The sequence below is a fragment of the Xenopus laevis genome, chromosome 1L (assembly GCF_017654675.1).
Source record: "Xenopus laevis strain J_2021 chromosome 1L, Xenopus_laevis_v10.1, whole genome shotgun sequence".
Taxonomy (NCBI): Eukaryota; Metazoa; Chordata; class Amphibia; order Anura; family Pipidae; genus Xenopus; species Xenopus laevis.
Genome location: NC_054371.1, coordinates 218,209,008 through 218,497,365, shown reverse-complemented (window position 1 = coordinate 218,497,365; position 288,358 = coordinate 218,209,008). Strand labels below are relative to the sequence as shown.

The 288,358-nt window shown below is 41.1% G+C and overlaps 2 protein-coding genes and 1 long non-coding RNA gene across 6 annotated transcripts; 1 reads left to right on the top strand and 2 right to left on the bottom strand.

The window, feature by feature from the left end:
- Positions 1-48,741: 48,741 nt before the first annotated feature.
- On the bottom strand, positions 48,742-54,499 carry fut11.L (fucosyltransferase 11 (alpha (1,3) fucosyltransferase) L homeolog). Its single transcript, XM_018266601.2, has 3 exons — positions 53,406-54,499; positions 51,022-51,647; positions 48,742-49,014 (listed from the first exon to the last, which is right to left on the bottom strand). Exons 1-3 carry the CDS (start codon positions 54,279-54,281, stop codon positions 48,867-48,869), a joined length of 1,650 nt encoding a protein of 549 aa, XP_018122090.1. The 5' UTR covers positions 54,282-54,499; the 3' UTR covers positions 48,742-48,866.
- A 92-nt stretch (positions 54,500-54,591) lies between these two features.
- LOC108718425 lies at positions 54,592-58,388 on the top strand. Its single transcript, XR_001936031.2, has 2 exons — positions 54,592-54,913; positions 56,824-58,388. It is a non-coding gene; the product is annotated as an uncharacterized LOC108718425 (long non-coding RNA).
- A 22,487-nt stretch (positions 58,389-80,875) lies between these two features.
- pdzd2.L (PDZ domain containing 2 L homeolog) lies at positions 80,876-287,126 on the bottom strand. 4 transcript variants are annotated; one of them, XM_018266584.2, is made up of 25 exons: positions 286,671-287,126; positions 239,635-240,355; positions 158,658-159,090; positions 153,914-154,056; positions 153,430-153,562; positions 151,478-151,645; positions 134,875-134,986; positions 133,531-133,679; positions 132,305-132,424; positions 130,035-130,149; positions 124,153-124,226; positions 119,901-120,126; positions 118,978-119,095; positions 115,167-115,299; positions 114,637-114,712; positions 112,612-112,715; positions 111,616-111,784; positions 103,949-104,760; positions 101,522-101,666; positions 95,862-99,039; positions 94,045-94,162; positions 91,386-91,487; positions 89,824-90,091; positions 85,211-85,345; positions 80,876-83,153 (listed from the first exon to the last, which is right to left on the bottom strand). In XM_018266584.2, the coding sequence occupies exons 2-25, from the start codon at positions 240,105-240,107 to the stop codon at positions 82,987-82,989; spliced, it is 7,671 nt and encodes a 2,556-aa protein (XP_018122073.1). In that variant the 5' UTR covers positions 240,108-240,355; positions 286,671-287,126; the 3' UTR covers positions 80,876-82,986. The 4 variants fall into 4 exon arrangements, with proteins under 4 accessions (XP_018122073.1, XP_018122068.1, XP_041425709.1 ...); XM_018266579.2 differs by having other exon boundaries at positions 111,616-111,787; positions 286,671-287,125; XM_041569775.1 differs by lacking the exons at positions 239,635-240,355; positions 286,671-287,126 and adding an exon at positions 215,663-216,301 and having other exon boundaries at positions 80,877-83,153; positions 111,616-111,787.
- Positions 287,127-288,358: the final 1,232 nt, after the last annotated feature.

Below are 288,358 nucleotides of genomic sequence, written 5' to 3'. Positions count from 1 at the left end.
TCAAGTGACCGTGCCCAACTGTAACCTTGAGGAAAGACCGGAACACAGGATCTGGTGAGATCGGTCCATTATTGGGGGGCACATGAAACTGGAAAGAGAGGGGGTGTGGGGGACGCCCCAATTAACCCCTTCTGTAACCTTCTCTACATATATATCCACATAATAAGTTTGACAACCCATTTGGGAAAACTACCTCTTACTTGATTATCAAATTGGAGAACTATAACTCACACCGTAATACTCCCAAGTTGGAGAACTGTAACGCACACCAATTTTGCTCTACATAATTGTGGTTGCAAGACTGGGGGAATCATTCAGTACAACCTAGGAGATTTGGAAAATTCCTATTACTGTGATTTTAAGTGAGCACCTACCTAATCATTTAAAAAAATCTTTTTATGTATTTATATTGTTATATGTTGGGTTCCTGGCCAGCCAGCTTTTAAATGAAAAAATTTTTTTAAAGTAAAATAAAATTCTTATTAATTTAGATTAATTTGGTCTCCAAATACACCTTTTAATTAATTTATTACCGTTTTGTTATCCTCAAAAGGACCTTGGGGATTAAAGGTGTGTTCCAGACCAATTAAAGAGACTTCTCTTCTCCTTAATGCCACATCACCTCTATTCATTCTTAAGCATAAGAAATCCAACAGAATTTTTGTGCCATCCATATGGAATCGTTTGTTTACCAGGACTTTATGGGGATATTGCCAGATATTAGATCTAGATCTTCATCATCATCATCATCATCATTTATTTATATAGCGCTGTCAAGATACGCAGTGCTTTACTGCAGTTATAGCAAACAGGGAATAAATGGTGGATAACAGACAAGGATTACAGAGTACAATAGGGTTTACAAACTAAAAGTTTAGGGTAAAATTGAGACATTAGGATTATATAAACACTTTGTCATTTTTGATACAGCAATGATTAATTAAGGTACATCGAATAAGCCTCTTTAAACAGATGGGTCTTTAAGGAGCGCTTGAAAGTTTGGAAAGAAGGAGAAAGTCTGACAGCTTGTGGCAGAGAGTTCCAGAGAAAAGCAGAGGCCCGAGAGAAGTCTTGTAGATGAGAATGGGCAGAAGTGACCAGAGGAGAAGTGAGGCGAAGATCAGAAGCAGAGCGTAGGTTTCGTGAAGGAGAGTATTTGGAGATTAGAGATGAAATATAGGGAGGGGTTTCATTATTAAGGGCCTTGAATGTGAGTGTAAGTAATTTGAATTTGATTCTAGAAGAGATTGGGAGCCAGTGAACAGTGGGACATACATATGGGAGCAGCTGATGTTGAGCGGTGAGATAGATGAATGAGTCTAGCGGCCGCGTTTAGAAAAGATTGCAGTTGTGAAAGGTGACTTGTTGGAATACCTGTGAGGAGTAAGTTGCAGTAATCAAGGCGGGAGATGATTAGAGACTGAATCAGTGTTTTAGTTGATTCTGAACTGAGATAGGGTCGTATTCGGCAATGTTGCGCAGTTGAATACGGCAAGATTTTGCAAGTGTTTGAATGTGTGGTGAAAAAGACAGATGAGAGTCTAAGATAACTCCTAGGCAGCGTGCCTGTGTGGTGGAATGAAAGGTGTTGTTGTTTACGGTGAGTGATATCTGAGGGACAGGGGAAGATCTTGGAGGAAATATAATGAGTTCTGTTTTAGAAAGGTTCAGTTTCAGGTGGCGCTGTGACATCCAGGAGGAGACAGCAGAGAGACAGTCTGTGACTTGGGAAAGGACGGAATTAGAAAGATCAGGAGTAGACAAGTAGAGTTGTGTGTCATCAGCATAAAGGTGATACTGAAGTCCAAATGACTGAATAAGTTTTCCTAGGGAAGTTGTATAGAGCGAGAACAGCAGGGGGCCAAGAACAGAGCCTTGAGGAACTCCAACAGAGAGTGGGAAAGTAGTAGAAGTAGAGTTAGAGAAGGAAACTTTAAAGGAACGGTCAGACAGATAAGATGTAAACCATGAAAGAGCAGTGTCCCAAATGCCAGATGAGTGTAGAATGTCAAGGAGGAGTGTGTGGTCAACTGTGTCAAAGGCTGCAGAGAGATCTAGAAGGATTAGAATGGAATAATGGTTAGATAAGATCTTCGTAGAGAATACTAAGGACCCAAGCGCACTGTACCAGTTAATCTGCGCTATTCATTATCTTTCTAGTCTGATATTTCAACAGGAATGTTAACAATATAAAATAGCTGGCACACGCGTTTCTACCCGGAATCCAAGCCCAGTACCTGCCTCCTGCTTTGCCTCACTCAATTCCGCGGCATTCATCCGTCGGTGCATTTGTCATGATTCATTGCAAACAGGGATGTCTCCGCTGGATGAACCAGCCAACAAACACAACATGGAATGAACGTTTCAAAAAAAAAAAAAAAAAGTTCATGTCAAACATGTCTACAATTTCTATATATATTTCTTTTCCTATTAACTAAAAGTAAATCAAATGCAGAAGTGAGCGCCATTTTTATACCAACATTCTGTCAGCACAGCGCGCCTAGCGGGATTGTTAGAGACCTTGAAATGGGAGGAACGATTACCACAAACTTGTCTGCATGAACCGTAAAAATAATTGTCAATTTTTGGTTTCCTTACAAGTCTCTGTAACAATGTCACGGGGGGGGGGGGTTGATGTAGGGTGGGGTGAACTGTGATAAGAATTTTCCAGCCTTTCCTCCTTACATGGATTTGTGTTTTCTAGGTTTTCTTTAGGTTTTGCAGAATTTTAGCATTTTTAAGAACTTTATAAACTTTATATGGTGTTATAAGTATTAGGGATGCACTGAATCCAGGATTCGGAACGGGATTCGAACTTTTTCAGCAGGATTCAGATTTGGTCGAATCCTTCTGCCGGCCAAACCGAATCCGGATTCTAATTTGCATACGCAAATTAAGGACGGGGAGGTAAATTGCGTGACTTTTTGTCCCAAAACAAGGAAGTAAAAAATGTTTTCCCCTTCCCACCACGAATTTGCATATTGAAATTAGGATTTGGGGGTTCGGTATTCAGCCGAATCTTTCACAAAGGATTCGGGGTTTTCGGCAGAATCCAAAATAGTGGATTCAGTGCATCCTAAAAAAGTATACTGCTCTATATTTTCCCTGACAAAATCCATTTAGTACCTGAACAAACAATGATTATGCCCATAAGAGAAGTGATCATGCCTCGCTGTGCTTTGCACCTCTTCCATAAGAGGCAGATCAAGACTAGCTGAAGCCTAGAATGGGACACAACAGATGGGTGCCCACTAGTTTGAAGGTCAGGAAAAATTCAACCCACACTAACCCTAACCCATGAAACCTTAACCAACACCCGACCCAAGCCAGCAAAATGTTGCCATTGAAGGAGCCTTACCCAACTTGTACCCACATTTTTTTTGCTACTTCTGTGCGCACCTCTGTTTTCCAAGACCCCATCTTTGGAAGCAGTGGAGGAATGCACTTCCCCAGTCTGACCCACACCCAACCCCAACCTGCAAGGGTTGCCCAAATTCCACTCAAACCCCCCCCAACTGATTGTCAACCTGCTGATCACCTCAGGTATGGGGTTGACCCACACATCACTAGTGCCCACCACTCTGTCACACATTTAAGGCAGCCACAAGGGGTTACCTTTCCTGCAAAGACCACAAATGATCTGAATAGCAGGAAGTGAATATGAAGCTTCTCTTGCTTCCTCATGCACCATGCCTGGCTGATATGGTACATCAGCAGAGGACATTTTTAAACCTTGCTTCCTTAAAGAATAAGTAAACCTTAAAAATAAGTGAATATACAATTGATGAGGGCCCTATTCTAAGCACTTTTGCAATGTACATTCATTATTTATTTATTTTAATTCCAAGATATTAAAAGATACATGTACTGTTAACATGAATGAATTTTGTTACAACAGCGCCACCTGCTGGTCATTTTCCCACCAGTCTGACCACCAAGTAGTCAAGGAAATTGTCAGGAGAAAGAAATAAAATTAGAAAACTTGTTCAAATCTTTCCTAAGCAGAACATCAGAGTAGCCCTAAACTCACATATTCTGAATGACCTTACACTTATGTTGAAGGGGTAGGAAATCACACTAACCATCCCCTTTAAGACAGTATTCTTAGTACACTAGTAGGGACCCAAAAATTTCACAGTTTTCATACACACCAAACCAGTAGAAAGAAAAACTTGTTTCCATAACAGTGTGTCAGGGATAGGGTAGAGAGATTTAGATGTGGCACACATTTTGGGGGAAGATCACAAATGTTAAACCCCTTGACAGCTCTGCTGAATGGGTGATCCTATGAGTATCTTCCATTGGCTAAGATAGTATCTAGGTACTTAAGCAAATGTTGTGTTGACGTGATTCAACTTGATGGTAAGGGACCTTTGTGATTTTCATGTATCACAGGAACCAACTGAAAAACAAGAATTTGTACCTGTAGCTACTGGAGCATCTTTGGAGGCAACGATCTTCACTACTAAATAACTGTGGTGACCTTGGGCTGGTACCGGAAGATCAAAACATATAGTTCAACATTTTCAGTCTAATTCATTGTTGAGTTTTAATCCTCCTCTAGAGGGGACTTCTAAGGAAAGAGTGCCATCTCTATAAGGATTGTACAAAAACACTGTCAAATGAATCAACCAAAAATGCATTGTACAGTTACAGTATATGCCAAAAATATCCCAATAACCCCACAACACATACATTTACAGACCCCACCCTATAGGATTGAAAACACAAGGGCATGCCTTTCAAGATAAAATTGTGAAGTAAGAATTTTTCATGAAATTGGTTTGGTTTTGGACAATTTTCAAAAAATTTTAATGAAAACCATCATCCAAAGCACAAAATCACACCATTGCACACTTCTGCGCAATAAAGCCATGATTAAATATGAATGGAGCCATTCTCTTGGGCATAATGATGGCAAACACATGTACTAGTGTGGCTAGCCAGGTCCCTAGACTGGCAACAGAGAATTACATTACAGTCATCTTTTCCAGATAAGATAAGAAAGTCGATATAATCACATTGTATAGCTGAGGTTTGAGATACGTTTTAACTCTGGAATGTTGGGCTGTGAAGCGATGCACTTTTATGAGATCTCAAAGGGACAATATCACCCTCCCAAAAAGACAGTAATCAGTGAGCTGGCATTATGGTTGGCACTTGGGTCAAGTCACAAGTTTGTTAGAACTTTGAGTGGCCAGATGGCACTGGTTACAGAATTGGTGCTAGAACCACTTCTAGGTTGGCTTCAATCTTGTTGCAGAAGATCATTGTCAAGTCACTAAGTTTGCCCAGGTAGAGTAACCCATAGCAACCATTAAGGTGATTGCTTTTAAACAGATGACCAGTGAATTCTAGCTATTGATTGGTTGCACCTGGGAAAACGTAGCACCTTTAATTATATAAGGCTCATCCAACATGGTGCAACAGTTTGGGCCTTGAGTTGAAATATCTATAAGACTGGCTCCTTGCCATGTCACATGATTCCCATGGCGTTTTCCACAGCTTGCGGACAAGCTTGGCATCTTTCTTAGGTCTCAGGTGGAACAATGGCAGTAAAAACACTACCTATAGTATACTTTTGCAGTAAAAGCATGACAAGACTAACAGTAATGACAATCTTGTCATGAGGTGCCCACCTGTCACCACCATTGTCTGTCATAGGAGGAGGGTTTCCAATTCTTTTAAAGGTGAATTAACACTTAAAGGATAACTAAACCTAAAAATAAGTTAATGTAAAATTGACAAGGGTGATATTTTAAGAGCTTTTGCAATGTACCTTCATTATTTATTTATTTTTAATCCCAAGATATCCCACCAGTCTGACCACCAAGTAGTCAAGGAAGTTAGTCAGGAGAAAGAAAGAGGCTGCTCTGATGTTCTTCTGCTTAGGAAAGATTTGAGAAAGGTTTCTAATTGTTTTCCTAATCAGAAGAACATCAGAGCAGCCTCTTTCTTTCTCCTGACAACTTCCTTGACTACTTGGTGGTCAGACTGGTGGGAAAATGACCAGTAGGTGGTGCTGTTGTAACAAAATTCATTCATATTAACAGTACATGTATCCGTTAATATTTTGGAATTAAAAGAAAACAAATAATAAATGTACATTGCAAAAATGCTTAGAACATCAGCCTTGTCAATTTTACATTCACTTATTTTTAAGGTTTACTTATCCTTTAACAAATGCTGCGATTTATGTGTTGGGTGCTGCAAAAGCTCCTCTTCCATCTTCTGCTGATTGACAGAGCTGGATTGGGCTGAAGGGACGGTGGGCCCTGACCTTCATGGGCTCTGCCGACCCAGGTCTGATCCATGGCACTAGAGACGTTCTCTTGCCACTAGCTCTTGCCCAGTCCTAGCTGTGAGCGAGTTGACAAACGTGGTAAAACTTACCGATGCAGTGATGGTGGAGGTGGTGGAAGGGGTTCATCAAGAGAGGGGGTCCTTGATGTCTTAATGGGGGGTCTTCTGGTTACAGCTCTGGTTGGCACTAGACAGCCCAGTTTGATGCTTCTGATTCATAAATGTCAACAACCCCTAAGCTTATCTTCTCACTGAGCACGTGCAGTGCCACCAGCACTCAGAAGATGGCCTAAGGAGGCTACAAGCTGCGGTGTACAACTATGAAGGCAAGTAATAGGGCTGCTAGACCTCTGGTTGATCTAGTAAATTCTGTACATAAAATACAGCACTTGAAAGGCAATCAGTTAGGTTATAAGTTCCTATATATTGAAAGTAACTGCAATATGTCAAACTCATTGTTATCTTTTATATAGCGTTGATCTCTCCCCTAGCGCTATATTCTTCTTTCACTTCATTGTGATTTAGTGTATGGCCTCCATGGAAAAATAATTAAAACCAATATTGTCAATTTCAGTCCAACTGAACTACAACTGAATTACAGTCAATCTGATTTCCTAGCAGCGTTCTTGTGACACCGGCCAGAGGGATGATGGTTATGGTGCAAGCAGCTTGGAACAGATCAGATTCTTTCAGAGCTCATCACCATAGAGTGTCAGAGCCACATCTGGAAATGGTTGCATACGTGTTATTTCAGATATTTTCTAATGCAAATGCAGTTTTGTTTTTTCCACTATTCCTTGTTATTATGAGCTGTTTCCCCATTGTCCCACTCAGGACTATGTGAATCCCCCTGGCATGGAGCAGCGGGTCAGAATTCTGCATTCCTTTTCTTCTACAGAGTCGGACTTGCAGCTGCAGACCAATGGAAAGGTGGAATCGGCTCCCTTCACTTGGGGGCATACAAGCAATTCCCATATTCCTCAATCACAACCACCTGCAGCCTCCTGGCTATAGGGTTAGGGGTTGTAGTTCTGCACAGCATCTGGACCACTGCAGGCTAATCGGAGATTATAGATGCAAAACCCTGAAAGTTAATGATACTATGAATGGGTCTGATATTTCAGGTTGTTAGCAAATTGTGCCCCTGGTGAGGGCAGAGCTATCTCCATTATTGATATCAAATAGAACTGCCTGACATACGGATCTGCAGGGTTAATTTACTATATAGAAAACACAAATGCTGGATTGCTAAGGGGTGCAAAATATTGATGTGTCAACAAAAAGTCAACCCACACCCAATGCAACTTGAAATGAAAGTGGGCACTGTAACAAGGCCAGGTCAAGGCAACAGGGCGCCCTAGGCAACCGAACGGCTACCCCCACCGAATGCACGACTGCGCATGCGCCATGAGAAGGGAAGTAACGAAGGGGAAGGGAAGGGCAGGGTATGTAGTGACGGAGGGAAGGGAGAGTGAGCAGCAGGGGAGCCCAGCACCCGGACTAGGGGTAAGCAGAAGACTTTTGAACAGATACCTGCCCAGCGCCCCCACTTCTTTGCACCCTAGGCAGGTGCCTCTTCTGCCTACCCCTAGTTCCGGCCCTGCGCTATAAGGTCATGGATGGGATGGCTGCAAGGTATGGTCAGCCTGAACCTGCTCATCCCCCGAATATTGTGTGTAATTTGGCCAGAACTCGACTGACCCGCAGATTCCGTGGGTTTTGGGCCGGCCCGTACATCACTAGTGCGAAATTGTACCTGTTAGGCACAAGTGCAATCAAAATGGTGCCCTGTCTGATACATAGCAAAAAGTTCCACCAGGTGATACATTCGGCTCACGGGAGATACATGTACAGTATGTGCACCAAAAATGACAAGGTCAAAAAAAAGGGGGGAACATGTGTCTGCCCATGCCCCACCCACCTGCATATTGTGCACCTCACTACCAGATGGAAACACTCCATTCTGAAAGTGCAAAGAGTTGCATCTATGGTTGACATTGCACTTATTAAATCTACCCATGTATCTGTTCCTTTATGTGTATGGCCCTGGGCACCCTAAGTACAACTGTGCACATGGAACAGGTCCAGCTATGGGAATCCCTGACTGACAATAAAGCAAAAAATTTAGTGAACAATAAATGTGTCTCTCACCAATATCACTCTATAGCAGGGATCCCCAACCTTATAAAACCCGTGAGCAACATTCAGAAGTAAAAGGAGTTGGGGAGCAACACATTCATGAAAAATGTTCTTGGGCTGCCAAAAAAGTTCTGTGATTGCCCATTTGGTAGCCCCTATGTGGATTATAAACCTACATTGAGGCTCTGTTTGGCAGTGCATCTGTTTTTTATGCAACCAAAATTTGCCTCCAAACCAGGAATTCAAAAATAAGCACCTGCTTTGAGGCCACTGGGAGCAAAATCTAAGGGATTCGAGAGCAACATGTTACTCATGAGCTACTGGTAGGGGATCACTGCTCTATAGGGCCTGCTTCTCCCATTGATAAAATACTAAAGCAAAGTCACGAAACACCTTGCACCAATGTTTGTACAGGAAATACTAATGGAAGCATTAAGGAAATACTAATGGAAGCATTAAGGAAATACTAATGGAAGCATTACTGCGGGGAAACCAGACATCACCCTGGAACTCAAACAGCCCCAATCACTCGGAGGTTCTCTTACACATTTTATTTTATTACAGAGATGCACAAGTTATGGCATTTTGGTTATTACAGAACCAGTTTCCAACTATTAAGAGTAAGTTGAGTATTGAATACTCGGTCCCTATTGATTTCTAATGATAAATGTATACAATTTAATAATATAAAAACACTAAGAAATTAAGTTACTAAAAAAGTAGTAGTCTAACGGAACAGTTTGTGATGATCTCTGCAGGGCCTCTATTGCTTCCCTCTCACACATCTTGTATCAATTGTCTTCCTCACCTATTGCGTTACTAAGTTAATCGCGTCCTAGTTAAACCAAGAATGCGAGTTTTTCTGGCGCAGGTTTCTGGATTACTGCTCCCTGCACCCAAGAGCCTTTGCATTTTGTACATTTATTGTATTTATCACTTTATAAGTGAAATACCTTTTATGGATCTGGTGTTTGCCAATAATATATAATTAGCTCAACATAAAACTACGGTTGTTATACAAGGAAGAAGATGAGGAACAACTTTCCCATAATAAAAGAAGGTCTTGGTGACCTTGGCTGGTAACATTTTATATTAACATTTATTAACAAGCACGTGAGATAACAGAGATAGTGAGGTTGGTATTTCTTCAAGGGTTTTAAATGTATCAATGCCTGAACCTGTGGCACGCAGTTTTGGACTGGGTACCCATAAGCCCAATGGAAGACCTGAGCTCAAGGGCCCCAACTACCACTGACCAGCCAAACCTCCATTAAAATTTTCACAATTTATTGATATCTGCCCCACATCTCTGTCTGCAAACCTTCCCAACACACCCTTGTCAACTTCTGAAGTCCACTAGGGCATCCCATCTACAAATGCCCATCTGCATTTTTCCCGGTTTCCCAGTGGACAACTCTCTAGTGCATCCAAATCCATAGAGTTGATCATCATCCCTTGGATGTCAGTCTATATTGGGGATATCAATAGCAAATAGTAGCCTTTATTTGCCCCACCCCCTAGGATCGTTTTGTATGCTTGTGTTGCTCCCCAACTCTTTTTACATTTGAATGTGGATCATGGGGAAAAAAAGGTTGGGGATCCCTGCTCCAGTGGAAAGACCTTGGATTAAATTTCAGATGTCACCCCATTGTAAAATATAAAAATATAAGAAATGTTCCATCTTAAACCAACAAAGCCACAACCCTGATTTCTTTTTACAGGATATTGGATGCCAAGGTGAACCCCAATGAATGGCTTTGGACATCTGAAGATTCTGGGAGCTATGGTCTAATACCACTTTGTAGTCTACAGAGAGAACCCTAGAAGTAGCTAAAGCAGTGCTCTTTGGTAGGATCCAGAACACTTATACTGTAAGAAAAGCTCATGTATTCCCACATTATTCAATGAAATTATTTGGATACAAGCATCAGAAACCCATTTTGCTTTTCACAATAAGAGGCATTAGATAGCTACACCCCAGGAACTTTATATATAGCTTGAGGCAGTAATTACTGGTACCCCAGGGACATGTATATATATATATATATATCTATATATATATAGATATATATAGATATGTATAGATATATATAGATATAGATAGATAGATAGATAGATAGATAGATAGATAGATAGATAGATACTGTATTTATATATATTCATTTTTTTCATATCTTTTTTCTTTTCTTCTTGATCCTTTCTGCTTTCCTATTATTTCCCAATAGTTTCCCTTTTTGTTTAATCTTAAAAATTATTTTCTGTTTTCTACTTTTTGAATCTCCCTCTCTCTTGCACCATTGTTATCTTCTTTACCCACATGCCCTCTCCCAGAGTCTAAAATTTCACCTGTTTGATCAGCTCTGAACACAAACATTCCATTTATTACCCGCCGAGCCTGCCCTGAACATGTTGGTAATAGAAAACCCATTAGCCCCAGCCAAGTGATTCACCTGCCCTACTATCAGATACAGAGCAGGTGATCACTTGACTGGGACTAACGGGTTAAGGGAAATGGGCAGTGACGTTTATTGGGGAGAGTTAACCCCAGAGATCAAGGTCCTGAAGCTGGGCCTGTCCCTGGGAAACTGGGACAGAAGGAAACACTACATCAGTGATCCTCAACCAGTAGCTCACAGGCTGTGAGCTACATGTTCCTCACCAATCCCTTGGATGTTGCTCCTAGTGATCTCAAAGCAGGAGCTTATTTTTGAATTCCAGGCTTGGAGGCAAGTTCTGGTTGCATAAAAACTAGGTGTATTGCCAAACAGAACTTCCTGTAGGCTACCAGTCCATATAGGGACTACCATACAGCCAGTAACAGCCCTTATTTTACATTTTTTACTTTACTTTTTCATGCTTGTGTTGCTCTCCAGCTCTTTTTTACATTTAAATGTGGCTCACGAGTAAAAAAAGATTGGGGACGCTTGCCGTTCATTATAATTCCTGGCTATAATTCTATGGGTACTTTGGAACATTGATGGAAACATTCTTTTGACTCCTTATTCATCAACTGAATCTTTAGGTTTTCACTTTGTGGGTGCCATTCACAATACAACATTGTTAAAGATATTGAATTATTTAGCACCTTGCTGAATAGGGTTCCATGAAGATACATCAATATGTACAATGGTTGGGAAAGTCAATGCTTTATAGTAGTTTTAATAGAAGAAAGAGGGCAGTTATATTGCTACAGGTCTCTTTGAATATCTATTTTCAAGGCTCGATCCATTGAAATAAATTGTTAGAGTGTCCAGACAATGGCAACCACGATGGTTCATGTTCTGCATAACTTCAGCCAAGTATCAAGGTCTGCAAGACCTTCACATGTAAAGCTTAGAAGAGAGAAGGGACAGAGCAGATAAGATAGAAACATCTAAAGTGAGGGAATTGGAAGCTATAGACCCAGGCGACAAAATGTGACTTTAAAAGGACAAAAATTAAAAAGGAAACATAAGGAAACAGTTCTTTACATAAAGGGAATAAAACAGACAGAACAGCCTTCCAGCAGATGTGGTAAGGGGATCAAACACATGGGACAGATCTAAAGCAATTATGAAATTATAGGGCTTAGGACAAAAGAGAAAGTATTTAATGGGGGAGAAGCTGGAACAGTTGGTTCTCCTCTACCATCAAATTCTGGGTTTCTGTAAAACTTAAAGGGATACTGTCATGGGAAAAAAGTTTTTTTTTCAAAACTCATCAGTTAATAGTGCTGCTCCAGCAGGATTCTGCACTGAAATCCATTTCTCAAAACAGATTTTTTTTATATTAAATTTTGAAATCTGACATGGGGCTAGACATATTGTCAGTTTCCCAGCTGCCCAGAGTCATGTGACTTGTGCTTTGATAAACTTTACTCACTCTTTACTGCTGTACTGCAAGTTGGAGTGATATCACCCCTTCCCTTTCCCCCCAGCAGCCAAACAAAAGAACAATGGGAAGGTAACCAGATAACAGCTCCCTAACACAAGATAACAGCTTCTTGGCAGATGAACAGCACTTAGTATTAAAATTCCTTGTCCCACTGCCTACACACCAATATTACAACTAAACAAAATACACTTGCTGGTTCAGGAATTAAATTTTACATATTTAATAAATTTTTATATACCTGTATATATGCAGTGTAAACAGTGTAATTTAGAAATAAAAACGACATCATAAAAATCATGGCAGAATCCCTTTAAGTCTCCAACTGAAGACCTTGGGAGAGCCAAGAGAAGAAGGTGCAGCCAAGTGAATGGCTCCTGTAGATATTGGATCCACCTGAACACAAGAACAATGACTGACTGCCTGGAGCTTTGGGATGACATATATCTGTATATATCACACCCCTAGAGATATCCCCTAAACCCCGAAGTGTGCCCCCAAATCAATAGGGAGATCGGGAGTGTCAAAGGAGCTTACACTCTGGCACATTTACTCAATGCTTTGAATCATTCTGGCTGTCCCTGGTCACAGATATAAAGTGGTGATGTTCACCTGGATATTAAACACAAGCTGAATGACTAACATATGTAACCCACAGATCACATAATCACCAGCAGAATTAATTTCCATACAGAAATGTCTATACAAATATCACAGACAGATCGATAAGGCAGAACAAATGGAGAGAAAACATAACTCTGAAGATTTAATAACGGTAATGAATATGTTTCATTATGAACACTGGGGCTGGTTGGACTCAGAAATAACTCCCATTCCCACATTAATCTGTCAGCTGCTTTTTCTTATAGGGAAGATTGACGGCTCTCCATGTACAGAATATGGAATAAATGGATCATAAGGGAACTTGGGTCACCCAGGGACCTGTTGATGCGATTCCTAAATCGTTTATGGGAGACAATGCACTTCGTTTTCTCTAGGCCAGTGTCACCATATTTAACACCATATTTAAAATCCAGTTGTCTTCATTCAGAATTATATATGTATATATTCTAATAAAAAAAGGTTCAGTGAGTCATGTGACATCACTAAACACCTTTTATAACTGGTGACATCACTAAGAGCCATGTACAGGGTTATAAATGGCAGTGCTCTGAGTTCTATGACCTGTACAGGTATAGGGTCTGTTATCTGGAAACCCTGTTAAAAAAAGGCTCCGAATTAGGGAAAGGACGTCTCCAATAGATTCCATTTTATCCAATTAATCCAAATTTGTAAAAACAATTTTCTTTTTCTCTGTAATAATAAAACAGTACCTTGTACTTGATCCCAACTAAAATAAAATTAATTCTTATTGGAAGCAAAACCAGCCTAATGGGTTTATTTAATGTTTATATTATTTTCTAGTAGACTTAAGGTATTAAGATCCAAATTATGGATCTGTAATACGGAAAACCCCAGGTCCTGAGCATTCTGGATAACAGGTCCCATACCTGTATAACCCACAAGTATGGACCTGTTATCCAGGGTCGGACTGGCGCAATTGGGGCCCACCTAGTTCCGAAGCTGGGGGGCCCCGCGTGCATGGATTTGGATCTTCATTATTTAAGTCTACTAGAAAATAATGTAAACATTAAATAAATGGTTTTGCTCCCAATAAGGATTAATTATATCTTAGTTGGGATCAAGTACAGGTTCTGTTTTATTATTACAGAGAAAAAGAAAAATAATTTTTGAAAATTTGGATTATTTGGATAAAATGTCTATAGTCTATAGAAGATTCTGAGCTTTCTGGACAACGGGTTTCCAGATAATGGATCCTATACCTATAACCCATGTTCGACTTAAAGCAGGACTTGCTATGGGTAACTAGCCCTGGTTCAAACTTGATTTAGATTATTCTATATTTTATTTCTTCTGGTTTTCACCCTTTAAAGTTGTTTCTGCCCAGCCCCAAATAATTAGCTCTGCCTCTGAGCTTTTCCCTAATACCCATGTGTTTGTATCAGCGCATATGGCGAGATTTACTTTATCTTGAAACCACTTCAGTGGGGATTAAATTTGAGTTTAAGATGTTGGTATCAGTCATCAATCACCCGGGCGCAGCATGTGAAATGATCCCAGTCATTAGCCCAGCCTGGTGCTTGGTGTAAGTGCACTTTATAACAAGAAAGGAATTATGGAAATGCAATATATGGGCCGTTTCCTATCTGTCAGGCCTGGAATCCACCCCCGCCCGTATGGAATGCATTTGCTCTTGCGTCTGTATTCTATAATTCAGGGCATCCTACGGAGAGATTTCACAACATTCCAGCACAGGCATCTGTAAAGAATGCATAAAACAACACCAGATTGCCTGAGGGACAGCATTCCACTTTCCTGCCAGACTGTCCCAATGCCACCATTCCATCAGGCATCATTGCCTACGTTTCCTAAATGTTCATTATAATGAGTAACAATGGATTTAGGAGTCAGTACATGTTTTACAATGGTTCCTCCTTATCTGATGGAGTAGGGTTCAGAGATCTCAAGCTATTCCTACACTAAAAGAACTACCTGTTGGTGCTGTTTTTGGATTGGAATTGATGCAATTCCCACTCCCAGTTGCACTAGTACTCGCACATTGGGTGCAATTGTGGCGGCAACAACTGAATAGGACAATACATTGGGCACTGTTTTCAGGTTAAGTAGGACAGCATAGTTTAAGGAGGTCACTTTTTAATCCAGTGTCGGACTGGCCCCCCGGGATACCAGGAAAAGTCCCGGTGGGCCAAGGTGTCAGTGGGCCCTCATGCTGATAAACATTTGGCCTATTTCATGGGCATTCTCTATTTTTATGAGAACAAAGTGGCTAAATAGATAGAATAACAGATTATAGCATGTAAAGAAAAGAGACTAGGAGAATAGCGGTGGAGTTAGGAGAGGAAGAATAATAGTACTTAGAGTGGGCCCCTCAGGACCGTCATCAGAAATCGTAGGGCCCCATACGACAAAATTTCCTGGGCCCCCTGGGCTGGACCCACCGCAAGCCCCACCTACAGGTCCGCCCTCCCCACCCCACAGGTCCGCCCCCCACCACACAGTAAAAAAACAAAGAAAATATTGGTGGCTTGGGTTCCCACATGTTAATAAAAAATAAAAAGATATTGGTGGTCAGGGCCCCCCATAAAAAAAACATTTGTGGCCAGGGCCCCCCATTATAAAATATTGGTGGCTAGGACCCCACATGAGAAAAAAAAATTGGTGGCCAAGCCCCCCCCCCCACATTATGAGAAAATTGGTGGCCAGGGCCCCTTAAACGTCCATGCCTTCCCGAAGTCAGCAGCTCTCAGAAAGATGGGGGGCCCTGCTAATCAAGTAAGTGTGTCGTGGCCAGACCCCCCTTACCCTCGGGCCCTCTACAACTCTCCCCCCTGTCCCCCCCTGGGTGGGCCCCTAGTCAAAGGTTTTTGGTGGGCCCCTGGTGTCCCAGTCCGACACTGACAAGTCCGACAAATTTTGGTCAGCCCCACCTCAGTTTTTAAAGGTGTGTTTGGTGTATCGGCCATATTTCTAGTGTCCATGATAGTAAATAAATGCTCATCCCAAACCTCACCCTTACTGACCTTCAGAGTAGTCTGGTGTATGTCAGCCTTCTATTCTTTAGCAGTAGTGATGGGCAAATTTGCCCCATTTTGCTTTGCTGTATAATTCACGAATATCCCACGAAATTCTCCTATCACTATTCAGCAGATCAGTGGTTTGTGTGCCATCATCAGGGTTATTATGGTTAGGAGTATTAACGATTGGCTGGTGTGTCCAACAAATCAGGAGTTTAGGTGCTCTTAATACATGCTGAGGAAGGAATTAAATGATTGTGGAACGTTCTAAAGCTGGCCATACATGGGCCAAAAAAAGCTGCCGACAGACAATGGCCAAATCAGGCAGATGTCAATCAGGCAGGCTTAAAATTCCCGTCAGATACAGTACCGTATAGGTTAATTGATGTGGCCAGGGCCGCTTCTGCCATGAGGCAAGGTGAAACCCTTGCCTCAGGCGGCAGCGAGCGACCAGTTACAAGGGGCGGCAAAAAGCTGCCTCTTGTAACTTTAAGAGCCGAACTTCCGGGTTTTAACCCGGAAATTCGGCTCTGCTAGTGCAAAGAGCGCTTTGCGCTCAATGCACTAGCGATACTGCCCCCTGAAACCCGCTCCGACGCTAATTATTAAGCGCGGAGCAGGAGAGGAGGGGGCGGCATCTGGGCTGCTGCCTCAGGCGGCAGCAGCCCCAGAATCGGCGCTTGATGTGGCCCTTGGTCCAACCACCTGCATCACCAGCGTTGAGATCCGATCGTTGGGCTTTGGGACACATGATCAGATCCGCCCGATTTCACCTGCCTAAAGGTGGACATATCAGGGAGAGATCTGCTCGTTTGGCGACCTGGCCATATGAGCTGATCTTTTTGTGTATGGGCCCTTTAAGTCGGTGGGACTTCAAAGACTGGTTTTGCAAGTTACTATATCAACATATGACGTATGGGCTCAAGTCTAAGCAAGACTTCAAAGACTGGTTTGACAAGTTTTCAGCATTGATAGGGATAAGGTCATTTGCTCCTATTCAAATAATTATTCAATTTAACGAAATAACAGTATCCCCTTAAAAAACCATACCCAGTTGAAGACAGTAACCCTTAAATTTTAAACACTTATAGGCTTATGATCGTTCTAAGTATAACCCCTTCCCCTGACTTTTATCCTCCTTCAGTATGGGAATCAAACATCTTATTTTATCTTTTGAACCGAAGCCTTATCTTGTGTAAGAGTCTTTACTGATTCCCAGTGATTGATTGTGAGGATTAAAGGCAATCGCAGTTTCGGTTTACATCGAGGATTATGACTGATGATATTCAGAGCAGTTAAGCGGTTGTTACCGGTGCAGTTCGATGAGCTCATGGGAGTTTCTTCTCTGACTGACCATAAAAAGCTTCATGAGGTCTTCCAATAAGTGATATTTTAGGTCATTCACCATTCATATCAGAAGCCATTCAAGGCCAAGTTAATTTTGTTAAATCCATGAGTAGGAGAGAGGTTTCAGCCTATGATTAAGTGTCCTAGTCACACGAAACGCGTCAGTTGAGAGATGATTATATAAATGAAGCATTTACTTTTTATCCATGAACTTCGGTCTGATCAATACGTGAGTTACCAGTGTGCCTTGCACCAACATTTTTTGCTTCAATATAGGAGAGAGGTTTCAGCCATACTCCGGCACTAGTAGGGTTCAGAGGTGGGACGCCTCACCTTCCTTGGTTTAACGCCGCTTCTCAATAGAGTGTAGAGGAAGAGTATAAAGCTTCGGAATGTGTGTCTTTAATATTCTCCCATTTGAAGTTGTCATTAAGGCAACGTACAGTGTAAATAAATGATCTATCCAAGACATGTGTTGTTTATTTTCAGTGATTTAGCCTGCTCGAGCGCAGAGAGACAAGTTTGATGTATTTACTGATGTAAAACAAATTTTGAGCAGTCAGCTCTAATTGAGCCAAGCATCTTTAAAAGAATACATGTGATGTTACTCTCTTGCCGTACAGAGGCCCGGCATGTTTCCCGGCTCACTTGATGGACACGCTGTATACAGGTTTCTAAATAGGCTTAATTGCAAGTTCTTTGTAACAGGGAAAGCATCTCCTGCGATGATTAATGAGCTGTGTCTTCTAATTTTCTAAAGTTATGGATACGTTGCGGGTAAATTTTAATAAACAATAGCCTTCCAAGCGAATCATTAATAATGGAAAATAAACAGATTATGCTGAACGTAACTGAGTTTAATGTTCCTAAAGTTCCTTTCTGCTTTTTAGTTTGAAGGACAGGTAATAAACAGAGAGCTTCTCACTGTTTCTGTATAGGACAGTACTTTGGGCACTTGTTCTATAGTATGTTTCCACATTAAGAGGGACAGCATTATTTCAAGAAATTGCTCTTAGCGCAGTGGTTGGGGGACTTTTATCAGTTTAGACTTCACTTGAAGGTCCAGCATTTGATCAGGAACCTTGGTGTATCAACCACTCTGTCATTGTTTTATTATCCAGCAGAGTTAACGTTCACCCAAATCTCCCCATAAGGTTAATTCCACACTGAACCCCTCCACTCATATCTTCAGTCTCTTGTGTCAAACACAAGGAGTGGATTTTGACACCAAAATGCATACTCAAGTGTTTCAGCCCAATGTGGCATTAGCCTAATCGACCTTCAAGCTAGGCTTTCAGATGTATCTAGCAGAGTAATTAATCTTTCTCCCCAAATTTTGCCAAATTAGACTTCAGAGTGAGCCACCCTGCCAGCTCCACAATTTGGGAACCACTGCTTTGGAGGAACACTATATATAACTTTCCTTATCCAAAGTCTCTTGTGAAAGCCTATGATCACTCAAGCTTGGTTCCTGCAGGAACAAGCATAGAATGCATGGATGGTCAGAACCTTCTGAACATTGTTTATAAAGTAGGATACAGAGAATTAAACTTGGTCTTTCAATGTAGGTCATTTATTAATAAAAGAAAAAGAGCTAGGATTTGATTTTCCAGGTATCTTAGGGCAGGGGCAGCGTACAAGTGCAAGATAAGGTAAGAAACTTGAATCACTGTTGAAGTCATCCCCAACCAGTGGGATGTTTCTCACCAACCCATTGTTGCTCCCAGTGGCCTCAAAGCAGGTGCTTATTTTTGAATTCCAGACTTGGACTCAAGTTTTAGTTGTATAAAAAACAGATGTACTGTCAAACAGAGTCTCCTGTAGGCTGCCAGTCCACACAGAGGTAACAAATAGCCAATCACAGCCCTTATTTGACACCCCAGGAACTTTTTGCATGCTTGTGTTGCTCCCAAACTCTTTTTACAATTACATGTGGCTCATGGGTAAAAAAAAAGTTGGGGAACCCAGTACTAGGGGATGCCTGGTGATTCTACCTTTCCTTCTCCCACTACTTTAAAGGGATACTGTCGTGGGGAAACCTTTTTTTTTTTCAAAATGAATCAGTTAATAGTGCTGCTCCAGCAGAATTCTGCACTGAAATCCAATTTTCAAAAGAGCAAACTGATTTTTTTATATTTAATTTTGAAATCTGACATGGGGCTAGACCTAATGTCAGTTTCCCAGGTGCCCCCGGTCATGTGACTTGTGCTCTGATAAACTTCAGATAACAGCTCCCTGGTACATATTAGAACAGCACTCAATAGTAAAAATCCAGGTCCCACTGCGACTGAGTAGGAGAAACAACAGCCTGTCAGAAAGCAGTTCCATAGTGCAGCACTGGCTCTTTCTGAAAGCACATGACCAGGCAAAGTGACCTGAGATGCACCTACACACCAATATTACAATTTAAAAATACAATTGTTGGATTAGGAATTAAATTGTATATGGTAGAGAGAATTATTTGCAGTATAAACAGTGTAATTTAGGAATAGAAAATACAGCACAAAAATCATTACAGAATCCCATTAAGTTAAGGACTGTCTTGAAAATATGCTGTAGACATAGAATATAAGCTGGAGCCCTTGGGCTTGATGTGGCATCTAATGCAGTGCTGTGGGCATTATAATCAGTCCATATGTTGGATAGTACTAGTACACACAATGCAACATCAGTTTCAATACACACATATTGATTGAGATGTTAGAGGGGTGGTTTACCTTTAAGTTAACTTTTAGTATGTTATAGAATGCCCTATTCTCCTAGCAACATTACAATCAGGTTTCATTATTTGTTTTCTATATCATTTTAGAATTATTTGCCTTCTACTTATCACTCTTTCCATCTTTCAAAGGGGTGGGGGGGGGTCACTGACCTTGTCAGACATAAAATTACTTGTTTTTATATATAGGCCTCTCCTATTCATATTCCCTCTCTCATTAAAAACCACTGCCTGGTATCTAGGGTACATAAGACCCAGGCAACCGCACAGCTGCTAAAATACCAGACTAAAAAAGCTGCTAAACAAAAAGTTAAATAAATGAAAAAAAACAAAAAAATGAAGACCAATTGCAAATTGTCTCAGAATATCAATGTCTATATCTTACTAAAAGTTCATTTAAAGGTGAACTACTCCTTTAATAACTGGGGCTTACTGTTGCAGATAGAGTGCCCTAGTCTTGTACCTACTGTCTGTCCCCACAGCGCCCCCTGGTGTTGCCAGTACTACTGAGAGGCTTGGCTGCAAGCATAAAGTCATTCCAAGTATTGTATTAAATGATTATTATATAACTATGTTACCCTTTGAAGGCATTGTTTTTTCACCTTACTGGTCTGGGGTACTTCTTTATTAAATCGAGTCCATTCGACATCTGTGGTTTTGATTAGAGCACTTTATGTTTTTCTCTCCAGGAATAAAATCCCTAATCGTCAGACTAATAAGATAGAAAACCAATGTTTATAATGATTTACCTGTTGTCCTCACAAACACATGCACAGAATTAGTGTAAAGAGGCGTGCGCTGCACCAAAGCAAATGAGCCACCGGCCAAAAAAATAAGCGGGCTACCCATTTCCATATGTCCTTCTGCGTTTCTGGCCGCGGATTTAATTGCGGTTATAGAGGTAAAGCGTATAATATATATCCATGAATAATATATATACACTGAGGAACGCAGTATGTATTTAATAACAAACACACAGATGGGTGGAATTACAGTGATAACGAGCACAGCGCAACAGTCAAATTTTCAGCCCCCCCAAAAAAATGGATTCATTAACCCTTTGTTCCAGATTAAAGGAGAACTAAACCCTAAAAATGAATAGGGTTAAAAATGCAATATTATATAAACTGAACTTATTGCACGAGGCTAAAGTTTGAGCTTGTCAATAGCAGCAATGATCCAGGACTTCAAACTTGTCACAGGGGGTCACCATCTTGGAAAGTGTCTGTGACACTCACATGCTCAGTGGGCTCTGATTGGCTGTTGAGAAGCTAAGCTTAGGGCTCGTCACTAATTATCCAGCAGAAAATGAGCTTCCCTGGCTGTAATATAAACTGATGCTACAGGTTTGCTGATTATTAAATTCTGATGCTAATTGCACTGGTTTCTGTGCTGTCATGTAGTAATTATCTGTATTAATTACTAATCAGCCTTATATTGTGACATTTCTATTCTATGTGTACTGTATATTGTGAGTGGGTCCCTAAGCTCAGTAAGTGACAGCAGCACAGAGCATGTGCAGTGAATCAGCAGAAAAGAAGATGGGGAGCTACTGGGGCATCTTTGGAGACACAGATCTTTACTGCTAAAGGGCTGTGGTTGCCTTGGGCTGGTACAGAAGCCCAAAACATAATGTACAACATTTCTAGCTACTTCTTTAGTTAAGCTTTAGTTCTCCTTTAAGAAGCACGGATGGAAAGCCTTATGCTGGAATTCTTGTAAAGGAGTTGCATTTTTAGTACAAAAACACCGGCAAATTGTATCTAAAAGATAAACATGTTCCCTAATGCCTTGAACCCGTTGGTTGTTTGGAGTTACTGGCCCTTTAACTCCATGCAGTAATACATTTGCCCAGGAGCAGAGACAGAGCAGAACAAATGGGCAGACTGCTGCGCTGCATGAGCCGCTGCCTCCAGAATTCTGCCTCAACTTTCGACCACGGATATAATTACGGCACCTTGTACAGATGGAGAGATGTGGCCGATGGCCAACGAGTGATATGGGGATTTTTAGTTGGTCTCCTCTTACAGAAGCAAAGTGCTGCCTCCCTCCCACTGCTGGACACAAATATTGTATTATTATAGCAGTTATACTCAGTCCAACAGAGCCCACGGGGGAGATTCCCAGACTATGGGGACCCCAGGGAATGAGGGGGGGGGCAGGATAAGATTTGGGATGAATGCTGATTGGCAGATTTGGAATTCCATTGCAGGGCAAGTTTTATGTAGTGTGAGCCTGATTGTCAGCTCACGGGGCCAGTGGCGTAACGCGATGTTACTGGGCCCCACAGCAAATTAATTTTAGGTCCGCCAACATATCCAGAGTTTGACCTGTTTTATAAATAGATTTTGAAATTGACCATTATTTGAGCCTCATGAGGCCCCCTTTACTATACCTCCTGGGACCCCTGCAGCCGCATGGCCTGCTTCCTCGTTAAGCCCATGCAGGGGGCTCTGACCAAGTAATAAAGGGGTGGTTCAGGCCCTCTCCTATTCCTGTCCCAGTCTTTTGTTCAAATCAATACATGGATGCTAGAGTTATTTGAACCCTAGCAACCAGATTGCTGAAACTGCAAACTGGAGAGCTACTGCATAAAAATATCTAACTAACTCAAAAACCACAGTCATTGTATTATTATAAGGGGTTGTTCATCTTTAAATTAAATGTAAGCACTGAAATACTGAGACAATTTGCAATTGGTCTTCATTTTTGATTGTTTGAGTTTTTTCTGTCATTTAGCTTTCTGTTCAGAAGTTCTCAAGTTTGCAATTTCAGCAACTGTCACCCTAAAAACCAAGCTCTGGCTTGAGGAGGGGAACTGAATAGGAAATTAGGTAATAAAAAGTACGGGTGGCCATACACAGGGAGATCCACTCATTTGGTCATGTCACCAAACGAGCGGATTTCTCCCCGATATGCCCACATTGAGGTGGGCGATATCTGGCTGATCCGATTGTGGGCCGTAAAGCCCAACGATGAGATCAGAATGGAGGTCATGCGGGCGGTTGGATCACGGGACTGCATCAATCCGATGGGATTTATTACCCTGCCCGTTCGACATCTGGCCGACTTTCGCTCGTATATCAATTGGGGAAACCCGTCGGAGGGCTCCACACACGGGCCAATAAGCTGCCGACTCAGTCTGACAGCAGCTTTTATTGGCCCGTGTATGGGAGCTTTAAGAATAACAATAAAACTGTAGCCTCACAATAAATGGTTAATTGACTGCTGGGGTCAATGACCCTCATTTGAAAGCTGGAAAGAGGAAGAAGAAAACAACAAATAATTCAAAACTATTAGGAATAAATATAATGATGACCAACTGCAATATTGCTGGGAATAGGACTCGAGCATTCTGGATAGCAAGTCCCATACATGTACACAGTGTTACACCAGGCCGGATACAGGGAAATAACTCTGCGGACCCCAACACTCTTGGTCCCCACCACCAGACCCGACCCAGAACTGATCACCTCTGACCTCCCCTCCTGATCGAGGCTATAAAGGACATAAGGTACGAGTTGTGGCATGTGGCATGGGGGGAAGACCCCCCCCCAGTCCAAAACTGCTGTACAGAGTATTCTATGACTTGGCACCAACTGCTGTTGCTTAGCAACCAAGGACAACATGCAGTTACACAGGTTACAGATCAGGGACACATCTAAAGAATCCAGGTGGCAGGGCTGCACTAAGTGAATATAAATGTGATCAGTTGCCATCAGCGCAGCACTGCAACTTGGATTTATTACACCTGATTTATCAAATCATCCAGATCAAGGCAATAATGAAGTTGGTTGAGGGCATGGCCAGGTGGGTGTAGAGGTTTCCATGGTTCATTACAGTAACCCCTGTAACCCTGTTCTTAATGGGCTCTCAATTCCTCTTGGAGACACCTGCTGATATTTACCATTTAGATGGGGGCAGTGTGCCTCAGTGTTAAAAGGATAAGTAAACCTTGAAAATAAATGAATGTAAAATTGACGAGGCTGATATTCTAAGCACTTTTGCAATGTACATTCATTATTTATTTATTTCTAATTCCAAGATATTAAAGGATACATGTACTGTTAACATGAATGAATTGTGTTACAACAGCACCACCTGCTGGTCATTTTCCCACCAGTCTGACCACCAAGTAGTCAAGGAAGTTGTCAGGAGAAAGAAAGAGGCTGCTCTGATGTTCTGCTTAGGAAAGATTTCCCCAAACCCAAACCAGCAATAGTGTGATGCAGAAGAGGGACCAAGCCCAGATATTTCAGGGACCTGTATAAATAGTGTTACACAAAGATAAGCAGGTATGCCTGGGCTACTTGCACCCCTATAAGCACTTTACCTGTTAGTAACTGATGAATAAAACTCCTGATATGATTAACAGTACTTTCATATTACCCATTGATACAGCTGCCTTGAATAGAAGTCTGCATTCACCAAGCTGTCAGGGCAAGAGCGCCCTCTGGTGATCAAACAAGCTCCCTGACGCAAGATTCTAATTCTAGCCAGTTATATACACTCTTATACTGCTTGCTTGGAACACAAGACATCTAGCCTGGCAAACAAAGATGGTATTATAAAGAGGGTAACTTTTAAATGATGTTTAAAATTCAATATAGAGATATATATATATATATATATATATATATATATATATATATATATATATATATATATAAATAGCATATATATATATACATAATACATCGCAAGATGCCCCAGCACTCTTATTAGCACAACAAATTAAAGTCTCGGCGCATGGTGACCTCGTCTCTACTTGATAATCATAAAAAGAAAGAATGAAGTGGCACTCGAATCATGCGAAATTCTGTGTATTAAAAGTTCCACACATCCCCATAGCATGATTCGAGTGGTACACACACAGCTTCTATGGAACTTCACATTAACCCAACAACCGAGGCATCACATATAGGTATTAAATCACATGAAGGGCAAAGGGTGAACAAATTTCAATGTAACTGTTATATATAGAATGTTGTAATAGAGATTACTATAGATAAAGAAATCAGCTAATAAAAACCCAGGGAACGGGCCAAACTGACACAGCTACAAACAAAATTGATTCAAATGCAACTATCAGTGTCATGGGAAACCCAACTATATGGATTCCCCAAGAGTTTTGGAACTACTGCGCTTAAAGAATTTCTTGGTGTTGGAATCACATAGTCAAATACTCACTACTCATACACTAAAGGATCTGCTTGTTTGGAAATAAATGGCTGATTGTCCTGGGCCAGATTGGGCTGATGTGAGTGTTTGACCCCCAGGCTAACAATTAGATCATAACAGGGGCACTGTCCTCCAAAAGTTGCCCTACAGTTATCAAGCTAATCAGATTTATTTTAGTTTTTTTTACACATTGGTTTAATGAAGCTCTAGTGTAATGAAGATATTTTACCACTAGATGGCGCACATAAATCAGTTATAAAAGCTGCCTGTTCCCAGTGTAATCATCCCTCAAACACATTTCATTGAACTTTTTACTTGTTTTCTGTAGTTACAGTTTCCGCTTTTGTTTGTCGGTAATTGTTTGCCACACTTAGGTAAGAGACATACGTGGAGATTCAGTCGCCTGGCGACAAATCACCTTTTCCCGCCGGCTAGAATCTAAATCGCCGACAGGATGGCACTCGGAGCGTTTCGTTTTCCGAAGTCGCCCGAAGTTGCCTCACCTTGGAAAACGAAGAGCTCAGAGGGCCATCGGTTTAGATTCTAGACGGCGGATATGCATTGCAGGGAGATTAGTCGCCCGAAGAAGAGGCGATTTGTCGCTGGGCGACTAATCTCCCCGAATCTCCACGTGTGTCTCTGCCCTAAAAGTGGAACTAGAAGATGAAGGTCTCTTTTCTACTAGTCTATTCCGATCAAAACATCAGATCAAACAGCTTAGATCCCTCCAAACCGTCTTCTGGAGAATCCAGCAACTCCTCCAACTGACCATTACTGGGAGCTATTTTTTATCTGATTTTATCTGCTTGATCCAGCATCCTGTTTCTTAAAGGAACTGTAACACCAAAAAATGAAAGCTTATTAAAGTAATGAAAATACTTTAATCCCTAAACAACGGAAATCAGTTGACCCACCAACATTTAGAGAATGGCTGAGAAAAACAGAAGAAATTGGACAGATGGAGGAGATTACATGGTTAATACATAGCCAAAGTGAAATATATTGGGAAATATGGTCACCTTGGGTGAATTATATCAAAACATTAAATCTGTAAGCAACATTAACAAGCGGCTCAGAGTGTTTGTTTATAGAAGAACATTGTGTTCCTAATGATGTTTCAAATTCGAGGTTATTAGTTGTTTTATGTGGATCATATGCTCAATTTCCCAATTTACCCTCTCCCTTCCCCTTCTTACTTTCTGTATCCTATTCCCAAAAAATTTATAAATAAAGAATTGGAAAAAAAAAAGTAATGAAAATATCATGTAGTGTTGCCCTGCACTGGTAAAACTGATGCCACCTTTTCTGGAAAAAAATACCGGCCTTCCTATATATTTATCTTTTTCCCTATTAATAACATTGGGATCAACCATCATTTTAACCAGCCAGGCTGCTAAAATACCAGCTAGGTGGCAACCCTAACTATAGTTCATATAAACAAGCTGCTGTTAAATAGTTAAATAGTGGATAACAGATAACACCATCATGTTCTACAGAGCTTATCTGTTATCTGCTGTGTAACCTGAGCCTTTTCTCCTTTGAATGGCTGCTCCCATGGCTACACAGCAGCTTATTTATATAAACAATAGTAGTGTTTCTGAAGCAAATACACCAGTTTTACCGGTTCAGTGTCAGGAGAAAAAAAGAGGCTGCTCTGAAACCTTTCTCAAATCTTTCCTAAGCTGAAGAACATCAGAGCAGCCTCTTTCTTTCTCCTGACAACTTCCTTGACTACTTGGTGGTCAGACTGGTGGGAAAATGACCAGCAGGTGGCGCTGTTGTAACAAAATACATTTATGTAAACGGTACATGTATCCTTTAATATCTTGGAATTAATAAATAATAATAATAACTTTTGCAATGTACATTGCAAAATAGCAGCCTCATCAATGTTACATTCAATTATTTTTAAAGGAAAACTATACCCCCAAAATGAATACTTAAGCAACAGATAGTTTATATCAAATTGAATGACATATTAAAGAATCTTACCAAACTGGAATATATATTTACAAAAATATTGCCCTTTTACATCTCTTGCCTTGAACCACCATTTCGTGACTCTATCTGTGCTGCCTCAGAGATCACCTGACCAGAAATACTACAACACTAACTGTAACAGGAAGAAGTGAGGAAGCAAAAGGCAGAACTCTGTCTGTTAATTGGCTCATGTGACCTTACATGTGGTTTGAATGTGTGCACAGTGAATCTTACGATCTCAGGGGGCGGCCCTTATTTTTTAAAATGGCAATTTTCTATTTATGATTACCCAATGGCACATACTACTAAAAAAGTATATTATTATGATAATGGTTCATTTACATGAAGCAGGGTTTTACACATGAGCTGTTTTACTCAGTATCTTTTAATAGAGACCTACATTGTTTGGGTATAGTTTTCCTTTAAGGTTTACTTATCCTTTAGTCTGCACTGTATATTGTGCTTTGATCGGGGTCGGAGAAGCCCAGTTTAGGGTAATCCCCAGCCTTTTCTTATTTCCAGTGTAAGTCTATACAAATATCAGAGAAAAAGAAGGCTGCAGTCTAGATTAAAAGGATATTGGTTTATTGCAACAGATCATAGACTGTCACCTGACGTTTCTGGAGCAACTTCCTTAATATAGGCTTACAGGTTATACAAATATCAAAATTACTTAGCATTTACTAAGTCAACAATTCAATGAGAGTGCGGACTTCTGTATCAGTTTCTGGGTCCTATCGAGCCCAGTCCAACACTATTCTAAAATATACTGATAAAAATGACTCCAACTTTCCTTGTCTTTGAGACAAAATCCATCATATCCATGTGCACAACGTTCCAATGTGATAAACCCCCTTGGCATACACAGCTTTGTCGTTCTGCTGATCTAATACTTCCGGATAATCGGACTCCAGAAAGAACATACGAAAAGTCGATTTTTGGGAGAAATTAGAACTTCCAGATGCAGACCGTCTGCAAACACAGATGTGGGAGAACGTGTTGGCTTCAGGAATCCTGAGACTGAATTAATTATCCTACATTCCTGTTATGCAAGGAACACTAATCAGCACTGATGATACTTCCCCATTTATCGCATGTCGTAACTCAATACAGAAGGCCTCTCAATACAAGGTATTCCTGACCCAGTTCTTCATGTTCAGGACATGTCCTCTCTATATCTCAGGGAAACGAGTGACTGGTACTGGTTCAGGCAGATGTCACATTGATTCACCCACCTACCTGGGCTCACGTGAGCAGCTCCTACTGTGATTTGTCACTTGTTTGTTTTTAATCTGATTATGAAATCAGCAGCAACTGTAAACAAATTATTTTAGTTGTTTTGTTTGTCTTTAAAGGGCATGTAAATGCAAAAGAATAAAATCCCATTTTTATTTTCTTTAATGAAAAAGAAACCTATCGTCAATATACTTTCATTAAAAAATGTGTACTGTATAAGAAACTGACTGTATGCAGTAAAATTCTCCCTTCATTTACTGCTGTGGATAGGAATTGTCAGACGGTCCCTAACTGCTGAGCAGGGAAACAATCATACTTATGAACAGCAGGGGGAGCCCACGTCTTACTTCTGAGCCATGCAGAACTCAAGCAGCTTTGTTTGTTTCCCTGTAGAGCAGTCGGCGACTGTGTAGAGATTTGTATTGGATTTTATTTCTGCCTTTACATCCCCTTTACTGTTTCCAACTCCAGCTGCAGGGACAAAGATCATGGAGCCAGATTTAAACAGATAAACTGGGATTCTTGTTGAAGGATTATTTTGCTGTAGCCAGTGGTTCTTGAGAGTTGGAGAAAGTTTTTATTAAACAATATAAAAACTATGAAATCCACATTAGATTACATGACAACACAGGACCCAGTGCAGTCTGTATATTCTGATTATTAATCAGTCTTGCTGTATCGGCTTCTGCCAGATATTGTTTGACTTTTGCAGTTTTGATAATTTATGACGATCCCTAAGCAGCCCAGACCACACTGAGCATGTGCACAGTCTTGGTCTTGCAAAGATGTTTAACAAAGTTACAAGATGGTGACCCCCTGTGGCCAACTTTAAAAGCATAAATCAATTGTTTGATTAGGCTTGTTGTGCAGTAAGTTCATGTTTATGTTTAGTATACAAAATACAGCATTTCTAGCCATATTCTATTTTAGACTTTACTTCCCCTTTAAATGCACCTTTGGCATGAGGCATACAGTTATACTTTGTAATTGGTCTTTTTTTTCTTTGTTTGTGGATTTTGAATTATTTTGTTTTAGTGCAGCACCGGAAACTGGAAATCTGGAAGTTCAGCAACTGTCTGGTTGCTAGGATCAAAGTAAGCCTAGTGATAAGCAGTGATTTAAATGACAGACGATGAAGGGTAATAAAAAGTAATATCCATAAAATTGTAGCCTCAGAGAGCAATAGCTTTTTGGCTGCCGGGGTCACTGACTGCCTATTTGAAAGCTGGAAAGAGGCACAAGAGGAAGGCAAATAATTTAAGAAGTTGCTAAGGAATGGACACTCCATAACATACTAGCAGGTTTCTAATTTATATCCTAAGCAGAAGAACATCAGAGCGGCCGTTTCCTTTCTCCTGACAATTTCCTTGACTACTTGGTGGTCAGACTGGTCGGAAAATGACCAGCAGGTGGCGCTGTTGTAACAAAATTCATTCATGTTAACAGTACATGTATCTTTAATATCTTGGAATTAAATAAACTAAATAATGAATGTACATTGCAAAAGTGCTTAGAATAGCACCCTCATCAATTTTATATTCACTTATTTTTAAGGTTTACTTATCCTTTAAAGGGAAAATGGCCCTCCAAGTGCCCTGGCTTCCCAGGGTGCAAAGGGATTCCCTCGTCATACCCACATGCCAAGTGCTACTGATTCCAGGGGCAGGTTCATAGTGGGAAAAAAACATGGTGCTTTGGTTCTGGGGTTTCCCTTGCACTTTGCTTTTTCCATGACAAATGAGACTTAATGACAATTTCCTGTTTTTGGCACCGGTCTACCTTAAAACAGCTTAAAGAATCTGTGCCTGGGGCTAATTGAGCAGGTCTCTATGACTCAGGTAAGAACTAAGATTCAACTTGTCCAGTTTACAGTAAGGAAGTAAATAGAGTTTAATCCAGGAAACTCACCTACACTTACCTTACACGCTATATCACATGCTGTGTGTCTGGCCTGATCATGTCCAGTGGAAAGTCTTACAAAGCAAAACCTGTTAGCCAGAAAGCTCCGAAGTACAGAAAGGTCATCTCCCATAGACTTCATTTTATCCATATAATACTGATTTTTAAAAAGTATTTCCTTTTTCTCTGTAATAATAAAACAGTAGCTTGTACTTGATCCCAACTAAGATATAATTAATCCTTATTGGAAGCAAAACCAGCCTATTGGGTTTATTTAATATTTAAATAATTGTTTAGGCATGTAGATCCAGATTACCGAAAAATACATTAGCAAACTCCAATCGGGATAATAGGTCCCATACCTGCACCAAGATGTCGCATCACTGTATCTCACAGGTTTGTCTCCTGCATGTTCATTCTCAACAGATACCAGGTGTTATATAGTTCCTTAAACAGCTTCATCTCACAGGTCTCATCTTAAAGGAAAACTACAGCCTAAAAATGAATAGGGCTAAAAATGGCATATTTTATATACTGAACTTATTGCACCAACCTAACGTTTCAGCTTGTCAATAGCAGCAATGATCCAGGACTTCAAACTTGTCACAGGGGGTCACCATCTTGGAAAGTGTCTGTGACACTCACATGCTCAGTGGGCTCTGAGCAGCTGTTGAGAAGCTAAGCTTAGGGCTCGTCACTAATTATCCAGCAGAAAATGAGGTTCCCCTGTAATATAAGCTGATGCTACAGGTTTGCTGATTATTAAATTCTGATGCTAGTTGCACTGGTTTCTGTGCTGCCATGTAGTAATTATCTGTAGTAATTACTAATCAGCCTTATATTGTGACATTTCTATTCTATGTGTACTGTATATTGTGAGTGGGTCCCTAAGCTCAGTAAGTGACAGCAGCACAGAGCTTGTGCAGTGAATCTGCAGAAAGAAGATGGGGAGCTACTGGGGCATCTTTGGAGACACAGATCTCCAAAAATGTTATGTATAATCATCCCTTGCAACACATAGAGGAAATATTTTCAGAACTCTGAGGAGCAAAATTCTTTTCTTCTCTGGATCTTCAGAGTGCTTATCATCAAGTATAACTGCATGAGGAAAGCAGAGACCTCACTGCATTTATCACCCATGATGGTTTGTTTCGGTTCAATCATGTACCTTATGGACTGACTTCAGCACCGAGTTGTTTTCAAAGACTGATGTCTTCTATACTCCATGGCATACCTGGTGTAGAATGTTACTTGGATGATATAATTGTCTACACTCCAACTATGGATCTTTATGACAAGTACCTAGAAAAGTTTCTGAAATGCATTCATTCTGCAGGACTGAAACTGAACCTTTCCAAATGCCACTTCAGACAAACTCAGCTGTCATTTCTGGGCCATATAATCTCACAAGATGGATTACTGCCTGACCCTGACCATGTCAACGCTGTTACACAAGCACCTCCTCCATCTGATTTCCAGACCTTACGAGCTTTCTTAGGTCTTACTTCATGGTATTCTAAGTTTATTCCCAACTAGGCTTCAGTTGTAGAGCCAATTAGAGCACTACTACGTGGAACTTTAAGTCTGGTGTGGTCAGAGTCTGCTCAACATAGCTTTGAAATAGTGAAACAGCTAATTGTGAACAGTCCAGCACTAGCTTAATTTGATCCTGCACTGCCCACTATGGTTACTACAGATGCTTCAGACTATGGCGTTGGTGCAGTTCTCACACAGATTCATGCTGATCATACAGAGAAAACTGTTGTATTTGCATCCAGAACACTTACAGAGACAGAGCGTAAGTATTCCACTGCTGAAAAAAACGCTACAGAGTGTGTTTGGGCAACAGAATAATGGAGAACCTACCTATGGGATAGAGAATTTACCTTATGCATTGATCATAGCCCTTTAACTACACTGCTTACAACAAAGGGACTAGGAAGAGCTGGAATGCGTATAGCTAGATGGTCAGTAAGGCTACTGAATTTCAACTACAAAATAGAATACAAACCAGGTTTGAAAAATGTTACTGCAGCTTCTGATACACCGGATGAGGACATAGAAGTTGTAGCATTGACTGATTTACTATCATCTACATTTACAGCTGCTGATTTTAAGCAAACTTGCCTCACATGTCCAATTCAAGTAAAACTACGGGACATCTTACAAAGCAAATGGCCAAATGCTGAGAAGAAACTCAGTCCTGATCTTCAAACTTACTACAGGATTAGACACGAACTGTCCTTAGTAGATGGCTATGTTGTCCATGGAGCTCATTGTTTACTGGTACCAGAGACCTTGCGAGAAAAGCTCATAGAACTTGCACATGAGAGTCATCAAGGAATTGTACATACAAAACAAAGACTATAAGAACTATACTGGTGGCCAGCAATGGATGCTGATGGGGTAACTGCCATTCATTCTTGTGTTACTTGTCAGAATCATGACAAAACAGCTATCACACATACACCACCACTTCAGCCAGTACCATTCCCTGATTCAGCATTGGAAAAACTTGTTATTGATATTGTAGGTCCTTTTACAGATGCTCCTATAGACTGGAGATTTGCTATAACCTTGATAGACTATTACAGTAAATGGACAGAAATTGCGTTTGTTTCTCATATAACATCAGCTACAGTAATAACATTTCTGTCTACAGTCTTCAGCAGAGAAGGTAATCCAAAGGAGTTAATATCAGACAACGGACCATAGTTTGTCTCATATGAGTTTGAATCCTTTCTGAGAGAGAGGAATGTTGTGCATAGAAAATCTTCAGTGTATTACCCACAAGCAAATGGAGAAATCGAGCAAAGTCTGAAAGAAGCACTACAGACAGCAAATCTTACTGGGAAATCTTGGAAAGTATTTACAACAGAGTTCCTACATAACTACAGAGCAACGCTCCATGCAACAACCCAATCATCTCCAGCTGAATTATTTCATGGCAGACAGATGCGCACTAAGTTACAAACTTCCACAAAATACTGTGCCTACAAAATCGTCTACTGCTGACGTTGTGAAACATCACCAAGCCAAATGCACGACTTATACTGACAGAAAACGTGGTGCAAGAGAAGTACACTTTCAGCCTGGATCTTTAGTCAGAATTAAGAAACCAGGAATACTGAAACAAGGACAATCTAAAGTTACTACACCACTTGAAGTGAGATGCCAGTGAGGACCATACAAATATGAACTGTCTGATGGACACATATGAAATGCAAGTCGTCTTGCTCCTGTTAGATATGACTTTGGAGAAGCTCCATTTGATGAAGGACATTTTTCTACTCCTGATGTCAACTGCAATAGACCTAAAGAAAGTGAACCTGTAAGGCGTACTGAGAGAATCAGAAAACTACCTGCATGGACCAAGGACTTTGTGATGTGAAGAATGTATAATATTGTTTTTTTTCCATGGATAGTAGATATGTCATGTAACTGCAGCTACATCCTATCAAGTTATTCTTATCTCCTCCTGTGTATCCGCTGCTTCTGAGTCTCTCCCTCTCAGGGACAATACCCGATTGCCTCAGATGAAAGGGAGTAGGAAGTGAACGGAGCAAAGTCACCAAAAGAGAAACTGCATGGCCAGCAAATTAAATAAAACTGCCCACGATTGTTCCTTGTGTGAATCTGTTGAGTCATTGAATCATCATCCTTTCATCTGGATAACATGTTGGCCAGATTGATGAGGGGGCCCTGGCAATGTAGGAAGGTTGTGGAAAGGGGATGGGGTTCAGCTCAGCTCTTAAAGGGGAACTAAACCCTAAAAATGAATGTGGCTAAAAATGTCATATTTTATATACTGAATTTATTGCACAGTTTTAGCTTCTCAATAGCAGCAATGATCCAGGACTTGCTCAGTGAGCTCTGAGCAGCTGTTGAGAAGCTAAGCTTAGGGGTCGTCACTAATTATCCAGCAGAAAATGAGGTTGGTCTGTAATATAAGCTGATGCTACAGGGCTGATTATTAAATTCTGATGCTAATTGCACTGGTTTCTTTGCTGCCATGTAGTAATTATCTGTATTAATTACTAATCAGCCTTATATTGTGACATTTCTATTCTATGTGTACTGTATATTGTGAGTGGGTCCCTAAGCTCAGTAAGTGACAGCAGCACAGAGCATGTGCAGTGAATCAGCAGAAAAGAAGATGGGGAGCTACTGGGGCATCTTTGGAGACACATATCTTTACTGCTAAAGGGCTGTGGTTGCCTTGGGCTGGTACAGAAGCAAAAAACATAATGTACAACCTGTCTAGCTACTTCTTTAGTTAAGCTTTAGTTCTCCTTTAAAGTCACATGTTTTTTATAGGAACACTGGCAGCTAAGGTACTCTGGGCAAATACTCTGGTACTAAGTACTCAATGGGGTACCACGACTCTCAAGGGCCTCAATGCAGAGATTTAACAATGGGGCTCCTTGAGTAGGGAGTAACTAGAGGAGGGGCAAATAATCTTGGCACAAACTATTAGATCCTCTCCCCACACACACTGAAGTCTGTCTGGAACAGCAAATCTTTTTGTTACAAACTCGGGGAGGGCCACAAATTATAAATATCAACCCTACAGAAGTAGAGAAGCCGTTGGCCCATAATGATCACTTTGCACTATAGACCTTGTGGACTTGTTCATCACTCAACGGTTCTCTTGTGCGGGTTCCATTTGACTGATGTGTGTACCATTTAACTGCGTGCTTAAAGCTGTCACATTGCCAGTTTGCTTCAAATACTGACTTTTCAGACCTATTGAGAGGACCCATCGCATGAATTCAAACCTTTGTCAGGCTAATCTTTTTTCTTCTCTCTCTTCATAAAGGCTGTTTATGAAATGACTTCATTCTTACGCAACTGATTCTCTCTCATGCAAGTAGTTTCACTGTCAGGAATCCAAAATAAACAGAGAAGTTATTATGCTAATGCTAAATGCACGACATTGCCCAAGTGGATGGGCCAAGTACTCCTGGCAGACTACTAACCTTTGGCCAGTCAGAGATGCAGCCTTCTCTGTCCTGCTATAGACCTTCAACTCAGCTCAAGTCCAAAAGAGACAGGCAGAGAAAGAGAGATGTCATATTCTCACCCAAGGTACTGGCACTGTAACTGGCAAATGCACGGTGGCACCCCCATACCCCACCCTTCGGCACCAGCTGGTGCTCTGACAATGCTCAACGGCTCAGTGTCAGGAGTTTAGTTGGACTTCATAGGGTCCACCAATGATCAGCAGAGCTGAATTTTGCCCTGACATATGATTCCTTTGACAAATATAAAGGGCATGAATGTACACCCCTTTAATTGAGTGCAACTAGGGTGCAGCTCTTTCCACTTGCTCTCTAGGCCAGTGGTCCCCAACTAGCGGCTTTTCAGCAACATGTTGTTCTCCAACCCCTTGGATGTTGCTCCAGTGGCCTGGTGCTTATTTTTGAATTCCAGGCTTGGTAACAAGTTTTTGTTGTATAAAACCAAGTGTACTGCCAAACAGAGACTCCTGTAGGTTACCAGTCCTTATAGAGGCTACCAACAGCCAATCACAGCCCTTAGTTGGCACCTCAAGGAACTTTTTTCATGCTTGTGTTGCTCCCCAACTCTTTTGACAGTTTAATATGGCTCACAGGTAAAAAAAAAAAAAAAAAGTTAGGGAACCCTACTCTAGGTCAGTGGATTTTGGTATGAAGAAAACTACTGTAATGTTTGACTTCATCCTTTCCCCTAGTTATTATCACAATTGCTTTCAGATCTGTATTTGTTTTTCTTTCCATGCAGTTCCTTATCACGCAGTATCTGCCCTTATAGGGAACTGAACTTTGCTCTGTCACCACAGGAGCTGTTTTTGTTTTCAGCTTGGGGAGTCACTGAGACACGGAAATTCCGTTTGCTTAAGTTTTTAACCGCCAAACAAACGGCTATCCTGGAAATGTGGTATTATGGATAATACTGTACTGTAATACCGGAGACCCCCTCACGGAACACATCACCCACAGATAATGAGCTATAACATAACCTATAACTGGAAATGCAGGTGTCTGGAATCCCCACAAAATAGGAGAAGATTATTGGCTGCATTGTGAGCACATTTGCATTAGGAGAAGGCTTACTAGGGCACAATTACTGGAGCAAGCGCGAGTGCCAAGCACTAGAATGGATGCTAAGTTGAATGTACATTGCCTATTCAGAAAAAAACTAGAGCTTACTATATGTTTCTGGCAACTTGGGGTGAATGAAAATGCACCCCTTTAGCATACTTAGTGCAAATGGATACAAGGGAACCCCTGAACTACTTACAGTCTGGACCTGGTGGTGATTCCATTGTTCTCAACCACAAAAATATAGATTTAGGCAAACCACAGGGGTCACCAAAAAACAACTTTGTTTATTTGCCTACGCATTTCATAGGCTCATAGAGCATGAAGCGTGTAAGGCAATAGAGATGTTGTTCAAATAAAGGGGTTCTTTTTGGATGACCTCTGTGCCTAAATCTATATTTTTGTGGTAGAGATATAAATGGTTTTTCCGCAGCCTTTGCTGATGTTCCTAAGTCGGTGCGCCTGGACCATGTTGCATACTTGGAGAGTCATAGTTTATATTAATTATTTTTACTTTAGTACAGGTATGGGATCCGTTATCCGGAAACCCATTATCCAGAAAGTTCTGATTTACAGAAAGGCCATCTCCCATAGACTCCATTTTAATCACATAATTCAGATTTTTAAAATGAATTTCCTTTCTCTCTGTAATAATAAAACAGTAGCTTGTACTTGATCCCAACTAAGATATAATTATCCCTTCTTGGAAGCAAAATAATCCTGTTGGGTTTATTTAATATTTAAATTAATTTTAAGTAGACTTATTGTATGAAGATCCAAATTAAAGAAAGATCCTTTATCTGGAAACCCCCAAGTCTCAAGCAATCTGGATAATAGATCCCATACCTGTACTGTTTTACACCCAATATATATTTTCAGTGATCCCAGGGTTCCCTTAGCTGGTGGCATCCATGGACCAACTGACTATAATGCAATTATACCTTATTATTGTAATTAAACCGTTTCACATGCTCTGTGATTGTGTAATGTGTAGCCTTTTTTGTAATATTTAAAGGGATATCCCATCACAGTGTAAGAAATAGCCATTTTGGATATGCCATTATGTTATGTTACATATATGCTCACATTGAGCTGGGCGATATCAGGCTGATCCGATCGTGGGCCTCAGAATGGAGGCAATACGGGTAGTGATGGGCGTATTAATTCGCCTGGCACGAATTTGCGGCGAATTCCCGCATTTCACCACCGGAAAATTTTTCGTGAAAACTTTTGAATTGCTCAAATTTTTTGGGGAAAACGTTCGAACTGCTCTATTTTTTCGTGAACTTTCCGAGTTCGCGATTTTTCGTGACTTTGTTGCCGATTCACGAATTTTTCATCGAAGCGAAACGGGAGAGATTCACCCATCACTAAATACAGGCGGTCGGATAGCAGAAACACATCAACGAACAGATGCAGCCGTGATCCGTCTGGATTTTTTACCCTGCCCGATCGTCATATGACGTTTGGGCAGATATTGATCAGGGGCACCCGTCGGATGGCCCCACACACGGGCCAATAAGCTGCCGACTTGGTCTGTCTACAGCTTTTATCGGCCCGTGTATGGAGGCCTTTACCCAAATTTACATTAAAGGGTTGTGTTGGAATTGTAGCTGGTTTCTACAGGAGCTATACAACTGATTTTGTATGAAAAAAACTTGCTCAACAGGATCTAGGCAAGTTGTGAGTTTATCTCGGCATCTTATCAGTTGGGAGATGAGCTGTGGGGGCAGATGCTGACAACGAGGATAAATCAAATCAAATGAGCTTTATTGGTAAAAAGGACACTGGAGAGTGCTGGGGGAGTCTGGAGAAGGAATCAGCCTGGGAGAAGAGACAGAAGAGCCTGTGACAAGACAGTATGTGAGGACTGCAGACCAGAGAGAAGCCATAATGAAGCGGACCTCATTTGCATGGCTTTTACTGTACGCTTATTGGTGTGGATTATTTGTCTGCTTGCTCAAAAGAACCAAAACCCTAGTAAGAGGAGTGGGGTAATAGATTAATATTATTAAGATATTAGAATCTTACAACAGGTGCCCCATATATTACCTTATACCATTTCTAGCAAATGCAGGGGTGTAACTACAAAGGAAGCAGATCACAGGAGGTATCGGGGCCCCATGAGGACCTAATTCAAATACAGTTCCAATAAACATTTATAAAGCAGGTCAACCTTTAGACATTTTAGGGGCCTGAAAATATTCAAATCAGTTCATGGTTGCTAGGGTAATTTGGATCCTAGCAACCAAATTACTGAAATGGTAAACTGGAGATCTGCTGAATAAGAACCTAAATAACTCAAAACCCAAAAGAAAAAAAGAAAAACAATTGCAAATTGTCTGCCTGTCTTATTGAGCAGAGTATGGCCCACACAGGGAGCATAGGGAAGGCAGAGTATGGCAAACACAGGGAGCATAGGACAGACATAGTATGGCACACACACAGGGAGCATAGGGCAGGCAGAGTATGGCACACACAGGGAGCATAGGGAACGCAGAGTATGAAACACACAGGGAACATTGGGCAGGCAGAGTATGGCACACACAGGGAGCATAGGACAGACATAGTATGGCACACACACAGGGAGCATTGGGCAGACAGAGTATGAAACACACAGGGAGCATAGGGCAAGCAGAGTATGGCACACACACACAGGGAGCATAGGGCAAGCAGAGTATGGCACACACACACAGGGAGCATAGGGCAAGCAGAGTATGGCACACACAGGGAGCATAGGGCAGGCAGAGTATGGCACACACACACAGGGAGCATAGTGCAGGCAGAGTATGAAACACACAGGGAACATTGGGCAGGCAGAGTATGGCACACACAGGGAGCTTAGGGCAGCCAGAGTATGGCACACACAGGAAGCATAGGACAGACATAGTATGGCACACACACAGGGAGCATTGGGCAGACAGAGTATTAAACACACAGGGAGCATAGGGCAAGCAGAGTATGGCACACACACACAGGGAGCATAGGGCAAGCAGAGTATGGCACACACACACAGGGAGCATAGGGCAGGCAGAGTATGGCACACACACACACAGGGAGCATAGGGCAGGCAGAGTATGGCACACACAGGGAGCATAGGGAAGGCAGAGTATGGCACACAGGGAGCATAGGGCAGGCAGAGTATGGCACACACACACAGGGAGCATAGGGCAAGCAGAGTATGGCACACACACACAGGGAGCATAGGGCAGGCAGAGTATGATGCATACAGGGAGCATAGGGCAGGCAGAGTATGGCACACACACACAGGGAGCATAGGGCAGGCAGAGTATGGCACACACAGGGAGCATAGGGAAGGCAGAGTATGGCACACAGGTAGCATAGGGCAGGCAGAGTATGGCACACACAGGGAGCATAGGGCAGGCAGAGTATGGCACACAGGGAGCATAGGGCAGGCAGAGTATGGCACACACAGGGAGCATAGGGACGGCAGAGTATGAAATACACAGGGAGCATTGGGCAGGCAGAGCATGGCACACAGGGAGCATAGGGCAGGCAGAGTATGAAACACACAGGGAGCATAGGGCAGGCAGAGTATGGCACAAACAGGGAGCATAGGGCAGGCAGAGTATGGCACACACACAGGGAGCATAGGGCAGGCAGAGTATGACACACACACACACAGGGAGCATAGGGAAGGCAGAGTATGACACACACAGGGAGCATAGGGCAAGCGGAGCATAGGGCAGGCAGAGTATGACGCACACAGGGAGCATAGGGCATACAGAATACAGTAGGGGACAGGGAAACCTATCAGGACTCTTAAGAAAAACAGCTCATACGGTGCTACATACAGTGACACAATGCTGATGCCCCTCCAGCAGTTTGTATGAGGGTGAACAGGTGGACAATGTGGGCTTTAGGGGTGTGAACAATAGAGGTGTTACAGGTGTGAACAATACAGGGGATTACAGTCTGAATTTGAGATGTAAACAATGTAGGGACCAGTTAATCTCAGTACTGATACCTTATAAATTTTACACAAGACTAGCGGTCACAGCAGGCAGACTTTCATGTGGGGGCCACATAAAGGGGGGACTTGGGCCCGATGCGGCCCGCAGGCCACCAGTAAGTCAGCACTTCTCTACATCATGCTAAAAGTTCATTTAAAGGTGAACAACCCCTTTAACAGAACAGTGAAGAAACATGCAATTGTCAAATCTCCTTGACCCAGTTCTGTAACCTTACGATTAACTAAGCTGTTTTGTAGTGGTAGCCAGACTGAGACTCTTCCGCTGAATTAAGATTCCCAACTGTTAGCAGGCTGAGCATGCTGGGAGATTCATACAGACTAATGAGATGATGGCTACCCCTGGTCTGTGTCATTAACAACACATTAGGGATGCAAAATCCTGAATCTGTTGCATTCAACTATACCGTTCATGCTAAAGGAGTTCTGCCTCTGTACAATGAGCATTACCCTGGCAGCACAGTGAGACTGGATATGGAGTGGAGATAATAAATACATAAGCTATATATAAGTATAGTAATTGCTAGCCCAGTTGCATAATTCACATATGTATGTGCATAGTAATCATATATAGGTCAGCTCCAATACATACGACACAACCTGAACAGACTGGGTTACAATAGACAATATAAAACAGTATAGAGAATAACACCCTACATTTAGCCTTAGACTGGAACATGCACTGATAATTATACTAAAAGTTAACTTAAAGGAGAACTAAACATGCCATATAAGGATAAAAATGCCATATTTTACATACTGAACTTACTGCACCAGCCTAAAGTTTCAGCTTGTCAATAGCAGCAATGATCCAGGACTTCAAACTTGTCACAGGGGGTCACCATCTTGGAAAGTGTCTGTGACACTCACACATACCTCCCAACATTTTGGAAGTAAAAAGAGGGACAAAAAAATTTTTCCGCATGTAGCGCAGCAATTTTTTTGACCACACCCCTTTCTGTGGATACACCCCTTAATTACCATGTTTGTTTTACAACATTTGGCAGGTTATGAAAGTTTTGAAATAATTCTCCTTATCTAAACTGTTTTATTGTGTCTCAAAATTGTTACAAAGTATCTTATTTGCACCTGTTAGCTGTTCTGGGCTCTCTGCTAAAAGCCAATTAAGTGAGAAACTTTGTTTCTTTTTCTGGCTGTTCAGTGCAGAGAAAAGAGGGACTTTCCAGTACAAATGAGGGACTGCGGGTTGAGCTGTCAAAAGAGGGACTGTCCCTCCGAAAAAGGGACAGTTGGGAGGTATGCACTCACATGCTCAGTGGGCTCTGAGCAGCTGTTGAGAAGCTAAGCTTAGGGCTCGTCACTAATTATCCAGCAGAAAATGAGCTTCCCCTGTAATATAAGCTGATGCTACAGGTTTGCTGATTATTAAATTCTGATGCTAATTGCACTGGTTTCTGTGCTGCCATGTAGTAATTATCTGTATTAATTACTAATCAGCCTTATATTGTGACATTTCTATTCTATGTGTACTGTATATTGTGAGTGGGTCCCTAAGCTCAGTAAGTGACAGCAGCACAGAGCATGTGCAGTGAATCAGCAGAAAAGAAGATGGGGAGCTACTGGGGCATCTTTGGAGACACAGATCTTTACTGCTAAAGGGATGTGGTTGCCTTGGGCTGGTACAGAAACCCAAAACATAATGTACATTTCTACCCTACTTTGTTAGTTAAGCTCTAAAGCTGTCCTTTAAAAGTGAAGCACCCCTTTAAGCAGAATTTAAAGAGAACCCAAAATGATTTCTAGAAGATACAGTATTCTAGCTAATGGAATGGCCTTGTACGGGGGCTGAGGCAGATACAGAGAGTGATGAGAAGAGGAAACTGAATGTGACGAGTCACCAGATAAAGATTACACAACACCTTGGCTTCAGTCCCAGGCCTGGCGTGTGAACATTGCAGCACCGTTTATAAGAAATCACCTGTCCCAGCGAGAGATCCCATTTGTCATTAGAATGACACTTCTTACATTTTCCTATGATGCAGAAGGAGAAAAATGGTGGAGGTAAACCCAAAAATAAAATTTTGTAAAAATGGAATTCTCTGGATTTGAGTCGTGTAATAATGTAATATATCATCTTCCAGTTCTTCTGCCGGTGTATGTGACCATAAAGCACCTGCTGGCTATTTGCTTTACAGCTGTGTTTTACCTTTAACTTAACTTTCAGTATGTTACAGAATGGCTCATTCTAAGAGACTTTTCAATTGGTCTTCATTATTTATTTATTTATTTCAGTTTTTTAAATATTTACTTTTTTTATTTTTTACTCTTTCCAGCTTTCATATGGGGTTCAATGAACCCATCTAACAAAAAAATGCTCTGTAAGGCTACACATTTAGGGGGTTAATTATCAAAGTCAGAATTTATCTCAATATTTTCTTCTACAAACTCCGCTCGGAGTTTTTAACGCTTATTTATTTTTACATTTTCCTGAAAATGTGCTTTTCCCCCTTATTGTTATTGCTACTTTTTTATCACTCATCTTTCTATCCGGGCCCTCTCCTAATTGTATTCCAGTCTCTTATTCAAATCAATGCATGGTTGCTAGGGTAATTTGGACCCTAGCAATCAGGTTGCAATCAGGTTGCAATCAGCCTATGATTAAGTGTCCTGTGGGGACACGAAACGTGTCAGGCTTTTATTTTTTATATAAGATGTAAATAAAGCTATTTGTACTACTTTAATAATATTTTGAGACTCCTGGACTTCACTTGATTTGATCATTTTTTGGGGTGTCGGAATAGCGCCAGCTCTATTTTTCAGGTTTTGTATTCAGGTTGTGCAAACTGGAGAGCTACTGAATAAAAAGCTAAATAGCTCAAATAACTACAAATTAAAAAACAATTATGAAAATCAATTGCAAATAGTCTCAAAATATCACTCTATAACATATTAAAAGATAATTTAAAGATAAACAAACCTATTGAAGTGACTTAAGTGCCTATTTGGTTTATATAGGGGTTATTTATCAAAGGTTGAGTTGTATTTTACCTAAAGAAATTCAAGTATATATATAGGGTATATTTAGTAAAAAAAATTGAGTTTTTCGGGTTAAAAAAAAACTTGCATTTTTCAAGATTTATAATAGTTCAAATTTGAAAATAAACCATCTAAAATCTGTTGAGATCATACAGAAGTCAATAGCCGAGGTCCCTTGGTCCCTTGAGTGTTTTTGGGTTTCTCATCCCGAATTCACAGGATATTTATCAGATAATAGATAAGCTTAACTACTGTGTATTCTGTGATTGAATGGCTGCCTCATGACTACACAGCAGCTTGTTTATATAAACTATAGTAGTACTTATCTGTTATCTTCTGTGTACCCTGTGCTTGAATGGCTGCCCCCATGGCTACACAGCAGCTTGTTTATATAAACTATAGTAGTACTTATTTGTTATCTACTGTGTATCCTGTGCTTGAATGGCTGCCCCCATGGGTACACAGCAGCTTGTTTATATAAACTATAGTAGTACTTATCTGTTATCCACTGTGTATCTTGTGCTTGAATGGCTGCCCCCATGGCTACACAGCAGCTTGTTTATATAAACTATAGTAGTACTTATCTGTTATCCACTGTGTATCCTGTGCTTGAATGGCTGCCCCCATGGCTACACAGCAGCTTGTTTATATAAACTATAGTAGTACTTATCTGTTATCCACTGTGTATCCTGTGCTTGAATGGCTGCCCCCATGGGTACACAGCAGCTTGTTTATATAAACTATAGTAGTACTTATCTGTTATCTACTGTGTATCCTGTGCTTGAATGGCTGCCCCCATGGCTACACAGCAGCTTGTTTATATAAACTATAGTAGTACTTATCTGTTATCTACTGTGTATCCTGTGCTTGAATGGCTGCCCCCATGGCTACACAGCAGCTTGTTTATATAAACTATAGTAGTACTTATCTGTTATCTACTGTGTATCCTGTGCTTGAATGGCTGCCCCCATGGCTACACAGCAGCTTGTTTATATAAACTATAGTAGTACTTATCTGTTATCTACTGTGTATCCTGTGCTTGAATGGCTGCCCCCAGGACTACACAGCAACTTGTTTATATAAATCATAGTTTATTTGTTCCATTAGTTGTTACCATACTTTCATTTTTTGGTGTTACTGTTCCTTTAAGCGACTCCTGGTGCAAAACGTAATTTTGGATGCAAATCGTCTTTTTTGCCCACAATGGATCATTTTAGCCAGAATTCCATACATAATAATATAATTAATACTTACTGGAAGCAATACCAGCCTATCGGGTTTATGGTTATTTATCAAAGGTTGAGTTGTATTTTAGCCGGAAAATTTCATTTTTCAAGGATAGCTTTTTAGTCAAAAATAGATTTTTCAGGGGGAAAAAACTGAATTTTTCGAGATTTATTATGCCCTGAACCTGGAAATAGCTTGAATGAAAAAATACACCATCTACGTAAAACCTTTCGAGGTCATGTAGGAGTCAATGTCAGATGTCCCTTGAACCATTTGAAGATGTTTGCAACCTTCATGATGTTCGAGTTTTTTTCGGTGGGTTCCACTTGAAAACTCGATCAATTTGAGCGATTCAAGTTTTTTTCCGCCGAAAACTCAATCAATTTGAGTTGTTGTGTTTCTTACCCCGAATTCGCCGTTTCGAGTCAAAAACCATAAGAAACCATTCTAGTTATGAGTTAATTCAAGGTCTAAAAAAGCTCACAAACCTCTACATATTTACATGATACTCTAGTAGACTTAAAAGGGAACTGTCACCCTAAGAAATAATTCCAAATTATTTTTAATCATGGTAGTTGAGCAAAATAAAACCTACTTCCACTACATTTATTATTTAAATTTTGTTCCCTTCAGTCTTAGAATAACACAATCACAGCACACAGGTAGGAGCCATTTTGTGAAAGATGTTATTAAGAAAAGTTGTGTATCACCCCAAAATCTTGTGTATGCGCCCGAATGGGGGATCTAATGCCCATACACATTGCCCTACACAATTATAGAATGTGAGGAGGGAAAGGAAATGTGAGGAGAGCACTGATATGTAGGAAGTGCTGAATGGAAAGTGAAAGCAATTGACTGACTGCCCAACCTCTATGGCTCAGGCATGGAGGCGGGGCAGGTAATATTTGATTGACAGCTCAGATATTTAAACGCCTTTATAACAGGTATGTTGCATAGTTACATAGTTACATAGTTAAATTGGGTTGAAAAAAGACAAAGTCCATCAAGTTCAACCCCTCCAAATGAAAACCCAGCATCCATATACACACCCCTCCCTACTTTTAATTAAATTCTATATACCCATACCTATACTAACTATAGAGCTTAGTATCACATTAGCCTTTGATATTATGTCTGTCCAAAAAATCATCCAAGTCCCTCTTTTAGTCATTAACTGAATCAGTATCACAACATCACCCGGCAGTGCATTCCACAACCTCACTGTCCTGACTGTGAAGAACCCCCTACGTTGCTTCAAATGAAAGTTCTTTTCTTCTAGTCTGAAGGGGAGGCCTCTGGTACGGTGATCCACTTTATGGGTAAAAAGGTCCCCTGCTATTTGTCTATAATGTCCTCTAATGTACTTGTAAAGTCTAATCATGTCCCCTCGCATTTTTTCCAGAGAAAACAACCCCAACCTTGACAGTCTCCCCTCATAATTTAAGTCTCCCCTCCCTCTAACCAGTTTAGTTGCACTTAGTCTCTGCACTCTCTCCAGCTCATTTATATCCCTCTTAAGGACTGGAGTCCAAAACTGAACTGCATACTCCAGATGAGGCCTCACCAGGGACCTATAAAGAGACATAATTATGTTTTCATCCCTTGAGTTAATGCCCTTTTTTATGCAAGACAGAACTTTATTTGCTTTAGTAGCCACAGAATGACACTGCCCAGAATTAGACAACGTGTTATCTACAAAGTATGTATGCTTTAATGAAATGGGTCCATGTTTAATTTGCTAACAACTTTTGTTATACAGCTTTTTATGTGTAGCTGAAAGGTCCACTTTAAGGTATGAAGAACCAAATTATGGAGAGATCCGTTAACCCCGGAAAACCCCAGGTCCTGAGCATTCTGGATAACAGGTCCCATACCTGTATAACTAACATAACTATAAAGACCAACTAATAAAAAAGAACATCCTTGGAAAATAAATGTGAGACATGAGACTGGAATCAGAAGGTTTGTTTGGTGACGTTGATTTAAAAGGAGCTGAAACAAAGGAAAGAAGAAGTTGTAAATTTGATGATGAAATGAGTGTGGTAGAAGTGCCTGGAGTGTGATGTGAAGTTGTTTCCTTGCTTGAAGGATGACAAATGGCCACTGAAATATCACATAGCGTGTATGACTCAGCTGGAGGGCGACAAGTTTTTTTTTTATTTTCAATTTTGTTCTCGTTTTACTGTGTTTGTGGCTGCCTTTCTCCTGACTTTGGGCTTGTCTGAATGTGTATAGCTCATCTGAACAGCTAGAAGCTAAAGGCCCACATACACGGCAGATATAAACTGCCGACAGATTAAGTGTCCAGTGTTTGCCCAGGGCCAGATTTAGAAAGACATTGGAGCTGCCAGTCCCTTGCTCTCTTGCGGGGGATCACCGAATAGGAGCAAGCCAATATTTTTCTGTGCATGTTGCTGGTTGGCATTTGCTGGCAGAGACTACTTTGTTTTACCAGAGTTGCTGTATTTCTAGTGTCACGAGCGCCCAATGGCGCATCTCCTTTCTTCGGCGCCAGTTCCAAGATGATGGCTCCCATAACCTCCACGTTGATAACAGTGGCGCAGCGACACCAGCGTCAGGACGCTGGTGCGATGACGTCACGCTAACCGGCGCCAAATTCAAAATAAAAGGACGCCCAGGAGGCTGGTTCAATGACCCATCCTAGGTTTTGTTTGGAACATTCCTGGGTGCGTTATAATTCTTAATGAACTGATTTCTGGACTTTCACCCTGCCTGAACTTTGACCTTGATATTATTCTGCCTGCCTTTTGGACTATTTGCCTGGACTTCGATTACGATTACTCCTGATCCTATTTGTACCGCAAACTTGGACTTGAACCCTTAAAGCTTCCTCCTTGGTCCTGACTACTCCCGCTGGGAGCCGATAGGCCCCTGTCATGTAGGGACTAATGGGGTACAGATTCATGGGAGAGGCTCATTCTTCCCCTTTACAAAGTACTGGCAAAGGCCCATCTACAATATGCATCGCAGTGAAAAAGTAGAAGATTTGAAGTTGAGTTGAAAGATATATTTACCCTTTTGAATTGTCATTTCCAGAAAATATTATTATTAACTGGTTCTCCTGTGGTATTTCTCAACCCCAGGCCAAGTCAGCTGGAAGTCCTAGGTAAATTGTCCAGCCACCTCGCCCCCCCCCCCCCCACACACTGGTATGAGCAAACATGAAAATGAGTTGTTTGCACATTGACTACAACGGACTACCAACGAGGGGCAGTGAGTGGACAATGGTCTGGACTAGGGGTGGGCAACAAAGGTACATGCTCAGCACCACCACCACCGTTGCACCCTAAGCATGCGTTTCTTTTGCCTACCCCTAGTTCCGGCCCTAAATTACTGCATGTAAAATGAATATAATACAGGCCACAGAGTGTTCCAATATTTAATGTATATTATAGTTTCCCCAACTAATGCCAGGCATACCGCAAAGTAACTGAATAGGCAATATGAAAGCAGCATACACAGGGCTCAAGTACTCCAAATTTACTTACTGTAACTAAGATAATGCTGTACAAACCATAGTATAAATAATCCACTGTCCCACATTAGTATTGACTACTACAAAGACTATGTTCCAGTGTTCCAAATTCTGGATACAGTGGAAGAGAGCATTCCAGCATCACAAACTAATACTGGACACACAGGAGATAAGTGTCCCAAAATCCAAATAATTCTCCTTTGGGAAGACTGGCTGATAACACATTAAAGGAGAACTAAAGCTTAACCAAAGAAGTAGCTAGAAACGTTGTACATTATGTTTTGGACTAGCAGTAAAGATCTGTGTCTGTGTATATATATATTTAAAATATATACATTTTGCATCTACTTGTTTTATGTATATTATATATGGGTGTCTCTATTATATGTATATACATCATCAACTTGCTTCTTGAATAAAAGATGCAACAACATTAGCAAAGTGCCTGGGGGGCTCCGGGACAGTTTTACAGCTTGGAAGGCAATAGACACGGCCGCCATATTGCGCAGCCTGTATGCAGTCGAACATACACACAGACTTGGTTAACTAGGCCATGTTCATGTGCCCTGTTTTAGAAGTTTTTTAAAATGTAATTTGAGTTCTTGATTGCAGAATTTTTTTAAATGACACAAATATTTCATTCTTATTCTTGTCAAATAAAAGATTTATTTTTCTCTTTTAATCCGTCCTCTTCATTTAAATATTTTGGCATAAAAACTTTGGCAAAGAAATAGTAAAAAAAAAAAACATATAAAAATACATATTTATATATTAATACTGGTCAGTGATTCATACTTCGTTTTATATACATTTCATGCATATAATCCCAAAATTTATCTTGATTGGTTTCATTTCGTTGAATCATTGCAGTGAGAGCGTCGCCCTGGTCACAGCTCTGCCAGTAATCCTGCAACCACATCTGCTTCCAGCTGAAAAACACACAGGAAAAACCAACAGAAATTTACAAATTTGGTTTTAAATTATATGTTTTAGGAGATAAAATACTTTATAAAATAAACTCTGTTGGATACTTGAGAAAATTAACATAATAATAAAAAGGGATGGGAAGTTCCAGTCTAGAGATAACATTTCAGTGATGAAGACACCCAAGGTGGTCATACATGGGCTTGACCAATGAGGCACACCACTGACTAGCCTGTGGGCTGAACGCATGGGTATCATGGTCACACATACACACACACACACACACGTATGGCCACCTTTAACTGTCCTGTATGGTAAAGCCAACCACTAAATATACTGAAACAGCAGGTAATTAAGGGAAGCTGCAAAGATTCACCTCCTCGTCACTTCCTTTCCATCTAGGTCGATAATCCTCGATACTTCAGAATTATCAGCCCTACTACTGGCCATACAATTCCAGATGGTCAGGCAGTCTGATGAAAAGCGGCCAAACTGCCATCTTGGCATGCATGGCCAGCTCCAATGTCACAATCAGTACAATTATTTTGATTAGAATTACACATATATACAGGTATGGAACATATTATCCAGAATGCTTGAGACTTGGGGTTTTCTGGATAATGGATCTTTCTGTAATTTGGACCTTTATACCTTAAGTCTACTAGAAAGTCATGTAAACATTAAATAATCCTGATAGGATTGTTTTGCCTACAATAAGGATTAATTATATCCAAGTTGGGATCAAGTACAAGCTACTATTTTATTAGTACAGAGTAAAAAAAAAATTTTTTTTGATTATTTGTATAAAATGGAGTCTGTGAGACAGCCTTTTCGGTAATTCTGAGCATTCTGGATAATGGGTTTCCGGACAATGGATCCCATACCTATACAAAGATTAGCATCAGAATAATGGTAATTATAAGCGTACTGAGAGGGAGCGATTAGCAGCTCTGGAAACAGGAGCAAAACACTCTAAATCTCCCCACTACTTTTAGAGTAATTGCTTGTAATGCAAATGTTGCTTGGCAACATAAAGGCGAGAGAGAAAAATCCAAAAGTTGCTTTAAATTTATATGTGGAGAATTAACTCATCTAATTGTTCCAGACTTTACATGCAGTTGGAACAGCCTCATTCTTGCAAAGGCTAATAGTTTATGATTTTGCTACTACAGTCCCCAGCTATGCGGTTTCTGACCATTGTGACGTGTAATTCAATAAAGAATTGAGGTACAACACTAAAGAGGATCTTCAGCTCCAATTCTCTTACTGCAACTCGGATCCTTCAGGATGTTGGCCTGGACAATAGACAGACAGCCCCTATTACACTCTCCATCCCTTAGGCCTGTGCCAACTTAAAGGCGAACGAAACCCGCTACAAGTAAAAGCCCCCATTTGCCACCCTCCCCTGGCTTCCTTCCTGTTTGCTCCACGCATAATGTTCTACTAGAATAAGTGTCCCGTCCAGCAACACCGACCTATATGCAGAGCAGTACAGTGGAGCTCAGGGGCGACATGTTCGGTAACTTCAGGATCTTCATAAAGGGAGTGCCGACACTTCAGCTTTAGGCTCATGCCCAGTTGGAGCCAGAAAGCGCCGTAAATTACCAAAAAGAAGAGGATCCAGAAGATACTGAAGCTACCAAACATGACACCCCTGAGCTCGGCTGGGCTACTCATATATAGGTCAGTGTTGCTGGATGGGACATTTATTCGAGTTGACGATTATGCGGGGAGGAAACAGGGGAAGGGTAGCAAATGGGGGCTTTTACCTGTAGGGGGTTTACTTCTCCTTTAAAACGTTATAACAAAGGAATATATGCAGTCAAGATTTCTAAGACAGGCAATAACATGTGCCGAGCACTCCTGAGGGCAGGAGAAAGCCAAATACTGTACTTGCTTGTGGCCAATAAATGTAAACTGCTGGGGAAGTGTCAGATATGCCTCTCTGTATGTTCCTGGAGGACACAAGGGGTGTATTTTTAAAATGTCCCTATAGCAGAAATACAAATTACCTGTCACTTTCAGGGATTTCCTGAGCACTACCAAATCCAGGTGTTGGCATTGGGCAGTCCATATGGTTGTAATCTGCAATATGAGGCTCTGGTGCAGAACGTCCTTGTTGGGATTTTTTATACATCTTCTCTGCTTTGATTCTGGAATTCTCCTTATCACAGACAAAGCACTCAAATCCATTCAAATAATTGGGTGCTGTCATGTCGTTCACACCCCATTCTCGCTTTTCCATGCTGGACAACAAAAACGAATTTGTGGTTCCACCGGGCTTTTTGTATTCCAGATATTTCATGTATAGCTCATCATCACTGTCCAAAGTCATTATAAACTCTGCCAGTTCTTTTGGAGACGCAAAGTCATTAATCATTATAATAGAATGGTTGTTGGGCATCCAGTCCCTCACAGAAGGTGACCCTCGATAAATTGGAATAGCTCCTAAATGCATTGGCCGCCACAGCTTCTCAGTCATGTAATCTGCGCAAATGGCATTCTCCATGGCCAAGTGAAATTTATATCTAGCTGTAAACGCCATGAATTCTGGATCTTCGGTAGTAGCTGTTGATGTGTCTTCAAGTCTCTTGCTTGGATGCTCTCGGTTTTTCAGACACTGCCCGTATGAATCAATCTAATATGCAGTAAAAACGGTTACTGTACAAGCATCTCGCTTAACATTCAGTCGATTACCGATTTGTTTAAAAACCAAATATAAACTTGAATTTTTTTAGGTAACTCTATTGTAGTATGTCTTACTCTGAAATACAATCACATAAGCTTTCAGTAAATACAATAAACTTGAAGATTTAATGACTATATAACAATATTCATTAGGAAGTTACGTTAAGAACTGAGCCATCCTGCAAAACAGAGGTCTATGCAATTAGGCTAAGGCCACATGGGGGTTGAAATAAGCTAGCCAAATTCCACTCAGTCCTACTGTGGAGTAGTAGGTTCCTCTCTCTTCCGCATTGAATAAGCTGGGTGCGAACAGACTTGGCAGGTTTCGGCGAAGAACCAAATCCGCCAAAGTCAGTTTGTGACAAACTGGTTTAATGCGGGAAATGCAAGAGAGAGGAGGCTACTGCCCGCAGTAGAGCTGAAATCATCCAGTGGATTTTGGCTAGCTGATTTCAGCCCTAAGTGGCCCTAGCCTTATGTCCGACAAAGCTGGAGACAGTCTCCCACTGAAAATAGTCCAATCACCACTACATGCAGAGAAATTATCGGCAGCCGACAGAAATCTTTTAACCTGGCCGATCTACCGATCTCCGTGGGACGAAAAATGTCGGGACTCTCCACACACGGTCCGAAAATCCTACAAATCGATCGGATCTTTGAGTCTATGGCCAGCATTAGGGTAAGGATATTGAACAAATGAGAAGTCACCTCAGAGTTCCATGACCTGTAGCCATGTAGTGTGCCTTCTGTATTCTCTGGGCAAAACCTTAATAATAATGATAGTAGTTCTACTTCCCAAGAGGATGACAAAGTAATTAAAGAGGGAAAATCCCTCCTTTCTGACATAATCTAACTCAGTTGGCCTCGTGAAAAAGGTGCATAAATACAAAAAAATACCAAATATATATTTTTTAGTTTACTTTTTTTTTTTTTTATACAGACATACATGATTCCTCAGACTCAAAGGAACTCCTCTCCTTAGGCTGGCACAGTTTTTCAATACAATCCCTCACCTGGTTACATCTTAAAGTGGTGGATTCTGGAACTTTTCATGGTGGGTGGTTACCAGATTCCCAGGAAAGCAGAGGAACGTCAGGTCCCAGAATCCATCACTTCAACACAGAACAAAGTAAAGAAGGGGCTGAATGACTCTGCCAGCCTAGAGGGGCCCATACACAAAAAGATCCACTCGTATGGCAAAGTCACAAAACGCGCGGATCTCTTCCTGATATTCCCATCTTGAGGCAGGCATTATTGACTTGATCCGATTTCAATCTCGGAACCCATTGGAGGGCCTCATACATCGGGGAATAAGCTGCCGATTTTTTCAGTACACAGCTTTCCTTGACCGGTGTATGGCCACCTTAAGGGGAGGGGGATAGTCTGTCTTTGACTAGCATGGAACATTATGGTTTCCTCTCAATCTAAAGAATTGTGTATATCCGTGTAAAAAAAACATATATTTAGTTCTCACCGTGTTTATGCTCCAATTCAGGGGTCCCCAACCGCCAGCCCGGTCCTGAACTTGGCTGCCCCCCTCCGGAAACTAGCCCCCACCCCCAGTGCTTGCAATAACAACAAAAAATTTTGCATCTTCTTTGGTCCCTGGGTCAAAAATGTACAATGTATGACAATGTAAAACAAAGGGGTATATTTCAAGTTCTTGCTGCTCTGAAAGCCATACAGTTTGTACTATATATTTGCTTACCTCCACGTATTTCATTAACTCTTTCACATAGCGGTCCCTGTCGGAGGGTACGTCACAGTGAGACTGCATATACAAGACAGGAGCGTATCCGTTTTTCCTCCATCGGTTTTTTTCAGCCATAGACATGGCCGGGTTGTGCAGGTAGTCTATTGTGGGCAGCCACTGCAAGGTCAGAGGGTAGTCGGACTCCCTTCTAAAAGTGGCAGTATAATTAAAGAGCCTAATGCCGGGCAAATGGGAAAGTACATAGTTGTTCATCGGCGACTCCTCGTGAAACAAAGCCCACGTCTGATGGGCCAACCTGGGCAGTGGAGCTTCGTAGGCTCGGAAATCCGTCCCATAGAAAATGATGGATTTGGTTCTCTTGTGGAGTTTGACGTTCTTGTTCTTGGTGACCATACAGGAGCTGAGGGGGCAGTCTATTCGCTCCGTCTCTCCCGGAAAGTGGGGAAATAAGTTCTCGCTCCACCAGAGGAGTATGGGCAGCTCTTTGTTGCTTCTCCGGTCGCTGTTCCCGGGGCCTCTGTAGGAGTCGGCCGCCATTGTGCCCAGATCTGTGACAGAGAAGGAGCTGGAGGGCTGAAAGGAGGAGGAGGGCTCCCACTGATCTGACAGGATTGCCACATTGTCCTCTGAGGGAACTCTCAAGTCACTACCTGGGCTGTATGGCCCCCTGCTCTGGTACAGACCAGCCTCCTCCTCATGGGGCTCCTCCAGCTCCTCCTCATGGGGCCCCTCTCCCCCTGGTACATTAACACTCTCAGTCACAGCTGGAAGCAATACACAGACAGCACACAGTGCAACCAAACACCTCAGAAAGTGGAAGGTACCACGGTGTAAGTTACCACAGACAAGCTCAGTGCAACCAGTAGACATCCTTCCTCCAAATCCCAACACCAGACACGCCCTCCTCCTTTCAACCGCTCCGTTAGACACAGTTCACCCTCCCTCCCTCATATACTTTAATCTGAGACCCCCGTACAGACCCCTCTCCCGGTGGCAGTATCAGAACTTAACCCTGTGTCGCCGCCCCCATCCCAATCCTCCACACCAGCCCCTCCCCCCTACAGTAATAGCGCTCTATCAGGAGCTCGGTACCCATCATTCCCTCTTTCTCCACAGGGATTGGCCAGCTTCCAAATGAAAGGAGGGAGGGGCGCCGGGAGGCACACGTGACTTTGTTGCTTTCCACGTTTAAAGTGTTACGCGAGCCTTTGTATGGCGGAGCGAAAGGCACTCTGGGTCTACGTCACTGCCAGGGAATTCCCTGTAGGAGGAGCCAATGGGATAAAAGTGACGCGCTCCAGCTGAACCGGCATTGTGATCTCTGAGTTGCGAAGGCGCCGCTGAGGAAATAACCGGCTCCCGCGGATCCACAATCATAGGTCGCGATTTCCAGGAGTCCGAGATGAAGCCCCGCACTGCATCGTGTAGGAAACCTGTTCCTCGGGCTCCTGCCCCTCGGCGTCCTTCTACTGTCACTTCTCCTACTGTCACTTCTGCTGCAGGTGAGATTGTTCTGGCTGGTTTTCGCCTAGAATTCCCAGCAGCCTCTCTCCGCAGATTACAAGTTGTGCTGTTACTGTCTGATACTGTCACAAAGCCTGCGGGGAGGAATTGGCTTGTCTGTCTGTAACAACATTTTCTGATCAGTGTCCCCCAGTCACAGTGTTGGGGGTGGAGGGCAGTTATTTACTAAACCAGGGATACACCATATCCAGGACTCTGTTTGGGATTCGGCCTTTTTCAGCAGGATTCGACCGATTCTCCCAGGCTGAACCAAATCCTCATTTGCAGAATTTGGGAGGGAAATTGTGTGAATTTTTGACCCAAAATTTAAAAAATTAGGATTTGGTTTGGTATTTGGCCGAATCTTTCGCAAAGGATTTGGGGGGGTTCGGCTGAATCCAAAATAGTGGATTCCGTGCATCCCTACACTAAATATTCAGTCTAGGCTTAAATTTTGGATTGTCTCTAACTTGCCATAAGCATTGCACTTATAACCCAGCAGAGCTCTGAACTACCTGGCCTAATGAGTGCAGCTGCCTGTGTGTGTCTGGCTTGGCCCCTTCTGCTTCCTGTACCCTTGCACTGGGACCCTCTTCTACTTTAGTGCAGTAAAGCAGCACTGTTCTATGCTTTCCATCCAGTGCTAAGAGTTGGCTGACTTAAATATTCACAGCCTATGGACCCTCGGTTTGTACAGCACTGCTGTAAAGAAAGAAGTCAACAAGAGGAAGAGCGCTAAAGGAATGTTCTCTCTAGCAGAGTGCCAGTGAAGAGGTAGTGCAGATAGGGAGCTGCGCATCAGAAGGGTCCCTTGTGACGGGGCAGGGGATGAGGCTATAGGTATAAATATAGTGTCTAACCCTGCTGCTTGTCTAGAGCCCCAGCACTCTCATTAAACAATAAGGTCTTTTGTTGTTATGTTTAGATACTTTGACGTTTGAGTCCTTTTTAGGAGTGGGTGAATTTTTTTTTGCCGCAGAAATGACGCCCATAGACTTGTATGGTGTCATGCGACAAATTCCGCCGCGTGTCAAATTTTTTTGACGCCTATAGGCGTTGGCGACTTTTTAACGCTCCTATTTACTGGTTTTTGCTCCTTGACTGTGTGTGTATGTATGTATGTATGAATAAATATATGTACAATATATCATACCTACATACACGTGTGTGTATATATAGACACACACATACGCATTACACAATAAACTAGGTAGATGGTTCGGATTGGTTGAGCAAGGCAGTGGCTCCTCCCATTGTAGAGTCTAAAATTAGATCTGTGACTCACTTGTTTTTGTCGAGCAGGTATTGTCTGTACAATGAGTCGACCCATCCCATATACCAGAGTAGAACTCTTCCTATTTGTATATGGCCGTGTTGTTTATGAGGGGACAGACTCCAGGCGCCTTATGTTATTTTTCCGAGAAAATTAAATGAGTCTCTCTGTCCGAAAAGATGATAAATTATAACTTCATCCCTTCCTTTACTGATTGGTCAAACTGTCAAGTCTCCTGGCATGGTACCCGCCTAAGCTTTTGTGGGTTGGAAATGGAGATTGTGGAAGGTAACGGGTCTGCTCCTTTGTCAAATATTGGCAATATGCTGGATTGATTCAAAATTAATTTGTTCCCCCCCTTGGATCCCCAAAAAACACATATTAGGCGACGTTTATTCCAGTAGAAGGAAATTAACTACTTAAACCCTTTCTGATTTAGAGCAAGTTGTTTTCATGCATCCAAATTCTTATTCGATAGTTCTTTATTTGTCGGAATAAACTGCAATGTTCCTGATCGATCTGTAATGGTTATTGACAAAATCCATCCTTTACTTTGCCCTCGTAGTATATCGTGCAGCAGCTTTATGTTCACATGGAATAAAACTTAACTTTATACCCATTTCTGTTTTTTTTCAGAGGAGGATGCCATTCACATGTTGGTCATGCAGCTCCGGCTCATTGGAGATAAATGTGACCTCAAGCAAAGTGTGCAGAACCTGCTGGCCAGACTCTCTTCCGGAACTTGATAACGAGCCGCGTGAAACGGGCAGAAAAAAGAAAAGCTGAAAAAATGGAATTTGTATTCTAATATACCTGAGACTGTGGCACAACAGTCTCTTCATAAACCGGTTTACTGGTCAAGTTTGTCGTTCAAGAGGAATAATGGAGAAGTCTGTGTGGAAATATTCGAGTCGTCGGCTGCTCTGAGCTCGGTTCATCTACAGAACTGAACCTCTCCCGTGACCCGTTAGGCCGAGAGGGTGATCGCAAACTTTTGCCATGGGGAAACCATACACTGGATGAATTGCAGACTGATTTATTTATAATATATTCTAATCTACCAACTTGAAAAATGAAATATTTGCTGCTTTCAGATCAACGTCTGTTCTGTGTCTTCGCTCAGCTGGACTGTTGGACATTTATATTATCAATGGCAGATTTTAGTTTAGTAAATTGTTGTGATTCAGTGTGTTGTAGTAATTAGATTATCAACGCTGTCGCTTTGGAAGCTTTTTAGCCATCAAAGGGTATTTTATGACCTCCTGAACAATTGTATATTAATATTTGGCCTACTATGTAGCACTTTTTCCTATTTATTTAATATTTATTTAAATTTACAATGCTTTTAGTATAACTTTGTTTTAACTCTTTTTGCACTGTAGATAATGGATTCTCCGGCACTTGTTATACCGTGCCAACACTATAGACTTTGGCAGTGCGGGCCGACCCGATACCCGCGGGTCGGGCAGGTTCGGGTCGACCACACGCTGCTCCTCGCGGGTGCAGGTTGAGCTCTTCTCCTACTCTCTCTCCGCCCGCCACCTTCAAATGCCAACTTCCGGGGTACGGTTTTATAGTCTCGCGTCTGCTTGCCCCGCCCCTTTTGTGGTGTCGTGGGTCTATAAAAGGACCCCGGAAGCACCGGTGCGGGCGTGGGTTGGGGCGGGTCAGGAAAACCCTGACCCGCACATCACTATTTTGGGTTATATTTATTAAAGAGTGAAGTTAGAGATCACCACAGTCCATTAGCATGAAATTCCGCCTCTCTCCATTCATTTCTATGGGATTTTTAAAGGCGTTTTTATCGAAGGGTGAAAGTTCATCCTTTGATAAATACGACTTTAAAAATCCCATAGAAATGAATGGAGAGAGGCGATATTTCACTCTAGCGGCCTGTGGTGATCTCTCAACGTCCCTCTTTGATAAATTTACCCCTATGTTTCTGGGTTACAAGTCCAATGTAGTATTGCAAATTGACTGGCAACCTGCGCAAGAAAAGAATTGAAATCAAATTGTTTTGACTTTCTCTGAAGCACTGCAGAGCTTTCTAAAACCGCAAATTATGCATTTCTATTGCAAATGATTTTCACCTTTTCATGTATTATACAAAAAAAGTGAATTGTAACAAAAAAAGACGAAATGTAATCTGTGCCCTATACAAAGTACATTTTTTTCACATTTATGTCTAAACTGATTGCTCTCTTGTGAAAACAAAAAAAAAAGGACCCATTATACAAAAACTACTGTGTGTGTATTTTATTTTCTGTTTGGATGTTCTTTCAAAGGGCAAAGCTACGATAAAGGGTCACCAATATTGGTAATTCAGGCATATTTTCAAGAATATCTAGAACCCTAATTGCAACATTCATGACCCTTAAAGAACAAGGAAAGTTAAACTAAAGAAGTAACTAGAAATGTTGTACATTATGTTTTGTGCTTCTGTACCAGCCCAAGGCAGTTACAGCCCTTTAGCAGTAAAGATCTGTGTCTCCAAAGATGCCCCAGTAGCTCCCCATCTTCTTTTCTGCTGATGCTCTGTGCTGCTGTCACTTACTGAGCTTAGGGACCCACTCACAATATACAGTACACATAGAATAGAAATGTCACAATATAAGGCTGATTAGTAATTAATACAGATAATTACTACATGGCAGCACAGAAACCAGTTCAATTAGCATCAGGATTTAATAATCAGCCCTGTAGCATCATCTTATATTACAGACCAACCTCATTTTCTGCTGGATAATTAGTGACGAGCCCTAAGTTTAGCTTCTCAACAGCTGCTCAGAGCCCACTGAGCATGTGAGTGTCACAGACACTTTCCAAGTTGGTGACCGCCTAGACTAGCCTCTTTAGGAACCTGTCCTTTATGGTTTACATGTGCTACTGATTTGCACAAATTAAATTAAACCATTTCTGTTCGACACAGTTGTCCAAATTCCTTCCTCTTTAGATATAAAGTGTATGTGCTGGACATCCATATTTTTTTTTTTTTTTTTTAAAGTATCTTTTTATTTGAATTTTCAATAAAGAAGGAGGGAAAACAGAAAGAAAAAGGGGAGAAAACATACAGACAAAACAACCAAATAAACATTCAAATTAGTCTGCATTAATTACACTGTGCATTAGCATTACAGCAATGAGTGGGTACGGAAGTCTACCCCATGAATCAGTAGTAGGGATGGTGGGGGATAGGGGATTCTGAAATGTGAGGGTCATGTTCTGGATGCACATCAAGCCATGGGGACCACACTTTCTCAAACTTGGTAGGGCAGCCTCAAGCTTCGTAGGTTAGCTTGATATAGGGTAGCCCTTTATTAACCAATGATAACCAATGTTGCATGGTGGGGGGTTGGGGAGAAATCCATTGCATCACTACAGATTTCTTAGCATAGTACAAGGCAGTTTTAATGAGAATTCTAGATCTGGTTAGTGGGAGTAGGTCCTCTACTATTCCCAACAGACACACCTTGGGTGTAGCAGTCCCGGGAAAGGACAGATGTTTCTTTAAGTGTCCAATCACCTTAGTCCAGAACCGAGAGGCAGCAGAAGATGGTTTTGACAGGGATGGCCAGGACAAAGGGCAAATGTGCCGCGCGCAAAAAAAATTGGCCACGCCCCTTTTTGGTCACTCCTTTTGGACTCCACTCCCTTTCCTGTGTGCTTTCACTGAATTTTCAGGAAAATCAAACCATAGCAGTGGGGGCAAAATTTGCTTAAAGTCTGGCACTGCAGGAAGGGGGTAATAACACCACATGTACAATTTTAACTGAGAGCTGTGAATGCTGCACTACAAGCACATTATGGGGTAAAGGGGGGGAAAAAGATTCTGGCACCTAAAGTACATTACATGCAGAGACTACGGGGTACTAAAAAGACATAAAGGAGCAGTAGGTACTGATCTCCCAAGAACATAATATAGAGAAGGCACCACAAGCACTATAAAGAACATTATATAGTAAGAAGCTGAGGCACTGGCACACCAAATACATACATATAGAACAATGGACAACGGCCACACAAGCAGTAAGATATAGAGAATACTGACAGGCCAAGCATAATAAAAAAGTACAAGAATGCATTATATAGTAAGAATCAGTGAGCACAGGCACTCTGCCAAGTTCTAGCACCTCCCCATGCACTGCCTCACTCTATTGCTCTGCCAAAATGCAAGGTATGAGGAACTGTAGGCCTGGAGCAGTGTGTAACCTGTAGTAGGGAAAGCCATGAAGTGACTGCATTAGTAATGTGAAAAATCTCTCACTACATGGATACCTTTTCTGCTAGTCAGACAGCAATGTTATATTATTATGGGGCAGTTGTACAAATTTTCCAATCCCACAGCATCAGCATAATAATTATAAACATAGTAATTTAGGTTGAAAAAAGACACGTCTAGCCTTTTTAAAACCTGTCTAACTTCTAGCTGATACAAAGGAAGGAGAACAGCCCCTTCTAAAGCTTATCCAATTTGCTTCAAAAAATGTCTTCCTGACTCCAAGATGCAATTAGACCATTTTCTGGATTAACTTTGTACTAAGATCTTTAACCCTGTATTTTCTGTATACCCCCCACCCCACCCAGAAAGCAGGATGGCACAGTAGAAATTCCATGTATAAATACCCCTAGATCTCATAGCAGAATGGCAACTTAATTTATAAATCCCCCAGAATTCACAGCATAATTGCAACTTCATTTTTAAATAACCCCAGAATTCATAGTAGAATGGCAATTCCATGTATAAATACCCCCAGCATTTATATCAAGTTGGGACAGTGGCAATTCCAAATATAAATAACCCCAGAATTTATATCAAGATGTCACAGTGGCAATTCCATGTATAAATGCCCCCAGAATTCATGGCAGGATAGCACCATGGCAATTCCATGTATAAAACCCCCAGAATTCATAGGATGGCAAATGGGCAATTCCATGTATAAATACCCCCAGAATTCATAGTAGGATGGCATAGTGCAATTCCATGTATAAATACCCCCAGAATTCATGACAGGATGGTACCATGGCAATTCCATGTATAAAACTCCCCAGAACCCATAGCAGGATGGCAAAGGGGCAACTCTATGTATAAATACCCCACAGAACCCATAGAAGGAGAAGAGAAAAGTAGATGAGCACATTGACAAATTGGCAATGATCAGCCACTCACCCTCACCAATGGGTGTTAAAGGGGTTGTTCACTTTTGAGAATACTTTTAGTATGATGTACAGAATAGTATTCTGAGACAATTTGCAATTAGTTTACATCTTTTATTATTTATGTTTTTTGAGTTATTTAGCTTTTTATTCAGCAGCTCTCCAGTTTGCAAATTCAATCTGGTCGCTAGGGTTCAAATTAACCTAGCAACAATGCATTGATTTGAATAATAGACTAGAATATGAATAAGAGAGAATAGAAAATGTAGTACTTAAAAAGTAGTATCAATACATTTGTAGCCTTACAGAGCATTTGCTTTTTAAATGGGGTCAGTGACCCCCCTTTGGAAGTTGGAAAGAGACAGAAGAAAAAGGCAAATAATTAAAAAACTATAAAAAATAAATTAGGAAGACCAATTGAAAAGTTGCTTAGAATTGGCCATTCTATAACAAACTGAAAGTGAACTTGAAGGTGAACCACACCATTAAGAAATGCATAAAGCAATTAAAATAGATTTTCTATAGATTCCTTGACATAGATTTGCCTGGGGTAAACACGGTTCTAGTTGTCTGCTGTTCCTTTTATTCCTGTCGCCTGCGATTACATTATAATACATTTATAATAAGTTAGGGCCAGGGATTGAGACCTTAGCACAGTATTTCCATTTAAATTGTGCCAATACGTGTATATCAGAGTCCAGGTATAAGATATATCTGTTACAATGGAAGATGCATGCATCTTCATGTTTCACAAATATATAAGGGATTTTTCTTTAGATAGCATTACTTACCATTAAAATAATCACATGCAATGACGAGTATTGTACTGTTAGATGCATGAGAGGGATGAGAGGTGAAGCTGCATTTTGCCGATTTGCGATGCACAGAGACAACTTTGGATACTGCGCTCTATTTGCACTGTATGGAACGCATGTGCAGGCCTATCCGTGCATTCCTATGTACTCCTTACTCCTGACAGGCGCTAACACGATGCTCGCTTCTCTTCCGGACTGCAACTGTGCGGCAGGCGGAGCTTACTTTCATTCGCTGGCCACTTCAACTTTACCTGCTTGGAGGGGGTGGTGCAAAATGAAAGTGGACTGGCTGGGTAAGGGAGCCAGCCCAGATATGCACCAGCTTACTCACAGGCGCCAACGCGATGCTCGCTTCTCTTCCGGACAGTAGCCGTGCAAAAGACGGGGCTTCCTTTCCGTCACTGGCCACTTCCACTACCGGTTTCTAGGGGGTGGTGCAGGTAAGGGAGACAGCCCAGACACGCACCGGCTTAAAAGAAAAAAGGCAAAAAAAAAACTGTAAAAAAAAACAAATTACATTTTTTTTAATTTAAAAAATGGTTTCAAACTGGAGGAGGAAAATTCTGGGGGGCCACGGCCCCTGTGGCCCCCCCGGTTCTGAAGCCTATGCGAGAAACCAAGCTATATTCCCAGACCAAATTATGGAAAGTAGCATTAGGTTGCCGACACTTAGGGCATCTGGCCTCTGGCCTCTACCAATTCTTTGTAATTTGACAGGTGTAATATAAAGCTGATAGGTAAATTTAAATTGAATAAAGGTGGCCATACACGGGCCGATAAAAGCTGCCGACAGACCGTGTCGGCAGCTTATTGGCCCGTGTATGGGGGCCCCCGACGGGCTTCCCCGATCGAGATCTCGATCGGATGGGATTAAAAATCCCGTCGGATCGCGGCCGCATCTGTTCGTTGATGCGGTCCCGCGATCCGACCGCCCGTTTGGTGAACGCTAGGATCCGATCGTTGGGCCCTAGGGCCCACGATCGGATCAGCCCGATATTGCCCACCTCAAGGTGGGCATATCGGAGGGAGATCCGCTCGTTTGGCGACATCGCCAAACGAGCGGATCTATCCGTGTATGGCCACCTTAAGACGGTCTTTGGTTGATATCAGGAAACTATATAGCCCCTCAGTGGCCTGATCCCAGTCATCTGAGCTTAGTGAGGGGAGTTATATTTGCCATTTCTGGCAGGCTTTAATAAACGGGTCTGGAGCACAGAGTAATAACGATCTGTAGAGCCTAGAGACCAATTCGTTTTTGTTATCATCCCAGAGGATATTTTCAAAACCAGGGGAGGTATATACAAGCTCAAGGGAGGAGAATTGCGCCCTGTAGGCCTCTCTAAGTTGTAGATATCTAAACCATCAAATCCCTTGTTGGCCTGTTTTCTCTTTATGCTGTGCCATCGTGGGGAATTTAGAATCAACCAACAGGTCGTCTTGGAATCTAACCCGTAGTTGGGGCCAATACTGAAAGTACTGCAGCTCCTGCAAGTGGGGAGATTAGCATTTGTCCAGAGGGGTAGATGTGGAGACTTTAGAGGGGCTGACACCTTAGAGATCTTGCAGGCCAGGCCCCATACTTGGTGAGGGGTCATGACCGTCATAGGTAACTTACAGTGATCACCCAATTTTCTATAGGGTATGCTACGAAGTGCCTCAAGGGAGCCCAGCAATGTGCCCAACAACATACAATTAGGGTTGTCCTCATCAGGATGAAACCAGGAGTGGACATGGTACAGTTGAACAGCAATATAATATAAGTACAGATGAGGGAGCCCCGACCCGCCTCTATCAATGGGAGCCGCCAGAGTCCTCCAGGAGAGTCTGGGCGGTTTGTTGGCCCACAAAAAGGGGATGAGCAGAGAGGTGACTTTCTGGAAGAAAAGGGGCGGAACCTTCACCGGTGAGTTTAGTAGCACATAGAGAAATTTAGGTAGATTTATCATCTTGTAGATGTTTACTCGCCCCCAGAGTGTAATGGGTATCATAGACCATGTCGTGAGGGCTTGCTTAAAGCAGGTCAGAATTGGGTCTAGGTTGTAAACTCTAAAAAAGTCCAGGTCTTTAGTAACAGTAATGCCAAGATATTTGAATTGGGAAACACAGCGCAGTCCCTGGATAGTGGCAGTTTGGGCTGGGAGAGGGTCTAGCGGCATAATCACAGATTTTTCCTTATTAATAGTTAGACCAGAGAAGTCACTAAAGTCGTCTAATATCTGTATGACTGCAGATAGGGATTGATTGGGGTCTGCCAGAAATAAAAGGAGGTCGTTAGCATATAGGGCCAATTTTTCCTCTAGGGCACCCAGCGAAAGCCCTGCACCATAGCTTATTGACGCAATTTAAGGGCAAGGGGCTCTATAGCTAAGGCAAAGAGCCTATATCATTCACCCAGTCCCGAAAAACTGTGGAGTGTTCAGTGGAATGACCCAATCTATCCTTTTCCCCATCTAGTGTGGCAATAAAGTCACCAAATAAGCAAAGGGGTAGGAGCGGGAATGAGGCTAGTGTCGAAAAGATATGCTCCATCAGGGGTAAAGAGAAGGGGGGCGGCATATAAACATTTACCAAAAACATTTCCTGGTACAATATTTTACAATGCATAATGATATACCTTCCATAATAATCAGAGTGTATTGATAGCAATTCAAAGGGGACGTTTTTACGAATTAAAATAGAGACCTCTCTAGTATAAACGTAATACGTTTCATGGTAGGTATGAGCCACCCAGTGCTTTTTAAGAACCATCAGTTTTTGGCCCACTGTCTATCCCCCAAACTTGGGTAGACCTGTACCCCAAACATGAGAAAAACAAAACCATTAAACTTTTATCAGGGTGAGGTAGTGGAGGTTTGAAATAGTTCTGACGCCCGCGAAGGTAGCCTCCCCGCTTCACTTGGAAGGCCGGGGAATCAAGGACAAAGCCACTTAGTAGAATCGAGATCGGGCCAGGCCTGGTGGGGCGGACCCCGCTAAGGTGGGATGTTATAAGGAGGCCAGTCCTGTGCATCTCCAGTTTGTCCCAGTCTAGTGCCAGTGTTAATAGTGGCCAGCGCAGTAGTGGCTAGTGTTGCAAGGGATAGGAAATCCATTATGGGTTTGAACAACAACAGGGAGATTGTTCCTTCGCTCTGCCGATGCTAGAATAAGTTTGCTGGTGTTTCCCACTTGAGAAAGGGCCATGCCCAAAACATGTTGTGTGATTTTTAGTCAATAATAAAATGTTTTAGAAGTATCTGCTTCTATGAGTGCTCTCCTTTAACTACTATTTTATGGACCATTATGGGTTAGCTGACCTTTACCCCTCGCAGCCGAGAGTGCAGCATCTTGATACTTATAGTTCAGGAACCGCATTATAAGCGGTCTAGGGGATTCCCTGGGTGGCAGTGACCTGGTAGGGACCCTATGGGCATGTTCGATAGTTAGAAGTGGCGAGAAGGAGTCAGGGCCCAGCATGGCTTTCAGCCACTCCTCTATTTTTTTGCCTTCCGACCCTTCCGGCAGCCCAATCAACCGCACATTGTTACGATGTAGGCCATGGTTTTTCGGCAAAAACTCTAAAAAGCAGAGCGTTTCGTGGGAAAAAGCATGAAAAATTCAAGCGATTCTGGTTTTCCGTGATCTGATTAATTTTGTTTTTTTAATAATAAATAAGGTCAAATTGAACATGGGAGCTTGGTCGTGATTTTTTGGATATAACTGTTAATGAATATCTGACACCCAAATGCTGCATGAAGAGAGAATGAAGAGAAACAGATGCTGAGCGAGGGATAATGAAGATGAATTTGATTATTTCAGAAATCTTGCAGAATAGTTAATTGATTGTATTTAAAAGTTTCTTATTTCAGTATGATGAAGCTTATATAAAATTTTCATTTTTGCGATACTTCCCCTTTAAGTTGAAGTTGTATGTAAGTTGAAACATACATTTACTTATTAAATGCAACTTAGACAGATATCTGTCTTAACATAGTATTTATTTCCATGCATATTTATTCTTTTCCTTTCTAAATGAGGTATAATTAGGCACAATTAATTGCACATTATAGTGAGTCTGGTAGAAGATTGTGATTGAACAAATAAATAGATTGATAATCTCTTGTGTCGCAATGAAGGAGTCGAAGCTGGAAAAATGGTCGTCTTTCTTTTGTATCATATTTATTTTTTTGCTCCAACTGTACATTGAAGTATGTCTTTTGTATAAACTTGTCTTGTGAGTGTGTTTAATATGTATTACTGTGTATGGTTTGGGGCAGGAAAAGGACTTAGGCAATTTCGTCTCATTATGTTTGCTTTCTTTTGTATGCAGAAGAGATGACAATAAATGTGATTTGACTTGACTTGACTTAGTCACCTGTTTTCTAGTAAACCTTCACTGTGTCTTCCACTTCAATGGTATTTGTGCTAAACCTGCTAAACTGCTACAGTGTAATATGTGCAACATTCTCCCCAAATAGATCGTCTCACCATTTCCTTCTATCCAGTTAAAGGGGTTTTTCACCTTAAAATAACTTCCAGTTTGATGTAGATTATTTTTTTTAAAAAAAAGCTAAATAATTAAAAAAAAATTACATTTAAATTAGAAAAAAAGGAAATCAATTGCAAATTATCTTAGAATATCACTATAATGAAGACCAATTGAAAAGTTGCTTAGAACTGGCCATTCTAAAACATATTAGAAGTTAACTTGCCTGTTTGTTAAGCACGGCCTTGGAGACACAAGTCACTAACTTTAAATCCTTGGCCATTACTGAACTACTTTAAATAACACACTGGGTGCGGGTCTTAAGAGATGCAGTGATGCCACTGCATGCTGCATGAAGAGAGAATGAAGAGAAACAGATGTTGAGAGAGGGATAGTGAAGATGAATTTGATTATTTCAGAAATGATGCAAAATAGTTAATTGATTGTATTTAAAAGTTTCTTATTTCAGTATGATGAAGCTTACATAAAATTTTCATTTTTGCGATACTTTCCCTTTAAGTTGAAGTTGTATGTAAGTTGAAACATACATTTACTTATTAAATGCAACTTAGACAGATATCTAGTATTTATTTCCATGCATATTTATTTTTTCCTTTCTAAATGAGGTATAATTAGGCACAATTAATTGCACATTATATTGAGTCTGGTAGAAGATTTTTAGACAAGGTTGTGATTGAACAAATAAATAGATTGATAATCTCTTGTGTCGCAATGAAGGAGCGGAAGCTGGAAAAATGGTCGTCTTTCTTTTGTATCATATTTATTTTTTTGCTCCAACTGTACATTGAAGTATGTCTTTTGTATAAACTTGTCTTGTGAGTGTGTTTAATATGTATTACTGTGTATGGTTTGGGGCAGGAAAAGGACTTAGGCAATTTCGTCTCATTATGTTTGCTTTCTTTTGTATGCAGAAGAGATGACAATAAATGTGATTTGACTTGACTTGACTAAGGGCTCTTACTCACTGGCGTTCTGACCTGCGCTCCCCTGCGTTCCGTTTTTTGGCGTTCAGCCGCAGGGGAGCGCAGGAATAGACGCATGTCATTATTTCAAATGGGGCTGTACTCACTCAGGCGCGTGTAGGCGCCGAACGCAGGTTCAGACGCAACATGCTGCATTTTTCCTGCGTTCGGCGCCTACACGCGCCTGAGTGAGTACAGCCCCATTTGAAAAAACGGAACGCAGGGGAGCGCAGGTCAGAACGCAAGTGAGTAAGAGCCCTTAATCCTAGTAAACCTTCAGTGTCTTCCACTTGAATGGTATTTGTGCTAAAACTGCTACAGTGTAATATGTGCTACATTCTCCCCAAACAGATCGTCTCACCATTTCCTTCTATCCAGTTAAAGGGGTTTTTCACCTTAAAATAACTTCCAGTTCGATGTAGAGAGTGATATTCTAAGATAATTTGCAATTGATTTCCTTTTTTCTTTTTTTTTTTTCTTTTAATTTTATGGTTTTTTAATTATTTAGCTTTTTTAAAAAAAATAATAATGAAGACTAATTGAAAAGTTGCTTAGAACTGGCCATTCTAAAACATATTAAAAGTTAACTTTAAGGTAAACTGCCCTTTTAAAGGACAAAAAAAATGGCAACTGCCCTGGGGGTTGCCTGTTTAAGCACGGCCTTGGAGACACAAGTCACTAACTTTAAATCCTTGGCCATTCCTGAACTACTTTAAATAACACACTGGGTGCGGGTCTTTAGAGATGCAGTGGTGCCACCTTGCCTGCTCTTTCAGGGAGTCTTGCTTATTGGCATAGGCCACTTACAAACTGGCAATACTCAGGTCTTTGGTCTTTCATTGCCCTGTAATTTCTGTTTGCTGTATTTTGTATTTGTGTCTCTGTAGTATTTATACAGAGCTTTGGAGAATGCAATAGAAGCAGATAGTTTGTAAGCAGTACAGAGAAGGGATCCTCAGCTTTTTTCAACCCATAAGCAATATTCAGATGCAGGGTTGGCAGTTTGTTTTGGACTGGGATGCCAGGGGCCCACCAGAAAACCTTAGACCGTGGGCCCACTTTCCAAACTATTATTTCTCCTCTCGTCACTCAACCTCTTTATTCTCCTAATCTTTTATATTTACTAAATCTATTCTTCCATTAATAAACATTTTTTCCCATAAAAAAATAAGGAATGACCATGAAATTGGCCACATAGAAGCAAAAGGGCCCACTAACACATGTGCCCATCGGGAGTTTTCCTGGTATTCCAGTGAGCCAGTCTGACATTGAGGGGCACATTTACTTAGGGTCGAATATTGAGGGTTAATTAACCCTCAATATTCTACTGTCGAAGTATAATCCTTCGTCTTCCAATATCAAAGTCGAAGGATTTACCGCAATTCGTTCGATCGAAGGAAAAATCGTTCGATCGTTCGAAGGATTTTAATCCATCGATCAAACGATTTTCCTTCGACCAAAAATTCGTTAGAAAGCCTATGGGGACCTTCCCCATAGGCTAACATTGAGGTTCGGTAGGTTTAACTTGGCGAAGTAGGAGGTCGAAGTTTTTTTTAAAGAGATAGTACTTTGACTATCGAATGGTCAAATAGTCGAACGATTTTTAGTTCGAATCGTTCGATTCAAAGTCGAAGTCGTAGTCGAAGGTAGAAGTAGCCAAAAAAAATAATTTGAAATTTGACGTTTTTTTTATTCTATTCCTTCACTCGAACTAAGTAAATGTGCCCCTGAGGGTCGGACTGGGCTGGCAGGAGAACGGGGAAAACCGCGGTGGCTCCCCTACCGGTCCAGACCCGCTCCCCGATCTGCTGGACCCCCCAAAAAAAACAATATGTGGCCTGGAGCACCAACGTTCGTGCATGCAGGGGGCCCCCGGAATAGGGTTGCCACCTTCCTATATTTTTCTGTGCATTTTCCCTATTAATAACTTTGGGATCAAGATTAATTTTTACCGGCCAGGCTGGTAAAATACTAGGCAGGTAACCCTAGCCCCCAATGGTCAAGTCCGACCCTGTTCAGATGTAAAAAGAGTTGGGGCGCAACACAAGGATGAAAAACGTTGGTAGGTGGTACTGGGGATTGGCACATTTATACATTCAAGTGAAATTCACTGCTGCTCCGTGCCCCAAATACAGAGGGTATTGTCTTTTTACTACTTTTCTGTTTCTATTTTCCAGCGTCACTGGCCTGTTAGAAACCTGTTGCAACACAACTACATTGTCATTGTCGGTGGGAAATAGGGAACTTTAGGGCAACACACCCATAAAAAGCAGAAGTGGTGCCTTTATATTTAACCTATTGGTGCAATTCAGTGGTTAGCAGTGAGCAAAATGTAACAGATTTAACCTTTTATCACGTGGCTTAAATTTCCACAGCATTCTGAAATTCTGGTTGCAAAGGATGATGGGGGGGGGTGCAAAATGGAGAGAAAATAATATACTGTATATGGTATTGCCCTTAGTGATCAGATCAGAATGTGAAACTGGGTCTAGTCCTTATAATGGTGTTTCGTATTTCAAGTACAGGTATGGGACCTGTTAGCCAAAATGCTTGGGAGTTGGGGTTTCCTGGATAAGGGATCACATACCTTAAGGGTTAGTTCACACAGGACATTTTGGGGAGATTTGGTGGCCGCAAAACAAGGCGATTAGTCGCCAGGCGACCAAATCTCCCCAAAACGCTTCGTGTGAACTAACCCTAAGTCTACTAAAAAATCAGGTAAACATTAAATAAACCCAATAGGTTGTTTTGCCTCCAATAAGGATTAATTATATCTTAGTTGGGATCAAGTACAAGGTTCTGAGAAAAGGAAATTGTTTTTAAAAAATTGAATCTCGACTCCCCTCATCCTAACGACATTAGGGACAACCATGTTCACTGTGCCTGGCTGCTTGACTTTTGGCCCTTTGCTCCCTGGGACTAATTGCCGAACAGGAGTATGTGCTCTTGAGGCAAGGGACGTATTGGAGTCAAGTTTACATGTTTAAAGGGGCGGTTCACCTTTACGTTAACCTTTAGTATGTTAAAGAATGGCTAATTCTAAGCAACTTCCCAATTGGTCTTCATGTTTACTTTTTTATAGTTTTTGCATTATTTGACTTCTTCTTTTGACTCTTTCCAGCTTTCAAATGGGGGTCACTGACCCCATCTAAAAACAAATGCTCTGAAAGGCTACAAATGTATTGTTATTGCTACTTTTTAATTACTCATCTTTCAACCACAAATAAAAAGAATGAAAACCAATTGCAAATTGTCTCAGAATATCAGTCTCTACATCATACTAACAGTTAATTTAAAGGCGAGCAACCCCTTTAAAGAGGAGGTTTCACCTTCATGTTAACATTTGACATTATTATTATTATTAACATTTATTTATATAGCACCAGCATATTTCACAGCGCTGTAAAGTAAATGTGTTTATACAACTAAATCACATTAATTACATACATAGAACATATGGAGTTACATACATCACAACCAATACCTGTACAAAAGGTGAGGAAGGCCCTGTGCAAAGGAGCTTACAATCTAAGGGGAAATTTAGCAACTTTTCAAGTGGTCTTTATTTAATACATTTTTTATAGGTTTTAAATTATTTGCTTTTCCCTTCTGACTCTATAAAAAGAAGGTCACTGACCCCAGCAGCCAAAAAAAAAAAAACCTATCTCTCCGTGAGGCTACAATGTTTTTATTATTTTTTTTTCTATTTAGGCCCTCCTCTGTTCAAATTTGTGTCTCTCTTTCAAACTACTGCCTGGTTGCTAGGTTGAATTGGACAATAGCAACCAGATAGCTGCTGAAATTTCAAACTGGACACCTACTGAATAAAAAGATAAAATAAAATAAATAAAAACCCAGAAATAATAAAAAATGAAGACCAATTGCACATTGTCTCAGAATGGTATTGTCTACATCATCCTAAAAGTTAAAGTAGGGGTGAACAACCCCTTAATCACTGCAAGACTGAAATTCAAGTGGCCAGTAATGGCAGCCACCAACCCGAATGTTCAGCTCTGTATTGGTAACAATGTTATTTATGGGGGTATCCTTGCAGCAATTGGGGAGTGAGGCCAATATAATGTTTGCCTTTCTTTCTCATTTCACATCACTCTGCCGCAATACAAATACATCATCAATATATCTTCACCAGGCCAGACAATAACTTCTATTACACAGCACTGACACTAAGCAGGATAAAAAGGGAAGATATTAAACGTTACATGAATTATATGTTGGCTTTCTAACTGCTGAATGAGAACTGCAATACTATTTTATACACAGCATCCTAGTCTTGCTACGTTGAATGTTAATTTTTATGTGTTTATTTTGTGTTATGCACGGCCATAAGGAAAATGTTACATAGGAAAAGTAATTTATTATGGTTTTGGAGAAATAAAGGACAGTGCCCATTACACTGAAACATGCCTGACTGACTCTGACTCATGTTATGGGCTGTGAGTCTCCTATACTGAAAAATCCACCTTCCAGGAAGAAGGAAACAGAAATCTAGGGCAGTAAAACAGGTCTCTGCTTGTAAACATGCAAATACAGCGCAGGGACAATGGAATGTCATTGATCCTAAAAAGACAGCTCACCTTCCCGACAAACTCTGACTGCAAACAACTTTATAATTGACAGCAATGTTTTGGCTTGGTGTGCACATATTATGTTTTTTCTCTGATTCTGCTGCTCCGTCCCAGGCTGTACTTAAAGAAACTAAGCAAATACAATGCCTGGCAGCACGAACGTATCTGTGTGCGCTAATGGAGGTGACATCACATTACTTTCACCCACAGACCCCCTGCCCCCCCCCTCTACTGACGTATTTCATGGGGAATTATCATTTATTTACCATATAGGCATCTGAGGACCTCCACCTTAAAGCTGCTGCCCTAGGCACAGGCCTTTGAATACCTATATAGTAAATATGCCTCTAACTGTCAGAAGGGTGTTGGCACCCTGTTCTCATATGCAGCCATTTTAGTACATGGTTTAGTCCTCGATCACTTGGAGCATCCCAGTTCTGAAAGCAGGAGGCCAGTTGGGAGTTGCTCAATAGGGTGATCATTTGGGTGGGTGATCAGCTTTAGATACAGGTAACAATTCTTTCAATCAGGATAGGAAAGGATGGTGTTCAGGGAAACCCTCGTCCATAGACTGTGACTAACCACAAGTGAGCAGCCGTGAATAGAGTCGGTGGCATAATTAGATGCTACAGGTACAGGGCCCCACGGCTCATTTAATTTGGCCTTTTTTACCAAGATTTTATTTAAATTTCTAATTAATTAGGGCCTCTATACACTTCGGCCCCCTGCAACCACAAGGTCTGCTTCCTCTATAGTTACACCCTGCAACACAAAAAAAAGCTGAATTCTGAAAAAAAGCTGGATTTGACAGAAACCTGTTTAACGGAGCATCATTTCTAACTGATGGACAGTTTCTATACGTTACTAAAACCCTTCCCCTCTGTTACTGTTCCAGTAAAAGGCCTGAAGGTTGGATGCCCCTATTATATATGCTAAAAATATGTATGAATTGCTACACAATATAAAATGTAATTTTCCCTTTTATCAACATTCCTCCCAACAGTTTAACAATAACAATAACACTTCCTGCCTGAGTCTCTCCTTGTTCGCTCATAGCTCTGGGCTCAGATTGCAGTAGGGCAGGGAGAGTTGCAAACTGAGCATGCTCAAGCCCTAGCCCTGGAGGTATTAAGCATGAAAAGCTCAAATATAAAAATTCTTGTCCAATCAAGTGAGCCCTAGACTGGGACTGCATTCTGGAAGACAGTTAGGGTAAGGCCACACTGGGCGTTTTGGAGAGATTTGGTCGCCTAGAGACTAATTGGCTCGTCTTTGCAGCGACCAAAACGCCTTCCCTCACTCTGCGCCGGCTAAAATGAAAAAAAAAAAACACCGGCGCCAATCACACGTGGCGATTCATTTTCCCCAAAACACCCCCAGTGTGGCCTTATCTTAGGGTGAGATTAGGGGTGACTTTTTCCTCATCAGGGCAGTCATGTAACCTAAATATTATGGCAGTCTAATTATTCATACACCTAATTAGCTTGCATAACTATGTATCATAAGAATGTGCTGGGACTACAGACGCATTAATGAATAGATCCAAAATGAATTACAGCTATGCAGTCTATAAATAAGACAGTTTCTATTCCATTGTAGATAATTAAGCCAAGACTTGACGTTCTTACTGTAGAACAGACATCACATGATGTTAAAAGCAACTTAAATTGTATCCTAAATTGTCTCCTGTATTTGTAAGTTGCAGGGACAGGCAATATGCAATAGGGTGCCTTGCTGGCTTCATCTTTGTGCCCATCCTATAATATGTTACTGGGAACTGCAGCAGGGTGGGCATGGTGCAACCATAAATATTAAAGGGAAAATAAATGCCAGCAGAAGTAAGTTTCTGTTTAGGCAAAAACTGAGAACAGTGTTTTGGCACAGGTAATTTTACCCCTGCTCTTTATTCATCTGCACATTCTTTTTCATTCATATGAGCGGAAGTCTAAATTTTGGGGGCTATTTATCAAACTTTGATTTTTTTTTCTGATTTTTTAAAATAAAAAAGTCCAACCAAACTAGAATCCACGATGTGACCTTATTTATTATTAAAACAGCATGATTATATCGGATCAGGGATTTTTTCTGAGTTTTTTTCCTGAATTGTACGATTGTTTTCTGTCTTTTTTTGGATTTTTGCCCGAAAAGTCCGAAATAGTCCGATTTTTGGGTTAATTCCAGCGCAGACCACAGAAACTTCTAAATAGGATATGGACCTCTCCCATTGACTCATATATATATATAATCTCGGCAGATCTGAGGTGCCGTATTTTTAGATTCTGACTTTTTGCAGCATCGGACATAAATAAAATCTGAAAATTCAAGGTTTTTTTCCACTAAAAAATTGGATTTTATAGTAAAAAAAAAGAAAAAACTCAAATTTTTTGAGTTTTTTCCATTCGGACTTCATTAAATAACCCTTTAATCTCCATCCATCAGCTCCTATGAAACAGTGGCCTTCAGTATCCAACTTGTTTAAAACTTGTTTGACTTTACCAGGCAGCGGCTTTTCCAGTGCAGGGCCCATCATCCGGCATCAAGTTACCTTGTTTTAACCAGCAGATGCCATCCCCACCTTTAATTATTTTCTGTACAGCAATATACATATATATGGTGTTGTCAATGTGGGTTAATTGCCTGTGTAAATGAGAAAAAGGCAAAAGCACATTGTTAGACAGCAGATACCAGGATAAGTTCTCAGCTTCTTATGCCTCCAGGTTCCTCCTTCACACTATGCTGGGGACTAAAATATAAATAGCACTCCATCCAATCAGATGCATGGGGTAACTCCAGTGATTTATTTGGAAACCACCAGCCACCATCACCATAACCAATTTGCCCCCAGCTCTGCCCCCGTCCAGTTTATGAATCCAAAACACTTAATTGGTTTTCCTTATTTTTATTATTTTAGATTTTGAGTTATTTAGCTTTTTATTCAGCAGCTCTCCCATTCTCAATCTTAGCAATCTGGTTGCTAGGGTCCAAATTCCCCTAGCAACCATGCATTGATATGAATAAGAGGCTGGGGTATGAATAGGAGAGGCCTGAATAGAAAGACGAGTAAAAAAAGCAGCAATAATAATAATACATGTGTAGCCTTACAGAGCATTTGTTTTTAGATGGGGTCAGTGACCCCAATTTGAAAGCTGGAAATCGTCAGAAGAAGAAGGCAAGCAAGTCATAAGCTATAGAAAAGAAAAAATGAAGGCCAATGGAAAAGTTGCCTAGAAATAGCCATTCTATAACATACTAAAAGTTAACTGTTTCCTCTGTAACATTTGAACATTTTGACTTTATGTTCTGCAGAGGAGAAATGAAGCTGAAAATGTTACTCTGCCTGCGCATCTGCAAGCCTTAGGGGCAAATTTATCAGCATTCCACAGTCAGAAGAAGTTGTAAGAGGAAGAATTAAAAAAAACTTTAAAAAATCAATAATGAAGACCAACTGAAAAGTTGCTTAGAATTGGCCATTCTATAACATACTAAAAGTTAACGTAAAGATGAACCACCCCTTTAAAGAACCACTGCCCCCCTAGGGCCCCTTTCCTCCAATACTGCAGTGAGGGCCCATCCATATATAGTCACGTATATAACATAAGCTCTGCCTAAGAGCAAGAGGAGATTACCCAATATAGAGTTCCCTGCTGCGACGTGGTACAGTCAATTTACAGTTTTACTTTAATTATCATTGAAACAGTTCAGCAACATCCTGCTAGGGAAAACCCTGGGAAAGTCTTGGGAGGAGGAGGCTGGATGTGCTTTGCCTTTACAACTCATGCCAGGTGGTGCCCTGTCCAATGCCAGTTGCCATATTGTGAGTCATTTGCCCACTGGCTAATGGAAAATAAGAACATGGGTCAGTGGGTCAGATGGGAATGGAGCTAAAGCCACCACCCCATAACTATCCCACTTAATAACCATATTTATTTCATGAAACACCTTGGGGGCTAGGGTTTGGGTTGGGCTGATGTCCCTAAACAAGCCTCCCAGCCTGCAAATTGAAATACAGGTATGGGATCTGTTATCAAAAATGCTTGGGGTTTTCCAAATAAGGGATCTTTCTTTAGTTTGGATCTACATACCTTAACTCTATTAGAAAATAATTTAAACATTAAATAAATCCAATAGAATAGTTTTACCTCCGATAAGGATTAATTAGATCTTAGTTGGGATCAAGTACAAGGCACTGTTATATTATTACAGAGAAAAAAGGAAATCATTACAAAAATGTAAATTACTTCATTAAAACTGAGTCTATGGGAGACGACTGTCCTGTAATTCAGAGCTTTCTGGATAACGGGTTTCCAGAGAACGGATCCTATACCGGTACTTACATGTCCCTGTACTGCCATCTGCTGTTTAAATAAGATAATGAATAAAGATGTTGGGTTAAAGGGGAACTGTCATGAAAACAACATATAAACTTTAAGAAAATCTCTAAGCAGATGCCCCTTTGCAACATTAGAGCAGTGAACAGGGGCTTGTGCTGAACTTGCTTTTGCCTATTGCTTTAAAGAGGTGGTTCACCTTTAGGTGAATTGATAGTATGTTATTGAATGTCCTATTTCCTAGATACTTTTCAAATGGCCTTAATTTGTAATTTTATTAAATTTTTTGCCTTCCCCTTATGTTTCTTTCCAGCTTTCAAATGGGGGGTCACTGACCCCGGCAACAGAAAAGAAGGATGAGGTGGCAGGTGCCCCAGTAGCTCCCCATCTTCTTTTCTGCTGATTCACTGCACATGCTCTGTGCTGCTGTCACTTACTGAGCTTAGGGATAGGGAGCCACTCACAATATACAGTACACATAGAATAGAAATGTCACAATAAAAGGCTGATTAGTCGAATTCCACAGCTACATGGAAGCTCAGAATCAGCTCTGTCACCTCAGCTTCCATGAGAGACAAACCTCATTTTCAGCTTGATGGTTTCTGATGACCCCTATGTTTAATTTCTATACAGCTGCCCAGAGCACACTGAGCATGTGCAGTGCCACTGACACTCAGAAGATAGCAAGCTCCTGTGGACACCTTTGAAGGCCTGAATCATTACTGTGATAGGGCTGCTAAACCTCTGGGCTGGTGCAGTGAATTTAGTATATACAAATATATGTTTGCAGTGGCTGGTATCATTCAATTGATAGTTTAGGCTCCCCAAGAGCTACATAATATAGGTAGGGTATCTATTCACTGACATTATATAAACTAAGGAAGACCAGTGATCCCCTATTCCCATCCCAGTGTTGAATGGCCAACCACCCGCACCTGTGTATGTTGATGGTGGAGGTCTCCTCTGTTTGAGAGATCCATTGTTTGTTTTTTTAGAAACAAAAAAATTATAATAAGCAATCCAGATAACGAATCTTTCCGTAGTTTGGATTTTCATACCTTAAGTCTACTAGAAAATCATGTAAACACTAAATAAACCCAATAGGCTGGTTTTGCTTCCAATAAGGATTAATTATATCTTAGTTGGGATCAAGTAAAAGATACTTAGATTATTTTATTATAATGGAGTCTATGGGAGATAACATTTCCGTAATTCTGAGCATTCTGGATAACAGGTTTCCAGATAATAGATCCCATAACTGTGTGTGTGTGTATATATATATATATATATATATATATATATAGGACTGATGCATGGACACTGCCTTGGCGGGGCGCATCAGCTTATGCATACTTTGTACAAACCATGTAACCAAAAGTGTCTCTTTTTGCCAAATTCAGATAAGTTCTCTTTAATCCAATTGTTCCTTAAAGTTGTATAATGATAGTGCTGGGTTAATTTGTTTAGTTCAGTATATATATATATATATATATATATATATATATATATATATATATATATATATATATATATATAGAGAGAGAGAAGAGAGAGAGAGAGAGAGAGAGAGAGAGAGAGAGAGAGAGAGAGAAAGAGAGAGAGAGAGAGAGAGAGAGAGAGAGAGAGAAAGAGAGAGAGAGAGAGAGAGAGAGAGAGAGAGAGAGAGAGAGAGAGAGAGAGAGAGAGAGAAATGAAGAAGCTCGCACTCTCAGGGCTTATCACATCAAAAAAGTGTTTATTTAAAAGACAAAGTTTCGGCTTGCACTCAAGCCTTTCTCAAAGACGTTTGACGTGTTGTGCCGGCTTTTGGACTACTATATATATATATATATATATATATATATATATATATATATATATATATATATATATATAATGTGTATATATACACAAAAGCCATGAATATCCTGTAAATTATATCCTTATAAACGGTCATCAGTTATAAACGGTGAGTTCTGATGTCATTTCTGTCACGACTCACTGAAATTTGTGTATTATAATAAATAAAGTACCCCCAGTTGTAAAATATGAGGATATTAGAAGTTACCTTTGGCCTGGGGTTTTTATATGGTCATGAAGCTCCTTGGTAACTTATAATATCCTTATATTTTACAAGAGGGGGTACTTTATTCACTATATAATTTACAAGATATTCATAGCTTTTGTGTATTATATATATAATTTCATTTTTTGTGAATAATGTACCCCTTATTGTAAAAACTTAGAATATTATAAGCTAAAGAGTTTCATAACCATATAAAGGTAATGTTTATATTTTCTAAAGGTCATGGAACTCTGAGGTTTATGGCTACAGGCATGGGACCTGTCATCCAGACCTCGGGACCTGAGGTTTTCCGGATAATGTATCTTTCCATAATTTGGATCTCCAGATCTTAGGTCTAATAGAAAATCATGTAAACATTAAATAAACCCAACAGGCTGGATTTGCTTCCAATAAGGATTAATTATATCTTAGTTGGGATCAAGTACAAGTTACTGTTTTATTATTACAGAGAAAAGGGAAATCAGTTTTACAAATTTGGATGAAATAGAGTTTATGGGAGACGGCCTTTCCTTAATTTGGGGCTTTGTGGATAACGGCTCCCATACCACATTTGCTATACATATGACCACTAGATGGTGCTCTTCTCCAATGAAACCCGCACTGTGCAAAAGACAGATAAAAACCAGGAATAGGAATATTGTGTTTATTTAATTTGTTTTATGTAAAAACTAATAAAAACAAAACAACAGGTCGGATTTACACAGCTGAGGAAAAGCAGCATTAAAAAAAAATGTACAGTCCAATTAGTGTTATTGCACTTCCATTTGTGTGATGTACAAAGCATTCCCGACAGGAGACAGATTCCATATACACAAAATATACAATATGATACAAGTGTGACTGCAAACACAACTGGAGGCTGAATCCGAGAGAAGGACACAAAGCCACAGTAATGAAACTCCCAGCAACTTGTGCTACTTAGTTGTGGGGCCTTGTAGATCAGTAAGAGCTAAACGCAGACTCTAAGGTAATTTTGGGGAAAAGGCTGCACTACAACTCCCACCACCTGTTTGTCTATCTCTACACTGTGGCTACCATGAGACAGTTGTGTTAAACTTGGGGGCTGTTTCTTATAGTTATTTAAAATATAAATTAATTTTTTGTTGTTCTCCCCCAGCCTAACCATTGTTTTCATAACCATGTCTCCTACATTAGAGAGTTTCTTGCAGCAGTAAAAAAAAAAAAAAAAGAGTTAGACTGAAGGAGCTCCCCAACACAATATCTAATATCTGTAGGATTATAACAGAAATATACTGTGTGCAACCACTTTATTAAAAACCCATCCTAAGCAGAAGAACATCAGAGCAGCCTCTTTCTTTCTCCTGACAACTTCCTTGACTACTTGGTGGTCAGACTGGTGGGAAAATGACCAGCAGGTGGCGCTGGTGTAACAAAATTCATTCATATTAACAGTACATGTATCCCTTAATATCTTGGAATTAAAAATAAATAATGAATGTAATTAGTAAAAGTGCTTACAATAGCACCCTCATTCGTTTTACAATCACTTATTTTATTTATCCTTTAACATACCATGGTTTCCTACAGGCGGTGTGTTTATTGTCCATGCAACAGGGAGGTGTTCACTGGGATATAACAGGGACCTTGTTTAGTGGATCATTATTAGGGATGCAGTGGTTCAGGATTTGTCCAAATCCGAGCTATTTTTTAGAAAGATTCAGATTCGGACGAATCCAAGAGCCTGGCCGAACCAAAACTGCATCTGAACCCTATCTAATTGAAAAAACGTGGTGTGTGACCTACTCATGTTTTTCCATTTTCGCTTCTACATTTTCGGCGCTGCAGAAGGGTTCGGATTCCGGACAAAGCAATCATTACACATCAGACAGACAAACATATAAGTGCTTCAACAAATATATTCTTTCAATTTTCAGTAAAAAAAAAAAAAAAAACATCACTTTTAATCACTTTTGCTTATTAATAGTGTTTAAAGGAGAAATAGAGCTTCGCAAAGGATTAGAAATGCTACACCTTCTGTTTTGGGCATCTGTCTAGCAGCATGGATCTGTGCCTCCAAAGATGCCCCAGTAGCTCCCGGTCTTATTTTCTGCTAATTCACAGCTGACCGAATCACAATATACTAGGGATGCACCGAATCCACTATTTTGGATTCTGCGGAACTCCCGAATCCTTAGATTTGGCCAACTACCAAACTGAATCCTAATTTGCATATGCAAATTAGAGATGGGAAGGGGAAACATTTTTTTCCCTTGTTTTGTGACAAAAAGTCACGTGATTTCCCTCCCCATCCCTAATTTGCATATGCAAATTAGGATTCAGTTTGGCCTGGCAGAAGGATTCAACCAAATCTGAATCCTGCTGAAAGAGCCCGCAACCCGAACCGAATCCTGGATTCGGTGCATCCCTACAATATACTGTATATATTTAGCTATTCATTTAGAGTCACATTACGGCAGCCCAGAAACCAGTGCAGTCTCCATCAGAAATTTATAAATAACCAGCCCTGTAGCATCTGCTTCTATGACAAGGTAATTTCACAGTTTGATCATTTCTGATGACCCCTAAGTTTAGCTTCTTAACAGCAGCCCAGAGCACACTGAGCATGTGCAGTGCCACTGACACTCAAAAGATGCCTAAAAAGACCCAAGATGGGGAGAAGCTCTGAACAACTTTGAAGGCCTGGATCATTACTGTGATAGGGCTTTTATTTTTTCTGCATTTTTAATTTGCCTGTGTAAAATCAGCACCAGTTGCTACACAGCAGCCTAATAGATTCCCTATGTATTTACTTTGGTCTGCAAACAAGATGTGCACTACACACGTCATTAAGGCAGTTACTCCAAAGAACCACATCCTAGTATGGCAATGGCGGCATAAGATACTCACTGATTACTTGAATCTTTCAGCTACTAGTATAAATATAAAACTTTACATTTATATATAATTCAGTCATTTCTCCTGGAATAGATTCACTCTAAGTACTCTAGTATTAGAGAAAATAAAGTACTACAACTTTAAATATATTGTTTCCTTCCCATCCAAAGGAATAGGATAGTGGCGGATATTATCTAGTGCCCCCCTCAATTAATGTATGTGGTGACAGTAGGGGGTTCAACTAGGGTTCAGAACCAGGGACCCTTACATAGTAGGGGGCAAGAGTTCCGTATAACTGGTATAACTGGGCAGGATGGTGACTATAACACTTATACTGGTGCTGCCCAACCAGTCGTCATTGATGCAACCTGGACCCACCAGCTGTCTGAGGGACTCAGGGGTTTCTAGAAGTTGTAGTTTAACAACAGCTAAAGAGCTGGAGGCCTATGTCCTTACAAACTGTTTCATGAGATTCTGGAAGGAAGTTGCAGTGACTGGTTACTACAGAGAATGACCCAACAGCAGCTTCTCTATTGTGACCTCCACACCTACTAGGCCCAATGAGGGAATCTGATCTCAGATTTGCCTTCTCCTAGTGACATCACTCTTTGGTACAGGGACCCACAGGGGAGACCCTGCAGATTATTTTGGAAATTAAATGTCTGCCGGTGCCTTTGTGGAAATACATATTGTCAATTCTGGGGCAATTATTCACTATGATGTAACCTCCAGATTATTGTGAAACGATAGTCCAAAGAGGTTATTGGACAAGTCTGGAGGCCATAAAAAATATCTGACCCATAAGCCTCCAGTTGGACAGCCCTGCTGCTGACAATAGATGTGCTGCACACAAACCTAATTACAATGTAAACCAGAGCACAAGAGTCCCATAAGAAGAAATAGTAACAGCATCCGGGTATGTATTGGACAGTTAATTTGGCACAGGTAACTCCATTCCTTCATGCTGGGGGAAAGCTGCTTTGGGACAAATGGACCCATCAGGAACTGGTAGCATGCAGACAGAGGTTCTCAGAACACAATAAAATATCAGAAAGCCAATGGAATAAACAGAAGATCATCCTGAACAAATGCAACTGGCAGTGGTTGGTACAGAGGTGGGATTCTCCATGATAACGGTATGGTCGCTGCATGGCAACTCCGGCGATTAGATTGTCAGTTGAAGGATTCCTGAATGCAGCAGCTCAGGCGGGTTTGCCAGTTAGAGACAATTCTATAAGCACACTGTAGGGGGCACCACCCAGCTGTCACCTGACAGAACTCACTGCCATTAATTCTCTGTAGGGTAAAGTGGTCTGGGTCTGGTTTGTTGCTGAAAAGTTGCAGATCCCGGGACTGATATAAGAGAAGTCAATACTGAGACTTATTTTGTCATAAGGAAATGATCGATTAATGTTCACACTGTCTGTCCATGACCTCTAGGGGTGCTGTTGCTCAGCAGGGGGTAATATGGAATGCCCCAACACTTTGTATAGATATGTGGCCCTAACATCTCAATGATTCCAGGTGCTATAGAAAGTGCATTGCGATTAAACAGCAGTCCTGTGCTTTCTGATCAGTAATTGTACGGGGCCCTCGGGGACGGCTTTGATGATATTCCAGGCGTCGTAGTGCATCAGGCCTGTCAAGTACTTTCCGCCAATGCAAATAATTTCATCGCCCGCTTGGATTTCTCCAGATTGCTCAGCAGCGCCCCCTGTTGGTAAAACACAGAACTCTTATTAATGGAGTAAACAACACAGTCTACATTGTTTTTCATTATTTTTAAGTATTAAACGAATTTCAAACCCAACAATAACAAGGCTCTGCAGCGCACCCCTAGTTTCTATAAAAGTTGCCGAAAAACCGAATTGTAGATGCAGGAAAAATCACCAATAAGAATTCAACTGATCAAAAGCATCATTAGAAATGCTGAAGAATTGACCAGTGAGAATGCTGATTCCAAGCTCTACTGTATGTCAGGTGTCTTGCTGTTATCTCACATATAGAGCTAATTATGTCATTTGTGTCTTCATTAGGTTACACTGAAATCAGACATGGGGCTAAAAGACAGACTGTGCTGTAAGGATAAGTAAACCTTAAAAATTTGTGAATATAAAATGAATGAGGGTGCTATTCTAAGCACTTTTGCAATGTACATTCATTTTTTTTTTAATCCCAAGATATTAAAGGATACATGTACTGTTAACATGAATGAATTTTGTTTCAACAGCGCCATCTGCTGGTCATTTTCCCACCAGTCTGACCACCAAGTAGTCAAGGAAGTTGTCAGGAGAAAGAAAGAGGCTGCTCTGATGTTCTTCTGCTTAGGAAAGATTTTAGAAACGTTTCTAAATGTTTTCCTATGTAGAAGAACATCAGAGCAGCCTCTTTCTTTCTCCTGACAACTTCCTTGACTACTTGGTGGTCAGACTGGTCAGAAACTGACCAGCAGGTGGCGCTGTTGGAACAAAATTCATTCATATTAACAGCACATGTATCCCATAATATCTTGGAATAAAAAGAAAATAAATAATGAATGTAAATGAAAAAAGTGCTTAGAATAGCCCCCTCATCAATTTTACATTTAATTATTTTAAAGGTTTACTTATCCTTTAAAGAAATGGCATGTTTAAAGAATTAAAATGGTCTGTTTGACTAGGTTCTGTCCCCCACTAGATGGCAGCATTGGTCTGAAATACATAAATTTTAGGGAAATTCCCCCCCAAAAAACAAAAAAAACCCTGAACATATTAAGTCATGATCACATTGCACATTTTGGGCTTTCTGTCCCATCCCATATGTATTGTTCAAAGCTCAAATGTCACTAACAAATTCTTACCATTTGTTACTGACTTATTGTACCTATGGGAGAGAGAGAGAAATCTTGTAACATTCAGTTTACTGATGTGGAAGTCTCTGTGCCTTTGTAGGAGCAGCTTTAGGGCCACATGTTCTGTTCAGCCTCTCTCGTCTGGGAGGCAGATAATATTACAGATCACGTTCCATAACAATCCATAATAATAGCTGTGTGCGTGTGACGTGACCTTTGCCTGGTGCATTGCAATAACTGTATTCCCAGCCACCACATTCATTTGGGGGTAGGGGGGCCAATAAGTAGGGTTAATGTCGATCCCATCAGAAATGAAATGCAGTGAGACTCCGGTGCAGCTCGGATAATCAGATCCTTACATGGGATTAGGGATGCATCGATCTAGGATTCGTTTCGGGATTCTGCCTTTTTCAGCAAGATACGAGTTGGCGTAACCGCCCTGATTCACCGCATGTAGTGGTAAACATCACAACGGGTGCTGGAATCCATTCGGCGTCCCACACCGCACATCATGGAGAGTAGGAAGAAGCGATTCCGCACTCCGAATTTTAAAAGGTCAAAACTTTATTCGTCCATTAAAACGATCCTTCTGCCCGGCCGAACCGAATCCTCATTTGCATATGGAAGGGAAATTGCGTGACTTTTTGTCACAAAACAAGGAAGTAAAAAATGTTTTCCCCTTCCCGACCCTAATTTGCATATGCAAATGAGGATTAGAATTCGGTTGGGTATTCAGCCAGATCTTTCGTGAAGGATTCGGATGAATCCAAAATAGTGTATTCGGTGCATCCCTACATGGGGCATCATGTATAGTAAGGAATGATGACGATAATAGACTACGACTGGTATTAAACTCCCAGAATCCCCTATTGCCCAGCAGATATTCAGTTATTATTATTACCATCTCTATATATTTAAAAAGAAGCAGCCCGAATACAGACCTTGAAATATGCGCTTGATGAAGAGAGGTCTGTCTCCATATATAGAGGCCTTTCCTCCATCCAGGCTGAATCCCAGGCCGGCAGAGGTTTTCCGCAGTTCCACAATCATTGTATCTGTCAGATCCACACTGTCCCCTGCGAGGTGCAACAAAATCCCATTAATCTGCTGCTGCCTTAGACTCATTCATTTCCCATTAAGTGCATTAAAGGAGAAATAAAAATAATGCAAAAAAGAGACCCAAAAGAATGCAAACGGGCAGAAGGTGGTGCTGGGGAGCTCTGCTGCTCTGCATTTTAGGGTCAGGGTTTTTTCAGGGGCACCTTTTTGGCTAATGCTGCACAGTGCGGGGAGGGAGAGGGGGCAATGGCAGGCAGTTAAGGGGGGCTTTTGTTACTGGGGGGGTTTAGTTATCCTTTAAGCCATATATGCAGCATCATTAAAGGACAACTAAACCTTTAAAATAAGTGAACGTAAAATTAATGAGGGTGCTATTCTAAGTACTTTTACAATCGACATTCATTATTTATTTATTTTTAATTCCAAGATATTAAAGGATACATGTACTGTTAACATGAATGAATTTTGTTACAACAGCGCCACCTGCTGGTCATTTTCCCACCAGTCTGACCACCAAGTAGTCAAGGAAGTTGTCAGGAGAAAGAAAGAGGCTGCTCTGATGTTCTTCTGCCCAGGAAAAAAAAAAACCTTTCTCAAATCTTTCCTAAGCAGAAGATCATCTTTAGTTTAATTGCTAGTATGTTATGGAGTGTCTGCTCCTTAGCTACTTCTTAAATTATTTGCCTTCCTCTTGTGTTTCCAGCTTTCAAATAGGGGTCAGTGACCACGGCAGCCAAAAAGCTATTGCTCTCTGAGGCTACAATTTTATGGCTATTACTTTTTATTACCCTTCTATTCATCACCTGTCATTTAAATCACTGCTTGGTCACTAGGGTAACTTTGATCCTAGCAACCAGACAGTTGCCAAACTTCCAGATTCCCAGTTCTCGCTGCTGCACTAAAACAAAATAATTCAAAATCCACAAAAAAAGAAAAATAAGACCAATTGCAAAGTATCCTTTCTCAAAAAATTAGAACCTTTCTCAAATAACCAGCAGGTGGCGCTGTTGTAAAAAATACATTCATGTTTATAGGACATGTATCCTTTAATATCTTGGAATTAAAAATAAAAAAATAATTAATGTACATAGCAAAAGTACTTACAATAGAACCCTCAATAATTCAACATTCACTTAATTTTAAGGTTTACTTATCCTTTAATTAGGACTGTCAGTGCCAGCAAGACAAATGTTTTGGAATGAAATCTGGTGCAAAGCAAGCAGCTACACCATTCTTCCATCACATCATGCTGCTCCCCTGCAATCAAGGGGCAACATCTGGTTAAAGGAAATGTAAACATTAGTTGAATTCTTAAGTTAAAGGATAAGTAAACCTTAAAAATAAGTGAATGTAAAATTGATGAGGGTGCTATTCTGAACATTTTTGCAATGTACATCCATTATTCATTTTTTAATTCCACAATATTAATGTCAAATTTCTTTGCTGCACACTTTTGCAGTTTACATTATTTTCTATTCTAGTTTTCAAGCTATTAGCAGTTCTTAAAGGGATACTGTCATGGGGCAAAAAATTATATCAAAATGAATCAGTTAATAGTGCTGCTCCAGCAGAATTCTGCACTGAAATCCCTTTCTCAAAAGAGCAAACAGATTTTTTTATATTCAATTTTAAAATCTGACATGTTGCTAGACATATTGTCAATTTCCCAGCTGCCCCTGGTCATGTGACTTGTGCCTGCACTTTAGGAGAGAAATGCTTTCTGGCAGGCTGCTGTTTTTCCTTCTCAATGCACTGAAATGGATTTCAGTGCAGAATTCTGCTGGAGTTGCACTATTAACTGATGCGTTTTGAAAAAAACATGTTTTCCGATGACAGGATCACTTTAAGTAGTTTCAATATCTGTTAATGGAAAGGTCTTGTTCCTAAAGTTTAAAGAGGCTCAAAATGGTTTTGCTGTGGGGCCCAGTAACTTTTAATTAGGCCGTTGACAAAGAAGCAAATATAATTTAATTTCACTGACCATTTCGGACAATATAAAGGGAAAGTTAACCATGTTTAGTAGAGTTTACTAACAATAGGCAAAATTGTTGTCCATTTATTTGTTTATTTTTGCTTACTCCAGAATAAAAGGATAGAAAACAGACTTTATAACCCCCTACCCCGGGGCTGCTGGCATCCTATTAATGTGAGTGTCAGACAGGAGACAAGAGAACCCTGTAGGAAACATTCCATATTGTTTATTAAACACTCCAGTCTGTGTAAATATCCCAGTACAAAGGGCCGGCACAGACCGAGCTAGTGGGGCTCTAGGGTGTGGGAGATAATTGCCCTTTAATGTACAGTAGGAAAGGAAGTGGCCTGCTCTTTGTACAATTTCTGCACTACTTGAATTCCAAAAACAACAAGAAAAGGCATTCAAATAAATCCGTCAGTGGGTGAGGCCTCCCCCTGGAATTTCAAGGGGAACATACATAAAGGTAGCCTTCTCGGTATTGCTGCACCATATGGCACGGGGTAGAAGTGTTTGGATCCGGTGCATATATTAGAGTTCAAGAATGACCGTTTATACATAGAATGTCAGAGCCTGGTTCTTTGGACAGCTCCTTATCATAACATAAATCATTTTGATAGAACTACTGTATCCCAAAAAGTTAGAGGTTATGGATCACTCTGTACAGACAAACCCAAACCAGCGACAGGGGATTGGAAACCATTGATGTTGGGGGGTGTACAGGCACATAATGGGGCACTGCAGAATATTCTCTAAAAAGACATGTTAATAATAAAAAAAATACATGTTAAAGGGATACTGTCATGGGAAAGCATGTTTTATTCAAAATCAGTTAATAGTGATGCTCCAGCAGACTATTGCACTAAAATCCATTTTTTAAAAGAGCAAAATGATTTTTTTTATATTTAATTTTGAAATTTGACATGGGGCCATACATATTGTGCGTTTCACAGGTGTCCCCAGTTATGTGACTTGTGCTCTGATAAACTTCAGTCACTCTTTACTGCTGCACTGCAAGTTGGAGTGAGATCACCCTCATCCCTTCCCCCCAGCAGCCCATCAGCCCATCAGCCAAACAATTGTAAGGTAACCAGATAACAGCTCCCTAGTAGATAAACCTCACTTGAACCAAAAAAAACGTACAGCACTCAATAGTAAAATCCAGGTCCCACTGAGACACATTCAGTTACATTGAGTAGGAGAAACAACAGCCTGCCAGAAAGCAATTCCATCCTAAAGTGCTGGCTCTTTCTGAAAGCATATGACCAGGCAAAGTGACCGGAGATACAGCTACACACCAATATTAGAACTAAAACAAAATACACTTGCTGGTTCAGTAATGAAATTTTAAATGGTAGAGTGAATTATTTGCAGTGTAATTTAGGAATAAAAACTACACTATAAATATCATAACAGAATCCCTCTAATAATGCCCACTGTATGCCCTACAGCCCGAGTAGTGGGCTGCTATTGCATGTAAAGGTTCACCATTAAGCTTTTCAATTGGTCTTCATTTTTTCTCTTTTTTATAGTTTTTCGATTTATCGACCCTTTCCGGTTTAAACTGACCCTACAAATGTATTGTTATTGATACTTTTTATTACTCATCTTTCTATTCAGGCCTCCTCCTCCTATTCATATTCCAGTCTCTTATTCGAATCAGCGCATGGTTGCTAGGGTAATATAGACCCTAGCAACCAGATGGCTGAAATTGCAAACTGGAGAGCTGCTGAATAAAAAAAACTCAATAACTCAAAAACCACAAATACTAAAAAATGAAAACCAATTGCAAATTGTCTCAGAATATCACTCTCTACATCATACTAAACGTTAACTCAAAGGTGAACAAGAGGCAATACTGACTGAGGTCTAGTTTGTGCCAGCCCCATTTATTTGAGGAATTCTCTTGTAGCTGAAGGTCTGGGGCACCCGCCGTTTGATCTAGTGAGTCTACATTTAGCATTCAGCAACTGGTTATCTTTGCTTAAATATTGGAAAGTACACAATGGGAACAAGCAATTAATTTCCATCATATTTTCCCACAAACTCTATCCTTTCTATTAACTAGAAGAAGAGAGCAGAGTCCATTCTCATTATTCTACATGTTGAACCATGACTGGCCCTGCTTCTCCTTCCTTCCTACATGGAAAAGCCCCTTTAGAAATGGCATTTTAGTTATGGGTAGCCCACCAGTGCCTCGAAAAGTTCTGCTAGATGAAACAATTAGACTGTAGCCAGTTCACCAATAACTAAATCACCCAACTCCATCTCTAAGCGTCTTCCCCCTTAAACAGAGCACCCTATTCCCTAGAATTTTCCCTAGTCACCCAGCCAGCCGCAGTGCCCATATCCATGAAAGCAAGTCCAATGAGATGAAATATTGACCTGCCACAGACAAGAAGGGAAGATTCAGAGTGCATTTCATTAGTTCCCAGAGACTTCATGAAGTCTCCCAGTAATAATCTGAAACAAATGTGCCTTTAGAATAAATATTTTCCATGTGTCCTTGGGCTAACCTCCTACCTGCTAACTTCGTCATAGGCACATCCTTTCCAGATGTTGTATGTCTTCCTCTAGAAGCAGCAGTGTCTGGCCTGGAAAGCCTCTCCCCATTCCGTTCTTTCTTTATCACCACCACTGCTTGTCTGTGCAGCTTTGCCCTGTGCAGGACATTCAGTGCGTACCCATGAGTGGCACCTTGTAAGGAGCAGCCGTTGATAGACAAGATGCGGTCTCCCTTCTCAGTCATTGCTTCTTGGGAAGCCACAGCCTTGGCAAATACTCGGTGCACCTAGAATGAGGAAGTTAAATTAGAGTTTGTACTTTGTGTATCTTTGCTGGGGAGTGCAACGTGGCAAGTGATATTTGAAAGGAACCAATAATGGCAACACTAAGGAAGCCAGTGAGATGATGGAGACCTGAGTTCATTCTGATTAGCCTAGGCCAGTGTTTGCTGGACTGTTTTAGTTCAAGCCCCATTTTCAAGTCCAAACTTTTCCAGACCACTCCCAAAGGTAGCATATATATGGCTGTATCAGTCATTTAGAGACAGTTCCACCAATATTCAAGACAGCCAAGGAGTAATCTCTACAAATCTCTATCTTCAATAGAGTCATCAATCACTATCTATAAGGGTAAATAAGTGCTCCCCCCAAATGTTACCCTAACAAAACGTTAGTTTGGTCCCCGAGTCAAGGCTCTGGGCTCCCCTAGGTGGTCCAGTTTCACAGTCTGGGAGCCTCTACCCAAGACAAAGTCAATTTATGGGTCAACTATGTACAGTACCTTATGGGAACAGCCCGCTGGGAGCCCTTGAGCTCCGTTATACAGTGATTATGGAACCCATTTATCTTGCGCTCAGGGATACAATGGTTACAGAACCTATTTAGGCACAATATAAGGGTAAATGCATTTTCTCTATGTTTTACCCTTACAGGACTTTATATTGGGCCCTCCCACCAAGGTTTGGGCACTCCTAATGGGGCATACCTTGCAGTATGGGAACCTCTACTCTGGACAAAGCCAACTTATACATTATCTGAAAACCCATTATCCAGAAAGCTCCAAATTACAGGAAATACATCTCCCATAGACTAATGAAATAATTTACATTTTTAAAATTGATTTCCTTTTTCTCTGTAATGATAAAACAGAAACTTCTACTTAATAGTAACTATGCTGCACAAATCCATATTGGTGGAAAAACAATCCTATTTGGTTTATTTAATATTAAATGATTTTTTTTAGTAGACAAGGTATGGAGATTCAAATTACGGAAAGACCCTTTATCTGGAACATCCCAGGTCCTACACATTCTGGATAACAGGTCCTATATCTGTACAATGTTTTACAGAACTCATTTAGACAAGAACCTACCGGGCACAATGTCCTTAATGGAAGTGATTGGCTGGCTTGGTTTTATGCCATCTGCAAACAAAGGTATAATCCTTACTATACTCTTCCCCAGGTCATTAATGAATAGATAAAATATAAAAGACACCCCAGTTAGAACCCTAGTCCATTCAGAGATCCAATATCCACATACGCTTCCAGCTACTGACATAGCCCCAGATACCATCACTTACAGTAACTGATTTCTGTTCCAAGTCTGTCCCTCCTGCAATGCTGAACCCCAGGCCGGCTCCTTCTTCCTTATTCAGAACCACAAAATAGACGTCTTCCTTCCTCTGCAGAGAGACAACAGCAAAACAACATTTGTTTTACAACAATCCATTCAATGAAAATGTCTCTCTCTTTTGGTTTATGAATCAATTGCTTTATTAACTGTGACGTGATGGATACGGACGCCAATAAAGGTTCTATCAACAAAATAAGAAGTTTGTATTTATGACTTAAAGTAACCATTAAAAACAAGTGAATATTAAATTGATAAGAGTGCTATTCTTAGAATTTTTGCAATGTACATTCATTTTTTTTTAATTCCAAGAAATTAAAGGATACATGTACTGTTTTGTTACAACAGCGCCACCGTCTGGTCATTTTCCAACCAGTCTGACCAGCAAGTAGGGTTTCCGCCTTCTCTGCAAAAAAATACCGGCCTTCCTATATATTTATCTTTTTTCCCTATTAATAACATTGGGATCAGCCATAATTTTTACCGGCCAGGCCGGTAAAATAACAGCCAGATGACAACCCTACCTGCAAGTAGTCAAGGAAGTTGTCAGGAGAAAGAAAGAAGCTGCTCTGATGTTCTTCTGCTTAGGAAATAAATTAGAAACCTTTCTCAAATCTTTCCAAAGCAAAAGAACATCAGAGCAGCCTCTTTCTTTCTCCTGACAACTTCCTTGACTACTTGGTGGTCAGACTGGTGGGAAAATGACCAGCAGGTGGCGCTGTTGTAACAACATTCATTCATATTAACAGTACATGTATCCTTTAATATCTTGGAATTAAAAATAAATAATGAATGTACATTGCAAAAATGCTTAGAATAGCACCCTCATTAATTTTATATTCACTTATTTTTAAGGTTTACTTATCCTTTAAGTGTACTGTTCCAAAATGACATCGGCAGGCAACAGACAAGCCAATGAATCTATAAGTTAAGCTTGCAGCCCAGCTTGCAGAATATGAAGCAGAATTCCACCCCAGAGCTCAGTCTGACTTTTCCTTTGAATTTATGCCAGACAGCCATCTTGCTGTTCCAAACCAGAAATGTCTCACATCTTTGGGAAAGACACTTGCCAAAGGCTCTATTCGCAGCTGGCTGCCCTATGCATGACACACACCCTGGTTATAACATTGCCTCACTCATGCCAACAGTCACAATTATGGCTAAGAGCCTATTGATTAAAGGAAGAATACTCCATAATTATACTTAGAAGTAAACTTCTGTTACTTTTAGTTTTTTCCTTAAAGAGACAGTTAAAGGATAAGGGAAACATTTTTTTTTTTTTTTACTCAACAGTATATTGGGGGGGGCTCTAATGGAAAGATTGTGGGATAATGTATAAACACAGTGCAAATTTGAACCTAATTTGCAACCAATCAGAGATTAGCTTTTTTTAGCCAGCTGCAGTTAGAACCATCTAAGCACTTTACACTATTTGTACATAGCTGTCAAGATATTAGCAGTTTTTAAATGGTTAATAAAACTAATTTGATTTAACTGCTGCTCATTTTCCCCGGCTGTGGCTACACTCGGCTGAAAATTAGGGAGAATAAAGCAGCGTCTTGTGATGTTGCTCTGCTTAGAAAAATTTAAGTGAGCCGAGGAGTTATCAGACTTTTCTCTGGTTATAAGCAGAGCAACATCAAGACCTTCCTCTTCTAACACAATTCATTTTAAGTGGACTATAGCCATTCAGCCAAAATGAACAGGAGGTGCCACTGTTTGTTTTATAATAGATGTATAAAAACGGCTAATATCTTGAAAACTGCAAACTGCAAAAGGCCTCAGAAGAGACTGCATTTATTTTGAAGCCCGTACAGTAATTTTCCACCTTAAATATAGTAAATTTAGACTTCTTGGCCAGAAAGATGGTTCTATTTTGCCAATCTATTGCTGGACTACAATTCCTAAGATCCTTCAGCAATAGAGTGGCAAAGCAAATCATGGATGAAAATCAGCAGGAAAAGGCTAAACTTCCCATATACAGTCATATGCAGCAGGGTGTACAGACATAAAGATATATAACAATGACATTATATAATAATATCAGCTACACAGATAACGGAGCTACTGACACTTTATTGTCTGTGTTTCTCCATTGAGCGTGATTGGTGGAGTCGAGACAGAGGCAGGCTGCAATTTCACAGGCATGTATTTAAAAATGCCAGAGATATTTTATTCTTTTTGGCAGCGGCTCCCCAAACACATATTTCTTCAAATTATTAGACGCGCCAAAAATCATTGTGAAATATTCTACCACCCAGACTTCTCCTGCGACTCATACCAGGGAGAAAAAATAGAAACTCTTACACGGTCAGAAAAGAAAGATCTGTTTGGGAAAGGTTATTAAGAAGTTCTTGAAACCACTTGAATAAAAATGGCAAATTAGCGTAACACAAACATGAGGCACCCCCAAACCACAATCATGCACAAAAACATTGACGTTGCCTGACCGCAGGGGCCAACGATGTCTGGTACAAAGAATTCGTTTTCCAAACCCATTTCCTGCTGAGCACAAAGCCAGCTGCTTACTGTTTCATTAGGTTTAGGCTAACGACTCGTTTGTAAGAATATAAGGAGGGGAGGCCAGGGGTCGGATTAGCGGAGCTCACCTCGGTTTGCGACTTTATTTCTTGAATCAGACTTATGATATCCGATCTGGAGGATACTGAAGTCAAAACAGATTGCAGGTGCTGCTGATCCTGGGTCGAGACCATGAGTTGATCCATGCTAAATAGAAAGGCACGGATATTAAATAATAAGTAGCTAGACAAGAAGTACAAAGTCATACAAAAATCTGTTTGGGACTTCAATCATGTGGATGAAATAATATGAATCCGTGCCCCGGAATCAATGATTGAGGAACCTTTGATTTAAAGGAGAAGGAAAGGCTGTTTGCACTTGGGAGTGCCAAATGTTAGTCACCCCCAAATGATTGTATTGACTTACCTGAAACTAGGGTTGCCACCTTTGTAAAAAAAAATGTTACCGGCTAGCGGGGGGCGGGAACTAAAGGGGCGGGCCGTGATGCAAAAGGGGTGGGGCCACATCACGCGAGAGCAAGGCAGCTACATTGCTGGTAAATTTGTAATACTGGCCTGGGCAGGTGTTTTACTGGCCGGGTGGCAACACTACCTGAAACCCCGGGCCGGTGCTCCTATCGGCAAAGAACTGCACCGGCCCAGGGTTATACCAATGAGCACCATGAAGAGATCTTCTTCCGTCTTCTTCATTCTTCAAATTTTCCCAGGCAAACGCATGCGCAGTAGAACGAAATAGCCAACTTTTTAGTTAAAGTGGTGCTCACTGGTATAACCCTGGGCCGGTGCAGTTTCTCCCCCAAGTGCAAACTGCCTTTCCTTCTCCTTTAATACTTTGGGCTGCCTCTGGGTAAACAGAATTATTTTCCAGTTAAAGGAACAGTAACATCAAAAAATAAAAGTGTTTTAAAGTAATAAAAATATAATGCAGTGTTGCACTGCACTGGTAAAACTGATGTGTTTGCTTCAGAAACACTACTATTGTTTATATACATAAATGAGCCAACGTCTGTTTTACCAGTGCAGGGCAACAGTACATGATATTTTCATTACTTTAAAACACTTTTATTTTTTGGTGTTAATGTTCCTTTAAGAAGAAAGTTTGTTTTGCCACAAGGAGAGACACAGAGAGTGAGGCTGAAGAAGACAAGGGATGGCATAACAAAAACATCCCTACAGACAACTGTACATTATGGAATGTTCCATGGGCCAAACAAAAAGATACAGTATACATGGTATGGACATTATTCCTCATCTGATAATGAAGCATGTCGGCCACTGCATTACATCTGCCCAGTGGATGGAGTGACGGATATCCAGGTACATAGATATCAGTCCAGGTCATCTGGCCAGCATACCTGTGCCAAAAAGCCTTGAAAAGACTGGATTTTTGTATGATTCTATTGGTAAACAAGTATGATCAACTTACATAAATGAAATGTAAACTCTCAAAACAAATGAAAAATTCTGGTTCCTTGTATGTTACCCCAGAACACATTGTAGGATAATTCATTGACAATTTCATGTTAAATACCCCCCAGAACAAATGGCATTATATGTGGAATAAGCACTGTGTTTTAGGAGATATTACGAAATAGGTACTCTATCATGCCATGTATTCTGGGGAATTACACATGAAACGGGCACTAAATTTATCCTGCTTTGCTCTTTGGGAACTACTAAACTAGTAAGGAACACGTGTATAAAATGTCTTATTGAGCCTCCTCAAACACAAAAATCACCTACCAACTATGGCCAGAAGCCCATTTAATTTCCAAGCATGAGAATTAGAATGGGACACATCACACAGTGTGAACAAACCTTTTGTAATGCTCAATCACATGACTGTATTCGTAAGATTACAGAAGTTTGTCAATAATGTAATTTACCTTATTGCCCATGATTTCCGGGAAATTGTTCCATGTGGTCTACTTTCATCCAGGTCTGTTGATGATACATTAGAACTCATGAGACCGTTGTTAGAAAGGTTTGATGCTGCAGGTGCCATATTCTGCCTGAGTAAGCTTTCAGAGTCACCTAACCGTGCAGGAATAATCTCAAGTTCTGTTTTGAACTGCGGTGCCTTGGGTTCAACTGTAAAATCATCGGTGCACAATTTATCCAGGTCTGGCATGCTCAATGCTCTTAGTTCTCGTATCTTAGAGCGAGACAGGGATGGTCTGATGTGGCTTGAAGATGTTTTGTTTTTTCTTAACTGCGTTGTTGGCGGAGAGCTCTCTATTTTCTCAGTTCTGTTCTCCTGGTTTACAGGGGGCTGTGCTATGCTATCATCAGCAATCTTTTCAATGACTGCTAAGGCCACGCTTGAAGGGGTCGTTTTGATAAGGTCTGCTCCTAAGGTCACTTCACTCTGGCTATCACATGAACTTAAACTTCGCCTCAATAACCTGGAGGCTTCATGGAGGCTTCCTTCTGACGGCACTGAACCAGAAGATCGCCTGCATATGGGTGGTTTGGAACCAAAGGGGGTATGGTTCATATCTATGACCTTCATGACCGTTTTATCAAAATGTGCTAGATTTTCAAACGATTTAATCCTTTGCTTCACTGTGAAAGAAGATATGGGGTCATGGGACCAGTTTAGTTCATAGTAATAGTTTCTTCTAATAGTTCTCATGATTTCACTGTGAGAAACATATTTTTCAGTGGACCCATGACCATCTTGGGTCATCAGCTTGGCTTTTAGATGTTGATTCTGTGCACCCGCTGGACTATTATTTGCTGCGTGGAGATATTTTTCAAAGACACATTCCACTGAGCCCTGAGAAATGAGGCAATGATTTGGAGACCTTCCCTTTGTCTGTGTTTCCTCATGATTCATGAAGATTGGAAGGTGCGCTGGCATAGAATATGTTCTAGTGACTGGTTTACACACCACAGACTTTTCATGGATCGTAGGAGACACGTATACGTTGGCAAAATGGTCATTGGTCAAAATGTTTGCTTTATTAGTGCAATCCTTTCCTCGAGGGGCAGAAGTCATTGTGTGTGGAAGTGCTGAGGACAACTTTACTTCAATAAACGTCCTTCGAATATCATGGGTTTCCAGTCCTTGAGCTGACATTTTCTGAAGATTACTCTCGACCATTAGATGGTCTATATGTTCCTGGGTGCCACGGTCTGTGCAGGTAACAGTTTTGTTAGGGGCCTTTTTGGAAGCAAATTTTTCTCTGGTTTCTGTAGAAACCTCCATGTCTGCTTTACCTACCCTTATAGAGAATCCTTCACCCTTGCCATGGTCATTTGGGCCTTTTCCAGTTATTCTGCTCATTTTATCATTCTTACCACTACATGTAATTCTATTGGCACTGAGGTTGGCACTTGCTTTTGAGTTATCTCCCTGTACAGAGCACAGGGGTTTGTGTTTTTGCTCATGCTCTAGTTTCTTTGTAATAACAGGACTTCGAACTGTGCGGTCTCTTGCCGAGGTGGAGCCGTCAGTCATAGAAGCTCTTTTTGTCAGAAGTTTCGGTGAAGCCTGCGGTGAGAGTTTTTCAGCTTTTGCAGGGTAATTTTTAGCCTGTTCTTTATTTTTACTTTTGATACTAAGACCTTTTAGTTTGGGTCCTGGTTTGGATACCTGAGTGCTTAATATTTGAAGGCTACTTTTTAATGTTGTTTTAGTGTCACTGTGAAGCTTTGACAAGGGAACATTTGACTTAAACTTATCTAGAGTACAGTTTCTGGTGGCAGGGGATTTAATATCATTTATCTCTGGCAAGGTTTCCCTTTTTACCTGGGTGCTTTTGACATTAGATGTAGAAACAGTAGACATTTTAATGGGACCTTCAGTTCTATTGGCACAGCTAGCTTCTACGCTTTTAGTAATGCATTTCTCATCTTTGCTCGGATCCTGAATAGCACATGATGTGATGATGTGACTGTTTATGGATTCTTCAACTGATGACATCATTTCTCCATTGTCCAAACGATCCAATGGGCAGAAATCGACATCATCTACGGAGAGTGGCACCAGTCCCAAGTTATGAACATCAGTAGAATTGTCATTTACTTGTAATGTCATGGGATCTTGAATTTGTAAGGCACTGTGGTTGGCTAAACGTATTTCACTGCAGCAACTTAATTCCTGAGATTCATTGTTTAACAAAAACATGGCAGGTGAAGCGCCTAAATGACCCATATCTACTAGGTTTTCCACAGTTACCTGATCTACTAAAGTAGGACAATGTCCAAAACCTGTGAGAGCCTTCCCACCTGAAGTATCGCTCTCATCTGGCAAATCTTTAGGTGTTTTACTTAAGGTTGCTACTGGGCACATCTGGTGCACATCATAGAACTGATGCGTCCCACTGTCTCCTTTCTGAAGAGCACAGCAAATTTCAATTTGTTCCTCCTCCGAATCTGTAGCAGTTTGTATTTCCGAGATGCAAGACTGGTTCTGAAGGGAGGAGATCAGGTCACTTGTAGAATCAAGGAATGACTCAGTGTCAGAATCCTCTGCTGTTCCATACATAGAGACCGGCAGGTCGAGCGAACTGCTTAAAATTCGGTCTGACAAGGAGAAATCCTCCTCCGTCAAGCTGTTAAAATTGCGGGAATAACTACTCAAGCAACTTTTGTCCACAGCAAATTTTTTATCTGTAGAAAGGGACTCCAAAACAGAAAATGGCAAAATGTTCTCTGACTGGCTTGTGCTTTCATCAAAATTTGTAATGCTACTACACAACTCAGTGTCAGTTTCTTCTGTTTTTGTGCCCTCACAGTTCCCTTGGTGTTCTGAGGCCACACAAGCCTCCATGTCCTCTTTTGCAAGGTCACATGAAGGTGTTCCAGAAAAATTAAGCTCATTAATAAAATCATCAATATTAGTGATAGTACTTTCACAGCAGTCCCCTGCTTCAAAGCCCTGGTTTATCAGTGCACTTTCTGCTTCAATAGTCACTCTGGCTGGAGTAAAGCCATCCATTGTGTGTTGGGTCCCTTCACATTGGCTGTTTTCTTGGCCATTCTGTCTAAGGATTTCCTCTTGGTCAACAGGTCTCTGCTGGCCTGAGGCCATAATGATGTGTGACAGTCTATCAACAGCTGCAACAAAAACATACAACACGGTGAGGAAAGTATAAAAAATAACAACTGGAAATCAAAATACATCAAACATACACGCCATGGGATTCTTTGCAGTTAGAGATTTAAGTGGTAATAGCAGATGCTAATGATGGTCTGAGACTACACACTAGTGTGTCTTAAGATGGAAATACATGCACAGATATTTCCGGCCCAAGGAAATGATAGGAACAGACATCATCTTGCTACAGATATAGCTTGTTGGCTTGATCAACAGGTTTTTTTGTCTACACAGTCTTTTAGGACATCTTTTCATCACAACCCCGCAGGGCTGTCCATAACCTGTTTGATTAAGTCTCCCCGACTATCAGAGAATATGTGACAATATTGTGTGCAGTACTCACCACTGGTGTTTCTGGTGACACTAAGTGATGTGGATACAGGTAAGCAGGACCAAGGCGAGCAGCATTTTTAGTCAAGTTGCTTGCCTGGCCACCCTTACTGATCCAGTCTATTTCTCTTGTCTGCCCTTCTGCTTTCTTCCATGTCCTTTCAAGTACTCTGGTCTAAATCAGTGGTTAACACTTTACACACACGCCGTATCATTGCCTCCACAAAGCAGTTGAAATGTTTTGGCAATTTATACAGAGTATATATAAGCAGTACATAATGTCATACATGAGATGTACAAAGTCCACCATATTTATAAATGACCCTCACAAGTTACAGTTCCAATAAAGGCAAAGGGCTTATCTGGCCGTGTATGGGGCCCTCCATACTGATACCTGGCCCTCCATACTGATACCATGTCAACCGGGCAGGTTGTATTTTCACATTGGATTGATAAGCACATAGGCCTATTGATGCGGACCTTGATCCGATTTGTATTCCAGCTCCCATTGTTGTAATTTGATTATTTAGCCCTAGGGACAAACGATCAGATTAGCCTGATATCGCTCAGCCAAAGCTGGCTATAGCCTCTTTTGGCAAGGTCACCAAATGAGCGGATCTTTCCCCCGATATACCCACCTAAGATGGTCATCTGATTGTTTGGTCCTAGGGTTAAGGGCGGAGACACACGGTCAAATTCGGGGAGAATCTAGAATGAAAATCGCCGGCGGGATGGCACTTGGGAGTGCTTCGTATTCCGAAGTCGACCTGAAGTTGGCATCTCGCCGGCGATTTACATTTTAGCCGGCGGGAAGGCAGTTGGGGGAGATTAGTTGCCTTGGAGAAGAGAAGATTTGTCATTGGACGACTAATCTCCCTGAATCTGACCGCGTGTCTCTGCCCTTAATGAACGAATTACGAAGTTGAGAATACAAGCTGTGAAAGAGAGGGCTGCATCAATAAGCCAATGAGGGCCTTGATCCAACTTGAAAATCATACCTGCCGGGTCAGCATCTGGACAGTTTTTGGCCCATCAGAGGGCCACATAAATAGGCAGATAAGATACCAATTAGTGACCTTGCCAACTGAATGAATGTTATAGTGTATAGCCAGCTTTAATCTGCCCAAATGTTCACCCCAGTGCCCCCCTGATGGCGGCCCTTGCTTTAAGTAAGCAATTGTAAGCATGTATCTTGGGAAGGCTCTCCTGTTTTATAATGCAGGGGAATGGGGACGCTTCTTAAAATACTATTACAACCCATTGAACAATAACAAAATATTTTCTGCCCTTGTTTAACAAGCTTCCAGTTTTATTAGGACTTTGTGAACAACAACTGTATATTTATCATAACTGGGACATATCTGAAGTACACATAACCTAACTTTTAGTTTTCTTACACTGTGTTTTGGTGGTCCCACCAATATATAAAGCATTTTCCGAATTTTACTTTTTCCTGGGCCCCTGAAAAAACATTAAAATTGGGGTTTTGCCGTATAGATATATATAACATACCACTCAAAGGTTAAGGGGATTTGATGTGCTTAAAGGAAAGTTGTGCCAGGAGAACCTGGATGGTAAGTGTTGTTGGATCTGGTACAGCTGCCCCTATTAAGCCATTAGGCCCCCGTATTAAGTAAGGGCCTCGTGTTGGGTGCGGTCAAGGTACCCCTCAAATGCAGAGCAGCTTGAGCATGTACGTCAAACCCAAAAGAGGCTGCTCTGATGTTCTTCTGCTTAGGAAAGATTTGAGAAAGGTTTCTAATTTTTTCCTAATCAGAAGAACATCAGAGCAGCCTCTTTCTTTCTCCTGACAACTTCCTTGACTACTTGGTGGTCAGACTGGTGGAAAAATGACCAGCAGGTGGCGCTGTTGTAACAAAATTCATTCATGTTAACAGTACATGTATGCTTTAATATCTTGGAATTAAAAATAAATAAATAATGAATGAACACTGCAAAAGTGCTTAGAATAGCACCCTCATTCATTTTACATTCACTTTTTTTTAAGGTTTACTTCAACTAGGATTTTCCCAAGAGTAGAATGAGGCAGTGAAACAGCCCCAGAGCATGATTAGAAATGAATGATTAGTGCAAGCAGCGATGTAGGATTACCTGACACTGGCTTCCGGACTTCCAGAGTAACGGATGAAGGCAGGCACTGGATAAAATCACAGGTCTGTTGGTACGACAACTCGCTCACTCGAACGCCATTAATCGATATAATCTCATCGCCAGCTGCTAACTTTCCCATACAGTCCTAGCAAAATGTTATAAATCAGTCCCATTTGCCGCACCCTTCATACAGGTCATGTGAAATGAGTATTTATAAAGGCAGTCACAATAATAAATCTGCACGCAGGGGCCGCGAGCTGTTACGGTATTACTGGGCTCAATTGTGGTTTTCTAAAACAATATAATGAGCCTTTAATCCAAACACGACCGTATGGCTCGTTCATAAAAAAAAGTTTCCCTAGACGGTAATTAAAGGGGACGTTAAGCTTTATATTAACAATATACAGAAATTTGATTTGTATCAATAGTGAGCTCGGCAGAAGTGACACCACAAATACTAAAACATACAAAAATACTAAAAACCCATACAAAGAGTAATGAGGACTCCACTGTATCAGGTTTCTGAATTATCTGCCTTTCTATTTTGCATCTCTCTGAAAAGGGATAGTTACCTTGGAAACCAGACTGATTATGGGCCACATTGTTATTTGCACCTTTTTTTAATTACTTCTCTTCCTATCCATACTTCATCCTGACATTTAACAGATGCCGTTGCTAGGATGTAACGCAGCAGTATAAATACAGAGGAGCAGACCCTATGACTGGGGGGGGCTGTCTACCTCAGGAGGGGGGGATATGGCTGCAATGCAAATAAAAAATGATGCTCCCCCCAACCACTTTCCATCCTATGCCCTATGAGATGTAAAATTACCGGCGGGGGGGGGGTGTTGTTAATTATGGCTCATTATGCAGGAGAATCACTATCACATACAAGGTAGTGATTTATTATTTCGGAGAAAAAGGAAATCTGTCAATAAATTTAAAAATAAAAAAAGCGATTTCTAAAGATATCCTGGTTCTTGGAAAAAGTGCAGGTTTGAAGATGATATGCTTCTGGCCTATGGAAAACTGCATGAACCCACTGATTTAAAGGGGTTGTTCACCTTTGAATAAACTTTTTAGTATGATGTAGAGAGTGATATTCTGTGACCATTTGCAATTGGTTTTCATTTTTTATTATTTGTGGTTTCTGAGTTATTTAGCTTTTTTATTCAACAGCTCTCCAGTTTGTAATTTCAGCAATATGGTCGCTAAGGTCCAAATGACCCTAGCAACTTTGCATTTATTTTAAGAAGAGACTGGAATATGAATAGAAGAGGCACGAGCAATAAAAAGTAGCAATAACAATACATTTGTAGCCTTACAGAGCATTTGTTTTTTAGAAAGGCATATAATTCAAAAACTATAAAAAAAAAAAAAAATGAAGGCCAATCAAAATGTTGCTTTGAATTAGCCATTCTATAACCACCCCTTTAACGAGTGTACAGCTAGCTGGGTTAGAATGCAGAATGCCCTTAGGGTCTCACTGAATATACGTAACCCCTATTACAATATATTACAATAAACTCTGTACTTCTACACTTTTGCTTGTATGGGGAAAATAAATGGAAGACAAACATTACTCAGAAAGAGTAAACATTCCTAATGTATCAGCCATTACAGTTTACAGGTATGAGACCCGTTATCCAGAATGCTCGGGACCTGGGGTATTCTGGATACCCTAAGTCTACGAGAAAGTCTTTTTTTAAGCATTAAATAAACCCAACAGGATGCCTTTACCTCCATTAAGGATAATATTATCCTTATATAATACACAAAAGCCATGAATATCTTATAAATTACATTCTTATAAACGGTGAGTTCTGAAGTCATCAGTTATAAACGGTGAGTTCTGATGTCATTTCTGTCACATGACTCACTGAAACTTGTGTATTATACTAAATAAAGTACCCCCAGTTGCAAAAAATAAGGATATTATAAGTTACCTCGGAGATCCATGACCTGTATAAAAATATATTTATATGGTCATGAAACTCCTCGGTAACTTATAATATCCTTATAATTTACAAGAGGGGGTACTTTATTCACTATATAATTATATAATTGTGATCAAGTACAAGGTACTGTTTTATTATTACAGAGAAAAAGGAAATGATTTCTAAAAATTTGGATTATTTGTATAAAATGGAGTCTGTGGGAGAAGGGCTTCTTGTAATTCAGAGCTTTTTGGATAATGGGTTTCCGGATAACGGATTCCATACCTATATATATATATATATATATATATATATATATATATATATATATATATATATATATATATATATATATATATATATATATATATATATATATATATATATATATATATACACACAAAAATACCTGTTTTCAGTATAAAAACCTTTCTAAAAGTGCAACAAAAACATTGGAGGTGTCAGTGAAACAGTAGCAAAGTGCACATACCTTTTCTGCGTCTCTGCCCGGCCGTAATCCAGTTATTATAACAGATGAAGGACTTTCTTTAATCTCCAGGTCCAGCCCCACGGACTCGTACTCGCTGCAGAACAGTTGAACGGTGTCAGTGATGCATTTCCCAGAATGCTCTGAGCCTTCAGCCTTTTTGACCAATAGAAGAGGCTTTGTTGGCTTCGCTGGGGGGCAGCTCTCCTCTGCTTTGGGTTTTGGAGAGTTGGGGTATTCAGTGCTCATCATGCTTTTAACTCGAGTGATAGCTTTGTGCTCCAGTTTCGGAGACCTCTTGCTTTCCGCCGGCCCTTCTGTGGGTTCTTTGAGTGCCAAAGTGCAGGGGCGAGCGTCGGCCTTGGCAGAGTAATCAAAACATTTGATGGCAAAGAAAGGAGAATCCACCATGTGCTCCACGGAACTGTCTTCAGATTCCACCGAGCTGCCACAGAGAGAGGTTCCGGCCTCACTGGCACATTTCACAGGAAGGTTATTGTCCTTTATTTCCTCATCGACATCCAGGGACGAAGTTGACATGACAATTCCGGAATCCTCATCTGCAATTTTCTTTAAAGGATCTTTGTAGTTGCCTTCCTCTTTCCTACTCATGTCATCCTCCTCACTGCCATCCTCATCTTCATAGCACACAATGCGACGCTGGCGCAAGAGAGGACTGCGTATTGACTGGGGGCTGCTTTTCAGACTGGACGGTCTGGTGCCGACAGTGTGCTTGTTGCAAGGACCCGGAATATTTCCATTTCTGTGGGAGGCTGGAATAAAGCTCTTGGCCTTTGTTCCACATTCCTTAGCATCTGAAACAAACAATGGCACCAGTTTGTTGGGTTGGCTTAAAGGAGACCTAAATCCTAAAAATGAATATGGCTAAAAATGCCATATTTTATATAGTGAACTTATTGCACCAGCCTGAAGTTTCAGCTTGTCAATAGCAGCAGTGATCCAGGACTTCAAACTTGTCACAGGGGGTCACCATCTTGGAAAGTGTCTGTGACACTCACATGCTCAGTGGGCTCTGATTGGCTGTTGAGAAGCTAAGCTTAGGGCTCGTCACTAATTATCCAGCAGAAAATGAGCTTCCCTGGCTGTAATATAAGCTGATGCTACAGGTTTGCTGATTATTAAATTCTGATGCTAATTGCACTGGTTTCTGTGCTGCCATGTAGTAATTATCTGTATTAATTACTAATCAGCCTTATATTGTGACATTTCTATTCTATGTGTACTGTATATTGTGAGTGGGTCCCTAAGCTCAGTAAGTGACAGCAGCACAGAGCATGTGCAGTGAATCAGCAGAAAAGAAGATGGGGAGCTACTGGGGCATCTTTGGAGACACAGATCTTTACTGCTAAAGGGATGTGGTTGCCTTGGGCTGGTACAGAAGCAAAAACATACTGCACAACATTTTCTAGCTACTTCTTTAGTTAAGCTTTAGTTCTCTATAGGAAGCCAAAATAGAGTGTGCCCTTACACATAGCCCTGAACTGCCACATACAGAAGAGGTACAGGTATGGAACCTGTTATCCAGAACACTCAGAACCTGGAGTTTTCCAGATCTTTCCATAATTTTGTCACCATACCTTAATGGAACAGTAACACAAAAAATGTTTTAAAGTAATGAAAATATCATGTAGTGTTGCCCTGCACTGGTAAAACTGATGTGTTTGCTTCAGAAACAATACTATAGTTCATATAAACAAGCTGCTGTGGAGCAATGGTGGAAATTGAAAAACGGCTATATGGCACAGGTTAACTAATGGATAACAGATAACACCATTAGACAGACAGAGCTTATCTGTTATCTGCTGTGTAACCTGAGCCTTTTCTACTTTGAATGGCTGCCCCCATTGCTACACAGTAGCTTATTTATATAAACAATAGTAGTGTTTCTTAAGCAAACACAGCAGGTTTACCAGTGCAGGGCAACACTGCATTATATTTTCATTACTTTAAAACACTTTTATTTTTTGACGTTACCGTTCCTTTAAATGGGTTGTTCACCTTCAGGTAAACATTTCGGGGGGGAATTTTACTAAAAAAAGCATTTCTCTCTCTTTTTTATTAAAACAAAGTCGACCTAACTCCCATCCGCGAATCTAACTCATTTATAAAATAATCGGCTTGAAGGAGTCTCCACAAAAATGTACAAATTTTTCATGCCCGAATCGCTAGATTTTTCCGAGTTGCCGCCGAATACCCTGACTTTTTCGGATAATCGTACGAAACCCAGAGCAGATCACGATGTCAAGAAACAACTTCAGGGACATCTGCCATTCACTTCTACATGACCTCGACAGGTTTGAGAATTCAGATTTTTAGCTGCTTTGGGGTATAATACATATCTAAACATTTGCGTTTTTCTTTTTTATTACATTTGAGTTTTTCTTTTCCCTAAAAATGTGAGTTTTCCCCTTTAAAAGCTGGACCAGGAAAAAATTGATGTTTAATAAATAGGCCCCTTAGTATATTATGAAATAGCAGCTTTCAATTGGTTAACAGTTTTTGAATTATTGACTCTTTCAAGCTCTAGATGGGGGTTGACCCAAGTAGTCCATAATCTATTGCTTTGTTAGGCTACTTTTCAACTTTTAGGCTGATGCAGAGAGACATTTTGCAATTGGTCTTCATTTTCTATTATTTGTGTTTTTTTTTTTAAATATTATGTTCATCAGCTTTCCAGCTTGGAATCCCAGCAGCTATCTGGTTACTATGGTCCAAATTACTCTAGCAACCAGGCAGTGGTTTAAATAAGAAGCTGGAATGTGAAGAAGCGAGAGCCTGAATAGAAAGAGAAGTAATAAAAAATAAAAAGCAACAATAAAATTGTAGTCTCACAGAGCAATCGTTTGTGGGCAGCTGGGGGTCAGCGACCCCCATCCAGAAACTTGAAAGAGTCAGAAGAAGAAAGCAAATAATTCTAAAAACTATTAAAAAAAAAAAAAGAACCGTCCATTTCCTAACATACTAAAAGTTTACATGAAGGTGAACAACTCCTTTAAGACATACTGCATTTAAAGTACTGCTTCAATACGTGCATATGTTAAGAATAAATTAGAACTGTATTACAGGTATGGGATCCATTATCTGGAAACCCGTTATCCAGAAAGCTCCGAATTATGGAAAGGCCGTCTCCCATAGACGCTATTTTACCCAAATAATCTACATTTTTAAAAATGATTTATATTTCTCTGTAATAATAAAACAGTCGCTTGTAATTGATCCCAGCTAAGATATAATTAATCCTTATTGGAAGCAAAACCAGCCTATTGGGTTTATTTAAGGTTTACATGATATTCTAGTAGACTTAAGGTATGAAGATCCAAATTACGGAAAGATCTGTTATCCGGAAAGCCCCAGGTCCAGAGCATTCTGGATAACAGGTCCCATACCTTTATAAGTAACCTTTCCCTGTACCATGGAATAGTGTGACTTTATAATATTGTCAAACTGCACAACAAATAGTGTTTATCCTTGGAATGACTTGACTGTAGAACGAATACATTGACCATGTGCACATCAGGGGCTTCCTGGGGCTGACAAACTGTTGCAATGGCAGGGGTCGCTGCTTAAGAGCTGGAATCTGAACATTCAGCAGCAGAGAAGTCCCAGAGCTTTCCCATCAGTCTGTAGCCCAGAGGAAATCACTGTATTTACTCAAACTACTCCAGGTCGGGAGTAGCTACTCTGGTTTCCATCAGAGGTTTCTCTTGACTCCAACCCAACCTTACTGTGTCTAATACAAACATATTTATATGATTCCACTATCCAGAACTGTTGTGTTATCAAAATGCAGGTATGAGATACGGGACAGCCGTCTTCATTAGACGCTATTTTTAAACAAATATTTCATATTCTAAAAATATAATTTCCTTTTTCTCTGTAATAATAAAACAGTAGCTTGTACTTGATCCCAACTAAGATATAATTAATCCTTATTGGAAGCAGAACCAGCCTATTGGGTTTATTTAATTTTTACATGATTTTCTAGTAGACTTAAGGTATGATGATCCACGGAAAGACCCCTTACCCAGAAAACCCCATGTCCCCAGCATTCTGGATAACAGATCCCATACCTATTTGCACACAAACATATAATATAACTTGCTATGTTTCCCAGCCAAACAGTAAATAAAATGATCTCCTAAATACAGTTGCCCGTACCCAATGAAGGGTAAATTTGTCCCGCAGGGGAAATTCTTACTGCTGAATGTCAGCTTCTATAAAAGCAGATGGAAATTGCAAGAGCTACAACAGTAGTATATCTTGCTGGCATATTATTACTATGAAATATATACTAATTTGGCCACAACAAATCCCAAGAGGCTTTAATAAAACATCATCAATATAACATCATACAATAATAATAAAGTGAAATATGTTACTCATTTCTGCAATATTTCTTAAATTGTTTACATTTCTGCAACAGCACCCTACAAACCTGGTCTATTCCTGCCAATGATACTGTGCCACCCAGCCCTATAAAACTAAAAAAATAATATGCAACTGCCAACTTGGTTACAGAACTGGGAAAATGTAACTACAGGAAAGCTTGGTGTTAATATACAGCATCCCGCACTGTTTGGTGCAAGTGATTTATGGTCAATACGAAGAAATCATCTACAGAAGATGACACAGAGGAACCGGAAAAAAGGCAGAGAACGACAATCAAATTCATAAAGGGGACAGATTATCTAATTTACTAGGAAACGTTTAACAAGCCAGCTTTCCTTATGAAGGGTGTGCTTTGAGAAAATGTAATTAATGTACAAATATGTAATAAAGTAACTTTTACTCTAGGTTCTAAACTTCAGTGAGAGTAAAAGGACCACAATACCTATACATTTCCTGAAAAGCTGTGCTTAGTTAGTGGAAACTGTCATTGCTATCATTGTAGTTCTCTGTACAGGTTTGAATAATGGACAGTACTATGGACAATACCTCTCACTTATCAACACCTGATTCCAATAGGCCACATCCCTAGGAGGAGATTGTAACACGATAGGAAGGTTGTGGGCAGGAAGTCTGAGACAGTGGCAAATCTAAATCTGAATGCTGGATGCTAGGGAAAACAAATACAGTGCACAGACTGAGGAACCAAAGGTGAAATGGCCTTTTCAGGCATTCAGGCTGATAAGGTGAGATATTATATTACAATATTGTGTTGAGTGCAGTACTAAAAATAAACAATTTTAGATCAATAAGAAGGTTATATGAGGACTGTATACCTTTAAATTTTGAGGTACAGACTTTAATAGCGAAAATTCCAGCCTGTGCAAATGATCAGGCAGCAATAAGGCAGCCAAGTAATTTTTAGTAGCTCTTTTTCCAGATAAATGTTTAGATGCTGGCAGTGACCCTCGGAAAGAGCTTAAGTACACAATGAGCGATTCCAAATTAAAGAGAGGACCCCTCCAATTTACAGAATGCGTCACTCACAGGCTGGAAAGAAGGGAGCGAGGTGAATCTTCCATGCAGAACACTTAACGCCTCGCAATAGATTTTTTCCAGCAATTAGAGCGTCAGGGTGACTTTGAATGGGGCTATAGTAATTCAAGCCATTTTTATGGATCATTGTGGGTGCAGAGACAGCCAAACTTACTTGGGGATACAGGGACTTGTTCACTAAAGGGGCAAGTTGGCACTATATGCAATGTGCTTGAGTCAGTGGCGTAACTAGATGATACAGGCCCACAACAACTTCATTTTAGGGCCCCCAACATACCCAAAGGTTGACCTGTTTTATCAATATCTGATGAAATGACTCAATAATTAGGGTCTCATGGGACCACTACACCTCCTGGGCCCCTCTGCAGCCGCAGGGTCTGCTCCCTCTGTAGTTACGCCCCTGGATCGAGTGCAAGGTATAGTTTTTCAGTACATACAAAGTTGTGTGTAAGCAAATGCCTAGCACTGTTTTTTTTTTAATGGAGGATGCAGGGGCCTATACAATGAGTTTGCCTTTCTCTCTAGGGGTCCCCAACCTTTTTCACCCGTGAGCAACATTCAGATGTAAAAAGAGTTGGGGAGCAACACAAGCATGAAAAATGTTCCTGGGTGGTGCCAAGTAAGTGCTGTAATTGGCTATTGGTAGCCAAGAATTCTTGTCTGGCCGAACCGAATCCAAATCCTAATTTGTATATGTAAATTAGGGGCAGGAAGGGAAATCACGTGCCTTTTCATCACAAAACAAGGTAAAAAAAATCCCTCACTTTTTACTTTGCCGGTCCTAATTTGCCTAATAGGTATTCGCCAAATCTTTCATAAAGGATATGGGGATTCGGCCGAAATCCCAAATAATGGATTCGGTACATCCCTAATAAAAACCAAGGGGTATATTTATCAAAGAATGAAGTTAGAGATCGCCACAGTCCGCTAGAGTGAAATTCCACCTCTCTCCATTCATTTCTATGGGATTTAGTATTTATCAATGGGTGAAAGTGAAAGTTCATGAGAAATACGCTTTTAAAAATCCCATAGAAATGAACGGAGAGTGGCGGAATTTCACTCTAGCTGACTGTGACAATCTCTAACTTCACTTTTTGAAAAATATACCCCAAAGTGTAACTGCCAAACAAAGTCTCCTGTAGGCTGTGAATCCACATGGGGTTTATCAAATAGCCCACAGCACAGGCAGGGCCGGAACTAGGGGTAGGCAGAACAGGCACGTGCCTAGGGCGCAAAGGTGGAGGGGCGCCAGGCACATACGTCTGCCACCTTCCCCTAGCTCAGACCCATGCGTCCTCCTCCACTTGCAGCCCCTCTTGTCTCTTTGTGCATGCCTGTGTGTGCCTGCGCGTGCCTGCACTCTTCCGTGCACACACGCGATTGTGCTCAGGCTCTTGAGTTCCCCACAGCTGGCAAATACTCAAGAATCCTCTGCACGCTTGTGCGCAGTTCCGCGCATGCGCACACACTTCGCATGCAAGCACACTTGAAGAGGGGGGCGACGTAGCCGGGGCACAGGAACTTTTTCAATGCTTGTGTTGCTCCCCAACTCTTTTTCTAGTTGAATGTGGCTCATGGGTAAAAAAAAAAAAAAGGTTGGGTGTCCCTGATCTAGAAACACTGGCACTGACCACTACAACACCAGTAAGACCAGTATCACCTACCGCCATTACCGGACTGGCCCCTGTATTGTATGACTTTCTATCAATGTCTTACTGAACAACAATGGAAAAAGGCCATGGATTTATTATGGACACCCATCATTGTCATCCATCCAAGTCATCCATCATTGTATATAATCCTAGAAAAAATTTAAGCAAATGGGTCAGAATCCAGAGGCCGAATTTCCTAGACACAGAGGCCAAGACATCTCCTTTCTTCACATCATTTGGAGCTGCCCATATATAATCACCAACAATCTTACCCTTCCTGGCATGTTCTCCCTTGAGACATGCTAATTACTCTTGTTGATGAACTCCTACTACTCAACCAAACCATGGTTCTTATCTAAATACACTGTGTAGTTCATTTTTATGTGGAAGTATTTATTAGCAGATGTATTTTGTCAAGGCAAAGGACTTTTTGAGTCAGATCTGTATAATAGATGCTGAAGTTGGTGAGCTTCACAGTGGATGAGTTATGAGCCCCCAGGCAATGCCAAGCCTGTTCTGTAAGTAAGGTGCAATATATGATGTGTTAAGCCTTACTTGCAGCACTCAGAGGAGCCGTGTTGTCATCCAGAGAGTTGCTCCCACTGGCCGGCCGCAGCTGTTCCTCATCACTGGAGCCGGTGGCCACGGTGTCGGAGAAGGACGAGTGACTGGGGGCATCCTGAGAGAAATACTGGGACAGCTCCGCTTCTGAGCTCACAGAGCCCTGCTGTGAAAATCAAGAAGAGACTTTATCCTATGATTTGTGTCTTAGGTAACAGCTTGGGTCATTTGCAGGCTGGGAAATGGAAAGAAAAATAAATGTGGAACTCATGATTCTTCACAGACACCCAATGTCTGAAAAAGAACCATTTGGTTTATCTCTTTAGCATATTCTAACACCCCGGCCCGAGCATAATGTCAGGTCAGGTGACTCTACCCGACTTGACCTCAGAGCACCTATTTGTTCCAGGAAACACTAAAATGTTGGGCCTGTCGGTCAAGTGTCATGGGCCAATCCAGAAGACACCGATCAACGAATCGCAAGGAAGCTGCCAAGCCTATAGCTTTGGTCTGTACTTGGCTTCAATAATGAGACCAAGGAAACGAAGGCATAGGAAAACCATTTTATAAAAATATATTTACTATAATCTCACACCCAGATAAAGCTGTGACTGTTGCTTAAAGTGGGGAGGGACCAATGGGTGAGGGGGCCCACTAAAGAACTGTCTAAGGGAAAGGGGGAAGAAAAAGTCCCAGCTGCAGCCCCCAGTTAATTTCTTTTGCTGGAGCTATCATTCCCTAGCCCAGGAATGGTATTGGACTTGGAGGGCAGTACAAAGACACATTAGGCTGGGAAGCTATTTACTCATGCCAATGTCACCCCAGGCCTGAATCTACTCCTAATCCTGACCTGGGAAAGCACGGAGGGTGATTGAGACCAGGTAGAAACATGTCAGTTCCACATTACCAGTTTATCATACACCTATTATAATAACTTACAGCAAAGATATGCACATTTAAAGCAAAGATCCTGGCAGGTATTACCCTTACCCGACTGGCAGGTTCCAGGAAGCGTTTCATTGTCCAGCTGAGGGATGTTGAACCGTCTCCATGTTTGGGTTTGCAGGCAGGAGAAGGACTCTTCAAATGGAAACCTGAAGACAATGATACATGGGACACTGTTCACTGCTCAGTGAACTACAAGACAGACCAAAAATGGGCTAGAAGCCCAGTATTAAACTACATTAGTTGGCTTTGTATTGCCAGTTCCTGGAATGGCTACGTTCTCTAATCTATATAAAAGCAGTCGATTGTTTACATTAAGAATCCACAGAATCCATGTTTTTTTCAGCAGAATCATTCTGACCGGCCAAACCAAATCCTAATTTGCATATGCAAATTAGGGGCGGGGAGGGAAATCACATATCTTTTTGTCACAAAACAAGGAAGTAAAAAAAAATTCCCATTCCCACCCCTAATTTGCATATGCAAATTAGGATTTGGTTCGTATTCGGCCCAATCTTTCGCAAAGGATTCGGGGGTTCTGCCGAATCCAAAATAGTGGATTTGGTACATCCCTCCTTACATATTACAGTAAGGGGTTCTTAATCTCTTGATAATCTAACTCTTAATACAATTTAAGCGTATTGGCACAAACTATGCATTTTTCACACTGAAACCTGCCTGGGGTTGATTAGAGTGGATGTGTTCATTCACTGCAATAAAAACACTTTTAAGGTCGGACTGGGCTGGTGGGACACCGGGAAAAAACATGGCAGGCCTCACCAACAAAGACCGAATCCTGCCCTCCCACCCACGATCAAAACCCGATCCTGCCCTCCCCTGCTGCCAGGCCCAGGCTGGCAATTTATAGGTTCTTGCAAATGCAGAGAGGCTGCTGTTACGTTTCAATATGCAGTTACCATTTAGTGGATTGGTGGGGGGCTGCTTGGGCCTCTGTGTACCTAAAATGCCAGGTCCTATTTTGAATGCCAATCCAAACACTGCTGCCCTTCCTCCCCCAATCCCCATGTCCTCCCCCTTTGCTCCCCCGCTGTACTCCCTCTCTTGATCGTGCCAAAATTAAGTATAGCGTGCGCCTGAGCAGGCCTGGTGAGCCTCACACACCTCAGTTCAAATGAATGCTGTGTACCATTACTGTAAATATGACCATACACAGGTAATCTGACTCCTTCACACCGAGTCGGCAGTTATCTGCCTGTATAAAGGGCCCTCCTACAGGCCTGACTGACCAATATCTGCCCAAAAATCAGAAAGACAGCTACTGGGCAGGTTTAAAAATCCCAGTGGGGCAAGGACGCATTGTCTTATGAGGACCTACATTCCTGACGTTGTGATCCAATCGTTTGGCCCTAGTGGAACAAGGTCCTGGGTTACAGGTAGGCAGCAGAAGTGTTGTATGCCTTGTGCCCCCCCTCCATTGTACCCTAGGCATGTGCCTCTTCTACTTACCCCTAGTTCCGGCCCTGTTGATGTTAGTTAATATCATCCATAGGCAGAAGTGCAGGAAGGGGGCAGATAGATTATCAGAAATGAACAGTGGTTGGATAGGACCAGCTTTTTCCATATGAACAAATGACTGCATATGAATGATATTGATGGCTGTCTATCTGCAGGTACCCTATAGTCAGTGACCAATAAAGAGTGCATAATGCAAAATATAAGAATATTATAGTTAAAGGCCAGGTGCTATTATACAGGTCATGGAACTCCAAGGTGACTTCTAATAGCATCATATTTTATAATAGGGGGTATATTATTTATTATAATACACAAAGTTTCAGCAAGTCATGTGCAGAAATGACATCACTAACCATCAATTATAACTGATGACATCACTAAGCACTGTTTATAAGGATATCACTAACAGGATACTCAGGGCTCTTGATTATTATGAGGTTATACTGTTACATTTTACTAGCATTTATGGTATAGTGATTAAATTGTGTGAATGTGCCAAAAATTGGAATGGCTCTGCCCTGGTTAGATTTCCCCGGTCTGGCTCATTTATAGGCGTACAGATCACAACACATGGATTACAGACACGAGGCTAACCCATAGAATGAAGGGAGTCCTTGCTATCACGGTGCGTCGTACGGGCGATGGCTTCGTCCATCTCTTGCTCTGAAACCTTGAAAGAAATAAGAAATATTTGCAAGTGGAATGCAGACACCTACACGTAAGGAAAGAACGAGGACTTCATGCACCCAGCAGGGTTTCCAAAGAAGTGTCATTATTCTGAAGCCCACTCTGTACTATTGCAGCCCCAAGAAACACTGACACAGCAAATTTATCAACTGGGAACAAAGACACCAAAGAGAAGTTTTACCACAGCCTGCCGTTGGGACAGTGTGGGCAGTAAATACTCAGTCCAGTGTAAAGAAAAGAGATTAGGGGGAGCATAAGGGTAAAGAATAGAGATTGGTGGGGAGCATAAAGGAGAAAAAGAAAGAGCAAAATAAAATTAGGAGAGAAATAAAAATAAAGGATTCCTCTAGTTGTTGAAATACAGTTCCCAGAAATCCCTGACAGCAAAGGAACTACGGTAAGTGACCGAGAACCAAATGGGTGTAAGAATCTCTCACCTTTGGATTTGGGTGCCGGCTGATAATAAGGCTTACTGGTCCCGGGCCGCACTCGCTTAGTATAGCGTATGCCTCGCTAAGCGCAGCATGCCTAAGGCTCACAGAGTCAGCTTCCAGGATTTGATCGCCGCGACTGAAGATACAAAAAAAGCGAAACAGTTTTTTCATTATCTAGTGGTAATTTTTAGCAAGTTACACAAAGCAAAAGAGCATGAAAATGTCTGGGAACAGCCACAATGCCAACTGAGATTGCCTAAAACAGTTAAAGTTGCACGCCCACCTGTTTTAGTTTATATTGCGTCCGGTATCCAGAAACCTGGAGTTTTCTGGATAACGGATCTTTCTGTAATTTGCATCTTAATACCTTAAGTCTACTAGAAAATTATGTAAACATTAAATAAACCCAATAGGCTGGTTTTGCTTCCAATAAGGAATAATTATATCTTAGTTGGGATCAAGTACAAACTACGGTTTTATTATTACAGAGAAAAAGGAAATACTTTTTTTAAATTTCGAATAATTTGATTAAAATGGAGTCTATAGTAGATGGCCTTCCAGTAATTTGGAGCTTTCTAGATAGGCTTCCGGATAATGGATCCTATATGTGCATGTGTGTGTAAAATAAGTGTAAAACTGGTGACAGTTATTGTACTGTATAAAATTGCCTCAAATTAGTTCCAAAAATTTAACATCACACAGACAGCTTTTCATTTCAGTGTATTTTTAGCCGGAAATTAACTGTGCCTCCTTCCACTCCTGTACACTTGAATGGTAAACACCGAGAAGAAGAGGTGTGAGTTCATCAGATCATTTACAGACAAAAAAAAGCACTCACACCTGCACTTCCCACTGTTTGCCAAGCGAATGGGGGCACAAGAGGCAATTATATCTGCATTTATCTGGCTTGAATATACTGTAAAAAAAAAAAAAGCAGCCGTTGTGCCATTAGCCTTAAAAAGGCCGTGCTGATAAGTCCAGCACAAGTCAGCAGTTTACCGGTCACGGATTGGGACCATCTGTTGACCTGTCTGGCCGATATATTGGGCAAGATTCTTATCTGATGAACACTGCATTGCTGCGACCCTCCAGGCTGACAATCAAATCAGCTAAATTTGGTCCAGTGTGTGGGTGGATATATTGGTAAAAGATCTGCTCATTTGGTGACCTCAACAAATAAGACGATCTTAAAGGGGACCTGCCATCCAGCCATAAACAGCTGTATAATAAAAGTCCTTTTCAAATAAAACCCAAATGATTTTTTGGGTTTTAAGTGGTTTATTGTGTCAACAAACTAGGCAACGTTTCGGGCCAACGCCCTTTCTCAAGCCTGGAGCAGACATTGCATCTTCGGGTTCATGGCTGAACCATGCCTGTGGAAGAATAGGAGATCCTTCTCTCCAGAGCTTAAAATCTAGGATGCAGGGAGGTGTCAAAGAAAGATGGAGTTTAATTGCAGAGTAACCTATCGGCTCACCCCCATGGCCTTGGCTAATGAGCCGTGAGTATGTCCACATTAAGTTAAGGCCCCCATACACGGGCCGATAAAAGCTACCGACAGACCGAGTCGCCAGCTTATTAGCCCATGTGTGGGACCAATTTACGGGCTTCCCCGGTCGACATCTGGCCCTCTTGATCGGCAGGTTAAAAAATCCCGTTGGATCGCTGCTGCATATGTGCGTCTATGAGGCCCCGACTGCCCGTGACGGATCAGGGCCCACGATCGGATCAGCCCGATATTGCCCACTCCAAACGAGCGGATCTCTACGTCTATGACCACCTTAAGGCATAGCGGTGGGGGCAGGCTTTCACTTTCCATTCTGCACGTCCTCGATTTCTCTTTTTGCTTGACATAAAATAGGATTTGGAATTATTTCTTATGGAGACAGGTCCCCTTTAAGATGTCGGCTGAACTTCCATGGAACCCACAATAGTAAAACTGTTCCCCCCACCAAAGATTTAGGCTATTACAGCCCGCTCTCCAGTTGATGGAAACAATACTTTTTTGTTCAAAAAATGTTTGTAGCATTAGCAGTACGTAAGAGGTGCAGGCAGCCGTGTTTGTTAAAACACCCTCTCTAAGGCCAAAATATTGGTTGGGAAGACAATCCTCTGAGTCTCCCCTTTAAATCTAAGGCTATTGGGACCAGCAAGGGTTTCCTCAAACCCCAATCAATACCTCTCCAAAATGCACAATAAGAAACTTGTGCACATTGGGGCAGATTTTGGCTAGAAAACAGTGTTCATTGTGTCCAAATCACCTGCCTAGAAAGAAGGGGAATAACATATAATATATAAATAAATATATATAACCATAACAACTGCCCGTAACTGTTCATCCAGTTCTCCTATGTAACCTGCATGTCGTCAGTTTGTTATCTAGTCTGCATTGCAGCTGCTGAAATGCTCATTTTTCAACTCCTAGATCTTCTGTTGCACTACAACTCCCAGCAGGCTGTTAGGGGGAACGCCACTCTAGGCAACTAAATCAGATAACACCAGCTATTTCCAAGCTATTTAAACAAGAAATAGGATTACTCAAATATCTTTCCTGACAGGTAATATTATACATTCCGGGAGCATGGAGAGCTTGGAGTAACAATATGGATTTATGGCTTTGGCCAAGAATAACAAACCCGCCCTCCCCAGACACAGAAAGTAACACTTCCCCTGGCCGGTGGCATGACATTATCCCATCTGGAATCATTCACAAGATAGATCATCTGCGCCCTCTTTTTTCCCCCTTTTCTTTATTAAAACCATATTTCCTAGGGCCATCAGGAGAGACCGTCGATTTAATTTTACATGAATTTATTAAAATTCTAAACAAAAGCTCAGACCGTATTGCACTGAATAATTCAAGAGCATTTAAATCCACATCACTACTCACTCCTCGAGCAGAAATATTCAGCACTTACACATAATACATACTGTGCTATGCCTAGTTAATTTATTCTTCATATGGCTCTTTATGCCAGTGGAATTTGGGATTGTCAGTCTAACTCCTGAAACAATGTAGCAGAAGCCAGCCGATGAATAGACTTGAAGGAAAGTGGACTGCTGCTACATTGTTTCAGGAGTTGGAACCAGAGAACAGACAGAGATAAACAAATATTAGATGCCCTTTTCCCCCCCTTTTCATTATTAAAACCATATTTCCTCCAACACGAGGGCCATCGGGAGAGACTGTCGACTTAATTTTACATGAATTTGGTAAAATTCGAAACAAAAGCTCAGACCGTATTGCACTCAATAATTCAAGAGCATTTAAATCAACATCACTACTCACTCCCCGAGCAGAAATATTCAGCACTTACACAGAATACAGACCGTGTTATGCCTAGTTTATTTATTCTTCATGAATTTCTTGAAGTACAGCACCACAAATCTTACTTGAATAAAAATATGCCTTTATTTGGAACACTGGCAGGACCTGGATAAGCGACGTTTCAGCCTTTTTTCAAGCTAGTTTATTTATTCTTCAAACCAGTGGAATTTGGGATTGTCAGTATTATATCTAGGGTTGCCACCTTTTCTGGAAAAAAAAATACCGGTCTATATATATATATCTTTTTCCCCTAATAATAACATTGGGATCAGCCATCATTTTTACCGGCCAGATGGCAACCCTAATTATATCGGACTACTAAAACAGTGTAGCAGAAGCCAGCTGATGAGCAGACTTGGAGGAAAGTGGACTGCTGCTACTTTGTTTCAGGAGTTGGAACCAGAGAACACACCGAGATAAACAAATAGTAGATGCCCAAAATGAAAGAGAAGCAAAAACTGGACAGTATTTTCTTTTTCCACAAACCTGAGCCTGCCGTCCATCTTGGCCACAGATCCCGGTGCTAAGCTGTGGATATAGATCCCAGGGGAGCTGTTTTCCAGTGTAAGGCAACAGGCACCGATTCCCAAACCCACTCCGGGTTCTGCAAGGGAACATAGAGGAAAGTAAAGGATTGTCCAAGTCTAATGACAGTCTAAAGGTGGCCATAGATGCACAGATAATATTGAATGAAACAAATTTTCACACGATATTCGGTGCGTGTATGGTGGGAAACAAGCCGACCGATATCGGCAGAAGACTTGGATATCGGTCGGTTTGTCGATCGGGCGGGCCGGAAAATTTTGATCGGGTGCCTTTAAAGTAGGGATGAACCGAATCCAGGATTCGGTTTGGGATTCTGCATTTTTCAGCAGGATTCGGCTGAATCCTTCTGCCTGGCCGAACCGAATTCTAATTTGCATATGGAAATCGCATAGCTTTTTGTCACAAAACAAGGAAGTAAAAAATGTTTTCCACTTCCCACCCCTAATTTGCATATGCAAATTAGTATTCGGTTTGGTATTCGGCCAATCTTTCAAGAAGGATCGGGGGTTCGGCCGAATCCAAAAAAGTGGATTCGGTGCATCCCTACTTTAAAGGCACCAAAACATCGGCCATTGTTAGTGCTGAATCGTCAGATACAGGTAAAATTCTATTGTTTCTGTCTGTATATCTGACGACTCAGCTCTACATGTGTGTATTGAAACGAACAATGTTTTTTTGAAAGATCTTTTCCAGGAAAAATCTTAATTGTTATATCTATGGCCACCTTTACTGTACATACACACAGATAGACAGTGTACAGTCTATCAAGCAGGACCCTCTAACCTCTAGGGCCAATGTGACTGCAGTGTTCTCATCACTGTACATAGGGAAGGTATATGCCCCCCTCATTACCCCCTCATTACCTTTATTAAGTGCCACATCCATGATGATCCGATCCTTGGGCCCCGGGCCCTTACGACACCCAGAGGTAGAATCTCCATCTTCAGATCCAGGCATTGAAGTTCCAAGGCTGATATTCGAGTTTGGGGAGCTGGAACGGCTCATCATGATGGGGGTTTGGCAAGGGGTGAGGCTGGGACTGCGCAGTCTGGTCCGTACCGTCAGGGTAACAACACCCTTTTTCAGTTGCTAAAAATCACAAATCAGAGAAGGAAGCCAATAAACAACAGATATCAGATTATGGCCCTACAACTGTTTTACGGTTTCTATCGATTGCCCATTTATCTTAAAGGGGACCTCTCACCCTAAGAAATAAGTCCAAATCCTGTTTTATGATGTTATTCAAGCAAAAAAAAATTCACTTAAACCTCATACATGATTTCAATTTCATTTTTTTTAGTCTTGTAAATCACCATCACATCAAGCAGGCAGCAGCCATTTTGTGGACACAGTTATTAAGGCAAGCTAAATTCTTGCCAAAATCATGCCAAAATTGTGTGCCCACACCTGTACACTGGCTACAAAATTAAATGTTGGAGAAGGAGGGGGAATGTAAGGAGAGCAGTGACATCTATGAATTGTAGAATGGAAAGTGAAAGTAATTGCCTGCCCCGCCTCTGTGCCTCAGGCATATAAGAGGGGCAGGCAATACATGATTGACAGCTGAAAGTTTTAAATGAGTTTATAACCAGTATAATTGTTTTAATAAAAAAAAGAATTTGGGTTTCATGATTAATTTTAAAAGGACTTTTATTATACCTTTAACCAGTGGCATAACTAGTTGTTACTGGGCCCCATAGCAAATTCAATTTAGGGCCCCAAAATATTTATAAGTTGACCTATTTTACCAAGATATATTAAAATTGCTAATTAATTAGGGTCTCACTGGGCCCCCTACACTCCTGGGCCCCCCTGCAACCGCAGGGTCGGCTTCCTCTATAGTTACACCCCTGCCTTTAACGTTGCCTTTAAGTTAACTTTAAGAAAAGCAACTTTCCAATTGGTCTTCATAATTTTTTTTAATAGTTTTTTTTAATTATTTGCCTTCTTCCCGCTGACCCCCATCTAAAAATCAAATGCACTTGTACGGCTACATGTTTTTTTTGTTATTGCTACTTTTTATTCCTCATATTTCTATTCAGGCCTCTCCTATTCATGTTCCAGTTTCTTATTCAAATCAATGTATGGTTGCTAGGGGAATTTAAAAATGTCATTTTACAAAATTGCAAACTGGAGAGCTGCTGAATAACTCAAAAACCACAAATAATAAAAAATGGTCTCAGAATATCACAGCATTCTAAAAGTTGAAGAATTTGAAGGTAAACGACTCATTTAATTCACCAATAGGGTGTAAGGGAATTAAAGAAGGCAGGTGGGTCATGAAAGAGGGTTTGTTACAGCTGAAGCAGCAGTGCTGGCAGATACATTAGACAGCTTTAAGAAAGGGTTGGCTGGTAGAAATATTTTGCTTTATGTTTTGCCTAGTCACTGGTGACTATGTTACTTTTATTAGGTGGCGCCTGAGTGATGGGATTAATTTAGAATGAACAGAGCCCCTGAGCATGCAGAATGGATCCTCCCGTATAAATTCCTGCTACATGTGCCGTCATGCCGTAACCTCTTAAATCTAAGTGCCATTATGTAACCCCGGTTTATCCTGTTGCTTCCCATTACATCATCCCCTGACCGACTGGTTCTCCTGCCAAATCCTCCATAAAAAGTACAACTGTACTGCAGGTATAAACACTTGTATAACAAGATTAATACGTTGTGCACAAAGTGCCAACTTTGACCTGCCAAACATTCATTATTCCCACGCTGCTGTAATGGGGCACAAACGGTAAAATGGAATGGTGTGTATGTTTTACAATTGTACCCTCCACTTTGGGCCCAATTTGGGGCTCGATGGCAAACTAAACTACCGCATAATTTTAGAAAATAGAAGTAGTAACTTCGCCTAAAAGCAAGACACTATTGGGATGACTTCAGGTGGCTCATGTACCTTTATATCTGATTTAATACATATAGAGGCACATTTATTAAAGGTCAAATTTTGTGTTTTTTCAAAACTCTATTAAATTCGAATATACCCGAAATTCAACAGGGGGGGTTATTTATTAAAAAAAATCGAATATCTAAAACTCAGACAAATTTTACAGACTCGAAATCTTGAATCAAGTTTTTTCTCCGGAAAAAACTTGAATGTCAGGAAGATGTCCAAATTGGTCCCTGGACCCCTCCCTTTGACTTAAGGTGGCCATACACGGAGAGATCCGCTCGTTTGTCAACGAGCGGATCTCGAATGAGCGGATCTCTCTCCGATATGCCCACTTGAGGTGGCAATATCGGGCTGATCCGATCGTGGGCCCTAGGGCCCAACGATCGGATCCTAACGAATGGGAACGGGCGGTCGGATCGCAGAACCGCGTCAACAAACAGATGCGGCCGCGATCCAACGGGATTTTTTGTCCCATCCGATCGAGATCTGGCCAACTTTCGGCCAGATCTTGATCGGGGAAGCCCGTCGGGGGCCCCATACACGGGCCAATAAGCTGCCGACTCGGTCTGTCGGCAGCTTTTATCGGCACGTGTATGGCCACCTTTATGAACTCGGCAGCTTTTAAGTGGCGAATAGTCGAATTTGAGAGAGAGTATGATAAATCTCGAAATTCGAATTTGAACTAAAACTTGAATCGAGTTTGGATAATTAACAATTTGAATTTGAGAGTTTTGACCATAAACAAAAATTGGAAAATTCAAATTTCAATTCGACCCTTAAAAAATCTGCCCCATAGTGTATATAGGCGGGTTAGTGGGTGGACGGGTTTATGGACAGGTGGGTGTGTATACATAGAGGCAAGTAGTAAGGGACCCCACTTGCTGCAGGTCTATAGAGAATAATACTGAACTGGGAAGTCCTGTTATTGTCCTAGAACAGGTATGGGACCTGTTATCCAGAAAGCTTGGGACCTGGGGATTTCCAGATAACAGATCTTTCTGGAATCCAGATCTTCATACCATAAGTCTACTAGAAAATCATATAAACATTAAATAAACCCAATAGGCTGGTTTTGCTTCCAATAAGGATTAATTATATCTTAGTTGGGATCAAGTACAAGCTACTGTTTTATTATTACAGAGAAAAAGGAAATCATTTTTAAAAATTTGGATTATTTGGATAACATTGAGTCTATGGGAGACGTAATTCGGAGCTTTCTGGATATCGGGTTTCCGGATAAGGGATCCTATACCTGTACTGATGATTGATTCCAAAGCTCACCCCATCCCATAGTGGAAAGCCTGCAGCTATAGGGGGCCCAGTGGCAGCCCCACAATTCATAAGCAATATAAAAAAAAACAGGTATGGGATCCGTTTTCCAGAAAACTCTGAATTACGGAAAGGCCATCTCCCATAGACTCCATTTTATCCAAATAATCCGAATTTGTAAACATTTTTTTCCTTTTTGTCTGTAATAATAAAACAGTATCTTGTACTTGATCCCAACTAAGATATAATTAATCCTTATTGGAAGCAGAACCAGCCTATTGGGTTTATTTATTGTTTACATGATTTTCTAGTATATTATATACAATATATTAAACTATATATTATATAGTATGAGCTATGAAGATCATACTATATAATATAATATGAGCTATGAAGATCCAAATTACAAAAAGATCCGTTATCGGGAAAACCCCAGGTCCTGAGCATTATGGATAAAAGGTCCCATACATATATATATATATGGAATCCATATGAATCCATCGCACAAAGATACCCCTCAGGGGCTGCATGCCTTATGCAAGTGAATAATATTTAAGTACAAATAACCTGCTTGGATGCTATGGGGCCATTCTGCAAGCCATCATTTATACAGATTTCAGACCTGTGCAGCCGCCTAGTAATCAGTAATACACTAGACTTATTACTGTGCCTTCAGTTAAACTGCCCTACGGAGACAATTTAAAGGGCAGAATTTGATTTTAAATTTGACTTTATCGGGTTAGTAAGAAGTAACAGTTCAGGCCGACAAGCAATGACACCAATATAAAGAAAAGCTGCTTCTTTCATTCGGCATCATTATCGCCCCCGTGGCAATTTCACTGCAGGATGAGATATTCTCACGCAGAACTGGCAAAATGTGCAGCAAATATACCCCCCTCCCCTCGTGGACTGAAAAATAATGTATTTTCCCCCCGTTTTACCTTTACCTTGAATTTGTAAATCGCTTCTTGGTGGGTTAAACCCTGCAGAGATTCCCCATTAACCTCCAGAATTTCGTCCCCTGGGAATGAGAAAAACATTTCAGAATGGGGCAACATGTACCAATAATGATATTTTACAGGTATGGGACCACAAAAAAACAATGTAGTGAAGGGAAAACCTAAAATCAGAGGATGTAAAATTGAGGGTTTACTGTATATCTTAGTTGGGATCAAGTACAAGCTACTGTTTTATTATTACAGAGAAAAAGGAAACCATTTTTAAACATATGGATTATTTGGAAAAAAAGAGTCTATGGGGCAAATTCACTAAGCGCCAAACGCTAGCGTTACTTCGCTAGCGTTTGGCATTTTCGTTACTGTGCAAATTCACTTACGAACGCTGGCGTAGATTCGCTAGTGTTACTTCGCACCCTTACGCCTGGCGAAGTTTCGCTATGGACGTAACTACGCAAATTCACTAACGCGCGCAGTGTACTGAACGCTACCTTTTACGCTAGACTTCCTTCGCCACCTCAGACCAGACGAAGCGCAATAGAGTAGATAGGGATTGCTTCAAAAAAAGTCAAAAATTTTTCTAAGTCCCAAAAAACGCTGGCGTGTTTTCTATATTATGGGTGATAGGCTGAAAAAGATCGAAAAAATTTTTGGGGCTCCCCTCCTTCCCCCCCACATTTCCTAACTCATGGCAACTTAACTATACAGTGGGCAAATGTGTAGGGCAAAATAAAATGTTTATTTGATGTTTTGAAGGTTTTCTAGCCATTTGTAGTGCTGATACGTATTCCTCCATTGATATTTGAATTTGGCTCCATATGCAAATTAGGCTTCGCTAGCGAAACTTCGCTTCACTTAGCGAATCAACGCTAGCGCAACTTCGCAACCTTATGCTACCCCTGAGCGCAACTTCGGATTTTAGTGAATTTGCGAAGCGCTGGCGAAACTACGCCTGGCGAAGTGTGGCGAAGTTACGCCTGGCGCAACTACGAATCTTATTGAATTTGCCCCTAAGAGAGACGACCTTGTAATTCAGAGCTTTCTGGTTAACGGGTTTCCAGGTATAAGAGGTTCTATACCTGTAAAACACATTTCAGTCGTGATAATGAAATATATAAAGCTCACTTTGCACAATCTCTAGGAACCTAATGCAACCAACCAGATGTTTGAGTTTTGTTTTGTAAAAATTACTTTTAACGGGCACTATTTAACTTCTCATTGGTCCTGCAACTTTTAAACGGGTTATTCACTATTAAATTAACTATTAGTATGATGTAGAGCAGTGATCCCCAACCAGTAGCTCGTGAGCAACATGTTGCTCTACAGCCCCTTGGATGTTGCTCCCAGTGGCCTCAAAGCAGGTACTAATTTTTGAGTTCCTAGCTTGGAGGCAAGTTTTGGTTGTATAAAAACCAGATGTACTGCCAAACAGAACCTCAATGTAGGGTGACAATCCACATACTGGCCACTAAATGGGCAATCACACCACTTATTTGGCACCCCAAGAACATTTTTCATGCTAGTGTTGCTCTCCAACTCCTTTTACTTCTGAATGTTGCTCACGGGTTCAAAAGGTTGGGGATCCCTGATGTAGAGAGTGATATTCTGAGACAATTAATTTCTTATTATTTGTGGTTTTTGTTTTTTTTTAGCTTTTTATCCAGCAGCTCTCCAGTTTGCAATTTCAGCAATATGGTTGCTAGGGTCCACATTACCCTAGCAACTATGCTTTGATTTGAATAAGAGACCGGAATATGAATAGGAGAGGCCTGAATAGAAAGATGAGTAATAAAAAGTAGCAATAACAATACAATATAGCCTTACAGAGCATTTGTTCTTTTAGATAGGGTCAGCGAAATAATTCAAAAAGGATAACATAAAGCCCAATTGAAAAGTTGTAAATCATTTTGTAACTGGGAGTCCATGCACCTGATTTCCGTATATCTATAGAAGTAGTCAGAGGGACAAGCCCTGGTTCCAAGGGCACTCAACACACAAAATTATTTCTATCCAAAGATATATATCCCAAGGCTTGTTTTCAGTAAAAAATATTATTTATTAGTATTCACAATTTAAAAAGTTTATGATACATACTGACCCCACATGGCCCACCTTACACGTTTCGTACCCTCCGGCACTTAGTCATAGGTGTCTCTATCAGCAGCATGTTTAACACAAAATTTAAACCCTAGTAATCCCTCCCATTTTCGTTTAAAACCAATCAAATATGAAAAGGGGGGATTGCCCTCAAAAAACAATCAAGAGTCAAAGGGGATTACATCTAGTCACACTTGCTCTACATCTAGTCACAGTTTAGCCTCTATGGGGCATTTGTATCATATCTTTCACAACGTCAGCTCACGTTTTATATTAGTTTCAACAAATTCCATACATTATAGTTAAGCATAATTCATTATATTCATAAAAAAGTATATCTCTCAAAAACAACCAGTAAAATTTGTATACAAATCGCTGTTGTATCAATGACCAATTTCATACGTACTTTGCACAAATATTCAATACCATAGGTATATTTATATTATAAACATTAAAAGCCGTCACTAATTCTTTCTGTTTCCTAGTATTATATTCTATTACCTTTCTCCGGGAGTTACCTGCTTTTCTAACATCTCTATTTTTGCAAATTTAGGTATAGCAGGTCACATCAAATTCATGGTTGAGGTGTACCTAGATGAAAAATCCAAAAAACTTCTCTCCTTTCCAGAAGACTTAATTGGTCTCCCCCTCTCACCCCTAATCTCACTCTTTCTATCCCTTGAATGGAATTGAAAAGTCATACCTCCCAACAATTTGGAAGTAACAAGACAAAAAAAATTTTTCGCGCGGAGCGCAGCGAATTTTTTTGACCACGCCCTTTCTCTGGCCACACCCCTAATTACCATGTTAATTTTACAAAATTTGGCAGGTTATGAAAGTTTGAAAATATTTCTCCTTATCTAAACTGTTTTTTTGTGTCTCAAAATTATAAGAAGTATCTTATTTGCACCTGTTAGCTGTTCTAGGCTCTCTGCTAAAAGCCAATTAAGTTAGAAACTTTGTTTCTTTTTCTGGCTGTTCAGTGCAGAGAAAATAGGGACTTTCCAGTACAAATGAGGGACTGCGGGTTCAGCTGTCAAAAGAGGGACTGTCCCTCCGAAAAAGGGACAGTTGGGAGGTATGGAAAAGTTGCTTAGAATTAGCCATTCCATAGCATAATAAAAGTTAATTTAAATGTGAACCACCATTGTTTTCATGTTGCAAACAACTCGCATATGTGAATCCAAGTTCAACAGCTGAGCACAGACAGGGTGGATTTCAGGATGAAAATGCACATTCTTATAGAACAACTTGCCCTGCCTTTGGCCAATGCTGTGCCGCAATGCGGAGGCAGAAGAAGCATATCAGCATTTTCTTCCCCAGCCCTTAAAAGGGGATGATTCATTTTTAAGTTAACTTTTAGTATGTTTTTCAATTGGCCATCATTCTTTTCTTTTTATAGTTTAGTTATTTGCCTTCTTCATGTAACCCTTTCCCAGCTTTCAAATGGGGAGGGGGTCACTGACCCCATCTAAAGGCTACAAATGTATTGTTATTGCTACTTTTTATTACTCTTTCTATACAGGCCTCTCCTATTTATATTCCTGTCTCTTATTCAAATTAATGCCTGGTTGCTAGGGGAATTTGGAGCCTAGCAAACAACTGAAATTGCAAATTGGAGAGCTGCTGAATAAAAAGCTAATTAATAATAAAAACCAATGGCAAATTGTCTCAGAATATCACTCTCTACATCATATTAAAAGTAAATTTAAAGGTGAACAACCCCTTTAATGTGTGTTTACTCAGGGCTGGAAGGGGTAGGCAGCAGAGGGGTGTATCATGGACACAATTGTGGGGCGTAATTATCAGGGGAGTGAGTAAAAGGGGGTAAATAAGAATGCAGAGCAGGGGGCAACAGAAGGCCATGCTGATCAAGCAGGGGGAGGGTGAAAGTTGGCCAGACAACAGTATCTATAGGTTTATATTTTCTGCACTCCCGGTTCTGACTCTTGAAATCTCTAATGATGTATAGTGCACAGCTGGCACAGAATTACATATTCTCTAGCAGTTTTGGGGTGGCGATCCCCTTTAAAATGCAGGCTCACACATTATTCAATGCTTTGTGTATCGAATGCTATCGCAGTAACACAGAACAGAATAAAGGATGTGAAACGTATGCAGCTATGGATACCATATATTTCATTATTAGGACTCACTGCAGAGCTATTATTTGTGTTTTTTTTTTCTTTTGGTAACTAGGCTTCCCACGGCAGCACCGAGCCCTCGTTGCAGGGGATTACACTTATTACATTCCAAGGTGTTAATAGGCCCCCCTCGGGCTTTCTGCTTTGGATTTAAAATTAAAAGTCGGGACTCCCACGCAGCCGTCACCGGCAGCCGGATCAGCTTCCAGCAAATCTAGCATCAGGCACACACTGAAGAAGGCGAAATGTTCCTTTCGGGTTTTATGAGCTAATTTGTGGCGTTATGGTGACACAGCAATGTCAGGGAGATAGATAGAAAGTAGACTGAGTTGTCTTCACACATTGAGGACACAGACGAATAAAGCAATAAGCCTAAGGGGCCTCTTCTGCCATCCACTGGACAACAACCGCAATTCAAACACCCCCGAATTGTAATAACATAATACACCGAAACCTGATTTTTAAGTTTTCCCGCATTTTACTTTTTTTTATTCGTGGTCCCACCAATTTATAATACATTTCAATGGGTGCATTTCCCTGGTTTTAAGTAATGTATTCCTGGATTTTGCATCAAAATTTTGAGCTGCTGTTCCAAAAACTGCTTTTTTCCTCTATGAATGTTATTATTTGTGAAATAAAGAGGCTTAACATAATAACCAGATGTATATTTGCCCCGTTTCTGCCTGTAAATGGTTAATCCCAATGAGTCTGCCCCTTATACAGTCCTGCACCAATCACTTATTGCTTTAGGTTGTGTATGTGACTGACAGAGAGTATTGCACTTGCCCCCCAAAGTATAACATTAACTCTGCAATGCTGAAAGTGGACCTGTCACCCAGACACAAAAATCTGTATAATAAAAGTCCTTTTCAAATTAAACATGAAATCCAATTTCTATTTTTTATTAAAGCATTCATAGCTGTTGTAAGCTCATTTAAACATCTCAGCTGTCAATCAAATATTGTCTGCCCCTCCTCTATGCCTTAGGCAATTACTTTCACTTTCCATTCAGCACTTCCTAAATGTCACTGCTCTCCCCACATTCCCCCGTTCTCTTCACCATTTAATTGTGTAACCAGGACATGGGGATGGACATCAGGTCCCCCATTCTGGTGCACAAACAAGATTCTGAGATGATACAAGGGAAACACATTGCCATGGACTAAGCAAACCTCCCCGAGTGAGGACACAGAGCTGCCGCGCATCAGCAGAAATTCAGCCTTTTCTAGGTCACTGGCGCTTGACGGCTTCCTAAAAATGCCAAAAATGCTCTGCTGACCAGATCGCTACAGACAGCTGCAATCCTTAGTAAAAATGCATAAGAAGAGTATTCAGGTCAGGTAGAACTGGTTCAAAAGAGATGCGGGGAAGATCCGTGACTCATAACAAACAGGGACTAACCAGAGGCAGTAAATTACCCCTGTCCTATGTCTCACAAACACCAGGGTAAATATATACAGTACATGTAATACATTTTCAAGGGTAAATATACCCTGTTCACAAGCAAGATTTATATTCCATAACAGCATGCAAAAACATTCCTTCTTGGCACATTTGAACATAGTGGCTGGACCACCAGGTGCTATGTCTAGGCCAAAAAATGTCTCATCTGTCAATGCCATCTGTAAATACCTTCTTTTAGCCTTCCATCTGCAGCTGCAGCGCCATTGGAGAAAATTGTTTTTACAAAGATCCCCATTCGCCCTCTGGCTGAGTCCTGTCCACCAACTATACTGAATCCAAGGCCCTGCCAAAAAGGGGGTGAAAAAAACAGAATACAATGATTATCCGTCACATTTAATTAAGTATTGGACATACCTTATCTGTAAGCCCGAGACATAGGCTGCAGCTGGAAGGAAGGGTTTGTTTATACAGAGCTCATTTTCTCTGTTTTAACAAACTCTCCTGATTACAGGGGTGAATGGGCAGGGAAGAAAGCATCAAAATAATAAAAGAATAGGAGGAAACTGCAACCACTGTAACTATTATTTTGATTGCTTTCAAGATAATAATATAGATACAGGCTTCAGCTGGGGTGAAGGGGGTTGTTAATACAGAGCTCATTATCTTTGTTTTAACAAACTCTCCTGATTACAGGGGTGGATGGGGAGGGAAGAAAGCATCAACATAATGAAAGAATAGGAGAAACCTGTAACACTAATCAGATTGATTTCAATATATAGTGAACAAGTACCCCCTCTTGTAAAATATAAGGATATTATAAGGATATTATAAGTTACCGAGGAGTTTCATGACCATCTAAAAGTACGAGGCCGAAGGCCGAGTGTTTTTATACAGGTCATGGAACTCCGAGGTAACTTCTAATATCCTTATATTTTGCAACTGGGGGTACTTTATTAATTATAATACACAAATTTCAATGAATCATGTGACAGAAATGACATCAGAACTCACCGTTTATAACTGATGACATCAGAACTGTTTATAAGGATATAATTTACAGGATATTCATGGCTTTTGTGTATTATAATGATATATCACTAATTCAATTGGTTTCAATATATAGTGAATGAAGTACCCCTTATTGTAAAATATAAGTCACAGAGGAGTTCCATGACCATATAAATGTATAAATTTATACAGGTCATGGAACTCCAATGTTACTTCTAATATCCTCATATTTTCCAACAAAGGGTACTTTATTTATTATAGTTTTAGTGAGTCATATGACGAAAAATTACATCACTACTCACCGTTTATAACTGATGACATCACTAGTCTCCGTTTATAAGGATATAATTTACAAGATATTCATGGCTTTTGTGTATTATATAGTGAATAAAGTACCCCCTGTTGTAAAATATAAGGATATTATAAGTTACCAAGGAGTTTCATGACCATATAAAAACACGAGGCCGAAGGCCGAGTGTTTTTATACAGGTCATGGAACTCCGAGGTAACTTATAATATCCTCATATTTTACAACTGGGGGTACTTTATTAATTATAATACACAAATTTTAGTGAGTCATGTGACAGAAATGACATCACTACTCACCGTTTATAACTGATGACATCACTACTCACCGTTTATAAGGATATAATTTACAAGATATTCATGGCTTTTGTGTATTATAATGATATATATGGGTAGGCTGGTTAATAAGAGTCCATGGCAGTGTATAACTCATGTTTCAGGTTTTCCTGAGAAATAAAGCGTCACGCTTGTTAAAAGCTCAGGCGTCCCGTGTGCTATTTGGGACACATTGTTCTAGGCTGTCACTGTGCTCAGATGTGTTATGTAATGCCTAATTCAGCAAAGGAAAATAAAAATTAAGTGGTTAATCCTGTTTAGTCTGTAGAAATTTAACACGGTACAGAAGCCACAGATTTTATGGTTCTGTGTTTCATCTTGATTTGGGCCGTGCAGTTCATTTTCCAAGGAAAAACCGAATGGGACGGCGGCTTGGAACGGGTTCAAGGCTGAAGAGAATGGCCATTGTTAGTGATGATAGGACCCAGAACAAAACACCCAGTGGGTGGTACTGCTTAATGGCGCTGCACCTATGCTTTCAACCCACTACACATATGGGATCCGTTACCAGGAAACCTCTGAATTATGGAAAAGCCGTAGACTCCATTTTATCCAAATAATGCACATTTTTAAAAATGATTTCCTTTTTCTCTGTAATAATAGAACAGTAGTTTGTACATGATCCCAACTAAGATATAGTTAATCCTATTACAAACCAGCCTATTGGGTTTATTTAACGTTTACATGTTGTCCTAGTGGACTTAAGTTATAAAGATCCAAATTAGGGAAAGATCCGTTATCTGGAAAACAGCATTCTGGATAACAGGTCCTATACCTGTACAAACAACTCTGCATCACAGAACTGCACGTGAAGTTGAGAATCAATGCTGCATCTGGCAAAGCCTTACCTTTCCTTGGCCTTTCATTAGCACAATATTAGAGATGATTGATGGCTGGGCAAGTCTCCAAGGAGATTCCACTTGCACGGTGCTTAGAGATCTCGTAGTCTTCTTCACAATGTTGTATTCCTGAGAATGAAATATTGACTTGGGTAAAGATCATGTACAAAATTATACACACGCTAAATGTGTGTCTTTCTTCTGGAAACCTAATGTCACACTGGAAGGCCTCTCAGAAGCCAATAAATCTAGAGGGAAAATTTCCTTAATGCGGGGACATAGTTCCTTATTGAGGTTAAAAGAAGACAAATGCTCATCAAACATCCATTCATCGACGTGGAATAAATATATCACCAAGTATAACATCTATTTTGATAGGCTCCCATTTGTATTAATGGCTTTTTGGGAAGGTTGGTTGATTTGGACCTTACTGCTCAACTATAGTGGCATGTAGCTGGTGCCCTCATTAAGTTAGTCCATGGGTCCCCAAAATTTTTTTTACATGTGAGCCACATACAAATGTAAAAACAGTTGGGGAGCAACACAAGCATGAAACAAAGTCCCAGTGGGTGGGAATTTGGTAGCCCCTATGTGGATTTGCAGCCTATAGGAGGCTTTGTTTAGCAGTACACCTGGTTTTTACGCACCAAAACTTGGCTTCAAGCCTGGAATTAAAAAAAAAAGAAAAAAAAAAGACAATTTTGCCTTGTTAAGTCAATATGAAGCACAGTAGTGGTGTGCGAGTCAGGATTTCCTCGACCAGCACCTGAGCCCGATTTCCAGGTTCCTTTTATAGACCTGCGCCAACCCGCCCAGTCGATGACGTCACAAAAGGGGCGGGTAGGCAGGTGCTGCGTCTATAAAAGTAGAACCTGGAGGTCGGAAGCCGGCATTTCCGCCACCTTTAGAGAAGAGTGTGAAGTCGGCCAGAACCCGCCCGACCTGCGAGTAAACGCGCAGGTATTGGGCCGGCCCGCACATCACTAAAGCACAGCTCTATCATTCTGAAGCTCTGTGCCTTTTCCTTGGGTCCTTAAATGTTACTCACAACTTCCAACACTTCAACATCTAATCTTGAAGCATTCAGGGAGTAAAGCCCTCAAGTGCAGTGGAAACACACAGACCAGTGCAGACTTTCTTGAAATTATGATAAATGTATTTTAGTTTTGATCTCCAGCATGACGATCATTCCAAGCCACACGTTCATTCCTTCACTCCATGTAAGCGTCACTGACCTGTCTTGATCCTATGGAGTCCAGCTGCTGTGGCAGTGAATGCTTTCGACCCCCACGCGATATTTTATCTCCATTATCTCTGTATGAATCTCCGTTGGCCACTGTAAGCTCATCGTCTTCACCGACAGATTCCAGGCGACTGCCACTCCCTGGGAAATAGCAGAATATATCATATATTAGGGCTCTACATGGTCAGAAACAAATGAGACATAACAAGGGTACAATAATGGCAGCTAAAAATACAATGTACTGTAATTTATTAAAAACAAAACAGAATGAACTTCTCAACTGTGATCATTTGGCAGATAGGAATGTTTGCATTTTAAGATGCCCACACATGGGCTGGTTACTGAGTCCCTTTCAACCAAGCTGGATTGTGTATTGGCATCATGGGACCCCACCCCAGCTAATAGGGTCGCCATAGCCACAAGGCAGGCTTATGATTAAAGGATAAGTAAACCTTAAAAATAAGTGAATATAAAATTGATGAGGGTGCTATTCTAAGCACTTTTGAAATGTACATTCATTATTTATTTATTTTTAATTCCAAGATATTAAAGGATACATGTACTGTTAACATGAATGAATTGTGTTACAACAGCGCCACCTGCTGGTCATTTTCCCACCAGTCTGACCACCAAGTAGTCAAGGACGTTGTCAGGAGAAAGAAAGAGGCTGCTCTGATGTTCTTCTGCTTAGGAAAGATTTGAGAAAGGTTTCTGTTTTTTTCCTAAGCAGAAGAACATGAGAGCAGCCTCTTTCTTTCTCCTGACAACTTCCTTGACTACTTGGTGGTCAGACTGGTGGGAAAATGACCAGCAGGTGGCGCTGTTGTAACAAAATTCATTCATGTTGACAGTACGTGTACTATCAACTGGGACTTTGTTTCATGCTTGTGTTGCTCCCCAACTGTTTTTACATTTGTATGTGGCTCACAGGTAAAAAAAAGTTTGGGGACCCACGGACTTACTTAATGAGGGCACCAGCTACATGCCACTATAGTTGAGCAACCAACCTTCCCAAAAAGGTAACAAAATTCATTCATATTAACAGTACATGTATTCTTTAATATCTTGGAATTAAAAATAAAAAAATAATTAATGTGCATTGAAAAAGTACTTAGAATAAAACCCTTATTCATTTTACATTCACTTATTTTTAAGGTTTACTTATCCTTAATAGTACAAGCTAACATTTAAAATACCCAGGAGACGCAAAACAAGACCTGCCATATTATAATAGATCTGACACTTGGAACATGGTCACATTTAAAGGCACTTGTGTTCCGGCAATCACAGCAGACATGCCAGTGATTAATGACTGTATCAGTGATCATTTCAGTACCTTGGGAGCGGCTTCTGTACTTCAGAAGACTATTGCCCAGAGTGGGACTCCGACACACGCCTTTGGGTACCTCTGAAGATCTTTTTTCTTTGAGTTTCTCAGTTTCTGACATCTAAAAAATAGTAGGTATAAAAGGTACATTTATTTTCCATTTACTCAAAACCAAGCAAAAGACAACACCAAGCAACGTTTCGATTGGTCTTCATTTTTTTTATTTATTTATAGTTTTTGAATTATTTGTATTCTTCTGACTTTTTACAGCTTTAAAGAGGGGGGTCACGGACCCCATCAAAAAAACAAATGTTCCGTATGGATACACATGTATTGTTGTTGCTACTCATCTTTCTATTCAGGGACTCTCCTATTCATATTCTAATCTTTTATCCAAATCAATGCATGTTGCTAGGTTAATTTGCACCCCAACAACCAGAATGCTGCAACTGCAAATTGGAGAGAGCAGCTGAATATAAAGCTAAATAACTCAAAAACCACAAATAATAATAAATGGAAACCAATTGCAAAGTGACTCAGAATATCCCTCTCTACATCATAATAAAAGTTAATTCAAAAGGTGAGCAACCCTTTTAAAGGGGAAATATATATCACATTTGTCTTTAAAGATACAGTACATTATGAGTATCTGTTTTGAGCGACATATTGTTTCCATACATATTTTATGTGTGCTCTCATACACTGCTACCTTTGTAAGAGAAAACAGAACATACACCCTACAGTGAATTCTCTGGATTAAATTAATATTAAGCAGATACAGTATCAGATATTTCTCTTTTGCCCCATATTTCAGCACTGAAACATTCTATAGTCTGACTCCTATGAGAATGTTCAGAGGCACCGAGTTATATTCCTATAATTTTCCTGTCATCACATTCCAATAGAGGCAGCTGGAGCGTAATTTACTGTATACAGTAACATCAAAAGCAGAATCCAGACAGGAATAGAGAACTGAGAGCCTTTCCAACAGACTGAAGGGCTTTCCATTGAGCCAGACAGAGACCAATGCCATAAGAACTCTGTAATAAAGACTGTGGATGGTTGGGAGAATACAATTCTGTGTTCTGTACTGGTACTGGTTATTAATACCTTTTCCAAAATCGTAATGAATGTACTGCGTATTAATCAATAAATAAAAAATATACTTCAAGCATTAAATGGATATTATCAGCCATACAGTCATCCTATGCTCACCAGCTTCAATACAGTAGCTGCATTTCAGCCCCATTGGGGATTGGGCGTCCCAAATAGTGAGCGCTGCTCAAGAAATACCCCCGGCAGTTTTACCAAAGAGATTGTCTCAGGTCAATGGGTGTTGTAAACCCGCAGGTTGTTTAAGACTGATACAGATATGTATATGTATGGGATCCGTTATCTGGAAACTTATTATCAGAAAGAAACAGATCTTAATACATGATACAAAGTAAGATATCATTTACTCTTATGAGAGGCAAACAATCCAATTGGGTTTATTCAGAGCAGAGACACACGCTCAGATTCGGGGAGATTTAGTCGCCCAGCGATAAATTGCCTCTATTCCGTTTTTTTCTCTTATTTAGCAATACATTTTCCTAAACAATTTAAGTGAAAAATCGTAAGAAAATTCGAATCATACACATTTTTTTGTATTTGAGTGAAAAATAGTGAAAATCGTAAGACAATTGGAATCTATTGGTACTATTTTATTTGGATTTCCCACCCCCCCATTTTTAGGATTTTTGCCTGAAAACCACAAAATCTTTTGATTATTGCACGAAACCCAGAGCATATCAGGATATCTTCAGGACTTCTCCCATTGACTTTTACACAACCTCAGCAGGTCTGAGATGCCGGATTTTCGGATTCTGACTTTTTTCATCCTCAGGGTATAATAAATCATGAAAAGTTAGAGGTTTTTTTTTCCACAAAAAATTCAGATTTTATAGCCCAAAAAACTCATTTTCAAAATTTTTTTGGGCATTCGGACTTTAATAAATAACCCCCTTATTGTATGAAGATCCAAATTACGAAACAATCCCTTATCCAGAAAACCCCAGGTCCCAAGCATTCTGGGACATACCTGTACAAAGTATTGTGGTCAGCATCTTGCTCAAGTGGGGTCCATGTCACCCTAATATACTATACCTACCATACTCGCTCCTCCTTACTACAAGACCTGCTTTCACATATAATTTACACCATTTCCATATTCTGCTATTTCTGTATTCATATGAAAGGACAAGCCAGTAAGTTCAATGGCCAACGCATGTAAAAATGATTTTATTGCAATAGGTGTTTGAGCTTAATCTGTGACACAAACAGACACCCACCAGGTCCTCAGCTTCATATAATACATTGTTCAAGTTACTACTGGCCCTTTAACAGAAAAAGTTATGTGTAAAATTCATCAGCGCGAATAAGATTTTATCAACACCTAAGTCTGGTACCAAATATCAGATTCCCTCCTTCTCCCCCTGCAGTAGTTCATCATGCACTGAGAGAGAAAATATTCCTCCAAAATTGTTTTCTATACAAATTGTTTCAGGATTCAATTCATGGCACCGATGCATTTACTACCAAGACATTGCATCAATTACATTGGTACATTTACCAGCTAGTTCTGTGAAATACCTAAGAGGATCTGAATACAAAGGGGGTAGTCACTTTTACTTCCCAATATGTCAATACCGCATACAAACCCAAAGTAAAGGTATTTGCAGATTGGCTTTGGAGTCCATTCTATGCAACCTGTCTGCCAATGTGCCCATACCTGCACGGATAATTACATAAACCTGTAAATTCTACATACAGACGTGATTGGCTGCCTGCAACTGGCCTCACAGCAGCCAACCACTAGAAACCTGCATGCTCTCCTGCATGAAACATTCTTGCGAGGAGCCAGGAAAGAATGTTGGTTGGGAGCTAATAAGATGCTCAAAGTAGAAGGAAAGCTTTATCAGAAAGGTCTATATAAATACATCAGTAAACCCTCAAAGTTTTGCTGCTCTAGCCTCTGACTTATCTGTCAAAAGAAACAGCACATTTCTTTCCTTCTATTGTGTACTCATGGGCTTCTGTATCAGACTTCCTGTTTTCAGCTTAAACCTCCAGGGCTAGGGCTTGAGCATGCTCAGTTTGCTCCTCTCTCCTGCTGTAATCTGGGAGAGACTATGGTAAAGAGGATCGGACTGGGCCGGCAGGACATCGGGAAAAAATCTGGTGGGCCCCCGGCTCTTGTTAGCCCCGTCAGGCCAGATCCGCGATACGAAGGCTTCTTAATGCCGGAAAAGCTTTGCGCACACGGAGCGCCTGCGCAGCATGGGGGGGGTCAGAGGGGGCCCTGGGGCAGCCCCAGGCCCCCCAGTCCGACCCTAATGGTAAAGCATTCTACAGAATAAATATAGTGTTCTAGCTTGCACTAAAATGGCTAATCTCAGTCTGGGCTCATATACTAACACAAGTTAAACTTGCTCCTAGGTAGCAACCAATCAGTGACTAGCTTTATTCGGCCTGATGCAGCGGCAGAACAATGAATGCAAAAACAACTGACTGGTTGTCAAAGGGTTAGCATCTGCCTGTGGGTTTGTAAATGCGACCGTTACAGGGTTAAGCTCCACGCAGGCATTCCTTCAGCAGCGGAATGAGACCTCAGACAGTAGGCAGTTTCCAAACGACCTGTGTAACTGCCTGTTGCATGTCTAGCCATCAGGCCCAATATTTTGGATTTCAGCCCGTATGCTCCATTGGAAGAGCTGGCTTAGAAATACACATAAAGTACATACCTTTTATAGTTTTCGGAAGGAATTGTATTTTTCCAGATCCGTGGCAGTATCTTGCCTATACAGGCCTTTTATCATTTTTAGCGCTGAACATATGGCTATTTGCTTAGGCCTGAATGACTATGGCAGGGGAATAGCGAGAGACAGCCAAGTCTTAAATTGCTTATCACTTCAGAGCCTCAGACCTGAGCTGCCTGAGTAGATTCCACTGCAGAATGAATTTAGCTCATTTTATTGGCTGCAAGTAATCAGTTCTGTATGGGAAAGGGGTCACATGACATCACATTTAATTTTTCAGTGTAATAATGGAAAAGCCATTCCTCCAGCAGATTCTACATCATTCCCACCAGTCCCTGTCCCAGCAGAGCTTAAAGTCTAAGGTGCCACACTATGGTGAATTTTATCAGGAGCCAATCAACTTGCCTGTATGTATTGGGAGTGTGGGAGGAAACCCACACAGACACAAGGGAAAAATACAAACTCCTTGAGTTGGCTGGAATTGAATCTAAAGCTCCCCATAGTTGCGTCGATTCTTCTTGCCGAACGACCGATTTTAGGGAAGCCTGACCAATCCTTCGAAATTATCATGCCGTTAGTGGGATTCGAACAATCGAACATCTTACGATTTTTCGGCCGACATCTGTCAGGAAATTGATCGGCCAGGTCAAAAAATCTTTGTCGGTCCCAGTGCAATCTATCTATGTTTGCAGGGCCAAGCAGGCAGCTCCCCTTTGTTTTCCTGCCAAATTGGTCTTTTTAGTTGATGGTCAATTCGTACGATCGTTCTGAGAAGATCGTGGTCTCACGATCAGGATCTGATCTTTTAAAAATCTCAACATCTATGGCCAGCTTAAGACTCCAGTGCTACCAGGCAGCAGAGCGAACCCTTGCACTATTGTTAAAGGGTTGTTCGTCTTTAGATTAACTTTTAGTATGATGTAGAAAGTGAAAATCTGGGACAATTTGCAATTGGTTTCAATTTTTTTTTTTTTTTTTAGTTATTTAGCTTTTTATTCAGCAGCTCTCCAGTTTGCAATTTCAGCAATCTGGTTGCTAAGGTCCAAATTACCCAAGTAACCATGCACTGATTTAACTGGAATATGAATAGGAGAGGCCTGAATAGAAAGATGAGTAATAAAAGTAGCAATAACAATTAGGGATGCACCAAATCCAGGATTCGGTTCAGGATTTGCATATGCAAATTAGGGGTGGGGAGAGAAATCGCGTGACTTTTTGTCACAAAACAAGAAAGTAAAAAATGTTTTCCCCTTCCCACCCCTAATTTGCTTAAAAAAAAAGTTGCTTAAAGTTGGCCATTCTATAAAATACTCAAAGTTAACGTATTTTAAAACATTTGCTCCTGTCCCCTTTTACAACCAGTCATTTTATACTCCTGCGATAACAATTACTCCTGCAAAGGTGTCCAAAGTGCACGACTATATTGGTGGCTGATATGTGTGGCCACATCAATCCCATTTCCAGGTTCCGTGACGTTAATCAACAAACAGAACCATGTCTACCCTGCTAGGTATGGAGTTAATTGGGGGGGCAATGGGGTTAATACAGTTCTAGAGGGGGAAGGGGGGACTGTACACTGTGGCTAACAGGTAATAATTGACGTGGGGGTGTAGCTAGAGGGTCACAGACCCTCTGTATATCCAGGGCATTGTCTGTGTCCAAGTGACTTGCTCACCCAGCTGGAGGAGTAAATAAATATTTGATAGAACAGAGGCAGCTGCTTTCTGATTTAAATCCATCTGTTAAAACAGTCTGATTGTTTTCTCTGGCTGCGCATATAGCAGTCTGTCCAACCAAACAGCCAAGAACTCACTCTCTTATAAAACCTGCACATTCCTGCTTCCCAAGGAAAATTCTCAAAGTATGCATTTGATTAGGGATGGGCAGCTTGTAGTAGCCCTGATGTTGCTGAACTACAGCTCATTGGCTGCCGGAGGGATGCGGAGAGTTGTCAGGAGGGATGGTGATTGCCGGTCTTGACAGAGATCAATAAAATCAAGATAATAGTGGAAATTCATATCTGATCTGTGGCCTCAACTTTGGAGCTCGAATAGGTAGGTTAAAATATCTGGATGGCACAATTCCCATAGCTTTTGCAAAGGCCTAGGACAGCACCATCTATAAATGTACCCCCCCCCCCCCCGAGTACCACCAGTCTTTTCCCATCAGGAAAGTGTGTATAGATTAGAAGCCATACTGTATATGCAGTATGTCCACATATTATGGGTGGGTTTGTGGAGTGCAGAATACGTCCTGAGACATAACAGACAGTTGCTGTAAATACCAGCAAAGTAGAGGACCCACTTGGGCAGGGGCAGATGGGCAATAAAAAGTTGAACAGATAATCTTGTCAATAGGCAAAGTCGGAACCTTTCAGGCAGCACTTTAACAAGGGTGTAAACTTTAATGTAGTTTGTTGTTGGAGTGTGTGCTCTGATTGACTGAGTGTAGTTAGTGGTTGTGGTGTGTATTTTCATTGGTTGAGTGTAGTTTTTTGTTGGAGTGTGTGTTTTGATTGGCTGAGAGTGGTTTGTTGCTGGAGTGTGCGTTTTAATTAGTTGAGTATTGTCCACTGTTGGGAGGTGCAAAGGCATCACCGGGCCCACACACAAAAAAATCTTTGGAGGGGCCCAGGAGCACAGCAGACTTACCCACCCGCAATCACCGCTATTAGAACTATAGAGGAAGCAGACTCCACGGCCCGGGCCCACCTCTTCCCCAGGCCCCCCTGCGACTGCAGGTTCTGCTTGTGTGTTTTGGTTGGTTGAGTGTAGCTTGTTGCTGAAATGCTCATTGGTTGAGAGTAGTTTGTTGCTGGAGTGTGTGTTTGATTGGTTAAGTGTAGCATATTGCTGGTGTTCATTGGTTCAGTGTAGTTTGCTACTGGATTGTGTGTTTTGATTGGATAAGTATAGCATTAAGCTGAAGTGTTTATTGGTTGAGTGTAACATGTTGCTGAAGTGTTGAGTGTAGTTTGTTACTGGAGTGTGTTTTGATTTGCTGGGTGTAGTTTATTGTTGGCGCTACCGTCAACACCAACACATTCTTGACTTTAGCCAGAGAGCACAGCAACCTCGCTTTACGAATACTCTATATATGAGCACTGAGCCCCCTTCTTCCTGCTGGAATAGTTTAATCATTAGCAGATTAATTAGCCTGACACATGATTTCAGCACAGCGGCCACTGTGCAACACAAACACAAACAATCCTCGTGCCAAATATGTCCGCCTTCCGCTAAATGAAGAAATATGACTTGCTGCTGAGTGCGGGTTATCACCAAAATCTCCCAGCTTCTGCGTACAAGAAACAACTCAACATCACTCTGAGATCTTCCTTCCTGTTTTGTCCAATATCAGCTCCGAACTCAGGAGCCAAGAAATGCGCCGTCCCAAGTGGCTGTCAGAATATTTCCTGCAGCCAACGTCTCCATCGTTTCATCCCTCTACTGATAATGTGAGAGTAATGTGCCTGCAGTATTTACAGCATCCAGTGTCAGGTCAAGTCACGGAACCAGGCCAGGTCTGCACTCTTTTTTTTTTTATTTTATGTTTATTTTAAAACTTCCTTCCAAATCACAGAAAGAAATGCATTCATTTTTTAATGGGTAGTAACTGCAATTGTTCACAGTACATCCTGTGTTAAAATACTGGTGCTCAGTGGGATGGGGTTAACTGGCCATTGCCAATTAAGAAAGTGCAGGAATGCATACGTCTGAATAAGGATAGTCCACATGCTTCATTCTGCCATATGAGATAAATGGGGTAATGTAATAAAATCAGGGAAAATAGCTGCTCCAGACTTACCCCTCGCGATAAGTTCCTCTGTTCAGTTCCAAAAGGGATCCAGGTGCCCAGCCACCTGCGTCCCAACTGTCTAATACCTTAAATTAACATAGATCAGGAGGCATTCCGGATAAAATAAGAGAGTCTTTATTGCAACGGGAGGATCTACATTGCCTGACGAGTTTTGGGAAAAAGCCTACGATTGAGGGGGTTGTTTCCAAAACAGGTCAGACCATGTAGATCCTCAACACGTTGCAATAAAGACTTTTATTTTATGCCGCCTGATCCATGTTGATTTGAAATAATATAATAAAAGCTGCAAAGTTTGCATCAAGTCTAGTTACCCTTAGCAACCAGATGTTGGCTTGCCAGTTGGCTGCTAGGGGATACTAGACCTTTATGACTTATAATGCTCAAAAAATGCACAATATGCATTCATTTCTATATACAGGTATGGGACCTGTTATCCAGAATGCTCGGGACCTGGGGGTTTTCAGGATAACGGATCTTTCCGTAATTTGGGTCTTCATGCCTTAAGTCATCTAGAAATTCATTTAAACATTATATAAACCCAATAGGCTGGTTTTGCTTCCAATAAGGATTAATTATATCTTAGCTGGGATCAAGTACAAGCTACTGTTTTATTATTACAAAGAAAAAGGAAATCATTTTTAAAAATTTTGATTATTTGGATAAAATGGAATCTATTGGAGACAGCCATTCCGTAATTCGGAGCTTTCTGGATATTGGGTTTCCGGATAAGGGATCCTATATATATATATATATATATATATATATATATATATATATATATATATATATATTATTAATGTAGATATATAAATATAATGTACTAAATAAAATCACTATTTTGAAGAAAATAACATTGGTGTGCGGGTCTTTGCAACAAATCTCTCTCTCTCTCTCTATAGATATATATATTCACAATGGTAGATCTGCCTATTCACCCATAAGTGGCTGTCCATAGCATGGATGGCAAGTTGGCAGTTCATCAAGCTGCAATTGGAAGTTCTGACATGCAGAACGATATCAAGCAGTTCTTTACACATCACAACTCCTTTTGGAAACAGATACACACAGCTGGAACTGTTTATGGCACCCTACATTCTTGGCCAGTCCCCAGATTTTCTTTCCTCTATCATTAAGCCAAATCTAAGAGCTTTCACAATCTGTTGGCATCAATCAACATTTCATTTAGATCCAGCCTCCCATCTCCTTGGTACTTTCTGACCCTGATGCACTGCTCAAACCAAACACCTTCCATCTGGTGTAATCTCAAAGCCTTTTTGTACACGGGTGCCATACTTTTGGAGAATTGTGTGCCATAGCCCTAAGACTTCAACATGGTTTAAAGATGGGTCCCTCTCAATGATGTTAATGGTTATTTCTGTTACTCTTCTTAGGGTGATGGCACATGGGGTGCCTTGTAGCCTGCAGAAAAACTCTTCTCCCATAGGTGACAAACCACCCAAATAACTTTTGCACCAGGAACAATGTAAATCTTTGCTTGTGAAAACAACCAATCGCACAAGCCTGGAGGAAACTTTGTGTGATTGATGGGTTTTACCAGTGGAGATTTACATAAAGTTTTTGGTGCAACGGTGTTTTTTGGGGCACTTGTTGTTTTTCTGGTAGCAACAAGGTGCCCCGTGTGTTATCACCCTTAAGTTTTGCAATAGCAGATAAGAAAGCCAGATTACTAAATACTTTACTGCACTCGACGACTGAATTGGTATACACGGAGGTACCTCCAAATGTTTATTTATGTGGAGAACAAAAAAGCGAAACGTTTCAGGAGCTGGCTGCCCCCTTCATCAGTGATGTACACTGACGAAGTACATCACTGATGAAGGGGCAGCCGGCCCCTGAAACGTTTGGCTTTTTTGTACTCCGCATAAATAAACGTTTGGAGGTACCTCCATGTATAAAAATTCAGTCGTCAAGTGCAGCTTATTTTTTCTGCTACGTATTATACTCACGTTGGGTCACGTGATTTTGTTCAAGTCTGCACCGACCGAATATTCCCTGCAGTTTCTTGTTCACAACCGTGAGTGTATCGAACCTTTTTTCCTCTTTGACTAAATACTTTCCTTGCTCTTGGGTCTCTTAAGCTGGCCAAAGAAGTGCAGATTTACCTTCATATCGGATGAACAATTGTTCGGTGCCATCTCCCGACCTGCCACTAACCATTCAGATCAAATAAAGTAGTAAAAGAACAGATCAGCCGATGTTCTGGCCCTACAGCAATCGTATGAAAGTTATGTCTGACAAAAGCTGGTGACAGTCTCCCTCTGATATCATCAGATACTATCGGTAGCCAACAGAAATTTTCGAACCTGTCCGATCGTTTGAACGACCGATCGCCATGGCTGGAAAAATGTCAGGACACTCCGCACATACGAAACAGAGAATCAAATCTTTGCATCTATGGCCAGCTTTAGAGTTTTCTTCAAGCTCTTACTGAGCATCTGTTACAATTTCATACATTAGTTGCTTGTAAGCCAAGGAGAATGTTCAGTAGGGGCAACTAAATCAGAAAACTTCCTTACTGAGCAGCTACTGGGAAACATGCGGGTCGTTCAAGGTCAATTTATAAAGCTTTTACATTTTACAAAAATGTAAGCAGCTGGAAAATAATTATTTGTCATGTACTATTTGAACACAATAAGGTTTGTGAAGGTGAGCTATCAGTTTAATACAATGACATTTCCCCAATCAGTCATTCCTTCTAAAATTCTGTCAATAAGAAAAAGAAAGTGGTTTGCCAAACAATAGGGCTCCAACTTGGATTTCAAATATAACGCGGCATCTTTATTATGAATCTATCTAAAATCCAAAAGAACCAAGAACTCAACTCACTGTACTCTAAGTTTGGGGGCAAGTTTCTTTTGGTTCTCAAACCTGTGGCTTATTCAACCCCAATCTTCCTTTCATGCACTGGTGGAATTAGAAGTTACTGGGGACAATCAGGGTCAAACTGGTCTGGCAGAAAACAAGAAAACCCTCGTCTTTCAACTTCCAATGCTGAATGCCACCACCGATAATGGCTGCGAGGAGGTAAAGGGTACACAATGGGGCTCATTTATAAACACTGGGCAAATTTGCCCATGGGCAGTTACCTATAGCAACCAATCAGTGATTAGCTTTTTGAAACTAGTTGCAAGTAGAACAATGAATGCAGCAATCTGATTGGTTGCCATGGGTAACTGCTCATGGGCAAATTTGCCCAGTGTTGATAAATGATCCCCAATGTGTCGGTCGGGGTTAGGCTGTTGGCAGTTAAAGAGTTCACGGGGAGCCCCTGAGGAGGCAGGTCTAATGAGCCCCAGACACCCCAATCTGACACTAACCCCCTAGGCCCCCCTAAACTTTGACAAGACATTTTTGATAAGTATATACTGACACTCATTGCCACTCAGGGCCCAAAAGGATCCCCTATAAATTCTGGGCTCTCTAGTAGTTTGCTTTATTCAAGTAAATATACAATAATTGTCAAAAGAGATACTTTATGACTTTTTACTGCATAAGGCAAACCAGGCCTGATACAAATCCCACCAGAACCAAAAGTTTACCTTTCCTCCCCAATTCCATTGAATTTTGCAGTGTCCAGCGGCACAGCTGGGTGTCTAAAAAAAAACATCCCCCCCCTAATAAAGACACTCATAGGCCATCACCCTGCTGCCATAAGCATAGGGCATTGGGAGCCTATACAGAAAATATAGACCTGCTGGTAAGGCAAGGTGCACAGCTGCATAAAGGGCAACTTTGGATTCCATCATATTCCCATACTGGATTTTCCCAGAACTTTCCTATTTGGCACTTACAGAAGAAGTTTATTTTAATATCCTAAACAGATTCCCCAGCGTATTCTAAGCACCTGCATTTTATCTGGCCAGTAAGCCCTCCAAGCTTTGCAGACGACACAACACTTTATCTATAATTGAGCAGCGCGGCGCAGCGGGACCTCTCCCGTTCAGCCCGATTAGATCTCCACATACACACAGTCTATGTCATTGGGATTAGCCACCCTCGGGGGAATCCATTTAATTAACACTATGCACTCGTGGCATTTCACTTACATCTTTTTTTCCCCTCTCTGCTGAAGGTAAAAACATTTGCCAATCATTTTAAGTGAAAGAACTAATTGTGACAGACATGGAAATTCCATTAGTGGAGAAGCAATACACATGCCCAGATATATTCTGCAGATGCTAAATGTTCGGCAGTAAATCTCTCCCAGGAAAGCTGCAAAATGCTCCATCGCCAGCCGCTTCCCAATCCATTGCAAGCTTGATGACACACCGAAGTGATTCCTGATAGAGTCGCACAAACTTAAATCCTTTAACAGTGGCTCTCTCTTCCAAAATCATTTTCTAATAACTGCCTGACGGTGCTATGGAGGCGAAGCATGGCCGCAAGTGAACTCTGGTTTTCGGAACTTTATATATATTTAAATTTTTATCAGTATATAGAGAACTGCTAAGGCACCATAAGTTATTATATTACCTTAGAATATTAAAGTTTGAACTATTGCTATGTTTGGAGGAAACATCGGCAGTTTTCTTGGGATTTCATCCAGACTAACTTTCAAAAGAATTTAGTTTCCTATAAAAGGCAATCTCTAAACTGGACTCAATGAATTTGATTTCCTGTTATGGAAGCCATTTCTGTTTGGATAGCAACCAGTTTGAACCCCTTGTTCCATTTCTTACAGATATAAAACTGTCAAAACTAGTCCAGCTAAATCAGTGTTCCACAACCAATGGCTCTTGAGCAACATGTTGCTCATTAACTCCCTTGGATTTTGCTCTCAGTGGCCACAAAACAGGTGCTTATTTATGAATTCCTGACTTACAGGCAAGTTTTGGTTGTATAAAAATAAGGTTTACAACCAAACAGAGTCTCCTGTAGGCTTGAGGGGCTCTCAAATAACCAATCACAGCCTATATGTGGCACCCCCAAGGACTTTTTCATGCTTGTGTTGCTCCCCAACTCTTTTTACATTTGAATGTGGCTCATGGGTTAAAAAAAGTTTAAAGAACGTAGACACTATCTTACCGTGCAGATTTTGGAATATCATGTGGCTGACTGAAAGGGCAGAAATGTAAGAGCTTTAGCTGTAGTTTATGTGACAGTGAAAATAAAAAAACCTTTGTGTCCTGCTTCTGATATGCGGCAAAAGGACTTGAAGGTCAATCTCTTCTTCATTTGTGGTCTATGGCCAAGCACAGCCTTGGATGGATGCTGGAAGTTTCTTGATAAAAAGACGGGGCCAAGTCTAGAGCCAACCAGTGACTACTATATCCAGGTAGTTCACATGGGGCAAAACAACAGCCAACTACCAAACTTATCAGTGATTTTTACTTGCTTTTTTTAGCTCCTCAACACCTTCCACATTTAAAATATGGCTTCAGGATTCCAAAAGTTAAACACACCAAAGCTATAGGTACGGAGTTCAAATTGAACAATAAAATGAATGTACAAGGGTACAGAACAGTACATACAATGAGTTACCAACATGAAAGAAGTTAATGTATAGAGAATTCAGGCCTATAACACACAAGGCATGGGTATAATATACTTGGACAAACCATCTAGACAACAGGTCTTCAAAAGAAGGTTAGGAAAGGCACAGCAAGAATAGAGTACCGCAGGACCAGACAGGTCGTGGTGGGTAGGATTACAAGAAGAAAGCCATTTGGTTTAGTAGGACCAATGGATATAGCTAGAGGCCTCAATAGATAACTATATTCATAAGGTCTAAGGGCTCCAGAAGAGTCTTATACTTAATCATAATGCATTCAATATAAGAGAAAATTCATTTTAGCACTTGAGTGGCCATCTAGAGACCAGTTTGGTTGTTCTGGATCTCTGGTAGGGTTTACTGCATGTTGACCATCAGCCTTCAAGCTAGATCCATCAATGAACAGTGCCAGTCCACAATGGTCAATTTATAGGCTTCTAAATACTGTAAGTCAGATCAAATTATTTGTACTAATTTTTTAGATGAATGATCACTGCCTACAACATACATTAAGCTGCGCAGGGATTAATGTTTACAACCCCCAAAACAACATTAAAGGTGACCAGTTGATTATTGCAATGCGTTAACCAGTTCCTCACTGAAATATGTATAAATCATGAGCATATAGGAAGAGGAGAAACAGTTGAAAGGTCTTTTAAGGTAGAAGCGCTTCTTATGCCAGCGTGTCAGTGTTTAATAAATCATTTCATAAATTATAGATGAAAATCGGAATGAATAAAATCACAAGATTCTTCAGGCAAACGTTTACACAAGAGAGCTTGGCCCACAATTTATTTTTACCCTCTATGAAACATGAAAAGTAGGACTATTAAAGGGGTTGTTCACCTTCAAACAACTAGTTGTTTTCCGACAGATCACCAGAAATAATGACTTTTTCCAATTACTTTCTATTTTCCATGTGTCACTGTTTTTTTCTAATATTGATGTGTAAAGTGTCATTTTTCACCTTCTGAAGCAGCTCTGGGAGGGGGGGTCGCCGACCCTGTAAACTGTTCTCAATTGATACATTTAGTTGATCCATTTCTTATGTTTGTCCCTGCTGAGCAGAATCTCTGGGTTTCATTACAGGCAGCTGTTAGACTTGATACAATAGTTACTAATACTCCAGAGATGCTGCTGAGAAATGTACCAACTAAATGTTGCAAAATTGATTGAATTACTGAGCTGCCAGACTCAAACACCAGAGACAGGGACATTAAACTTGGCAAAAACAGTAAAAACTAAATAATGGAAAGTAATTGGAAAAAGTCTTTATTTCTGATGAATCTGAAAACAACTGAACTGAAAAAGTGTTTGGAAGGTGAACAACCCCTTTAGGGCCGAGACACACGTTCAGATTTGGAAAATTAGGCGCCAGGCGACAAATCTCCTCTTCCTCGGGCGACTAATCTCTCCGAACTGCCTTCCCGCCGGCTAGAATGTAAAACGCCAGCGGGATGGTACTCAGAGCGTTTCACTTCCGAAGTCGCCCAAAGTTTCCTTGTGAGACAACTTCGGATGACTTCGGAAAACAAAGCAATCCGAGAGCCATTACGCCGACGATTTACATTGTAGACGGTGGGATGCAGTTCGGGGAGATTAGTTGCCCCGACGAAGAGGAGATTTGTCGCTGGGCGACTAATCTCCCCAAATCTGAGAATGTGTCTCTGCCCTAAGGCAAGGTATCTTTTTAGCCACAAAAAGTAGCTGCTACTAGTAACTGGAGCTACTTGTAGCAGCTACTTTTTTTGGCTACAAGATGCAAAAAAAAAATACCCTGCCATAGACATTATCGAGAATTTCCTCTGCTAAAAAACATGTAGGGGGTTATGTAATAAAAGGCACTAAGTTTGCCCAGGAGTAGTAACCCATAACAACCAATAGGATGTTGGCTTTTAAAAACAGGTGACCAGTAAATGCTGCCTTCTGATTGGTAGCTTTGGTTTACTGCTCCTGGGCAAACTTAGTGCTGTTTTTTACATAACCCCCATAGTGCCTTAGCAAAGCCAATTATCACTATAATTATAGACTATTGTCTATTTTGGAGTCTATGGGCGTTTTTTTCGCCTGCCGATAAATTTCTCATCACTAATGGCTGCTATTTCTTCTCTGTGTGTCTTCACCCTAATACAAAGGAGAAAAAATAATACAGAACAAGCAGCAGTAGAAAACAGAGTTGGACTGGAGTGATGTGGGCCACCAGGGCTGCCACATCAGTGGCCTGCAACCCCCTCCCCAGGGGATAAAGGGTCAAAGTTATTTCTAACATTCAGTCCAAGGCTTAGCAGCAAATAGATATTAGGGCTCAGTAAGCCAATGGCCAATAACAACAAGAGCAAATAATCAATCCAGCACGTCAGCAGAGAAACTGGCAGATTCCTGGTTCCCATGGCAAAGCCATGAATATAGAAGCCTGTGTGCGTCTGGCCGAACAAACCCAACCAAAACATATTTACTCACTGTAAACACAATAATGAGCCATAGGGTTGACACGTGGCCGGTAAAAAATGGTGGAGAAGGTTGTTAGGAAACGTCGACTACCCTAATTAGCCATCAAGCCATACTTGTCATTTTTTATGTTCTCGTTCATTTCTTGAGATCAGTCTATTATAGATTTTGTGCAGATTAATGACTGCTGTCATAGCAACCCAAGCCCATATTCACACTCTTCAAACAGACGAGGCTGACAGCTTGTATCCTGAAAGCTTATCGATAATGAACCATGGAAACCATGGCTGCCCAACCTCATCCTGAAGCTACAGAAATGTCATGCACCATCGACAAATCAGCGCACAGGGAAAGATATGATAGGAAACAAGGCAGAAGGCACGATATGTTATCATTAGCGATGGGTGAATACATTTCTGTGTTTCGCCACCAGCGAATAAATTCAAAACTGCGGAATAGTCTCACGCATAAAAATTCTCGTGTGTCAGAATTATCCGGACGCCCATTGACTGATGAATGAATTTGGACAAAATAGGTGCGCGTATAAAACTAGTCGGAGGCGTCAAAATAATTTTTTCAGGAACCGGGACAAATGTGCCCATCACTAGTTATCAATAGTGATGGGCACATTTGTCCCGTTTTGCTTCGCTGAAAAATTCATGAAACTCCACAAAAAAAAAGTCTGTGGGCGTAAAAATTATTTCTTTTAACTTTTGTAGCAGCTATTTTTTTGGGCAGGAACTTTATATTGATTATGTTGAATATACACACGCCTCCCTTTCAAGCTAAACCTTGATAAAGATATAGGTTCTCTATCTAGTGTAGGTAGGCCTTGGTTTAGGCCTCATTATATCATGCACCACTATCCAAATAACATGGTTTGATTTGTAGATGTGGTTATAGCCTAGTATAGCAGTGCCACGTCATGAAGGCCTTCCCCTAGTTGGATCCATAAGCACAGGAAGGGCAGATATAATACTAAACCCTGACTACGTCTAAAGGCAAAGTAATGAGGCAGAAGGAAAACTCATACACTTACAGCAGCCTGATGGGAGGGTGACGTGCTGTAGTCCCTTCCTTCTTCAACATATGGTTCTTCATTTTCCTTGTCATCAGAGGAAGGGCCGACATCCTGAGCAGATGAGGCGCTCACCAGATCTGGCAAACTCGTAGAGGGATATTTGCAGAAGTCTACATTAGAGCTCTCCTGCAGGAAAAGGAATCAGAAAACGATTTCATATAAAGACAAGGCATGGATCCAATGTGATGCTGTATAAGGTTGGCCTTTCTCACTGCACATCACATTTTTGGAGAGCCGACTGGATTATTTATTTTTTTTTTTTCTGGATTATTTTTAATATATGAAAATACGACTATTTCCCAATAACAGTGCACAGAAAATGTACTATATAGTTGCTGGTTGTTAGACAGTTTCAATGCAAGAACCCCATTATATATATATATATATATATATATATATATATATATATATATATATATATATATATATATATATATATATATATATTCATAATATGGGACCTGTTATCCAGAATGCTCAGGACTTGGCGTTTTTCCGTCATTTGGATCACCATACCTTAAATATACTAAAAAAAACCTTTTAAACGTTAAATAAACCCAATAGGTTTGTTTTATCTCCAATAAGGATTCATTGTATCTTAGATGGGATCAAATAAAAGGCATTGTTTTATTATTACAGAAAAATAAGAAATATTTAAGTTAAAATTAAGTGATTACAATGTAGTCTATGGGAGAGGGTCATCCCGTAAATCAGAGCTCTCCATATAATGGATCCCATACATGTGTAAAATATTTTCAACATAAATTTCACCCTAATTCACATTAATTATAGGCCTTTAGGGTTTTTTTTCATATGTGCCATTTAGGCTGAGCCACTGCTTCAAGCACCTGCAATTCTAAGTCTGGGAAACACTAGTTTAGAGGAAGCTATGTAAAATCAACTTTTATCCATCTTTTTTATTGTTTTGGGGGTTTTTTTTGTTGCCCCCTCCCCTCCGATCTACCGGTCTAAGTTCACAAAACTTAGCAAACAAACATAGAAGGTTTTCCCTGGGAGGAACACAGGAATCAAAACTTTCTATTTTTAGAGTTTAGTATGATTTAGAGAGTGATATTCTGCATTTGCATTTGGTTTTCATTTTTTATTATTTGTGGTTTTTGAGCAATTTAGCTTTTTATTCAGAGGTCTCCAGGTTGGTAGCTAGGATCCAAATGACCCTAGCAACCATGCATTGATATGAATAAAAGACTAGAATATGAATAGGAAAGGTCTGAACAGAAAGATGAGAAATCAAAAGTAGCAATAACTATACATTTGTTGCCTTACAGATCATTTGTTTTGAGGTGGGGGTCAGTGACCCCCATGTCAAAGCTGGAAAGATTCAGAAGAAGAAGGCAAATATATCAAAAACTATAGAAAATAAATAATGAAGACCAATGGAAAAGTTGCTTAGATTTGGCCATTCTTCAACATACTAAAAGTTAACCACCCCATTAGAGGATAAGTAAATCTTAAAAATAAGTGAGTGTAAAATTGATGAGGGTTAGTGATGGGCGAATTTGCGCCATTTCGCCGCAAAATTTGCGAATTTCCCGAAACGGTGAAAAATTCGCGAAATGGTGTCCGTTTTTTCCGTCGCCGGCAAAAAATTTGTACCGGCGAATTTTTACCGGCGGTTCGCAAATTTATTCGCTGACGGTGAATCGCGCAGACTGGTGGGAAAATGACCAGCAGGTGGCGCTGTTGTAACAAAATTCATTCATTTTAACAATAAATGTATCCTTTAATATCTTGGAATTCAAAATAAATAAAAAAATGAATGTACACTGCAAAAATGCTTAGAATAGCACTCTCGTTAATTTAATATTCACTTATTTGTAAGGTTTACTTATCCATTAAGGCATAAAAATGATATATTCTGCTTTAACATCATGATAGAGAAAACTTACTCTGCTGGCAACGACCAGCTGTACAATGCCGGCGCTGGATCTCAGAACAGCTACAGCTTCTTGGTGAGAGAGTCCAACCAGTGACTGCCCATTTATCATTAATAACTCGTCCCCGGCTTTCAGTCTGCCGTCCCTGTAATAAAGAAAAATTACACACACGTATTCCTGAACAGAGAGGAGATGGGAGACAGAGAACAGGGTGAGGTGCTGGCAATGCAGAGAGGGCCTTGTGCTGTTGGTGGAATTCTGGCAGTTGTAGTTTTGCAACAGTTTGGGGGGCGCAGGCTGGACAACCCTGATTTAAATATATAAATATTAAGCAACTGTTACTCAATATAAAGGTCCTTATACTTTTATCAAATTTTTCCTTCCTTCCCCCCACTCTTTGACACTGGGCCAACATACTCAAAGATCTCATCCTAACCTTAAACGGACCCTAAAAGATGAGATCTGTAACATTAAGGACCCCATTCCAATTACTCACCTGTCAGCTGATCCACCTTCTTCCACGTGTGCCACCACTATTCCATGTGGGGACCTCTTTGAGCCTCGGCCACCAGTGATCTGAATCCCCAGCCCATCAGCGCCCTTTAGCATGTGCATCTTCCATATGCAACAGCCTTCACTCTACAAGGAGACAAAAGAATTGGCTCACACGCATACACACAGGGTGCAGATAAAGCCCCCCTTTTATCCTTCATTTGCTTTTATTCATATGCATCACATGGACCATCTTTACATTCACAACTCGTGTGTCTCAAGGAGCATAGTAGTCCGCATGGATGCTCTGATTGACGTCTAAAATTTGAGGGATTCTCCACTCATTCTAGTCTGACATTCCTGGATAAACCAGTCCATGTCTCTTTGGTTTGGGAAGCCATCATCCCATGCCAACTCTTTCTTTGACCCTGCACGTTGCACATTAGAACAAGCACACTAGCAGTAGTGCAAACTCTTGCACACATCCCATTTCTTATGATGGTAGATGAGGCCTGAAAGGAAATTTTAAAAGCATAGAATAGCGATGCGCACAGAGTAAAGGCTGGTTAATGGTGTTGCAGACTGAGTGGACATTTTTGAGACGTGTCACCAGAACTTTTTATGGACAAGTGAAGTTTACTTTAATAGTTCTCCTTTAAAGGAGAAGGAAAGCTACCAAGACTTTTTATTGCCAATAGATTAGCCACAACAGTGCAAGCTAGAATGCCATTTTTACTTTTAGAATGCTTTTGCACACCTGAGTAATCAACTCTAGACACTGTCTCTGTTTGTTTAGGATAGCAGCTGCCATATTAGCTTGCTGTGACATCACTTCCTGCCTGAGTCTCTCCCTGCTCACTCATAGCTCTGAGCTCAGATTACAGCGGGGAGGGGGATAGGGAGAGAGGAGCAAACTGAGCATGCTCAAGCCCTAGCCCTGGAGGTTTAAGCTGAAAACAGAAAGTCTGATACAGAAGCCCATAAGTACACAATAGAAGGAAAGAAATGTGGTGTTTATTTTGACAGAGGACTCAGAGCAGCATTACTTTTAGGGTTTTAAGTGTATTTATATAGACCTTTCTGATAAAGCTTACTTAAAGGGGACCCGTCACCCAAATAAATTATTCCAAATCCTATTTTATCACATCAGTCAAGCAAAATTAACTTTAATTACACTATATAAATAATTTGAATCTTGTTTCCTTTAGTCTGGGAACTCATAATTACAGCAAGCAGGCAGCAGCCATTTTGTGGACACAGTTATTTAGACAAGCCTTGTATCATCTCAGAATCTTGTTTTTGCACCAAAATGGGGGACCTGATGTCCATCCCCATGCCCTGGCTACACAATTAAACTGTGAAGAGAACTGGGGGAATGTGGGGAGAGCAGCAATTTCTAGGAAGTGCTGAATGGAAAGTGAAAGTAATTGTCTGCCCCAGGGCATAGAGGAGGGGCAGACAATATTTGATTGACAGCTGAGATGTTTAAATGAGCTTACAACAGCTATGAATGCTTTAATAAAAAATAGAAATTGGATTTCCTGTTTAATTTGAAAAGGACTTTTATTACACAGATTTTTGTGTCTGGGTGACAGGTCCACTTTAATTTTAACCTTTCCTTCTCCTTTAAAGGCATCCTCTCTGGAGCAAACACCTTCACTTAGCAAGATAAGCAGCATTTCCTTTGAAAGGAACCGTTCAACTTGCCGACACTTGCCTAAGGCTGAGGCCACTCTTGCATGGAGCATAAACACTATAGTGATTTCCCACTATGATTGGAAGGGCTGAGTTACGCAAGAGACATTCTCGGAAGTCTACAGACCAACAGATTGCTTCCTACAAGTCCCATGTAGTTACACACCTTCCAAAAATATTGTAGGTGATACAATAAATTACGGATTGTCTGTAAATGACATGAAACGTCGCATATTTACCTGACAAGAGGAAGTAGGATACACTTTTATTTTTTAAACTGACAGTTGAAAGATCCGTTTCTGCCAAAGGGAACGTTAGGGAAAATCGCTTCAGGTGGCACTTTACCACGAACTGTAAAAGCTGAATTTCAGGTTTATTAACCGGAACATGAGTTATTTAATGTAAACTAACTTGGCTGCCTGTTGTGGTCCACATCCTCGGTGGCCGAACTGGGAAAAAGCCCATTCTGGTTGTGACTTTAACTCCAAAATTCTGTTAACGCAGAGAAGCAGAAAACCTCAGGCAGCCTTTTCCCCAACTTATAATTTAATAAACATCTCAAAAGAAACATGCTTGTTTTCATTGTACGTGAGTTCAAATCAGCACTGGATTCCTGAGCTACAAGTCTCGGCGTGTTTATGTTAAATCTATGCAGACGTGTCACAATACTTCAGACATATTAGCCCAGGACTTATATGTAAATGTAAATATTTGGAAATTTGAACACAGTCCGGGTTAGGGTCTGAATCGAATTGAGCTCTTAGCGATAGATACTGATCTGTTGTTCACCAAAAGGCTTTCACAAGGAAATTCACCTTTAAAACGTTTGCAACTGGTCTTTTATATGTGCCTTTCTTTTCTTTCCCTCCAACTGGTTCCAATATTTTTTTTTTAAATAAAATAGAGAGGAATTCAGTATGAAAATAAACCTTTAGACATAGTATAACTATCATTTTCTAAAAAAAAAAAAAAGTCGAACCGCGACTGGCCTTCAGGTTGGGCTGCCTTGGCTTATACAAAAAGACACTGAAATAAAAAAAAACTGGGGTAACATTAATCCTGATCTAATTACAGGGGTACATAAATAAGCAGTCACCCCAAATTTCAGCCTAAAAGGCCTTCAGGCTGGGCCTGTGGTTACACATACATTCAGGTAACAGTCACCCTGCTAATATATAGTGAATAAAAATAGCCCCTCTTGAAAAATATAAGGATATTATAAGTTACTGAGGAGTTCCATGACATATAAAAACACGAAGGCCAAGCGTTGTTATACAGGTAACCGAGGTAACTTCTAATATCCTCATATTTTGCAACTAGGGGGACTTTATTTATTATAATACACACGTTTCAGTGAGTCATGTGACAGAAATGTCATCACTAAACTCCGATTATAAGGATATAATTTACAGTATATTCATGCCTTTGGTGTATTATATAGTGAATTAACGTACCCCCTATTGTAAAATATAGGGATATTAAAAGTCACGAGGAGTTCCATGACCATGGAACTTTTATACAGGTCATGGAACTCAGCGGTTACTTCTAATATCCTCATATTTTCCAACAAGTGATCGAAACACTGGACTTTCTTTTGTTTTTCTATTAAAATCAGTTACTCTAACTGAGCCTGTTGAGTGCGGTATTGTTGAGTGCGGTATTTTTACCACTATTTTATATATATATATATATATATATATATATATATATATATATATATATATATATATATATATATATATATATATATAGTCTATTAAAATCAGTTACTCTAACTGAGCCTGTTGAGTGCGGTATTTTTACCACTATTTTATATATATATATATATATATATATATATATATATATATATATATATATATATATATATATATATATATATATATATATATATATATATATATATAGTAAAGAATGGACCCGCACTCCAATGTTCTTAGTGAAAAAAATTTTGTGTTTTATTCACAATGCATATCCAACGTTTCGGTCCACGTTGGGACCTTTCTCAAGGATCCCAACGTGGACCGAAACGTTGGATATGCATTGTGAATAAAACACAAAATTTTTTTCACTAAGAACATTGGAGTGCGGGTCCATTCTTTACTACATATGCAAAAAACTTGACCAACGCACCCATCATCTAAGAAATCCGGTAAGAGTGCGCTCACCACAATTGACTTTATATATATATATATATATATCTCCTTTATCCTTGATAAAGGCCCCAAAGTGGGCCGAAATGTTGGATACATGAGTGATGAATTAATAAAATCTTTTGTGGCACAAGAATTAGAAGTGCGGGTCCTTCTATAAGAATTATACAATTGGATTTGACCCAGCACCCGCAAATACACATTGGAGTTCAAGTGCAGATACCATCTGGACTTATATATATATACTAGACATTAAGCCCGTTAAATTAACGGGCGCTAGAACATATGTAGTCAAACATTTATAAAAACAGAATTGTTCTAGTCTAAAAAAAATTCGCCAGAGACGGTCTGTGGGGCACATGCGCAGTAGCGCAATCCCACGGACACAGGGACTGGACGCAGAGACACTTCAACTTTATTATATAGGATTATAATATATATAAAATTTCACCCTAAATCTCACCCTAACCGGCCTTCAGACTGTGCCCCATTAGCTCATAACAAGGGTACAGATATATAAAAACATTGGGATAACAGTCACCCTGCTATAAGTGCGGTGGTATCAAGAGCAGCACATAAGCACTTAACCCAAAATGGTTATTTAAGGTACTGGATAAAAAAAATTACCCCCCAAATCCCATTGTAATTGACCCCAGAGTGAGACTTCTCACTCCACAATGCAGTCTTTCTTTAGTTTGGAAACAATGTTCTAAGGCCACATTCTGTTATAGCAAACCCACAGAGGGTTCATTACCACTAAAGACACACAAAAATATAGGGAGGAATTTTGGATAGAGAATCTCAATACCGCTGATGATAAAAGTACTTTAGTTGCAATTTAATTTAGCTTTTGATACATAATGTTCTAGAGATCATGCTAACAAGAGCATCTGGACTTACCTGTGCAGGGTGATCACTTGATCTAGAGTCGGACCGGTCCCCATTGAGGAGCTGATAGTCCTGCTGCACATCCACATCGGTGCTTTGAGACGTCCCCTGTTTGTCCCCATCAATTCCTGAAGCCTCGTCGGCTGAATGAGGTCCATCGATCTCCATGGGGGAGTAATGTCCATTCTCTTGATTTTCTTGCACAGTCTCCTCATTGTCTTTGCTTTCCTTGTCGTCCTTGAACGTCCTGGAGATGACCCCAAACTTCCGGGTCCTCTTTCCATTTTGCGTTGTTCTTGCACTCGCATGTGAGCTTGAAGTGGCTTTGGGTTCACTAGTGCTACTGTGGCTGCCATGTGAAGGAGGAAGAGGAGCTTTACGTTTAATGCGCCGTAACATGATCAAGTAGATGAATCCGCCATTCCAGCACTGCTCAGCCAGGTAACTGCAAGGGAAACAAATATCTACATAAACATTTGCAGTACAACAATATAACATGCAAAGTACACTATTTATAATAAAGCATATTGGCACAATTTATTTCTTAGGCATTGGCATACCTCGTGTTACTCACCATAAAATGCCATATACCTACACAGTTATGGGGTCTGTTATCTGGAAACCCATTATCCAGAAAGCACCAAATTACGGGAAGCCCGTCTCCAATAAACTCCATTTTATTCCAAAAATGTATTTTTAAAAATTATTTCCTTTTTCTCTGCAATAATATAACAATAGCTTTTACTTAATCCCAACTGAGATATAATTAATCCTTATTGTAGGCAAAACCAGCCTATTGGGTTTATTTAATGTTTACATGATTTTCTACTAGACCTAAGGTATAAAGATCTAAATTGTGGAAGAATCCATTATCTGGAAAACCCCAGGTCCCAAGCTTTCTGGATAACAGGTCCCATATCTGTATTATACTAGGTCTCCGATCAGTAGTGCAGGTATTCGACCTGTTATCCAGAATGCTTGGTACCTGGGGTTTTACGGATAATGGTCCTCCTATAATTTGTATCTTCATACCTACTGTAAAATAAATTGGCCCTTCATACCTCAAGTCTATTAAAAAATAATTTAAATATTAAACAAACCCCATAGGATTTGTTTATCTTCAATAAGGATTCATTGTATCTTAGTCAGAATCGAGTACAGTATGGGACCGGTTATCCAGAATGTTTGGGATCCAGATCACAAATCTTTCCGTAATTTAGATCTTTATACCTTAGCTCTACTAAAAAATCATGTAAACATTAAATAAACACAATAGGCTGATTATGCTTCCAGTAAGGATTAATTATATCTTAGTTTTGATCAAGTAGAAAGTACTGTTTTATTATTACAGAGAAAAAATTGGATTATTTTGTTAAAATGGATTCTGTAGTTGAATTTGCAACATAAGCCAAAAGCAACTTCCTAAAATGATCCCAGTCTGATTGCTTAGCTCCATTAAGGGCTGCAACAAAATATAATTGCCGTGAAATACAATTCAGCAAGATCAGAAGAATCCTCTTGTACATATGAAGCCATTAGAGAACATACACATGAACACTAACCACTATACACTGGGCTAATTACTCTCCACTTACAGGATTTTTGCTCAGGATCAATGGGAAGATACTGTATACTCTGGGGAGGACCTGGACAGACTGGTGGCTCTGTCCATAGAGCATATATGCAAAGTATGCATTTCAGGTTAAATATGTGCATGCTACTTAAATATCCATGGGATTATAATAAAGAACATCCACTCTTTTCCCAGTAATGCCATGCTTGGGTCCAATTTGGCTATTACACATATATCAATTATAAGTAATGTTGATATTATTGTGTATTTATAAAACGTCAATGTGTTGCACCTCGTTGTATAATAAATAGGTTTATACATTACATTACAAAACAATCAATAACCAATACAAGAGGTAAAGACCTGCACAAACAGAGTTGCCACCTGTCTGGTTTGTCTGGTCAAAACTGCCAGCACGGTTTTGCAAATTTGGAAAAAAGGGCAGGATTCCCAGAGATTTACATGACGACAGGGTCGGATTTACATAGTGGGCACCCCTAGGCCCCGCTGTTGTTCGTCACCCCTGTCCCCTCCCTTTTATTCGCTCAAATTTTCATCATTGGGACTGGAGCAATGGGAATTGGGGCACAGGAAATTCTATCACATCTCCAGCGCATCCACAATGTTTCTGAACCAATGTAGGTGTAGTGGGCAGCATGCTGCCCCCTAAAATCTTGCCGCCCTAGGCCTTGGTGGCCTGCTTGACGATCTGCCAATTTCCGCCAACATCACATCCCGCCCTGTTAGATCACAGCCCCGCCTCCCGCTACGTCATGGTGCCGCCTTCCCGCACGGAGTTAGTCTGGAGGAAAGGTGGAAACCCTATGCACAAAAGAGGGTTTTTTTTTTTTAATTAAAACACTGGCCCAGACAAAAAAAAAGGGACGGGCTGTAAAAAGGGGACAGGACAGTGATATAAAGGGATTGACTTGGTGTCAGATTTGGTGGGTAGGGTGAGACCGTGCCAGTGGGTGCAAAAAGCAGGAGCAAATATTGTGTTTGAGTGGAGGCAGGCAGGGACTGAACCACTGGCTTAGCTGGTGAAATACTGACCAGACGACAACCCTTTATATAAAGATGTCCATGGCTCTTACACACTCAGGACTCGGGTGATTTTATTCCAAGCAATAGCCCCAAACAACAGGTGCCTATGCCCAGTCTCAGCAGCACCGGCAAACACAGAAAGCCAAGCGACCGCCTTGCCCTCCCAGTAGCCTCGAAGCTAAAAAAGCAGCCGGGAGTCTCCGCATCTGCCTCGATACATGTAAATTGGATCCCGAATGTGAATTCCAAATGAGGGCTCCTTTTATCCTAAAACAACTCTTCTTTATGGACATAACACTGACTTTTCTGTTATTTTGCAAGTCTGATTTATTCCCATGAATGAGTTTGTATGAGGAAATGCTCCTTTATTCCCTCTGACAGCCTTGACCTATATAGAAGGCAGATCAAATAGCATTCTCATAAGTTCCATACAGGGGGAATATTGTGCCATTCTCACGCAGTCCAGCTAATTAACCCCTGTCATTTAACCCCTCTGGAACCACAGATCGGCATAAGCCAAGTCATTCTCAGAGAACACAGACCTGCTGTTCTGAAAAATGTAGTAGTGTTATGTAGGAACCCGCCGCGTCCGTATTCATATTTATTAGGAAATCATAAATAAACCGCGGTTTGGGAACAGTATATCAGACCATTCATTCAGTCACTGCTGGGTCTATGACACGTCAACATCGGCATTTCATTGAAACAAGCCACCAACGACTAATCTCAGGCTTCATTCTAAGCAATATTTCTATTCATTACATATTTTCAAGAGTTTTGAATTTATTTGTAAATGTAACTGCTATTGCTATAAATGGGTTCTTCATCTCTGAGTTCACTGTTAGTATGAAGTACAGAGTGATATTCTGAATCATTTTGCAATTGGTTTTCATTTTTTATTATTTGTAGTTTTTGAGTTATTTAGCTTTTTATTCAGCAGCTCTCCATTTTGCAATTTCAGCAATCTGGTTGCTAGGTTCAAAGTACCCTAGCAACCACACACTGATTTGAACAAGAGACTGGACTATGAATAGGAGAGGCCTGATTGAATACAAAGATGAGTAATAAAAAGTAGCAATAACAATAAATTGTAGCCTTACAGCGCATTTGTTTTTCAGATGGGGCCAGCGGTGAAAGCTGGAAGAAGTCAGAAAAAGAAGGCAAATAATTAGAAAACTATTGAAAAAAAAATAATGAAACGTTGCTTAGAATCATTCTATAACATACTAAAAGTTAACTTAACGGGTAACCACCCCTTTAAATGAAGACAACAAACAGATTCAGGGGTTTGTTTATCAAGGGTCAAATGTTAGAGTTTTTTTTTATCCCTCGAATGAACTCACAACGACGCGAATGGTTTCTTACTTAAAGGGCATGTAAAGTCTAAAATAGAATAAGGCTAGAAATGCTGTATTTTGTATACTAAATATAAACATGAACTTACTGCACCACAAGCCTAATCAAACAAATAATTTATGCTTTCAAAGTTGGCTACAGGGGGTCATGATCTTGTAACTTAGTTAAACATCTTTGCAAGACTAAGACTGTGCACATGCTCAGTGTGGTCTGGGCTGCTTAGGGATCGTCATAAACAAAGCTCTGCATGGCTGGGAAGTAAGGTGGGGGCTTCCCCTGCTGTTCATAAGTATGATTGTTTCCCTGCTCAGCAGTTAGGGACCGTCTGACAATTCCTATCCACAGCAGTAAATGAAGGGAGAATTTCACTGCATACAGTCAGGTTTCTTATAAAAACGGTACACATTTTTTAATCAAAGTACATTGGAGATAGGTTTCTTTTTCATTAAAGAAAGTAAAAATCGGATTTTATTTTTTTGCCTTTACATGCCCTGTAAGAAAAAGACTCGATTCTGCAAGTTCGAGCTGCGAACCCCGAATGAATCAAGTTTTGCATGGAGAAAAAACTTGAATCGCTCGAATTAGAAAAAACCCTCCTAAATAAATCTCAAAACTCTTGCAGGCTATTAGCAGGGTTCAAAGGACCTCTGCCATTGACTCCTGTATGACTTTGACTGGTTTTAGATGGTGTATTTTCGGGTTCCAGCTATTTCCAGGGTAGGGGTATAATAAATCTCTGCATTGAGGAGGGATGACTGGAGAAGCAGGCGACGTTGCATTCCTCTAGCATAGGAAATTGCATACAGGAGATGGATGTCCTAATATGCATTCCGTAGAGGCAGGCATCTTGGATTTCACTGGCTCCTCCTACCTATATCTTCCCAGCCAACTGTAGCTCTGAAATCTCGCACATGCTCAGTTGAAATTCCTTGGTTGCTTAGCAACCCTTCTAAGCGGTTTTTAAATCAGCCAAACCTCTGTGTTAGCTGCTGTTCAGTAGTGCTGCCTCCTTGTGGATGTTAGCGTGTGCCCTTCATTTGCATAATAACATCACCAGCAGATAGGGAGGAGTTTACTTAAACAAGGCATTCTGGGTAGAATACTCAAGGCAGTGCTACAATCTGAGCATGCTCCTGAAATTTGCATATTATAGTCTTTTTTTTTATATTAACCCGAAAATGGAAGTTTTGAACAAAAAAAATCAACTCGAAAAACATGAATTTTCATGGAAAACACAATGTGAACCTTAATAAATAACCCCCTCAATGCAGCAGATATATCACTGCAGATTTCCATCAGATAAATGAAGGGAGAAATCTTCAATGTCATAGGGCTGCTGTACCTATTGTCTTGTGCATCAGTCCTATTCTATCTGGCTCTATGTTAACAATAGGTAAGTACTGTACAGTTGTACAATTTCAATGTCAAAACCTGTATCCCCTGTAGGCAAACATTTTAATCAGTTCCCATTCATTTTTGTGGGTTTTATTCCCCAAACAGGTGACTAATTACGATTCCCTTCAATTACTATCGGAGATTCCAAAATTTCAGTGTTGACTCGTTAGGACAAGCCTGTTCATGAGTGCCACACCTTCCCATTCCGCCAAAAAATAACTATAAAGGAGTGATTTCAGATTCTATTTAGCCTATGACCCATTCTTAAGGGCTCTTACTGATGAGCGGTTGTAGCTGCGCTCCCGTGCATTCTGTTTTCTGCGTTCAGCCGCAGGGGAGCGCAGGAATAGACGCATTATGTTTTTTCCAATGGGGCTGTACTCACACCGAACGCAGGTTGAGACGCAACATGCTGCTTTTTTCCTGCGTTCGGCGCCTACACGCGTCTGTGTGAGTACAGCCCCATTGGAAAAAACGTAATGCGTCTATTCCTGCGCTCCCCTGCGGCTGAACGCAGAAAAACGGAACGCAGGGGAGCGCAACTACAACCGCTCGTCTGTAAGAGCCGTAAGGCAGAACACAGACTGGCATATAAATTATAGAATAAATAGAAGGACAAGAGGATATTCCAGTGGCTTCAACCATATAGGTAGGGTGGCTCAGTGGGTCACACATTCTAAAATTAACAAGGAAGGACCTGTTATCCAGAATGCTTGGAATCTGAGGTTTTCTGGATAAACAGATCTTCCGTACTATGGATCTTCATACCTTAGGTCTAGTAAAAATCATTTAAACATTAAATAAACCTAGAGGGATTGTTTTGCCTCCAATAAGGATTAATTATATCTCAGTTGGGATCAAGTATTGAATCGGTTATTCTGAAACCTGCTATCCAGAAAGCTCTGAATTAAGGAAAGGCAGTCTTCCATAGACTCCATTTTATCTCAAAATCTAAATGATTTCCTTTTTCTCTGTAATAATAAAACAGTAGCTTGTACTTGATCCAAACTGAGATATAATTAATCCTTATTGGAGGCAAAACCAGCCTATTGGGTTTATTTAATGTTTACTTAACTTTCTAGTAGAATTAAGGTATAAAGATACAAATTACGGAAAGATCAGTTATCTGGAAAACCCCAGGTCTCAAGCATTCTGGATAACCAGTCCCATACCTGTACAAGCTACTGTTTTATTGTTGCAGAGAAATAGGAAAGCATTTTTAAATTTTTGAATTGTCTTCTTAAAGGAACAGTAACGCCAAAAAAATTCACGTTTTTTAAAGTAATTAAAAACATAATGTGGTGTTGCCCTGCACTGGTAAAAGCTGTGTGTTTGCTTCTGAAACACTACAATAGTGCATATAAACAAGCTGCTGTGTAGCAATGGCGGAAATAGAAAAAAAGTCTATATGGCACAGGTTAAATAGTAGATAACAGATAACACCATTATGTTCTACGGAGATCTGCTATCTGCTGTGTAACCTCTGCCTTTGAATGGCTGCCCCCATTGCTACACAGCAGCTTATTTATATAAACAATAGTAGAGTTTCTGAAGGAAACACAGCAGTTTTACCAGTGCAGAGCAACGCTGCTTTATATTTGCATTACTTTAAAACACTTTAATTTTTGATGTTACTGTTCCTTTAAAATGCCTTCCCGTAATTCAGAGCTTTCTGGATAACAGATTCCATACCTCTAAAATATATTCATCTGCAGCTAACAGTAAGTAAAATCTATCATTAGGTGAGAACTGAACCCAAATACTGGGGACCCCCCAGTAAGAAGTTGTTATTTTTAATTCTCTCTCTTTAATTGTGGGTAAGAACAAATAGGTACATGATGTTTTCTCTGTTAATATTCTCATTAAAACTTATACAAATGGAAAAGGTAGATAACCAACCAGAGACCCAGTGACCGTGAACTACAATCACTTGGGTCCTTTGAGACCAGCTGAGGATGCTGGGAGTTATTGAACGTTTGACATAAGATGTTAATAAACATTTCATTTCCTGAAGGGACTGAACCCTAAAGCTAAACCTGAATGCAGAAATAGGAGAGACCTACCTTAGCAGGGGCCTTCAGTGGTGGGAACAGAAACAAAACCCTCTCCCTTAAGCGGTGAAATAATCCGGGGGTTACTGTGGAGAAGCAGGGAACTCCCATGCAGAGGGGCTGAAGTCGGAACAAGCCATGTGATCAGTGTGGGACTGAAGCGAGGGGCTCAGCGAGCTCACAGTCATTTGACTTCCCCTAATCCCTTACATATGGTATTTCATTAAATCAAATATTTATTTAGCCCTTTCTTTAGAATAAGTGTAAATCATCTGTTTCTATTTCATTTGGGAAGGGCTATGTACGTGCAGGGGGGGGGGGATGGACTGTAGAATTAAAAAGACCACCATAGCAAGTGATCCAGAAAATAATGTCAAATACAGGTGTGGGACCGGTTATCCAGAATGCTCAGGACCTGCGGTTTCCAGGATAACGGATCTTTCTGTAATTTGGATCTCCATACTTTAGGGCAGAGACACACGCTGCTATTTTCGGGGAATTAGTCGCCCAGCGACAAATCGCTTCTTCTTCGGGCTAAATTGCCGGCGGGATGGCACCCGGAACAATTCGGCTTTCTGAAGTCACCCGAAGTTTCCTTGTGAGGCGACTTTGGAAAACGAAGAATTCCGAGTGCCGCCCCGCCGGCGATCATCATTCTATCCGGCGGGAAGGCAGTTCGTTAAATTCGTGGATGGGCGTTGTCAATTTTGTTTTAATAAAAAAATTAGATAAAGTCTAGAGCTGGAGGAGACTCCAGCCAAATATCACCTGCTTTATTTCAGTCTGATTGCTGCTGTATGAGTCAAGGCATACAGCAACCCTACGCCAAAAATATAAATTCTGAAACCTACAGTTGGAAATTCCATTGTTTTCAGTCCTGGCTTTTGCGGGTCAGTACACAGAACCTCATCACTGAGCTGTCCTCTGTCATGCAGATACCTCTCTACTTAAAAATTGGTTTGATATGTCCTAAATTTGTCCTCTATAGAGGCACCACTGGGGGTGTAATAAAGGTGTTACAGGGACAGTCAAGATGTACCTGGATGGATAATAATGAGGGCATTATAATGTCTGGTTGCTAGGGTAAATGGACCTCTAGCAACCAGGTAACCAATCTGTAGAGCTACAGAACTGTCATTTGAAAACCACAAAGGAATATAAAAAAAAAAATGTTGCACTGTGAAATCCTCTGAAAATTGTTGTAGATAAAGCGACTTTGAAAGTGAATTCCTTCTTCTTTATAAAGTATGAAGAGAGCATTTCCACTCTTTCCTTCTTCCCCTGCACAGGGACATGATATAACCTGCCATAATTTCTTTTATGAGGGGACGAGAGATAAAGAAATACACACAGGTATAGATTTCCTGCACGTTTCTCCATAAAGAGCAATTCATTAAAAAAGCCCTGGGGCAGAGCAAACATTACAGTTATTTATTGTGCCGGGGCCCTTTCAGCGTGCCCTGACCGCTCTCTAAATAGCCTGAAATCTAAAATATTTGCTCAGAGCGCTGGTATTATACCACAAAGCTGGAAATGAGAAATTCCCCATAAACCACAGAAAGGGCGAGACTTGGCACGGATGGGACACGCTCTGCCCCAGAGCTAAGACACGGCAGGGTGTAGAGTAAAACCCAACTGATTCGCAGGTAACAACATTCTGACATCTGGTGCTGTGAGTTGTAGCTGAGCAACAGATTACTCTTTGGAAGGCAAATTCGTTTTTTTGTGCCTCTGTTTGCCTTTCTATTTTGCATCTATATTTATATGGGATGTGAATAATGTGAATTTGCTGTGAACAAGATAACCTATATTTCTGTCCATGCCAGTATCTTATTGGCCGCACAGCAAAATCTTTATAGGGTGCTCCAAATCCAGGTAGTGATCAGTTTTGGAAAGTGCAGTCAGGATCCATCTACTCCCTAATCTTATGCCCATTTATTGTTATGTTTATCTTCAAGGCTGTTGCTTAAACCATTGCCTGGTCATAAAGATAAAGAGACACAAGCATCCGGTGCAGAAGACAATTAAATAACTTTGGGGTTAGACCCTCTAGGAGGAATGAAGCAGTGATTATAGCGGTTGAAGCAGAGCCGGCCAAGTAGTATTGCTGCCCAAGGCAATGCAAATTGGCTGATGTGCCACAAGCTGACCCCCAGTCCTTTACACCCCCACCATCTGTGAGCAGTTTGTCTCACCAAGGATGTGGAATGGTGCAAAGCTAGATACTCCGATCCGAGATACTGAGATTTGGGGTGAACCTTGTATGAGCTAAGGGGAGCCTTACACCCAGGTTTAAATTAGGAATGCACCGAATCCAGGATTCGGTTCGGGATTCAGGATTCAGATTCGCCAAATCCTTCTGCCCAGCCGAACCAAATCCGAATCCTAATTTGCATATGCAAATTAGGGACGGGGAGGGAAGTCTTGTGACTTTTTGTCACAAAACAAGGAAGTAAAAAATGTTTTCCCCTTCCCACCGCTAATTTGCATATGCAAATTAGGATTCGGCTGAATATTTCGCGGAGGATTCGGGGGTTCGCCTAATCCAAAATAGTGGATTCTGTGCATCCCTAGTTTAAATATATAGTGTCATCATCGAAGAGCCGGAAAACTCATGCCAAAAGCAAAGGTGCTGAAAAACAGCAGATGCCGAGAAGAGGTTGGTGTTGATCCCTAGTAAAGGGTAAGTTGTGACAGAGAAACAGTAGAGCAGTGGTTGTCTTTTTAAGCTTAGTCTTGGTAAAGGAACCCATTAGCTCATAACAAAGTCACAGACATTGGTGTAAAAACCATTCAGCCATTGTTTCAAGAATATGAAGGACAGAAAATATGTCTCATCTCAAATCTCATCCTAATTGACCTTCAAGTTGGGTTTCCAGGATTAGACATTCCCAAAGATCTGGCCTTCATGTTGAGCTCCCCATCCCCTAGTTTGGGACCCACTGCAATAGAGTGATGGCTGCTTGCTATAACTAGTATAGGATGAATCATGCAGAAAAAAAGCTGGAAGAGGTTGAGAAGAATTGTCTCACCATATCCAGACAACAGGGTTTATGATAATAGAGGTCCTTCAAGAAATCTCACTTTTTCAATAGCACTGCTTGATGATGTCATATCTTCTCTGTTCCTTACAGAAGGGGAACCAGCTTAAAGATGATGGGGAAGGAAGTCCTATTACTGTCCCCCATCTTTGTTTCTCAGTTATGGGCAGAGCTGCTGCCGTTGGGAATAGGAATGAAATCCTCCCAGGACCCAGCCGTCTCTATCAGGAGGCAGAGGGTTCATGTATTTGTTGAAGTTTAAGGCACGGGCAGGAAGACCAAGACTAAAGGATCCGACATGGGAGCACGTAGAATTGATGAGCAGAGACAAACTAAACAGGAAGCAGCAGGGGAAACGTATAAAAGGTCATCAGCATCGTCACATTCAGTTTTTCCTTTTCTTTAAAATCCCATGTGACTTTGTTTTTGACCCGAATCAGAATTTCTATTTCTTAACTGTTATAGAACATTGAGAATTCATGCGCTGGTTGTGTTTTGGGCAGAACCAAGAATAACGAACCCCTAACTGAAATGTATTATGCAACATTTTAGATGTCGCTGAACTAAAGCTCCCAGTCATCTCATGCACCATTAATAATCATGTATTGCCAACCATAATCCATAGGGTTATAAAGTTAGCAGCAAGTTCCAGGATAGAAGGGGTTACAGAGACAAGCATGGGGGTATGATACAAAGCTGCCAGCCCAGCATTGCTCCTATGTACCATTAAGATGCATTTGTGATATGGAAGTCATACTACTGTTGATCTGAACTTTAGGCAAAGTGTGGAAAGCACCCAAAGACCCTTTTCGAAAGCTGGTTCGTGAGAAACAAAAGGGGAAAAAGAGCCCATATAAAAACACAGACAGGGTGGAGTAACCTAATGAAAGGCCCTGGGCAAGAATATTTTTGTGACCCTATCATAGAAAAATAGAAGAAATATCAATACATCATATTTTAAACACAGTGGGCTCCTAAATATGTCTGAGCCCCAGGGCACCTGCAGTTTGTAACCTAAGACTGAACCGCACAGTGATATTGCGCTCATATTGCTAAATATTCTAATTTCATGGCTTTATCTGCCTAGTTTGCATTGTCTTTTTATTTAAAGGGGAAGTTAACTGTTAAACCTTATCTACAAAATTATTATAAACAAACTTGATTCTTAGCAGCTTCTCAGTTTTTTAATGTAAATATATATTATGTTTTATGGTTTTTCAATGATTCGCCTGGCTTATTTCAGCTGATAACGCTTTTCTGCTTGTCGGGGGACAGTTATGAATGTCGTACAGCATCCATGTGCTTTGTCGCATCGTACTGTAATTTCACCATTAACTGCTCTCGAACCTGATGACCCCCACAATAAATTAGCTATTAGTTATTTAAAGGGGAATACCACCCAAAACATTTTTTTTTTTTTGCATAATGAAAGAAGATATAATTCTAAACCACTTTCCAATATACATTCATTTAAAAAGATAAACAAAAAAAATTCATTATTTTAAAGTTAATTGTAACCCTGATCTGTTCTCATTCAGGTCTGCCAATCAGTTGGCTTATGCTACAGTACATGGAAACAGGAGTGAAAACCAGCAATACACAATACTGCAAGCCTGCTTTCTCCTTTTGTGGCAGCACATATTTTGTTTATATATTTTGTTTATATATTACACTGAAAGGATTTGCACTGGGGTTAACTCTGCAGGCATCTATGTCTATCCTAAGCCCTTGCCTGCTGACTCACCAGCGCCCCCTATAGATACAATCTGTAATGCACAGGGGCTCACACTGCCCCAAACCATTCCGGTCTCTTCTGAAATGCCGTGTCCTAAATTATTCAACTTTTGACCGTTTTTTTTCTATTTAACCCCCTTTTATGGTTCATCATGTGCTCAGACCCCCCACCTTCATTACAGATACATAACATTGATATCCACCCCCCCAAATCTATGGACAGGGTTTAGAAACAGTATCCATAAAAATAAATGACCATTAACCTCTGTCACCCTAATTAATTTTCATGTCCCTCCACAATATGGGCAGTACAGCCTTAAAGAGACATTACACTGAGCCCTTTGGCTGAAGAATGAGGAGATTATATGAAATAGATCTGACATCAGAATAAAAGCCCCAATCGGTGCATTATTACAGTTCAGCTTATTTCTGACACCAGCGATGGTTTTCATGGTAGGGCCCAGGATACTGAGAATGGTGTTGAAGTACAAACATCTATTCTATAAATCTATTCTATGTGTTCAATATTTACATCTCAGGTATACAGCTCCATTATGGTTGAACTACATCTCCCCAGCATTCTCCCGCCATTAGTCAGCCACAATAGACTTGCTACAGATTGGACATCCAAGGCTGGGGCTACCTAGTCATGATGACGGCTCCCAGTCATACATCAATTAATAAGGCACCCAGCTCCTGCCCAAATGCCAAGGAGTTTTACAGAGCATTTCAATAAAAATGCTCTAATTGCCTTTATAAAGCCCATGCAGATTTAGCATGCCTTTCCCTTGACCTGTGGCTTCCAAGCTATTGTCAACCTACAACTATCACTGGGGGTTGCAGATCAGAATTTAGCACAGCTTGGCTGTCACGGGATGTAAAGGGATGGGTTGGCATATCCTAAATCCTTAAATATCAGCAACTTTATGGGGCAGATTTACTAAGGGTCGAAGTGAATTTTCGAAGATAAAAACGTCGAATTTCGAACTATTTTTGGGTACTTCGACCATCGAATAGGCCTAAATTCGACTTCGATTCAAAGTGAAAATGCTTCAACTATTCGACCATTCAATAATCGAAGTACTGTCTCTTTAAAAAACATCGACACTTCGCCACCTTAAACCTGCCGAATCGCTATGTTAGCATATGGGGACCTCCTAGAACATGTAGCCAACATTTGGCTAAGTTTTTAGAAGTCGAAGTGTAATCGTACGATTACGTAGTACGATCGAAGGATGTTAAAAATCCTTCAACTTAGAATATCGAAGTATGCAATTCAATGGTCGAATTTCAAAGTTTTTTCCACTTCGAAATTCGACCCTTGATAAATCTGCCCCAATATGTACGTATATTTTTATTTGTATAGCGCTTCTTGAGGGTAAAGCACTGTACAGCAAAACAATAAATTAGTATAACAAACAAGGGGGTTACTGCAAAAATAATAATTAACAATAAGTGCATGATTAGAAATACAATTCACATATATATATATATATATATATATATATATATATATATATATATATATATATATATATATATATATATATATATATATATATATATATATATATATAAAATATAATTACACTACAGATTAAGTGCTCAGTGTCAAGGAGACAAAGGGATGGAGGACCCTACCCCATAGAGCTTGCAGTCTAAAAGGGAGGGTAACTTACTTACAGACCCAATTCGGAGGGTTATTAAATGCCGTCGTTACAGTGTGTGACATCATATAAGTGCCAGTTCCCAGTTCAAGTGACCAGGGACGGGGCACAAATCAGACCCTGCACAGGGCAGGAGAAGCAGCAGACAGGGCTACAGTCACTTTATGACAGAAAACAGAATTTACTTGCACTTACCCTTTGGGGGTTTTTCTTTTTAAGATTGAAGCCCTTCAGTGTCCCTCTGAGTTGATACAAACAGAAGCCATAGTTCCCTGATGCCCCTTGGCATGATCTTAGGGTGCTTGCTGCAGGGATCCAGCCAGGTTTCCCCACTTCTCAGGCTGGCAGGGTCGGTGTGAAGAACACATGCTGCCTCCGCTGTGGTGATTTCACTTACTGAGAGCAGTTTCATCTCTCCTTCCACCCCCAACAGCAGCAGCCACAGCGCTCACACCAGCCACACCTACCCCACGGCATGAGCCCTCATTAACTCCTTCCCTGCCACAGCCAGCACAGATAAAACACCATGAACCAGTTTATCCTTAAAATAACAGAATACTTAATGCACAGAGCCAATTATAGCCAGTATAAGGGTCAGGACACACAATCAGATTCGGGGAGATTAGTTGCCCGGCGACAAATCTCCTCTTCTTCGGGGCGACTAATCTCTCCGAACTGCCTCCCACCAGCTAGAATGAAAATTGCCGACAGGATGGGACTCGGAGCTTTTCATTTTCCAGAGCTGGCCAACGAACTTCGTGCGACTTCGGATAACAAATTGCTCTGAGTGCCATCCCGCCGGCAATTTTCATTCTAGCCGGCGGGAGGCAGTTCGTGGGGGAGATTAGTCGCCCCGAAGAAGAGGAGATTTGTCGCCAGAGCGACTAATCCCCCCAAATCGTGTGCCATGACCCTAAAAGTGAAAAAAGCAAGAAAAGAAAGAGAAGCAAGAGTGAGAACAGGCTACGTGAGTTCAGTTCCCCCCATACACTCACTTGACAAGGTTGCCCACTGTAGCAGACTGGAGAGCTGCTGAATAAAAAGCTAAATAACTCAAAAACCACAATGAAAAATGGAAACCAACTGCAAATTGTCTCTAAATATCACTCTCTACATCATACGAAAAGTTAATTTAAAGGCAAACAACCCCTTTAAGAGCAGGGTGTCAGTAATTTAAGCCAAACACTGCCTGGTGTATAATATAGAGAGACCATAAAATATTATGTTTAATGCACCAACGTAGCACCCAATATAACAAAGTATTAATTAAGCACTCCCATCAGCCAGAAAATCTGGATATCGATGCAGCACATACCGGCGTCAGTGTTTCCTATGGCAGAATGGAATTAATAATATACTTTGAATGACTGGACTGATAGAGACATGTACATAAATGTATTAATACCTCACAACACTGCAAAATTTAAAGCAGCGCCCTCTTCATGAAACCACATCTAAACTGGGCTTGTTCAACTTTAAATTAACTTTTATTATGATGTAAAGCGTTATATTTTGAGACAATTTCCAATTGGATTTCCTTTTTTTACTATTTGTGATTTATGAGTTATTTTGCTTTTTTATTCAGCAGCTCTCTGGTTTCTCCAATTTCAGCAATCTGGTTGCTAGGGTCCAAATTACCCTAGCAACCATTGAATGAGAGACAGGAATTACAATAGGAGAGACTCAATAGAAAGAGGAGTAATAAAAAGTAGAAATAATAATACATTTGTAGCCTTACAGAGCATTTGTTTTTTGAGGGGTCAGTGACTCTTGTTTGAAAGCTGGAAAGAGTCAAAAGATGAAGGCAAATAATTAAAAAACGATAAAAAAAAAAAAAATGAAGACCAAATGAAACGTTGCTTATAATTAGCCATTCTATAACATACTGAAGGTTAACCAAAATGTAAACCACCTCTTTAAAATTCACTATAAAATAAGCTTTTATGGGGTTATTAAGTTGCAACGTTTGCGCGGGGTCTGGTATCCCATAGTAACCAGATGGTAGCAATACTCTAAGGGGAAGATTTACTAAGGGTCGAAGTGAATTTTCGAAGTTAAACACTTCAAATTTCTAACTGTTTTTTTGGGTACTTCGACCATCAAATAGGTCTAAATTTCGACTTCGATTCAAAGTAAAAAAGTTTGACTTCGAAAATCGAAGTACTGTATCTTTAAAAAAGTTCGACTTCGACACCTTAAACCTGCCGAATTGTTGTTGCCTATGGGGACCTCCTAGAACCTATAGCTAACATTGGGCTACGTTTTTAGAAGTCGGAGTAAAATTGTTCGATCGATCGCTAAAATCGTTCGAATCGAAGGATTTAATCAAACAATTTTACTTCGACCAGATATGGCCAACTTCGATATAAAAAAACTTGGCTTCGAATATCGAAGTATGCAATTCGATGGTCGAATTTCAACGTTTTTTCCACTTTGAAATTCGACCCTTGATAAATCTGCCCCTAATTGTCAGAATGCGAATATCCAATTGTTTTACATTACCCATTGCATAAACGTCCCTGTCCTATACAGATAAAAAGTTTTAGGGTTTATAGAACTGTTTTATTTAAAAATGATCACAGCTGCCCCATGTGAAACAAGAAAAGGATAGGGTTACTGATTAACCCAATGGAGACCAATAATTCTGTTCTCTAAGGAGAAGGAGAAGCAGCAACAATATTTATTATTATTACTTATGTCCTATATGGGGGTTTTAATAGAGACTAATTTTAATAGAGACCAATTGGTTTTAATTTTTTATTATTTAAGGTTTTTGAGTTATTTAGCTTTTTATTCAGCAACTCTTCAATTTGTATTTTAAGCAATCTGGTTGCTAGGGTGCAAGTTCCCTTAGCAACCATGCATTGATTCAAATAAGAGACGAATATGAATAGGAGAGGCCTGAATAGAAAGACGAGGAAAACCAAGTAGCAATAACAATACATTTGTAGCCTTACAGAGCTTTCGCTTTGAATGCTGCAAAGAGTCAGAAGAAAAAGGCAAATAACTACAAAACTATAAAAAAATAAATAATGAAAACCAATTGAAAAGATGCTTAGAATTGCCCATTCTATAACATACTAAAAGGGTTGATTCACCTTTAATTTAACTTTTAGTAGTTTATAGAATGGCTGAACTTTTCAGTTGGCTTTGATTTTTCCTATTTTATAGTTTTTTTTAAAATGATTTGCCTTCTGATCTGATTGCTTTCAGCTTTCATATGTAGTTTCTTGGTCATGTAAAAAAACAAATGCTCTGTAAGGCTACACATGTATTATTATTGCTACTTTTATTACTCATATTTCTATTCAGTGCCTAACCTATTTATATTCCAGTCTCTTATTCAAATCACTGCATGGTTGCTAGGGTAATTTGGACCCTAGCAACCAGATTGCTGAAATTGCAAACCGAAGAGCTGCTGAATACGGGTAGAACTAGACGAGTGTTTTGATTCCGCCAGATCCGACGCTCTGCGCCAAAACGCAGGCGTCAAGTTGGATGCGACGGAAAACAAGATTAGCAATAGCAATGTCGGTTGGTGTCGTAGCGTTCGTCAGACGCGACACAACTGTCGGATGCAGACGCAAGCATTTGCATCTGACAGTCGTGTCGTGTCAGACGCTGCAACACCATCTGACACTTGTATTTCTTACCTTGTTTTCCATCGCATCCGACTTGATGCCTGCGTTTGGGCGCAACGCGTCGGATCCGATACAATGGCGTCCAAAACGCTCGTCTAGCTCTACCCTTAAAATACAAACAACCCAAAAGCCACAAATAATAAAAAATGAAAACCAATTGCAAATTGTCTTAGAATATCACTCTACATCAGTGATCCCCAACCAGTAGCTCGTGAGCAACATGTTACTCTAACCCCTTGGATGTTGCTCCCAGTGGCCTCAAAGCAGGAGCTTATTTTTGAATTTCTGTGTTAGGAGCAAGTTTTAGTTGTATAAAAACAAGGTGCACTGCCAAACAGAGCCTTAATGTAGGTTGACAATCCACATAGGGGCTACTAAATGGCCAATCACAGCCCTTATTTGGCACCCCAGGAACATTTTTCATGCTAGTGTTGCTCCCCAACTCCTTTTACTTTTGAATGTTGCTCACAGGTTCTAAAGGTTGGGGATCCCTGCTCTACATCATACAAAAAGTTCATTTAAAGGTGAACAACTCCTTTCAGGATGATATATATGTACAGACTATGGGGACCAGCAGTTCAGAGACGCACCCTACCTCTAAATGAATGAAAGATAGAAACAGCACTTGCTGAATGTAAGTCCCTGGAAAAATAAAATACAAACACTTAAATGCATTAGGATTAAGCGCCCAGTCCATTCAATAACATTGCAGGTCAACTGCCAGCTAGAACCCATCAACCATGTTTGTGCAAGTCAATTAGCCACTGATTGATGTCTTGTAAAGTGCTGCCTAAAGGAGCCAAAAAAGTGGGATTCAAAACAACTGATTAATGCTTTGAAGTATCTACATCCCAAAATAGACAGTGCAGCCCTAATTTACCCCTGCTCACAACCCCCAGCACCCCAAAACTACTAGTGGTGATTGAGGAAACCCAAAGCAAATCAGAAAGGATCCCAACCCAAAAACAGTTTTTTGCCTACTAAAATACATTCTAATTAAAATAGGGATGCACCGAATCCACTATTTTGGATTCGGCCAAACCCCCGAATCCTTCGCGAAAGATTCGGCCGAATACTGAGCCGAATCCGCACCCTAGTTTGCTATTGCAAATTAGGGGTGGGAAGGGGTAAACCATTTTTACTTCCTTGTTTTCTGACAAAAAGTCACACGATTTCCCTCCCCACCCCTAATTTGCATATGTAAATTAGGATTCGGGTTCGGCCATGCAGAAGGATTTGGCCGAATCAGAATCCTGCTGAAAAAGGCCGAATCCTGGCCGAATCCCAAAACGAATCCTGGATTTGGTGCATCCCTAAATTAAAATATAATTCTAACCAACCAATTCATTAACAAATAAGTTTAAAACCACAGGAATTTTTAAATGTAAATTAGAAAGCTGTTTATAATTATTTTTTTCTTTCAGTGTAAAAAAAAAGGTTTTTGGGTGGAGTTCCCCTATATTTTGCTCTGTTCTTCACCATATGGTGGTTCCCAGCAACTGCTCATGAAACCAGGCTATTGTCTCTCTGAACCTGTAAAATGTGTTGCATTAGTTGATACATTCAGAGAAATGTCAGTAACTACATCAGTGATCCTTAACCAGTAGCTCGTGAGAAACATGTTGCTCTCTGACCCCTTGGATGTTGCTCCCAGCGGCCTCAAAACTGGTGCTTATTTTTGAATTTCAGGCTTGGAGGCAAGTTTTAGAATTATGAGGAACGAGAACAATGAGAAGTGCATGTTGGGAAAAGAAATCTATGTGCTGAAAAACTTATTTTGACGGTCGCTTGTGGTTTTAGTGGCGTATTTACGCAATGTAAAAACGCCATGTCTGGCCTTGCCCTTAGAAAGGCTCAGGAGCATGCTCAGTACGGGATGAAGCTGCTGCCATTAAGAAATGTATCAACAAATGTATCATATTTTAACAAACTGGCATTTTTGTGTTAGAGTCCTGCAGCGGGTCGGGTACCGTGAGTTACCCGCAAAAATCAGCGGTACCCTGCGAGTTGCGGTTCTGTGCGCGGGTATAGACGTGGGTCGGCGGTTCTGCGGGTCGGGTACCGTGAGTTACCCGCAAAAATCAGCGGTACCCTGCGAGTTGTGGTTCTGGGCGCGGGTATAGACGTGGGTTGGCGGTTCTGCGGGTCAGGTACTGTGAGTTACCCGCAAAAATCAGCGGTACCCTGCGAGTTGCGGTTCTGGGCGCGGGTATAGACGTGGGTCGGCGGTTCTGCGGGTCGGGCCGCGGGTCCTCTCAATATCGATTTTTACTCCTTTTTTTCTGATCACGTCTACTTCTGATGATGTCACTTCCGGTTTACAATGACAGCACTTCCTGATTCTTGATGGTCAGCGGGTCGCGGATACGGTAATTACGGTTCGGGTAGCCGGTCCAAGCGGGTAAGAATGCGGGTTGTGGGTCTGGGTTGCGGATTGCGGGTACGGGTTCCAAAAAATGGACCCGCGCAGGACTCTATTTTGTGTAGTAGATGGCTTGACAATATTCCTGTTATCTCTCCTGCAGCCAAGTTATTCTCCAGCTCCTGACCCCTCTACAATATCATTACAATAAAACAAGTCCCAGTTATGGTGACAATTGTGGGGCTGAGAAGTGATTGGAGCGATGCAATTGCCGCATCATAGGGCACCGCAGAAATAAAAAGCAACAAAGACACCATGAACAAAAGGTCAGTATTCATCTCCATATTATTTGGGCGGTTTCCTGGGCTACTGAAGGAGTAACTGAGCGACAAGACTGAATGTAACACGCAGCAAAGCCTCTCACCTCTTCTCATCTCAAAGCCTCTCACCTATCTCAAGTGTTATTTTAATGTAAATATCTACAGGATAGCCGCCGCTCAGTGGGGGGGGGGGTGATACCTTCAGGGAGGAACACTTAAAGAGAAACTGATGATAGGAACAGATTATGCTTTCCAAATAATAATATCCATTCCTTAACCCTTTAGGGCTAGTCCACACGGGGAGATAGCGACGCGTTTGCGGTCGCGGCGACAAAGCGCCGCGACAGTCGCCGCGACCGGCGCAGGCGACAGTTTTGTATGGGCGCCTATGTAAAAACGCCTGTGCTAACCACACGAGGCGATGCGCTTTTCAACAGTCGCCTGAAAATGCCTCGCCAGGCTTTTTCAGGCGACTGTTGAAAAGCGCATCGCCTCGTGTGGTTAGCACAGGCGTTTTTACATAGGCGCCCATACAAAACTGTCGCCTGCGCCGGTCGCGGCGACTGTCGCCTGCGCCGGTCGCGGCGCTTTGTCGCCGCGACCGCAAACGCGTCGCTATCTCCCCGTGTGGAATAGCCCTTAAAGATATTGGTCATCGTCCAATGATCCAGTGGAGCTGACAATCTAAGCAGAGCAGCACACAGCAGAGTCAGTTTTGTTGGGAGCCAATTATTCTACCAGCAAGTTTTAAAAGTATGAGAGGAAACCATAGTGCCTGACTCTGAATCAAACCCAAGACCTAAGTGTGCACCAAAGTGCCCCAGTTGCATTCTTTTTAAACCCACAGTCCGGGACTGTTACTGAAATGTCCCAAGTTTGTCTTTGATCCCCTGTACTGAACAGCCTGAGAAAGATACAAAGTTTCTTAAACTTAATTGGCTTTTGGCAGAGAGCCCAGAATACATGGCAGGTGCACTTAGATACATTTGTAACAATTAATTAAGCAAAGAAGTTATTGTAGCAATTTAAAGAAAAAGGAAAGCTACTGAGGAAGTTTATTGCCAGTAGATGAGCCACAATAGTGCAAGCTAGAATGCTAAATTGATTCGGTAGAATGCTTTACCATACCAGTGTAAACAGCTCTAGAAGTTCTCTCTGTTTGTTTAGGATAGCAACTGCCATATTAGCTTGCTGTGACATCACTTCCTGCCTGAGTCTCTCCCTGCTCACTCATAGCTCTGGGCTCAGATTACAGCAGGGAGGGGAGGAGAGAGGGATAGAGGAACAAACTGAGCATGCTCAAGCCCTAGCCCTGGAGGTTTAAGCTGAAAACAGGAAGTCTGATACAGAAGCCCATGAGTACACAATAGAAGGAAAGAAATGCTGTGTTTCTTTTGACAGAGGACTCTGTTTTAGCCTTTTCTTCTCCTTTAAGATAAGCAGGTCTCTTGGGGAAACAGTGACATGCAGTTTAAAGGGCAATTCGCCTTCATTAGCAAAACTGTAATAACACATAAAAACCACAGAAATGTGTTCAAACTTTCATAACCTGCCAAATTTTGTAAAATGAACATGGAAATTAGGGGGTCACAAAATTGGGCGAGATCAAAAAATGTTGCCGCGCTACGCACTCTTTGTACTTCCAAAATGTTGGGAGGTATACGGCAGGGCAGAATGGATACGGCTAGGGTTGCCACCTGACCGGTATTTTACTGGCCTGGCCGGTAAAAATTATGGTTGATCCCAATGTTATTAATAGGGAAAAAAGATAAAAATATAGGTATTTTTTTCCAGAAAAGGTGGCAACCCTAGATATGGCATGGCAGGAAGAGGTATGGCAGGGCAGAAAAGGAATCTGGCAGAGAAGACAAGGCTGTAGCATAGAAGAAAGGCTTATGACAGAGAAGGTAAGTGTTACATTAATTGTGCTGGCTTCTCTAGGCTTAGTTAGTAACTATTTGTATATTCAGCACCAAATATTGGGTTCTGTCCAGTGAATCCCTAGTTTAACACTAATTATTGTATATTCTGTATGCGTGTTTGATGATATTTATAAAAAAAAAAAACATTTCCCTTCCCCAACATGCCTTGCTGCAGGAGGCAACTGAATATGTATAAACTGAACAAACTAAAAGCAGATGCATGCAGCGCCTCCTACTGGCAGGCAAAAAAAAAACCTCTTCCAGGGGATATTGTAACACCAAAAGTTCAAAAGTGTATAAAAGTTATATACTGTATAAAGAATTGCCACTATCCCATATTTCCAGGGATACTATTGCAGTTATAAAACATATGTTCTTACATTATTTCCAGGCTGCCTCCCCTTTTACTCCTTTGGATCACAATAGGCCCCGCATTTAATGAAGCACTGTCTACTGTGTATTCTTCTACTTTGCCACCACAGAGGGGGTTTCTATACAGTAGATGAAATAGTTGTACTTGCAGGCACCCTAGCACCTTATTTTATTCCTCTATGGAGGATACGTGGCCAGCAAAACTCAGCGCACTGTCAACAACACCAAAATACATAAAACAGACTTTCCTTCCAGACAATGCTTCAGAAATATTCTAAATATGCATCAAGAGTCCCAGGGTTTTGATATCATGTTATTTATACAAGAATTCGGAGGAACAGCTGTACCACATAACCCCCCAGATACGTTCCCCTCTGCCTCCTGTGTAATGCTGGCGAGCACCAGGGATCTGTCCCAGCTGTGACACAACGGAATTCCACCAGCATTATACAAAGAGTTTGCTGTCAGTAATTCCAGTGCTACAGTTCATCTACAGCAAGGTATTCCCCACCGACTGGGCTAACGATAATCTTTCCATTGAGCACCATTCCATGGATCATCAGCACAAAGATCCAGTGAGGATAGGTACCCCAGGGAAAGGTGGAATTATTTGTGTTTTTTTTTTCTAATATTTAAAGGAGAACGAAAACCCTAAAAAATTAATATGGCTAAAAATGCCATGTTTTATATACTGAACTTATTGCACCGGCCTAAAGTTTCAGCTTGTCAATAGCAGCAATGATCCAGGACTTCAAACTTGTCACAGGGGGTCACCATCTTGGAAAGTGTCTGTGACACTCACATGCTCAGTGGGCTCTGATTGGCTGTTGAGAAGCTAAGCTTAGGGCTCGTCACTAATTATCCAGCAGAAAATGAGCTTCCCCTGTAATATAAGCTGATGCTACAGGTTTGCTGATTATTAAATTCTGATGCTAATTGCACTGGTTTCTGTGCTGCCATGTAGTAATTATCTGTATTAATTACTAATCAGCCTTATATTGTGACATTTCTATTCTATGTGTACTGTATATTGTGAGTGGGTCCCTAAGCTCAGTAAGTGACAGCAGCACAGAGCATGTGCAGTGAATCAGCAGAAAAGAGGGGGAGCTACTGGGGCATCTTTGGAGACACAGATCTTTACTGCTAAAGGGCTGTGGTTGCCTTGGGCTGGTACAGAAACCCAAAATATAATGTACAATATTTCTACCTACTTCTTTAGCCAGGCTTTACTTCTCCTTTAACGGTTTGCTCTACAGCACTCCAATTTAAAATTGAAATGTCATCTCCCTACTGTGTCCCTTACCCTGGCAACCAGGCAATGGTGTGAGTTGGGTTCCTCCAAAACTAAAAAAAGAAGTTAAGTAATGACAAATTATTATGTGGTTGGGCATACTGTATCTGAACAAGACTGCCACAATTATTAAGATGATAGGGTGAGTCTCCACCTCAGATCCTGTCCCTAAAATGCTGGCCCATTTACCCATGTCTGTAATACTGGTTTACATAAGCGACGCTGTTCTTGAAAAAGGAGGTCACAGTGTTTTATTGAACAATAAATGAGTTTGCAATTTATGGTTAGTAGAGCAAACAGCAAATATACCTGTTTAACCAGAAAACACACAAATAATTATAACAGCAAGTTACAATATAGACCCACCCCGGATATATTTCATCCTCCCACACCCCAACACAGGGAGCAGACTAACTGCAACCCCACCGACTCAGCAAATGTAGCGAACCAAGGACACTGCCTCTAACTTCCCAAAACATGAGACCATGAAGGTGCCCCAGTATAACACCACTTTAAGGGGTGGTTCACCTTTAAGTTAACTTTTAGTATGTTATAGAATGATTCTAAGCAACTTTTCAATTGGCCTTCATTTTTTCTTTATTATATATTTTTAATCATTTGCCTTCTTCTTCTGACTCTTCCCAGCTTTCAAATAAGGGTAATTGACTTATAGTTATTGCTCCTCTTTATTACTCATCTATCTATTCAGACAATCTCCAATTCATATTCCAGTTTCTTATTCAAATCAATGCGTGGTTGCTAGGGTAATTTGTACCCTAGCTGAAATTGAGGTGGGCGATATCGGGCTGATCCGATCGTGGGCCCTAGGACCCAACGATGGGATCATAATGCATCCGATACGGGAGGTCGGATCACGGGACCACATAAACGCACAGATGCGGCTTTTTTTTAACCTGCCCGATCGAGATCTGGCCGACGTTCGACCAGATATCGATTGGGAAGCCCATCGGGTGGCCCCACACACTGGCCAATAAGCTGCCTACTCGGTATGTCGGCAGCTTTTATCAGTCCATGTATGGAAGCCTTAACTTAATATGGGCGTACTCATGTCTCATTGGCCAAGGCCATGGGAGTGAGCCGATAGGTTACTCTGCAATTAAACTCTTTCTTTGACAACTCCCTGCATCCTAGATTGTAAACACTGGAGAGCAGGATCTCCCATGGCCTTCCACAGGCATGGTTCACCCATGAACCCAAAGATGCAATGTCTGCTCCAGGCTTGAGAAAGGGCATTGCCCCGAAACGCTGCCTAGTTTGTTGGCACAATAAACCACTTTCACAGGATTCCGAGTGCTGCAGCGTGTGTTTTTTGGAGTTATATGTGGGTCCCTGGCAGGGGGACCAGCAGTTTGCACCCTACGCTACAATGGCGAGTTATAGTGGAGCATCACCCGAATTTGATTGCTCCAGGTATAGTAACCATAACAACAAATAAGCAGGTAGCAGGGGCGTAACTATAGAGGAAGCAGACCCTGCAGTTGCAGGGGGGCCCAGGAGTGTAGGGGGCCCAGTGAGACCCTAATTAATTAGCAATTTTAATATATCTTGGTAAAATAGGCCAGCTTATAATTATTTTGGGGCCCTAAATTGAATTTGCTATGGGGACCAGTAACAACTAGTTACGCCACTGGCAGGTAGTATTTACTGGTTACCTGTTTTAAAGCAAACATAAGATTGATTGATATGGGTTACTAGTAGCAAATGATGCCAATGTCTTCAGTATAATAAACAATGTGAGAGCTATGAGAACGAAACGGTTATACAGCGGCTTCGGAATAATAAACAATTGTAGCATTTGTTTCTTGTCTGAGAATAAGGATCCTAATAAATGGAGCTTGCGTTCCCCAGGGAAAGAACAATTCTACAGCTTTTTATGCAGGAATGAAGTAAATGCTACACATATTTCTGCAGCCGGCCTATTTCACAGAACTAAAACGCTTGTTTGATTGGTACTCTGTTCCCAAACCACTTTATTCACTGTAAAGCAGATCTGTCCAACTGGCAGAGCCAGAGCCAGATCTAGTATTCTAGTACTTAGAATCTTTGAACAGAAAACTGTTTCCGAGAACACAAACCCAAGCTTTGTATTACTTTGAGGTCCTTACCCCAACCTAATCATTGGGTGCCTGTAATATTGTTAAACTCTATAATGAACTACTGGCCCTTAATCTGGCCGCACAAATAATGCAGGCTGCGTATGCCAACACATTTTGTGCGGCCACTGTGTGAAGAAAGAAGAAAGCTTTGTAAGAGGAATTTACTGACAACAAGCTGACAATGAATGGGAAACTCTCGCACAAACTAAAATGCTGGAGTTGCATGTATAGGCTTCTCTGTCAGCACCATGTGCCCCCGGGAACAATGTCATGTTCCATTCACTAAGTAGGAAACTAATTCCTAGCAACTTTATTCTAACACAACTCGGACTCATAATGTAACAAAGCGTAAGAGCAGGATGAATGTTTCCCATTGCCAAAGATTGTGATACTGTCAGGGAGAAAATGCTGGATTAACAATAGGCCTGCTCCCAACACTCTTCTAGGCATTCATTCATGGTTTGGGGAGAAAAAAAACATACATTTCACGTCTCGCGCTGGCAATCGGCATCCAAGAGGATTGGCAAATGGGCATGTGTGTTCTCGAGGCTGACCAGAGGTTATAGGTAGGTTACTGCCTATTACCAACCTGCAGGCTGGGAAAAGAGGTTGTGTGGCCAAAGATGATGCCAACACCGATACACAGTAATGATGTGCCCATACATGACTCTAACCCGCAAAACTTAAGGGGGAGGCCAGACGTGGCGTCTTTACGTCGCGTTTTTAAAAAAGAACAGCCAGGCGTAAATACACCACTGAAACCACATGCAACCGTCTACATGCGGTTTTCAGCACGTAGGATTCTTTTCCCAACATGCACTTCTCATTGTTCTCATTGAGAATTTGGACGCCATATTTAAAATACGCTGCGTATTTACGCAAATTGTGGTTTCATTTCTTGAAATATTTTATTTGATTTTCACATTAAACAAATAGAATCAATAGACAGCAAATATTATGCAGAAGAAGAGAGAACGGTACAGTCGACTAAATAGTATGTTATTGTCAAAAAGTATACCATATTAGAAATTTAACAAGAGCTAACAAAAATTAACTAACTAACTAAGTCAGTGGATGCAAATATAATAAAACAAAGAAAGAAAGAAAAAGCCCATTAATAATCTGGAATGTCGGATAGATCTTTTACAAAATTGTGGTTTCAAACGTGCAGATCCCATAGAGTCTATTGATCTGGTAGTTTCCTGACATATTGGCGTTTCTGCTAAAAAACGCCAATACTGGCGTCCTGTGGTGGATTTCAGCTTGCAAGCGCCCTGTGTGAATTGCCATAGTGCGTTTTCCATTAATTTCAGTGGTAGTGCAGTTTATGTGTATTTACGCCTGGCTGTTCTTTTTTAAAAACGCAATGTAAAAACGCATCGTAAAAACGCCACATCTGGCCTTGCCCTTAATCCACATCGTTCCTTTAACCTGTGTTTAATTGGCCCGCTTCGTCAAGAGCTGGTCCCTAAACCGTTGCAGTTGTTTGGCTTTGGCACAATTAAACACAGACTAAATCAATGTTAAGCATTGTACCCGTGTGCTGGAGTTCTCATTGCTTTCTATGTATGGTTGACATGCCAAACTCTGCAGCAGGTTAACTTCAGAGGAGAACATTCCTCCCAACCAGGGCCGGAAGTAGGGGTAGGCAGAGTAGGCACGTGTCTAGGGCGCAAAAGCTGGGGGGCGCAAGTCATGCACCTCTTCTGTCGCCTACCCCATTTTCTGGCTGTTCAGTGCAGGAGATCAAAGTCAACGTCAGGACATTTCAGTAACAATCCCGGACTGCGGGTTGAACCGTCAAAATCGGGACTGTCCCGCAAAAAAAACGGACAGTTCGGATGTATGGGAGAGGCCTTGTGTGTGTACATGTTCTTTAAATACTGCAAAACCTTAACGCACCCCCGACCATTAACTGCAAAATGTTGCCATTGTAGGACCTGCACCCAACCCGTACCCATGTTTTCACACTCTCTACACTACTTCTGTGCGCACCTCTTGTTCCAAGATATGGAATCTTCAGGCACATTGGAGGAGTGTACTTCCCCAGTCTTATCCACACCCAAACCTAACCGGCAAATCTCAACCCAAACCCACCCAACTGGTAATCAACTCACAGGTCACCGCAGGTCAACGGCACATCACTAATGCACAACGCTAAAGTTTGGTGCACACTAAGAGGGTATAGGCTTAAACAGAACACTTTTGGGATTATTTATTTCTATTTATTTTCTAAAGATTGGTAATGATGCACATCTTGGACCTTCCCACAGCAATTAAATTGCATCTCCCAGCATCTTACAATATAAATGCTGTTTGGGAATTGGAGAAAGAGGAGGTTTGTACCGTTCATTGCTAGTCATCACAGCAATATATTCTTCAAAATGATAGCCCTGGTCTTATGTGTCATATGCACTTCCCAAAGCTCCATGTCAGTGCCTGTAATGCATTCAACTTCATTTCCCATTTATTAATGAACCCGTCACACTGCTTTCTAGAAACACTAATCAATGGGCAGAGAGTTTTTCCCTGGTGAGCCCCCTTTAGAATACATTATGAATGCTTTCAATAATTCCACCTCTACCAGGGTCAGGCTTTAAATGCTATATGTCACCAAGAAGCTTTAACAGGGCCTCTATATGAAATGCGCCTCCCTGCACAACACAGTCTCTTATGCACTGATAAAAAGCCAGTAAAATGTCATGCATTACTGAAAATGTTAATGTATATTAATAAATTGCTGGTCTGTACCACACACAGCACTTGAGAGTGAGATCAAATAGAAGCAAAATGAATACCGTACCATATTATTCCTTAACTGTTTAATACATCAGTTGACTCCTTGCTACACTACAAATAACACACTCAGGTTGGATCTACTGTCTGTCCAGCTCATTAGCCCTCATTAACTTGTGTTAGTGACTAAGGACTTTAGCACACGGGCAGATTCTGATAGATTTAGTCGCCTGGCGACTAATTGCCTCTTCTTCTGGGCGACAATCTACCCGCACTGCCATCCACCTGTTAAAATGAAAAATCGCCTGTAGCAATGCACCTGCGGCGCTTAGATTTCTGAAGTTGCCTCACGAGGAAACGTCGGGGTGACTTCGGAAATTGAAGTGCCGCGAGTGCATTGCGGCAGGGATTTTTCTTTTTACCAGGCGGAAAGCAGATCGGGGAGATTGTCACCCCGAAGAAGAGGCGTTTAGTCACTAAATCTAACCGAATCTGCCCGTGTGCTAAAGCCCTATACTGATCAATAAGAAGATAAGTAAGTCTCTTGGGAGAACTGAGACTTTCACATAACGTTCTGACCCTAAGGGTAGAGGCACACAATGTTATTTGGGGGAGATTAGTCCCCCAGCGACAAATTGCCTCTTCTTCGGGCGACCAATCTCCCCGCAATGCCTTCCCGTTGGCTAGATTGTAAATCGCTGGCCGGATGGCACTCGAAACGCTTCGTTTTTGGAAGACGCCCGAAGTTGCCTCACGAGAAAACGCCGGGCTACTTCGGAAAACGAAGCGCTCCGAGTGCCATCCCGCCATTGATTTACATTCTAGCCGGCGGGAAGGCATTGCGGGGAGATTGGTCGTCCGAAGAAGAGGCGATCAGTCGCTGGGCGACTAATCTCCCCCAAATAACATTGTGTGCCTCTACCCTTAAACCCTCGGAAATGTGTTCAAACATTAGATAACACCTAATGGATATGGTATTTAGGGAGCGTGGCCATAAAATGGGCATGGTCAAAAAAAAATCGCTGTGCTCCATGTGGCACATATTTTTATTCCTATATTTGTTTTTCAAATGTTAGGAGATATGTATGTAGTCTTATATAAAAACAGTGACAAGTTTGAAGTCCTGGATCATTGCTGCTATTGACAAGCTGAAACTTTAGCCTCGTGCAATAAGTTCACTATATAAAATATGCCATTTTAGCCATATTCATTATTTGGGGTTTAGTTCTCCTTTAAACAAACAGTTGCCCATCGGGGCTTATTATCACACTACTATGGTGTATTTTCCCTTCGGATACATTTTTTAGGCTCTTGTTTTCCATTAAAGCCTTCACTCGCCCCTGTGCCAACGAGAATGTGTGAAAAGCCAACGGAGTTACTGCAAGTACCAAAAAGCCACGTTATTGTAGCTCCTCGGACGAAAGGATTGGCATGCGGCTGGCGGCTGATTGGACCCAGACTTTGCACATCTGGAAGAAATCTGACGCTAAAGCATTTAGACAGAAATCCTATACTGTTATCCTTTCAGAGAATAACAGAACAGTCTCCTGCTACGTCTATTGATTCAACTAGTGAAGCACCTGCAGCCTCAGAGAAGGAACAGCCAATGTAGCACCTCCACACTGGGCAGTTTCAGCAGGTGGCACAGCACTCTAATAGGAAACATCATCTATCTGCACATACCACTTACACTGCATTAACTACATTAAAGGGATACTGTTTTTTCAAAACATCAGTTAATAGTGCTGCCCCAGCAGAATTCTGCACTGAAATCCATTTTTCAATAGAGCAAACAGATTTTTTTCATATTTAATTTTTAAATCTGACATGGGGCTAGATATATTGTCAGTTTCCCAGCTGCCCCCAGTCATGTGACTTGTGCTCTGATAAACTTCAGTCACTCTTTACTGCAGTACTGCAAGTCCCTTTTCCCCCCTCCCAGCAGCCTAACAACAGAACAATGGGAAGGTAACCAGATAACAGCTCTCTAACACAAGATAACAGCTGCCTGGTAGATCTAAGAGCAACACTCAATAGTAAAATCCAGGTCCCACTGCGACACATTCAGTTACATTGAGTAGGAGAAACAACAGCCTGCCAGAAAGCAGTTCCATCCTAAAGTGCTGGCTCTTTCTGAAAGCACATGACCAGGCAAAATGACTTGAGATGGCGCCTACACACCAATATTACACCTTTTATTTAACCATTAAAGTGCAGGTAAGCCTACAGGAGAGACAGATACATTTACAGTGTTAAGGGGGTTGTTCCCCTTAAAATTAACTTTAAGTATGGTGTCGAGAGTGATATTCTGAGAAAATTTGCAATTAGTTTAAATTTTTTATGGTGTTTTTTGAGTTATTTAGCTTCTTATTCAGCAGCTCTCCAGTTTGCAATTTCAGTAATCTGGTTGCCAGGCTCCAAATTACCCTAGCAACCATGCATTAATTTGAATAGAAGACTGGAATATGAATAGGAGAGGCCTGAATAGAAAGGTGAGCAATAAATAGAAATAATAATACATTTGTAGCCTTAGAAAGCATTTGTTTTTTAGCTGTTTAAAACTGTATAGAGACAGAAGAAGGCTAATAATTAAAAAAAAACTATAAAAAGTTAATAAGGAAGACCAATTGAAAAGTTTATTAGCCATTCTATAACATACTAACTTCCTAACTTAAAGGAACAGGAAAAAATAAGAGCATTTTAAAGTAATGAAAATATAACATACTGTTGCCTGCACTGGTAAAACTGACCTGTTTGCTTCAGAAACACTACTATAGTTCATATAAACAAGCTGCTGTGTAGCATTGGCGGAAATTGAAAAAAGTCTATATGGCACAGGTTAAATAGTGGATAACAGATATCACCATTATATTCTACAGAGTTTATCTGTTATCTGCTGTGTAACCAGTGACGTAACTAGAGGGGGGTGGGCCCTGGCGCGGAACGCGCTGCCGGGCCCCCCGCCCCCTCTGTAAACCCGTTAACGTGGCGCGTGAGCTGCCGGGGGGGGCCCTGAGGGGGTGCGGGCCCTGGCCCAATCGCACCCCCTGCTCCCCCGGTAGTTACGTCACTGTGTGTAACCTGAGCCTTTTCTCCTTTGAATGGCTGCCCCCATTGCTACACAGCGGCTTATTTATATAAACTATAGTAGTGTTTTTGAAGCAAACACACCAGTTTTACCAGTGCAGGGCAACACTGCATTATATTTGTATTATTTTTTAAAAAAATTTGATGTTGCTGTTCCTTTAAATGTCAGCCACCCCTTTAAGTCCTAAAAGGTTTCAATTAAAATGCAGAATACGCCTAAACCCTCATCGGCCAATGGATTTAGAAAACTAGACTACAATGATAGGGGTACTGTGACAGAAATAAATAGAAATGTGCAGGAATTCTCAGTGTCCACAATAAGCAATACCCCTACGGATAAATGGAATATAAATGTATCCAGCATATGTCAGTATAAAGCAGGCTTACCGATGCGCAGTAGAGACCATAACTAGTTCCAGCGGGGGAGCTCCCAGGCTAAACAAGGTACCGATCCATTTTCACCCTTGCAGTTATCACCGTGAGGCTCAGAGAATATTCACAAAACAGAAGTCTTCCCATAAACTCCCTGTCTAAGAGGCGAGGAGAGGCGGCCGAGTGATTTCCTCCTGCAGGATGTGCATTGAGCAGAAACGCGAAGACTTGTGCGAAACACTGAGACTTTCCAGAGGACACAGATAATCCCCACGTCACGGGCCAGATGTGTTTCAGGGGCAGTTCATGTTTTATTTTATTTTTAATAAACGGAAACAGTAACAACTGAAACAGATGCTCATTATAAACACTTTATAAGCCCACATTCTGTAACGCTTTGTGCAAAACATGTATTATAGTTTGTAACAGGATCTCCTAGAACAGCTCCAAACTTCAATATATATCCCACCTGCTGGTTCTCCTGGTAATACATGGCAGATATACTCCAAAATCACCCATAGCATTGAATATAATGGAAAATACCCCTCTCTCCTAAACTTTGTTTTTTAGGCCAAAAACTGTTTCTACTATAGACACCATCTCTCCCTCCTATACCTGCTATCCCACAGTCACACTCCCTTCCCAGAGACTATTATCCACTGTTACTATAGGCACCATCTCTCCCTCCTATACCTGCTATCCCACAGTCACACTCCCTTCCCAGAGACTATTATCCACTGTTACTATAGACACCATCTCTCCCTCCTATACCTGCTATCCCACAGTCACACTCCCTTCCCAGAGACTATTATCCACTGTTACTATAGGTACCATCTCTCCCTACTATACCTGCTATCCCACAGTCACACTCCCTTCCCAGAGACTATTATCCACTGTTACTATAGGTACCATCTCTCCCTACTATACCTGCTATCCCACAGTCACACTCCCTTCCCAGAGACTATTATCCCACTGTTACTATAGACATCATCTCTCCCTACTATACCTGCTATCCCACAGTCACACTCCCTTCCCAGAGACTATTATCCCACTGTTACTATAGGTACCATCTCTCCCTCCTATACCTGCTATCCCACAGTCACACTCCCTTCCCAGAGACTATTATCCACTGTTACTATAGGCACCATCTCTCCCTACTATACCTGCTATCCCACAGTCACACTCCCTTCCCAGAGATTATTATCCACTGTTACTATAGACACCATCTCTCCCTACTATACCTGCTATCCCACAGTCACACTCCTTTCCCAGAGACTATTATCCACTGTTACTATAGGCACCATCTCTCCCTACTATACCTGCTATCCCACAGTCACACTCCCTTCCCAGAGACTATTATCCACTGTTACTATAGGCACCATCTCTCCCTACTATACCTGCTATCCCACAGTCACACTCCCTTCTCAGAGACTATTATCCCACTGTTACTATAGACACCATCTCTCCCTACTATACCTGCTATCCCACAGTCACACTCCCTTCCCAGAGATTATTATCCACTGTTACTATAGACACCATCTCTCCCTACTATACCTGCTATCCCACAGTCACACTCCCTTCCCAGAGATTATTATCCACTGTTACTATAGACACCATCTCTCCCTACTATACCTGCTATCCCACAGTCACACTCCCTTCCCAGAGACTATTATCCACTGTTACTATAGACACCATCTCTCCCTACTATACCTGCTATCCCACAGTCACACTCCCTTCCCAGAGATTATTATCCACTGTTACTATAGACACCATCTCTCCCTCCTATACCTGCTATCCCACAGTCACACTCCCTTCCCAGAGACTATTATCCACTGTTACTATAGACACCATCTCTCCCTACTATACCTGCTATCCCACAGTCACACTCCCTTCCCAGAGATTATTATCCACTGTTACTATAGACACCATCTCTCCCTACTATACCTGCTATCCCACAGTCACACTCCCTTCCCAGAGACTATTATCCACTGTTACTATAGACACCATCTCTCCCTACTATACCTGCTATCCCACAGTCACACTCACTTCCCAGAGACTATTATCCACTGTTACTATAGGCACCATCTCTCCCTACTATACCTGCTATCCCACAGTCACACTCCCTTCCCAGAGACTATTATCCCACTGTTACTATAGGCACCATCTCTCCCTACTATACCTGCTATCTCTCTGCCACACTCCCTTCCCAGAGACTAACAATCATAATGGAGAGAAGATTGGTCTCCCTTTAAATACACACCCATTTTGTGACCACAACCCCAATTACAATGGTAATTTTACAAAATTTGGCAGGTTATGAAAGTTTGAACATATTTCTTTGTTTTTTTTCAGCTAATACAGTTTTGCTAATGAAGGTGAATTGCCCTTATAGCTGCGAGTGTAACTTCTCCCAAGAGATCTTATATCTTATATTGTTACAATTACTTATTTGCTTATCTCAAAATTGTTACAAAAGTATCTTATCTGCAGCTGTGGCTGTTCTGGGCTCTCTGCCAAAAGCCAATTAAGTTAGAAACATTGCCTGTTCAGTGCAGAGAAAATAGGGACTTTCCAGTACAAACAAGGGACTGCGGGTTGAGCTGTCAAAAGAGGGGCTGTCCCTCTAAAAACGGGACAGTTGGGAGGTAATTTCTTACTGTGGGATAGAGCTCTGCTGGGGGGGGGGGGTGGTTATGATGTGGTTTGTTTTCTGCAAGAAAATAAATCTCCATCCTTTTCCTTCTTGGTTTGTTCTATGAATTCTCATCACATGGTGGCAACATAAACAGGATGCTCCAAGTGACCCTGAAAGAGAATCTGCTCAAGGAGGGCACATTTTTCCAAAGTAACACAACTCTGTCTGTACATAAGGGAGCTGTGAACTCTGCAACATGGCAATGATCTTTAAACTCGGCTGTGTGGTTTTACTAGTAGCTTGTGAAATACTATAGCCCACCGCCAGCGTGTTCCAGCAATCGCCTGCCAGCCCCGTGAAATATGTACAGGCACCCCACCCTGCAATTACTGGTCTCTGCTAGACGTTCAGAAAAGAAAAATGGGGGAAAAGCAATGATTTCACCAATAAAACATCAGCAACTTTGATAGCAGAAAAAATGGAGTGTTAAAGTAGGAGAGGGAACGTCTACACACAAATACAGGACTGGATATTTATATTTTAGGGGTCATTTATCACTGAAGGGGGGAAAAAATGCAGAGCAAACCCCTTATGGCTCATTCTGGAAGTATTTCTTGCCATGGTCTGGCACAAGATGAAGGGGGACGCATGGGGCAGGGCTCCATTGCAGTTTGGGTTAGAGTCCTGCAGCGGGTCGCTTACCCACGGGTTGAAGTTTCGGGTGCGGGTACAGATGCGAGTGGGCGGTTCTGCAGGTTTGCGGGTTGTGCATCTTCTCAATAGTGAGTTTTACTCATTTACGTATGTTTTTCTGATCACGCCTACTTTGAATGATGTCACTTCCAGTTTACAATGACAGCACTTCCTGTTTCTATATGGTCAGTGGCGGGTTGCGGATAAGGCACTTGTGGGTCGCGTCCAGTAGTGGGTCTAAGTGGGTAAGAGTACGGGTCCAGAAGCGGGTAAGAATGCCCGGAAACCCACAATATATGAGGGGATAAATACAGTGCCAATTCCATTTATAATGCCCCCACAACACATGCCTGGATAAATAACAGTGTAAAATCCATGTATAATACCCCCAAATACACAGTAGAATACATACAATGCCAATTGCATGTATAATGCCCCCAGAACACACAACAGGATAAATACAGTGCCAATTCCATGTATTATACCCCAGAACACAAGGCTGGATAAATAACAGTTCCAATTCCATGTTTAATACCCCAGAATACATGGCAGGATAATTACAGTGCCAATTCCATGTATTATACCCCAGAACACATGGCTGGATAAATACAATGCAAATTCCATGTACAGTATAACACCCTCAGAACACATGGCAGAATAAATAAAATGCCAGTTCCATGTATAATACCCCAGAACACATGGCAGTATAAATACAGTGTCAGTTCCATGTATAATACCCCAGAACACATGGCAGGATAAATACAGTGCCAATTCCATATACAGTATAACACCCTCAGAACACATGGCAGAATAAATATAGTGCCAATTCCATGTATTATGCCCCAGAACACATGGCTGGATAAATACAATGAAAATTCCATGTATAACACCCTCAGAACACATGGCAGTATAACTGCATTGTTGTTGGATGAGGAGGCTTAAAGGGATACTGTCATGGGGAAAAAACATTTTTTTCAAAATGAATCAGTTAATAGTGCTGCTCCAGCAGAATTCTGCACTTAAATCCATTTCTCAAAAGAGCAAACAGATTTTTTTATATTCAATTTTGAAATCTGACATGGGGCTAGACATTTTGTCAATTTCCCAGCTGCCCCTGGTCATGTGACTTGTGCCTGCACTTTAGGAGAGAAATGCTTTCTGGCAGGCTGCTGTTTTTCCTTCTCAATGTAACTGAATGTGTCTCAGTGGGACATGGGTTTTTACTATTGAGTGTTGTTCTTAGATCTACCAGGCAGCTGTTATCTTGTGTTAGGGAGCTGTTATCTGGTTACCTTCCCATTGTTCTTTTGTTTGGCTGCTGGGGGGAAAGGGAGGGGGTGATATCACTCCAACTTGCAGTACAGCAGTAAAGAGTGATTGAAGTTTATCAGAGCACAAGTCACATGACTTGGGGCAGCTGGGAAATTGACAAAATGTCTAGCCCCATGTCAGATTTCAAAATTGAATATAAAAAAATCTGTGTGCTCTTTTGAGAAATGGATTTCAGTGCAGAATTCTGTTGGAGCAGCACTATTAACTGATTCATTTTGAAAAAAATGTTTTTTCCCATGAAAGTATCCCTTTAAGGTGGCCATAGACGCAAATTTTCGTACAATATTCGTGTATGGTGGGAAAAGAGCCGACTAATATATGGGCAGAAGACTTGGATATCGGTCGGCTCGTTGATCAGGCTGGATGAATTTAGATTGCATGCCTTTGAAGGCACCCAAACATCGGCCATTGTTAGTGCTGAATCGTCAGATACAGGTAGAATTCTGTTGTTTCTGTCTGTATATCTGACGATTCAGCTCTACACGTGTGTATTGAAACAAACGATCTTTCTTGGAAAGATCTTTTCCAAGAACGATCGTAATTGTTACGTCTATGGCCACCTTAAGCCTACGAGGGCCAGATTTATCTTTCTCGACTCTGTAGGACCAACTACTCTGCTGCCTGCCTTCTGTGGAGAAAGGCATCTAGAACATTGTCAGGTTCAGACTTGTTACTGACCTGGTTGAAATAAAATTAAACAAACAAGGAAAACACATTAAAGATTTCTGTTATCAATTAAACGACAAGCTGCTGGGGATAATAAATATTTTAATTGTTTTCAAGCTTTGAAAAAAATATCCCTTTATTCTCTTGGAAGAAGATGAAAGTTGAGATGTTATAGATTCCTCCATGTTTACTTCATATCTAAAGATCACTTTTGGGTGTTATGTTCTTTGTCAGGTCTTTCTTTGAAAGGCCCAGGGGTGAACAAAAAACGCTTCTACTGCCCGCTGCTTCAAATTAAAGCTTTGACGTACCAGGATCTAAGGGTTTCCAGCATTGTCTGAATATTATTACCACTATCTGATGCCTCCTGCCAAGGAAGCCATCCAACATCTCTCCCTTTTTGGCAGAAGAACTGGCATTTCCTGAATGTTACTCATTAAAGAGAGCTTGCTCTGGATTGTGAAATTTAATTTCCCCCTAAAAAAAACAACATAAAGAAAAACCATATATACTTTAGTAGAGGTCTTGTCCTAGTTTTTCATGAGGAACCACTAAGAACCAGAATCATCATCATCATCACAAAGATGTGAGTGGGGGGGGGAAATTTGGCCATAAACAACATTTCCATATGATATCTCTCACTGCTGGAAAGGAAAAGGGTAAAAGTGATGATTATTGGCCATTGAAGCTATTCTGTTGGCACATGTTCTTAAATATATAATACAGGTATGCGACTCTTTATCCGGAAACCTGTTAGAAAACTCAGAATTACAGTGAGACCATCTCCCACAGACTCCATTTTAATCAAATTATTAAAAATTTAAAAAAACATTTACTTTTCCTCTGTAATAATAAAACAGTACCTTGTACTTTATCATTGGCAGCAAAACAAGCCTATTGGTTTAAATTAATGTTAAATTATTTTTTTTAGTAAACTTAAGGTATGTAGATCCTAATTACTGAAATATACCTTATCTGGAAAACACCAGGTCCAGAGAATTCTGGATAACAGGCCACAGACCTCTATTATTATATTTACTTGCTGTTTTTGTTAAAGGAGAACTAACTTCTTTAATTAAAGAAGCAGCTAGAAATGTTGTACATTATGTTTTGTGCTTCTGTACCAGCCCAAGGCAACCACAGCCCTTTAGCAGTAAAGATCTGTGTCTCCAAAGATGCCCCAGTAGCTCCCCATCTTCTTTTCTGCTGATTCACTGCACATGCTCTGTGCTGCTGTCACTTACTGAGCTTAGGGACCCACTCACAATATACAGTACACATATAATAGAACTGTCACAATATAAGGCTGATTAGTAATTAATACAGATAATTACTACATGGCAGCACAGAAACCAGTGCAATTAACATCAGAATTGAATAATCAGCAAACCTGTAGCATCAGCTTATATTACAGGGGAAGCTCATTTTCTGCTGGATAATTAGTGACGAGCCCTAAACTTAGCTTCTCAACAGCTGCTCAGAGCCCACTGAGCATGTGAGTGTCACAGACACTTTCCAAGATGGTGACCCCCTGTGACAAGTTTGAAGTCCTGGATCATTGCTGCTATTGACAAGCTGAAACTTTAGGCTGGTGCAGTAAGTTCAGTATGTAAAATATGACATTGTTAATCATATTTATTTTTAGGGTTAAGTTTTCCTTTAAGTGATCCACTTATAGGAGGGTATGTGGCCAAGCATACAAAGGGTGAGACCAATGTCGTAATAAAGCATTCCCAACAGCAGGGACAATTCCTTGGGTTTTTGTCCCTAGACAGAACCAGAGAGACGCCATAGGTTCCAACAAAAATATCTTCCTGAATAAATCATTAGTCCTGTAATAAGTTCATAAGGTGCTGACTTGGAAACCTAATTCGTGCATCAGAACTCAGCGTTGCAGAACACTGCTTCTGCCAGGTCTTTCCTCAAATGACATGATAACATCAGATTTCCCTGATAAATGGCTTCCAAGCCGGCTTCCCCTCTCCGATTCACAGCTTTGCTTATATTAGATGACCTCATGCAAGTTAAAGGAGAAGGAAAGCTACGGAGGCATTTTATTGCCAATAGATTAGCTGCAATAGTGCAAGCTAGAATGCTATATTTATTCTGTAGAATGTTTTACCATACCTAAGTAAAAAGCTCTAGAAACTCTCTGTTTGTTTAGGATAGGAACTGCAGTATTAACATGGTGTGACATCACTTCCTGCCTGAGTCTCTCCCTGCTCTGGGCTCAGATTACAGTAGAGAAGGGAGGGGGTGGGGGAAGAGGAGCAAACTGAGCATGCTCTTGCCCAGGGCAATGAGGTTTAAGCTGAAGGCAGGAAGTCTGATACAGAAGCCCATGAGTACACAATAGAAGGAAAGAAATGCTGTGTTTCTTATGACAGGGGACTCAGAGCAGCATTACTTTGGGAGCTTACTGGTATATTTAGATGGACCTTTCTGATAAGGCTTACTTAGTTTTAACCTTTCCTTCTCCTTTAAGATTAATGTTGGCCCCTCTTTTTCAGGATAATCCCACCTATGATCATTTCCTCTTGCTCTGCTCGCTCATTAATAATACATAGGTAAGAATAATAGCAATAGTCACAGATTATGACACATACACCGATGCAGAGATATGAACCAAATATGAAAAAATATATTACCTATCAATTTATATGAAACTGGATCAAACATATTGTCTAGTCCCGCACAGAAAATATTATATATATGCTAAAATTCCTGCTCTGGTTTACTGTAAAGAGGCAGTTACTTTGTCACCACTTACATCTCTTTTATTTTCTTAATTGTTTAATTGAAGTTGCTTAATGACGTCTATGTTTAAAGTACAGGAAAGGGGCCTGTAATCCGGAAAACCTGTTATCCAGAAAGCTACGAATTACGGAAAGGCCCTCTCCCATAGACTCTATTTTATCCAAATAATCCAAATTTTTCAAAATGATTACCTTTTTCTCTGTAATAATAAAACAGTACATTTCACTTGATCCCAACTCAGAAATAATTTATCTTTATTGGAGGCTTAATGTATAAAGTCACACAAGGGTGCCAGGGACCTAACAGAAAACAAACGCTGTCCAACAGATGCCCCAAGGATCGCATGAGGCTTCTTTATATTCAGCTGCCCACCCAACACCAAGGGTCCCATCAAGAAGTCTAAGACTGAGGCTGGCACTGATTTTATGGCATGCTAAATAAATGATCATCACTCAATAAACTCTCCATGCTGCACACACCTTACAAATAGATTTTAAAAAGTCACACCGAAAGGGGAATCTGCATTTCCCTATAACTATTATAAAATATAATATTTACACATTTATAAATACAGGGACCACCTTTATTCCCCTTATTCTCCTGTAAATACATCTTATTTCGATTGTGCTATTCATTCCCTCAACACAGGCCGTGGCCCTATCAACACAGCCATGCCCTGTTACGCTCCTAATCTGCTCAACCCTCCACCACTTAATTCCAGCCCATTTACAGGTCCCAAAATTAACAGTACCCCACCTCCTAAACAAGGTACTCATGTTGCTTCTCCAGCTTGTTTTCCCATTCTGTTCTTTTCTTCACCTTCTTCTCTATTTCTCTCACACGTTATTTCTGTCCAGCTTCAGTCCTGTGAGTTCAATGCCAACCTCAATCCAAAATTTAGGAAGGTGTTTTGCCCAAAACATGCCCTAGAAAGTCTACCTAATGCCTCCTGTAGTATTGCATTTCCCCCTGATGAAGAACTCTTAATGGTCTAAACGAGTAGGGCTTGTTACTGCTTTATGTGACTTATCTATCTTATCTATAATAAATTTTGACTTTTTTGATGCAGAGCATGAAATCCTCCTTTTAATTTTTTGATTGTTATCAAAACAATCAGACCTTGATGGGCAGCCTCTGTTGTAATTGCGCCTCACTATTATTAATTTGGGTGTGTGTCTTCTTATTCCATTTTTATATGTTTTTAGGAGAATCACTTAAGAGAATTGCCCAACTGGATCTATGTAATTTGACTACGCATGTATCGTTAAAGCCAGTGGCGTAACTAGAGTGTGCCGGGCCCCCCTGCAAAAAAATCTTTAAAGGGGCACTGTGCACTCCGATCCCCATCTTCCCACCCACTTCCTGCCTCTGCCCCGCCTCCACCCATGCCCCACCCACTCCCGCCCAACTTGCTTCCCGCTTCCTCTCCGGTAAGACAGATTGGCTGTGAAGGAGGGTTTATTTTATTTACTGTCGAGGAAGCTGACCTCTATAGTTACACCACTGGCTAAATCTCATATGACTGGATCACCATCAGTGGGCCAACCAATCAAAATGAAGAAGAATAAGCACATGAGGGTCAAGCGTATCTATCCACAGGTATAAACATGACGTACAGTGATCAAATACCGTCTTGCTTTGACAAATGCATCATTCTAAGCTCACACACAGGTCTTCATTACTCTAGTCTTATCGATGTTCCTGCACCATTCCAGCTACAAACATTTCTTAAGGCAAATATTTCCATTGACCTTGTCATAACCATGAAGGTATCAGTCAAAAGTGAGTGTCAAAATCAAACTGCTCTTTGGAGGGGGTGAAAGTTCCAGGATCATAAGTAATCATTTGTCATATCCAAAGGCAACATTAAGCCAAATAATTTATAGGACATTTCTGAACATGAATCTCAATATCTAGGAGAGCTTTGAATATTAGGATTGTGTGTATGTGTATCTCCTGTGCAACTCTTAATAAGATGGGGATAAAATACATGCCAAAGATAGATTAAGGTGGGGATGGAAGGTTAGACAAATAACATACCAACAGAAACACCAGGCTTCTAAAGTCTCCTGTTATTCATCAAAGTGACTGTAAATTTGAAAGCTCCTGCAATTTGGGCTTCTGAGAAGCAAAGACAATCCCACACTGTTGGGCTACGAAAATGAGATAGATTATGTGACAAACCCTTGCTTTTTTACTAATGATGATAACATTCACCATCTAGAATTAAATACTACATTCGGGGTCACCTCAGCCCTTAGGGACGCACTGTGGCTCTAGAAGCATTCTAATTTCTTTTTGAATTTGAAAACAGATTCCTTAGCAAATTGCTTTCTTTGATTTTTTTTTAAGCATTTGCTTTCAAAGACAGAAAAGCTTTTCTTCTCGATTTTTTTTCGATGAAATTTGTAAAGCTCAAATATTAAATAAGAAACAAACGTATAAAATGTTTGTGTCCCATCTCTGCAAGATACAGGTATGGGACCTGTTATCCAGAATGCTTGGGACCTGAGGGTTTTACAGATAACAGATCTTTCCTTAATTTGCTTAATTTGCTTTCCTTAACTCTTCATACTTTAAGCGGGTTATTTATTAAAGTCTGAACTCTAAAAACTCAAAAAATTCTAGGTTTTTTTTACTATAAAATCCAAATTTTTAGAGAAAAAAAACCTTGAATTTAGATTTATTATTATATTATACCCCAAGCTTCAAAAAGACGGAATCTGAAAATACTCCATCTTCCTGTAGAAGTCAAAAGCAGAGGTCCTATTTGCAAATGAAGATATTATTGTATATGTTTTTAGGAGAATCACTTAAGAGAACTGCCCAACTGGATTAGTGCAATTTGACCATTCGTGTATAGCCACTACATTCACTTTTCTACTAGGCATAACGTTCCCTGAGATACATAAAGATTCCCATGCTTTAGTGACTCAAGTTTTAACTGTAGCCTGGCTTGTTTTAAAGGAGAAGGAAAGGTTAAAATTAAGTCAGCTTTATCAGAAAGGTCTATATAAACACACCAGTAAACCCTCAAAGTATTGCTGCTCTGAGTCCTCTGTCAAAAGAAACACCACATTTCTTTCCTTCTATTGTGTACTCATGGGCTTCTGTATCAGACTTTCAGGTTTCAGCTTAAACCTCCAGGGCTAGGGCTTGAGCATGCTCAGTTTGCTCCTCTCCCCCCTCACTCCTCTCTGCTGTAATCTATGAGTGAGCAGGGAGAGACTCAGGCAGAAAGTGATGTCACCCCAAGCCAATATGGCAGCTGCTATCCTAAACAAACAGAGAACACATCAAGAGCTGTTTACTCAGGTATGGTAAAGCATTCTGCAGAATAAATATAGTCTTATAGCTTGCACTATTGTGGCTTATCTATTGGCAATAAACTGCTTCAGTAGTTTTCCTTCTCCTTTAACTTCTAAATAGGAATCACCCCCCCCCAACACTAGTAGAAGTGGCCAAGAGAATCAACACTAATACAGTAAGGAGTTTGAGTCCAGAATAACCTATACTCGAAATAAGAGCCCCCCCCCCCCCAATTCCAATTTCTAGGATTATGGGCCTTGTGGGAACACAAGGGCTTGCGATGACCTACATTATGTCTATAAATACTTTTGCGTGCTACCCCAATGGGCCTTGTCTCACGACCCCTGGGTCGCATCATGTGTTCTGTGAACCTACTGGTATACTGTTTAATTGCTGCAGATGTATCTTTTGTATGTTTAATTTCTTAAAGGGGTGGTTCACCTTTAAGTTAACTTTTAGGAAGTTATAGTTTTTGAATGTTTTACCTTTGTCTTCTGACTCTTTTCAGCTTTCAAATGGGGGTCACTGACCCAATCTAAAAAACAATGCTCTGCAAGCCTACAAATGTATTGTTATTGCTACTTTTTATTATTCATCTTTCTATTCATTCCCTCCTATTCATATTCCAGTCTCTAATTGGAATCAATGCATGGTTGCTAGGGTAATGCAGACCCCCAGCAACCAGATGGCTGAACCTGCAAACTGGAGAGCTGCTGAATAAAAAACGAAATAACTTAAAAAACACAAATAATAAAACTTTAAAACCAATTGCAAATTGTCTCAGAATATCACTCTCTACATCATACTGAAAGTTCATTTGAAGGTGAACAACCCCTTTAAGTTATAAAACAAGTATAGTAATTAGCAGCAAATCCTCACCTTAATTAAAATATTAATACTAGAGAGCAGCATTACAGTTAATATCCTTATTCATTTTTACAATTCATAATTAATCAGTAAACATCCCTTTAAAACGTAGAAACAAACCCAGAAATGCGAAAGCGAGTAATTTGATTGGTCGTCGTCAAACGCTTTCATGGAGAGAATATATAACCCAGGCAGACTTGGTGGGACTAAAGGCGGCCATAGATGCACAGGAAACAAATTTTCGGACGATATTCGGTGCGTGTATGGTGGGAAAAAAAATGACTGATATTGGCAGAAGACTTGGATATCGGTCGGCTCGTTGATCGGGCTGGACGGAAAATTTTGATTGGGTGCCTTTGAAGGAACCCAAACATTGTTAGTGCTGAATGGTCAGATACAGGTAGAATTCTATTGTTTCTGTCTGTATATCTGACCATTCAGCTCTACACGTGTGTATTGAAACTAACGATCTTTTCCAAGAAAGATCGTGACTGTTACGTCTATGGCCACCTTAAGCCAATGAATAATATCTGGAAGGCTCCAAACAATCTGATTGTTGTGTAGCACATTCTTGGAATGTCTGGTTTACATGAAAGCTTTGCAGAACTCTGGTAGGAACAATGGACATCCTCTCAACAGAAGAGCTGACCCCTGGGAAGTAACACAGTGGGACACATCACCGTTTCCTTTTTTCCTGCCTGGCACAACTACAATAACCCACAGAACAGACAAGGTGATTTTTTCTGAATCACTTTTCCTTCTTATCATAACAGTTCCATTATTAGATTCAGCTAAAGCTTCAGGTGATGTGTCTATTGATATTAAGCTGGCAGCTTTACAGCAGTTTAACAGCGGAGAATCCTGGGCCAATAATTTAATTCTCTACCACTGGTGAAGGAAAAGTATGTGTTACCCTCTAGGTCACTAAAGATGTTGGAGCAGCCATTGCGACCCTTAAAGGAACAGTAACGCCACAAACTGAAAGCTTTTTAAACTAATTAACATACTGTTAGCATTAGGGTTGCCACTGTCTGGATTTCACCTGGACAGCCCAGTTTCCAAATTTGTAAATCTGCACAGGACATTGAAGTTAATGACATGGCAATTAGCCAATTGCTGACTGCCACATCATTAGCCCCTCCACTGATGTTATAAGCCCCTCCCCATACATCCTCAGCCCTGCCCCTGATGTCACCTGTGTGTTTTTACTTCACAAACACTACTATAGTTTATATAAACAAGCTGCTGTGTAGCCGTGGGGGCAGCCATTCAAGCACAGGATACACAGTAGATAACAGATAAGTACTACTATAGTTTATATAAACAAGCTGCTGTGTAGCCATGGGGGCCGTCATTCAAGCACAGGATACACAGTAGATAACAGATAAGTACTACTATAGTTTATATAAACACACTCCTGTGTAGCCATGGGGGCAGCCATTCAAGCACAGGATACACAGTAGATAACAGATAAGTACTACTATAGTTTATATAAACAAGCTGCTGTGTAGCCATGGGGGCAGCCATTCCAGCACAGGATACACAGTAGATAACAGATAAGTACTACTATAGTTTATATAAACAAGCTGCTGTGTAGCCATGGGGGCAGCCATTCAAGCACAGAATACACAGTAGATAACAGATAAGTACTACTATAGTTTATATAAAAAAGCTGCTGTGTAGCCATGGGGGCAGCCATTCAAGCTGTAAAAACTCCTCCATCAGCTCTCAAGGAATACACAGTAGTCATTAAGCTGATTACAGAGAGTCATTATAGTTGTACTGAGCCCGGTCATGCCAAGCTTATCTGATTAGTGTGTATGGGGATGTGAGTAGTAAACTTGACCAGGACGCTGCAGTCTATTGGATATAAATATATATATAGGCTTCTAAAGCTCGGGATTCAGCATCTAATACCAGACTAAGGCACATATTTACGGCAGTAGGACAAGGTGCACGTACTTGGGTAGAAAAGCTCAGACCTATAAACCATATGCAGGTATAGGATCTGTTATCCAGAAACCTGTTATACAGAAAGCTCTGAATTATGAAATGGCCATCTCCCATAGACTCCATCTTATCCACATAATCCAAATTTTAAAAAATAATTTCCTCTGTAATAATAAAACAGTAGCTTGTACTTGATCCCAACTAAGATATACAGTAATTAATCCTTATTGGAAGCAGAACCAGCCTATTGGGTTTATTTACTGTTCCCATGATTTTGTAGTTAACTTAAGGTATGAAGAACAAATTATAGAAAGATCCGTTATCCGGAAGACCCCAGATCCTGAGCATTCTGGATAACAGTTCTCATACCTGTACTGGACTTCAGGCAGAGCTGTGAGCAGAAATAAAAAATATAAAAATATATAACTTATAAAAAAGTTAAATGACCAAAGTCTCTGAGTTTTCCCCTTGGTTGTCCGACCCAACGGGAAGCCTCTGATGAAGTCGGTAAGCGACGAAACGCGTAAGGCATAGTTGGCAGACGTCACATCCAAGCGTCCAGAAAGCAGCCAAGCAGCAAGCTGATCGTGGAGGAAACGCTGGTCGGGACCCCAACAGCAAATGCTGGAAAAGACTTGTAGCAGTACGGATTTGCACGGATAAGTGATTATATGCCTGGTTTTAACTACTAAAATGTGAGTGTAACCAATTGTTTTTTTTAGATATTTAATAAAAAGGGTTTTACACTATTTCTGCGCATATTAACCTCTTCCAGCCTAGAAGAAATATCTTGCAACTTTTTAATCTCCAACAAACGTGATGTGCACATGTTAAATTTAAACGTTCGTAAGTACCCATCCAATAGCCACCTGTGGTGAATTTTAAAGGGTAACTGCACCAAATAGTCTATTTTGGTTGTGGAACTAAAACTCCCAGTAAAATACTACACTATAAAAAATTCATCTTTTTCCTTTTTCCATCATACTTCTTCCCTTGAGCTTTTAATTAGCGCTGACCCTTAAAGAAAATTTTGGATTAGAGCTGTGAGCAGTTTCCACATGCATCAGTGCTAGGTTTTTAACATATACTATATTTATTAATAAATCACAGCTTTAATTGGAAAAACAAAATAGTCCAAGAGAGCCTAAGGGACACTGGAGACATTTATAGCTGGAAGAGCTTCATTGGTTAAATCTGAGAAAGTATAATGGGTAACACATGCTGGACACCTACATATTAAACAGAATGCTTTGACTGATATGTGCACAGAAAAGAGCCAGAAATCATCCCCACCAGGAGGTACAACTCCCAAATTCCTCAGTATAGGGAAGCAAGGACCAAGCAGGGCCCCTCATAGGGTTCTGGAAGAGCTTACAGACAGTTGCATAACAGAGCTGCACAGAGGCACAATGTGTTCTTGTCTCAAGTTCAGTGATGGTAGAGAGAAAATATTTTCATTAACTAAATGTATTTGTCAATTTAAGGCCAAGGAGGAGAAATGACTTCTGCTACATTAAATCAATACCAGAGGATGGAAAGGGATAAACAAAAGGATAAGTAAATTCTAAGGGGGTTATTCTAAGCACTTTTGCAATGTACATTCATTATTTATTTTTAATTCCATGATATTAAAGGATACATGTACTGTTAATATGAATGAATTTTATGAGACTGGATGGACAACAGAAGACAAATATGGTCAATTTGGCCATGAGTGTTTGGACTACAAAAAACCACGGCAGGCAAAATGTTTATAATCAACTTATGTGCCACTGCCTTAATGAATGGTGGTTGTTCCATAATGTATTTGTTCAATGGAGTTGGGGGAGCTGAACATGATACTGGGTGGAGCTAAGCAGAGTACTGGGTGGAGCTAAGGCCATACCTCCCAACTGTCCTGTTTTCAGTGGGACTGTCCCGCTTTTGACAGCTCAACCCACAGCCCCTCCTTTGTACTGAAAAGTCCCGATTTTCTCTGCACGGAACGGCCAGAAAAAGAAACAAAGTTTCTAACTTAATTGGCTTTTGGCAGAGAACAGCCACAGCTGCAGATAAGATACTTTTGTAACAATTTTGAGATAAGCAAATAAGTAATTGTAACAATATAAGATAATAGGTCCCTTGGGAGAAGTTAGACACACAGCTTAAAGGGCAATTCACCTTCATTACAACTGTCATAACAAAAACCACAGAAAAATGTTCAAACTTCCATAACCTGTCAAACTTTGTAAAATGAACATGGTAATTATGGGGTTTTTTTGTCCCTCTTTTTATTTCCAAAATGTTGGGAGGTATGAGCTAAGCAGAGTACCAGAAGGAACTAAGCAGGGTACAGGTCGGAGCTGAGCAGAGTACTTACAGTTCTACAAGGAAAATAAAAAATTTAAATTCTCCCCAAGTTGAAGTGAGAGACTGATCCCATTACAGGAAACACTGAATTAAAGCTTTGTGACTGAAGGAAGTGTCGCCAGTTAGTGAATAGGCTCACACAGCCGCTCTCTCCCACAGGGGATACTTCCAACTCTAATACCCCATCCAAATATATTCTTTTCTTCCTTGTTATTGTTCTACACCCAAAGGCACACGGCCCCCTAAGGCAATTATTATATATACCCCCCCAGTCACACAAAGAGCTGCACAGGTTTCCTTACATTACATCATTCATCCTTTATGTGTATAAAAACTGTTTTGCCGTAGTCACTAAAATGCTGAATTAGTGTCGGGCTTGGGGTATGTAAAGACAAGGGAGAACCCAACTTCTAGGGCACTGCCACTCAACAGCCCAGCCAATGACAAAGCTCCCCCCAACCTGCAGCAATACGGGCCAAAATATCTTGTGGCAAGTACAGTTATGGGACCTGTTATCCAGAATGCTCGGGACTGAATAAGGGATCTTTCCATAATTTGGACCTTCATATCTTGTCTACTAAAAAATTATTTAAACAATAAATAAACGGAATAGAATTATTTTGTCTCCATTAAGAATTGTATCTTAGTTAGAATCAAGTACAAGGTACTGTTTTATTATTTTTTTAAAAGAAAGGTAATGCGAAAAAAAAACAAGTTATTTGATAAAAATGGAGTGTATGGGAGATCGCCTTCCTGTAATGTGGAGCTTTCTGGATAACGGGTATCCAGATCACATACCTGCAGTGGGCAGGCTGCAGGGTCAGGGACAAGCAGGATTTGTACATTGGTGGGTCAATAAGATCCTTGGTTTAATAGGGTTATTCAGTGGGTTCTGCTTGTCTACTAAGATTGGGGCCAAAATATATAATTAGCGATGATCTAATTTGTCCCGTTTCACTTCATGTAAAAATTCGCTAAACCAGTTAACTTTTATTATGTTACAGAATGGCCAATTCTAAGCAACTTTTTAATTGGTTTTCATTATTTATTTTTTCTAGTTATTTGCCTTTTTCTTCTGACTCTTTCCAGCTTTCAAATGGGAGTCGCTGACCCCATCTAAAAACAAATGCTCTGTAAGGCTACAAATGTATTGTTATTGTTACTTAATATTACTCATCTTTCTATTCAGCCCCTCTCCTATTCATATTCCAGTCTCTTATTCAAATCAATGCATGGTTGCTAGGGGAATTTGGATTGTTTAAGATGCAAATTGTAGAGCTGCTGAATAAAAAGCTAAATAACTCAAAAACCTTCAATAATAAAAAATGAAAACAAATTGCAAATTGTCTCAGACTATCACTCTCTGCATCAGGGGTCCCCAACCACCGGGCCGCGGACAGTTCTGAATTGGACTGCCTAGACTAGCCAAGAATTAACGTGGCGAACCGAATTGGACACCGTCAATAGGACAGGTAGTTGCCGCTGGCCCCCCTGACCCCACTCCTGACTAGCCCCCCCCCCTGCAAAAAATGTTGTCCTCACACCGGTCCCTGGGCCAAAAAAGGTTGGGGACCACTGCTCTACATCATACTAAAAGTTATCTCAAAGGTGAACAACCCCTTTAAATAGCTCAGAAAACCACAGCAAGACGTGCCTAATAAATGAAAAAAAATCAAGCACAAGGGAGCCATTGAGCAGCACTGGGAGTTTGAATGGAAATACTGTGGGTGCAGCGGAACAGATTAGCAGCATTCTGTTAGTAGTACTTATCATATTTTATTTATAAGGTGCCAGTGATGCACAGTAGAACAGCACTCAGAAAGTGCCAAAAAAAAAATTAAAAATCTGTGTTTTTAATAAATATGGTCAGGACCATGGGGGGGGGTTCTATTGTTTGTTTGTATGGGAAGAATGGAAAGGGACTGGATGAAGATCTGTCAGGGAGGGAAATTATAAACTCATGTGAAATAAAGTTCTCACAACATCCCCCCCTTTTAGCAGCGACTAACGAAGTCCCTTTGATCTACGGGAAATGCAGATTAAATGCAAATCCCAGCGCTGCTGCAGGACCCGGTGGTAATTGTGCCGGGGTGGTTTTATTTATTACATCTGAAAGCAAGGGATAGAGCCTGGATGCAGACAACACACTTTGTTTCTAATGAATGCTAATTAATGCTTGATTTGTAACGATGCATAAAGATGGGTTTTAGTTTTTCCCTGCTATTATGTAGCCAGACCCCTTCATTTAGATTCAGGAAAAATAATCCGAATACGGCACACAAGACAGGCTCAAGTCGTGATTCCCAGATGCAGCAACTCTATGCCGACATGGAATTGCCCCTAGAAGGACTTAAAGATATGTGCCTTTAAATGCTGGTTATGGCTCGATATTGTGTACCTCCCAAGTGTGTGAGAATATTTAAGTGGGGTCGCGCAAAAATAGATGCAAAAGTTGCACATTGGGCTGCCACCTTTTCTCGTCAGTAATAATGGCATTCGGATTGGGGTGCGGACTTGGGGGTGGGGTGATGAGTGGGATGGGGTGATGGGTGGGCTGGGAAATGGATGAGGCTGGGAAATGGGCATGGTGGGTGGGGAAATGGGCAGGGTAGAGGCAGGTGCACAGGTGTGAATAGGTGCACGTGTCCGCACAGTCCCTCGCAGTCAGTAATGAGTGAGGAGAGAGGGACCAGATCAGGGTAGGATGCATAGACAATAAGTGCCTGGTAGCCCCCCAGCTTTGCAAGTGCCTACTCTGCCTACTCCTAGTTCTGGCCCCGACAGGCAGGGTAGGAAGGGATTTCTAGGGTTTTATATAGTTACTGGCAGGTTCATTGCCTATAAATTTGTAATACCGGCCCAAGCTGGATCGTCAAATACCAGCCAGATGGGAACCCCAGTTTCAAATATTGACACCATTCATTAAAGGTACAACAGGTCAAACTCCTGGGGTTGCTGCAACTTGCACCTCCTTTTTACCTACGTGCAAGCACAAATGAGTGCAAAACAGGCCACAGTCACAGTGAAACTCCAGGGAAAATGCTGCATTGTGGATATGTTCAAAATCATGGAAAATGCAAACAAAAAAAATGCAAACTAAAACTGCAATTTGCACACGTAGGGGAACATTTACTTAGCTCGAGTGAAGGAATAGAAGAAAAAAAACTTCGAATTTCGAATGTTTTTTTTGGCTACTTCGACCTTCGACTACGACTTTGAATCGAACGATTCGAACTAAAAATCGTTCGACTATTTGACCATTCGATAGTCGAAGTACTGTCTCTTTAAAAAAAACTTTGACCAAGTACTTTGCCACCTAAAACCTACCAAACATCAATGTTAGCCTATGAGGAAAGGTCTCCATAGGCTTCCTAACAATTTTCTGATTGAAGGAAAAACGATTTTTCCTTCGATCATTCGATCGTTGGAAATGCGGTAAATCCTTCGACTTCGATATTCGAAGTCAAAGGATTTTACTTCAACGGTCGAATATCGAGGGTTAATTAACCCTCGATATTCGACCCTAAGTAAATGTGCCCCTAAGCCTTGTATGTTGTAAATACCCAGTTGGGTTTTTTGTACTGTGTTGAGCTACAGAAGCCATTCAATCCTGTTTTATAACAGTCTGCACAGCTGCTGTACCATGAAGTTATTACACCAGCTAGGTGCCTTCATGGAAGACAGTTGGCCTTCAATACTTTATTTGTCGACATATGAACATAATGGTTATGGCCCAGCACAAAACGCATGGGCTAAGGGCAATGGTACTCAGGGTGATATCATTTTAGGGCCCACGTTATTTCCAGCTCCACAGGCAGACAATATAATATGATTTCCATAGAAAGGAACAGAGTGCAATAATGAGCACTTGTTTGCCTGCCTGCCAAGCTGAGAATAACCCTGTGTGCCATTGCTCTAAGGAATTCACCAACAGAAATTAAATGGAGGGGGCCATATATGGGCAGGTTAAAGCTGCTGATATCGGTCCTTTAGACCAATTTGGCAGCTTATCTGCCCGTGTATGAGGTGTTCCGACGGGTCTCTGGCCAAAAATCAGGCAGATATTGATCGGCGAGGTTTGATTTTTCTGGTGATCGAGGACTGCATCGGCTTGTTGCGGCCATTCTATTCGATGTTCATTCGTTCTATTCGATCATTCGAACGTACGGATTATCCCAATATAGCCCTGCAGTTGGTGGGCATATCGGGGAAAGATCTGCTTGTTTGGCGAGGTGTTTGGCCACCGTTACATAGTTGCATAGTTAAATCGGGTTGAAAAAAGACAAAGTCCATCAAGTTCAACCCCTCCAAATGAAAACCCAGCATCCATACACACACCCCTCACTACTCTCACATAAATTCTATATACCCATACCTATACTAACTATAGAGCTTAGTATCACATTAGCCTTTCATATTATGTCTGTCCAAAAAATCATCCAAGTCCCTCTTATAGTCATTAACTGAATCAGCATCACAACATCACCCGGCAGTGCATTCCACAACCTCACTGTCCTGACTGTGAAGAACCCCCTACGTTGCTTCAAATGAAAGTTCTTTTCTTCTAGTCTAAAGGGGAGGCCTCTGGTACGGTGATCCACTTTATGGGTAAAAAGGTCCCCTGCCATTTGTCTAAAATGTCCTCTAGTGTACTTGTAAAGTCTAATCATGTCCCCTCGCAAGCGCATTTTTTCCAGAGAAAACAACCCCAACCTTGACAGTCTCTCCTCATAATTTAAGTCTTCCATCCCGCCCTTCCACCTGTCCAGAACACAACTCTGAGTATGGGTTACGGGCCGTTCGGTGATCGGCTTAATTAGCCCTTGTGTTAACAAATCTATTAGGTCAGCAGTTGCTGAAGGCAGGGCAGCCATGAGGGGGGGGGACAGGGGGGAGAGTTGTAGGGGGCCCCAAGGGTAAGGGGGGCGCGGCCAAGGCGCACTTTGTTGATAAGCCGGGCCCCCCTGCTTTCTTAGAGCTGCCGACTTCGGGAAGGCAGGGCGGGAGCACAATCGGAGGTATCTTCTGTCCATTACTTCCCCTTATTGGTCACTGAATTTAAGTCCCGGTTGAGCTGCTCAGGGATTGGATAGCTGAGGTTTGAACTTCTCCTCCAGCTCATCCAATCACCATGCAGCTTTACCAGGACTTGCAATTCTGTGACCAATAAGGGAAGAAAATGCTGTCACTGGAAGAAGATGCAGCCACCTGTGCTCCCCTCCTCCCTTCTGTAGTTGGCAGCTCACTGACAGCAGGTGGGCCACACTAATGAAGTAAGTGTAACATGGCAGGGCCCCCTAAAGGTAACCCTTTGTGGTCCCTGTTGTGTGGTGGGGTCCTGGGCACTAAATTTGTTTTAAACTTCTGGGTGGGCAATCTTTTTTACATGGACGGCCCTGGCCACCAATTTTCTAATAACGTGGGAGGGGGGGTCCCTGGACACCAATTTTTTTCCCCATGTGGTGAAAAAATGGGGTGGGCTGACCACAAATGTTTTTTTCAATGGGGGGGGCCCTGACCACAAATATTTTTTTATTAACATGTGGGAACCATAGCCACCAATGTTTTTTTTTTTTTTTAGTGTGTAGTGGGGGGTGGACTTGTGGGGTGGCCAGACCTGTAGGTGGGGCTTGTGGTGGGCGCAGCCCAGGGGGCCCAGGAAATTTTTTCATATGGGGCCCTGCGATTTCTGATGGAGGCCCTGGCTGAAGGTAATCGTGTGCAGTGATCGGCTGTCTAGATATGAGGTGAGTTTGTCCCAACCAGAACCCACCCGCCAGATGCGGCACCAGTAAGTTGAGCCTGTATGGCTCCTGCCTAGGTGAATCGGCTGAAGTGGAAGCACCCGGTCAGCAAAGCCGGGGGTTATGTGGCTGATGGGCACAATTTGTTTGAGACTGTGCGGCTCCTGTTTAAATTAGCTGATAAAGGTGGCAATACCTCGGTAGTCAAAGTCGGGAGTTTCTGAGGTAATATGCCACAACTACTAAGCGTACCCAAGCTACCCTCCACCTGGAGCCCACCCTCCCATTCGTCCGGACAAATAGAAGCGCGGGCTCCAGGTAGAGGGTAGCTTGGGTACGATTAGTAGCTGTGTCATATTACCTCAGAAACTCGTTATCGATATTATCGGAACGTTCTGGACTTGGTCGTTTGGAAGTAAAAAATCTGCCTTTAGGGATCAAGATTCCTTTTCAGACCAATTTATGTATTCAACTGAAACAGGAGTTAGTAAATGCTTTCTGCAGCCCCCTACAAACACTTGATTGGTCCATCGAGGGTTTAGCCTCACATGAACTCTCCCAGGCAGCACTGCCTATAGACTCTGTGGGTGCACGGGGATAGTAACTCCCCTCTGGCTCCTTATCCACTGGGATTGAACGTTCCCTACTCTTTAGAGTTAAAAATCAGATGTGAGAGCACAGCCCAAGTATTTCCTCTTCACCTTCCTCACACCACTCCTCCTCTTCTTCAGGGAACTTCAATCAACAAGAAACCCCCTCCCTGGGAGAAACATGGCTGTACTGTATGGAGGTGCCAAATATCCAGCTGTGCAATATCAACATTTCCTCCAGCCCAATAAATGATGTTCTAATGCACCCTCTAGTGACTCACTGACCCAAATAATTAAGAACCTATTGGTAAAACTGTACTGAAATAACTCTGTGCTGTCTATTTAATCACTTATTTGTGCTGCTACTCAGTATGCAGTGATAAATGCCAATCGCTTCAAGATTACTATTGACCCTAAGAGCTCGCAATCTAATATCTAGACTTCCGACAGAGTGTCTGGGATGGACGATGGATGTTAACTAGGGTAAAACAAATTAAAGGAATAACTCTCTTTGTATTAAAGGGGTTGTTCACCTTTGAGATAACTGTTAGTATGATGTAGAGAGTCAATTTGAAATTGTTTTTTTTATTATTTAAGGTTTTTGAGTTATTTAGCTTTTTATTCAGCAGCTCGTCAATTTGTATTTTAAGCAGGCTGGTAGCTAGGGTCCAAATTACCCTAGCAACCATGCATTGCTTTGAATAAGAGACTGGAATATGAATAGGAGAGGCCTGAAATTACAGATGAGTAATAAAAAGTAGCAATAACAATACATTTATTGCCTTACAGAGCATTCGCTTTTTAGAAGGGGGTCAGCGACTCCCGTTTGAAAGCTGCAAAGAGTCAGAAGAAAAAGGCAAATAATTATGAAACTACAAAAAATAAATAATAAAAACCAATTAAAAAGTTGCTTAGAATTGGCCATTCTATAACATAAAAAAGTTACCTTAAAGGTGAACCACTCCTTTAACTGTTCGGTAAAATGTAAATTAATCACTGTGCAGATTTTTATTTTTCATTTTAAAGGGGGAAAAAAACTTTTGTTTTAATATGACTATGGATGCACCGAATCCAGGATTCGTTCAGGTTCGGCCTTTTTCAGCAGGATTCGGCCGAATCCTTCTGCACGGCTGAATCGAATCCGAATGCTAATTTGCTTATGCAAATTAGGGGCAGTGAGGGAAATTGTATGACTTTTTGTCAAAAAAAGAAGGAAGTAAAAAGTGTTTTCCCCCTTCCCACCCCTAATTAGCATATGCAAATCAGCATTCGGATTCGATTTGGCCGAATCCAAATCCTGCTGAAAAAGGCCAAACCCGAACCGAATCCTGGATTCGGTGCATCCCCAGTCATATTTCCCCCTTTACTTGACATTTAAAATGAAAAATAAAAATAGGCACAGTGATTAATTTACATTTTACAGCACATTTAAAGGGACGGTTCACCTTTAAGGTAACTTTTATTATGTTATAGAATGGCCAATTCTAAGCAACTTTTCATATGCAAATTAGGATTCGGTTCTATATTCGGCTGAATCTTTTGCGAAGGATTCGGGGGTTCGGCTGAATCGTGGATTCGGTGCATCCCTAAATATGACACATGGTTAATATATTGCTCCCCACAGCCCTGGGCTGAGTTATATATATTTATAGTTTATTCCCCAGCATTGGAATGAAAAGATAATAGGTCAAGATAGAAGCATCAAGTTCATGTGTCTCTTATCTTCTCAATGGTCTATAAAAGAGCGCAGTAGCAACGTATGAGATATCCCTGTAATGCAATTTAAAGAGGCGGAAGGGACTCAGGAGATCAGAATGCGCTGAAGTCATTGCCTCCCCTCACTTACCCCCCTGCATTTGGAACACAGAACCCCCCCAATACTTTCCGCAGGAGTTGATCAAGGGGTCATTAGTAGGCACTGCAATAGAAATAGTGTTGTTGTTGGATTACAACTCCCAGAATCCAAGGGGGATTGTGAGAGTTGTAGCATAATTATACCCACCAACCACCCATATTTAACACCCCCACCAACATATAGTCATACCTTTGGTTTTTAAAGTCCTTTCAGTGCTTCTCCTTTTTGCTGCTCCCTTTTCATACACACACACATATATACATATATATATCTACACTTTGCTTGTGTTTGTCAGGGAAACAACTCCTCTTCTTCTTCTTGGTCGGCAGGTTAATCCATGTTTAGATGCTTTCGAGTCCAGTAATGAGCTTAATCACCTGCTGCCTGCACCCATGCCGGAGCCCACTAACTGACACACACTACGGATGAAGATGACGAAGAGGAGGGGGTGTTGCATTAGCCTGTGTGTGTGTCTATGGGCTTCTGGAAAATCTCTGAGCACCAGTTTCCAAAATGCTGAGCTAAATATCTGGAGCAAAGCTTAGCTGGCCGGCTGCCTGTATTTACCAGGGATTAGGGAAACAGCAGTGCAGTTCTGCATAGGACCAGGATTCCTTTTCACTCTCAGATTCATTTTATTGCACACACGGTGCATTTATGTATTTAACTGAAACAGGAGTTAGTAAATGCTTTCTGCAGCCCCCTATAAACTGCTGAATGGCCCATGGAGGGTTTAGCCTCACATGAACTCTCCCAGGCAGCACTGCCTATAGACTCTGTGGGTGCACGGGGACAGTAACTCCCCTCCGGCTCCTTATCCCCTGGGATTCAACGTTCCCTACTCTGTGGAGTTAAAAATCAGATGTGACAGCACAGCCCAAGTATTTCCTCTTCACCTTCCTCACACGACTCCTCCTCTTCTTCAGGGAACTTCAATCAACAAAAATACCCCCCATCCCAGGAAAAGCATGGGCGTATTGTATGGGGGTGCCCGATATCCAGCTGTGAATTAGCAAGGAAACTTGATCCGACACAATTATGTTGTTGTATTACACCCTCCAGTGACTCCCTGACCTGAATACAGTCAATGAGAAATGGCTGGTTTGTACCTGAGTGCAGCGAGCACTTATGTAACACTGTATTTATATATGTCTGTACTGTCTGCTCCAATAATAACCAAAATTATTAGAATATTCATCCCACAGTGTCCCCCTCCCCCCGGTTTTCGACCCTTAAAGGAAAAGCATACCCTATACCAGGATAAGTAAACCTTAAAAATAAGTGAATGTAACATTAATGAGGCTGCTATTCTAAGCACTTTTGCAATGTACATTCATTATTTATTTATTTTTAATTCCAAGACATAAAAGGATACATGTACTGTTAACATGAATGTATTTTGTTACAACAGCGCCACCTGCTGGTCATTTTCCCACCAGTCTGACCACCAAGTAGTCAAGGAAGTTGTCAGGAGAAAGAAAGAGGCTGCTCTCATGTTCTTCTGCTTAGGAAAACAATTAGAAACCTTTGTCAAATCTTTCCTAAGCAGAAGAACATCAGAGCAGCCTCTTTCTTTAGGTGGCCGTACACGGGCCGATAAAAGCTGCCGACAGACCGCGTCGGCAGCTTATTGGCCCGTGTATGGGGCCCCCCGACGGGCTTCACCGATCGAGATCTGGCCAAAAGTCGGCCAGATCTCGATCGGATGGGACAAAAAATCCAGTTGGATCGCGGCAGCATCTATTCGTTGATGCGGTCCCGCCATCCGACCGCCCGTTTAGGCATCGTTAGGATCCGATTGTTGGGCCCTAGGGCCCACGAACGGATCAGCCCGATATTGCCCACCTCAAGGTTGACTACTTGGTGGTCAGACTGGTGGGAAACTGACCAGCAGGTGCCACTGTTGTTACAAAATTCATTCATGTTTCATAGTTAAATTGGGTTGAAAAAAGACAAAGTCCATCAAGTTCAACCCCTCCAAATGAAAACCCAGCATCCATACACACACCCCTCCCTAATTTCACATAAATTATATATACCCATACCTATACTAAATTTGACAGTGCTACGCAATATGTTTGGTGCTATATAAATACATGTTAATAATAATAATATTATGTCTGTCCAATAAATCATCCAAGTCCCTCTTATAGTCATTAACTGAATCAGCATCACAACATCACCCGGCAGTGCATTCCACAACCTCACTGTCCTGACTGTGAAGAACCCTCTACGTTGCTTCAAATGAAAGTTCTTTTCTTCTAGTCTGAAGGGGAGGCCTCTGGTACGGTGATCCACTTTATGGGTAAAAAGGTCCCCTGCTATTTGTCTATAATGTCCTCTAATGTACTTGTAAAGTGTAATCATGTCCCCTCGCAAGCGTCTTTTTTCCAGAGAAAACAATCCCAACCTTGACAGTCTCCCCTCATAAGTTAACAGTACATGTATCCTTCAATATCTTGGAATTAAAAAAAATAAATAATGAATGTACATTGCAAAAGTGCTTAGAATATCACCCTCATTAATTTTACATTCACTTATTTTTAAGGTTTACTTATCCTTAAAATGTACAATTAGGAAAACCAACATCTCAGAAACATCACTTTAAACTTAAACATGGACCAACATGCAGCAATAATAAAATATTCTTTTGTCTTTCTTAGGTCATGAGAAATAGTTGTTATGTCTGCCAGCCATGTGGGTAGCACTCCTGTAGGTATGTATATATATATATATATATATACATATATATATAATACACAAAAGCCATGAATATCTTGTAAATTATATCCTTATAAACGGTGAGTAGTGATGTCATCAGTTATAAACGGTGAGTAGTGATGTAATTTCTGTCACATGACTAACTAAAATTTGTGTATTATAATTAATAAAGTACCCCCCAGTTGTAAAATATGAGGATATTATAAGTTACCTCGGAGTTCCATGACCTGTATAAAATGGTCATGAAACTCCTCGGTAACTTATAATATCCTTATATTTTACAAGAGGGGGTACTTTATTCACTATATATATATATATATATATATATATATATATATATATATAATGTATCCCCACCCACTAAGTAAAGAAATGGAAGATGAAGTGGTCCTCCTACAGAAGTACATTACAGTAGATGTAGATGAACATGGTGCCCAAGAATGTATTGTAATTGTTTCGCCAAATAGTAAATGTGGTCCGGGTGCACCAGCCCCAAACCCCCAGCTTTAGGAAGCGGTACGGCACAGGATTTGAATAAGAAAAAGGGCCGACCGGCACTCAAGCGGATCCACAGGACCAATGAAGATTATTTTAAAAATATCTTTTATTTGTACAAAGTAAAAAATGTATATTTGCATCTCCATCTGCCCTACGCGCTTCGCACCAACCCAGGGCGCTTAGTCATGGGCGCCCTGGGTTGGTGCGAAACATGTAGGACAGATGGAGATGCAAATATACACCTCCTACAGAAGTACCCCATGGCTGGTGTAGTTTTCAGCGAACAGGAGCACCAGCCCAGGATATCAGGTAAGTGATTATAATCAAAGGGGTGTGCGTAATATTTGGCACTCATAGTGATTATAGCTTTACTTCTCCTTTAAAGCTACTTAAAGTCACCGAAGAATTCCATGACCATATAAAACATGAGTCCTTAAGGGGTTTATACTGATATAAATGCAGCAGGACCATAACTAGGGGTACTAGGGGTTGGCAGAAGAGGTGTGTGCCTCAGGCCCAATAGGAGGGGTAGTGATTGACGGGTGAGGAAGAGATGGGAGGAGGGAACAAGTGGACTTGGGGTGTGATGGCCAAACTCATGGGGGGAGTTGTTAATCAAGCAGTGATGTGAACCCACCCAGGGTTGGGAGGCAGGGGCAACCCAAGTTGTGATGCTTTCGATGTAGGGTAACCACCTTTAGGATACTGGTGGGAAGACTTGTTGCCTACAGCAGTGGGCAAAGAATCTCCCCATGTGCCAGTGATGGGGTGGTGGGTGATGTGCGTGGGGAATGGGTACATCTGGCAAAGGTTAGAGAATATACATGGAAGGAACAGAGAATGACAGGATTAAAAAGGCAGCGGTACCCGGATAGGTCAGTGAAATACTAACTGGACGGCAATCCTACTTGGGCATCAAAACTAGTTTGGCCGACTCTGCAGTGCAAATTTCAGTTCATTAGGAGTGGTTTCTGCTTTAAAAATGAAATATGCAACTGCCTATATCTCATCTCTAGTTCCCCAATAACACTAATGCTGGAGATCTCCTCTACTTGTACAAATCCCATGCCAGCAATAATGCAAGAGGCCTGCAAATATACTTTTTTGCTTATGGCTGTCTTATTAGTAAATAAGTAGCGTAATTTGTTGGAAAGGAATGAAAATGGGCTTTAATGGTTGACTATTTTCGATATAATGGACCTCGAAAAGTCTCAGGAAAACAGGATTCCAGCTTCTCAGAGTACACAGAAAGGCACTTAGAGAAACCAGAGACAAATTGCTTCACACTCCAGGGATAACGCTAAATCACTAAATGCAGCTCGTCATGCCAAGGAAATCGTTCAGTGAGTTTGGCTTTAAAGTCAGCAACTCCACTCTCAAGATTCACCTCCCATTTGAAGCTGAATGGGAGTCGCTGTCCAGACAGAGGAGCAGGTCCTATAAAAATCTAAATAAAAATGGAATTTAAACTGCAAAAGCGTTCAGCAGAGCACTGACCAATCTAACATGGTTTCTGTCCCCTTTAAAGGGGTTGTTCACCTTTAAATTAACTTTTAGTATGATGTAGAGATGTATGATTTTCTGAGACAATTTGCAATTCGTTCTCATTTTTGATTACTTGAAGTTTTCAAGTTATTTAGCTTCTTATTCAGCATCTCTCCAGTTTGCAGTTTCAGCAGTCTGGTTGCTAGGGTCCAAATTATCCTAGCAACCATGCATTGATTGGTATAGGAGACCTGAATCAAAAAATGAAAAATAAAAAGTAGCAATAACAATACATTTGTAGCCTTACAGAGCATTTGTTTTTAGATGGGGTCAGTGACCCACATTTGAAAGCTGGAAAGAGTCAGAAAAAGGCAGCAAATAATTCAAAAGCTATAAAAAAAAGAAATAATGAAGACCAATTGAAAAGTTGTTTAGAATTGGCCGTTCTATAACATACTAAAAGTCAACTTAAAGGTGAACGACCCCTTTAAATAATGGCTTGGGAAATACAAATGGTTTACTGTTATGTTAAGGGAGGGTTGGATTTTTTTATTTGGGCCCCATTCTATTTGTTGGTAGGGCCCTCCACCCAGAGACCAAGGTCACCATTTGGTTAATAATTGGGGCCCTTTGATGGGAAGGCTCTGCTAATTTACTCAAATAGGGCCGAGTGATCTATGAAATATAAATACAATACAGGTATGGGACCTGTTATCCAGAATGCTCAGGGCCTGGGTTTTTCCGTAATTTGGATCTCCATTCCTTAAGTCTACTAGAAAATCATTTAAAGATTAAATAACCCAAATAGGTTGGTATTGTTTCCAATAAGGATTAATTATATCTCAGTTTGGATCAAGTACAAGCTACTGTTTTATTATTACAGAGAAAAAGGAAACCATTTTTACAAATGTGGCTTATTTTGTTATAATGGAGTCTATAGGAGGCGCCTTTCCGTAATTCGGATCTTTCTGGATAATGGGTTTCTGGATAACTGTACTACTGAATTACTGGGTTCCCTTTTATGATTTTAGTTCTTCTGTCGAGTCTCTTTTCTAAGATAATAACCCTTTTTATTTTGCCTTAATCTAGGCATTTATAAACCGTGTTTTACGCAACCAGGACCGCCATCAGAAATCGCAGGGCCCCATACGACAAAATTTCCTGGGCCCCCTGGGCTGCGCCCACCGCAAGCCCCACCTACAGGTCCGCCTTCCCCACCACACAGTAAAAAAACAAAAAAAATATTGGTGGCTAGGGTTCCCACATGTTAATAAAAAAGATATTGGTGGTCAGGGCCCCCCCATAAAAAAACATTTGTGGCCAGGGCCCCCCCATAAAAAATATTGGTGGCTAGGACCCTACATGAGAAAAAAAAATTGGTGGCCAGGGCCCCCCACATTATAAGAAAATTGGTGGCCAGGGCCCCTTAAACATCCATGCCTTCCCAAAGTCAGCAGCTCTCAGAAAGATGGGGGGCCCGGCTCATCAAGTAAGTGTGGTGTGGCCGGGGCCCCCTACAACTCTCCCCCCTGATGGCTGCCCTGTACGCAACCGTAACATTTCACAGAAAGTTATGATAAAAAAAGAAAGGAAAAGCTCCAAACCTATATTTTGAATTGACGTTTTGGAACCCGGCTGCAATAGGATCCTCTTGTTTTTTCGTTTCAGTGGGAAATCTCTGGCAGGGCCTGTGCACCGTCGCATAGGAAAATAAAGCCCTAGAAATGCGTTTTTGGGCCAGAACTGCACAGAAAAGGAAGTGGTAATCACAGGCTGCTATGAAGCTGATGACATTTATTACAAGTTCTGCTAACCGCTTCTTTAGATTGTTCTGTACAGTGAAACCCAGAACTGAACCAACTCCTGTTTCTGGAGAGTTTTGATGATTCCTGTTCATGTAAATTTCAATCTGAAAAGAGATTATATTTCGGGAAAGGGGGTTCTATTGCAGAAATAATCCGGAGCACAGTTTTAGGGGTGAGGAACCTGCCTCCATGTCTTTCAACATCCACTTGAAGAGCCAGACAGTCTATACTTCTGTACTTGGCAAAAAAACATTTATAAAGGCTCATTAGGAATTATAATCACCATGTGATTCTCTGTGTGGCTTGGGTCTCTCTATTGAAGCTCCAAGGGAACTTTAGGGCAGCAAATCTTGAGAAGACACAGAGCTAAACTCTAAAATGGGCCAAGGGACTCCAAAAGATACAGTAAGCCCAAGGCTCTTGAGGTATGTTGGAGTTTCCAAGCGATAAGTAGAAAAGAAAACACAAATCCTTAAAAATTACCTATAATTATGAATTAAATGTCACTGATGGCACTAACAATAGTTGAAAGAGGAACAGATAGCCATAGGTAAACGTTTGTTGTGAAATGTAGGGTACAATCTGCCATCTTTTTGCACTTTTCACCCTGCTTCCCACTCTATATGAATTGCCGTGGGTCTACATGCCTCAAAATGGACTGCACCGTATTCATGAGAGTGGGATGGGGAAGGCACACAGGAGTCCCCCCTCCCATCCTCTAACTAGTGGCTCATTCTTGTGCTTACTGACTGCACTCTTGCACTTCTGCCCGGAAGAATAGTAAATGACCTCTTTACTGTTCCTAAGTGATTAAAAGGAGTCTAGGTAAGTCCTAGGACCCAAAGGTTGTAGGCTTATGGCGGATATATACCACATATAAGTGCAAATTATCTGTTGCTATGGACTCTTTATGCCGACCAGCGTGTGGCTCTGTACTGCTCACTATGTTTTAAGAACCACTGTTGTCCATGTTTATAAATATTTGCGCTATGCTGGCAGTGGATACATCCTAATTATTCCATGTGCAGCAACTTTAGTCCTCTAAAAGTATAGATATAATAGATATATAATAGTGAAATAAATAGAGAGAGAGATGACAGAGAGATTAATGATAGATAGATAGATAGATAGATAGATATTAGATAGATAGATAGATAGATAGATAGATAGATAGATAGATTGATGATTGATTGGTACATGATAGATAACTAGATAGATCAATAATATAGATAGATGAGAGAGAGAGAGAGAGAGAGAGAGAGAGAGAGAGAGAGAGAGAGAAGAGAGAGAGAGAGAAGAGAGAGAGAGGGAGGGAGGGAGGGAGGGAGGGAGGGAGGGAGGGAGGGAGGGATGGATGGATGGATGGATGGATAGATAGATAGATAGATAGATAGATAGATAGATAGATAGATAGATTGGTAGATGATAGATAACTAGATAGATCAATAATAGAGATAGATGATATAGAGAGATAGATGATAGATCGATAGATAGATAGATAGATAGATAGATAGATAGATAGATAGATAGATAGATTGGTAGATGATAGATAACTAGATAGATCAATAATAGAGATAGATGATATAGAGAGATAGATGATAGATCGATAGATCGATAGATAGATCGATAGATAGATAGATAGATAGATAGATAGATAGATAGATAGATAGATAACTAGATAGATCAATAATAGAGATAGATGATATAGAGAGATAGATGATAGATAGATAGATAGATAGATAGATAGATAGATAGATAGATAGATAGATTGATTATTGAATGGCAGATGATAGATAATAGAAAGATAGATGATAGAGAAAATAGATAGATGATTGATATAAATAGATTATAGCTAGATCACTCCTTCACCTAAGCATTATTCTGCATTAGTAGTATCTTGGGAAGGTATATATTGTGGAGGTAAATCATCTGGCTACACTTACTAGCACTACACAACCTGATTTCACCAAAGTAAGCACGGGCTTAAAGCTCAAACTATTTAGCAGTAATAATTTATTTATAATGTATTTAAGAGCTTTCATCCCTGTAAGTGATCCGGTGAATGCTTTCACTTACCAGCGCAGATTATATCCCTAATCAGATCTCCGATACTGGAGAACAGGGTTGTTACATCTACTGTATATCCTCAAATATTTCTGCAGAATTGTACTTAGTACCAGGGATTAACAATGCCGGTATAGTTCTATGCTGTCTCCCTTTAGAAACTATAAGGAAAAGAAAGGGATTTCACCTGGTTATGGACAGTGCCATTTATGGCCAGATTCAGCTGCCCATGTCTCAATGATGCCATGCCACACCCCTGAATAGTAGCCCCAGTTCTTTATCTGGCTTTTTCTTATGGGAATAAAATACAAATGATGCCAGTAGGGGGTGATAATGTAGCTTGCAGATGTAGTGGGGAAACAGCTACTCCTCTGCTCCATGTGCATGCACCCCTCTGCAGACAACGGGGCAAATTCACTAAGATTGGTAGTTGCGTCAGGCGTAACTTCGCCGCACTTCGCCAGGCGTAGTTTCGCTAGCGCTCCGCAAATTCACTAAAATCCAAAGTTGCGCTCAGGGGTAGCGTAAGGTTGCGAAGTTGCGCTAGCGTTGATTCGCTAAGCGAAGCGGAGTTACGCTAGCGATGGTAAATTTGCATACGGCACCAAATTCAGATTTCAATGGAGGCATATGTAGCAGCACTACAAATGCCTGGGAAACCTTCAAAACATCAAATAAAATTGTTATTTTGCCCTACACATGTGCCCACTGTATAGTTAAGTTGCCATGAGTTAGGAAATGTAGGGGGGAAGGAGGGGAGCCCCAAAAATTTTTCGATCTTTTTCAGCCTATCACCCATAATATAGAAAAAATGCCAGCGTTTTTTGGGACTTAGAAAAAATGTTAACTTTTTTTGAAGCAATCCCTATCTACTCTATTGCGCTTCGCCTGGTCTGAGGTGGCGAAGGAAGTCTAGCATAAAAGGTAGTGTTCAGAACAATGCGCGCGTTAGTGAATTTGCGTATTTACGTCCGTTGCACAAATTCGCCAGGCGTAAGGGTGCGACGTAACACTAGCAAATTTACGCCAGCGTCCGTTAGTGAATTTGCGAAGTAACGAAAATGGCCAACGCTAGCGAATTGACGCTAGCGTTAGGCGCTTCGGCGCATAGTGAATTTGCCCCCAAGGATTTTGAAATGAAAAATCTCAAATTTAGGGGCTGAAATCCACTGCATCAGCCTGCACATGAGAGGAGGCAATGTATTTGAGTGCAGGCACATGGAACACTGGATAAAAGGATTATCGGCCTGTATTTCTCCACAGGCCGAGATCCACCATGTTTGTCCCTAACTTAAAACTGTGAACATCTTGGAGAAATAATAAAAAAGGGAAATAAATATACAGCCAATCCCCGCTGTTCTAACAATATGATGCAGTGATCACTGTGTTTATTTCCCACCACTATACAATAAGTGCCCATGATTTCTGCACTTTGGGCGAAACAGTTCGATAGCCAATAAGTGTCCAGGGAGAAGATTAAATTGGACTAAAGACTAAACAGCTCATCCAATATATCTTCCAATCTTCCTATACCTTAAGATTTTATTGCACTTCTTTATGGACACATGTCCTGTTCTATCTAGCCTGTATATATAGACCTGAGCAGGTCTTCTGTATATAGGTCCCTAGTAGAGACATCTCCTGAGCTTCCACCAAGCTACATTCTGAATCATTCCTCTGCTGAAGGAACACCAAACCCTTCATCCCCTAGGAAAAACAATCACACATTTCCATACACAGTGTTATTCAAGCTATTCTAGATGCCGACTTCAAGCAGATGCAAGAAGCAAACACAAGAGAAATTCCAGGGGTAGCGTGAGCTTGGCGTTGGCTAAGGGCACAGATGTTCTACCGAAAACCCCAAAAGAATTCATATCCTTCTCTTCTACAGCTGCTGTTGACAACAAAAGCTTTTCATTCATGCCAACCATTAAATGACTTAAAATAGAGTTGTCATGGTTGTTTGGAAAGTTTCTCTTTTTTGGGGGGGGGGGGTAATTGAAAAAAGGAACATCTGTAGTTAAGATCAAAGAGCTGACCAGCATGACTAATCTGAAAATGATGGCTACATTGGGATTAACAATGATGAATGTCTCATTTAGAAACTGGTTAATGTAAAGGAACTATGGAGCACATTATTATATTTGGCTGTTATCATGCACGGAACAAATTGCCGCCCCAAAAAATGTGTGCAAGCTTAAAGCTTTGTACAAAGGTGGAGGCACCATTTCTGGGTACTCCTACTATGCCTGGACATCACAGTCACCAAGAACAAAGAACTGATATGGGATAACTAGTCTGAGATCCCTTGTGAAAGACCTTGATAAGGCTGATGGCACACCAGGAGATTAGTCGCCTGCTACAAATCTCCTCTACATTGGGCGACTAACCTTGGTAACACATGGGTTTTACCACCAGCAATTCACTTTATCACCGATGGGAAAGCATTTACAGAAGTTTAGTCGCCCAATGAAGAGAAGATTTTTAGCAGGCGACTTATCTCCTTGACCATTGTACTACAGTAGGGTGGTGAAATAGAACTATTGCTCAACGTGTATAGGTTGCTGGCTAACCCAGGGACTCTCCAAATACCTTATACATGAATCGATCTCCTGCATTATCCGACCAATCATGACACAGACCAAACGGAAAGCAATAATACAATGGGCCACACATGCCGGTAGATGATAGATAACTAGATAGATCAATAATAGAGATAGATGATATAGAGAGATAGATGATAGATCGATAGATCGATAGATCGATAGATAGATAGATAGATAGATAGATAGATAGATAGATAGATAGATAGATAGATAGATAGATAGATAGATAGATAGATAGATTGGTAGATGATAGATAACTAGATAGATCAATAATAGAGATAGATGATATAGAGAGATAGATGATAGATCGATAGATCGATAGATAGATAGATAGATAGATAGATAGATAGATAGATAGATAGATAGATAGATAACTAGATAGATCAATAATAGAGATAGATGATATAGAGAGATAGATGATAGATAGATAGATAGATAGATAGATAGATAGATAGATAGATAGATAGATTGATTATTGAATGGCAGATGATAGATAATAGAAAGATAGATGATAGAGAAAATAGATAGATGATTGATATAAATAGATTATAGCTAGATCACTCCTTCACCTAAGCATTATTCTGCATTAGTAGTATCTTGGGAAGGTATATATTGTGGAGGTAAATCATCTGGCTACACTTACTAGCACTACACAACCTGATTTCACCAAAGTAAGCACGGGCTTAAAGCTCAAACTATTTAGCAGTAATAATTTATTTATAATGTATTTAAGAGCTTTCATCCCTGTAAGTGATCCGGTGAATGCTTTCACTTACCAGCGCAGATTATATCCCTAATCAGATCTCCGATACTGGAGAACAGGGTTGTTACATCTACTGTATATCCTCAAATATTTCTGCAGAATTGTACTTAGTACCAGGGATTAACAATGCCGGTATAGTTCTATGCTGTCTCCCTTTAGAAACTATAAGGAAAAGAAAGGGATTTCACCTGGTTATGGACAGTGCCATTTATGGCCAGATTCAGCTGCCCATGTCTCAATGATGCCATGCCACACCCCTGAATAGTAGCCCCAGTTCTTTATCTGGCTTTTTCTTATGGGAATAAAATACAAATGATGCCAGTAGGGGGTGATAATGTAGCTTGCAGATGTAGTGGGGAAACAGCTACTCCTCTGCTCCATGTGCATGCACCCCTCTGCAGACAACGGGGCAAATTCACTAAGATTGGTAGTTGCGTCAGGCGTAACTTCGCCGCACTTCGCCAGGCGTAGTTTCGCTAGCGCTCCGCAAATTCACTAAAATCCAAAGTTGCGCTCAGGGGTAGCGTAAGGTTGCGAAGTTGCGCTAGCGTTGATTCGCTAAGCGAAGCGGAGTTACGCTAGCGATGGTAAATTTGCATACGGCACCAAATTCAGATTTCAATGGAGGCATATGTAGCAGCACTACAAATGCCTGGGAAACCTTCAAACATCAAATAAAATTGTTATTTTGCCCTACACATGTGCCCACTGTATAGTTAAGTTGCCATGAGTTAGGAAATGTAGGGGGAAGGAGGGAGCCCCAAAAATTTTTCGATCTTTTTCAGCCTATCACCCATAATATAGAAAAAATGCCAGCGTTTTTTGGGACTTAGAAAAAATGTTAACTTTTTTTGAAGCAATCCCTATCTACTCTATTGCGCTTCGCCTGGTCTGAGGTGGCGAAGGAAGTCTAGCATAAAAGGTAGTGTTCAGAACAATGCGCGCGTTAGTGAATTTGCGTATTTACGTCCGTTGCACAAATTCGCCAGGCGTAAGGGTGCGACGTAACACTAGCAAATTTACGCCAGCGTCCGTTAGTGAATTTGCGAAGTAACGAAAATGGCCAACGCTAGCGAATTGACGCTAGCGTTAGGCGCTTCGGCGCATAGTGAATTTGCCCCCAAGGATTTTGAAATGAAAAATCTCAAATTTAGGGGCTGAAATCCACTGCATCAGCCTGCACATGAGAGGAGGCAATGTATTTGAGTGCAGGCACATGGAACACTGGATAAAAGGATTATCGGCCTGTATTTCTCCACAGGCCGAGATCCACCATGTTTGTCCCTAACTTAAAACTGTGAACATCTTGGAGAAATAATAAAAAAGGGAAATAAATATACAGCCAATCCCGCTGTTCTAACAATATGATGCAGTGATCACTGTGTTTATTTCCCACCACTATACAATAAGTGCCCATGATTTCTGCACTTTGGGCGAAACAGTTCGATAGCCAATAAGTGTCCAGGGAGAAGATTAAATTGGACTAAAGACTAAACAGCTCATCCAATATATCTTCCAATCTTCCTATACCTTAAGATTTTATTGCACTTCTTTATGGACACATGTCCTGTTCTATCTAGCCTGTATATATAGACCTGAGCAGGTCTTCTGTATATAGGTCCCTAGTAGAGACATCTCCTGAGCTTCCACCAAGCTACATTCTGAATCATTCCTCTGCTGAAGGAACACCAAACCCTTCATCCCCTAGGAAAAACAATCACACATTTCCATACACAGTGTTATTCAAGCTATTCTAGATGCCGACTTCAAGCAGATGCAAGAAGCAAACACAAGAGAAATTCCAGGGGTAGCGTGAGCTTGGCGTTGGCTAAGGGCACAGATGTTCTACCGAAAACCCCAAAAGAATTCATATCCTTCTCTTCTACAGCTGCTGTTGACAACAAAAGCTTTTCATTCATGCCAACCATTAAATGACTTAAAATAGAGTTGTCATGGTTGTTTGGAAAGTTTCTCTTTTTTGGGGGGGGGGTAATTGAAAAAAGGAACATCTGTAGTTAAGATCAAAGAGCTGACCAGCATGACTAATCTGAAAATGATGGCTACATTGGGATTAACAATGATGAATGTCTCATTTAGAAACTGGTTAATGTAAAGGAACTATGGAGCACATTATTATATTTGGCTGTTATCATGCACGGAACAAATTGCCGCCCCAAAAAATGTGTGCAAGCTTAAAGCTTTGTACAAAGGTGGAGGCACCATTTCTGGGTACTCCTACTATGCCTGGACATCACAGTCACCAAGAACAAAGAACTGATATGGGATAACTAGTCTGAGATCCCTTGTGAAAGACCTTGATAAGGCTGATGGCACACCAGGAGATTAGTCGCCTGCTACAAATCTCCTCTACATTGGGCGACTAACCTTGGTAACACATGGGTTTTACCACCAGCAATTCACTTTATCACCGATGGGAAAGCATTTACAGAAGTTTAGTCGCCCAATGAAGAGAAGATTTTTAGCAGGCGACTTATCTCCTTGACCATTGTACTACAGTAGGGTGGTGAAATAGAACTATTGCTCAACGTGTATAGGTTGCTGGCTAACCCAGGGACTCTCCAAATACCTTATACATGAATCGATCTCCTGCATTATCCGACCAATCATGACACAGACCAAACGGAAAGCAATAATACAATGGGCCACACATGCCGGTATGGAAACCTTTCTATTGTTACAACTATGCCCGCCAAGTGCACCAATGAATGAGCTGCAGCTCCTTTTCACTTTATCACAGTGTACTGATCGACATTAGAAAAAATATTCAAACCTGCCCAATCCCCAAATCCTTAGGTGGCCCACCATACACATACCAACCATCGTAAGAAACTTCCCTTTGTCTAATTTGATCTGTTTGTATATGGCCACATTAAATGAATCTTGAAGACCAATGATTTACAGGGCTCTGACTGCATGTCCTGCACAATAATGGCCCCCCTAAAGTTGATGCCCGGGAAGTGACAATTAATGGGATAAGCCCCCCTACTGCATAAAAATAGTGTGTATATATATATATATATATATATATATATATTATAAGTATTCATACTGTTGTACATGGACCCATTTCCAAATTTGGGCAGTTTTCCTTGTTAAGGCCTATGGTACACACTGGGGGGGAATTCACAAAAGTGGTCATATTGAGACAAAATAAAAGTGGAGATAAAAATTTCAGATTTCCCACCAAATTCACAAACCTCTATCTCCACTTTTGTGAATTTGTCTTTTAAACAGACAGTTTTCAGATTTTGTCTTTTGCACGACGTTTTATAGACATTTTTTCTGAATTTGCCTTTAGCTCTTACTACACCTGTCAGCCATCAATTGGAATTTTTGAGGAGGGGTTTATTTTACCTAGGAAAATTAAACATTATTTTTTTTCAGGATAACCTGGACTTTCTAAACCTGCCTACCAATTCTGCAACAAGATATAAGGGTCTAAATACAAGAAATGCTAATAATATAGGGATTTGGAACAAAAATCGTTTTTATTATCTTAGGTCAAGTGTCTAATTGCTGCTAAAACTAAAAAAAAATGGCTGTTATGCTTTACCTTTCCTTTAGATAATATATTTACTCAAATTGCTAATATTGCCTCATTCATTAAGATATAGCTAGTAAAATAATGCCAGTGTGAGTTAAAAACTTTTTACATATCAAATTGTATAAATCAGTGTTTGGCTTGTTTTGTTAATAAGAGCTTTACACCTATAGGGTTAGACACAAACTTGTGCCCTGACTATAAAATGCTTATCCCTATTAATATGATAATAATTCCCCAATGGGGCACCTACAAGAGGTGTGAAATGAAGATTGAGTGAACCAAAGCAGAGCAGTTTATTTTAGAATTGATTTGACACACAGGGTTAGAGTTATACTGAGCTTTACTCCATTTTTAAAATGTCGGCAGAAAATGTAGTTTAAAATATAGTTTTTGTGCCATTTTTTTGTCGTTTGTATGACAAATTCATTAAAGTGTCTGTAAACCGTCTTTCTTTCACTAAAATATGAAAAGTGGCGTTTGAGTCGGAATTTAGGTGGATTTCTGAATATGGAGAAAGTATTTTACACCAGCTTACCACCACTTTTACTCCAAAAATGGGCTATCTCCCCTTTTGTGAATCCCCCCCATTGTGTTTTGGGTGCTGTGGGGATCTCAGGTAGAAGAGATAGGGTTAAAATGCCCCTCCCCATCTGTAGTTCAGTACCAGTGTCTGCTATAGGAGCACATTTGCCAATTAGTTTAATGGGAAACAGTGGGGAAGTGAAATGGCTTGAGCTTTTAATTTCAGAGCCCATATAATAGCCAGAGTTGTGTTTGGGCACCACCTATACTTACACCCTGTGCCCTCGTCTTATCCAAACTCAAATCCTTTCCCCGGTGCCATCGGCAGAACCTTGTCACTACAGATTAACATCACAGCCGCTGTTATTATGTAATGTTACTGTTAATGTAGGCAGCCGTAATGGGTGAATGTATAATTCATTGGGTGCTGGTTTATGCAGGCGCATCTCTCTCTCTCTTGGATGCAGATCCATCAATCGTGGCACATTAGTGGCTTTTACTAGAAATAATGTTCACAGCAGCCTCTCTGAACAACAACAACAACATTAAAGGCTGTGCTTTTTGACAAGTTCGTTTTTATTATAGGAAACAAGAGAAAATGGTTCTGAGGAATAAAATAATTATACTTATAAGTGGGAATAACATTCAAGCCAATGTATGTTCCGTGCACTCACTACATAATGGGTATCCCTACCCATCATCTGATATGGATGTATATAGAGAGTGATTCGCCCAACCACACCCAATTTTACTCAACTGGTCCATCAGCACATGCCCTGCACCTTCTAGTCTGTGTATTTCTTGCAGGAGGTGCCATATTAATTTCCGGGTTTAGGGTTACCACCTGTTTTGACCCGAATAGTTCGGTTTTTATAAGGCCTGTTCGGGTCTGAGCTTTCTGTTCGGTTTTCAGCCTTATGAAACCCGAACAATAATCTGGCCAATACTGTACATGAAAAGCATTTAAATACTAAGATACTCACCTTTCTTATTATGACAGATACAAAAAAAAACAAATCAATCAAAAATAAGAATGTTTTTTTCTAAATTAGCATTGCTGTATTTCAGAGCTTTCTGGATAACTGATCTCTGTATAATAGATCTCATGCCTGTAATTAAAGGATTGGGCTTAATCATCAAGCAGAATATAGATGGAGATATGGTTGCCACTTGTGTGGTTCTGAACTGGGCATCGACACTTTAAAACATTGGATAGAAATCCAGCCAGTTGCATATAAGTGATGCAATAACCTTGCCCTGGCGTCATAACACCACCAACATCATTATGCCACCTCTGATGTCATCATGCCTGTTCCTACATCACTGCCCCACACCAATGTTATCTGCCCCCGTGTTCGGGTTTAGCCATCAGCAAAGGTTGCAACCCTATTTCCGTTCAATGAAATAACATATGTGTCAATGAACGTCTTACGTTTCATGAAGGGTTTATGGCACCATCAGTGCAGCAAAATGGCAAGTAGATCTAATACTGGCTCTGAGACTAAAGAATTACAGTAAGAACCATTCCAGACCCACCTGCGCCCCAGGCCAAACACAGATGCTTCACATACTCACAGTCTGATGCTCAGCAGATGATCGGAGCTGTTACTGATGTCCCGGCTCATGGAAGGAGATTTCTTTGTGGCCTCATTAGGGCTTATACTAGAGCAAAATATGGCATTTGCCTGGTGTTCCCTCCTCGCCTGATGATGGGAACATTTTTTTTTGCAGAAACTTATTGGCTCAGCCTGCAGGTTTAGGCTAGGGCCACATGTACCTGAGGAGAAACACATGGCACTTCTCCACTGCCTACCAAATATGTTGCTTCAGCTCGGGTGCAATTGATTTCATAGCGAAATGCAAAATCTCTCCTTTCGGCACCAAAATCCGCCACGTCTGTCTGCACCTGAGCAGAGGCAATTAATTCAAGTGCCGGCACATTGGCGAGTAGTGATTGGCGAATTTATTTGCCAGGCATAGATTCACGGCGAATTTCCACATTTCGCCACCTGCAAATTTCTTCACGAAACTGCTGCAAAAATTTGCAACAAAAAAAGTAGTGCGTGTAAAATAATTTTGATCCCTGCTGACTTTAATGCATTTGGACAAAAGAGTCACATGTGTAAAAAGTGTCGCCCCTTGACAAATTTTTCGGCAAAGCTACACAGGACAGATTCATCCATCACTGCTGAGGAGCGGATTCTCTGCGATGCCACGCCCCCTTTTGCATCAGAACCTGCAGCTCCGCCCCTTTTTACATCATGGTCCGCCCATTTAGTTACCACCCCACTACTGGCCGGTAAATTGTTTTTAAAAAGGGGGCAACCCCTAGCTACAACTTCAGCACAATTTCCCCTTTAAACATAATTTAAAAGGCAAGAGGGAGAAAGAAAAGCCGATTAGGAGGGGAGGAAAAAAAGGGTCTTTAGGTATTTTATCTAACTTTAGTATTGTTGTATTTATGCTGGAAAAAGAGGGTTTTCATTGTTTGCCGTGAATATCAGCAGCCAGAGATAACACCTCAAAGGCTGGTCCCGAAAACATTTCCTCTTAAGTACATTTGTTACGGCTCCAAAAAACACTTCTCTCGGCACCACAACAGTACAAAGTGCACCTGAGTCACATTCACCAAGGCACATGAAGGAAAAAATAACACATGGCGACTCCTGTTCTAGGTTTTGGGAACAAAAACACAATAATCAGCAGCCAAGCTGTTCTGAAGTCTAAAGCTATTAGAATAATAAAAGCACAAACAACTGATTGGTTGCCAGGTTGTTGTAAGAGCTACGGGCATTCATTTGTTTAAAAGGTTTACATTTCCTTTAGGGTCAGGCCACGCAGGCAGATTCGGGGAGATTAATCGGGCAGCTTCGGAAAACGAATCGCTCTGAGTGCCATCCTGCCGGGGATTTACATTTTAGCAGTTTAGGGAAATTAGTCGTCCTGAAGAAGAGGAGATTTGTCGCAGGGCGACTAATCTCCCCGAATCTACCTGTGGGCCCTGACCCTTAAGGTTCTGTTTCTGTGTTTCCTCAACCCAACACCTTTTTGCAACCAACTATGCTGACTGTCAAGGACAGCAAGACTGAAAAGCAGCTGGGCAGAAAGTTATTATATTTTAGATTTCATATCAGCAGACTAAGTGTCATATTCCTGAAACACCCCTTTATACCCCAAAATAACAGATCAAAGTTCTACACTGGAACTCTGGCTTTTTAAGAAAAATTTCTTAGAGGAGGGACAGGTAAATCCCAGATTTATTTTCTTTGTAATACAATTTAATTGTTTGTTTGTAAATTAACCCCAGTACCAGTACTATTCATTATTAGGGGTAATGTCCTCAAACTGGAGCAGCGTGATACCCCAAAAAGCAGCCCTTGTAGGCAGGAACATGGCAACAGAAACAGTTTGACTCACTGTTGCCAAACCTGCAGCCTTGTTGTCAAAAAAAAAAAAGGCTGCCAGGAGGAGTTGTGAGTTGTAATTCAACAAGAGCTGAAGGGACCCAGGTTGACCAGTCCAGCTAGGAGCCCCCCCCCAAAATCTGTTTTTCCCCCAGGCCCCTCGACTCATAAAGACCAATAATGTACCATTTTTTTTATAAGGGGTATTGTTTCCATTTTGGGACAGTGTGGGACCCCTCTCAAGGAGAGCACTTGAGAAAGGAGGCTGTGCGAAACGTTGTGGGGATCTCAATAAAACTTCTACCATTGAGCACGAATGCTTCTGTGTGTGCCATCTGATTTATTTACATGAATCAGGGTTTTACATATGAGCTGTTTTATACAATATATTTTTATAGAGACCTACATTGTTCGGGGGGTATAATTTTCCTTTAATCGGCTTGTTTGGCCCCATCATTTGGTTCCTAACACTGACTGCCAAACAGCACCATGTGTGCCTTATGTATGTGTGCCCTATGTATGTGTCCCCTATGTATGTGTGCCTTATGTATGTGTGCCCTATGTATGTGTCCCCTATGTATGTGTGCCTTATGTATGTGTGCCCTATGTATGTGTCCCCTATGTATGTGTGCCCTATGTATGTGTGCCCTATGTATGCGTGCCCTATGTATGCGTGCCCTATGTATGCGTGCCCTATGTATGCGTGCCCTATGTATGCGTGCCCTATGTATGCGTGCCCTATGTATGCGTCCCCTATGTATGCGTGCCCTATGTATGCGTGCCCTATGTATGCGTGCCCTATGTATGCGTGCCCTATGTATGCGTGCCCTATGTATGCGTGCCCTATGTATTTGTCCCTATGTATGCGTGCCCTATGTATGCGTGCCCTATGTATGTGTGCCCTATGTATGTGTGCCCTATGTATGTGTGCCCTATGTATGTGTGCCCTATGTATGCGTGCCCTATGTATGCGTACCCTATGTATGCGTGCCCTATGTATGTGTCCCCCTATGTATGTGTACCCTATGTATGCGTGCCCTATGTATGTGTCCCCTATGTATGTGTGCAATATGTATGTGTACCCTATGTATGCGTGCCCTATGTATGCGTGCCCTATGTATGTGTGCCCTATGTATGTGTGCCCTATGTATGTGTCCCCTATGTATGTGTGCCCTATGTATGTGTGCCCTATGTATGCATACCCTATGTATGTGTGCCCTATGTATGTGTCCCCTATGTATGCGTGCCCTATGTATGCATACCCTATGTATGTGTGCCCTATGTATGTGTCCCCTATGTATGCGTGCCCTATGTATGCATACCCTATGTATGCGTGCCCTATGTATGTGTACCCTATGTATGCGTGCCCTATGTATGTGTCCCCTATGTATGTGTGCCCTATGTATGCGTGCCCTATGTATGTGTGCCCTATGTATGCGTGCCCTATGTATGTGTCCCCTATGTATGCGTGCCCTATGTATGCGTGCCCTATGTATGCGTGCCCTATGTATGCGTGCCCTATGTATGTGTCCCCTATGTATGTGTGCCAGTTTATGAATGAGTGTGTGAGCATGACACTGGGCAGCACTATATACAATCCCATTACTGGCTCCATCTGTAGCAAATTCCACACCCCAGTTCTCTCTCTGCAGCATCTGTGCCAGTGTGTCCAGCATGGAAATGAATAGGAGGACAGTGACCCCTAGAGGGGAGACTGATAATGGTGATATAAATACATTTTCATAGAATTAATGAACCAACTAACAACAGGGTTGGCCATTCATTCCCCCTGTAAAAGTAAAAATCATAAAATTTCCACTAAACCCAAAAGGCACAACTCCCTGTTAATCCTGAGCCATGACCCATATCTGGCCTTCCCATCGCTCCTTCTATGGCCTCCACCTCCTCTCCTCAACCTCTCTCAGTTGCGGCACCTAATAAATTATTTTTGGGTCCCCTTCTGTTGTCAATCTACTCTTCTAGTCTTCGTTAAGATTGGGATGAATTGGGGTAAAGATAAAAGGGATGGTTTACATTCAAGTTAACTTTTAATATGTTATAGAATGGCTAATTCTAAGCAACTTCTCACCTGGCTTTCATTTTTTTAGTTTTTAAATTATTTGCCTTCTTCTTCGGACTCTTTCCAGCTTTCAAATGAGGGTCACTGACCCCATCTAAAAACCAAATGCTCTGTAAGGCTACAAATGTATTGTTATTACTACTTTTTATTACTCATCTTTCTATAAGGCCTTTCCTATTCCTATTTCTGTCACTTATTCAAACCAGCGGATGGTTGCTAGGTTAATTTGGACCTGAGCAACCAAATTGTTGAAATTGCAAACTGGAGAGAGTAAAAGCTAAACAACTCAAAAAACACAAATAATAAAAAATGAAAACCAATTGCAAATTGTCTCAGAATATTACTCTCTATCATACTAAAAGTTAAAGACACTGTCATTATAGAATCAATATGGGCAAAACAACTCTCTTGACAATGGGCAGCATACAGTACATCTCACTTCTGTTTTAGGGCAAAAGCACGTGGGAAATTGCGCTCCCCTATGGTGACAAAACACCCCAAAATACGTTTGCATTGAAAAGCCTTGAAATGGTCTGTTCCCAGTCAGCTGAATTACAAATGGAAAGGGTAATTTTAAGGCTTTTCATTTCCCAATTACTTTTGGGGGTTTTCTAGCTCGAGGGAACAGCAATTACCCCCCATGCCATTTCCCTTAAGATGACCATACACGGGCGATAAAAGCTGCCGACAGACCGTGTGGCCCTCCGACGACCTTCCTTCGATTAATCGATCGGGCAGGGTTAAAAATCCCGTTGGATCGCGGCCGCATCTGTTCATAGAAGCATTATGATACAATCGTTGGGCCCTAGGGCGATCCGACTGGCCGTATTGGCAGCATTATGATCCGATCGTTCGGCCCTAGGGCCCACGATTGGATCAGCCCAATATCGCCCACTTCAATGTGGGGAGAAATCTGCTCGTTTGGCGAATTCGTCAAACGAGCGGAACTCTACGTGTATGGCCACCTTTAGAGTGTAAGCTCCCATGAGCAGGTCCCTCTACCTCTCATTAAAAGCATATCTCCCAACATTTTGGAAGTAAAAAGAGGGACAAAAATGTTTTCTGCATGTAGTGCGGCAATTTTTTTGACCACACCCATTTTAGTGGCCACACCCCGTAATTACCATGTTCATTATAAAAATGTGAAAATATTTCTCCTTATCTAAACTGTTAAAATTACTTATTTTCTTATCTCAAAATTGTTACAAAGTATCTTAGTTGCACCTGTTAGCTGTACTGGCCTCTCTGCCAAAAGCCAATTAAGTTAGAAACTTTGTTTCTTTTTCTGGCTGTTCAGTGCAGAGAAAAGAGGGACTTTCCAGTACAAATGAGGGACCTCAGGTTGAGCTGTCAAAAGAGGGACTGTCCCTCTGAAAAAGGGACAGTTGGGAGGTATGTTAAAAGGCCAGTTATGCAGAAGACTCGCACATATAATAGAAGTACAGGGAACTGAGAGCTGTTTATAATAACCAAGCCGCCGGTTCTACTTCCCATGATAAAACCAACACAATAGAACCCGACCGTTCCTAATTCCCACAATTGTCATTTGCTGTGTTTATATTTGTGCAATGAGAAATAAGTCACCCTGGCATACGCTGGTAACACAGCTCTTTTGTGTGTGTCGGAAGGATACGTTCAACTAAAACACAATCAATTAGATCACTTTTTAAGAAGTTCTCTCCACAAAGAGCTTCCCCTCCCCAACCACATCTAATACCCCCCCTCCCTCATCCCATACCTTGCCCGATAATTTTTTTTGGAATTTAGTCCTACTCTTGTGCAGTTTGGCAATTAAAACAACGTTATCATTTTCTATTGTGTATCATGGGAATAGGGTTGCTACCTTTGTCGCAATATAAAGTCCACTTGGTGGAAAATGAAGTTAGTTAGAAAAGGAAAGTCTTGGGATGTTTCTCTGCATAGAAAATGAGTGAGCAGAGAAGATTCATCTGAGGTTTTCTAGTTAGTTCTAAGCAGAGCAATATCACAAAGCTTTCTTTTTTTGTGGTATTTCAAATAAATTTATTGAATTTTCACAATGGACAGCTAAAGAAAACAATAAGACAGCTACTATCCTGCAGTCTCGAAAATATATTGCAAGTAATACACTAGGGTGCAAGTTCAAAACGAACAAGAACATCTAATAAGAAATGTTCAGATAGTCAACACATTTTCAATCGGTTAACAAACAAAATGATAAAAAAGTGCACAAAGCTCTCTCACTAACTTAATATTCTGAAGAGCACAGTGAGCAATTTTGCATTAAAGATAAGTAAACCTTAAAAATAAGTAAATGGAAAATTGATGGAAAAAAAAAAGTCAGAAACCTTTGTCAAATCTTTCCTAAGCAGAAGAACATCAGAGCAGCCTCTTTCTTTCTCCTGACAACTTCCTTGACTACTTGGTGGTCAGACTGGTGGGAAAATGACCAGCAGGTGGGGCTGTTGTAACAAAATTCATTCATATTAACAGTACATGTATCCTTTAATATCTTGGAATTAAAAATACATGAATTGCAAAAGTGCTTAGAATAGCACCCTCCTTAATTTTATATTCACTTATTTGTAAGGTTTACTTATCCTTTAACGTGTTACAAGGTTTTACATATCCTTTAGCAGCTGTTGCACAAAAGATTGGATTGAGCTTACCTGGCCCCGCCGACATCTACCCCAACCATGAGCTGCCCATTGAGAGACAGAACCTCGTCCCGAAGTCTCATTTTCCCACATTTGGCCGCCTTGCTCTGTCTTTTTAGGTCGGTTATCCAGATACATCCCACGTCAACGACTGGTCCGTTCTGCACCCTCCTCTTTTTCCCGCCTCTGCGTTTCTCCCCACCATGGCCAAATATAGGGATATTTCCAAAGCTCAGACCCAGGACATCATCATCCTCACCCTTGGTTAAGTACACCGTGCAGATTTCCATATCCAAGGCACCCTGGTTATACTTGGAGGCACTTTCATCCAATGTAAAATTGAAGTGTATGTATTCCGTCAGTTTGTGTATGGCGGCCAGGTACAGGCGCTTCTCTGGCTCTTCGCTTTCCTCCCCGACATTGTCCTGCAGCCAACGATGGAGAAGAGCGAGGTAGAGCTGGGCGTTCTCCTGAGTGATGGGCATTATTGAAATCCAAGGCTTTGAACATTATGTTAACCATCAGTTCTACATCGGCCCCGGGGTACAGTTCTGATTGAATTCACTGGTAAGAAATGGCACTTAGTCAGACACGAGGGGCCCGACACAACCAATTCTCATAGACCTCCAGAGACCAAACCGTATAGAAAAGAATGTTCAGGTTCAGGCACAACTGGCGGTATTCACTGGTCAATACTGGTGAAGATCATGGCTGAAACCAAAATCCAAGTTTCCTAAGGGGGAAAGAAATAATTTATTCAATACTAATTCTACTCTTGATTCCTGTTATTTAGTCCTGCTAGACTGGTATTCACCAATCATCTGTGGAACTAGAAGTTATGAGAAGGGTGCTGGGAATCTTTACAGCTGATATATGCACTGACAGGTACAATGATTCTATGCATAGTTAAAGGACAAGTAAACCTTAAACATAAGTGAACGTAAAATAAATGAGGGTGCTATTCTAAGCACTTTTGCAATGTACATTCATTATTTATTTTGAATTTCAAGATATTAAAGGATACATGTACTGTTAACATGAATGAATTTTGTTACAACAGCGCCACCTGCTGGTCATTTTCCCACCAGTCTGACCACCAAGTAGTCAAGGAAGTTGTCAGGAGAAAGAAAGAGGCTGCTCTGATGTTCTTCTGCTTAGGAAAAAAATTAGAAACCTTTCTCAACTCTTTCCTAAGCAGAAGAACATCAGAGCAGCCTCTGTCTTTCTCCTGACAACTTCCTTGACTACTTGGTGGTCAGACTGGTGGGAAAATGACCAGCAGGTGACGCTGTTGTAACAAAACTCATTCATGTTAACAGTACATGTATCCTTTAATAGCTTGGAATTCAAAAATAAATAAATACGGTAATGAATGTGCATTGCAAAAGTGCTTAGAATAGCCCCCTTATAAATTTTACATTCACTTAGTTTTAAGGTTTACTTATCCTTTAACTCCGCAGAGCAGGGAACATGCAGTCCCCCTACATAAGATAAAATACTGTCTCCATGCACCCATGGAGTCTATAGGCATTGCTGCCTGAGGGAGTTCACGTAAGGCTAAACCGGTCAAGTGTTTGTAGGGGGCTGCAGAAAGCATTCTCATCAATTTTATATTCACTTTTTTTTAATTCTCATTTATTTATGAATTTTCCATGAGAACAGGTACAGTCAGCCATTGCACAATCATGTTATTCACTTATCCTTTAAATGACAAAGCCTAAAATATTTATCCACCCCTTAATATATAAACAATCCCACAATTCCATCCTCTCACCCTGGCACCACCAAGGGCAACTCAAGCAGTCCACCCCCCCCCCCCCCGAAAAAAAACATTTTCGGGGGCCTTCACTACAATGAACTGCACCCTCATTTGCAGTGATGCAGGAAACAGCGCAGGAATTGGAGCAATGCAGGTACCAGGCACTTACAGACACTTATGACTAAGTACCGGCGGGTACGAAAGGCGTAAAGTAGATTTTTTTGGAGGGTCAGTATGTACCATTTTTTTACTTTTAGTATTTAATAAATTTTTGACTTTATATATATATATATAATAGCTTCCAGGATACCTTCTTTTGAGTTATTATTCCATAGAACCTTGGGAGCTGGGGCAAAATCCTGGAGCTATTGAGGCCCTATATGGACTGGCAGATTGGACTCCCTCCGATTTATCAATATTTTGTATTTTTTCCAAGGCAGGTACCAGGCAGAAGCAAAGAGCAGACCCTGCAGTCCAGACCCCCGTTTTCCCTGGGTCCCTGCAGGGGGTCTGCTGTATGTTAGTTGAACCTCTGGCTGCAGCCACTTCCCAGAACGGAGTTACTTCCATAGGGTGCACTTTATTTTCTTTCTGCACCTCTGTATTCTGAACATGACAAGGTCTATAGGTAGGGGCAGCCACATAACCCCTATAGCTTTGCTATGAGTTCAGAGCGGAGACGTCAGGGAGAAGAGTTTCAGGACAAAAGGGCAGAGTAACAGAAATCCCATCTCCCAGGCTGCTTACAAGTCAGAGTACATAATAACTAACATTGTTTTACATGCTTAACCACAACCCTCCGTATTCTAATATTAAACTCATGTACAGAGCTTCCCAAATACCTTTGGTTTCCCACGGAGCTGCACCAGTCACACGGACATATGGAGAATAACGGAGCTGCCACGGGACTCATCACACGCAGGGAACAATAAGCCCCAACCAAAATGTATAACACAACAGGACTCACCTCTGCAAGTGCCGTGAGCAATTTTGAGCACAATTCCCATGTCTTTCTCCCACCCACAATGCAGCATTTCTACTAGAATTGGAGTATCATTGAAGTTGCAAGAGGGCAATGTGATAAGAGTAACTGTAATAAGCACAATGCATCTGCGTCTGATTTGCGAATATTAACTGCGTGCGCATTTTGTCGCAAATCTGCTCCATCTGGTGTCATTTCCAGTGTTCGTTGTGTGAGTGACTCTTTAGGCACAAGTGTGTCTCTCATATTGATGCTGGGTGTCTTGGGAGACCTGGAAGGGCGCTTCACCTTTACGTTAACTTTTAATGTTATAGAATGGCCAATTTCAAATGCTCTTTTTTGATAGCTTTTTAATTATTTGCCTTCTTCTTCTGACTCTTTCCAGCTTTCAAATGGAGGTCACTGACCCCATCAAAAAACAAATGCTCTGTAAGGCTACAAATGTATTGCTATTGCTACTTTTTATTACTCATCTTTCTATTCAGGCCTCTCCTATTCATACTCCAGTCTCTTATTTAAATCAATGCATGGTTGCTAGGGGAATTTGGACCCTAGCATCCAGACTGCTCAAATTGCAAACTGGAGAGCTGCTGAATAAAAAGCTAAATACAGGTATGAGACCTGTTATCCAGAATGCTTCGGACCTGGGGTTTTCTGGATAACCGATCTTCATACCTTAACTCTACTAGAAAATCATGTAAACATTAAATAAACCCAATAGGTTGGTTTTGCCTCCAATAAGGATTAATTATCTCTTAGTTGGGATCAAGTACAAGCTACTGTTTTATTATTACAGAGAAAAAGGAAATCGTTTTTAAAAATTTTGATTTTTTTTTGGATAAAATGGAGTCTATGGGAGATGTCTTTCCCGTAATTCAGAGCTTTATGGCTAATGGATTTCCGGATAACGGATCCTATACCTGTAACTTAAAAAAACACAAATAATAAAAAATAAAAACCAATTGCAAATTGTCTCAGAATACCGCTCTCTACATCAGTGATCCCCAACCAGTGTCTCATGAGTAACATGTTGCTCACAAACCCCTTGGATGTTGTTCCCAGTGGCCTCAAAGCAGGAGCTTTTTTTGAATTCCAGGCTTGGAGGCAAGTTTTGGCTGTATAAAAACCAGTTGGACTGTCAAACAGAGACTCCTGTAGTCTGTCAGATACATAGGGGCTACCAATAGCCAATCACAGCCCTTATTTGGCACCCCAAGAACAATTTTCATGCTTGTGTTGCTCCCCAACTCCTTTTTCTTCTGAATGTTGCTCACGGGTTCAAAAGGTTGGGGATCCCTGGCCTACATCATACTAAAAGTAAATTTAAAGGTGAACAACCCCTTTACAAAATGAACTAGGGGTGACATGTTCAGGTTTAGGCAAGCACTGCTAAATGTTGGGTACTATGATTATTAGGTGGCTCTTTACTTAAAGAAAGACGTTGTTCCGTCTCCCATAAAGGCAGAGACAAACGGTCAGATTCAGGGAAAAATCTCCTCTTCTTCGGGCGACTAATCTCTCCGAACTGCCTACCCGCCAGCTAGAATGTAAATCACGACAGGATGGCAATCGGAGTGCTTAATTTCCCAAAATGGATCCGATTGCTATTTACATTCGTGCCAGCAGGAAGGCAGGGGAAGGCAGTTGGGGGAGATTAGTCGCCTGAATCTGCCCGGGTGCCTCTGCCCTAAACCGATTATACAGCGGCTTCAGAAACATGAAACAACAGCAGCTGCTTTGATGCTTATTATGTGGTTTTCAGTTAAAAACAGAAAGAGCGAGAGGCTGCAATATAAACAGACTGGGTACTGGAATAATTGCCCCTTAGACTTGAGAATCCAACATACTTGTGGCTGCTCCTTCTGAAAACAGTTTGTTTTAGTGTAACACTAATCATTATGGGGAAAGAACTGCTGGGATCTTACAGAATGGGCTAAAGAATGTGATAGAAATAGAGTGGAATGGGTTTGTAGTAGGGGAAAGAGGGCCATAATGGGGGGGCTCACCCCTGTACAGCCACGGTGACTTTTAACTGGGTGGTTCATCTTTAAGTTAACTGTTTGTAGTAGTAATACTTATAGAATAGCTAATTCTAAGCAACTTTTCAATTGGCCTTTAACCCCCCTCCCTTTTTTTATAGTTTTTAAATTACTGTATTTGCCTTCTTCTTCTTTTGATTCTGATTATATTTTTATTACTTTAAAAACACTCATTTTTTTGATGTTACTGTACCTTTAAAGGTGAACAACCCCTTTATATCATACCTCCTAATATTTTAAAATCAGAAAGTTGACAAAAAGTTTTTGACCACAACCATTTTGTGGCCTTACTCCATAATTACCATGTCCACGTTTCAAAATTTGGATTCAGGTTATAGAAAGTTTGAATACATTTCTGGGTGTTTTAGGGCCATGTTTACGTGTTATTACTGGTGGGCTCTTTGCCAAAAAGCCTCGTATAATTAAATTTTAGAACGTTTGGATCTTTTTCTGGTGTCAGTGAGAAACTCTGGACATTTCTGTAACAATCCGGGACTGCGGGATGAGCTGTCAAAATTTGGACTATCCCGAGAAAAAACGGAACAGTATATGATATATTTCATCATAGTAAATTGTTTCAGATAAAGGATAAGTAAACCTTGAAAATAAGTGAATATAAAATTAATGAGGGTGCTATTCTAAGCACTTTTGCAATGTACATTCATTATTTATTTATTTTTAATTCCAAGATATTAAAGGATACATGTACTGTTAAAATGAATGAATTTTGTTATAACAGCAAGTCCAGCAGGTGGCGCTGGTATAACAAAATTCATTCACTTTAAAGGGGTTGTTCACCTTCAAACAACTAGTTGTTTTCAGATAGACCACCAGAAATAACGACCTTTTCCAATTACTTTCTATTTTCTATGTGTCACCGTTTTTCTAATATTAAAGTGTAAATTGTCAATTTCTAAAAGCAGCTCTGGGAGGGGGGGGTCGCCGACCCTGTAAACTGTTCTAAATGGATACATTTAGTTGATAGATTTCTTATCTTTGTCTCTGCTGAGCAGAATCCTTGAGTTACATTACAGGCAGCTGTAAGAATTGATACAATAGTTGCTAATTAGTGATGGGCGAATTTATTCGGCAGGCGCAAATTCGCGGCGAATTTGCGCCATTCGCCGCCAGCGAATAAATTCACGAAACGACCACGAAAATTGGCCGGCAAAAATTCACCGGCGTCAAAAAAAATTCCGCCAGTGTTGGAAAAAATGCGTTTTTAAAAACGTACAGCCGAGCGTAAATACACACAAAATGAAGCCCTACTGAAAATAATGGAATACGCACTAGAGCAATTCCCACAGGGCACTTGCAAGCCAACATCCGCCACAAGACGCCAGTATTTTAGTTTTTTAGCAGAAACGCCAATATACCAAAGAAATGCCATATTATTGACCTCTATGGGATCTGCAGGTTTGGAGATACACTTTGCTGAAATACGCTGCGTATTTTCAATATGATGGCCAAACTCTTGCGAGATGGATTTCGCATATACGTATTTATGGCGTTGTATGCTGGTGACGTAATTACGTTGTGTATTGACAAGCAGTACGGCTACATTCTGCATGTAAATAGTTTTCCACTTGCCTTTCATTTTTTTCTTATTGCAAAACTTTACTAAAACTCTTCTGAGTGGAATTGTGGGGAACGAGAAAAAACAGAAACGCATGTTGGGAAAAGAAAACTACAGGCTGAAAAACGCACATTATCATGCATGTGTGGTTTCATTGGCTCATTTACGCTTGACCACGCATTTTTAAAAACGTAACGTAAAAACTCCACGTGTGACCTTGCCCTTATACTTAGATTTTGGAAAAACTGTAAAAAATAAACAATAGAAAGTAATTGGGAAAAAAGTCTATTTCTGGGGAACAATCTGAAAACAACTGAACTGAAAAAAGTGTTTGGAAGGCGAATAACCCCTTTAACAGTACATGTATCCTTTAATATCTTGGAATCAAAAATAAATAAATAATGAATGTACATTATAAAAGTGCTTAGAATAGCAGCCTCATTTTACATTCACTTATTTTCAAGGTTTACATGTCCTTTAAAAAAAATAATCCCAATCTAAGTTATCAGGTCCACTGAAGTCAGTTGGCCAAATTAAAACATTCCAGGGAAATATTAAAATACTTGTTAGAGGGGGGTATAGAAGATACAGGGGAAGTCAAGGCCCCCCTTGATTCATTACAATATATTACAATATATTCCCCCAAACTCATTTTAGACTGACTGCTGTCATGTTAAACTCACAGGAACATCTATAAGGGCAGATAAGGAGTCACTCCAGATCTCACCCAACCTGGGGGTTCAGTTTGATCCCCTACAAACGGGCACAGTATGGGAAGCACTGGCTGAATTGTATGTTTATTGCACGACTATTTGGCTGGAGGATACAACTAGGGACGTTGTGTAGAAAGAGCCTAATCCCCTGGTATTACTGCACTGGAGAACAGCCGAGACCACAGGAGACCCAACATCCTGATGGCAGGGAGCCAGTTTCCGGTCCCGATTAACAAACGCCTCAAGGGGTTGTGGGTCAGCCAAGCCACACACACAAATGCTCAGCAGAACACAGATCCCAGATTAACCCAGTGTAATTATATTTACAGAACAACCCAAAGCACACGCACAAATCTATTCTCATTCGGGGCATCTGAGAGCTGGAGAGTAAATTCCCCTGAGCTGGGGCCCTTGTGCTATAACAACATTACTAGAAAAACACTGCTAACTGGTCCAAGAGCTTGCAATTAAAGGCAATTATAGGGAAGTTGCACTGTGTGTTTCCAGTTCCAAAGGGAATACGGAGCATTGGGCTGAATCAGAACCTTTCAATATGATTCATATATACCATATACATACATATATACCGGATCTTTATATTCACTGTAGAATAAAATTCTGGCTGTGCGTATGGATCTGCTCTTTCCAATTACATATTCCCATGGTGTAAGGGAAAAGTCCCCCGCCAGCTGGGTCGAAATATAGGAGGACTAGGACCAGCAGAATCATGAAATACAGTTATCCTGGAGGGACAGAGGTTAATTTGTTGTGTGCTGGATATAAGGAAAATACAAACCCCTGTTTTACGTTTTTCAGGGGAGCAGAAAATCCAAGAAAATGTAGAATCAGGGAAATGTATTATGCATAATATATAGGTGGGACCACAAAACAACAATGTAAAATGAGGGGAAAAATTTAAATCAGGGGATGTTAAATTGAGGTTAAACTGTAGTATATTTTTACACTACATAATGCAATGTATGCTGCAATTGAGCCGGCTACCACTAGAGGGCACTAGAGTCTTTTATATTATTGTTATTTGTATATTAATAGAAAGAAAAGCCAGAAATAAAATAAGCTCACAAAGAGATCGGAGACAACTTTAGAAAACAGCACATGATCATTCACTTTTGAGTTAACCTCTTTTCTTTATATATATCGTTTTTAGATGATTTGCCTTCTTCTTCTGACTCATTCCAGCTTTCAAATTGGGGTCACTGACCCCATCTAAAACACAAATGCTATGTAAAGCTACACGTGTATTTTTATTGCTACTTTTTATTACTCATCTTTCTATTCAGGCCTCTCCTATTCATACATTAGTCTCTTATTCAAATCCATGCCTGGTTGCTAGGGCAGTTTGGACACTAGCAACCAATATTGCTGAAACTGCAATCTGGAGAGCTGCTGATTAAACAGCTAAATAACTTGAAAAAACAATTGCAAATTGTCTCAGAACATCACCCTCTACATCAAACTAAAAGTAAATTTAAAGATGAACACCCCCTTTAATGGAACTAGGGAGCAAATACATGTTTGTTGGGAGTCTGGCGGGGCAGCAAGTGTTCCGTCATGCAATGGATTATGGGTGCTGGGGTAGTTGATGCAGAGAATGTAGTACAGACGGAGTATGGAGCCAGGCTGAGGTTATTTAGGTTTATTAGAAAGGGGGTGAGAATTCTCATGAGAATGTGATAAGAAGCCATAGGGGGTGCAAGTCCATTGGAGACTGGGCCAAAGGTGCTTTATCAGCACAACCAATGGTTTCCCTGTTCCATTTACAGAACTCGCACCTCCCTTTGGCAATTCCAGAATAACAGATTCATTCATCATCTCTACAAATTCCACTTAGAGTTATGAGATCTGGAAAGTCATGTGAGAATTTTCTTCTTAAAGGCACAGATTATATATCAAATGGATTCTTTATGTAATAGCGGAACACACATATAAACCTATATCACTATATTCTCCTCAATTCGGGCCCCTCTGAACCTAAGGGCCACAGGCTATTTGCTGCTGCCCTACAGCCGGCCCTCTATCCAGGCAATAGAAAGAAAAAGGGACCAAGAGGAAATATTATCAGGCTGGTAAAGTTATCTTGGTGTTGGCATTGGGTCTGGGAAGACAGGCTGAGCCTTTAGAATTCCCTACAGCTGTTCCCTGGATTCTGCCAATAAACCAGTTCTGGGGTGTGGAATTCTGCGCTGCAAACGGAGTTAGGGAATCACTTTTACACCCAGGAATCCATGGCAACCATACAATGGGCTTAAAGGGCTGGTTCGCCTTTAAGTTAAATTATAAAATGGCTAATTTTAATAAACTTTTCAATTGGTCTTCTCTTTTATAGTTTTTTAATTATTTGCCTTCTTCTGACACTTTCCACCGACTCTTCTAAAAGACAAATGCTCAGTAAGGCTACAGATCCATTGTTATTGCTACTTTTTATTACTCATCTTTCTATTCAGTCCCTCTCCTATTCATATTCCAGTCTCTCATTCAAATCAATGCATGGTTGCTAGGGTAAATTTGACCCTAGCAAAACCAGATTGCTGAAATAACAAACTGAAGAGCTGCTGAATAAAAAGCTAAATGACTCAAAACCACAACCAATAAAAAATGTAAACCAATTTCACTGTCTCAGAATATCACTCTCTACCTCATACTAAAATTTAATTTAAAGGTGAACAACCTCCTTTAAGATGATGGCGAGACCTGATCCAGACATTCTACGATCTCCTGTGCAACAATGCAGTAAGTGAAACCTGTTACTTATCATTATGTTTATAGCAGCAGTGCAACACTGTCATTATAGCATCAATATGGGCAAAAATTTTTGATTTTAAACAGTAACAGCCAATGCATTTCCCCCTTTTTATTTCCTGCAGATAAAATGCTGCCGGAGCTGAAGAGAAGCTCAGATAAGGGGGGAGGTCACAAACACACACTCAATTAATCTGTTTGCACAAGTGGGAACCCATGGTTGCTCCAGGCACATCAGCCTTCAAAGGAAAAAGGGGATTATTATGTGATTTATGGTGTTATCTTTGTGGCATGGAGTGGAATGTAGCCGCAGGGCCAGTTAGCTGACGCTGCAGACTTCGGTGGGAATTGGGCACCACCATTAGGGAAAGGGCACACGCTAATATTTGGGGAGATTTAGTTGCCCGGCGACAAATCGTCAGAGGGATGGCACACAGAGTGCTTCTTTTTCCGAGGTTGCCCGAAGTTTCCTCGTGAGGCAACTTCGGGTGACTTCGGAAAATGAAGCGCTCCGAGTGCCATCCCTCTGATTTAGACTGTAGCCGACGGGAAGGCTATTCGGGGAGATTAGTCACCCGAAGAAGAGGCAATTTGTCGCCAGGCGACTAAATTTCCCCAAATCTTAGCGTGTGCCCTTACCGGTACAAGCATCACTGACTAACTACACTGGCAGTTTTATTGCTTTTATAAATTCTAATGTTTTCACTGAGAACTTTAATTTTTCTGAGAACTTTCTAAGTTTTTTGGGCCAAAAACCTTCTTTCAAGGGCAGTGATAGGTGATTTTGCTACAGCCAATGGTAGGCAGCATGGTGGGTTTGGGGTGTTTTCCCCCAGGTGATAACTCCCAGTGTAACAATATAGTTTATTCCCATATGCATCATACTAAACGTTAATTTAAAGGTGAACAGCCCCTTTAACTAATTAGTAAGCAGCCCCATTATTCTGATGGCAGCCCTGAGACTGAGCAGCTCCTCCCACTACTACAAGTCCCTGCGCTGCCTGATACTAATGTGTGTCTGATCAGGGGAGTAACTACAGAGGAAGCAGACCCTGCAGCTGCAGGGGGGGGGGATAGGAGGTATAGGTGCCCCATGAGGCCCTAATTCATATACAATTTCAATAAATATTGGTAAAACAGGTTAACCTCTATACATTTTGGGGGCCTGAAAAATAATTTGCTGTGGGGCCCAGTAACATCTAGTTACTCCACTGTGTTTGATCCGACATGGAAACAACACTCTACTCCAAATGCCAAGGCTCACACAGGCACAATGTGGGCTACTTTCATAGTCTTCAGCTTGCCCAAGGGCCCCTTACACTTCTTTCTATGTTACAGAAAAGATTTAAATACAATAATTTATTTTTAGCCCCAGTTTCCAAGATACTAAGATCGTTTTATAAGATTAATAAATGGCTTTATTGCTGCTGCTCCCCGAATTTTCTCACAACGTGTCCAGAGAGACCCTAAAACTGCCCAAGCCTGCAGGTCTGGACTGAGAATTAATATAGGCCCTGATATTTCAGGTACAAAGAAGCCCAAACAGCCCCCACCAGCCCACTAGATACAGACTTTCTATGGGACCTTATAGCAGCCCCTCTGGCATTTGCCAGAGCCCACAGATTGCCAGTCCGGGCCTGCCAGCCTGTGCATTCTCCTGTCCCAAGCACAATTCTGCAGGTAACGTGGAGAATAAAGGAGGCCCTTTAAAGGCACATTTTCCCCCCCATGTAAGACAGAAGTTATTTTGGGTGCAGTATTTATTTAATGATATCCCGAGCCGCCCGCAGTCCGGAGTGGATAATCTTACAGCTCTCGGCTCTGCTCATTAAATCTCTCATCCCAGACACGGATCCCCTGCTCTCCATTTCAAACATCAAACTATGAGTCAGGCCCCAAATTAGTATAAAGAGGAAATTCTCTCATTGGAGATCAGCCTCCATTACTCATGTTCCTTGCAGGGGCTGCTTGTTACTATTATATATTAACCGCGCGGCTTCTCAACAGGCAATGAGATGAGATAGATCCAGAAAGTGTTCTTCATCATTACACGTCTCACAAGCCGAATCAAAGGATAATATACAGCAGAGCTCCATCCTTATCTTGAGCTACAGATGGAGCTATGGCTGGAAGGGTGGGATCTTATCCCTGTGTCAGAAGGAAATAATCCTTAGTAGCATATTCTGTTCTCTTTTTTTTATTTCTTGGGAAAATTACAGAGAAAAGACACTGTGCCTACAACATTTCTTTCCTGCTTAGCGGCACTTATTTCTCAGTAGGAGCTGCCACACTGCTTGCCTTGGATAAAGCAAGCTTTAACCACAGTATATACATCAGCCTGCAGGTCTCCAGCAAGGGATAAAGTGGAACATTGTACTGGTTAGATCCATGGGAAGACCTAGTCCATCTCCCCAGTGACCAGAATTTAGTAAAACAGTAGGAGGCAGATTTACTAAGCTCGATTGAATAATTCAAATGAAAAAAACATTCGATTTTCGAAGTATTTTTTTGGGTACTTCGACCATCGAATTGGTCAAATTCGATCGAATCGAATGATTCGCACGATTTGAAGTAAAAATCGTTCGACTATTTGACCATTCGATAATCGAAGTACTGTCTCTTTAAAAAATACTTCGACTTCATACTTCTCCACTTTAAACCTACCGAGGTGCAATGTAGGCCTATGAGGACCTTCCCCAGCACTTTTCTACGTTTTTTTTTATCTGATAAAAATCCTTCAACCGATCGATTAAAATCGTTCAATTCGAACGATTTCATCGTTCGATCGAACGATTTTTATTAGATTGTTCGATCGAAGCTTTTGCGCTAAGTCCTTCGAATTCCAATATTGAATTCGAAGGACTTAGCGCAAAAGCTTCGATCGAACAATCGAATAAAAATCGTTTTTTTACTTTGAGGGTTTTTTAACCCTCAAAATTCGACCCTTGATAAATCTGCCCCTAGGTGTCCAATCTTAAATGTCAGTAGGTTTATGCCAGGGCAGAATACAGTTTCCGTGTAGCAGCCTAAAGTAATTAAATGGGTGGTTCACCTTCAAGTTAACTTTTAGTATGTTATGGAATAGCTTATTCTAAGCAACTTTTCCATTGGTCTTTAATGTTTCTTTTCTATAATTTCTGAATTACTTGCTGACTTCTGATGTTTTCCAGCAGGGGTCACTGACCCCCATCTAAAAACCAATGTTCTGTAAGACTACAAATATATTGTTATTGCTAATTTTTATTACTCATATTCATACCTCCCAACATTTTGGAAGTAAAAAGAGGGACAAAAAATGTTTTTGCATGTAGAACAGCAAAATGTTTGACCATGCCCCTTTCTGTGGCCACATCCCCTAATTACCATGTTCAGTTTACAAAATTTGGCAGGTTATGAAAGTTTGAAAATATTTCTCCTTATCTAAACAGTTTTTTTGTGTCTCAAAATTGTTACAAAGTATCTTATTTGCACCTGTTAGATGTTCTGGGCTCTCTGCTAAAAGCCAATTCAGTGAGAAACTTTGTTTCTTTTTCTGGCTGTTCAGTGCAGAGAAAATCGGGACTTTCCAGCACAAATGAGGGACTGCGGTTTGAACTGTTAAAAGAGGGACTGTCCCTGCAAAAAAGGGACAGTTGGGAGGTATGCATATTTCTATTCAGGCCTATCCTATTCATATTCCAGTCACTTGTTCAAATCAATGCATGGTTGCTAGGGTAATTCGGACCCTAGCAACCAGAGTGCTGACATTGCAAACCGGAGAGCTGCTGATTAAAAAGCTAAATAACTCAAAAACCACAAATAATAAGAAATGAACCCCAATTGCATCTCAGACCACCCCACTACTATACAGTAGTACTGACTAATCTATGGACATTTAGCTGTTTATCCACTAGCGCTATATTGAATGATATGAATTGTAATTATGGTCAGAAGTGTCTATGAATTATAAGGGTTCTCTTTATTAATTGTTTTTTAATTGTTTTTATGAATTAGTAGACTGGCCAGTCACGGATTAATTGTATTGTAATTGTATTGAGTCATGTATTTTGTAAACGAAAAGATAATGATTTTAAAGGAAAACTATACCCCCAAAATGAACACTTAAGCAACAGATAGTTTATATCAAATTGAATGACATATTAAAGAATCTTACCAAACTGGAATATATATTTACATAAATATTGCCCTTTTACATCTCTTGCCTTGAACCACCATTTCGTGACTCTATTTGTGCTGCCTCAGAGATCACCTGACCAGAAATACTACAACACTAACTGTAACAGGAAGAAGTGAGGAAGCAAAAGGCAGAACTCTGTCTGTTAATTGACTCATGTGACCTTACATGTGGTTTGTATGTGTGCACAGTGAATCTTACGATCTCTGGGGGCGGCCCTTATTTTTTAAAATGGCAATTTTCTATTTATGATCACCCAATGGCACATACTACTAAAAAAGTATATTATTATGATAATGGTTCATTTACATGAAGCAGGGTTTTACACATGAGCTGTTTTACTCAGTATCTTTTAATAGAGACCTACATTGTTTGGGGGGTATAGTTTTCCTTTAATTCTACTTTATATTAAAGGGATCCTGTCATCAGAAAACATGTTTTTTTCAAAACGCATCAGTTAATAGTGCTGCTCCAGCAGAATTCTGCACTGAAATCCATTTCTCAAAAGAGCAAACAGATTTTTTTATATTCAATTCTGAAATCTGACATGGGGCTAGACATTTTGTCAATTTCCCAGCTGCCCCTGGTCATGTGACTTGTGCCTGCACTTGGAGAGAAATGCTTTCTGGCAGGCTGCTGTTTTTCCTTCTCAATGTAACTGAATGTGTCTCAGTGGGACATGGGTTTTTACTATTGATTGCTGTTCTTAGATCTACCAGGCAGCTGTAATCTTGTGTTAGGGAGCTGCTATCTGGTTACCTTCGCATTGTTCTTTTGTTTGGCTGCTGGGGGGGGGAAACGGAGGGGGGTGATATCACTCCAACTTGCAGTACAGCAGTAAAGAGTGACTGAAGTTTATCAGAGCACAAGTCACATGACTTGGGGCAGCTGGGAAATTGACAATATGTCTAGCCCCATGTCAGATTTCAAAATTGAATATAAAAAAATCTGTTTGCTCTTTTGAGAAATGGATTCAGTGCAGAATTCTGCTGGAGCAGCACTATTAACTGATTCATTTTGAAAAAAAATCCCATGACAGTATCCCTTTAAGGTTTTCATAGTCCATATTTGGAATTTTGGTTGGTTTGAGACACCTACACGTGGAATTAAAATATATTGAATAATACTGAAAGGTACAATTATCAATATTGTTTACTCACTACACTTTGCCCCACCTTATCTACATCTGGTGCTCTGTGGGGCCCCACTATATATTTCACACAGTTAACGATTGTGTGCCACTTCACATGGTTTCCTTTATTTGGCTCAAGTACAAGCTACTGTTTTATTATTACAGAGAAAAAGGAAAGTGTTTTTAAAAATTTGGATTAAATATATAAGATGGAGTCTATGGGAGATGGCCTTTCCGTAATTTTGAGCTTTCTGGATAAGGGGTTTCTGGATAAGGGATCCCATGCCTGTACAATAGAGAGAATGCTGGGACTTGCTGTAAAGGAATGCGTCTGGCTGTGTGGTTTCCTCCATCGGAAAGCTCGTCCCATTCATCTCTCAATTACAGTCCCATCTACTAAGTCATATGGGGTCGATCGGATCCTCTGATTCGCCTCCCTGCCCGCTGCAAATAATTACACACTAATTAAAGGAAACGTTCCCTCGCGCAACCTTCCCTTCCACCCGTCTCACCCCTTCCATCTGTGAATCAAAAGCAGCCAAGATTACAGGCAGGGCTAGAGTTAAAGGAATGTGGAGAGGTTTAAAGGCAACATTTCCCCTTAAAATTCACTTTGTAGATGTTACCAGACAGCAAGATTCTGAGACAATTTGCAGATGGTCTGTTTTTATGATTTTAGAATGTTATATGCCACACCCTCTGGTTTTGGAATTGACGGTTACTTGGGTGTTAGACAATGAATAAATTCACCGTGTGGGTCAATAACAGGAGAATAAAAAGAGCTAATAGATATTAGATTTATAGGAGAAGGTATCATGATTTATGAGAGTAGCAGAGACAAAGCAGCCACTCTAAACCTAATTACACAGGCACATTAGCATGGCAGCCTGCCCTCCGGCACAGGCCTCACCAGGCGGAACTTACAGGAGATAAGGGACAATACAAATGATCCTAATTCGCCCATTTCCTCTCATCCAACCAATGAGAGGCAACAGCTGGCATAAATAAAGCAAATGAAAAGAAAATGACTATAAGCCAAAGTAATGCAATAACATAGTAAGTAAGGTTTAAAAAAAAATCGAATCTTCTCACTTTCTGCTTTATTTCATGCACAGGTGACATTATTGCTCTCTCACACACTTAGGGGCAGATTTATCAAGAGTCGAATTGAAAATTAAAAAAATTTTATGGTCACAACTGTCAAATTGATTAGGGAGTTATTCAAATTCGATTCGAGTTTTTTTTAAAAAAAAATACAAATTAAATTTTCGAGATTTATCATACTCTGGCCCTTTAAGAACTCAAATTCGACTATTCGCCGCCTAAAACCTGCCGAATTGCTGTTTAAGTCAATGGGAGAGGTCTAGGGATCAATTTTGAGTTGTTTGCAGCCTTCCTGACATTTGGAGAAAAAAGTTGAATCGAGTTTTTTAAAATTCAAATCAAATTCGATTCGAGTTTTCAGGTCGAATCCACGTTTAAAAAGTTCAATTTTTTTTTATACATTTTTAAAAACTCACATGAATTAAAAATTTGACCTTTGATAAGTGTGCCTCTTAGTGAAGGAAGTTGCACATTATCCAGAGCGGAGCAAACTCACTTCCATGTGCACCCATGGTTGATTTATGGAGTAGAAACGGGGAAAACGTGAGTGAGCCATAGCAGCGTTACATGTCAAACTGTAGTTCATGGTCGTCAGGATGCCGGCGGTACCCTGCGGGTTGAAGTTCCGGGTGCGGGTATATATGCGGTTCTGCGGGTCTTCTCAATAGTGGTTTTTACTCCTTTTTTCTGATCACGCCTACTTCCGATGATGTCACTTTCGGTTTAAATTACAGCACTTCCTGATTCTTGATGGTCAGCGGATCGCGGATAAGGTACTTGCGAGTCGCGTAGCGGGTCCAAGAAGGTAAGAATGTGGGTTTGCTGGTCCGGGTTGCAGGCAGGGCCGGATTTACATAGTGGGCACCCCTAGGCCCACTGCCTTTCGCCACCGCTGTCCCCTCCCTTTTATTCATGCAAATTTTCATCATCTGGACCGGAGCAATGGGGATTAGCGCATGGGAAATTTAAAAATGATTGTATCTCCAGCGCATCCCAAGTGTTTTTGAACCAATGTGGGTGTGGTTGGGCAGCATTGCGCCCCCCCTAAAATCCTGCTGCCCTAGGCCCGGGCCTAGGTGGCCTTTCCACAAATCCAGGCCTGGTTGCAGGTCGGGTACGGGTTCCAAAAAATGGACCCGCGCAGGACTCTAACACAAGCATGAAAAATGTTCCTGGGTGGTGCCAAATAAAGGCTGTGATCGGCTATTGGTAGCCCCTTTTTAGACTGGCAGCCTACAGGAGACTCTGTTTGACAGTACACCTTGGTTTTTATACAACCAAAACTTGCCTCCAAGCCTGAAATTCAAAAATAAGCCCCTGCTTTGAGGCCACTGGGAGCAACATCCAAGGGGTTGGGGAGCAACATGTTACTCACGAGACACTGGTTGAGGATCACTGATGTAGGGTCTAACACAATAATTGTGTTCATGGTGTCTTACTCCAGCTTTGAAACTTTTTGTTCCTTTTTTCTTCACTAGAGTCTTCAATCAGAGGTTCTGGGCTGGACACTCATCCTGACAAGGACTTCCTCCAAGGAAAAGACACTGGGACCAAATCCACAGGCCCATGCCTCCCAGGCTGGAGGTACTGCTCTGTTCAGACAGCAAAGCCTCAAATCTCTGAAGGGTGAATGATGCCCACATGCAGTGTACAAGGTAGAGCCCTGTCCGTTTATATTTTGATGGGGTTCTGTCCGAAGTTTTCCATCTAGTGGGGCAATTGACTGATGAAACCATCATAAAATCTTTTAAAAGCCAATATTCATATTTTCCTAATGGCCTTCTGCTCTTTAGAAGACAGCACAGGATTGGGTAAACAGAATATTTCCCTTAATATATATCTATATGCATATGAAGACAATATTGGGTTCCCACACTGTACCTGTAGTGAACTGCACCACACTGTACTCAGAATATGATGATTATGTTCTGCTTCTATTAAGTAAAACGCTTCACAGAAAGGCAAGTTACATGGCAGATCCCTCTAAGGATCTGGCCACACAAGCAGATTCAGGGAGATTAATCACCCCAGCGACAAATCGTCTCTTCTTCGGGGCGACAATCTCCCCGAACTGCCTTCCCCCTGCCGGCTAAAATGTAAATCGCCTGCGGCAATGCACACGCGGCAATTCGTTTTCTGAAGCCTGAAGTTTCCTCATGAGGCAAATTCGTGCCACTTCGGAAAACGAAGGAAACTTCAGGCAACTTCGGAAAACGAAGCGCCGCGCGTGCCTTCCCCCAGGCGATTTTCATTTTGGCTGGAGGAGGGCAGGCCCTAAGGGTCAGGGCACACAGGCAGATTCGGGGAGATTAGTCATCCAGCCACAAATCTCCTCTTCTTCGGGCGACTAATCTCCCCGAACTGCCTCCCCTCCAACTAAAATGTAAATAGCCGGAGGGATGGCACTCTTAGCAATTCGTCTTCAGAAGTCGTCTGACGTTTCCCCGAGAGGCAACTTCAGAAAACAAATTGCTCCGAGTGCCATCCTTCCGGCGATTTACATTTTAGCCATCGGGGAGGCAGTTCGGGGAGATTAGTCGCCCGAAGAAGAGGAGATTTGTAACTGGGCGACTAATCTCCCCGAATCTGCCTGTGTGCCCTGATCCTAATAAGTAAAATACACAGACAGGGAACCTTCTGCAAACAATAAACTCTGTCCCCATATCTAACTGTCAGCTCACCGGAAAAAGTTAATCGGAAGAGAAACTCGACTTATGGCTTAGGACTATTTCCCTTGGAACGATTGGGAAGTGAGTGATATACAGGCAATTTCCCACAAGCCCAAACAACAAAGCATATTAGTATTGTACTCAGGCTGCTGTACAGCGGGTTTAGTGACAGGTCTGGAATGTGGCCGGGAACTGAAGGATAGAGAAGCAATAAGAGTACTGTATATTTCTTTATTATTTATGTTCCGCACAGGAAAGCGGAAGTGCGGGCCGACTACAGAAAGGAAATAGATCAGTGATAAGTCTGGAAGGTTCATACGCTCCCAGCAATGGGCGGAAGGGACCCTGCATCCCACGGGGCCTTAGGTTGAAGGGCGAATGTCCCCTATTTATAGGTGGTGGTTTACTTTCACTGTATTTAACTTCAATTAAATATATGAGCACAGCAAGCCATAGTAATGACCCTTGTTTATCTGTGTAATAACTAAACTCATTGTATTCTTATTAAAGCAGTTGTTCCCCTTTATATTAACTTTAAGTAGAGGTATGAGACCTGTAAACCAGAATGCTCAGGACATGGGGTTTTCTCCGCATAACGGGTCTGTCTGTAATTTGGATCTTCATACCTTAAGTCTACTAGAAGATCATGTAAATAAACCGAATAGGCTGGTTTTGCTTCCAATAAGGATTAATTATATCTTAGTTCGGATCAAGTACAAACTACTGTTTTATTATTACAGACATAAAGGAAATCATTTCCCAATCAACAAGTTTGGATTATTTGGATAAAATGGAGTCTATGGGAGACGGCCTTCCCGTAATTCAGAGGAATTTCTGGATAACCGGTTTCCGGATAACAGATACCATACCAATATGATGTAGAGAGTGATATTCCGAGACAGTTTGCAATTGGTTTTCATTGTTTATTATTTGTCGTTTTTGAGTTATTTAGCTTTTTATTCAACAGCTCTGCAGTTTCAGCCACCTGGTTGCTAGCGTCCAAATTCCCCTAGCAGCCAGGCATTGATTTGAAGAAGAAACTGGAATATGAATAGGAGAGGCCTGAATAGAAAGATGAGTAATAAAAAGTAATACATTTGTAGCGTTAAAGAGCATTTGACCCCCATTTGAAAGCTGGAAAAAATCATTCAAAAACTATTTTAAAAAAATGAAGTCCAATTGAAAAGCTGCTTAGACTTGGCCATCAATAACATACTAAAAGAAGGTGAACCACCCCTTTATGGGGTTATCAGCTGTATAAACATGTGCCCTATTTTCAATGGCTGCCCCCAATGCTATATAACAGCTTAATTATACACAGATATTCACACTGTAGACATTTAGGGTCTGGCCCCACTGGCAGATTCGGGGAGATTCGGTGCCAGGCGACAAATCTCTTCTTCGTGGCGACTAATCTCCCCTGCCTTCCGCTGGCTAAACTGTAAATCGCTTGGCGGCAGGCACACGGAACGCTTCATTTTCCGAAGTTGAAAATTGAAAATGAAGCGTTCCATGTGCCTGCCCCCAGGCGATTTACAGTTTAGCAGGCGGAAGGCAGATCGGGGAGGTTAGTTGCCGCGAAGAAGAGCGTCTTGCGAATAATCACCCGAATCTGCCCGTGTGGTCAGCCCCTTATACACTCACTGTAGCAGCACTTCTAATGCAAACACGCATTTGTTACCAGCGCGGGGCAACAGCCCATTATATTTAATTGTTTAATTGCACACAGAACCCTTTCATTTGTTGGAGTCACTGGCTCTTCAAAGGCGAAATAACCTCAAAAATGCTATGCATTTACATATACAGCTTGCCTAGTATACTTTTTTTCCCCCTAAAAACCACATTACATAACATTAGGCACTTTTTTTTTAACCAGTCGTATCCCGAGGCTGAGCCAAAGCACCAAAGAAACCTGTTGCCATACTCTTTCTAAATCCCCAAATACCAGCATTCAGCAGCGATGTACCCCTCACTGAAAGCTTCACTAAGAACTAGAACCTCTCTAATTGTGATCGTGTCCCTTTAACATCCGTGAGCCCTGAAAAGACCTAATCTAGTATCTAGGCAGATGGAGACACATGATATAGCACATAAACATTGTGGTTTTCTGCTTTTTTTCTTCTGTGTTCCAAAGCCAGAAAGGCACGTCTGCTGTAGCAGCTTGTTTGTAACACGATATTAAAGGACATCTAAACCTTTGTCTTTTATTTCTGTCTTTCAGAATTTTTTAATATTTCTGTCAAGGTTATTGGCATATTTATCCTTGAATAAGCTGCCATTGTCTCACTGCTCGGCTGGGCACAATGTTTTCTTATCTCCTCCCATCTATGTTGTTATAATGCAGAATGGACACTGTCTAGTGGCTCAGAGATGTAGCCCGCTGAACAGATCCAAAAACTGATCCCCATCATAGGCACTAAAAACAATTGGCTGGAATATTTTAGGGTACAATGAACCTTTAGAATTGTACTTACTAGTGGAATAACTATGCTGCCATATGTTGATGGCCAAGTAGCATTGGTGCTTAAAGAGCAAGTCAACCCCAAAATAAAAATTTGTCTGATAAAACATAATTCACAGCAACTTTCCAAAATACATTTATTAAAAATGTTCAGTGTTTTAAAGTTATTTGTAAAAACAATTGCTATTAAAGCAGCATTTGCTTAACTCCTTTTTAAACAATGTTGCAAAAGTCTTAGTTCCCCAGCAAAGACAGGTCTGTTAGTCCACTGCCTTGTTTTACATTATATCAACAGTCTGAACCACCAGGGCAGAGAATAAAAAGGGACAGACGCTGCTTTTAATAGCAATACATATACAAATAACTTAAAGGAAAACTTGAGCTTAATTAAACAAGTAGCTAGAAATGTTGTACATGATGTTTTGTGCTTCTGTAACAGCCCAAGGCAACCACATCCCTTTAGCAGTAAAGATCTGTGTCTCCAAAGATGCCCCAGTAGCTCCCCATCTTCTTTTCTGCTGATTCACTGCACATGCTCTGTGCTGCTGTCACTTACTGAGCTTAGGGACCCACTCACAATATAAAGTACACATAGAATAGAAATGTCACAATATAAGGCTGATTAGTAATTAATACAGATAATTACTACATGGCAGCACAGAAACCAGTGCAATTAGCATCAGAATTTAATAATCAGCAAACCTGTAGCATCAGCTTATATTACTGGGGAAGCTCATTTTCTGCTGGATAATTAGTGACGAGCCCTAAGCTTAGCTTCTCAACAGCCAATCAGAGCCCACTGAGCATGTGAGTGTCACAGACACTTTCCAAGATGGTGACCCCCTGTGACAAGTTTGAAGTCCTGGATCATTGCTGCTATTGACAAGCTGAAACTTTAGCCTCGTGCAACAAGTCTAACAAGTCCATACCAAAAGCCCCCCTAAACAGCCTGCCATTGCCCCCCCCCCCACCCCATACTGTGCATTAGTATAAAAGATCCCTTTTAAAAAATCTGACCCTAAAATGTAGAGCAGCGTTGCTCCAGGGCACCATCTTCCGCTGCTTTGTATTCTTTTGGGGCTGAACGCCAATTTGAGCAGTTGAAGCTGAGTCCTGGCTTGGCCCTACTGCTCATACTCCCGCAGGCTTCGTGTCAGCATTGAGCCCAGAAAGAAAACGAAGCAGCAGAAAACGGTGCCCTGGAGCTCTGCTGTGCTGCATTTTATGGTCAGATTTTTTTTTATCCAAATGAATGTTTAGTGGCACTTTAATAATACAGTATGGAGGTACAGCAAGATGTGCAGAAGGGAATGTCACAAAAAGTGTTTGGGTCCCAAATCCACTAGTGCCCCAGCCATGAGTCTCCTGACAGCTGGAAATGACCACTAATGCTGATTGGAAAGCAGAAAAGGGAAAATGTGCCCTTTATACTAATCCAGCTGAATTCAGGGGATTTCTCACTGGAAAAATCCCGTCAGCCCAACGTCTGCACTTCTTCATAAGCAAATGTACCGAGAGGAAAATACACAGTGTTAATAAACACAGCCAATGTCTAATGTTCCACTTCATTTCTGCAGAGTGAACGGAGCAGAATTAAAGGGGACATTAACGCAAAAAGAAAGTGCTCACCTGATCCATTTTCTGAGCTGTACATTTATCTTAGCTTTATGAGGCTACACGAGTTCTCCCAAAGTGAGCAAGTGAAAGTATCAAATCCATTGCTTGTGGCTAACAGAGGCCGTGCTGGGCTAGAGGATGTGGCACCAACCCTCCCACTGTCACCTCAACACAAGACATTCTCCTTTAAAATAAAAAAAGACACCACAATTAGTCCAAAAAGATTATCCCTTTGCAGTGGAAGTAGCGCAGCGGAGCCATTATCCATAGTTAGGCCAAATCTATGTGCCCCTAGGGCTATGGTTCCGATGAATGCCGGGTTGGCATGGGCACAGCACTTTTTTACAAGAGTGCCAATGGGCAACTGCTTTGGACACCAGATTGTGGGAACTTGCAGACATTTTAGGTAGAAATGGTGGGGGAACAGGAGGCATTACTGATGAGACAACGGTAACACCATGTTTCCAGACTTACAGCCAGGGGTGAAGCCTTAAGAAAAATATATTTTTGGACCCCCAACACCCCACGTGTATGATCTGAACCTCTCTGAACATCTCAACGTTCACCCTCTGTCTCTGGGCCCCTCCAAGTCATGGGATCTGCTCCACTAGTTACAGCACTGCCTGCAGCCCTTCACATGTTCTTGACTTATAATTACAAGAACCCACCAACCCATTCTGTCCAGAACTATCAGCTAAGTCTTTTGCCTAAATGAGCAGATCAATGGTGGGATGTATAACCCCTTACATTGTCTTGATCTGATGAACTGATACATATGGGAGGGGGGGGGGTTACTGAGAACAGGAATTTTTTAAACAATATGAATTAATATTTTTCACAAATATACATTATAGCTAGAGTTAGTAGTTACCACTTTTCCATTGTGTCTCACCGGGAGTCAGTGACCCAAGTAACCAACCTACATGCGAATCCTGCCACTTGAACCCACTGTTGGTTTATTACTTAGAATTCTGTTCTTTCCTATTTATCTTCCACTCTGTCTTTCAACTATTTTCTGATTACCGAGTAAACCTGGCAACTAACTACAAAATGCACATTTGGGATCCACGTCACCCAACCTCCGACCATTTCCACCCACTCCTGCCTGGACAAAGAGTTCCAGGTTCTCATAATTAAAGGAAAACTAAAGCTTTACAAAGAGATAGGCTAGAAATGTTAACAAACCCCCAGAACAAATACCAGGCTTATGTTCCACAGGCAGAGCAGGGCACACATACAGGCAGAGTTGGGGCGCACACACGGGCAGATCAGGGCACACGCGGGCAGATCAGGGCACACGCGGGCAGATCAGGGCACACGCGGGCAGAGCAGGGCACACGCGGGCAGAGCAGGGCACACGCAGGCAGAGCAGGGCACACGCAGGCAGAGCAGGGCACACGCAGGCAGAGCAGGGCACACGCAGGCAGAGCAGGGCACACGCAGAGCAGGGCACACGCAGAGCAGGGCACACGCAGAGCAGGGCACACGCAGAGCAGGGCACAGGCAGAGCAGGGCACAGGCAGAGCAGGGCACAGGCAGAGCACACGCGGGCAGAGCAGGGCACACGCAGGCAGAGCAGGGCAGAGCACACGCGGGCAGAGCAGGGCAGAGCACACGCGGGCAGAGCAGGGCACACGCGGGCAGAGCAGGGCACACGCGGGCAGAGCAGGGCACACGCGGGCAGAGCAGGGCACACGCGGGCAGAGCAGGGCACACGCGGGCAGAGCAGGGCACACGCGGGCAGAGCAGGGCACACGCGGGCAGAGCAGGGCACATGCGGGCAGAGCAGGGCACACGCAGGCAGAGCAGGGCACACGCAGGCAGAGCAGGGCACACGCAGGCAGAGCAGGGCACACGCAGGCAGAGCAGGGCACACGCAGGCAGAGTAGGGAACACACAGGGAGCATCTGGAAGGCAGAACAGAGCAAGAGACAGGGAAACCCATCAGGACCACTCTGTACTACATACAGTGACACAGTGCTGGTGGGCAGTTTCAGTCTGGGTCTCAGGTAGAACAGTACAGGGCTTTAGGATATAAACAATAGAGGTGTCACAAGAAGTGTGAACAATGCAGGGGGATCACAGGTGTGAACAATACAGGGGATTAGTCTGAATTTGAGGTTTAAACAATGCAGGGGCCAGTTAATGTCTGTAGTGATACCATTTAATGCTTACATATGGTAAGCAGACACAGCACTGCAGGGCGCCAATTGGACAGCCGTGGCCTAAAGCGTCCCTATTTATCAGAATGGGAAGTTGGCCCTGGCAAGGAATAATGTATTGAATGCAGCAGTTCTGCCAGAAGGGAACATGGAGACTGAAAATGTCTCATTCTCTGCTTGGCTGGGAGGCTCAGGGGAAGCTGATAAACACAATACTAAAAGCAGCAGCATGGGAAATAGTGCCAGTGCCAGGGACGTTGTGCTAATGGCTAATCCTGCCATCTAATCCCTACAGACAGGAGGCGCGAATATTCCAGCGCCCAAACGCTTTCATATTTACACGTCTCTTCTCTCGGCAGAACTTTTCCTTTTATCACTTGGATGCAGGAACGTCAGTGTCTGACCTCTCTGCAACACTCGCTCTGCTCACTTTATAGGCAATTTAGTCAGTTTATAGCACATATTTATCCCCCATTGAGCTGATTTACAATTATAGCATGCAGAGGGATAGGAGGGGGTCTGCTCACCCCACTAGTGAGGAAAACATATTTGCAAAAAAATAAAAGAGCGTTCTTTGAAACAGAAATTCTGTCTTTTTTTTTTATTGCTGTCGTTTTGTTGCAAGCTCTGCTGTTTGCGGCTGTATGTTCTCTCTCTCACAGTATATCCCTACACCAAAAACTCGTATGTGGGGGAATCTATGTTATATGTGTCGCACCCTCCATTAATTTTACTAGAGACAAAAGCAGATTTCCTTAATAGCTCAGAGCCGCAAAAGCATATGCATAAAGCATAAGAAAAGTCTAGTGTGGTTGTTCAAAAGTTTTAGTGAGCAGGGAAGAGTCCTCTGACATTTCTCTGGTCAGTTGTGAGACTTTCCTTTTCTCAATAAATACATTTTCAGCTGAAATAAACAGCAGGCGGCACTTTTGTTTCAAGTTCAGTTTACAAACTTTTAATATCTTCAAACCTTGAAGGAAAAAGTGCCTAGAAGAGTGCTCTGGGTAAAAACATTTTTTCCCCTAGACAAAACATGGCAGAAAGCTTGAAAATTGTTTTGGTCTGTGTAAATAAGGGCTATTTTAATATCTTCCCAGCCACACATCTGACTATGGTGTCAATTTTAAGGGCATTTTCTTCGAGAGTTTCTCAATCACTGGAGATGAGACCAGGAGAATACCCGGACTGGATTTAAGTTCTTAAATTTAGTTTTGGACAGGGATTATGTGGTTATATGGCTGATCCAGAACTAGAATCCTAGCATTCACATTCCTGATTGCCAAAGGTTGCCTATCCACGGCAAAGAGCAAGTATTATACTAACTATACACCTAGAGATCCCCTCATATGGGGAAGTCACCAAACAAGATCCCATTTGACCACACACGTTCTGCATCGAATTATTCTGATTTGACTAGTTGCCTGGGGGCCCACAATCGGATCATACTGTGCTCCTACAATGGGCCAATGCATTTTCAGTCCTACAAGATATATATACAAATTGTTAGGGGTCTCCAGACCATTTATGGACTGTATGGATGGGCCAAGCCTGCAGCACATTTTAGCGTTAAAGGAAAACTTTACCCCTAAAATGAATACTTAAGCAACAGATAGTTCATATCATATTAAGTGGCATATTAAAAAATCAAACTGGAATATATATTTAAGTAAATATTGTCCTTTTACATCTCTTGCCTTGAACCACCATTTTGTGATGGTCTGTGTGCTGCCTCAGACATCACCTGACCAGAAATACTGCAGCTCTAACTGTAACAGGAAGAAGTGTGGAAGCAAAAGACACAACTCTGTCTGTTAATTGGCTCATGTGACCTAACATGTTTGGTTTGTTTGTGTGCACCGTGAATCCTACGATCCCAGGGGGCGGCCCTTATTTTTTTAAAATGCCGATTTTCTATTTAGGATTAATCAATGCCACATACTACTAAAAAAGTATATTATTATAATAATGGTTTATTTACATGAAGCAGGGTTTTACAGAAGAGCTGTTTTATGCAATATCTTTTTATAGAGACCTACATTGTTCGGGGGCTATAGTTTTCCTTTAAAGGAACAGTAACTTAATTAAAAAAAAAAAAAAAAAAAAAAGATTCGTTAGTATAGAACGAAAAAAAAAAACCACAAAGACAAATTAAACTTTTAAATCGCTAAGTCTTTATTAAGAAATAACTTACCGAAACTCCGCTTGCGCTCCTCTTTAGAAAAGGCAACGATCCATCATGCAGCACTCGATTTCTTCTCCCTGGCTATCTCCTATAAGGAAAGCAGGGAGGAGAAATCGCGCGCCGCTCGATGGATCGCCTTTTCTGAAGCAGAGTGCAAGTGGAGTTTCAGTAAGTTATTTCTTAATAAAGACTTTAAAAAAAAAAAAAAAAACTTTAAAAGTTTAATTTGTCTTTGTGTTTTTTTTTCGTTCTATGCTAACGAATTCTTTAAAAAAAAAGATGTTACTGGTCCTTTAAGTGCATTGATGGCTATAGCAAGAGTGAATAATGTCACATGAGCATGGGAAGCACCGCTCTAATTCCAGTGCAACCAACTGCTCTGTCCTTTCTAGTGACGGATGTTTTTACACATGTGTGTGCCTCAAAATTGTATCTGATTCCTCTAAGACACGGCACAATGGAAAGTTTTGCAAAGTGATCCTTGATAAACACTTGCTCAATAAATAAACCTGAAACCACCCTCCTCCCAGTAAAAGTCCAAACTAAAGTCCAAAGTTGATTTCTACGAATGTCTCGCTGATGTTCCCCCTGTGCTGTTAATAAACCTGAGGTTTCTTGGGATCGAAGAGTTAAAGCAGTTGCTTCCTGTTTAATGAAATCAGTTTAAACATTAAAATCCCCCTCTCTAAGTGCCAATTGTTTTTGGGGGAGTCAGTGCTGACATTGTGAGAGTCCCGGGACAGACCGGTGTAACTTTACATACAATAACCAAGCTTGGTTGCATCTGGTTTCTCTAATATTCAAACACAATGGAAATTAAACTTGTTAGTATCTTTAAAACAAGAAATGTAATTCATTATGTCATTTTTCACATTTGCAAAAAAAGTTGTATTTCCTGGTACTTTTGTATTTGCTTTCTGGCACAAAACAAAATCCCGGGCCTGGGTAAGGCTTATGGTTCCAACCCTGGCAGAAACCAACACGTGTGCCATTAGCCTTATGGCAGGGTTCCTAGATGTATACCTTTATTTACACCCAGGGCTTATAGTCTCTGCACTGCTGGTTCTGACTCCTGAATCAGCCGATCGAGCCAGGCAGGGTTCCTAGATGTACAGTATACCTTTGTTTACACCCAGGGCTTATAGTCTCTGCACTGCTGGTTCTGACTGCTGAGTCAGCTGATTAACCAGGCAGGGTTCCTAGATTTATACCTTTATTTACACCCAGGGCTTATAGTCTGTGTACTGCTGGTTCGGACTCCTCAGTTAGCCGATTGACCAGGCAGGGTTCCTAAATTTATACCTTTATTTACACCCAGGGCTTATAATCTCTGCACTGCTGGTTCTGACTCCTGAGTCAGCCGATTGAGTCAGACCTAAAAAACTGAAGCAAATGCTACTTGCAATAGCAACTGCATTCACAGGGGAATGTGCAAGGGATGTATTGCTTATAATTACAATTCCTGTGTTTGGATGGAGTTCCCCTTTAGGGCTCTTACACATGAGCGTTTTTACCTGCGCTCCCCTGCGTTCCGTTTTTCGGCGTTCAGCCGCAGGGGAGCGCAGGAATAGACGCATTTAATTATTTCAAATGGGGCTGTACTCCCACAGGCGCATGTAGGCGCCGAACGCAGGAAAAATGCAGCATGTTGCGTCCCAACCTGCGTTCGGCGCCTACATGCGCCTGTGTGAGTACAGCCCCATTTGAAATAATTAAATGCGTCTATTCCTGCGCTCCCCTGCGGCTGAACGCCGAAAAACGGAACGCAGGGAAGCGCAGGTAAAAACGCTCATGTGTAAGAGCCCTAAAGAGAAATCTGGTGCTTCTCAGTGGCACAACAAACAAACCATTAAAGGGCAAGTCAACCCCAACATAAATACATAGTATACATTTATTTAACAGTTTCAGTGCTTTTAAACTTTTTATAAGAACATTTGCTATTGAAAGCAGCATCTGCTTAACTCCTGGTTGTTACTTTTTTAAACAATGTTGCAAAAGTTTTAGTTTCCCAGCAAAGACAGGTCTGTTAATCAGCTGCCTTGTCTTACATTGTATCAACAGTCTGAACCACCAGTGCAGAGAATAGAAAGGGACAAACACTGATTTCTATAGCAATACATATATAATAGCTTGTTAACCTTTAGTGTGATCTCTAGAGAGTCAAATTCTGAGACAATTTGTAATTGGTTTTCATTTTTTATTATTTGTGATTTTTTTAGTTTTTTATTCAGCAGCTCTCCAGTTTGCAATTTCAGCAACCTGGATGCTAGGGAACCAAATACCTTAGCAACCATGTATTGATTTGAATAAGAGACTGCAATATGAATAGGAGAGGCCTGAATTTAAAGATGAGTAATAGAAAGCAGCAATAACAATTATTGTGTGGCATTACAGATCATTTGTTTTTAGATGGGGTCAGTGACCCCCATTGCAGAGAGTCAGGCCAATTATTTAAAAACTATACAAAAAGACCAATTGAAACGTGGCTTAGAATTGACTATTCTGTAACAAACTAAAAGTTAACTTAAAGGTGAACCACCCCTTTAGAAACCATAGAAAATTGGTAATGAGTGTATATTGCAAAGTTACTTAGAATTATGTTTTCTGTTATTGGGAAAACATTTTTTTTGGGTTGACAATCCCTTTAAACTTTTAAAATACATAAATAAATGGAGTTCTGAGCAGGAAAGAAATCCAACACCATCAAAGTTGGTGCAAAAAAATGTAGACTGAATTATAAACAAGGGTGTAATTAGGAAACAAGCGTATCCCTTAAAGATCCCACACGTGGAAGTGGAATAATAATTCCTTCTGAAATAACAAACAAATCACTGAGGTTTTATTACCTGCATCTGTCAGGGGAGCGTCAGCCCAGTCACCCCCATCCTCCAGCACCCAATCATGTGACAAGCACAGTAACACGGGGGCCCCACAATAAGAAGGTGCTGAACAGCTGATTTTGTTTTGACAGATCTCAGAATGTTCCAAGCCCAGACCTGCAGAACTGTTCCCCTTTAATAGTCTTTGCTCCAGACATTAGTAGAACTTGTTTATTTTTAGGCTCATCAGCTGTTTTTGGGACAGAATAAGAAAACTCACAGTTTCATTTAGGGCTCTTACAGACAAGTGTTTTTTGCTGCGTTGTGCTTTCTTCCGTTCAGCCGCAGGGGAGCACAGGAGTAGACGCACTCAATTATTGTGAAAGGGGCTGTACTCACACAGACGCATGTAAGCGGCAAACGCAGGTGGGACGCAGCATGTTGCATTTTACCTGCGTTCGGAGCATACATGCGTGTGAGTACAGCCCCCTTCACAATAATTGAGTGAGTCTACTCCTGCGCTCCCCTGCGGCTGAACGGAAGAAAGAAGAACGCAGGGGAGCGCAGCAAAAAATGCCCGTGTATAGAGAGGTAAGGCATTCATTATTTGGGGCCAGATCAGTTGCTCTTAAAATGCATTAACAACAAATGAGAGCATCTGGCCAATGGTACAAATGGCATTTTCTGCGCCAGACGAGAAGCACCCGTTCCCACCCAGCCAGCAATTGTGCCTAAACCAAATAAAAGAAGCACATTTAGGTTTTGAGCGCAGGGATATATATGTCTGCCATGTGTCATACATACCAGTTGCATATGGGGACTCCACAGGGCCCCCAGCAAAGTATTTTTCTTTAGGGTTGACACCTCACCCCTTTAAAACCAAACACATATGGAATCCACAGCCTGCATGGCTAATTACCAATTCATTTAGATGCATGGCTGCACATAAATCGGTTCAGTCTGCAGCATGCATATAAATGAATTGGTAATTACCCATGCAGGCTGTGGATTCCATATGTGTTGGGAGGGGTGAGGTGGCAGCCCTAAACCCAGCCCCTCCCCACCCGCTTGCTTGGCACAGGCTGGTAGGATTGAGTAGATGCTACAGGTACTACCCTGGCACTAGGGTTGCCACCCAACCGGTATTTTATCAGCCTGGCCAGAAATAATGATCCCCAGTTGTGGGAACTGCTGTACAGAAGTATCAGCACTGCAAAATATTCTCTAGTCAATTCCAGATCCACTAACACACGTCTTGGGCAATTCTGGAAAGGGCACGTGCTGTTCACAACTAAACACTAGGCAGTAAATGTAACCCCAGCTTGGCCTGCGTCAGCATTAAATAATGTTAGTCCATTTGGTTGTTGCTTTTATTACACAGGGAATTCAGTATATCGTATTATTTGTGGTTTTTGAGTTATTTAGATTTTTATCCAGCAGCTCTCCATTTTGCAATTTCAGCCATTTGGTTGCTAGGGTCCAAATGACCCTAGCAATCTTGCATTGATTTGAATAAGAGACTGGAATATGAAAAGGAGAGGCCTGAATAGAAAGATGAGTAATAAAAAGTAGCAATAACAATACATTTGTAGCTTTACAGAGCATTTGTTTTTTAGATGGGGTCAGTGACCCTATTTAAAGGCTGGACGATGGCAAATAATTCAAAAACTATAAAAAAATAAAGACCAATTGAAAAGCTGCTTAGAATTAGCCATTCTATAACATGCTTAAAGGCGAACCAGCCCTTTAAGCTGATTTAAAATGCTAAGGACAACAGACACTGTCCTTAACCCGAGCCAGTTGCTATTAAATGGGATGATGATCAGATGATCTCCAACAAACCACACCCCAATACACAAGGCCACGCCCCATTCTGTCGAACGACACTATAGCTAACGAGGAATATAAGGCATTCAGAGTTTAATATCCCTTCCAGGGCTTGAAATATCAGCACAATGTGCTTCTGCCTGCAATGCACTTTATGATCATAATAAAACTTTCAGGTTTGTTTCCTGCTGGAGAAATATAATGTTCAAAGAGGAGAGAGTTACACACTTGGCACTGGGCACCATGCACAGCTTGGCTTATGTATTAGTCTATTTGGGACTCGGCCAAGTACCATCTAATTCTTTGCACTTTATAGAAATTCCTGAGATACCTGCAGTTCTGCTGACACTACAATTAACTCTTGCGCTGCCCCTCCTGCAGGTTCTGTATAATATAGATACACAGTACTGTGGTCATTGGGTGGGGTATATGAAATGTATAGGGCATAACCATGCAGTGTTTATCATGTTTCTATCTAATTAAATGTATGTTTAGAAATATCAATTCTTTATCAAGGGTCAAATCTCGAAGTAATGGGAAATCCGAATAAAAAAAGACCAACTGAAATTTATTAAAAGAATCTAAGTTTGTGAAGTGAATAGGCTGTATTCGCTCGATCGTATTCGATTCAAAGTATTTTCAATCTCCATATAGTTTCTAGGGAGGTCCCCCACAGGCTAAAACAGCAATTCGGCAGGTTGTAGATGGAGAATGGTCGAAGTTTAAAAAGGAGAGTACATGATAAATTTCGACTTTCAATTCAGATTGAATTTGGACTATTCCCTAGTCGAAGTACACAAAAAAAGCTTGAAATTTAGAATATTTTTACTTTGAATTTTCAATTTGACCCTTGATAAATCTGCCCCTGAGAAAGATCTATAGGATACACTGTCTCTTTATGGATTTTTTCTGTCTTTTTTTATTTGTGTTTTGATTGGTTGTTTCTTGTATAAATGCTCATTTCCTGTGGCTGACATCATAGCCCAGGATTAAGTGCCCTGGTGGGTACAAAACGCGTGGGGCGGATGGAGATGCAAATATACATTTTTAACTTTGTAAAATAAAGATATATTTTTTTAACTTGAAACTTTTCTGGTCCTGTGGATCCATTTGAGTGCCGGACAGTCCTGTTCTTTCTTCGATTTTTCTGGCGTGCCGCTCCCTAAAGCTGGGGGTCTGGGACTGGTGCACCCGGACCACATCTACTACTCGGTGAGATATTTACAATATATTCTGCGGCACCTTTTCTCTCGAAACGTTGCAATTTAATTACATATGGGTCCCTATTTTAATCGTATCTGGATGGGCTTGAAAGCCAGTGCCAAAGCCATGTCAGTATGTTTCTCCCCTGCACGGACTTACTGGCACTTACATGGTTAAGTCTCTAGTCCAAACTCAATGAGTCAGAGCTGACACATAGGTCTCCCCCAGTACTACGCCTGCAGGAAAATGAAAGGGTAGCATGGCCCTTTAAATGGACATCTGTTTATTCCCATCCGAAGTTTGGAGTCCCCTTAATTATACAGTTATTTCCATTTAACCCTTTCACTGTAGGAGCTGTGTTACCCTCCCAGCTGTAAGATTTCTATTAAGGGCCTAGATAGAGTTAAAGGGCAAATTAAAAGCAATGAGCCGTATAATCAGGAGAGAACAGTACATGAAACCTCACCAGGAGAAAATTGTGTGACTCACTGCGTGTTGTTGAAAATCCGCCTGACATGTTTATCTATAGAAACGTGAAAAAGAAATGGGAGTCCCGGGCGATGTGACCCAGTTGCAGAGCGGGGAATAAACAGAATATCTGGGGAGTGTATCAGTGGGTCAGATCTTATGGGCCGGCCCAGTGGAGTAGACTGTATATCCGACATGCCCTGACTCCGGCACCACACGTCCTTATACCACAGTTATAGGATTCGTTATCCAGAAACCTGCTATCTAGAAAGCTCCGAATTACGGAAAGGCCATCTCCCATAGACTCTATTTTATCCAAATAACCTATTTTTTTTTTAAATAATTTCCTTTTTCTCTGTAATAATAAAACAGTAGCTTGTACTTGATCCCAACTAAGATATAATTAATCCTTATTGGAGGAAAAACCAGCCTGTTGGGTTTAATGTTCACATGATTTTCTAGGTATGAATAATCAAACTATGGAAAGATCCATTATCTGGAAATCCCCAGGTCCCGAGCATTCTGGATAACAGGTCCCATACATGTACTACTTCCAACATGGGAGGTGAATATACATGGGACAGGGCTGCAATCAGAGTGGGTACAGGGGGCACTACAGTCAAAGACCCTGTGCCAGAGGGGCACCCCAAAAGACACATACCCCCATATGTAATAAAAGGCACTAAGTTTGCCCAGGAGCAGTAACCCATAGCAACCAATAAGCTGTTTGCTTTTAAACAGGTGACTGGTCAATTCTACCTGCTGATTGGTTGCTATGGGTTACTGCTCCTGTGCCTTTTATTACATAACCTCTAAAGATGTTAATTCTGTGCCACAAAGGGGGTGTGGCTTGTGCGGAGTGGGTAGGGTATTGAAATAATGGGGTGTAGTTGGGGTGGATTAGGGTATGTTTGAGTGGGGGGGGGGCATTTCTTTTATTGAAGTTCCATTCTACATGTTGGCAGGGCCCAGGTGACAGTAGAATATAATTTGGGCCTCCTGTTTGCATTGTAGTACTGGGTCTGTAAATAGGGTCGATAAAATCTGCAAACTCAGCAGCTTATTGGCCTGGGTATGGGGGTCTCCCAACAGCATGCCCAACTCACCAAAATCAGCCAGATATCTATCAGCCAGCATAGAAATCCAATAAACAGTACCAATGGATCGGCTAACCTTACCCCAAGCAGCATTGTATTAAATGGGTTGTTTACAGCTGAATTAACCGTCAGTATGATGTAGAGAGTGATATTCTGAGACAATTTGCAATTACCTTTCATTTTCTGTTATTTGTGGGTATTGAGTTATTTAGCTTTTTATTCAGCAGCTCTCCAGTTTGCAATTTCAGCAATCTGGTTGCTAGGATCCAAATTCCCCCTAGCAACCATGCACTGATTTGAATAAGAGACTGGAATATGAATAGGAGAGGGACTGAATAGAAAGACGAGTAATAAAAAGTACCAATAACAACAAACACATTTGCTGCCCTACAGAACATTTGTTTTTAGATGGGGCCAGCAACCCCCATTTGAAAGCTGGAAACAGTCAGAAAAAGAAGGTAAATAATTTAAAAACTATAAAGAAAAAAATAGGGATGCACCGAATCCAGTTCAGGATTCAGCCTTTTTCAGCAGGATTCAGATCCGGCCGAATCCTTGTGCCCAATCGAACCAAACCCGAATCCGCGGGAAGGAAATCACGTGACTTTTTGTCACAAAACAAGGAAGTAAAAATGTTTCCCCTTCCCACCCTTAATTTGCATATGCAAATTAGGATTCGGTTCTTACTTTTGCGAAGGAATCGGAGGGTTCGGCTGAATTCAAAATAGTGGATAGTGGAAAAAAAACGAAGGCAGATTGAAAAGTTGCTTAGAATGAGGAATTCTATAAATACTAAAAGTTAACTTAAATGTGGACCACCCCTTTACCCAAGCATCTATAAGAAACATCCTTGTTTTCATTGGCTCATCACCCTGCACTTTTCACTTTAACATAATTTCTTAAAGACCCAATATAATAGAGAGGCAGCCAAGAGAAGAAAACCTGACGGCTCTGCTGGGTAATGTCCTTTCCATGTGCCGTTCATACAGGAGCCTGTTCAATGCAATGCTGCTGGCATATGCCAAGATACACACAATAATGTCAACCCCTGGAAGTTCCGACGTTTCCCCCGCGGCAGCGGCGCAGCCACAATCAGGGCAGGAGTCATTTATTATTTTTAACATTAAATGTGCTCACATAAAATCCGATTACCATGAAGGGTCTGAGAGAATGGCGCTCGCTTCCAGGCACGGGGGGGACAGAGAAAACGCTACAGTTTTTCTGCTAATGGCAAGGAGGTTTGTAATTGGCAATAAAAAGCAGTAATATCAAGGTGGCCCAATGAAAGGGAACATTGTGGAGCTTTGATTAGAAAACAAGAGATTCCAGAAGTGCTGCTACCAAAGGCTCAAGGTAAAACACAAAAGCCAGAGGTGATTATAATGCAACTAATTTAATATACAGGTATGGGATCCATTATCCGGAAACCCGTTATCCAGAAATCCAAATTACGGAAAGGCCATCTCTCATAGACTGCATTTTATCCAAATAATCGAATTTTTAAAAATGATTTCCTTTTTCTGTGTAATAATAAAACAGTAGTTTGTACTTGATCTCAACTAAGATATAATTAATCCTTATTGGAAGCAAAACCAGCCTATTGGGTTTATTTAATGTTTACATGATTTTCAAGTAGACTTAAAAAGGTATAAAGATCCATCATCCGGAAAACCCCAGGTCCCGAGCATTCTGGATAACAGGTCCCATACCTGTATATTAATATACATTTCTACTCAACTAACAAAGGGTGGATAACACTTTAAAGGGGTGGTTTGCCTTTGAGTTAACTTTTAGTATGATGTAGAGATTGATATTTTAAGACAATTTACAATTGGTTTTCATTTTTTATTCCTAATGGTTTTTGAGTTATTTAGCTTTTTATTCAGCAGCTCTCCAGTTTGCAATTTCAGCAATCTGGTTGCTAGGATCCAAATTCCCCTAGCAACCATGCACTGATTTGAATAAAAGACTGGAATTTGAATAGGAGAGGGACTGAATTGAAAGATGAGTAATAAAAAGTAACTATAAATGTGTAGCCTTACAGAGCATTTTTTTTAGATGGGGTCAGTGACCCCTCTTTGAAAGCTGGAAAGAGTCAGAAGATAAAGGCAAATAATTAAAAAACTATAAAAAAGAAAAAATCAAGGCCAATTGAAAAGTTGCTTAGAATAAAGCCTTTGTATAACATACTAAAAGATGAACCATCTCCACTCAGAGGAGAATTTATGTTCCGGGAGAGAAGTCCATGAGCCAATTCCTGCTTATTTATATCCATAGTTACCCCCATTTTCTGGGCAATGGCTCAGCAGGCTAATAAAAGCATATTTCCGCATGCCCATTTGGAATAGCACTTCCCTGGTCGGCCTGACTAATGATCATTACTGCACGGCTTTGTACTTGGAATTCTAGATCAGGTCAAGAGCGTGACTCAGTTGGCTGGCAGTTGGCTCATCTCTGTAACTGGCGGAACACCTGATGAACCGAAATTCCGATGTGATTAAGACTTCACTGACACACATGGAAAACCTGAGAGATGGGACAGAGGAACAATAACCTTATTGTGGCTTTTTATTTAGCAGCTCTCCAATTTGCAATTTCAGCAATTTGGTTGCTAGGGTCCAAATTAAGGTGGCCATACACGGGCCGATAAAAGCTGCCGACAGACCATGTCGGCAGCTTATTGGCCCGTGTATGGGGCCCCCCGACGGGCTTCACCGATCGAGATCTGGCCGAAAGTCGGCCAGATCTCGATCGGATTGGAACAGAAAATCCCGTCGGATCGCGGCCGCATCTATTCGTTGATGCGGTCCCGCAATCCGACCGCCCGTTTGGGCATCGTTAGGATCCGATCGTTGGGCCCTAGGGCCCACGGAGAGGCCTGAATAGAAAGATGAGTAATAAAAAGTAGCAATAACCACAAATTTGGTGCCTTACAGAGCATTTGTTTTTTAGATGGGGTCAACGACCCTATTTGAAAGCTGGAAAGAATTGCAAGACAATGGCAAATAATTAAAAAATAAAGAAGAAAAACCAATTGAAAAGTTGCTTAGAATTGGCTATAACATGCTTAAAGTTAGCTTAAAGGTGAACCAACCCTTTAAAGCAGATTGGTTTAACATGATGCCAGTTGCTATTAAATAGAACCAGGCAGAGGACCTAGATGATCTCCTACAAACCACACCCCAATACACAAGGCCACACCCCATTCTGATAGTCGAACTAAACTGTAGCTAACAAGGAATATCTTCCAGACAGAGTTTAATATCGTTTCCAGCGCTTGAAATATCAGCCCAATGTGCTTCTGCCTGTAATGCACTTTATGATCATAATAAAATATTCATGTTCTTAGATGGGGTCAGTGACCCCCCCCCCCATCTGAAAGCTGGATAGAGAAGTCAAATAATTCAAAAACTATTAAAAAAATGACGGCCAATTGAAAAGTTGCTTAGAATGACCCATTCTATAACATACTAAAAGTTAACTTAAATTAAGTCAGCTTTATCAGAAAAGTCTATATAAATACACCAGTAAACCCTCAAAGTAATGCTGCTCTGAGTCCTCTATCAAAAGAAACACCACCTTTCTTTCCTTCTATTGTGTACTCATGGGCTTCTGTATCAGACTTCCTGTTTTCAGCTTAAACCTCTAGGGCTAGGGCTTGAGCATGCTCAGTTTGCTCCTCTCCTCCTCCCCTCCCTGCTGTAATCTGAGCCCAGAGCTATGAGTGAGCAGGGAGAGACTCAGGCAGGAAGTGATGTCACACCAAGCTAATATGGCAGCTGCTATCCTAAACAAACAGAGAGCTTACAGAGCTGTTTACTCAGGTATGGTAAAGCATTCTGCAGAATTAATATAGTGTTAAAGCTTGCACTATTGTGGCTAATCTATTGGCAATAAACTGCTTCGGTAGCTTTCCTTATCCTTTAAAGGTGAATTACCCCTTTAATAATATTATCATTTTCTGGGATATGACAATGCAGAGTTTTGCAGTACCAGTGATCCAGTGTTTCATTTAATATGTATTTACTTTTTTCATGCTTGTATTGCGCCCAAACTCTTTTTCTATTTGAATGTGGCTCATGGGTAAAAAGGTTGGGGTCCCTGTACGAGAGTATGCTCAGTCATGGGGGCATTCAAGGTCCTTCAACTATAGGAGACAGCAAAAGCCTAACTACCCCCAGTTGCTCCACTACCCTGGCTCTGGATTAGAGACCCTGCAGGAGTTCAATACTTTGCTTAGTTAGTAAATTACACTGAAATTCAGAGCAAGTTGTATTCTGGTTGTACATGATATGAGCAGATGGTCTAAAGCAGGTGGGCCCCCATATGTTTCATTCTGAGGAGTTGGGGGAAAGCAGGTGAAGATCATACAGTTTCCAATGGAGTATGGACATTAAGCCTAGTGACTCCTCCAGGAGATTGTTTGCTCATGGCACATTGGGCATTTCGCAAGCCGTATTTTTTATTTTTAATTTGCCGTGAATATTTTTGGTCACATAAGGCCCATTTACTTAGCTCGAGTGAAGGAATAGAATAAAAAAAAAATTTGAATTTCGAATGATTTTTTTTGGCTACTTCGACCATCGAATTAGCTACTTCGACCTCGACTATGACTTCGAATGGAACGATTCGAACTAAAAATCGTTCGAATATTCGACCATTCAATAATCGAAGTACTGTCTCTTTAAAAAAAAACTTCGACCCCCTACTTCGCCACCCAAAACCTACCGAGGTGCAATGTTAGCCTATGGGGAAGGTCCCCATAGGCTTTCTAATGTTTTTTTGGTCGAAGAAAAATCGTTCGATCGATGGATTAAAAGCCATCCTTCGAAGGATATTCGAAGTCGAAGGATTTACATTCGGCAGTCGAATATCGAGGGTTAATTAACCCTCAATATTCGAGCTATGTAAATCTGCCCCATAGTGTGTAACAATGGCCAATGCCTGTGTTTGCTCTTGAGTGGGTGAGACAGCTGAACTTACTCCTCATAAAGAACAGGTGTAAATTCCTCACTTTGTCCTTTTGTGCATCCATGTGTATCCAACTTTACAGCCAGTTTGGCTAAACCAAAATGTTACAGGTATGGGACCTGTTATCCAGAATGCTCGGGACCTGGGGTTTTCCAGTTAATGGATCTTTCCGTAATTTGGATCTTCATACCTTAAGTCTACTAGAAAATCATGTAAAAATAAACCCAATAGGCTGGTTTTGCTTCCAATAAGGATTAATTATATCTTAGTTGGGATCAAGTCCACAGAAAAAGCAAATCATTTTTAAAAAATTTGGATTATTTGGATAAAATGGAGTCTATGGGAGATGGGCTTTCCATAAGTTGGATCTTTCTGAATAACAGGTTTCCGGATAACAGATAATTTCATGGAAAAGGGAAAAAGAAGCACACCATACTTAGGCTCCAGTCTTTTAAAACATTTCTTGCAGCACATTTCAGCTGCAATAAATGTTTTAAAAGGCAGGAGATTAAGTGTGATGTGCTTCTTTTTCCCTTTTCCAAGAAATGATCGTGTTGGGCTTGAAGCAGCCTGGGATTGAATGACCCTATAATTAAGTGGTGTGCCGAAGACAAAACTTGTTCCGGATAATGGATCCCATACCTGTACCAGCAAGATCACTGTTACAGAGATAAGTCCATAGAGCCAACTGCAATATGAGTCATATAACCGCATGTTGCTCACTGAGACCCCATGACACAAGCAGTAGTCCCTTTAAACTACCCAATGGGCCCTGTGAAGACTCTGTGCTCTCAGGAAAAGCAAAGAGCACCCAGTCACATTCTGTATGAGATATGTGCCTTACAAATGCTCTAATTTTCACTGCAATCCAATTTTCGCTGGAATCAGTGCCGGATTTGCGAATGAGATGCCCCTAGGCCAGTCGCCTCCTGCACGCCCTCTCCCCAACGCGGGTGCAAGTTACTAATGCACCTTTTCTGGTTGTTCCTCTGCTTCCCCAGTAACTCTGCTGGGGGTGTCCTGTAGGAACCTGGAAATATAGATGCAGCTGGGCGGCATGTCACCCCTAAAATATTTCCTTGCCTGAAATATTAAAAAATGATCGAATTCATGGGTCCTGGCACTAAGTTGCCGCACTCAGAGTGCTGTGCAAAAACCCAGTATTGGAAACCATAATAGTAGCACCCTGAGTGCGCACACCCACCTAAGAGCACTTACAGCAGTCAAACGGAATGTGGATATTACAGAGTAATTACTAAGCCTAACAGCTATTTAAGAGAAATTCCTATCAGGCCACATTTCGCTGATATGAAAAAAACAAAACGAGAAGCTTTTAAGCGCTTGTTTCATCTCCCGTCAGATGTTCAGGAGAAGCAAAATGGTTATGGGAAACTGCTACATACGTCACCCGGCCGGAGCTTTTAGCTGTGCTTCTTGGGGTAACAATTACTGTTGCTATTTGGTGTTAATGGAGAAGTAAAGGCATATTTAATTGGGGTGCCAAACGTTAGGCAACCCCAAGTGATTATATAAACTTACCCGACACCCCAGGCCGGTGCTCCTATCAGCAGAAAACTGCACCGGCCCAGGATTATTCCAGCGAGCACCACGGAGCGATCCTCTTCCTGATTCTTCTTTCTTCAAATTTCCCAAGGCAGACACATGCACAGTACAATGAAATAGTGACTTCTTCGTTAAAGTTCGGCTTTTCACTCTACTCTGCATTCGCAGCCAAGAGAAGAAAGAAGAAGCAAGAAGTCAAAGTTTTCTCCTGATAGGAACACCAGCCCGGGGTGTCGTGTAAGTAAATGCGATCACCTGGGGGTACCTAACTTTTTGCAACCCCAAGTGCCTTTCCTTCTCCTTTAAATGTTGAAATAGGCGGGGCCACCTGTATTTGAAGGGGAGGCCAGACCCCGGCACCTGGGATAAACTTCCCTTGCGGGGGAGATACAGATGATTAGAAGAATTTGGCCACATTATGGGTGCAAGAGCAGAGAAGGCGGAGATGGGATGGGCAAGGTATAGAGGGAGGGTGACAAATTGTGATGACTTGAGGCCATAGAAATACCGGTCATTAAAATAAAGTGAATAATGGGCCAAGTGTCCAGCACAGAGCAAAGGAACTCGACTGCCAACATGCAACGTAACATCTCCAATACCCCCCCCAGTAGCTGCCCACACTGCACCCATACCATGAAAGTCACGAGGGAAGGTCTAGTGATTGGAAGGCTTATGTCAAATTCAAATGAGGTCTGGAAGTTTAATGTTTAGTGGAGATTTTTATAACAGTAAAACCCCATATCATATTAGATAAGGTTTATCTCTTTACTTTGACAAGGCAAATCCATCAGTTAAAAGCCTGTGCTGAAATGTATCGACCTCTATTCATTCAGCATGTCTCCTACACCATCCAGAGCACCCCAATATGGACTTACAGGGGTTCTGTGACCATATAAAAGGCACAAGGCTGCAGGCTGAGTTATACAGGGAACTCTCAGTATCACTCATGTATTATAAGGGATAATGTACCCCCTATTGTAAATGATAAGGATATTGGAAGTCACTGAGGGGTTGTTCTGTGACCATATAAAGACACAAGGCTGCAGACTGAGTTATACAGGGAACTCTGAGTATCACTCATGTATAATAAGGCATATGGTTCTGTGACCATATAAAGGCACAAGGCTGCAGGCTGAGTTATACAGGGAACTCTGAGTATCACTCATGTATTATAAGGGATAATGTACCCCCTACTGTAAATGATAAGGATATTAGAAGTCACTGAGGGGTTCTGTGACCATATAAAGGCACAAGGCTGCAGGCTGAGTTATACAGGGAACTCTCAGTATCACTCATGTATTATAAGGGATATTGCTTTTGGGATGGGAAGGGAATGTGCAGTTATAGCAGTGCAACATGGTGCCAGTAGTGCTCTGTAACTTTGCTGCCCCCACTGTGGCTTCTAAGATAGGAAAGTTAATAACTTACGTTGAACTGGAATAACAGAGACCACCCGGATAATACTCACCCCCTATAGTGTCCCCTGCTTCTGCCAGTCATGCTGCTGCGATTCCATTCATTTCCCAAACCGTTTGATCCTTAAATTAACTTTAACCCAACAAGCACAAGGCAAGGGGACAGAATCAGGACATTCCAGAGTTCCACTGCTAAATACTTTTAATCCTCAGAACATTTAAAGGGGAATTAACACTTTTTTTAATATGGTGGAACCAGTCATTTGGTAACATCATGTTACAGGTCAGCTCCCCTGTACTTATTGGGAGTCTCCCTGATTGAAGCCTCCACTCTCGCCCAGCCACCCGCAGTAAAAGCTCCGTCTCTCGCTGTCATTTCTAGGGATGCACTGAATCCACTCATTTAAGATTCAGCCAATCCCGAATCCTTTGTGAAGGATTCAGCAGAATACCAAACTCAAACCCTAATTTGCATATATAAATTAGGGAGAACCGTGTGATGCATGCACAGTTAAAAAATATTTAACTTCCTTGCTTGTTTGACAAAAAGTCACATGATTTTTTGGATTCGGTTCAGCCAGGCACTTAGATTCGGCCAAATCCGAATCCTGCTAAAAAAAAAAGCTGAATATTAGGGTTGCCACCTTTTCTTTCTTTGGAATCTGGGCAGGGGCGGTACCAATGACATCAGAGGCGGGGCTCATGATGTGCGTGGGTGGGCCAGTGACGCAAAGGGGCGGGTCAGTGACGCTGCATCCGTGATTGCCCAAATCTCTCAGGAAGCAGGGAACAGGCTTGCCAGGGCAGGTATTTTCAAACCAGACTGCGGGTGTAAAAACCTGACCTGTTCAAAACTGGACCGACGGCAACCCTACTGAATCCTGAACCAAATCCTGGATTTGGTTTATCCCTAGTAATTTGTGCATGAAACCTAAGGCACCAGCTTCACTGAAATTAATAAAATCACCCCCCAAGGTTCCCCAATATCATCCAAAGCAGGAGCTGGTATCACAGATAGGGTTACCCGGCCGATATTTCACCAGCCTATCCGGCACAATATCTGCCAGGGCCGGGCCTGGTATTACAAACTTATCAGCAATGTACTCGCAGGTAAATTAACTCACTGTTTCCCCTTGTATTTAATCCACAACGTCTTGCCTCCCCCAATTTACATCTCAACCCTGACATCATGGACAGAACAGGGGTGATGCAGTACTACAACTCCCAGCATGCCTTTCACCTGCTCCCTGGACTACAATATAAAGAGCTGGTTGAACATCTCCATTCATCTCTACATTTCAATGTCTGCGGTTTGTAGCAAGCAAAGGGTTAACAGCGTGTAATGTTGCGGTGAGCAAATTTCTATTCTTCGCAGAGCTATAAACTGCAGCATGTCCTCTCTCACCCCTCCCAATTATATATATTTATATACTGCTGGTTTAAATCATAAGCAGAGCCCAGAATCCCTGCTGGATTAGACAATGTGCAGTGTAATTAACATGATACGGGAGCAGCGATGGTAACGGGGCGGCTGGGGAATTGGGCAGCACCTGCAATGTGTCCTATTAGGGATTGTGGGGACACTGGGGACAGTTTTGGTTCCGGAACAAAATCCGACATATTCCATAGGGGAAATCAACCCCCCCCCGAATATATTCAATTCTAGGCAACTTTCCAATATGCACTAACTGTCAGCCCCTGATTCCCACAATGCTTTGCACATGTGTGATTAACAGACCTGTAATGAAGCAGAAATTAGGGGAATGGGAATTGGAGCCTTGGCTGGAGGGGAGCCGACTACTGCAACATAGTAGCAACTATACATGTAGTCACAACCAGCAGTGGAGTGAATAGCAAAAGACACATGCTCCTCTCAGCGGCAAATATATTTAAAAAATACTTTAAAATCAAATTAGGATCCTGTTATGATACAGTTATCAGCAGTGATGGGCGAATTTTTCCCATTTCACTTGGCTGAAAAATGCCCGAATTTCCCACTACATGGCGAAAAATTAGCGAAACAGGAATTTTGACGCGAGTGACTATTCTGACCTGTGTCCAAATTTTTTTGACGCCAGCAAATTTTCGTGACAGTTTCGCAAATTTATTCGCCGGCGGCGAAACGTGGAAATTCAATGAGAATTCACGCCTGCTGAATTATTTGCCCATCACTAGTTATCAGTAAAGGACTGGAACTAGAGAGAGGGGGCCTGGCAATAATATAGGAAGGTTGCAGCCACTATCTGATCTCAGAACAAGATTATATGAACTAATTCCGTGTATAAACGCAAGCCCCATTGCTTGTGTATCTAAGGGGCGCTGTTGAACACTCCATTGACTAAATAACAGCGCCCCTAGTGTGCATTAAGTGCAACTGCTGCAACTGGCCTGGAGAATGTGGAGTAATATGGCAGCTCCCACATGATTTAAATATACAGTACAGTGAAGATGTTCTTGCAGCATGCTCAGCTATTACTCTGTAGTGACTTTAAGGGAAAATTGTAAATGGTGTTTAATTCCCATATCCCTTAAATGTCACATATTGACCTGGGCTGACGGGTCCCACCAGGTTGAAGATGTTTGAATAAAGATATTTTCCAACTATTTGTCCAATTGGGAAGTGTAAATCCAGGCAGTGGCACCAAGCAAGGAGCACAGGCAGCACAGCAGTGGCCCAGAGACTCGTGGGTATGACAGAAGTCAAATCTGTTACAAATGACAAAACACAGCGCTATGTGAGCCTTTCTCCTGATTCAAAGCATCTGCCTGTATAGTTATGGGACAGATAACATCTTGCAACTTCAATGGAAAACTTCAGCCAATCAGAATCCCCCAAAATGAATGGGCGCCCCCAGAGCTTTCACCTCATCCCACCAGACACTTAAATTCTCTCTTCCTGCAGAAAGAAAGGGGCTGAGGACATTTGGCTGCACCATTGCAAGCTCTATGGGTAAAGGTGTTACTGCATTAGAATAACCCCCAGTCAGGAGTTGATAAGGATATGGCTTGGGAAATATAACGCAGGCAGATTAGCAGAGCCAAGGAACCCCACCAGGGGTAGGAAGTTACATGTAGACTAGATATAAATCTGCTTCCCTATCTAATCTTCTAAAAGGGCACTGGCAAGTTTCCTTGGCCAAAGAGCTGGCACTCATCTGCCATAGATCACTGCATTGGGACAGGGCACAGGAATGATATGAAGCACGGGGCAGTCAGGGACACCATTTATTTGGTCCAGCACCATTCAGCTATTCATCCAATCATTTCATGAATACAATTGGCCATGCAGCAAATATGAACAAATAGCGGTGTTTTGTTAGACTGACCCCGCCCCCGAGGTGCCCAGACCCATTTATTGGCTAAACTGCCCAACTTTACTTGCCTCTCATAGACTCCCTTATCAGCTCCTACTGTATTATAATAACCCCGACATGAGGTCACCCTGGGTTTTATTGTGTAATCACCATGGAAACCAGAGAAAAGGGTGCAACTGTAACTCTCCACAGCAGGAACAACTCCCTATGATTTCTCATACTGAAAATCCCTGTGCCAAAGCAGGTTCCCTCTGTACTGCGGCACAATGTTAAATTATAGGTGATGCAGACGAGGAGGCTCAGCAAGTCCATTCATTCAGTGAATACAAACTATGCAGAGAATATGCAGAAAATAGTTTAACATGGAACGGCTGTGCCCCCTTAATGTTGCTGTGCTTGTCCCTCAGTTAGAGAGGGAGACGAGCTCCAGTTATTGGGGCACAGGAGCGTCACACTAATAAACTGACTTTATGTGCAATTGGAAACCTCTACAACATTTACTGGTTGGAAAGAGACATTACTGGTCCCAATGTATTAGCAAGAAAAAAAAGCCATTAGTAGTTAACCATGTGACTGCCAGGATGAAACTGCACGTGGCGATTAACTCATTCCTTTTCCCTCGCCAGTAACATTGGGCAGTAGCTGAATGGAATTAGAGAAATTAGAAGCCCCCAGCTAACAGGCTGTGCCCAGGGTAGAATGAAGACAAGAGGTTCTGAAGCAGCTGTGAGCAACTGTCATACTACTTTCAACTGGTATCAGCAGGGACAATCATCCTTGCAGCTAAAAGGACTACAACTCCCAGCATCCTCTTCACCAAGAAAGTGAAAACGTTGGATTTAGTTGAGGGCATGTGGGATTTGTAGTTTAACGACAAAAAGCACAAAACTTGCGATTCTTGCCGTAAAGACAAGGCAAAGGTGTATTTGGAGGGGCTTTGGTGCAAACAGAACCCCCTGCAGAGCGACTGGAGGAATCGGCGCAGAATTAATGAATTGCTCCACTGGAAGTGACCCGCGACCCCGCATACAAGCAGCCTACCTGTGTGAGTGCAGCCGGGCGCCCCCGGGGTCGGGAATAGAGTCCCAGTCCGTCGTAAGCACGGGGAGCAGTTACTGTGCAGATTAGCAGCAGCAGAGTGTTCGAATCAGAGCCGGCTCCCCCCTCCTTCTCCGCACTGGTGGACGCGCCCATCTCTCTCTCTCTCTCTCCAGCAGGTTCCGCGGCTGCTCAGTAGCTCCGCGTCTCTCTCTCCGCACAGGCTCGTGTTAAGCAGGGTTGCCGGGTGTCCTTTTGAAAACCAGCTACACAAGCAGCCCAAAAACTAGCCATGAGGCACTTCAACAGTCAGTAGCCCAAAAATAGCACAATATGTGCAGTGGAAAAAAGTCTAAAAAAATACACGAATATATGTGAAGATTTTTTCCAGGAAACAAAATGGGACAGATGGGGGGCCCAGGAGTTATAGGGGTCCCATAAGACCCTCCTACATATACCATTTTAATAAATATTGGTAAAAAAGTTCAACCTTTTTAGGTGGCCGGCAGATTTTTTTGCCCCAAAATTGTCTGAAATGGAGGAAAGTCACTAGAAAATGGTGGGAGTGATGGGAGACTGGGGTACAGGGCCCAAAATCTGGTAACTCCCATTGCATGCTGGGTATTGTAGTCTTACATTCAACTTGGCAAATTGGTAAACAAAAACTACATTACCCAACATGCATCGGGAGACACCGGCTTTTCACATTAGGGCAAGAAAAAACTTTGGCTGCTTTCCAAAGTACAAACCAGCCAAAGGCCCAAAAAGTAGCCCAAATCCGTAATCGTGGCTAGTTTGTACATTCTATAGACACAGCATCTTATAGCCAAACATATAAACCTAAGCCATCATTTCTTGACTTTTGGGGGAGTGTTGGGAGTTGTAGTTTATGTACAATAATGGGACATCGTCATTAAAAGTAAAGGATGGGCTCTCCTGCTCTACATCATACTAAACGTTAATGTAAAAGTGAACAACCCCTTTAAGAGGTTAATACAATAAATAAGGCAGAGAGTTGGGGTCCATCCACATTAGTGTCCTGTAAGAACATCAGATATATCAGGGGCACGGCTACCTAAGTGCTCCTAAAACAAAGAGGCGGGGCAACCCAGGGGTAAGGGGTGGGGCTAATTCTCTCTCAATGAATGAAGGAACAGAACTAGCCAGAAATAAGAATTAGAGCTGCTGCCCTGCTGAACGTTTAGGAGAGGGAGCCGGGCACAAGGAAGGAAGGTGGGGAGGGGGTTAACCAGCAATCCAATAGCATTAGGTGTTTGTATGTCCCATTGCCTAGAGTTATATCTGGGAATAAAAGGGCTAGAGCTACCATAGTGCTACACACAGGGGCACCCTCCAACCTTATTGGTTTAACTTCCTTCCTTATTAATAACATGGGTATGGAGTTGCATTTTTAACAAAACAACGGTCAGGAATACTTACCCTTTAACTGAAATACTCATCACATTTACAGGATTTCTGGCTAGGACAGTAAAAATAAGATAAAAACACATAAAAAGAGGAAATCCACCCGAATGAAAGTAAATGGAACTGTAAGCAACTCTCCAATAAACATTCACTCCTTAATGGTGAAAGTCATATATTCTGGTGCATCCCTGGGTAGGAATCTCTTATATGTGTACAAAGAGCGCCACCTGCTGGTAAAGTACTAAACAATACCCTTATTCTGTATT

Bases quoted from the DNA above. Each gene is read 5' to 3' on its own strand.
- fut11.L (XM_018266601.2), bottom strand. From the start codon at position 54,281: ATGTCTACTGGTTGCACTGAGCTTGTCTGTGGTAACTTACACCGTGGT. The intron at 51,648-53,405 runs GTAAGCAAATAT...ACTGCATATTAG, and splicing joins AGTTAATGAAATACGTGGAG to ATTGATTCATACGGGCAGTG. The intron at 49,015-51,021 runs GTAATTTGTATT...TGTGTTTTTCAG, and splicing joins GAAATCCCTGAAAGTGACAG to CTGGAAGCAGATGTGGTTGC.
- pdzd2.L (XM_018266579.2), bottom strand. From the start codon at position 240,107: ATGCCCATCACTCAGGAGAACGCCCAGCTCTACCTCGCTCTTCTCCAT. The intron at 112,716-114,636 runs GTTAGCCTCGTG...CATTGTCTTCAG, and splicing joins GGACTCCCTTCATTCTATGG to GTTTCCATTTGAAGAGTCCT. The intron at 99,040-101,521 runs GTAATCCTACAT...TTTTTGTTGCAG, and splicing joins AGTCCGGAAGCCAGTGTCAG to CTGTTGATAGACTGTCACAC.